This window comes from Phyllostomus hastatus, unplaced genomic scaffold (genome assembly GCF_019186645.2).
Source record: "Phyllostomus hastatus isolate PE091 unplaced genomic scaffold, TTU_PhHast_1.1 phas_scaffold_501, whole genome shotgun sequence".
Lineage (NCBI taxonomy): Eukaryota > Metazoa > Chordata > Mammalia > Chiroptera > Phyllostomidae > Phyllostomus > Phyllostomus hastatus.
Window position 1 is genome coordinate 10,150,175 of NW_025334033.1, and position 288,358 is coordinate 10,438,532.

The following is a 288,358-nucleotide window of genomic DNA, read 5'->3' on the forward strand; positions in this document are numbered from 1 at the left end:
AACCCACGTGGTCCCCCTTCATTCTCGATAGCACTCACGCTGCAGCCAGGAGCTGGGGCCGGGGAGGACAGGGTGTCAGGGATTGGGCCACGTACACGAGTGTGGATTGGGTGGATGCACCCTCGCTTTCAGTCTCACTTTAAGCAGAGTAACCTCCCGCTCAGCTCTCACAGCTCCCATTCCGGGGAGGGTCTGAAGTCCTTCTGCATGTGAGGTGGGCTGTGGGGCTAGACCGTTACCTCGATCCCCTCTACACACTCCACTGTAAGATGAGCATAGTGTGCTTCTGCCCAAGAGCCCCTGGAGACATACTGCCCCATCTCACCCCAGAAACACATATGAGAAGGGCTCTGCCCCAGTTCAAGCTGTAATTCTGCAAGAGATTTCTGGGTTCTGGGGCACCTTAAGGCAGGTCCCAGCAAGATGGGAAGCAGAAGCCCTGCGGAGCCCACCCCTCCCTCTACCAAGCCCTGGGCTGGAGCCCCACAGTCCCTCCCGGGTCCCAGGCTTCCAGCCGCAGCCTGGGTCAGCCTCCAGCGCAGGCCCCTGCCTGCCGCCGGTCCAGAGCCAGCTGGAGGGCCTGCTTGATGGTCTCTATGTTGTTCAGAACGTTGTATCGACTCAGGGCCACCAGCCGATCAAACTCCTCAGCCTCATAGGTAAAGTTCATCATGCCGTAGGGGGTGTCTGGCCCGTTGATGTCAAAGTCCCCAAAGGCCTTCTCCTCAGCTGTTTGTCGCTCCACACCTGTGGGAGGGGAGTGGAGGAGAGACTAGGTGAGGCTACTCTGCAGCTAGGACCTGCCAGCCCCGGAGCCCCTTTCCCCAGACAGCTGGGGCCATCTCTGTTCTCTCGCCCATCAGGAGGAGCGGGCCAGTGCCAGTGCTGCGGTCCAGCACGCAGAGGGCCGCCGTGGCCAGCTCAGGCCCTCCAGGAAGCACACCTGGCTACCTCACCAAGGGGGTCCGCTCTCAGAACAGCACCCTGTCGCCACCCCAGGGCTCTGTAGGCCAGACTTGGGCCCAGGGCTTCCCCTTACCTGGGGCCAGGTGTGTGCGGAAGGTGCGGTTGACCAGGGGGAAGTGCAGCACAATGGGCGAGCGGGGGTCCTCGTCCGTGGCAAACAGGTAGCACTCACGGGGTTCCTCCAGGTCCTCAGGGAGCACCTCGATTTTGGGGAAGGGGATGCCTCGGTCCAGGCAGTACTTCTCTGTCATCTGTAAGACCTGGGTGGGGAGGCAGGCTTCTGACCCTGCCCGCCCCGCACCTGGGCAGACTCACACATGTCCAGGTTTTGAGGCCAGCTGTGCCTCTTTCTGGCTAGTGACTTTAGGCAGGTGACATGACCTTTTGGAGCCCATTTCTTTGTTCATAAACTGAAAATGGGAACCACTCTCCAGCGGGGTGGTTTTGCAGGTGGACGGTAATCACCAGCACGGTCACGGTCATCCCTCCCTGTGACTCCCCACCGATTCCCTTCAATGACCCTCCCCGCTCCCTCTTAGGGGGCTGACTCCACTTTCACAGTTGAGACTGGATGGTTACAGAGGTCTCAGTGGACCCAAGAAGAGGAGGAGGAGAAGATCAAAGAGGGAAAGCCGGCCCCACAGCATGGTGAGAACCCACACCCAGGTGGTGAAACCTGTCCACCACCACACAGGGTTTGAGAAACACCTCGAGGGGACCCTGATGGCTCTGCTCTTGGCATAGTAACAAAGGGACAGCAAGCCCTGATGGGAGCAGGAAATGCTATAAGGAACAGGCAGGGCTCAGAACAGGGGTCCTCTCTTCACCAGGAGAGAAGATACCTGAGGACCCTCTTTGGCCTCCTCTCCCAGCTCCCATGGCCTCCCAGGACCTCAGCAATGCCATCCTCTGACTGGGGACACCAGTGCCATGCACAACATGCATAGGGCGTCCCCTGCAGATGGGGGGGACCCAGGCCCTCCTCAAGGGGCCATCCCCAAACACCCAGTCTGGCCACCTGAATAGAAGACACCGACCCGCACCTTAAAAGGCTCATCCAGGGAGTAGTCGAAGGACACAATGAGGTCCACCGCTCTCTGCGGCAGCAGGCTCAGCGGAAAGGGAGAGTTGATGGCGAAGCCCCCGTCCACCAGCGACAGGCAGTCCCGCATGGGAGTGAGCCAGTTGGGGAAGGCGTCCGGGTGAGTGTCTGCACAGGGACAAACGCGCCTTTTCTTAGAAGCCCTCTTCTCTTACCATTAGGAACACCACTCTCTATAGAGATCTTGGCCCCTGCCCTCCCCCTGACCGCCGCTCTGAGGTGTCCCAGCCTGTCCCAGCCCAGCACAGTCGTCCCCCATCAGCCTCTGGACAGCAGGAGCCCACACCCCAACTCCAGGTCAAACAAACCAGAGCCACAGACGGCAAGAGGCCCCTCCCCCAGGGAAGCGCCCACCTTTCCAGGCCACAAACTCCCTGCTGGCCACATAGTCCTTGTGCAGGCAGAGGCCCCGGGTGAAGTTGAAGTTCTCCGCCGAGGTGAAGCGCGAGGTGAAGATGCCTAGCACCGCCTGGGAGAAGGGCCCCTGGGGGGTGAAGAGCCTCGTTCGCAGCCTCGTGGGGTCATGCTGCTGAAGCTTCTGGTAGCTGTCTAGTGAGGGTGGTGCCATCCTTTGTCCAGTGGCCTTTACGGCTCCAGGGGCCCCCCTCCACCTCCTCCTGATATCCCTCCTCCTCCCCTGCCCGGCCCCCCAGGCCTCTGACCACCGCTGCCCAGAATCCGTTTTAAGTGACTTTTTTTCTTTTATGTGTCCCATGTTTTTCAAAGTTGTCTGTGATATTGCATTTATTAAATAATAACTTATTTCCCACCCTTTTGAAAATACAGTTGTATATACAACTTCTAACCAGAATTTCATCCATCAAACATCTACTGAGCAGTTGCTACCTGCCGGGCACTGTGCTGGGCAGGAGGGATGCAAAGGTGGCCAGGGCCTGGCCACCGGGGCTCATACCCACTTAGGGGAGAGTCCTATGGAGAAAACGAGCCCTAACAAGGTCCTGGGGGGCGGGCAGTGAGGGCTGTGCTTGCAGCGTTGCAGGGACCTTGGTGGCCACACCCTCATCAGACGGGAGGGATGGAGTGGAGCAGAGAAACTCCCTGACAAAGTGATGTCTCAGCTGACTCTCTTAAGAGTTGGGCAAGAGGTATCCAGGGGAGAAAGGTGGGAAAGGCATTCCTCAAAGCGGGGAGCTCATAGGCCACACAAGTAGCCGGCCGAAGAGGAGCCCTGACGTGTGGGGACAGAGCATGACCAGGTGCCCAGAGATCCTGGACCAAGTTGACCTCATTGGAGCTGAAGCAGAGAATTCAAAGGTGTTGCCAGAATATAATGCACTCACAGCCCCCACTGGGATTTCTGACTTGCGCCCTCCCCCAGCCCCTCCCACACTGCGACCGACCACAGTGACCTCATTTCCTCAGGACTCCTCTGAACCCAGTGGGACAGCCAGTCCTTCACTATCCTCTCCCTCACCCTCTATGCCTCTGCCAGGGCCCTGGTGCTGGAAAGAATGAAGGGGATTGGGGGTCAGGTGTGAACCCTCACCTGTGATGTTCACACAGCCTCGGTACCAGTCCAGGAAGCCGAGGCTGGAGCCAGCGGTCTTCTGGAAGATCTCATCCAGGCTGGCTGCAAAGGCGCTGCCCCACATACCTAAGGAGACAGACAGGGCCCGGCCCTCAGGACTCCTCCGCCCATATCCAGGCCTGGCCTGGCGCCTGCCCTGTGCCCAACTCTCCAGCTTGGACTCACCCTGCAGGTAGCAGATCCGGGGCTCCGGCCAGAGCTTCAGCAGTCGCCCCATGAAGAACTCGGAGCCAAAGAGCTTGGTGGGAACGTAAGCCCCATACTTGGGGAAGCCAACCTCGTAGGGGGTGAATTCACACCACTCTGGGGACCCAGAGTACAGGGAATGTTACCAGGGGCTTCCCACCAGGACACCAGCGTTCCCCCACGCCCTCACGCCCCAGCGAGAAGCTTTGCCTTGCCGGCAGCAGGAGGCAGCACCCAGACTGTGCTCCAGGGCTCCCATCTGTACCCCCAGAGCCTGGCCTCTCACGCCCTCCGACCAACCGGACGTCTCCTCCTCCCTCCCGCTTCCTGCGTCTGCACACCCAGGCACCTGCGAAGTTTTCCCCGCTGATGTTGCTGCGAACGTTGACACCCGAGTAGATGGGATAAGGGTTCTGGCCCTGGCTCACGGCCTCCTGCTGGTCGGAGAGCTTGGCAGGGTTTTCCTGGGCAGAAAAGAAGGGAAACTGATGGGCTTTGCGGGAGTTCCCTTTTCCTATCCCCACGGCCTGAGGCCAGCACCCTGCAGGGTGTGGCTGCCCGTGCTCCAGAGACAGCTCTCTAAGGGGCAGGCTTTAGGCTGCAGCAGAGGTAAGGCCACTGCGGGTTTTGTGCCGTTCCAGAGGTACTGGGAACACCTTTCCACTTTCTTTCTCATTCAAGAAGGCATATCAAAACCACAGAGAATCAAGGTGACATTTTTAAAGGAATAACTGAAAATCCAGCTTCCTTTCTTTAAGAAGAAAATCACTAGAAAACATCAATTCTTTTCTTAGAAGTTAGAAATAATCTGTGATACATATCCACAAAGGATAGGCACAAGGCTGTGGGCCAGGCCCCCAAGGCTCAGCCCTCACGGCTCAGCCCTCACAGGCTCTGAATGGCTCATCCCCCAGGGCTTCAGGACTTGCAGTTCTAGGAGAAGCCACCAGGTGGTGGAAGTCAAGGTCTCTTGGCCAGTGGGTGAGAGAGGTGGTCTGCCTAAGCCCGCATTTTGGAATCCCTTGCAACACTTTCAAAACACACTTGTGCCAGTGCTCCACCCCAGGCCCAGTGAAAATCAGTGACTCTGGAAGCGGGGCTCAGGCATGGGGCATTATTGAAAAGCTGCACATGTGTTTCTAATATGCAGACCTGAGAACTGTGGACCAGCCTCTCCCTCCCCAGGGTTTAGGAGCACGGAAAATGAAGGAGTGTCGACCCTTGCTCCCCACTCCACCCCCCACCCAGGGATTTCACCCTTTGCCCCCAAGGAGCTCAGACCTAAGGGACAGCTTTGCAATCTCAGATCTTAGCCTAGTGGCTAAGGCAGCGTTAGGTGCTGGAGGGGCAGAGGTGGAGGGGAGCCATGTTTATTACCTGGGTGTTACCTGGGTTATCTTCTCTTACCTCCTCGTACAGGAAATACTCAATGAGGAGGCCCCAGACGTCAACAAAGGAAACACTGCGACCGTTGCTTTCCAGGTTCCGCAGTTCCTGAGCGTAGTATTGTAGGCGCTCCGTGGACACTGCACCCGCCTTACTGCTGCAGACCCGGGCCCGGGCATGCTCAGTGGGGCCCTGCAAGGCCACCTGGGACCAGGTTGGGTCCTTGTACAGTGTGGAGATGCACCTGGACGTGAAGGGAATTTGGGGCAGTTAGGGGCAGGGGAGCACAGCAAAGGGAGAGAGGGAGGCAGGTGCCTGTGAGTGACCCCTCCTCCCCATCACTTATACCCACTGTCCTGCATCACCCACTCAGGGGGTCCCTGGGACTCCGTCTCTTCCTGCCTCCTCTGGCCCCCTTCGGGCAGCCCCCACCTGGGACTCCACCAGATCACCTGGTCACACCCCTGCCCCTTCAGAGCTTTTTTACTCTGTGCCGTGCCCCCACCTCACTTACCAGGTGGACCCAGAGACCCCACTCAGGTAGGTCACAGTGTCCAGGAGGCTGAGCTCCTGCAGCGCTGCCAGGCTGCCGTACAGGGAAGACATGGCACGGGTCCCGCCTCCAGAGCCCAGTACGGCCACCACAGGCACCTGGGCAGGTAGTAACAGAGATAACCATGTCTTCCACCACTGCCGCACATCACACAGCACTGCCCGGAATGTCAGGCTTCGATCCAAGTGCCTCACATGTATTACCTCATCGAATCCTCCCAGCAGCCCAGTGAGACCCCGGTTTTACAGAGGAGAGAACGGAGAGGCACAGGAAGGTGAGAGAATGTGCCCCCCAGTCATGCAGTTGGTAAGTGACGGGCTAGCCATCCAGGGCAGTGCGGCTCCAGAGATGGCCCTGAACCATCACACCGGGAAAGGATGTACCTGCAAGGTATAGCAGACTCACCCCAAACAGCTACAGCAGGGTTCCTCAATCTTGGAACCACTGATAATTGTGGTCCAGATAACTCTTTGTTGTTGGGGTCTGTTCTCTGTGTTATAGCTATTTAGCAGCACCCCTGGCCTTTACCCAGGAGATGCCAGTATCATCCCTCCCCCCACACCCAGCTGTCACAATAAAACATGTCTCTAGATACTGACAAATGTCCCCCAGGTGGGGTGGGAGTGGGGGCTGAATTGCCCCCAGTTGAGAACCACTAAGCTAAAGTCACAGAAACCACCAAGCGGCCTGGGCCTCCACCTACAGGAGAGGTGCCTGTGGGGTCGGACCAGGAGTGTTTTAGTTGCTCAGCTTTTCCACGAAGGTGTCACTCATTTCACCCAGATTTTTGGTTCCTTTCTCTGCCCTTTATTCTCCTTTCCTAAAAGGAAAATGTTCCCTGGCCACTGTACAGCAAGGCACTGACGCTTCAGAGAACTGGAGGAGACAGAGCTCCCTGCAGGCAGGGTCTGTGCCCTCCTGAGCCCCCCACCCCCACCCAGGCCTGCAGAGCGGAGCGGAGCTCGGAGTGGGCGCCGCCCTCACAGCCGCTCCAGGCTGGCTCAGCTTGTCAGCAGGTGCGGGCTCCACCCCGACAACATGAGCTGCCTGGAAAAGGCCACCAGCTTGTTCCTGATTCACTGTGGGCCTCGGCCTCAGCACTGCCTTCCTTCTGTCTGCTGTTTCCCCACCTCCCCACCCCAATCCAGATGTAGAAGCCCAATGTGATTATTGAAGAAAATTTAAAGGAAAACTTAATGGGGCCTCTTCTCAGCCTTACAGCTAAATTATTCACAGAACCTGAAGCTTGAGGAAAAACAATAAATCCATCCTTGACGATTAAACTCTTCAACTTGACTAAAACTCTCAGTCCTGCGTTAGACATTATACAGATTATCATCAGCACAGCATGCTGGGTGCAGCCTCCAGTCCGACACACGACCTCCTCAGAGAAAACTCCCGTGCGGCCAGACCGCCGGACGCCCCACCTGCCCACCTGGAATCCGTGATCAGAATTACTGACACAGGCAGTTCCTACATCATGACGGACTAATCAGGTAGCTAAGAATGCAGGGCGACTTTCTCTTTTGTGATCCAGTCACATCACAAAAACAAATGATTTTCCTTTGTTCCTCAGAGCATTTCTAGGGTTAGTTCTACTCATGTTTCCAGTTTGCAGACTCTGAGACCCTTGAATAATCTCTGTCACTTACATGTATTTCTAGCCTGGGCCTTCTCTTTTTGGTTACACCGACAGTGTATTTGGAGAAAGGGCCTGTAAAGACGTACTGTGAGCTCCTCCGGGGGTGGGGGGGGCCCTGATCTAACAGCACTGGTGTCCCAGTGGGAGGGAGAGGTAGAGATCTCCACCCCCTGCACATGCACAGAGGAAAGGCCTCGTAAGGACACAGCAAGAGAGTGCTCATCTACAAGTCAGGAGGAAAGGCATCACCAGAAACCAGCCCTGATGGCACCTTGATCCTGAACTTTGGGCCTCCAGGTGAGAATATGCATCATTGTTTAAGCTGCCCAGTCTGCAGTGCACTGCTCAGACAGCGGAGCTGACTAGCTCGCCTCCCTTGGCCAGACTATTCAGCCCTCACAACATATGGGGGCCTGACTCTTCCAGTCGGCTCTGGTGAACAGGCCTGCCCTCTCCCTCCTCTGCTCCCCACACTTCTTCCTCTAGGCTTCCTGTCACGTCTTAGCCACACAGTCCTCTCAAGGGAAGAGACTGGTTCTTAGGACACTGGGGTCTCCTCTATTTCTTACCTGGCTGCTGTCAGGAGCCTGGCTCAATCCCAGCACCTTCTGCAGGGCCTTGGACACGATCTGCTTCCTCTTGTCCAGAAACTCTCGCTCCCCATCACAGAGGTCAAAGCCAAGGCGCAAGTCAAGGTCCCCAGAGCTGCCTCAGGTGGGGTGGGGATGGGGTCCTGAATGACTGTTCAGTGGAGGAGAGCCTCGGGCCCAGCCATTTTTTCATAGGAGCAGACCTGCACTCCATGGAACCAACCCCTCAGGAAGATCCCACCAGCATCAGACATGCCCAACCCTCCCCTGACCCCCAGCTGAGCAGAGTAGGTGGGAGAGCCCCTGTCCAAGCCCAGTCCAAGAGCCTTCCTCCTGAAGCAAACCCTTCTCACCTCATTTCTGCCTCCACACTCAGAGCCACCTCCCGGCCCTAAAAGAGACGGCAGCCGTCCGCAAGCACACTGGGTGGGATTCTCCCACATGCAGCTGCTCTTGCTCCAGTGACTCTGGCCCAGATGGGAACCATGGCTGGTCTGACCTTAACCCCCCTCACAGGACCCTCCCCCAGGCCTCTTTTGGGGGGTCATAAAGCAGGCCAGGGTCCCTCAGATACTCAGTCCGAGCCTTACCTCCCCCAGAGCCACCAAGCGCTGTTCCTCCTGACCTAGGGTCAGAGAGGAGAGCAGGATGCTTCCCTCCCCCAGGTTGCTGTTCTGCGCCTCCAGCTCAGCACTCGGGCCACTCTGCAGAGAAGCGAACACCATAGAGCCCCCAGGGTGGAGGAAACATGTCTGTGCCCACGTGGCAGCCCTGGCCCACTGATCAAGCGGACTAATTCCATCATCCGCCTCCTCCAGGCTCTGGGCTCACTCACCTGCAGGATCGTGAGCTTCTCTGCCAGCTCCACATCCAGCCTGGAGCGAAGCACCGGATTCACATGGAAGGTAAAGGTGGCTGGAGGGCTTGCCTCCACGGGAGGCTGCAGGGGCAGGAGCTGTGGTTTCTCGTAGGCCCCGGGCACTGCCAGCTGCACCCACCTAGAGCCTGGGAGCAGAGGGCCCGGGTGAGTGGGTGAGAGCAGCAGTGCGGTGTGTGTCTCGTTGATGGTGGGGCCCCCAGCAGCAACTCCCGTTTTCTTCCTCTTGGAAGTACCAGCTCATCACCCTGCTCACCCTCCGGCTCTGTGGCCCATAGCAAAGGCACTGTGAAGGGCACGCGGGGCCCTATAACGTGCCCTGGTCAGAGCTGGGAACCCGGGGCAGAGGGGGAAACACACACTGTCTAGGAGAGGGGGAAAGGCAGGGAGGGAGAGCTAATGGGGCTAATGATTTTTAGATTATTATATTAAGTATATAAAATGTAATTTTACAAAAAAAGTTATAACATTAAAATGTAGTTACTTTTCTCTGGATTCCAGGTAGAATTATAGGTGATCTGTATTTTTGCTTATACTTTTCTGTGTTTTCTGCATTGGGCAAATATTTTTTCCAAAATTATGTATGTGACAAAGAAGTTTTAAAAACTTACTATTGTCTATCATCTAAAATTTATTCTTTTTAGCCCTGGCTGGTGTGGCTCAGTGGATTGAGCACTGGCCTGTGAACCAAAGAGTCACTCGTTGGTTTGATTCCCAGTCAGGGCACATGCCTGGGTTGCGGGCCAGGTCCCCAGTAGGGGGCGCCCAAGAGGCAACTATACGTTGATGTTTCTCTCCCTCTCTCTCTAAAAATAAATAAATAAAATCTTTAAAAATACCTATACAATTTTATAAAAATTGTATTGTAATTGTCATGTTAATTATTACATTGATTACCAGTTTTCAACTAGTAGTTCCCCTATCTCTTGTGCCCATTCAACCTCATTGCTCATCACCTTGGAGGAGATTTGTGGCCAGACTGCAAGTATCTCAGCCCTTTGCTCCCAACATGTAAGATCTTGGGAGAATACAGGTAGCTGGCAGAGGAGGTGAAAGGAAGATGTGAGCTCCTGAGCACAGAGAGAACAGGTGGCTGGGAGAAGCAGGGACAGCCACCCCAGGCTGGAAGATGAGTCCAGGCAGGGAGGAGGCGATGAGAGGCCGGCAGCCCCAGAGCAGCAGGGCCCGTGCTATTCCTAGCAGTGTTCTGGGGAGGCGGGGAGACCCCAAAGAAAAATGGCTGAGCGTGGCGCCAAGGCAGAGGGGGCCGAAAATGCCTCAGGAGGAGAGGTCCAAGTGGAATTCCTTTCCTCATACATAATCCTTGGCATTAAATGAGACCCGGAGACTTGACATGAACCCGGACGGGGTGGGGGGCAATTAGAGAAAATACGAAAAGTATAGTTTTCTCACACCATGGTTTTGAGGCTGATATGCACATGCTGATCACAGTGAGAAAGAACCAGTGCTGGTGGGGAGGGCAGCCCCTGCAGGGCCCCCGACCTGGGTTGCGCCCTGGCTCCGCCACTCACTGGCTGTGTGACCTTAAGCAAGTTTCCTCATGTAGCCTCAGGCTCATCAGTTAATGAGTGTACCTACTTTGCAGGGTTGTTATGAGGATTAAACGATAAAGCACATATCAAATGCTTAGCTCAGTGTCTGACTCACAGTATGGGCTGGTGTTACCTGGGTGGGACCGGTCCTACAGGCTCAGCCTCTGAGCCGCTCAGTGTTGGAGGGGACCTTGGCTGTCTCACAGCCTCCGCTCCACTCGCCACTTGGAGCCTCTGCCCTCCGCGGCAGCTGTGTGTGGGCCCAGCTCTTCACGTCTCCCACAGTGCTCACTCTTCACCATGTGACTTGACTTCCTCCCGGGGAAAGACTGACTAAATTCCCTGCCCTCCACCTTTAGGGTCAGCCTTGGGACTTGTTTTGATAGCATAATGTTGGTGGCCATCACCCAAAGGCTTGAAAAGCACTTGCTCACTTGGGCTTGCTCTCTGATGCCTCTGCCCTAAGCTGGTGCACTGGTCACAAAGGTGGACGAAGGACACGCGGTACAGAGCCAGGTCACTCCCACCCACCCAACCTCGACTGGCCCAGCCCCAGCCGACCACCCGGTGTGTGAGCCAAGTCAGTGCTTCCTGCTGTCTGTCACTGAGGTTTGGGGCATTTCTGCAGAGCAGTGGCTGGACCGATACGACCTCTGTGCTCGCATATTTCCAGGGACAATCCTTTTTATCCTTGGTCAGCTTTAAGCAGTGAAAAGTTAAAAACTTTCTACCCAGACCCATCTTCTTGAAATCAGCAGCTGGCTGAACACCCTAGGAGAGCAGGAAAGACCCAAGGCCACTGGCCAGACTCACCATACTCTCCATGTGGAGTGATCTCCTCTCCCCCGAGGGCACCCTGGACCCTCAGACAGGGCTGAGCCTGAGGAAAGCAGAGGACTATGGGAGCCAGGCAGTCACAAGGCCCGAGCCAGGGTGGGGCAGGTAAAAGGGAGAGGTATCGGGGGCAGTGTCCACACAGCAATCTTCCCAGGGCCTGTGCCTTGCAGGCAGGGGTCTTCTGTAGCAGCCTGCCCTCCTAGGACTCAGAAGTGGCCCGTGGCAGGAAAGAGGAGTAGGTGAGGGCCCCTGACCGTGGCCTCTTCGGCCCGGGCCCCACGGGAGCAGTGTGCTGCACACAGGGCAGAAGGCTGTGCACTCAGCCGGGAGGCAGTTTCTTTTTCCCTTGTCGCTGGAGAAGCCCACCCAGCACACCTCCCCTCCGAGGAGGGGTTGAGGGTCCTTCAGAGAGGCAAGTGGGTGGGATAGGCTCAGTCGTGGACTCCTCGATGCCCCCTAGCCCTGGGCAGCCCCAGCGGGGAGCCTTCCCTACTTACCACCAGGACACCATTGGTGATGACTTCAGATGCAGGCACCTGGCTGCAAAGGAGGAGGGGCTCATTGGATACCTGGGCCCCTCAAGGTGGCTATTACTATAATAATGTGACCAAAGCAGTTGGAAGAGCCTGGGGAACATGGCAGGGGTAGGGGGTAGGGGTGGGGGTTGGCCAACACTCAAATGGGTGTCAAGGCCAGGACATCCCCTCTCAGGCCAGGCCAGCCCAGGACCTGGTGATTGATGGCTGGGAGCCGTCTGTGATTTCAGAGTAAATGGGACTCACCTCTTCTCCAGAACAAACTCCACCTGCAGCTCTTGTGAATCCTAATGGAAGGAGCAAGGAAGCACCAATTTTCAAAGAGCTCAGGAAGCCTCAGGGGTCACCCCTGCCCCCCAGCCTTGCTCAGCTCCAGGGACTAGAAGAGGAGACTGTTGTTGTGGCTTCTTTGGGCACAGGAAGGGAAGCGGCATCTCCACGAGAAGTTTCATCCATTTAGAACGGTGCAAATGCTGTTCTGGGCACTGAGGATTTAGCAACGATCAGTACAGACAAACTGTTCTGCCCTCAAGGAGCTCACATGTCGGTTCTACTCAGGGAAGAAGTGTGTGAGGAACCCCTCAGTAGGGTCAGTGGTGCGGGATGGAGGCTCTGTCCTGGAGGCCTGGTCTGCCAACTGGGAGTCCTCCTCAGTGCCCCGTGCTGGGCACCCTCTACTTGAGCTTGGCTCATTGCTGGCGCCGCAGATGGGGCAGCTCACCTGCTGGTTGAGTGGGAAAGTATGCCTGTGGGGTTGGCCAGGCTTGAGGCTCTTCAGGTCAAACAGCAGCACGGAGAGTTCATCACTGCCCACAATGTCCTTGTCATAGAGGGTGAGCTCCAGGACATTCTGGAGACGGCAGGAAGGAAGTGGGAGCCTGAGGCAGGGCAGGCACCCTGAAGGAGCCCTCTTCCTCCGCCACCCCGGCCCCTTGCCGGCCCTCACCTTCACAGCGCCATGTATCCGGTAATGGAAGGTCTCGTTCCACTCGGGGTCACTGCAGTTGGCTATCACCCTGGTCTGGGCGCGGCTGGGAGAGGCTGTGGGCAGCCACAGCTGCACGTAGCAGTCGGCTTTGGACACTGTGAGTAGGACAAGGAGGGATCCTGGCTTCAAGCTCTTATTGCTGAGAAGGGTGCCTGCAGGAGGCTGGGGTGGGAGGGGAAGGTGCAGAACGAGCGGAGGAGGCTGCCCACATTGCAGGGATGGGGGACGATGAAAGGAGAGCCCTTGTCCTGGCCTCCATCTCCACCAGTCACACCTCCCATTCAACTGAATGGAAAGCCTGCAGTGGCCAGTTGAAAAGGCCACGTGGCAGCACAGACCCTCGCATAACTAATTCCCAGAGAGGACTTGATTTGGGTGACAGACTCCCCCAGGGTGAGCACTGGCATGGAGAGTTCATGGAAGGTGGGCGCCAACTTCTGGCAGCAGCCAGGGGGCTCTCCCAGGCTGTCACCACTCTGCTTGCATGCCTCAGGGAGGAGTTGGGCCTGCACAGTGCCCCCTCCAGCTCCTGCCTGCCGGCCCTGGGGCTGCAGCCTGGGCTCCCTCGCCTCCCTCCATGGGCAGCACCAGCCCCTCGGCCCCACTCCAAACACACACACTTCAGGCCCGCTCTGGCCGAGCTCTGCCGAGCGTTCCGGGAAAGGGGAGAAAGTGTGGAATTGGGGGTCACTCACACAGGTCTGAGCCCTGGATATTTCTGGCCCTCAGCACCTTCACCTGGAGGTCATAGTATGGGTGGGTTTCCCGCTGAAACAATATAAGTTGGGGACTCAGTTCCAGGAAGCCAGGTGTGGGTCCTGGTCTCCTCGCAGTGATGTCCAGTTCGGGTTTCCCTGATCCCATCAGGAAGCAGCAGCCTGGCCCAGGATCACCAATGTTGCAATGTCTGGCACCCGGAAGGCCTTGGCAGGGCAGGTGTTGGAAGTTCAGCATGTTGGTGCCAAGCCTGGACCTCAGAATCACTCAGGCTGGCTTCAAATCTAAGCTCCACCATGGACTAGCGGAGTGGCCTTGGCAGGTTGCTTGGATTCTGTATGCTCCCGTTTTCTCATCCACAAAACAGGGCTTATGATGATGCTCTCACAGGGTGGCGGCAAGTTTTCAATAAGAAGCTGTATAAAGTAATTGGCCTAAGTACTTAATACACGTATCCATTTTCGCTAGTTACGGTTATCATGCACCACATACTCGGCACTCCCTGCAGACCACAGGGCACTGCTGTAGCGAGAGAGGTGAAGTGATGTGCTTAAGGAGATTAAATATTAGAAAAGTGTGATCAACCCTACCTACTCACTCCCTGACAGAGGCTAGATGGTCTGGGAGGCCGAGGGCAGCTGAAGGGAAGCCAAGAACCACCCAGCTTGCACTGGTCAGACGAGTTGCTACGGAGACTGCAGCTTGAGCTCAGGAGAGATAACCCCAGACTGTGGGCCCCTGGGGGTGAAACCATCTCCTCAAAACCCAACAGCCAGGCTGGGGCATTCCAGGCAAACCCAGCTGGCTGAGGACCATGAGATCTAGCCCTCCATTCCTAACTGGGAGGATTATCTACAAGAGCCAAGGTCTTAGCCAACCTCTCTAATTTAAACTCCCTCAGGTTGTCTGGAGCAAATTGGTTCCACCCCAGATCAAAACCCAATTCCCAGGCTGGCCTCAGGCTTCCCAGGGGGCTGTGCTCCCAGGACCCCTCCAGTCCCCATTTCCGGGAAGATCAGGTACTTTACCTGCCAGTGACTCCACTGAGGTGCCTTGTTCTCTCTCTTTCGCAGCCACACCACGCCCAGGAGGGGCAGCCCCTTGCTTGCTGGCCACCTGGGCCAGAGTGCCCAGAGCATGGCTGGCAGCCCACTTCCCAGCAAAAAGCCGCCTGCTTTCCAGAACCACCTTGCTCTCTTCTGCACACACTCACTGCTCGTTCAGGTCTGACGGGTGGTGCTCGGGTGGAGAGGGTGGAGTTGGCTGCGCTGCTGAGGACTCAGGGCCCTGTGGCTGGAGGTGGGGTTTGACAGGCTCCGGGAAGTCACTGGAGCCCAATTGCCTCTGGCAGGGGACACTCTGGTTCCCAACCCCAGCCCCTGGTTATCATTGGGCTGTTTATGGAAAACATACCTGAGCCCACCGAAGTGTTCAGCCTTCTAGGGGATGTTGACCACCCCAGGGAGCAGCGGCCAGGAGGTATTGCATCAGATGCACAGTCCCCTCCAGCCATCAAAACAAGCCTAAAACCAATACCTTTCAAGTCCCACCTCCCCCACAAGACTGAAGAAAAAGCACAGAAGTCTCTGGTTCGGTGACTGATTTGGACTCAGTGGTGTTCCTGATCTCTCCTCGCCTCCCTCATTCGTTCCCTGAGGAGAGGCTGCTGTGTGCAGGACTTGTACCGCCGGGCCTGGAACCAAAGGTAAGGAGAGCCCATCTACATCCTCAAAATTCCCAACCTCATGACTCCCTGTGTGTTGGGAACCCCTCCTCGTGGCTAAGGCTGAGTGAGCAACCTTCAGACCAGAAGCCACTAAAAAAACAGTTTATCTCCCTGGCAGAAGCAGCACCGCCTCTGCCCTTTTACTTCATCTATAACTGGTCCCCAGTGCATGATCAGTTAGCCAAAGAAGGGTATGATTCCTCAAGGGAGAGATGACCTAAGAAAGGCACAATCACAGGGAGCCCCAGGGAAGGACTTGGGGGCTATAGCAAAAGGACCCTGGCCCCTCAGCTTTGACATAGCCTGAGTCCTCATTCTGTCTGCGAGACGTCTCCTAATCTCTTGGCTGTCTTACTTCCCCTGCTTGACTTTAGCCTGAAACAATGACAGAGGGCAATGCAGCCCGTGCTGGAAAGGGCAGGTTCCCCAGGCAATCAGGCCTGAGAAAGAATACATAAAATCCTGTGAATCCTGCTTTGTTTAGAATGCTCTCAATTAAACAAGGGTCCAAGCAGGAAGTAAGTTTGTTCCTCCAAGTTTTACAGCTCTTTAGCTATCTGACCTTGACTCAGAATAGGCCCTCAGGGTTCTTTGTTATCTATTGTTTGATCCTTACTGCCTGACAATGATTAATGAGCTTTAGCTGTATTCCTGTGCAAAATGAATCCAATAAAAGCCCACTGAGGGAAAGGCTCCTGGCCCTTCTCTGAGAAATCAGCCACCTTTCCTCCCCAAGCAGATCATGTCTTGGTAGACTTCTTATCCGTGGCAGGTAGGAGGGTGGGGGGCCCCTGTGGGCAGAGGCCCCCCACACCTGTGGCTTCAGCCCAAGCCCCCTTCCTGGGTCAGTGTAAGTGCGTGGGCAGTGCGGCCGTACAGGAAGAGACACGATCAAACGATATCGACGAGGGCAGGCGGGAAGCAGGCCTGCCAGTCCTCAACCTACTAGAGATGAAGGCTTTCCAGTCCTGCCGACCCACGTAAGCCTTAGGCTGCAGGTGGCATGCAGTGCACTGTTGGAAGACACGTTTCTGTTCCTGAGCCAAGACCAGGCCCTGTCCACACTCCTCCCCAAGGCCCAAGGTGGAAACTGGAAAAAAGTCTAAAAACCAGGTGATTCAACTTCAAAACAAACCCTATAGGCAAGTTCAGACCAGAAACTCCCAGAACAAGAGGATATGATGTCGCTGGCTAACCCCCAAGGGAAGGGCCTGTTTTTACCTACTTGGGAGCATGAAACCAAGACCTGTGCTGGGGTCTCAGAAATGCTCAAGTCCAAGCCCCTTGGTGACCTGTACACGCAGCATGTGAAAACCCACAAACGCACAGAGGAGCCTGAGGGAGGGCGCGGAGTGAGCTGGCCTGGCAAACGGACACCCTGACTGACCAGGGTGCCCTCTGGGCTGCGCCACTCGCCCCCGGAAGTTGTCTGCCATGCTTCGGGGAGGCCATGCCTCTGTTCCAGGTGTTTTTCATTCCCAGAGAAAACTCAGGATGGCCACACAAGGCCCAACATTCCTCTACTTCTCAAACATCAGTGGGTCCGTCAGTCCTACCAGTCCATAGCTCTCGCGCCACCGCCCCCCATCACGAGCTGCAGGGAGAGGCACGAGGCCCTGGGATGAGCCCGAGTTCCACCTGCGGTGCTGGGAACGTTCTTCCTCTGTCTGCCGCTACACAAGCCACGCTGCTGTGCTGGACGGCAGGTCCACACATGTTGAGACACACATGACGGTCACTACCTGGCTTACTCTTCTCAATTCTTGGCATTAAGATCCTTTCTTTACATCAAACTCCACAGGAAGGGGGGAAAGAGAGACCCAAATAGGCTTGGTTTCTTATTTTATGTTTATTATGAGAGACCTTCATCGGTCCTCACTACAGGACTTTCACCTCCAGCCTCCTCCATACCACCGCTGAGGGCCGAGTCTAAGGAAGGAAGCTGCATTGGGAAGCTGGGTCGTTTATGTGTTCCACAAGGGCAGGAAACACATCCTTTGTTCTACTGCTTCAAACACACGCACCACACAGGTAGAGGGGGGACTGAAAGACACAAACACGACAGGCCAAAGTTTCCACGGCACGACGATTTCACTGATGCTCCGGGAGGAAGCTTGGTTTCGTGGTGCTCATGGGGCCAAGGGCAGCAGTGCTTCCTGTGGGTGGGTGTGGCCAGCTGGGACGGTGGCTCTCGTGGAATGCTGCCGTACCCCCAGGTCGTGAGCAGAATCCCGTCTCCAAGAATGAGTGTTGGCAGCACTGGCTGTCCCTCCAGACCCTCCAGGGAGCACGTGCCTGGGGGAAGCCTCCTCCACAATACCAGCAAGTCCGTCCACAGCACACGCCCAGAACGGCACCGCATGTCAAGGCCAGGCCACTAACGGGGGTCAGTGTTGGGCGCCCTCACGCACCCTCACTACTGTTAAAAAGACATTGAGGCACCAAGACTGCAAGCCTGCAAAACACCGGGAGGACAGGATGCAGGGCCTCTCTCTCCCACAGTCCTCGGCCGGCAGTGCTCGACTCTCGTGCGCCTTGAGGCCGCCCCCACACACCAGTCAGTGCTTAGCGGGTTTGGCGGTGAGGAATTGTACAAACCCACGCACTGCTGCTCCTGCGGCCGCAGCACTCACAGGTATGCCTGCATCACGTCACCGTCACTGCCGGATCTCGTTATTCCTGTGTGCGCAGAGATCCACCTACCTAATGTCATCCTAGTGCGGCCCCCCAGCCCCTGCCAAACGGAGCTGTCCGTGGACGGCACTGGCTGGAAAGAGAAAGGCATCCCAAGCATAAAGCACTCACCCAGCAGGACCAACCCAAACTGCCCCAGGCCTCTGCAGACCACAGCCTGAAGATGGGACGGCCACACCCCGAGTGTGGTGCTGTCCGTCCTCAGAGCTGCTGTCACACTCGGCCCTGAGGGAGGTGTGCAAGGTCTGTCCTCCATCCAGACCGATGCTCTCCTAAGCTTCCAGGGAGAGCGTACGGTCCCAGGGGGACCTATTTACAAGACACCTGACAGTCAGTTATCAATGTACCCCTAGAAGATGGGCTTCCTCTTGCTTCTCTTTGCCTTAATTAAATATTAGTTACTCCCAATGTCAGAAAAATGGGGAAGAAAGCCTGAGTAGAACAGTGAGAGGAGAGATAAAGGGAGAAAACACAGAAAGAAAAGGAGACCGAAAAGTAAAGAGATGAGTGGGGAGGCTCCTGGGGGCACACGGGGTGCGGTGCCCATGGGGCAAGGACTGTCATTTCCTATAGGACGACACTCGGCCTTTGCAGCTAGAGGAGCTCTGGAATTGCTCCCTTCTCGCGGGCTCCGGCAGCCAGGCCCAGGGCTCCCCGGGAAGTCCTGCACACGTCTTATAGAAAACTGAGTAACAAGCCTGGGGCTACAGAAGCTCCACATGGTCCTTACTCAGGTGACGGGTATGCAAAGGCAAGGCGCGCCCACTGCCACCTCCTCCAGTCCAAGCAGGCATTACATTCTCTGGAACTGCTTGCAACATAATGGCATATAAAGTATTAACTAATCTCTTTTTCTATTAAAAAGCCGGCGACACCAGACCACGAGTCAGATTAATTCAGAGATGTTCCAGGGCACAAGGTAGCCAGTAGTGTCCAAATGTGGAGACCTTGCTGGTGGCAGCAGCCCCCGAGTCCTAAGGCCGGTGCTCCTTTCCCATGCTGGGATGGCCAAGCTGTCCATCTGCTGAGTCCTGGGCACGCTGGGCTCAGGTGTCTGCCGGGTTCACCTCTTTGGAACAGAAGTAGTGCACCACCACTCCATTGGGGTATCTCGCAAATGCACTGCAGGGAAGACAAATGACTTGGGAATGAGGACTGCCTCTCGAGCCTGCTTCTTACCTGGAAAAGGCATCGTAGCCGGGAGCCGTCCAGCAGCAGCAGCCCCCTCACCACACAGAGCAGCCTGCCCCGAGCAGGGCTGTCCCACCTGCAGCCCAACGGGCCGCACGCAGCCCAGGACAGCTGTGAACTCGTCCCAACACAAAATCGTAAATTTACTTAAAACATTATGAAGTTTTTTTTGTAATTACATGTTGCGATGTATTTAATGTGTGGCCCAAGACAACTCTTTTTCTTCCAGCGTGGCCCAGAGATGCCAAAAGGTTGGACACCCTGCCTAGGGTCCCTGGATTTACGTAGCCATTATCTCTGCCCAGTGACCGCTCACAACAGGAGGTCCACGTGCTCAGGGATATTTCCTGCTAAGTCATCAACATGAAACACACAGGCAGACAGGGCTGCACGCTGGCCCGGCTCAGCACCGGCTTACTGAGCGCCAATAGTGCTCCTCAAAACAAGTTTCAGGCTCATTCTAACGAAGGACCAAGGTTTGGGTATTTCTAAAGAAAAAAATTCTTCTGAGTATTTGCCCTAAGACAGTATGATCCTGGCTCAGGATTGCACTCGAATCGTGAGGCAGCAGGTTGACAGATCTTTTTCTTCCTTCAAAGGTACAACCTTAGGGGTTAAGGACTTTCTCCCCACGTACGAACCCTCCCGTACCCACTGGCTGTACACACATTCTAGGTGCCGGAGGGAAAGACTTTATGGGCGAGATGTCAATAGTCCCATGCCACACACTTCAGGTTTTTAAATCCCCAAAGCCCACCCCAACAGCACGCACTGCCCTGTCAGGCCTTAGGAACTGAACGTGCCCAGGACAGTCAGCAGTGGTGCTGGCTTCCCCCTTGGGTTGGAGGGCAGAGTCCATCCTGAGCGTGACCCGCTCGGGACAGACCCTTCAGAGGTGTGGAGCAAGCTCACCTGTTCCCAATCTTCTTCTTACACACCATGCACACCTTCTCCTCCGTGATGATGCATTTCACCTGCTGGTGTAAAATCCGCTCTTCCTGGACCTAGAAGGGCAGAGAGATTGGGAGAGAGAGAGGCCCCATGGTCCAGCTGGCAGAGCTCCCTCCACCTGAAACACTTGCAACTAAATGTCCAGCTGGTTACAGCTGCGTTAAAAGAACACCGAGGTCTGCTTTTGTCGAAATGAGTATGTGTAACCGTCTCATGCTGAAAAGTACTAGCCCACCCTAGGGTTTGCAAGGCTCATACCCGCAGGAACTCAGCATGGAGAAGGTTCTTGAGCACCTGGTTGAACCGTTTCTTCTGCGCATTTTCCTCTAAGACTTTTTCCAGGAAGATGCGTATGTCATTAATCTGAGTGTTTGCTGGCAGAAGGTTGAGGGCCTAGGGATGGGGACCGAGATGGGAGCAGAGTGAGTTGGGGTAGGAGAGACTGAGGAGATGGCAGGAGCCCCCGAGCTCCGGACCGCGGCCCTCCCTCCACCCCCTCCCCACTCAGCACCCCTGCAAGCGCCCCTGCAAGCACCCTGTCTCCCCAGGAAGCACCGACCTTCGTGGTGTCCAGTTTGCTGTGGTGCAGCTCAAGGACCTGCAGGGCTGCCTGGAGGTTGGCTTGAGGCTCCAGCAGTTCCAGCTTGATTGGCCCCAGGCAGTGAACGCTGGGGGGCGACAGGTACATCCGGAGCAGGGACAAATACACCTGCCTCACAGGTACAAGCCACGTACATCAGGCGGGTAGCAACCCCTCCCCACCCCCAGAATGCCCAGCATGACCGCCCCTGAAGTTAACGAGGTTGGTCTAGCAGGGGTGTTCAACCTTTGGCACCTCTGGGCCACACTGGAAGAAGAGTTGTCTTGGGCCACACATTAAATACACAAACACTAACAAAAACAAAAAAAATCTCATAACATTGACGGTTTTGTGTTGGGCCACATTCATAGCCACCCTGGCTGAACACGGCGCATGGGCCGCGGGCTGGACACCCATGGTCTACAGTAACAGCTGCCATGGAGCACTTAACACTCATCATTTTCACCTTTTAAAAGATTTTGGTAAAGAGTCAACTGAAGGTATAAAAAATTAAGGGTTGTGCTTTCCTCGAGAGAAAAAAAACAAATGCCATGTATTTGCTAACCACCGGCAAAATGCCAGCCCTGCAGAGTGAACAACTCCACTCCCTCATTTCCTGTGGCTCTGGAGCCTGAGACCCTGTCTTGCCTGGACAGGTATGGATTAAGCCGAGAGGAAAGGCTGCATTTCCGACCAGTGTCAGAACCACAGGGATATCGACCTGAGCACACCCAACATTTTGGGCCAGATGGTTCTTCGCTGGGACTGCCCTGTGTATTGTTTAGGAGCAACTCTGGCCTCTACCTCCTAGGTTCCAGGAGCACCTCACTCCCCGATCACGGCAATGAAAGACGTCTCCAGATACTGATAAATCTGTGCTCGATCTGGACAGAGCTCAAATGTGCATGTTACCAGAACCACCAGATGCTCCTCCTCTCGACAGGCTGACTACAAAATTACAATACGAGTCAGGACTGTTTGAGAGGAAGGGAGCATGGCCCCTTCCTCATAATCACATGGATGGTAACGGACGCAGACCAGAACTCTGCCAAGCAAACCGGGACACAGGGCCGCCCCTCCCCTCCCCCACTGCACACAGGCATAGTCAATCACTGCGCTGACCCGTGCCCTGTCTGGTCTTCAAGTCACACAGGTGCCACCTGTGGCCAAACCAGAGGTGGGCAGGCATGCCAAGGCTAAGAGAGACAGTGGAATGCACGCATGCCCCCTGGAGCCAGGGTCACTACTCACATCTTTGTTGCCGTCTTTGTTCTGGTCATAATGCTTGTGGCAGTACCTGCAAGGGAGAAAGTCTTAGACAAGGCCAGGGGGACCACCTCCAGAGACACAGCATCTACGCCACCTGCACGAGCGGCCCAACGCGAGCCCACACCAGAGGCTGGCGCAGAGGAGACTCCCCCACCCCGGCTGCAGAGGGGATGCGCAGTGGCTTTCTTAGTCTCTCACGCCTCTCATCTCTCTGGGGGCCTGCTTTCAGACCCCGAGGGAGGTGGGGGGGCAGGGTCGACGTACTCCTCGGCCATCTTCGTGTCCTTCAGGATGTGGACATAGATGAAGAGAGCCTGCTCGTGTTTCCCCATGCGTCCCAGCAGGAGAGCGCGCTCTTCTAAGAGGCCTGTGGGGGGAAAGGCATGTAAGTAACCACCCCCACCACCAGGCCAGGCGCTGAGCTACTAGAGAAATGGGTGCTGGAGCAAAATAAACTGGGAAATAATATTTTTATGACTTGGGACTTAGTCAAGGAGAAAATTACTAAAATTTATAAAAGAGGGGAGAGCGCTACTTTTGGAGGTGTTTTATCCCATCTCTTCATGACCATTTACAAATGGGGTGAGAACACTCACTCGGCAGCCAGGTACACAGTAAGCGCCTGCACTGGGCCAGCCACTTCAAACAAGGTAAACACTTGGCCTGTGTCCTCCCTGAGCTTACACATCAAACAGTTATGTGTCTTTTCAAGGCAAATTATGCCAGACAGAAGTCACTGGATGATGCACGTGGCCGGGAACATGCACTGCAACAAACAGGTTCCAACCTGGCTATCAATTAGCATGCGGCTCATACCCGAGATGCCTCCCAGTCACAGCACAGAAGTGAGTCCTCAGAGGGGACCGGAGAGGAACACCCCCCTCAAACACATGTTTTTTCCTGGCCCAGCTTTTCAGAAGGCTGGGGAGCTGGATCAATTTCTGCATTAGCAGCAGCTGAAGGGGCTTTTGCCCCAACCCCAATACTCACCATCAAAAGGAAAATCGCAGATGAGTCGGCCTGGGTCATAGTAGCTGGAAATTTCCAAGAACATAAGGAGCTTCCGTCGATACTCTCCCAGTTCACCCTCCTCCTCTCCGGCAGGAACTGGAGCTTTGCCTTTGAGGGAGACAAGGCTCAGTGTGGAAGGACTCTGTCGGGCAGCCCATGGGCTCGTCAAGGAAAACGAGGGGGCCGGGGGCCGGCGATGTCACCGCAACCATCTGAAAGGGCCTCCAGAGTGGTTTCCGGTGGCCTTCTCTTAGTTTACGGCCTCTACCTACACGGCCCCCAGACGTCAGCTCAAGGTAAACAAGAAAAATAAAAGTCTGCACAGAGAAACGCTCTGGCTGGCAAACCTGTTTCTTATCCTGAAGACAGATCTGTTCCTTCCCTACCCCAGGGCTGACACCCAGAGATGCTTAGAGACGCCCGGATCCAGACGAGCTGCTGAGTCTCGAGTCCTGGGTCACTGAGCTGCCCTGGCTCCTCGGGGGAACTTCCTGCCCCCCTGGGGCCCACCACAGAGCGGCCTGCTTCCCTCCACCACACGCAGCACCCTCGGGTCCCCACTTGTCTCTAAGGCCAGGGGCCACGTGACTCTCTACGAGAACTGGTACCTGTGGGAAAGGACAGGAGGTATGCCTTCATCAGCCCTTGCACCTTCTCGCAGTACAGCTGGATCAGGCAGTTGTGGAACCGGGAGCCCGTCTCCTCCCAAACGTGGATGACATGTTCCTGAGGCGAGACACAGGTCTGCCTGTGACACAGGCCACAGGCCACAGGTCTGCCTGAGACACAGGCCACTCAACGCTGTGGCCTGGCCCAGGCACCTTGTGTCCCTCATGCTTGCAAGGCCTGACAAGCCACATCCAGACTGTCCCCCAATTAAGCCACAAAGATTACCAAGGGACAGCTCTTCTGAAACCGTGGGAAATTTTGCAACACAACCCAGCAACATCAGGAATTTTTTCCTTGATTTCCATCTAAGCTCCTTGATTAATTTTGTCTCATTATCTGCCAAATCAGCCCATGTAATTAAGGGTAAACATTTACATTCTGGTACTTAAAACCGATCTGGTTGGTCCTGTGGTCACGGTTGAGTTAGGGTGTACAATTGTGGCTCTGAAATGTTTTTCTTGAACATCCTTCTCTTCTACCCCTCTGCACTTTACCTAGGTTTAGAAGGTTATCAACAAAAAGTGACATTCCCAGCTTGGCCCACTGGAATCACTTCGAGCATGCTGAAATGGAAATAACTCTCTTTCTTACATTTCTACAATCCCAAGTGACACAAACCCCAATCTGACCACCTAATAACTAACCCGTGAGGCCCTGGATCCTGGATTCGAAATTCTTTAGTTTAGAACTAACAGTATCTTACCAGATAAGGAATAGCCAGACCCTTAAAATTCTCCACTAAGAAGCCAAGCACTCGGTCTCGGGGCAGAGACTCCACCTCTGGGAGGTCTTCGGTAAATATCTGTCAAAACAAACCAAGCTCCAGCCGCAGAACCACCCACTGCGGAGCTGCCACGTGCACAGGCACGCGGGCGGAAGGCTTCTGTAGCCAGTTAGTGTGCGACGGACGGGGCTGCAGGCGTCCAGACGCTTGTGTAAAGCTCTCCCCTGCACTGCACTGTCGTCTCGCGTTTGAACACCAGCGACACTGCATGTACCCTTCCTCCCACACCATCCACCCGTCTCCTGAGTAGAATCAGGACCCACTGTGGTGCCGGGTGAATCCAAGGACCTCTCATGACCTACCTTCAGGCCATCCTCTGGGAAGTCTCTCAGCACCCACACCGAGTAGGAGAAGATCAAATGCAGGTTTTCTGTGCCTAGAGGAAAAGTAAGGCTTGTCTGCAGGTGAAGCCTACATTGCCCACAGGTCTGGGAAGGCAGGCGCCTAGGCTGCCCCAGGATTCATTTTCTGGAGAAGATAGCTCTGTCCAAGCAAGAGTCACTCAGGGCCGCTTGGCCTGGGCTGGCTACATACCAAAGGGCTGTCATGGTTCCCCCACTGGGGGACTTTGACCTCAGCTGGTGGAACAAGGAGGGAGGGCACTGACCGGCCAGGATCAGAGACGGGGACAGCAGGTCTGTTTGAACGCAACCCCTTTCTGCCTCCCCCTTCAGAAGCTGGACTTACCCAGATGCTGCAGATACTGCACCGTCCTCTCATGGCCTTTCAGAGGGGAGTTGGCTTTCTTGGACTGGTCCACCAGCACCTGCAGAGCTGGCCATGAAGCCCAAGAACGAGGTCATGAGCCTCTTCCAGAAGGTTCATCCCCACAGATTCATCACACCTCAGTGTCCCCTCCCCGCTTCTGGTCACCTTTCTCATGGAGCCCCTTCTTCTCGTACAGGATTATCAGCTCACTGTACTTGTGAGCCTTCTTCAGCACGTGCTCACTCTCTTCGATGTGGCAGTGATTGTTCTCCAGGCGCAGCAGCGGGGCGACCAGGGCCACATTTGTCTGTAGAGGAAGCAGGACTTCAGCAGAGAATGCTTCCTGGGGGGCCCACCCCTACCCAGCCACCCCTGCTCTGGGCTAAAACAAACAATGCTTTTTTAGGACCACAGGTAGTGGTTTTTATAGCATACAGTCTTTTACACATGTTTTAATGGGGTTTTTGCAGGGAGAGGCAGTGGAAAAAGGGAGTAGTTCCCTTGAGGAAATAACTGTTCATATTGCATCACTGACCCCAATCTTACCAAAGACAAACCCACTGTAAGACTCTGGGCCAACGTCTTGACTTAAATTCTTTTAACTCCAAGAAGCTCACAGGTATCAGGCAAAGACTAGGCATTCCCATCATCAAAGATTTCACTGTTACTAACAGCAGGTACCCCAAAGTGGCACTCTCCCAGTTTCAGCAGCCCGGGGGACTGTGGGTGCCTGAGTGCTCAGAGAACTCACGTGGAGGTAGCACTTGAGCAGGGTGGTGTCGATGATTTGCAACAGTTTCTTCTTGGACTTGATGGTGGGAGTGCCCTCCATGAGCGGGGACGTGCTGGACTGGTGGTCAGAGTCATTCAGCTTCTTCACCAACTGGCTTCGTTTCTGCAGAGGCCAAGAATGTAGGATCAAGGCCGTGACTAAACCTTCCTTTATCGCTTATCTGCTGGGTGATCCCAAACACCTCCACATCAGCCCACACCTGCCCACGCCCTGATCTCACATCTGCATATAATTTTGTTCAGAAGTTTAAATAATTAATGGTTCTTTAGAACTTAAGTAAGTTTATGATGTACTGCTCAATTGTACGTTAATAGTAATTGTTGCAATTCAACTCAGATGACATTTTAAAACACAGAAACATTTGGCTGCAGGAAATTTAAAAAAATTAAAATGGCACTTTTGTACAGAGACATGACAGATCAAGCATTCGCTTGATGAAAGATCTCCAAGCACAAAACGTACTAAACGTATTGGGATAAAAGTCAGTGGAGAAAGTGGAATAAAAATTAAAATTTGAGGAGTAAAAGAAACAATGTTAAATTCTTTTTTTTGTTTTGAGAAAATGCTTTTTAAAAATAATTGAAACCTCCAGAGCATTTTTAATGGACCATATATGGGGCTAAGATTTTTCTCGACACAGATTGTCCTCCTTTAACCCCCAACAGACTCGCTGGGGCAGCACAGCATTTCTATCAGGGATCAAAACAGACGCCTGCCAAGGTGCCACATACAGTAACAATTCTTTGAATTCTTTGTTGAGTATTTACTACACACCATCACTGTGTCAAGCACTTTACATATGACCCCATTTTAAACCTAGAACGAATGCAGGTGTTACTGTGCCCATCTTACAAATGAAGAGCCCACAGCGCAGATGTGAGGTACTTCATAAGTGGCACAGGCGGGTTTCAAATTAGGGTCTAATCACATTCTTTTATTTACTTTTTTATATTAATGTTGTAAGTTACATACAGTAAAATGTATCTCTTTTAAGATGCATTCTGACAGATACATACATGATTGTAACCACCACCTTAATCAAGGAACAGACCTCCATTGCCCCAGAAAGGTCCCTTCCCAAACAATCCCACCCCCCCCCCCACCCCTCTGATCCGATTTCTCTCGCTCAAGTTAAGGTTTACCTACTCTAGAACTTTATACAATGGAATCACCCAGTTGGCACTATTTTGTGCCTGGCAGTGCCCGTTGTCTTACATGCTCTGCCATCGCTCCGGCACAACGCTAGCGTCAGCCAACGTCATGCATCCCAAACACCAGTGCAGAAGGCCAGAGACTGACGTGTGCCTGGGGCCCTGAAGCTGAGACACTAAACCGAAGGCCTTCTCTAAAGCCACAGGCTTGGGGGGCATTCTGCCCCAGGGGCCCTTCTGACTGGGCATGTGGGCCGTGCGGCGTGCAGACAGAGCATGCCAGTCTGTGCTCCCTGCCAGCTGCCAGTCACAGCCGGGCATGCCTGGGGCCCACTGCCAAGGAAGTGCCAAGGCCATGCAGGCCCAATCAGACCTGAGGGAGGCTTACAGTTTTTCTAGCAATACTTCCCACTGCCGACCCAGGGACCCTTTACACAGGCCTGCAGAACACGTAGGGGGAAAATATACTAAGTTCTCTGACTTTGAGTGGGTGCACAAAAAATAAATGATAGCTTTGTGGGAATGAACTTTGGGTTAAGAAGCTTCAGTGAAGATGTGAGTTTTAGTGTTGACTTTAAAGTTTCACTTATCTGTCCATAACACATCGAAAAAAAATTAAATGGAAATATTTCCCCTAAAAAAAACCATGTTATAGAAGATTATATATTTATTTATTGACAAGGACAGACTTTCTCATTATATGGCTAAATTTTCTTAATTGATTTGAAAGAGAAGAGAAACATCACTTTGTTATTACACCTACTGGTTGATTCTTGTACATACCCTGACCTGGGGATTGAACCTGCAACCTTGGTGTATCAGGACGATGTTCAACGAACTGAGCTACCTGGCCAGGCCCTAAATTTTTTAAAGTAAGCTATATACTGAGGCAGTTTTATGTCCCTTTGTAATAAATAAAGCAATACATACATAAAACCTAATTCATAAATACATATATAAGTCTAAAGGACAACACTAAAATGTAGTGACTTTTCTCTGGGTTCTAGGTAGAATTAGAGATGATCTGTATTTTTGCTTTATACTCTTCGGTGTTTTGTAAGTTTTCTGCATCGAGCAGGTATTTTTTCCAAAATTACGTATGTGACAAAGAAGTTTGTTTAAAAAAATGTATTATTTTCTATCATCTAAAATTTACTCTTTTTAGCCCTGCCTGGTGTGGCTCAGTGGACTGAGTGACGACAGCCTGCGAACCAAGGGTCACTGGTTTGATTCCCAGCCACGGCACATGCCTGGGTTGTGGACCAGGTCCCCAGCAGGGGGTGCACAAGAGGCAATCATACATTGATGCTTCTCTCCCTCCCTTCCCCTCTAAAAATAAAAAAGAATAAAATCTTAAAAAATAAAAATAAATAAAATTTATTCTTTTTAGTTCCTGAACAACTTAGTTTGAATTTAGCAGGAAATAAGGTGTGTTTCCTTATACCAGAATTTGGCAAAAAGCACCTCAACAGTACTAGCAAGCAGGGAGGAGCGGCAGGAAGGTAATCTGCCCACCCAGACTTCTGCAGAGCTCATTTGTGAAACGCCTGTGGCATTATAGAGGGCCCTCGACTCCCTACCATAAAGAAGCAGGTACTGGACCCCCAAGTCAACTCTTTCATACACTTCTCTCTTACACCTACCTGTGTCAGGTAGTCAATCAGAGCTAAGTGAGCCTTCTCCAATTCAGCCGCGGAGAGCGAGGGCAGGGGGTTTGGATACTGCAGCTGCTTCCTATAGTCTGTGGGCAGCAGGTCTGGGTACAGGCCCATCACGTGGGTAGGATCTACACAGAAGGTAAACACATGATTCCCCAGAAAGCAGTACAGCAACTGAAGGATTAAGTACCGAGTTGGCTGAAAAGTTTTTTTTTTCCCCCATTAGATGGGTCTAGTAGCACTCAGTTGTCTTTAACTTCATTTGAAAAAATTTTGTTAGATTGTATTGTGACAGCTGCACATCAGTGTGCATTTAAAAAAAGCATAAAAACTGGTGAACTTTTGTGTAGCCACTTTAATATTGAAGATGGAAGAAAATATACAACATTTTAAGCATATTATGCTTTATTATTTCAAGAAAGGTAAAAACACAACTGAAACGCAAAAAAAGATTTGTGCAGTGTATGGAGAAGGTGCTGGGACTGATCGAATGTGTCAAAAGTGGTTTGCAAAGTTTTGCTGGGGGTTTTTCACTGGATGATGCTCCATGGTTGGTAGACCAGCTGAAGATGAGAGCAATCAAATGAGATATTAATTGAGAACAATCAACATTATGCAATGCAGGAAATAGCCAACATACTCAAAACATCCAAATCAATAAAGTTACTGGTGAAAAGGAAAAATGTGTCGTTCATTTTACAGAAAAAACTAGACAGACCTTTTGGCCAAGTTACAGATTGCATTTTGTTTTTGAGGAATGACTAAGTTCATAAAGACTTGGTGAGCTATACGCTTATAATCTGACCACTATTTATATATATATTTCACTAAAACATTACAAAAATGGTATGACTCTATATTCCAAGATATAGATACATACATGCATGCAGAATTAGAATTGAAAATTTATTAAGTCTCTAAAAGCACAGGAGAAAAAAATTTTCAAGGGAAAACTGATATAAGGCACTGAAATTGAGAAGATCAATAAAGTGAAAAATAAAAAACTATGTCAAAAAAGGAATATAACTAAAACAGAGACCAGACAACAGCCTGCGGTTAAAATTTTGCATCATATATGTCAATTACATAAAACAAATTCCCACAAATTGGTTGAAGAAATAAGATTTCCTTTGATAAAAGGGCATAAAACATAACTGATAAAAGAAAAATATAAGTGGGAAAATTTACTACATTATTAAAACAGTACCCATTAACAATGTGAGATGATTCAATATTATTTTATATTAGTTTCAGGTGTACAGCATAGTGTTAGGCATGTATATGATTTAGGAAGTGATCTCCCTGAAAGATCTAGCGCCCCCTGCCTCTGGCGCCACACATAGTTGTGACAGTGGTGCTGACTGTGTGCCTGTGCTCACTTTACAGCCCCGTGGCTGTCCTGTAACCACCAGTTTGTGCTTCTAATCCCTTCACCTTTTCCACCCCAACGCCCCGCCCCTCCGGCAGCCTGATCCTGATCATCTGTCCTCTGTATCTATGAGTCTGTTTCCGTAGGTTCCACTCGTAAGTGAAATCACAGGGTATTGTCTTTCCTCAGAGACTAAAATTTAAGCAGTCTCAAAATTTTTTTAAAAAAACTAATTTTGTGAGGTGATATATTAACTTGATTGTGGAAATCTTTTAAAAATGTCTAAGTATACCAAAACATCCTGGTGTAATTTTTAAATATATTATGATTTTTATTTGTCAATTGTATTTCCATAAAGCTGAAACCAATAAAAATATTGTAAAACAATAAAAAAAAGTCAGGTGACATTTTCATATTCATTTAATCAGTATAAAGAGTATTTTATATGATACTACCCAATGCTTGTCACGTTGTGAAACCGAATCACCCTTCCAGTAGTAGGGCACAGAAAATCAGCACCTCTAAAGGAAAAAAGCACTCATAGCCGCAAACCCTACTTCTAGGAGTTAATTCTAAAAAACAGTACAAAGGTGGGGGAAGCAACATCTGTATGGACAGGTAATGCCTCAAGCATTATTTGTGACTAAGCAATTTTGGAAACAATGCAGAATTACTTCAACAGCAAAATAATGCATTTTTTATTCAACTGATAGAATATTATGCAATCATTGCAAATTGTAATTATGAAAAGCACCAACATGGGAAAACACTATACTAAGTTTTAAGTAACAAAAGCTATGGAAATGTATTATAACTATGTTAAAATATATACATGACAAGAATCTTGGAGGAAGAAGAGATAAATGAGTCAAGATCAGAGGTAAAGTTTTTCCTTCACATTTTAATAAACTTTTTGTACTAGCATTACTTTATTTTCATTTAAAAAATAATGTTGCAGGAGCATCCTACACAAGGGACCAGGGTCCTTCGTAAGCTGACCGACCAGAAGAGAGAAGCTCCACAGCCTTCCCTTGAAACCCCCAGAATTCACGTCATCCCCAAGTCACCTGTGACTGGCCACAGTATTTCCGCCAAGCCAGGAAATCTCTGTGCGTCAAGGTAAGAGAAATGTGATGACGTGAAAAAGACACCGGAAGGGGCAACGGAACAGAACTCCTGGCAGCTCTGCGTGCGAGCCCCACGGAAGAACAGCCTGAGGACGGACGACGGCTGCCGGGGGCCTGGCTGACTGCGTGGCCCTCGCTGGGGCCGCGTCCACATCCTGCTGCCAAGGTTTGCGTCTACAATGTGATTATTCTAACTTAAAACCTTGTGATATCATCCAGAGACTACTAAACCAGGTCCAAATTCCCCTGCAGTATTCAAGGTGCTCTAAAACCTGGCCCCGATGTCTCCCTCTCGTGTGATGTAGCAAGCACCACGACGTCATTTTGGGCTCTGGTTCACAGGCCCTCAGACACTGCACTGGGTCCTCCACTTCTCCTCCTCACCCTCCAGGGCCTGGCTCTGCCCCTTCCTCCTGGGAAGACCTCCTCACTTCTCTCTGCTCTAAGTGTGGGAAACGTCACGCTTACCCCAATGTTTTACTTAGCAGCTTCACGTACAAGCTCTTTGTGGACATGTAACATGTCTTCCTCATCCCTGAAGCCCAGGAACGAAGGCAGAGCTGGCACACTGACAAGGCCTATCTGGTCTGGCTTTGGGGCAGCATGTCCTCTGAGTCCAGCTGAACCCCTAGTTCAACACACAGGTAGTTAACAATGGAGTGATGCCCCATATGCAGGACAGAAGACGCAGATCGACTCTGCTCTGGCCACATGGATCTGGCTGTTGCTTGCACATTTGCAGCATTCTTCCAACCTCACTGCACGTGCATCAGTTGTTCCCTCTGCCTGGAATGCTCTCCCCTGGACTTCTGTAAGGCTCCTTACATCATCTTCTTAGGGTCATAAATGAAACGTCTCCTTCCCAGAGATGCCTTTCCTAGTTATTTTATCTTGAATTGAAATCCTAACTCCTATCCTCAGTACTCATCTCCTTCCCCCTGCTTTACTTTTCTTAGTACTGATCACTTCCCAACATATTATAATTTCGCTTATTTAGTTACCTGTCCCCTCCCCATCAGAATATAAGCCCATGTACTTGACACCTAGAATAGTTTTTAGCATGTGGTAGTGATAGGGGACTCAAGACCTGGGAAATTTTAGCTTAAGGTAAAAAGTTGTAAGTCTAGCAAGTAATTTGTATGTTAAAGCCTTTGTTTCAGAAACTACAGATAAGGCCCATCCTGGCTCCTGGGAAAACAGCCCAGCTGGCCTCCTGGGGCACTGACAGAAGATTACTACCTGGGGACATCCGGACCTTTTGTGCTCCAGGAAGATACAGATGACCGCCATTCCTGGGAACACTAACTGCCCAGAACAGGAATGATGCAGCCTCGCTCATCTAATTCCCCTTGAATTTCAAAGCCCTCACCACACCTTGTTTATCTACCCACCCCCACCTTATAAAAAGGTCTGGCCTGGAAAGAAAAGACAAGATGGTCTGTTAGGGTATGAACCTGCCATCTTCTTGGATTGCCAGCCATCTGAATAAAGCACCCAAAGATTCAATTGCTGTCACTGCTTATTGGATTTGGTAGTGATAGACAGCTGGAACACCGGTGTCTTTTCTGGTTACAGTAGAAGCTTGATCAAACTTTAGTTGAGTGAAAGAATGAGTAAATAAAGAACACAGTATTTGAAAAAATTCAAGATCTAAATATAGGTTTCAAGAAACAGAAGAACTGTCTCACTCCCACTCTAGCCGCTGCACACCAGCACACTCGACCACCCACACCCAAGGATGCCAGGGCCTCGACACAGCGAGACTTCTCTTCCAGCCCTCCTGCAAACGCCTGTGGCACTTCCCTTTCTACCTTGCATTAGGGCTTTTTATGTACAAGTTGTAGGTTGCCACAGGAAATAGCTCTAGCGATTCTTAAACATTTTTAGGATCTTAGACATCTTAGAGAATTTGATGAAAGGTATTGATCCTCTCTCTAGAAAAATCTACATATGAACAAAATGTCACATGGAGTCTAGGGTGGTTCACAGACTTGCTAAAGTCCCCAGCAGAGGAGACAGAGCATCATCCTGATTCACAAGGGGTAGAAACATGACACCCTTATGAGGGCTCTGGGGGGGCGTGGGGGGGGGGGACGGACGACACAGCCAAGGGAGGGGCAGGAAGCAAACCTGGGCCCCGCCCACCCTGCACTGGGGGAGGAGGGAACGCTGCTCCTGGCAGAACAATGTTCCAGCCATCCAAGACTGTTCTCTGGCTCAGAAGAAATATGCCTCCATAGAACTTCTGTGCCCCCAAAGCAGTCTTCTGACTTGGCACCCCAGGTCCTCTCTGTTCCACTACAAGCTGCGTTTCTTTAGCGTGAATGAGCTTGTGTGCAGCTGGGAAGGGGGAGAATGACGTCAGTGTGAGGCAAAAGTTGTGTTGGTTTGTGTGCAATTTCCCCCAGCTTGTTGACATTTTGAAGTGACTGGAGCAAGCATTCTCACAATTAAAGAGAAAGCCTTAATGTCACAAAGAGACTTAAAGAAAGGAGCTTAAAATCCCACAGAAATACCTTCTTTTAGTGCAGGTAGTGGCTGGTAAGTGACTTCAAAAACCACTTCTTTATTAAGCCATCTGGGGAAGCTGGGGGGAAAAATGAAGCAAAGATGTTTCCCCCATATCAATTTTTGGAAGTCTCATAAAGAAGCCTATACCCAGAATTAACTTTTTACTTTGATGAAAGCAGTTTCCATTAGAATCAAATGTTCTTAAAGATCTGTGTATCAGAGAGAAAGCACGCCCCAGGGTTTAAGGCTGCAGAGGACTATCGTGCGGTACCAACACCAGTGAAAACGTCATTTTAGTAGGACTGTTGTTTTTATTAGTGTTCCACTTATAAAGCTGCCTAGATTTAGAATGGTCCATTACAACCTTACTTTCCCCATAAACCCTGTTATTTTCCATCAATATTTGTTATACAATATAAGGTTTTGCAGACCTATATGTAAGGCATTATAGCAAAAATGCCTATAGCTCAGCACACATAAAAAAAGTGCTCTGCATGAACATCTGGCCATTGGAAAGGTATTTGGCCTTCCTACTTAAGTAAAGGAATACTCTGTTAATGCTGCATTGGCAAAAAAGTCTATTTAGTTTTTTCTGTAAAATAAAAGACACATTTTTCATTTTAACCAATAACTTCATTGATTTGGGTATTTTGAGTATGTCAGCTATCTCTCGTGTGGTAGAACTTTGACTGGTCTCAATTAATGTCTTGATTTGATTGCTGTCAACTTCAACCGTCTACCTGACCATGGAGCATCGTCCAGTGAGAAATCTCCAGCACAGAACTTCGCAAGCCACTTTTAACATGTTCCATCAGTCACAGCACATTCTCCGTATACTGCACAAATCTTTTTTTTGCATTTCAGTTGCATTTTTACCTCTTGAAATAATAAAGCCTAATATGCTGAAAATGTGTATTTTCTTCCATCTTTGATATTAAAATGGCTACACAAAAGTTCACCAATTTTGATAAGTTTTTAAAAAATGCACAGTGATATGACATGCAATCTAACAGACTGCAATGCAATCTAACAAAATTGTTTTGAATGAAGTTAGAAACAATGAAATGTTATGATGGCCATCTTATGGAAAAAACAAAGTTTTTGACCAACCCAATATATTGGTCTCATGTGGTTTGGTCAGGGTCAGCCTGTCACTGTTAGTATGATGATCTCAGCCAGTATTAGTAACACCCACCACTGGATCAGAGGGCCAGACCTTAGACCAAGGTCAGTCAATGGAGGTGCTGCCCGACAGGTCCAGTCAATAGCCAGCTGACCCAGAGACGAACAACACTGCCATCAACACACACCTTCCTGCCACTGGAAAGGATTTACTTGAGCTTTACTTTTCCTGCTAGACTGTTCTTTGAAAGCAGATTTCCTGTCTGATCATTTCTGCTTGGGCCCAACAGAGTGCACTGAACTCTAGGAGTTCAGTCTCTATTTGTGGGATGAATAAATGAAAAGGTACTAAGCTTCATTAGGATTGAATTTAAGCCTTTGGGATTAGGGTTTAAGTATCACTGTTATATGAAAAAAGAATCAGATTACAACTATCTTGTTCCAGTGTCCTTCCACAGGGCTGACGGCACCCTGAAAACAAATGTCTCAGCTGAGTTCAATCAGAGGAAGGGCAGTAGATATTCATGGATTTTAGTTGCCCAGCTTCCATACCCCTCTTAGCAGCAACTGGTTTCCTTGTGGCAAGCCCCCTCTTTCACACCAGGTGCAGCCTTGGTGAGAGAGCAGTTCTAGGAACCTGCCTTTGCCTCCAGGAGCAGAGGAGCACCACACACTCTCTTCCCACCCCCGGTAGTTACAGGGAGTGAGACTATGCCCTAATCCTGGGTAATCAGGCCCCCTGGATCTTGAGAAAGCAGTTCAAGGAGGACCAGCAATGTAGCACACACCAACATACTCCCCATCCTACATGCTCCTCTTGTGACATGCACACTCATCCATCGAGAGGCGGGTGTGTTCCCTTGCCTTCAGTCTGAAAGGACCTTTGCAGATCCATACAATATGGCAGAAGTGACAGTTGTAGAGGGCAATAAGGCTTCCACCTAGACCTGCTGAATTGCTCACTCTGGGAAGAGCCAGTCACCCTGCGTGAGGACACTCAAGCAGTCTTGTGGAAAGGCCCACTTGGATCAGAACTGGGGCCTCTGGCCCCAGCCAGCACCAACTTGGCAGCTACAACAGTGAACCACCTTGGGCAGATCCTCTAGCCAGCCAACATACAAATGCAAACACGTGAGAGAACCCCGAGCAAGATCTGCTGGGCTGAGCCTTTCCCAAATTCCTAACCAACAGATACCAAGAAAGATAACAGACAACTTGTTATTTTAAGCCACTAAGTTTTGGGGTGATTTGTTACATGGCATTAGGCAGTAATATAAACTGGTAGGGGCCAGTTTTTATTGAGGATGCAACAACAGGCGAGGTGGCGGTGGTGACAGCTAAGGAAGTGGCTGGGCTGGGCAAGGACTGCCCAGTCTGTCCTCGCCACCACGGGACTGCTGTTCAGCCTCCTGAGTCCTGCTGGGGGGTCCTCCAGAGTTCCCTTGGCTCCTGTCACTCCTGAGCCTGGTTCCCCCTTAATTTTGTGGGCCCCTCTACTTGCCATTCCAATTGTAATCCAATAAACCATGTTCGATTTATCCAGACACCGCTTAAATTATCCAGAACTGGTCTCCATTGCTCACAACCAAGAACCTTAACTGACACAGGGAGTTAGCACGGACCATTATGGGCCAGGGCTGAGGGCGGGTGGAAAAAGGCAACACAAAGGGGAGGAAAAAGGGATAATATCATAGTCTCACCAAGTACATAAAGACTGATCCTAACTAAGCAAAAAATGAAGTAATACAAAAATGAACAGTTTAAGAATAACAGCAGACACTTAATTGGCACTTATTAAGTACCACACACTGTTCTGAGCACTTTATATAACTTTCACTGCAACACTCTAAGTATTATTATTTGCCCCATTTTGCAGAGAAGAAAACTGAAGGCCAGAGAGGTCCAGAGAAGAAAACCCTGGCCTTGGCCAGGCAGTCTGACCCCAGCACGCCGGCTTGTCACCACCCGTTCAGTGTCTGCGCGACAGACACTGGGGAAAGGAGGGCTTCGCAGCGCTGCCCTGTGCTGGCTCTCAACGGTGACCTGCCGCTCAGTCTACTGAGCTCAAGCCAGGGGTTTTTGCCCAGCACAGCATTCAATACCAAATAGGTGACCAAACAGACACCTGTGAAATGGAATGACTTTTCTGTTACATTTCTCTACTGGCAGGGGCAAATCACCCCAGAAAACTGGGGGTCTATCTGCATTTATGGGTGAGGCCAGATTCACAAGATCAGGACTGTAAACATGTGACCGCCATGGTCCCCCCCACACCTGTTAGGTATGAGGGTTCCCTTAGCTGAGCATAAACTTTCCCCTTTCTCAGAAGTCTGGTGTCATTTCCCCCGCCCTTCCCAGTTCCCTCTTCCTCCCTTAGTTCCTCGTCCCAGGCTGCACCCGCCTGTTACCTGTGCCAAGCTTAGCGAAGACCTGCATGGACTCATCAAAACGCTTCTGGCAGAAGAGATTGAAGGCATACAAGTTCTTGATATGATGGATCTGTTGTTGCTTTTCGCTGTCGGAATCATCTTTCATTTCCTAATAAGAGTAGAACAGGTGAGAGCTCACTCACTTGACAAATATTTACTCAGTACGTACTACTTATTAAGCAACGTCCCAGGAGGTACAGACGCCAGCATGTACAGACAGCCACCTGGTATCTGTCCTCACACTGCCTTTCCGGCCTGACCGTAAGACTGATGAGCAACTATGCAATTAAAATGCACCAAGGTCTCCACAGAATGTACCCGACCGGTGTCCCTGAAAACTACTGAAGTCACAAAATGCAGAGAAAGACTAAAGAACTGTCACAGATCAGAGGACACGAAGGACACGTGACAACTAAATGCAATGTGATTTCTGGATTTAAACCTAGAGCAGATTTTAAAAAGGAACAGTAATCAAAAAACTTGCAAAATATGAGTAAAGTCTAAGTTTAGTTTTAAAACAAAAAACCCATCCTGGCTGGCATAGCTCAGCGGATTGAGCTCGGGCTGCGAACCAAAGTGTCGCAGGTTCGATTCCCAGTCAGGGCACATGCCTGGGTTGCAGCCCATGACCCCCAGCAACCGCACATTGATGTTTCTCTCTCTCTCTCTCTTTTTCCCTCCCTTCCCACTCTAAAAATAAATAAATAAAATCTTAAAACCAAAACCAAAACCAAAACAAACAAACAAAAAAAGTCCATCAATACAAAAACAAAACAGGGTAAGAGGAATGGCGAGCCCCTGGGCAGGGCATGCAACTCAGTCTGAGCAGTGGGTCTGAGAGGCATTCTCGAGAGAATGAACCGGAGGCGTAGAGAATGAGCTGGGCTTCGCCAGGCGAGGCCAGGCGGGTGACAGACGGCATGGCAGGCACCGAGTGTCCGCCAAGCAGAGGACGGTATGCGGGCAAGGCCCTAAGGTGCCAGAGAGAGAACCCGGCGTCGTGCTCAAGGAATAAAAGACACCTAACACAGCTGGCATAGTGGGCCGAGGTCTTGTTCTCAATTATTTTACTATCGCTGTGTCTTCCTCACAACCTTTCCCCCACCACTAATCTCCCTTTTAACCAATCTTTAGTAAATTTAAATTCTTCCTTCAAAATGCGTTTCCATTCCTTCGCTCTCCTTTTCTCTCTCTCGCCTTCCTCCTGGTCCAGACAGACCGTCATCGTGTGGCGGCCCCTGGTCTCAGCTCTCCTGCCTGGCGCTGAAGGGCTCTCAGAACCTGGTGCGGCTTCCTCATCTGGCTTATTCCCAGACATTCCGGCTGTGCCCTCCACTCCAGTCGGGACAGGCTCCCAACAGCACGGGGGAAAGACTTGTTCCCACCTCTTTAACTTCCTGGGCTCTTCAGTGTTCCCTGTTTCCTACTCCTGATCCTTCAAGGGTCCGGCAGTAAGATGCCTTTCCAGCCCTCAGAAAACTGTCCCTTCTCTCACATTTTGCTCCACATTTTGTCAACACTGAAGTGTGTATATTATTGCCCTCTGAAAGTCGCATATATATTCTTTGACTTACTTAAATAAAAGAGCTTCCTCAAGAGCTAAGATGTTGTCAACCAACCTTGTAAGTACAAGCCTAGGGAAGAGAAGAAAAAGTGGGAGCCCATTTCTACCTTCCCTACCGAAGATTACATAGAAAACCTGCATCAGGAAGGTCGCTGAAAAGATCGGAGACCTTCCTTCTTGCGAAGAAAAATATAGATACTAAAGAAGCTCTGTACTGCGTGATATACCCTTTTTCATTAAATTCAAAACTAAATACATATTCTAGCATACATGTAAATCTTTTGTTTAATCTTTTACATACACATGTGTAAAGTTCTTTGTAAGTTCTTGGGTAGGATGGTGGGTTCATAGGTATTCATTAATTTAAAACTAAAAATAAAATTAAAAATATAGGGCAATGCAGGAGTGGAAAGTAAAATAATAAGATGCTGAAATTAAATGTCCCAAGAAAGAAATAATGGGATATTAAACATGTCCAATTATTAAGACTGGATTTTTTGTTTCAAATACAGAACTCATACATCCAAAATAATGTTGCTATTCAAAAGTATTCACCATGTGACTATAAGCACATGTACATCACAATTTATGACTTTTGCTTTCCTCTCAGAAATAACTTACAAGACAGTCTAGAAATTAAGTTTTCCTACTACTGTCTTCATAAATATTTCTCCTCTTTTGCCAAATTACCACCACCTGGTTTAATGGCTAGGCAAGGTTCAGAATGACCTATGGTTGTTTCCCAAAATCAAGCCCACCCTCTACAAGTGACAATAATCACCTCTGGTGATGTTTAAAAGAACCGGACAAGCCTCGAAAGTCAGTGTCCAAGAAGCCGGCTGGCAATGGGAGCCCGGCTGGAACCACAGCATGGTCATCACCTTGCTGGGAACATCGTCCCATGCGAACATTCAAGGACAGTGACAGTTGTAAACATAGAGGCGCTGCCTTGTGGAATGCAGCAACCTGAGGTGGCAGCAGGGCACCGAAGGCAGGCCTGCTTTTCCAAACAGCAGTCCGCTGCTGAAAGGGACGCCAGGAGGCTCTCCAGTGGCTGCATGCACCCAGATTTACAACTAACGTTTACAACTATTATTTTACTCCAATGTTTGCATTGTGATTGTTCAAGGCCAGACCATATCAAATTATTTTATTCTATTCATTCTATGAGGTACTATAATTATAATCGACATTCCTTCTTAGATGTGCAAACTGAAAGAGTGAAATCACTTAAAGTTACATGGATACATAGTGGTGGGAGTCAGGCCCTGAATTCCAAGCAACCCTCAGACTTTTGGCTCTGTGCTTTTCTACCACTTGAAACCAAATATGACAAACTAAACCCGAACTGCCTATTTGGAGAACAATGAGAAAGGCAGGCTCACACCTAAATCTGAGAAACAAGACTTACGGCAAGCTGCAGAGCCAATTCAAACTGTTTGTCCTGGAGCAGCTGTTGGATTTGGGTTGCCATGGGGACAGGAATAAGTCTCCAAACAAAGTGATTGCTGGCCACATAGATAATGTTTGATCTGGAGGCAGGAGTAAGAATATCAGCAAAACAGCACAGGTTTTATGAGGATGTAGGTGTCTTTCAAACGTTGCAATAATATGGTAGCGGCAGTAAAGAATGAAATTCCTTACCCTCCTGAGGTGATGAAACGGGGCCTTTGCAATTCAATGCTCTGGACCAGAAGCCTCGGCTCGAGTGTTCGGATTTCCACGTATCGCGGCAACACTGCAATGATGTAGGGAGGCTGGTGCTCTGTGCAAAGGAGAACACCCTGAGCTGTGGTTCTGATCTAAGGGTTTAGGTTCTGGACTGTTGGCTGCCCATTTCTAAGCTGCATTTGAGTGGGATCTCCCAAAAGCCCACTGGTCAAATACCAAGCCAGGGCCCTACAATGTGATACACAAAGATAAAAAGATTTTTCACCTGAGTGACACTAAGAGAAATCCCTTGCACAAAAAGGATGCTCCCAGCTTTGCTGAGAGTGGCCCGGTCCCACTCCTACCATTTCCCCCAAAGAACTGGGCAGAAACTTCACTTGTTCCTTTCTCATCAGTCACAAAGCGAGGCAAGAGGAGGGCAACTTCTTTTTTTCCTAAAATTATGCTAAAGAAAGAGTTCCACATTTCTGGCCAGTGTTGTCTCTGATTGAGATTTTCACAGGGAAGAAATGCAAAACTCCACTTGATGTTCAACAGCTTAGAGAAGGCAGCTGGACTGTGCTCTCAGCGCAGCTGTTTTTCACTACTTCCGTGAGGCATCTAGAGTGTCCAGTTCATAGACAGGAAGTAGAACGACTGTTGCCAAGGGCTAGGCGACGGGGCCAACGTGTTGCTGCTTGACGGGTGCAGAGCTTCTTTCAGTTTTGCAGGATGAAAAAGTTCTGAAAACTGTTGCATGGCAATGTGAATATATGTTAACACTACTTAACTATACACTTAAAAATGGTTAAGAAGGGAGACTTTACGTTGTTTTTTTACTACAATTAAAAATAGAATTTTAAAAAGTAGCAAAAAATGAACCACAAGATGACATACTTGACATACAGAAATTTAACCTTAAAGAATATACCACAGGCATGGAAGCACTGAACAGACCAGAGGGGTCGGGGGAGGGAGTAATGGTGGAAAGTAGGGGAAGGGACTAGACAAAGAACCTGTACATATGGCCCACGGACATGGACGACAGTGTGGGAATTGACTGGGAGCTGGAGGGTGGGCTGGGCAGAGGATAAGGCAAATGGGGAAAAAAATGGGACAACTCTAATAAAGTAACAATAAAAAATGATTTATAAAAAAAGAAAACTTAAAAAAGAATATATTCACAAGAATAGTTTCTTAGTGGGCTAACTTGCTATGAATTAATTTACCTCATTTTCTATTTTCTGATAAAAAGCTTTTCATTTTGTTTTTGAAAGTTATACTCTAAATGAATAGTACAAAAAAAATGTAAGGCCAGGAGGGAACTCAGAAATGAGCAAACTGAAGCCGAAGCAATATTCCTAACAATTAGAATGCTGTTGTTTCATCTTACCCAAACAAAAAAATTAAAATAAAATAAAAAAACTGTTGTTTTGGCCCTGGCTGGTGTGGGTCAGTGGATTGAGCACCAGCTTGCAAACCAAAGGGTTGCTGGTTCGATTACTAATCAGGGCACATGCCCGGGTTTCGGGCCAGATTCCTGGACGGGGACATGCAAGAGGCAACCACACAGTGATGTTTCTCTCCCTCTCTTTCTCCCTCCCTTCCCCTCTCTCTAAAAATAATAAAAAAAATCTTTAACAAATTTTTAAATGTTGTTTGGTATTGGATTTTAACATTTTCTTTTAATGCTGGCGTCATTTTAAAAAGCTTGTATGATTTTCCTTAGTGTTAATTTGCATAGATATGTAAAATTTCTGGTTCCTTTTTAATCTTAAAAAAGGCCTGATTTTATTTAAAAAGGTATCTTTAATAGAAACCCTGTTGGCTGTCATATCTGATTTGTTCAGTGTCCCCAAATCTTCAGCGGTGTTTCTCAAAAACAAAGATGCTCTGGGTCTCGTTGCACCTTCAAAACTTGGCTGAGTGGCTAGTGCAGCAGACATCTGACACCTGGCTGACGGTGACAGGGATTTGTCACGTCCACAAGCATTTACTAAGAGGCCATGCTTCAGCACTACCCCAAGTGGATCAGGACACGAGCCCGGAGCTCACAGAGCTCCTACACTTGCAGAGACGAGGCTCAGTGAGTGCAGTGGGACAGTGTGGGAGCCGGGAAGAAACCTGAAAGGGCTCTCGAAGCAACAAGAGAGAAGTGACTACTCCTGCCTGCAGCTCGGAGAAGACTCCACAGAGGAAGCATCCCTGACCCGGGCCTTGTCACAGAGCAGCACGCTGCTGGGTGAGAAGAGAGGAGAAGGCAACAGTGCAGACACTGGCAGTGAGTGGGGGTCCACAATGCTGGGGCCTGGCGGAAGCAGTCAAGATGAGAGCAGAAACACAAATAAAGTTTAAAATGGACACCATTCTAAGAAGTTGTCTTCCTCCTGTCAGATGGTGATTCTCCCACCCTACCTGGGAGGAGTGTCCTCTCCTTCAATAGGTTAAGGACACAAACAGTTTTGAGAAACACCACTAAAGACACTGGGCACTGACAAAGGCTTTAACACAGGAACTCTCACCCTGGGGAACAAGAAACATACTTCAAGCATACTACCCACATCTTCATCTAATCTACCGACGTTCTTCTGGAAGGAAAACAAGGGCCCTTAGAACACCATGAAGCTTCTTGTGAAGCTCTCAGCCCCTCAAACTCATTAACACATACAATCTTGGGTCTTGTAAAATACTGTCCTTTTGATTGATCCTCCTTCTGGTCTACCAATGTCTAACCACCATCAGAATAACCACTGTAGAACTTGATGCTTTTATGAAAACATTCTACCATCAGGGAATCTGCTGGACTCTCCATCCTTCATGTGGGCCTCTGGCCCCAGCCTTATTGCTCCATAATTCAGACCGCCTGGTTTAGCCAGCGCAGTCTCCGTCATGCCCTCTCACAAATCAGCATGTCTTCTACGTTTCTCCTCATTTTTCAAAGTATTCTGTCTACCTAGAGTGAAAGGTAATTATTCTGTAAGCCAGATCCTAAATTCCCGGCCTGGTCTAGTCCAGTCTTATTGATGTTATGAAGCTACTTCCTGACTAATGAGCAATGAACATCCCCCCTTTCAGAACTACTGAATCTCAATTTATCCAATTTAACATCTTAAGCAGTGCCTTAAGCACTTTTTCTCTTTATCCAAAAGTTAATTTTTATCTCCAGGTTTAGAGTCCTTAAAGTCAACATGCCCCACTCTGCAGCAGTGACTATCACCTACACACTCATTCTACCAACAGCAATGCCTTCACAGGGAGCTGGGAGCCTGAGGCAAGTGTAAGGCTGACATGCCTAGTGCATAGGGCGGAGACGGACACCTGAATAAACGCAGTCTGCACCTCTAAGCTACAAAAACAATGGCAATAATCACCACATATAAAATGCCTCTAATACTGAGCTATATGCATTACAGGAATAAATAAGGAAGTCCTTATTTCCACTATATGGCAGAGGACACATTAAAAAGGAACTAAGAAGTAAAAAAAGCGGTCAACAATTACAGTACTTCTAAAATGCATAATTCTGTTTAGATTTTTCCCTCTTTGGAGAGAAAAAATCAGCTTCCTACAAAAAAACAGAATCCTATTTTTCATAACCCTACAACAGTCATCTACTTATAAGAAGGGGAACCAAGAGTCACTGCAACCATAAACCACAGTCTGCTACAGCTATGAACGGGATTCCCTTCTTCGAAGGTGGCTCCCACCCCAGCCCGGAGGGGGGGCAACAGCAGCTGCTGCTGGTCTCACCCATGGCCACTGGTATATCCGTCCAGTTCAGGGCACACTTCTGCGTGCAGATCCCCTCCTCGTTGAGCACCACGGTGAGATCGTCCTGGCCCACGGCCACTTTTCCGTCTGCCAGGGGTGCAACCAAGGGCTCCAACTGTTTTCCTGTTGGAAAGAGCTCTTTGATAGCCCCCTTTCCATCCACCTACAGGAAGACACAAAGTGAGTTGCCCAGCATTCTCTGGCCAGAGGCATGAACATAGTCTGGAAAAATCAAGATAAAACTCAAAACCTACAGAAGCCAATAACAGTCCTTGCGTGGCATAAGAAAATAGATAACAAATAGAATTTATTGTGAAACATTTTGTCATCACTACGCAGAACCAGCTCTCTTTTTCTCTAACACAGAGACAATGCCTAGTGCTGGCCAGGATGCAGAGCAACTGGGACTCACACGCTGCTGGTGAGAGTGCAAAATGGTACAGTTGTTCTGTTAGTTTCTTTTAAAGGTACACATACACTTGAGATGCAACCTAGCAATCTTATCACTAGGCATTTGCCCAAGAGAAATGGAAAGTTAATTTCATTACACAGAAAACCTACAGGCAAACGTTTATAGCAGCTTTATCAGATGGCTAAAAACTGGAAACAACTGCCTGTCACCTGATGCATGAATAAACAGAGTGTAGTCCTTTCATACCATAGACTACTGCTCAGCCATAAAAAAGAATTAACTGACATACAACACATATGAATGTCACATGCATTACGCTAAGTGAAAGAAGCCAGACTCAAAAGGCTCCCTACTATATGATTCTACTTATATGACACTGTAGCAAAAGCAAAACTATAGGAGACGAAGAACATTATTAGGGTTGGAGTGGGTGAGGAGGGATTGACCTCAAAGGGGCAGCATGAGGGAATTCTGGGGGTGACGAATCTGTGCTGTTGATTGTGGTGGTGGTTACAGAGCTCTAGGCAATTTGTCAGAATTCACAACTGTATTATGAAAAAAGTGAATTCTATGGTATGCAAATAAATGAATGACTTTTGAATATCCTGGACCCATCACAAGACTTCCCACCCCCAAATGACTGGACCCTCAGGAAGGCGAGGAAACACCCACGGCTGTCAGGCCATGGGACTGCTCCGACATCTGGCGGTCGCCTGCCCTCGCAGGCTCTCTGAGTGCCGCTATGCCTGATGTTACTCAGTCAACTGCCAAGTGACTCCTTTATGAGTTTGCAGCTGTGATGCTGGTGAAATCAGGATATTCCAACAACACAGATAGGGAAAAAATGTATGAACTAGATAAACAACGAAGGGCTAACAGTGTGGGGCAGAGAAGTAGGGAAGAAAAGCTTCTGGAATGCCAAGTCTGGATTATGAGAGGGGTATGAAGCAAAGAAACTTGGAATATTCTATGAAATGAATGGTATATCAAACTTTTTCTATAGTTGTGTGCATATAGTGTGCATTTTGGAGAAAAAAGACCAATTTTGTGGATATTTACTGCTTAGGTTAAAAGAAAAAGCAGGTTATAATATATAATATAATACATATATATGTATAACATGGGATTTTTATAAATAGGGTGGAAGCCCATTTACCAAAGGGGTGACAGTGATTATTTTTTGAGGGGGTGGGATTTGTACCACTTTCATTTTCCTTATCTATATTTTCTTATTTTCTATAATAAACATATGTGGCTTTTAGACTTTAGAAAAAAAACAGTGAAAATAATTTTTAAATCAAATACACTAAAAGATTTTTTAGGGGGTGCAGAAATCTCAAAGTCTTTAACATACGTAAGTGAATACTAAAATTAGTTTACAACCCCCAAAAACTGAGGCCTGAAGACAGCAGTCCACGAGAATGCTCTTGGACAGAGGCAGGCGGCCCTAACCATCTGTTCCAATAATGAGATACAGCGTGTGGATGATTCATTGTGCAGAGAAGTGAGAGTTGACTGCCTGGCTTAAGATTCACGGATCTCTTACTTGTGGAAGACACTGAGAGCATGAAAAATGAGCAAACATGTGAACACAAACCTGTTATGTGAAAACCCTACTCAAGGCCGTCTCCCGACTCACACTCCAGGAGCACACAGTCATCTCCCCCAAGACAACTGATGATATTGGCAAAATAACCATTTTTACCCTTATCAGGTAGTAGTCTCTCTTGAAACCCACACAGATAGAATTTTCACACCATGCCATGGACTTGGGCACATCTGGTACACTAAAGTCCCCCTGAAGAAAGAGAGCAAGAGTTTAATTGGAAAATGTTAAAAGAAAAAAGCCACGACCTTCCTTCTGTTCTGCCCCTATTCTGCAGAATCACCCTCGTCCTCATCTGAATTCAATTCTAGAAGAACAAGACCAGGAAACCACCCATAATAAAAATATAGTCAGATCTTGAATAACACCATTTCCTTCAACATCGTTTTGTTATAATGTGACGAGATGGTGTAGGAACTTAACTCTTGTTTATATCAATTAGCCTATTTGGTTCTATGTTGTTTTGCTTGAAGTTGCAGAATCTATTGATGTTAAGTGAGGACTTACTGTAAGTCACCCAAGTACTGGACAACGTGTATTTGGAAAAGGTGAAAACACACTTTGAAATAAATCAATCTATACAGACACTGAACAATTGTATTGCTGCCACTTCTGAAGACCACGTGGCTTTGACCAGTGGGTATGAACACACTCCCGTGTACACACAAGGCAGTCACAGCTGAGTGCCCATCTGGCGAGAACTGCAAGCCTGAGCTCCTGGCCTTCACTACAACTAAACCATCACCCTTTCAAGCTATGAGTCAACCACAGCAGCACCTCCCACCGAACCCATGGACCAGGGAACAGTGGACTTTACCTGCAATTCATGAAACTCCCTGTCCTTCCAGAAATAGAGCTGCAGCTTCTTTTTCACAGCTACACACATCCGTAACACCTCCTCGCCAGTCTCTGAGTGCTGGGAAGACACACACGGAGCAAATGAGGATGCACACACAATGACTCTATGACTGAATGACAGCTAGATCAGAGATTTTCCACCTTGAAATGGTACTAATCTGAAATCCCCTGAAATACTAAGTCCCGCTGCCAGACAAGCTGAGCTGAAGAACACCATCCTCTAAGATACACTCAGAAACAACAGGCTGTGGGGCACTTCTTCCCCACGGGCTGCAGGTCAAAGGCCCCCACACCTTGTGGAGGTTCATCACCTACAATACATAACAGCTTCCTCCTTTTCTTTCTTAAATGTTTCTCACTCATGGCTGGCAATACACGCTGGGTCAGAGATCAGCATGCGTCAACGACCACTTTTGATCCTTTAAAGGAGACTTGGGGAAAAAAACGTCTACACATAAAACAATGCAGTTTCGATGCAGACCATAAATGCTAAAAAGTGTTCAAAGCTGGAGGTAAGGCAGATTTTGAAGAATGTAGGGGTGATGAACTGGCAAAAATATGGAGAAATGTCTTTCCTGAAAAACAAAAACTCTCTAAAGACAAAGACCACGATGATACACTTAGAACAAGAGTCAATCTAATGTCTCATAGTTATGTTCATGGTAGGGGTCACAGGTTAGACTTCCCAGTCATGGATTGTCCCCAACAGTTGTTGTGTCCTGAGCGAGTTGCCTCCTACCACGCAGACACTGGGCGTGCACAGACCAGGAATGCAGTATTTCAACTTCAGACTACATGCTCAGGGGGAAACTGCTCTAATACAACCCAAAATCAAATATTCTCTTTGAAGTCCCTGCTGGGTTTGGATATCAATGATATTCTTCCCATTTAATGGCAGAAAGGATACAGGTCAGACTGTCCTTATTAAAGCACAGAGTCGAACTTCATCTTGCCCGCACTTACCTGGAGGTCACACGTGAACAGAGACGCTCCCTTCGCCTTTGAAACCGTAGTGATTTGTTGAAATGTCAGTAGGTCATGGACATAAATATTATTTTCTGTTTAGAAGGAGGTAAAACATCACAATAAATTATGACAACTCTCTAGTATAGCCACCTTCAAGACAAAAAATAATTATAACTATAACAACCACAAGAACCAAATGGCAAAGTTGAAGATGTACCTTTAGTTTCACTAACATGGTTTATTCTGGTCTATCACCAGATTACACTACAAAACATTTCAGAGGCCAGTCTTCTGAACTTGGGTATTCTGTCCCTTTAAATTTGGGCTGGCTTGAATAAAAGAGCTCTTTCACTTCAAAAGCACTCTTATACTCTTTCTTAAGTCTGGAAATTTGTGATGTAATATTTGTACAAGAAATGGCTTTCAAAGCTACTTACATTAGGAGGCTCTAATAAGAGAAAGGAAATCCCCTGTGGATTTTGTACAAATCTACCACAAGGATTTCTTTTCTGGTAAAGCAAGAAAAATAATTTCACTCGGGCCTCGTAGCTAACTTTTGTCCTAAGATTTAGTTACTTTAAGTGTTCCTCTATCAACCTAGAACCTAAGTTTAAAATGATTCTACCATTTGGGCCCTGGGCGGGACAGTACTGAGCATGTAGTACTCAAGTTTCCAGTCATCTGCTTGTCAAGAAAAGTCCTCACTGGCTGTCTTCCATGAAACTGGCTTTCACACAGGCCCTGAATGGCCTGGCCCTGATCTGTGTTTCACCTGTCTCTCGTCGCTCTCCACCACACAACCCAAGTCTAGCCAGGGCCTTTGCTGAAGCTGTTCCCTCTGCCTATGATGTTCTGCCTACCTCTTTCTTTCTGTCAAAATCCTCATCATCCACTAGATAACGCTGTCCCTCCCATTACTATATCCCATAGCACTTTTTATCACTTCCCACTGTAACTTTCTGCACTGTTCCATGATTACCGTATTTTTCCATGTATAATGCCCACTCACATTTTCAGTGGGCATTATACATGAACTCCTATACACAGGATTACATATTCATTATACCTATGTATGATGTGCATCCTTAATTTTCCCTCAAAAATGTGAGCAGAAAAAGTGTGCATTACACATGGCAAAATACGGTACTTTCTGTCATTTCAGTCTTCACAATCAGAATACAGGATAAAAACCGTCTCATTCAACTTGGTATTGCCAGTGCCTAGAGCGGGGCTCAACGAATATTTGCTTGATTACTGCATGAATGAATGAGTGAGTGAATGAAGTGACACTCCCTGGAGAACAGAGCTAAATTTCATCGGGGATGTTGCCGCCTGAGTGACCTGTGTGCCCTGTTATAACTGGTTTGGAACATGTCAGTTTCCTGGTTAAGTAATGCCTACCAAATTAACCATGAGAGAATTAATTAGGTTGTACCTTGTATTTTTTCACACATGAAATACAATCATAACCCCTTTTCTTACCTAACAAGCTGACTAGAATCTTAAACTGGGAAACCACATGGATCTGAAAAACAGCAAATCATTAGACTCAGTTAAACATTCTTGGCAAGGTTTAGCTCAGACGTTCACTTTACCACGGCACTAAAAAGAGATTGAAGGGCCTATACCAATGACAGGGATCAGACTTATACTCATGAGCAATCATAACTTCTGCCTGTGAAAGGATCTCAGGCACATGATGGGTGGACAGAGATCCCTGCATAAACTGGGAGGACAGAGCAGAGGACTCAGAGTTAAATGATGTTACCCAAGTTCTAGGTTTGACAGGGTCTTTTAGAAGTCAAATATAAATGTAGCAACCACCACCTCTGCCTACCTGCTGAATCTTTTTGGAGAAGTTCTTATTGGATTTCTCTAGTGTCACTTCAAACCTGTTGCAGCCTACGGAAGAGAAACATTCACAGTTCCAAACACAGGGATACAATACAAATAACCACAACAAAAAAAGGCTGCTCCATACTGCTCTCCTACATGAATCTTTAAAAATTCCTAAAGGACTAGAAGTGGGAGATGTAGGAGAGCCAGCTGTCTCCATTGCATATAGTAAATTGCTTTCAACTCCAGTTTTAGAACAGAGGATTTCATGCACTTGGCATTAGCAGAGAGTATCACACAACAGAAGTTTACTGAAGCTGCAAGGTACTTGTGAGTCTGAAGATCTTTTCCTACCAAACAGTACCTTGGCAAAGTATTTCACAAAAAAAGAGTGTAAAAAGTAACAGTCAAACGTAAGAGCCCAAGCAATGAAATCCAGCCCAAAGCATCCTTAGATCCAGACCCAACTGAATCCCAGCCACTGCCTGAGGTCCTGGGACAGAGCAAACACACTCGACACCTTCCCCAGAGCTAAAGCGGTTTAATGCATCTACACTTACTGCCACTTTCAGGTGCTGCCACGTCTGCTGGCACTGTTGCAAAAAAAAAGGGGGGGGAGTTATATACCATAGAAATGCATGAAGCCAGCCTTGCTGGGATGACAAAAATACTCAGCCTCAAAAGTCACCAGAACGTAAAAACAGAAAATAGTTAATAACAGAAGCTATCATTAATTGGGTTTAAAAATATGTTTTCTGTAACCTCACAGCTACCCCCCAAGAAATAGGTAATATTACTATTCTGATTTCACATCTGAGGCATCTGATGGGTCAAGCAATTAGGCAGCAACCAGGTGAAAAGACAGCCCAGAAGCATGCTTAGGGCTGCCTGGAAACCCGGGGCAGGAGGCCACACCTCCCAGCAGGAGAAGAAACTGTTCACAGTGCTGACCCCGGCTGCTCCCCATACCCAGGTGGTTTCCTGCCCACTCAAAGTCAGTGGAGATTCTTTGAGGCAGCCCCCAGGGCCCATGCCACCAAAGCTGTTCATACTTCCTCCACATGGGACTCAGCAGAGAAGACAAAGAAAGGGGCCCTGAAGTTTTGGGAGATTCAGAAACATGCTGTGTATTTCTCCACTGTATTTCACAAGAAAAAAAATAATCCAGCCACTTCCTGCTTGATAAAGAGTTCTCTATTTGAAAAAGGCTTTATTCTTACTTCTTTAAAAAAATACTTCTAATGATTCTCTTTATAAGCTTCATGTTCTAGGGCAAAGATTCTCAATGTTCTTAGGACCCTTCACAATCTTAAAAATTACTGAGGACCCCAAGGCTTTTATGTGGGTTATAGCCACCAATACTTATCATACTAGAAATTAAAACTAAAAATTGTTTAACATATATTATCAACTCAAAAATAACAGTAATAAACCCATCACATTTAGCATAAATAGCATGTTTCAATGGAAAAAACTGTTTATCCAAGTTAAAAAAAAATCCACTGTTTTACATTTTTGCATGTCTGGATTAAAAGAAGACAGCTAGACTCTCACATCTGCTTCTGCACTAAGTCTGTTTCAACACATTGTTTTGGCTGAAGCACAGAACACACGCCTGGCCTCACACGGGCATGGAGTCAGACAGGGAAGAATAGTTTAACAGCTTTTCCAGATAAAGTGCAGATCATCTTTTTGAGACTATACCAAAACTTGACAAATGAAGTTTCTTACAATGTGAAATCTGAAACCTATTAATGAACTTTTCTGCTAAAGTCCACTGGTCTATCTTACACTTTGAATGGATCTTTCCCTCATGATTCAGAAACTTCGTGCCCTGGAAAACACTAGCTCCCTGAGCGATGCAGACCCCCAGTGCCGGCACACTTCTTTCCAAGACGCATATGCAACAAACTCACACTCATCACCCCTCCACAGTCCCATCAGAAAAACCCTCAGTATCGAGAAGCTGTCAAGCTCATGGGAGTGGATATGAGTTTTCCACAATTCTAATTTTCTCTCGAAAGCCCTAACTTTTTCATTAGCAATAAAAACTGCCAGTTTTCTTTGTAAGTGACAGGCTCCCTTTGCTCATGTTTGAGAAAATATCTACCAAATACCCAAGTGGTCTGAGAAACCACAGTCTACCCGTCTGTCATTCTTGTAAGCAGGAACAATGCTCCATGAAAAAAAAGTGGCCAGTTCGGCTCAGAACTCAGACACACAAGCACTTTTCCAACCTGAGCAGGTACTGTGCCCCATGGCTTGGCACCTGGCAGAGGAGCTTTATGTGAACTTCCCATTACATCAGAGATTATTAAAAAGATGTGTTCTCATAAGTCAAGGTATAATAAAATTAATAATTTTTACTGCCTCACAAAGAACATTCTTAAGTGAATTGACTTTAACAAAACCAAAACCACCTGTGGTGCATGCTAGAGAACACAACTGCCAGCGCAGTCTGGTGCTAACGCATTTGCTGACCATCATCTTGACCTTGTGCTGAGGGGCCAGCAGTTTCAGCGGCCATTACTTTTATACCTTTGGTGCAAATGTCAATAATTGTCAGTGAGAAAAAAGTAATGTTTTAGTGTTGCTATAAACTTATGTTTTTCCTTGCGGATCCTCTGAAAGGCCAACCTAAAGTCATAAAGACCGTCTGTGAACTAATCTAACCCCTTTGTTTTCAGACAGGAGCAGAGTGACGCTGAGAGACTTTTCTGAGCTCACAGGAGATGGCTCAGGTCAGATGAGGACCGGGTGTCCTTAACCCTGGTCTTTCCATGAGATCTTATGACCCACTCCCCTTCCTCAGAAAGACAGGCTAGTGGCAGACCTGCCTAGTTTGGAATATCTCAAACTTAGAAGCCAAGTTAGTTCTATGGCTGATTCACGGAGGCCCAGGTCTATTTCAGGCCCATAAACAGACCAGAGCTGGGCCAGAATTGAACTGCTCTCTAAGGATATGGGAAGAAGTAAAGTTTCTAATCAGGGTTTGACTTCCTAATAGTCCAAGGCAAGTTACTATCGGTATTTGAGCTGCCTATGGGGAAACTGAGGCCCAGGAAGATTAACTGACTTGTTAAAGGTGACATGGTAGACTGATCACAGGCCAAGGAACAGGCACCACCAGGGTTCCCAGTCAGGTTAACACTAACACTATCAGTTTGAGTCTACACTAGGTTGAACAATTTGTTTTTACAGTCTAATTTTCAATTTCTCACCACTTATAAAGAAATGGTACACAAACAAGTTGCTTTATCACAGTATTTATTTAGTATTTGATGGCACAAAGAACTGATTATCAATCAGGGAATATCAAAAGAATATCAGGACCTTATATCTGTGTCCTGCACAGTATCTGAGCCGTAAGTATATAGTCAAACACAGTGCTGAATGCTGAATAAAATCCAGGGCAAGCTAATTTTCAGACTGCAGCCTGGGTGGATGTCATAGGATGCAAATATCCTGGCTCTTAGAACAGAAATTTAAAGCAAGGGACAGCGAAGTGCTGCCGTGGGTCCAGTCCAGGCCTCGACATGTTTCTGTAACTGAGGTTTCATTGGCACACAGCCACACCCCTTCATTCACATTGTCTGGCTGCCCTTCAGCTGCAACAGCGGAGCTGAGTGATCCCAACAGAGATCGTACAGCCCGCAAAGCCTAAAATATTTATTAGCTGGTCCTTTTTGGAACAAGTTTGCTGATTCCCGATTTAAAGGAAAGACTTAGAAACACTTAGAAATGAAATAAATGCTCTGTTTTGAACTTCTGGTTTCTCTTGTTACCTTACCACAGACCTTGGCCAGATGTCTTCCTTTTCCTGTTGCACTTTGGCTTAAGAATTTTTTGAGCTGAAGGCAATTGAGAAGAAGCAGATATAAGAAAAGTTCTCTCTGCTCTCCTCCTATTTGCCTAAAGCAGGATATAAATGTACGAAACTGTCTGTCCTCTCCTCTCTAACAGGAAGGACAGAGTTTTTCTCCTTCCCTGCAGTTACTAGATGACCCCTATCAGCCCAGAGATGGCAGCAGAGGAATCTGCATAACAAACTTGTCTCCAATTAGCTCCCCCATATGTTTGCCTTCCCATGATTTGCCACTCTAAAAACGCAAGGCCTTTTCCTTTGGTCACTTCTCCAAACATCTATAGTTTGCTCATTAGGATGATGCAGAGGCCCAAGTTCTAATCATTCCTGAGTGCTCAAGTTATAAACCCCTACTCATTTTTCTCTTGTTAATCTGTCTTTCGTCGGTCTAACTTACACATCCCTAGCCAATGAACCTAAAATGAGTAGAGGGAAAAGTAATTTTTCTCCTTCCCTACACAGGTAAGGTATTCTTTCCTCCCAACGTTACCATTCTTTGCTCCAGGTTCTAAGGAGAAGGCTCTACTTCCATTTTTCCTTAAGCTATTCACTATAGAAAGTTATTTATTAGGGTGAAAGCTATGAACATTTTTTTCTAATATGGTCAAATAATGACAATTTCACATGGTTCAACCTACTATGGCATTAACAGCAGATTTCCACAGACTTGAAGCTCTAGGGCATCATATCCAAACATATCAATTTTCCACAAAGAAAGCACAGAAATAAAATTAGGAAAAGGAAATGAGGTGCTTTTTTGTGTTAGAGGGTACTTACACAGAGTTTCACATACTTTTTAGTTGCTATTCTATGTTTTTACTGACAAAGCCACAATTGATTAGAACTTTAGTTTTTAAAGTCCTTTCAAACATTTTATTGCATCTGACCCCAACAAATTTGTAAGGAAAACAGATAGCTCACGAGAGAGAACAATGAGATTAGAAAGGACCAGCTCCGTCAAGTGGTCAGAGAGAAGTGAAGCCGGACTCAAACCCCAGTCTTTTCCTCCTGGTCCACCCCCCTTAAGTTTGTAAGGTCGTTTAAATCAATGATTCCTAATTTTTTCTACTACCACGTTATTTACAGAAAAATATTATTCCCATAAGTAACATTTCTTATTTCTGGCAGCGAGTTTCCAAAAAATGAGGAGGGGAGGAACATCCAGTACCCCACAACCGCCACCCCCCACCCCATCCTCATGGGCATATGAGTGTATCGTCTGGAAGAAAAACAAAACCCTGGAGATTCTCACATGCTTCTCCCCACTTCCCCACCGGGCTGCTCCCGCCCCCCAGTCACTCCTTCCGTGGCCCAGAAGTCACTGATCTCATACCTGCATAATAGCCGACTACCAAAACTTTTTTTGGGCATGGATAGTAAGCCATTTCTTTCTCAGTTTTGGAAAGTCACCACTTACCAACGTCCTTCCGAATCCTATAGAGAAGAAGGTGTCCTTGTTTGGTTCCAACAAGAAGCCATTCCTCTGGAAAAGAAGAGAGCTGTGAGGAACACCGGCTTTCTTTATCTCGGGGTTTCAATCAGAACCTCGAGGTCAAGAAAGTGAGTTCTTTTTTATAGCAGGTGTTCTGCAAAGCTAATGAATGTTTATAGTCAAGAAATATTTGGGAATCAACTAATCAAAAATGCATTTATTCAACAATTACTAGACTAAACATATTAGAGAATTAAAAAGTCCCTGGCTTCATTGTTTCAAAATTAAACTGACCAAAAAAATATCACGGACGTATGTAAAATTGTAAAACGGATAGTGCAAACATGAGACTAGGTATCTAATCTCAGGAATAACAACTAAAAGGCAACCTCAGAAAGTCAATGATTTAACTTTTGGGAAAATAGTGTATTAAGTTTATGGAATTCATTATCTCAAAAGATGGTCTAACAGATAATAACAAGTGTTGATGAAGATGGGAATAAACTGGAACCCTCATACATGGTCGGCAGGAATATAAAGTGGTACAGTCACTTTGGAAAACAGCCCGGCAGTTCCTCAAGATTAAACGCAGGGTTACTACCTGGCCTAACAATTCCACTCCTGTGTATATACTTATGTCTGCACAAAAGCTTGTACGCAAACATTCACAGAAGCATCATCTGTAACAGCCAAAAAGTGGAAACAACCCAAATGTCCATCAACTGATGGATAAACAAAATGTGGCATATCCGTACGATGGGATATTAGCCAGCTATTAAAAAACTGAAGTTTTGAAGGGACGAATCCTGACATTATGCTAAATTTAAGAAGCCAAACACAAAAAGCTGCATAATGTGATTCCAGTTATACAAAATGTCCCAAATGGGCAAATCTATAGAGACAGAAAGATTAGTGGTTGGCTAGGGCTGGTAGGCTGGGGGGAAAAGGGGGATGAATACTAATGAGCTCCGGGGTTTTATTTAGGGTGATAAAAATGTTTTAGAATCAACTGTGGCTATACTTACACAACTCTGGGAACGTACTAAAACCATGGAATTTCACATTTTATTTTTTTAAAAGATTATTTATTTATTTAAATCCTTTATTTATTTATTTTTTAGAGAGGGAAGGGAGGGAGATAGAGATAGAGAGAGAAACATCAATGGGGGCTGTGGCCTGCAACCCAGGCCTGTGCCCTGGCTGGGAATCAAACCTGTGTCGTTTTGGTTTGCAGCCCGTGCTCAATCCACTGAGCTATGCCAGCCAGGGCTGTTTTTTAAAATTTTAATTGAAATTTTATTTGACCCTTTTCAAGCTTTGGAGGTGCTGAGAAAAAAAATGCCTTTATCATATATGCAAAGTAACAACTTCCCTTTAAATAGTAAAAGCACCACACACATACTCATTCCTAACCTTCAAAGTCATAACGAAAATGTAGTAACAGCACAGAACCTGGAAGAGGCTTGATTTGGTGACAGAATCAGTGGGGGCTCAGGTGGCCAGAGGGCCTGAGCCACAGGCGGCCTTCACATTCTACAACATGTCATATAACACAGCTGTACGTGCACAACACAGAGAATGAGACGCCTGCAGAGCAGGTGCAGCACAGGGTAAACAGTCCCTTCTGAGGCTCAACACCACACCTGAGGAAGTGGACCGCGCTGCACAAATAAGCAGCACACACATAAACAAATGAGAGCCAGCCCTAGACAGCTAGCTCCTGACAGCCTAACTCGGAGACACGAGGTTGGACTTGATCCCTCCTAGGAAGTGAGTGAGGCTGGCCCTTCTTGCTTATAATTACCCTACTGAAGCTCTGCCCAACAGTACAACCCAGTCCAACCTTACGTGATAAAAAATGCCATCCCTGGCCCAATGCTGGCCACTGCAGGGAATAAGCTAGTAGTCACTTCCCTTCACTGGGTCATGGAGCAAAGAACAGTGTTTCTCAAAGCATAAGTCCCCAATTAGCCACATCAGAATCACTTGGACTAATTAAAAATGCACATTTCTGAGCCCTGCTCCCAGAGATCCTGAGTCAGTGATTCTACAGTGGTGTCCTGAAATGTGTTTTAAAATCATTAGACATTCATGTAGTTCCAAACTAAAACTGAGAAATCTAGCTTCCATCCTTGTCCACATACCCTGTTCTCTCCCTTCTGTTACAGGTAAGCATTTTAGCAGTCTGTGATTTATCTGTCCATTGTTTCTTTGAATAATATAAGCAAATATGATTGTGTATATGCACATATAGATAACACACACAAATCTGCACTTTTTTTTTCATGATCTGAATATACATTAAAGTTTGGGAATCAGGCTCTAGAATCAGACATAATTTACATGACCTTGAAAAATTAAATTCTCATGTTCTTCCTCTGCAAAATGTGATTATTATTTTATAAAAGCTCAATATGATTAGCACTCAATAAATGGAAGCTATTACCATTAATGTTATTATTCATTAATTAAACTAATATTCAGTGGATACCCATTAGGACTCTGGAACTGTTCTAGGAACTGCAAATAGAGCAATATACAAAACAAAGTTCCTACTCTGAAGAAATTTGTATTCTAACAGGGAGTGAGAATAGTTAGGGAAGATATTGCTGATTTACGTGACATTTCAGCAGAGATCTGAATGAGAGAGGAACAAGCCATGAAATATCTAAGGCAAGAGCGTGCCAGGCAGAGGAAACAGCGAGTGCAAAGGCCCTGAGGTGGCTATGTGCACTGTGTTTTCATGGAAGACTGTGTGACTAGTACCAGATAGATGCAAGGGGTAAGAGCATAGGCGATAAAGTCAGGGAAGTAACCAGAGGCCTGATCATGTGAGATGAAGCCAGCCATGGAAAGGACTTCGGAACTTCTCGTTGTGATGGAAAGCTACTGGATGGCTCTGAGCAGAAAAGAGATGTGATCAGATTAATTTTTTGAAGGCTCACTCCACCTCTGTGTAAGTAAAAAATCTGAAAACAGCAGTGGCAAACACAGGGTGATCAGTAAGAATACCACTGTGGTGATTCAGATGAGAGAGGATGGTAAGCTCATCAAGAGTAGAAAAAGTGGCCCTGGCTGGCGTAGCTCAGTGGATTGAGCACGGGCCGAGAACCAAAGTGTCGCAGGTTTGATTTCCAGTCAGGGTACATGCCTGGGTTGCAGCCCATGACCCCCAGCAACCGCACATTGATGTTTCTCTCTCTCTCTCTCTCTCTCTCTCTCTCTCTCCCTCTTCCCTCTCTAAAAATAAATAAATAAAATCTTAAAAAAAAAAAGAGTAGAAAAAGTAGAGATGGAAAGCAATGACTGGACTGTAGACTTATTCTGGAGGTAGAACACACAAGATTTGCTGACGGACTAGATGAGGTATATAAGAGAAAAAGAGAAGTCAAGAATGATTCCAAGGCTTCTGACCTTAGCCAAACGGGTGAACAGAAATGCCATTTGCTGAGATATGGGATGCAGGGGGATAGGCATGTTTTAGGAGAATATAATCATCAAAAACTGTTCTGGCCGTGTTACTAGACACCCAAAACGAAGATGCATAAAAGGCAGCTGGATTCTCTGGAGTTCAGGGAGAAATCATCAGGAGTACCCTCCTCACTTCCATTCCCAGGAAACAGATTATGATGTGTCAAAGACATCCTCCAGCTCCAATACTGTCTGGCCCTGCATGAGCTGGATCCTGGAGGTTCCTGAATGAATGTCAGGTAAAAGGGGTAAGCACTAGAAAGAGTAATATTCATTGCTGCTTAAGTCTGAAAATAAAGTAGTTTTGAGGCAGGAGACGGTAAATGGCCTCTTGTAGCCCAATACCTATCACGGCATCCTAGTAGGCAACAGGTATTTCTCCTGTTTGGTGAGAGTTCAAGGCAGGTCAAAAGCTACCTAGCATTACAAAGCTGTCTTCCTGAAAAGCACAAGTATAGGGAGTCTTTACTGAGACAAAGTGGAGTTGTTGCGAGAGGCTGAGACATATGTACTACTAGGTCTACAGGGTATCAGAGTGAAGTGACGTGACAGGGTAAGTAGAGTGTGGTGAGCAGCTGCACTCATCCTTTTCTCAAGCGTATGTCCTAGGCAGATGGGTACCCTTCCTCATGTTTCCCTAATTGGCAGCATATGTCTCTGGTATCATTTATCTTGTATTGTAATCTGTTTATATGCCTTTGTCTCCCACTGTGTGTCCTAGAAGCACAGGCACTGGCACTGTGTCTTACTCATCCTTGCATTCCTGTCCCTAGCAGAGAGACTGATCTGTGTAGGCACTTAATACATATTTGATGAAGAAATACAAGAATGATTCCCTTTGTATAGTGTCAGGTCTTTTTAAAAGTTTTTTTTCTCCTCTATTTTTAATTCTGAGAGCATTTAATGATAGGAAATGGAGACCTTCTTCAGATATCTGAAGGAAGCAAGATTCTCTCTTTAACCAAAAGGACTAGGACAGCTTACTAGTGACGTAAGATATGATTTACATGGAGATATGATTTTAAAGAGGCTCAGGGCTGCTAAAGGCAGGAGGGGCAGACATTAACATGAAGATCTGTAGTGAAAGCACCCTACTGAAGAGGCTGTAAAGAACTCTGCAAGGCTGACTGGATGGCACTGTCCACAGATGATGCATATGATGTCAGCCACCACCAAGATTCCACCAGACCCATCACAAGGACTTAGCTCAGTATAAGATCTGGGTTAAGTGTTCTGGGCCACTTTTTTTATGGACCTTGATTTCTAGTACCTGGACATTAATAGGAAAGATTGAAATTATTTGTTTGGTCTTTGGTGGCTATTAGACACAACCAGTCATAGATAAGATCATAATGTTCATAGGTAAGAGTTAAAGTTTAGACCCGTAGAACCTTTTGTACCCTGACTGGTGTGACTCAGTGGACTGAGTGCCAGTCTGTGAACCAAAGGGTTGCAGGTTCAATTCCCAGTCAGGGAGCAGGTCTGGGTTTCGGGCCAGGTCCCTAGTAGGGGGTGTGTGAGGGGCAACCACACATTGATGTTTCTCTCCCTTCTCCTCTGTCTAAAAATAAATAAATAAAATCTTAAAATAAAAACAAACCCTTTTGTATTCCACAGTATACAAGAGGTAAGAGATGTCTGACCCTAGCCACTTTCAAGAAGATTATGTAAGTTTTTACCAGTTATATTTCATGACAGCCTGGAATGATGTTCTTCTACCTACCGAGCTAGGTAACTTTGGCACTTGAATATAAGACAATCAACTATTTGACTAGTCAGTGATTTTCAACCTTTTTCATCTCATGATACATAAAAACCAATTACTAAAATTCTGTGGCACAGCAAAAAAATGTATTTTTTGCTAATCTGACAAAAAATAGGCATAATTTTGATTCATTCACACAGGATGGCTATTGTGTTGGCTGTTGTTATTCTTTTTTTATTTAACAATCTAAGGGATAAGAGATCAGTGCCCCTAAGTAGGTACTGCATATTAGAAATTCTTGCAGCACACCAGCTGAAAATCGCTGGGCTAGATTAAGAATTTAGAGTAACAACGTGAGTTACCTACAATGGTGACAAGTGAACAATGGAGCGATCACTAAGGAAAAAAGGTGTATGTTGTTAACTTGTTAAATCCCAACCCTACCCACCACCAAACCAGTACAACACTTATTCTGGGTAATTTCAAGTCCCTGGCAGGCTGAAAACTTCCCACTCCTTGTGCCTCCAAACTAAAGACTTCCTGGCAATCAAAATAAGTCAAAGCTGGGCACAATTAATGAGGAAAGCTCAACCTCCAACTCTGCACAAAGAACAAGGGCAGGTAAAACGTCCCTAAAATGTTTGGGTCCCTGGGATTGCCCAAAGAGCCCCACCGCCAACGCTATTTACAACACTCTGCACTCCTTTATTCCAGTTCCCCGTCGGCCAGACGCTAGTCCACTTCCCCAGCCCTGTAATAGGTCCGGGCAGCTCCTGCGCTCCGCGGCCCTACCGCCGCCCCTCGGTTTTTCGGCTCACCCCAGGCAGCCAAACAGTCGATCTGCAGAGGCAGCTTTTCTAGGATCGGCACCGGTTCGAAGGCGTCGTGCATGGCGGCGAGCAGGGAGTCGCTGTGACAGTCTCACCCTGAGTGTGCCGTGACGGGCTCGAGAAGAGAACCACATTAAGGGCCGACCAGCATCTGGCCAGGGACCCCAATTACAGGCCCTTCAGCAACACAGCCATCATCAACACCGGACTTCCTTCTGGCCTAAGCCCACCCCTTCCGCAGGCAAAGTCCCGCCCCTTCCGCCAGGCTCTTAGAGCATCTCCAAGGAATTTGATGATGCTTGGGTTCCCATTTCGCCCTAGATCCAGAGCTTTTCCGTCGTGGCGTGGCCATGGGTTTAACAAGGAAGGAAAAAGATCTTAATCTTAGAGCCGTCTGAGGGACTGTGGTGTGGTGGTGAATGAATTCGGGCCTTGGCGTCGGACCTGGGATGGAGAGCTGCCATTCAGGAATTTACCTGTAGCATTTAAGAAATTTAATCTCCCTAGGACTTACTCTTATCCGAAAAATGATGGCAGTATCAGGTACCGACCTGACCTAGCATTGTGAGCGCTTAGCAACGCCGGACACACTCAGCACTCAATCAATGGTAGTTTTAGTATTACTATTATAACCACAGCCTTCCTCTTAGATTTTAAAGGTTGTTCCAAGCCAGTGGTTCTCAAAGAGTGGACTCTAGACCATCAGCATCAGCATCACCTGGGCACTTGTTAGAAAAGCAAAGTCTCAGGCCTCATTCCAGCTCTACTCAATCAGAAAATTCTTTCCAGCAGCCTGTTTTACTAAATTCCCAAGGTGAGTCCATGCACTTGAGTGAGAACCACTGCAAGAATGATCAGTATTATCTGGCAATTTACCTACATAAAAATTGCAGGTATGCCATAAAATTAAGCATATTGGTCTAAATCAAAAATGTAAAAGAAAAATGGGGTGAGTCTATGATAGTAAAAAAATGGCCCTGATCACAATTTTTTTTTTACACCATGTCAGTTTTTTCATCTATAAATTAGGAATATTGTCCTATCTACCAAATGCTGTTTCTGATAATAAAATGAAGTATTTTCAAGTAGTAAGAAACACAAAAATTGCAGAATGAATCTTACATTATGTCTAGTTTTTACCAGAGAGAGAAAACATCTTGAAGATTTAGAATTGCCAGCTGCTGTGCTGGAAGAAGGCCTAAGAACACGTTGCAGCTCCAGGATGAAGGGCCAAGACTAAAATAAGTAACGAAAACTATAAAGTAACAGGTCAATGTAATGGTATAAATTCCTTCTGAACCTGTTTTTAAAAAATGACACACTATATACAATCACAGTAATGTAACAAGCCTTAAGAAAAAGCAGAAAGAATTAACAAGTCCCAAGCTACAGAGTTTATACTATAAACTCCCGCTTAACACAATAGCTTCCTCCCCTCCCCCACCCCTTGGTCTCAAGTTGACATCTAACCAACTTCAAAAAACATGTGATCAACCATCCTGCAGCATTATGACTATTACTCACTTGCTGAGTTTTACTATGGAAGAACAGAGGCATACGATAGTTACAACAGCCCTTTGCTGATGGGTTAACCTGAGAATATTGTTAGTTCCTCATACTGGTATTATCCTTAGAGATACTGCCAAATTGACTTACAAAAAAAATCACCACAGCAAACAGCTATAGAGAAAAGTTACAAAAATGTAAACACTTTCACTATAATAGGAGTGCGTGAAGGCTATGGTTGTATGGTTATTTGTTCCAACAGATAAGATGAAGAATAACAACCATGGAAGGAAAATCCCCATTGAGAGAGTTTGGGAGAAAGAAGGGTCTTTAAGAGAAAATCTGAGAAAAGACAAAAAACATAGTAATTTTGTTAAAATTTTTTATATTAAAAAATGGCATGAACTTCTATGTAGAACAAAACTCTTGGGAAGGCAAAAGTAGACAAACCATTTAAACAGAAATATAGTGTATCAAATGAATCCCATCACCTTGTGATGTCTCTTTAAACAGTCTCTAAACCAACACCAGATACAAGAACCGTTGATTCCTAAAGAATGAGCAGCAGTCCAGGGCCTCCAAACTATCTCATGCAAGAAAACTTTAAGCTGGAAGGACCCGTTTCCTTTGTATTAGCTCCTGCTTCTGAAGAATCACAGTACTCGGGGTGCTCACTCACAAGCACTTGGATGGAGTGCCTCTCTGCCTCTAGTGCAACACCCAGTGAATGGCAGGAAGGCCAACAAAGCATTGTCTCCGACTCTGCAATGCTGCCTTGGAGGCTTACAAAACAGTAGTTGAAAGTTTTGGAGCGTGCACCACATTGCCAGCAATGGGATGTGTCACAATAGAAGATGTCAAGAGTTAACCTAATATTTCTCTCTAAAGTACATCTCAAATAGAAAAATCTTTAATATACACCTTTGTAAACAAAATTGCACTTGATTTTGCTTTTTAAATGATCTAAATTACATTGTAACAGTTTCTTTCTCTCCCTGTTTTTTCGTCCTTTTAATCATTGACAGAACCATGGCTCCTTCAGTCAGGGCATATTTTTCTCAAAACTACCTCTGCAAGCTGTAACCCTGGCTTCCCAGGAAATGGCAAGATAATTAACAATTTCCCCCATCACCTATGTAACTCCTTAAATAAATAAAAATTATAGGCAGTTGCTCCTGGAGATTACATATTATGGTGTTGACGTCAAGAAGATGTTAAACTTTTTAGTTTGACAGATTAAACAATTTAAACATCATAGAAGGCTCAGGAACAACAACACACATAAGTTGCATATAAACATCCATGTCAGGGTGTAGGAGGGAATGGGGCATCAATGCTGAAAATAAGAAACTTGTAGATTTTTCTCTTCCTATGAACTTGTTTTCAGTAAGATGTTCTCCTAGTCCTGACACCTCTGGCCAGCTCCAACACACAAAGATCAAGGAACAGATCAGGATGTCATTCCCTTCTTTAACCCCACGGGGCAGTATAGAGGACTGACAGGAGCTGATCTCTTCCCAGATACTGGCCATCTTCAACTGCACATCTTCCCACTTTACTCCATTTTGGACCTTTCAAAGTGTGTGATCATTCGTTCCTTGGGAAGAAAAAAAAAAAAGGTTTATTCAAAATACATTAATTGTAAATGGTCTGCATCCCAAATATCTTTTACACAGATGATGCACATGCACATTTTCTGCAAGTACATGTTTACATTCGTTAAACACCTAGAGAGATGTTCCTAAATGTCTATGAAGGTTTTGAAAGACAGACATGTCCAGGCCCCACCCAAGATTGACTGAATCAAAATCTCTAGTATTTCCCTGGCTGGTGTGGCTCAGTTAATTAAGCATCAGCCTATGAACTGAAATGTCACTGGTTCAATTCCTGGTCAGGGCACATGCCTGCACTACAAGAATGCAGTTGGGGGTGTGCGAAAGTCAACTAGTCAATGTTTCTCTCGCATATCGATGTTTTTCTCCCTCTTTCTCCCTCCCTCCCATCTCTCTAAAAGTAAAGAAAAATCTCTAGTCTTGTACATCAAACAACAAATCAAAAGGTTTTAGAATTAATCAAGATGATTAAACAAATATTTACTTAAGACTAAGCTCTAATAAAAATGTGTGCCTCCTCTGATTCAGGAATTTAACTTGAAGAAATAGTCAAGGATGTGGGTTAAGATTTAGAAACAAGTATTTCTACTGCAACACTCAAAATTATAATAAAATACTAGAAAGAATTGTGTCCAAAAACAGAACTGTGTAAACAAATATGCTATATCCTTATAATGAGATATTATACACTCACTAAAATTACATTGATGAGCCCTGGCTGGTGTAGCTCAGTGGATTGAGTGCAGGCTGGGAACCAAAGTGTCCCAGGTTCGATTCCCAGCCAGGGTACATGTCTGGGTTGCAGGCCATAACCCCCAGCAACTGCACATTGATGTCTCTCTCTCTCTCTCTCTCCCCCCCTCCCTTCCCTCTCTAAAAATAAATAAATAAAATCTTTAAAAAAATTATTTAAAAAAAAATTACATTGATGAAGTTCTAGAGACCTGTTGCACAACAGTGCACACAGTTAACACTTAGCTCTTGAGAATCGTTAGGATGGTCATTTTATGTGTTTCTGACCACAATTTTTTGGTGTGCTCAAAAGGCTTTCTGAAATCTAATATTCAGAACATGTCCAAACTATTTCCCAGTACTCAGCCTGCAGTTCCTACATAAGACTTCATTGTGAAGCCTTCCAGATGAACTGTATGCAAGCATATAAAAAGATCAAAAATCAGCATGTCTAGTTCCTTTGCCAGACTGGGGAAGTTTTCCTTCATTATTTGTTCAAGTAAGTTTTCAATTTCTTACTCTTCCTTTTCTCCTTCTGTCACCTCTAAGGTTTGGATGCTGGAACATTTAAAATTGTCCCAGAAATTCCTAAGCCTCTCCTCATTTGTTTGAATTCTTGTTTCTTCATCCTGTTCCGCTTGGATATTTATTTCTTCCTTTTGTTCCAAATTGTCGATTTGAGTTCCAGTTTCCTCCTGTCACTGTCGGTTCCCTGTATATTTTTCTTTTTCACTTTGTATAGTCTTTATTCCTTTATTTTGTGACCACACTCAAATCATTTCTGTGAGCAGCCTGATTACCAGTGTTCTGAACTCTACATCTGATAGGTTGGCTGTCTGCTTGTTGCTTAGTTCTTTTTCTGGAGTTTTGATCTATTCTTTCATTTGGGTCATTTTTCTTTGTCTCAGCACACCAGTTCTGTTGTAAGGGGTGGAGCTTTAGATATTCGCAAGGGCAAAGCAACCCACTTCAATGGGCTGTGGTGCTGTATGTTGCAGAGGGGTCCAAGAGGGAATGATGCCACCTGCTCAGCTCTCTCCCTGCTTTCAGTCACTTCCCTCATTTCCCACAAATGGATTGTGCCCTTTCAGATGCTGATTCCCAAGTAGGTGGGCTTGTGTATCTTCTAGGACCCCGTGGGTTCCTCCAACGGACTCCGCTGTGAGATTGTGGGTTTCTCCACTGCCACAACTCCTACAGGTTTTTACAGCCAGAGGTCTTGAGGATTTACCTCCCTGCACTGGAACCCTGGGTTGCAAGGTTTGTCTCACTCCCAAGTAGTTCCTTCTGGCTTATCCGCAAGCGAATGTGGGACTGCCTGGTCCACCAGCAGCCTCCACGCCTCAAGTTCTCTCTGCCCTGGCCTATTTCTGCCCCTCCTACTAGTCTGGATGAATGTTTCTTCTTTAACTCCTTGGTTTTTGGACTTCTATACATTTCAGTTTGGGGGCAGTTCTGGTTGGTTTTTAAGTTGGTTGTCAAACTTCTTTTGGTTGTGTGAGGAAGCAAAGCATATGTATCTAACTACACATCCATCTTGGCCAAAACCCTTTGAATATCTGAGTTCTAATGAAACTATTTCTATTCTCATCCTTTTCAATAATATTGTTACTGCATCAAATAAATAAAATATCCCTGAACTAACTTATGACTCCCCATTAAGTCACCAGACCCACATTTTATGCATGATTTGATTACTAACCTCATCTGAATCCAGAAGGGCTGGAAGTGCTCTGCAAAAAGAAAAACACCCAACTGAATAATGTAAAATAAAGCCATAAGTGGTTCATTAAGGACACTGGAATAATGAATGCAATTAAAAGTTTTGGGGTAACTAAGATTTGTATCTTATTAATGCCTGTTCATAGCAGGGGTCAGGGAGGGATAGCAAATTAAAAATAATAATCAGAATTATTGAAATTATATGGAAAAAAACATGTTCTGTATCGTAATAGGACCCATGTTTAATAAAATTATGGCCATGGAAAGGAACTCAAAAATCGCAAAAATAAACAAAGAAAACAGAAACAAACTCCGGTACAGAGAACAGACTGATGGTTGCCAGAGGGAGAGAGGTTGAGGGTCTGAGTGAAAAAGGTGAAGGGACTGAAGTACATATTGGTAGTTACAAAGTGGTCACAGGGGTGTAAAGTGCTGCACTACTGTCACATTAAAGAATATAGTCAATAATAGTGTAATGATGATGTATGGTGCCATGTGGTTACCAGAAATATCAGGGGGAGCACTGTGTGAAGTATAACTCTCGTCTGACCACTGTGCCATACATATGAAACGAATACAGAATAATACGAGAAAGCTGCAATAAAAAAATTTTTTTTTTAATACTAAAAGAATTATCCCAGTGGTTTTGGCAAGATCTATACCAAAATCTTTCTAAGCAAAAATGTCACTTGAACAAATAATTTCAATTACTTTTGTTCGTATATCATTAAATAATCTTTATTATTAAACATTTTTTAATGTTTTAAATTAATTTTTTGAGTATTTTTGTCTTTGACGTCCAATGTTATCTACAAATATTCTCATTATTTTACTCTGCCCCTCCCTCATTAAAATCATAAAAGTAATATTAACTTTGAAATAGTATGCTTATAGCAATGGTTCAAAAACTTACACATCTGTCACAGAAGAAGGAACATTTTCTTCTACCCACTTCAAATCATCTTCCTGCTGGGAACATACAAGTACCAGTTGTTACTAAAATGCATAAAATAATAGATCTCAAGTAAGAATCTAAAGAGGTCTCAAAATCTTTAATCTGTTGTCACTATGAAATAGTACATTCTCATAACAAATGGGGTTGCTAACAGCAAAGTCAAATAACTTAAAAAACTATATAACCGAAATATGAAATGATGCCCTACACCCTTAAATGTTTTCTGATCAAGGGTCTAATACCCTTAGTGTACACTGCACGTAAGCTTTGCTCCTTAGAACTGAAATAAAGTGCTTCATGTATTGGATTGGCCAAAAAGTTTGTTTTTTTCCTGTAAGATGGCTCTACTAAGCCCTTAGTTGTCTTTAACTTCATTTGAAACAATTTTGTTAGATTGTATTGTGACAGCTGTCATATCAGTGAGCATTTAAAAAAGAACATCAAAATTGGTAAATTTTTGTGTAGCCATTTTAATATTGAAGATGGAAGAAAGTGACATTTCCAGCATATTATACTTTATTTTTTAAAGAAAGGTAAAAACACAGTTGAAACACAAAAAATGATTTGTGCAGTGTATGGAGAAGGTGCTGTGATTGATTGAACATGTCAACAGTGGTTTGCAAAGTTTTGTGCTGGAGATTTCTTGCTAGATGATGCTCTACAGTCAGGTAGATGAGCTGAAGTTGATAGTGATCAAACTGAGACATTAATTGAGAACAATCAACATTCTACCACATGGGAGATAACCCCCTTACTCAAAATATCCAAATCAGTGAAGTTATGGGTGAAAATGAAAAATGTCTTTCATTTTACGCAAAAACTAAATCAACTGTTGGGCCAATCCAATAGAATAAATGCACAATTCTACAAAAAAAAGAAAACCAAAAGGTGCTGACTAAAACATCTGATCTTTAATACAAAAACACTTTGTTATTAATTAATGAGGCTATGACCTCATTGATGAAAACCATTACACAAAACCATAAGACTGGTCTGGTCTCTTTTTAGGACATAGAAACAAACCATCTAGTTAAAGATTACTAAGCCCTAGATGGAATCACTTGTTGTTTGTTTTTAAAAATGTAAATATAATATATTAAAAGATTTATAAAGCAAGCTGAATTACAGCAAAGGTAAAGAAAGTCATTAAGGTCTGTACATAACTCCTGAGTTCCACCAAGGGCTAGAGGATGGGACACACAAGAAAGAAAAGTCATACTTACTGCTTTGTTTACTTTAGTATTTCCATTTGGTTCTTGTTTGGTACTCCTCATTTTCATTCCCTCTGTAGGAGGGAAAAAAAAGAGACTGGTTAACAATGTCAATATACTAACAGTGATTGCAAAAATGGATTCAGAGCTTTATTTTAAGCTTACGGACATGGAATTGCACAACAGATGTTTCTCCACCTTTCGATTTATGCTGGAAGTTCAAAGCCACATTTTTAGCTCATCTCTAATAAGCAACCTGGACACTTAATGTTCAATTATTTGCAGGATTTACCATAGCTTTGTCTTAAGATTCATGCCCTTATTTTTGCTTCTCCCTAACTTCACCCCATACACAGTTGTAAATAAACAATGCAAGTATATCAAAGTATCTTGATTTTCATACTCAAAATGTTGTAGTTAACCCCTGAACAACATGTGTTTGAACTATGTGGGTCCACTTACACAACGATTTTTTTCCTTACACAAGGATAAAAACAGTAACTATATTTTTATCTTATGATTTTAATAATACTGTCTTTTCCATAGCTTACTTTATTGTAAGAATACAGCATATAACAGAAAATATGTGTTAAGTGACGGTTTATGTTATCAGTAAGGCTTCCTACCAGTCCAGAGTTGGCTATTAGTAGCAAAGTTTTGGGGAGAGTCAAAAGTTGTACATGAATGTTCAATTGCATGGGGAGTCAGTCAACAACCCAACCCCTACATTGTTCAGGGCCAACTGTATTTACTTTATTCTATTTCTAAAAACCAAAAAAGAATATTTAAAGCACAAATAAATGGTATATTTTATCACTACCAAAGCTTTCTTTCAGCATAGGCTCCTTCTGTTCATCCTCTTCCTCTTCCTCAGACAATGGTGAGAAGGCAAACCTGAGAGAACAAAGGGAAAATGTTAAGGAAAAAAATTAGAAAACTACAAACACTGCCCCACTCTCTGGATTTTACAGGACTAATTACTGAAGCTCCCAGTTATAGTCATTCATAAAATTAGTTTACTGAATAATAACGTAATTCTTCCCTTTCAGAAACCTCTCGATTGCCTATATTAGCAAGAAAGAAGCAGGACAGTGCCATATTTGTAAGAGTAGGCTCAGCCATATAACACCTGTGACTTTAGACAAGTTACTTATTCTCTGTACCCCAGTTTTCCCATCTGTAAATGGGGATTACAGAACATTACTCACAGAGGTGCTCTGCAAAAAGTAAGCGAGTCATTTCAAAAAGTGCTTAGAGTGCCCTGACTGGTGTGGTTCAGTTGGTGGACAACCCTCCACAAGGCAAAGGGTTGCCGGTTTGATTCCTGGCCAAGGCACATGCCCGGGTTGCAGGTTTGGTTCCTGGTAGGGGTGTGTACGAGGGAACCAGTCGATGTTTCTCTCTCACACCAGTGTTTCTTTCTCTCCCTCCCTTCCTCTCTCCCTAAATATAAATAAAATTATTTTTTAATATTTTATTTATTTTTTAAAGTTTTTTTAAATTTATTTTTAGAGAGGGGAGGGAGGGAGGGAAGGAGAGAGAGAGAGAGAGAAACATCAATGTGCGGTTGCTGGGGGCTGTGGCCTGCAACCCAGGCATGTGCCCTGACTGGGAATCGAACGTGTGATGCTTTGGTTCACAGTCTGCGCTCAATCCACTGAGCTACGCCAGCCAGGGCTAAATAAAATCTTTTAAAAAATCAGTCCTTAGAGTAACACCTGACACACAATAAGCATTCAATAAATGTTCATTTACAAGCATACGTATCACACAGATGAAGTAAATTCTCACACAATTTAAAATCTCAGCCTTCAATTTGGTAGTTGAGATGAAGTCCTGATTGTGTGTATTTTAGGTAATTTAAAATCTCTTTCCAAGCGGGGAACTGGAAAGATGAAGGCCTAATCTGGTACATCTCAGATACCTTTCCTTCACTAAATCCAAGAGACTCTGCAGACAGGTCATTCCTAGAATGCTTCAGCTTTGAACTTGCTCTGTACTTACTGTTGCCTATTATTTTCATTCTACCTAGTTTTTAAATCTCCCTTCTGTGATTAAAAAAGAATACTCTGTAAGCTACGAATATAGGAAATACCTATAACTTGTTAACATAACTAACAAAATTTCAGAGTAGATATCCAAGTTAATGATGATAATTGAGAAGCATTTATTTTAAAGCGAGAATTAAGATGAGGAGGTCCACTCTCACTGCCTTGATTCAACAGCCTAGCCAATACAATATTCAGAAGTGAGGCAACAAGATTATTTGGAAAGGAGTAACATTGTCATTATGTGACCTTATCTGGGAAGCACTTTATCTGCCCTTCCATTCTAAATGATAGCTTGCTGGATACAGTAATCTTGGATGTAGGTCCTTGCCTTTCATCACCTGAATACTTCTTGCCAGTCCTTTCTAGCCTGCAAAGTTTCTTTTGAGAAGTCAGATGACAGTCCTATGGAAACTCCTTTGTAGGACACTATCTGCTTTTCTCTTGCTGCTTTTAAGGTTCTCTCTATATCTTTAACCTTGGGCATTTTAATTATGATGTGTCTTGGAATGTTTCTCTTTGGGTCCCACTTGTTTGGGACACTCTGTGTGTCCTGCAGTTGTATGTCCACGTCCTTTGCCAAATTAGGGATGTTTTCATTATTTTTTCAAGTAAGTTTTCAATTTCTTGCTCTTCCTCTTCTCTTTCTGGCATCCCTATGACTCAGATGTTGGCATGTTTAGAGATGTCCTAGTCTTCTTATATTCTCATTTTTTAAAAATTCTTAATTTCTCCATTCTGTTCTGGTTGTTTATTCCTTATGTTCCCAATCATTGATTTGAAGCCCAGCTTCCTTCCCTTCACTCTTGGTTCCCTGTGGATTTTTCTTTATTTTACTCTGCGTAGCTTTCACTTCTTCCCTTATGATTTTACCACAGTCAATGATTTCTCTCAACATCCTCATCGCTAGTGTTTTGAACTCTGCACCTGATATGTTGGCTATCTCCATTTCGCTTAGTCCTGTTTCTGGGTTTTGTCTGTTCTTTCATTTGGGCCATATTTCTCTGTCTCCTCACTTTGGCAGCCTCCTTGTGTTTGTTTCTGTGTATGAGGTAGAGCTGCTTTGACTCTCTGTCTTAGCACACCTGTTAAGTTGTATAGGGACGGAGTCTTAGGTATTTGCCAGGATGGGGCAACCCACTTCTCTGATTTGTGGCTCTGTATGTGGGGGAAGGGTCAGACAGGGGAGAATGCCACTGAGGCTTGTTTGGCATTCACCCCATTTCACCTCTTTCTAATATGTGACTGGCACCCCGCTAGCTGCTGCACCAGTGCTGGTTCCCAAAGTGGGTGGGTTTATGCTCATTCTATGACCTTCTGGGCCCTTTCAATAGCCTCTCCCGAGAGACCAGCAGTTTCTTCTGCCACCCCAATCCCTACAGGTTTTTACAACCAGAATTTATGAGTCTTTATCTTCTCAGCGCTAGAACCCTGGGCTGCACAGTCTGGCCTGGGACTGGGATGGCTCACTCCTAACACATCCTGTCCTATTTTATCCACCACACCTGCCTGTCCCACCAGCCACCTCGCCTCCACCACATTATGTCCTCCTCACCCTGGCTCCCCATCTCCACCCCTTCTACCCATTTGGATGAATACATCTTCAAATCCTTGGTTGTTGGATGTCCATACAGTTTGATTTTCTGGGAGCTCTGGGTATTTTTTGTTTTGAGGTTAGCTATAATCCTTCTTATGGCTGTGCAAGGAGGTGAAGTGAGTCTACCTATGCCTCCATTTTGACCAGTAGTCAATTCTTCATCGAGGGAATCTCAATTTTGAAAATTTTAAAATAACACTATGACTTTGCCTTGAACTGGGGAGGATGTCTTAAATAAGACAGAAAATATACAATTCATGAAGAAAAAATTGACAAAGTTGACTCCATATTTAAGTTTTTCTATGACCAAGAACACCATCAAAAAGTTCAAAGATAATCAACAAATTCTGGTTATAGTTAATAGTTACAGATAATAAGTGTGATGGGGGAAAAATGGAGCAAGGGACTACTCAAGTGCGTAAGAACAGACATGCACAAGGGCACTTAACACATCATTGTAGCCTATTCCTGTTTTTAATGCACCCTGTGCATGAGAGGTAACACAGCAGGCCTTTAGACAGGCACACTGACAAGGATGTCCCACGGCTGGCACTTGACCTATTTCCCACGGGAGCCTGGCACTTGACCTATTTCCTAACTGAGAAGGGTGGGTCACTATGCCTAGATCCTCTGTACAATACAATCTAAAATAAACTTTGCTTACCTTCTGGGAATCTGGAATTTTGGCCCATATTAAGTAGAGGGTGCTTGTACGTCAAGCCCCATTAAAACCTGAGTGCTGAGTTCTTAATGGGCTTCTCTGAGCAGAAACACTGCTAGTGCACTTTTTGTTGTTGAGGAAAAGAGCGTGCTTGATGTACTTCTCAGAGGAGGGGAAAAAATATGGATTTTTCTAGACTCCACCTGGTCTTTACCCTTTGCTGATCATATCATTTTGCTGTAAAAACCTTTGCTCTAAGTACAACTATATTCTGAGTCCCAAAGGCTCTCCTAAACATATGGGTGGTCTTGGGACCCTGAACCACCCCAACTGGAAACAATCCAAATGCCCATCAATACAGAAATAAATTAATTAATTGTACTACACCTGTACCATGTAAAATTATGCCATCTGTGAAAACAGGTTAGGTTTAATTTAAACCAGCTGTCTTGCAAGGCATTTCCATAATGAACTACTGAGTAATAGAAGATTCCACATATGAACAGGTAGTAAACTGTGGAAAGACACATCACATCAGGCTGGGAACATGGAGTTATGGGGAGTGCGCACAATGTTACAAGAAAGAGAAAAGAAGAGGGGAGGTAAAGGAAAACATTTTTTAGAAGACTGAATAAAGGGACACATTTTATACAGGGTGGGCAAAAGTAGGTTTACAGTTTAATACATATATAATAATTAGTAAATAATAATACAAGAACAAACTCCTGTGTTTCACATACTCACATCATAAACCTACTTTGGCCCACTCCATGCACAAATTAGCTAGCAAGTGCACAGATCAATGTAAAGGATGGTCATGGTTCCTTCCTTCTTTTAGACAAAGAATGTCTAGGTTCCTTCTGACTAGCATGAATTCCGATCTTTTATTTCCTTTCATATCACTTTTTTAACTATTTTTTTACAAGGAACACAAATGTTAAATGCATAGTGTGAAAACAGTTATTTTCATGGGACAAAAGAATGTCATTTACTTTCTAAGTCTTTTACTGACACGTCTGGTTACAAAATCAACTGCTCAGTTATACCATCTCATCCTTTTCCTCCTTTGGCGTGGTTGTGTAATGTATGCTCTTAACTGTCTAAACGCACAGAAGGGAGAAAAAAATAGATGGGAAACAAAGGCATAGATAGATAGGCAAAAATAAAGGCAGCCAATTCCTAAATAATTGAGATTTGCCTATAGTTGGACAAAACAAATTCACACATGGATTTTTAATTCCAAAGTCATTCACATAAGCTTTCATTTACCCTCTATTGTTACAAAGTGGGCTGGGCTACTGACTATAGAAATTGTTCTTTCCTTCTGGATACTAGGCAGGCGCAACTCTCATTAAAAGTGTTAAATCTATCTACTTCCCTTATTTTCTCAAATACTTGCATTATCAGATGTCACAACTGAAAGGGACTTATCAATTGATTCAATTTCTTCTCCTACAGAAAAGAAACTAAGGCCCAGATTGGTGAAAAGAAGCCCATGACAAAAATCACAATGCAAATTAATAGGAGAGCTGAGATAGGAACCTAACTGTACTGACTCCAGACCCAGTGAGTGTTCCTTTCATCTTACGCCATGGCCCTAACACTGACCCTCACTGAACCACCCTTATTTGATAACATGCTCATTCAATGGTTAACAGCATCAATAAAGAGTGTCTAAGAACCTCTGGTTGTTTGCAGATGGTCGCCAGAGAACCATGATGACAAAGAGGATCATGGAGAACAGCAACCGCCAGATGGCATCATCCACCCATAGTTCCCGCCAATCCTACCAAAGGGGAAAAAGTACATTTATTAATTTATATCTTATCCCTTTGTTCACAAGCCCTATGCCACTGAATGAGAATCACTTAGTTCAACTTATATTTACTAAGAGCCTGCTATGAGCTAGATTCTGTGCTAAGTGCCAGGGATACAAAGTGAAGAAACAGTCTCTTTCCTCTGCGGTGTTTGCTGTTGTTAAAGAAAAGGAACTGACTGAACAGAACACCTGAGGGTCCTTGATTACAGCTCCGAGAACCTCTGGGGAAGGATTTCTACACAAGGTAAGAGGAAGTAACATGAGAACGTTATGTTTTATAATTTTCATTTTAATTAATTAATCTTTTAACCAAAATGGAGCTGTAGGTACCTCTAGAAATGCTACTGGCCATAATCTCTGTGCTCAGATCTTAGGGCCATGACTGCTACTCAAATGAGGATTATTCGTACATATTTAATGTTTGAGACTCAAGATTTTTAAAGAATTTTTAGTTAAGATTGGGTTATGACAGACTGTGGTTCTCACTTATAAAATTCTTTTCCACTATTGGGATATATAATCAGATCTCCCACCACCCAAAACAAAATAAAACAAAAACCCTACCACATTTAGAACCACAGTAACAGAATACTCAGGAGGAGGGATACATTCTAGCCCTCAGAGTAGAGTTCTAGCCCTAATTGCCAGTAAGGTGCAAACCTTACCATTGGCATCAACACCACTATCTGTGTACAAAACAGTACACTATTCACAAATGCATGTGTTAATAACTCACCGACTGACAAGTCACCATCCTGAACTTCATGGTTGTCCAGATGATAAATACAATAGATGCTAACAGGAAGTGAAAAATTGGTCAGAATATAAATATTGGTTTATATCCCCAATTACATTCTGTTTCTGGGTAAGTGGAATTCCACAATTACTGACACCCAATAAATCACAATTATTCTTTTATCAAGTTATTTTAAGAAATCTATTCAATACAAATTTACTTCACAACTACTATGAGCAAGGCCCATACTCTTGTCAACCCTTTCTGCACTTAAACATTTTGTTCACCATCTGACTACTTCAGTAATCCTCCTAATTGGAAAATAAGGTATTGAAAATATGGCTTTTCCCTGCATTATCAACAATATAACTTCTCCCCTTCCTTTATCCTTGGTATAGCAATGCTAACTTTTCTTTGGCTGGTCAGATGGGGAAAAAAAGTTGATAAAATGCACGATAAACCAGAGTTGTTGGTTCCAATCAGAGGCCAGACCTCTCATGCCTGTATAAGGGGCAAGAGACGGGCAAATCAGCCTATTCTGGCTATGGTCTACCTAATGTCTGTGTTTTATCCACGCTTATGACATATGTAAAAGCAATGTAATAACAATGAACCCTATAGATATTTAATAAAGCCAAATAAGCCAGTACTAATATACAAAGGAATCTAGATGCTATTTGGCACTCAAGCTAACTTGCATGAAGAAAAAAAATGCCTCAGAAAATGAAGATAGGAGCAAGATACACTAAGAATTGAAATTATAAATAATTGATTTTTAGCTACTTAAAATAGTAATTGGTTCTCAATCTTTTCTGGACCACAAATCCCTTTGAGAATTTGACAAAAGCTAAAGACTCTTTCCCTCAAGTGAAATGCACAAAACTTTCTAGGTAACTGTAAAGAGCCCGTCCACAGCTTCTCAGGTTCATCTGTTTTAAAAGGAGGGAATTTAACAGCAAGAAAAAAGTCCCCGACTTACCTGCCACTGCCAAGATAAGCGTGTTGGTGAAATGTCGGTACAGAGAGAGTTTTACAATGTTCCTCCGAAGTTTTAATAGCTTCATTGTTTGAGTTAGGCTAATAAATATGTGTTTGCAGGTCAAGGAAATCAACATTCAGATAAAGCAATAAGATAGTAAATTAATCCTCAAGTTTCTTTGAGGATCTGAGGATAGAGCTATGGATCCCAGAGCCTTACAGCTCTCTTATTCTCAATCTCACAAACATCCGAAGTCTCGAGATGACTACTAATAAAGTCTTCATTTTTATTGACACTACAGAGGAGACAGAACCAGAATAAAAATGCAAAAAAGAGACTAGAAACAATATAAAAAAGAAAGACAGGAAGGAGCTTTCTAGAGACACAAAGATGAAAAAGACAAATGGAAAAAAATGAAATGAAAATGAGTAACAGACACAAAACAGCAACTGGCATCATCTTCTCTCTCCCTTTAAAGCAGGTAGCTATCTGTGTCTCAGCTAATCTAGCCGAGGGTCACAAATACACTCATGCCTACAACCTCTCAGAGTTCTATAGTTGGTCCCCTCATGCCATGTTAAAAAACCTGCCATCAGCTGACTGGCTGATTCTGAATTAAAAAGACCATACAATTATTTGGCTGAAAACCCCAGGCAACTAGTTAGGCTCCAAAGGCAAAACTCCATTTTCAGAACATTATTCCCAAGTAGAAGTTGTTATAGAAAGACAGGAGGGGAAGGGATTACTACTAAAGACAGTATGTGCGTTCAGGTCCAACTTTCAGAATCAGGCAATATTACAGTAAGTGAGTTGGAACTTGGTCTGCCCTGTGACAGAGACTCGGCTGCTCCCTAACCATTGGGTTATCTTACTGTATGGTCCAGTCCTTCTCTCCACTCTTGCCAATACTCACAGAGGTTTACAAAGCACACTTGAAAGATACTGACCTAGAAAAGCTTTGACTATTCGGAACCAAGACACTTCAATTTAAAACATTTTTGATATGTGACAATCCACTAAAATTCACAAAATTATCATTTAGTTTACATTCAGTTTTTTAAATAACAGTCACAGTCTACCAAGGCAATAATATTGCTCAATTACACATGAGATTAAAAACACAAAAACCGAAACAAATTTTTAAACCCCCCCCAAATATAAAAGTCCAAGAACTTTAATCTTTTATTTAACAGGGTTAAGTCCCTAAATAAACAAATGTTTAATTTTAAGAAGGAGAAAAAGAATCCTCAACTAGAACCTTGTTTACCTGCTGGCTAACTTTGCCTGTAAATGAATCAACATTTCTTTCAGAATGGAAGTCTTTAGACAATTCCCCGTCAGCTTTTGAATGAAGGTACAAAACACCGTATAAGGGTTAAAATCTGCTAACTCTATGTAGAATTTTAAGAATCAAACAATCTTATGTAGTTCCTGAGACCACATTTTAAGATTCAAAATCTTTTCATCATTTTCAAAGCACTGAGTAATTCGTAGCAGCTGAAAAAAAGAGCTGGAGCAGAGATATCAGTGATTTTACCACCAAGTGGAGTATGTAAGTCAGTCCAAAGTTGAGGCAAAAATGCTCATTAAAAAAAAAAGCAGAACTTTTATCTTTTTGTTTAATTCACAGTCACAAGCTTCTGGTATAATTTTTAAAATTAAAAAAAGAAAAAAGAAACTGGTTACCTGAGCCCTAAGATTGTTAGATTGAAAACACCCTAATCCCCAGACTAAGAAGTAATCAACAAAACTGGTAAAAACCCTCTGCAGAAAGATGGATGGAAACCCATATCCAAGGGGAGAAGGTGGACCACCATCAAACAAGCCAATGAGAAGGATATCCACCAGCACAGGGCAGTGTCTAGGAAAGCCAAGGGGATAAAGGCCAAGGAAGCAAGATCAGGGTGGGCCTGCAGACAAAGAAAAAGAGGTGGTGAAAAAGAGATGTCTAGAGATGCACAGAGAAGAAACCAGCACACAATTCTGCATTGATATAATCATCTGGAATGGTTTTTCATTTGAACTGAAACAAAATAAAAAGGAGTAACACCTCCTGACAAACCATCACGTAGAATATAAGCCTGTAAGCATTTCACACAAACTGTAAATTACAATCTCAATACAATATAACACGCTGCTGACCACCACAGAGTTCCTAGCAAGCTAAAATCCATTTTAAGAAGTGACCACATCAAAAAAGTTTTGGTGGTGTAAGAGTCCATCCCATCCTACCGTCTCCTATCATTTTGATTTTGGCTAGAAGTCTAAGAAAGACGCTTGTCATATTTAAAATTATTGCATCATTAACATACTAAAAATTATTGATCTCCTAAATTGTAATATAATGTAATTTTATAAAAGTTTAACTCAAAATAAGATGTTAAGACAAGTATCTGTCCCCCAAACTATGCTGCCTGTTTTCATAAGTTCATATATATATATATATAAGATGGTAATTATCCAATCATCAGGGTATTATTGAAAGGATATCCATAAAATAATACAGGCATCAATTGCTGACAGTGCCAGGTTTACTATCAAAGCCAAGGGATAAGCTAAGAACTACGGCAGAAGAAAGAAAATGCAATTGACAGAGGTTCAAGTTGCTAAAAGTCTACGGAAATTACAGAGTACACTGATTTGAACACCTAATTTGTACCCAAGAGTGTTTCATTTAAGATATAATTTATTGCAAAACTTATTGAGCTCAGTTTAATTAAAGGAAAAGGAGTTTATAACATTTACCACCTTGAATCTAATAGGTTATTGCAGTGTTTTTTAAATAAGTAAGAAAATAACTACAATGACCTGGGGAGGCCCACTTTCTCACATTAATGGAGCTCTAACATAAGCTGCTTTAGTTCCCTTCCCTAAAAGGGCATAATTATATAATTCTCATGAATTATGTAAAACTTAATTAGTTACATTTTAAGAAAGACTTCAAAACTCAAGTGCTGGTTAAGCAAACAGCACTGTCACTTTAAAATAGAAATTAGATTAACCAGCAAGTGCACGATTACGTTTGCCACTTACACAAGAATGGAATCCACTGTCCTGGAGGAAGAACTGAGTAAGTAGTAATTTGGGGACTGGTGAGAAAGCATTCATTTTGGCCTAACATTAAATTTTAAAGCTCTAATACAGATTAAAAAGAAAAAATTAATTACACGTACATTTTAAAAATCAGAGCCCAAAGGTAACTTAGAGAAAATCATAAAGCCCATAAACATTCCTAGTTTACCTTCTCAAGATAAAAACAGTGTGTCTGAACTAACCACAAAATCACAGATTAAGCTGTACTGACCCCAGTAACTCTGAGGACCCCTTCCATGCCGGAGAACAAAAGGTAAAGGGCTCCTGCTACCACAACTTTATGAAGAGTGACTCCCAGGCGGGGCCTAAAGAGGAAGCAAAAAGATAGTTAAGTATAAATGCGACAAACCCAAAGACAAGCTCATGTCAATTAATACAGGCCAACAACTTAATAGAGATAAGGCAGACATACTTGGTGGATTCACCTGAGAGAGAGATATTCAGAAGAACATATGCTCTTAAAACAAGATACTGAATACTAGAATTTTAGATCAGGCCCCAGGTTAAAGCAATAAAAAACATTATAATTATTACAGAGAATTTTAAAACATATTCAACAATATAATGAACCCCTATATACCCATCATCCAGTCCTAATATCCATTAACATATGGCTCACCCGCTCCATGCACACCCCATCTACTCCCATCCTCCATGTTATTTTGAAACAAATCCTAGACATCGTATCATTTATTTGTGCATGTTTCAGTATGTCTTTAAACAGATAAGAATTTAAAAATATTAACAATAAAATAATTTTCAAATCTAAAAATTTAAACAATTTCTTAATATAATCAAATATGTTACTGAAACTCATTCGATAAATAGTACATCATAGAACTCAAGATCCAACAAAAGACAAAAAAATATTTTAAGCAGCTGCCGCTTGAAGGAGAAAAGGTTTTAGATCCTTGATATCTGAATTGCTGCTGAATCAGAATCTGTGTTTCAATAAGATCCCCAGGTTATTTATTACTGCATTACACAGTAGAAAAACTCCACAGGGACTAGGATTTTTCTCCACACTTAGAAATCTCTTGGCACACAAGAGGCATTGAAATATTTGCTAAATAAATAAACTTTAAAAATGTAACTCTCCCATCCCCCTAGTCCCACTTAGAGCAAAACTCATTTACATGAATAAATGTTAAAACTGAAAATCTCCCATTTCTTTAGCCCACTTAAAACAAAACTCTGAAACTGTCTATACCCAGCTAGCTCCAATTCCTGTACTATTCTCCCTTGAACTCACTCCAACCAAGCTCCCTCTAACTCCTACCACTTCATCAAAACTACTCTTGCTTAGGTCACTAATACCATGCATGTGGTTAAAGACAATGGTCAATTCTCAATCCTCTTTGATAAAATTAACCACGCTTTCCTTAAAAGAGTCTTCACGTGTGCCTCCCGTAGCACTAGTCATCCTCCCCAATGTCCCCTATTCTAATTCTACTTCATCTTGCTGACTTCTAAATAGGAAATGTTTGACTCAGTCCAGTCCCTCAACCTCTTCTTTATATACATTCACATCCTTGGTGATCATAACCAGTCCCACGGCATCAAATAACATATTTACATCCTGATAACTGACAAATGTTCATCTCTGTCCTCATCTGCCTCCCTTGTTACCCTCATTTGGATAGCTAACTGAATCCTAGGATAATTAGGATTATAACTAGAATTAGGATAACTGCCTAATCTTGTTCCCACTCCAATGTATTCTACCTAAGATCTTCCTGAATTCAGTAAATGTCAACTGTATCCTTCCATTTGCTCTCGCCAAAATAGTTGGCATCATCCTTGATTCCTCTTCTCTTTCACATCACACATTTGATCCATCAGCAAAGTTCATCAAAATATATGCAAAATTTGACCACATCTTAGCATCTCTTCCCCTGGATGTACATATAGTTCTCTTAACAATTTGAGGTCTTTGCTTAAATGTCACTAAGTGAAACCTTCCTTGACCATCCTATTACAATTACAGGCTCCACCTCCTGCCTAGCAGTCTCTCTATACCTTCTGCCTGCTTCATCTGCTCAAACTTATTTGAAAAAATAATCGAGAACTTTCCCAATCTGATGAAGGAGATAGACTTCCAGGAAGTCCAGTAAGCTCAGAAAGTCCCAAAGAAGTTGGACCCAAGGAAGCACACACCAAGGCACACCATAATTACGTTGCCCGAGATTAAAGATAAGGACAGAATCTTAAAAGCAGCAAGAGAAAAGGCGACAGTTCCCTACAAAGGAGTTCCCATAAGACTATCAGCTGATTTCTCAAAAGAAATCTTGCAGCCAAGAAGGGGCTGGAAAGAAGTATTTCAAGTCACGAAAGGCAAGGACCTACATCCAAGATTGCTCTATCCAGCAAAGCTATCATTTAGAATGGAAGGGCAGATAAAGTGCTTCCCAGATAAGGTAAAATTCAAGAAGTTCACCATCACCAAGCCCTTATTATGTGAAACATTAAAGGGACTTATCTAAGAAAAAGATAATCAAAACTATGAACAGTAGAATGACAACAAACTTACAACTATCAACAAATGAACCTAAAACAAAAACAAAAACAAAAGCAAAGAAAAACTGAGCAAACAACTAGGACAGGAACAGAATCACAGTAATGTGGAGATCACCTGGAGGGTTATCAGTGGGGAGGGGATGGGGGGAGGATGGAAGTGAAGGTAGATGGGATAAGAAGCATAAATGGTAGGTACAAAATAGACAGGCCAAGTTTAAGAATTGTATAGGAAATGGAGAAGCCAAAGAACTTATACGTACAACCCATGGACATGAATTAAGGCGGGGGGGGGGAGGTATATGGGTGGGGTGCAGGGGGGAGGGAAATAAAGGGGGAAAATGGGACTATAATAGCATATCAATAAAATATATTTTAAAAAGAAAATAAAACAAAAAAGTTTTTTAAAAGGTTGAGTAGAAAAAATCCTACACCATGCATATATTATAGGTCTAAGTCCATATACACCACATAAATTTTCAAGACTTCCTTTAAAAAATATATATTAGAAAATGGAATATAGCAATGCATCAAAAAGATGATACACCATGATCAAGTGGGATTTATTTCAGGAATGCAAGGTTGGTACATTTGCAAATCAATAAATGTGATTCACTACATAAACAAAATGAAGGCTAAAAACCACATGATCATATCAATAAATGCAGAAAAAGCTTTTAAGAAAGAAAATCCAGCACCCATTTATGATCAAAAGTTTCAGCAAGGTGGGAATACAGCAAGCATGCCTACACATATTAAAGGCCATATATGACAAACCCACTGCCAGCATCACTCTCAATGGGCAAAAACTACAAGCATTCCCTTTAAGATCAGGAACAAGACAAGGATGTCCCCTTTTGCCTCTTTTATTCAACATAGTACTGGAAGTCCTAGTCACAGTAATCAGACAAGAAGAAATAAAAGGCACCTAAATTGGAAAGGAAGAAGTAAAACTGACTTTACTTGCAAATGACATGACATTGTGCATAGAGAACCTAAATATTCCACCAGGAAACTCCTAGAACTGGTAAGTGAATTCAGCAAAGTAGCAAGATACAAAATTAACATCCAGAAATCAGCTGCATTTTTATATGCCAACAACAAACTAAAAGAAAGGGTAATTAAGAAAACAATCCCATTCACAATTGCTTCAAAAAGAATAAACACCTAGGAATAAACCTAATCAAGGATGTAAAAAACCTGTACACGGAAAATTATAAGACACTGAAGAAAGAAATTGAAGAGGCTGCCGAGGGAGGTCTGGACACTGGCGACCACGGGACTTGCCGGTACTAGATGACACGTACCTTAACTGAGTTGCTCCAAGCACTAATACCTAAATGGTCTGGGCATGGCCACGGTCCCTCAGCTGCACTCTAACATATTAGGCCTGGAAATCTTTTCACATGTTGAACTCAGACCTATAATATATGCATAGCGTAGGACTTTTTCTACTCAAATATGGGCAGCGTGGAATGCCTATTTACCAGCTTTCTCGGTGCCTGACTGAAAGAGGACACAAGGTCATAATCGTCACCCATGCTAATGGAAATCAAAAAGGCATCCTTTACACCTCACTAAAGGCCTCAAAGTCTATACCTGCCTAAAAGTTATGTACAACCAATCTACAGCCACAACCCTCTTTCACAGTCTGCCACTGTTCAGGTACTGATTTGCTTAGTGCTATTAATACCTGAACTCTGTCAGAAATATTGAGATTTAAATTTCATAACTGGGTGAAAGGGACCAAAGAGAAAAATTCTGGAAGAAGTACGAAAAAGATACCAGCTACATGACAGAGTGTGTCCCTTGGGAGCCTTAGAACACAAGGATGTTAGAAATGTCTTAGCTTAAGGACATATTTTTCTTACTATTTCCCTTACTGAAGCATTCTGCATGGCAATGGTGGAAGCAGCCCGTTGTGCTTTACAGGTTGTAAGTACCAGGGTTGGTGGAATTCCTGAAGTACTTCCAGAAAATCTTATTATTTTATGTGAGCCTTCTATAAAACCTTTGTGTGAGGGATTGGAAAACACTATTTCCTAACTGAAGTCTGGAGCATTGCTGACCACCCCCAAAATCCATTACATAGTCAAGACTTCTACAGCTGGAGGAATGTTGCAGAGAGAACTGACCAAGCATACAACTGCGTGGCAGGAGAAACGACTGTGCTACCAATGGACAAACGGCTGGACAGACTCGTCTCTCACTGTGGCCCAGTAACAGGCTGCATTTTTGCTTTGTTGGCTGACTTTCTCTTTCCCACTTTCCTGAGGTGGATGACACCAAATTCTGTCACTGATGTTGTAATAGATGCCACAGGGCCAAAGGGTGCCTGGACTCATCAATATCCTTATAGTAGAAAATGAAGTAAGAATAATGAGATGTCTAAAACTAGGAAGAGGAAAGCCTGGATCGGAAGATTTTAAATACTTACAATAGTTCTGTTAACACTATTGAAAATAACCTTGCTTTATTCTTTTTTTGAAGTTAATTTAATAAGCTATGCTACCTCTATATCATTCAATGTTTTACTTTGAGGAAAGATAATTTATGCAATTCCTGAGTGTAGAAAATCCTTGCATTTATTTAAAATTTAGGAGAGAACCTATTTAAGCCACTCAGGTATGAAATTTTTCAGACTACTGAAATCCCACTAGCAAAGATGTTTTCACATATTTTGGGGGCTTTGGATGCTGAAGGGCCATACCATATGTTTCCTGGGCAATTTTTTTTGGCCAATTTCATATGTTCTATCATTAATTAGATATTCACCAGATGTTTACAAGTTTTCTTAACTCTGAACTATTTTAATTCATGTCCATGTACCTTTATTAGGTGTTTAAGTTATGTTCCTAAACATTTATTGAGTGCACTTAGTAAATAAGTGTTATGTATAATTAGTAGGTTTCTTAAGTAAAAAGATCTGTCAGTTACCAGCACACTTTAGGTGTCTACACTGCATACAACATTCAATTAGATACTTCCTGCCATGAAGGACCAGACTGCATTTGCTGTTCGTCACTGAAATGTCTCACTTCATTGTAGTCACAGTCGATGTGAAATTGTAAAACACCCATCATGCCAAATATGTGCATGCTTTTAATGCCACGAAACGGTAGCTGACACGCTTCCAGTACTTCTCTGATCCCGTTGTGTGTGTTCTGCTAGGTTGTGCCTTCACTTTTGGTTATGTTTATGAAAATGCTTTTTGCTTTTTAATTACTAGGGATTACTATCACTGTTGATGAGTGTAGAGAGAAACCCTTCCATCCTTCAGTACATAATTTAGTTCTCTGTAAATGCCTTTGTTTTCCCCACAGAATGTATGAGGGTGTGTCATCTCAAACTCAGCCACTACCCTATACCTTTGAGAGATGTCACTTCCCTTCACTTGTGGCAGAGCTCTGTAAGTACTGTCAGTGTGCAAAAAAGCCTTTGCCCCAGAATGTTTTATTCAATGCATTGAGTCTGGAAATTTTAGGAATCTTTGTGGATGGATGTGTTGTTAACTATAATTGTTGCTGCCCAGAGCCATGGGTTTTAAAACCCCAAATTACCTAGATGGTATGTCTTAGTGAACTCCTTCGAGAAAGTTTTTGTGATAAAAGACTGATATCAAAAGACTGAGAAACATGTAGGTGCACTTAGATTCTATACAGGATTTTTTTAATGATAATATTTACAAAACTTTTTGGAAACTATCATAACATGCCTATTAACCAGTTGCCACTGATGTAAAGAAATATACTTGTATTTCATTCTAAACACAAATCCAAGAGTGCAGTTTTTAAAATCTAGAAGTTAGGAGTTTTTTAGTTAAAGAAAAATGAACTGACCCAAATCACTAAAATCTTACTGGAATTTTCCTCAAATGTGTTTTTATTTTTTAATATTTTAATTGTTGTTGCAGTATAATTTTCTTTTACTCACATTTTTAATTTTAATTGTTGTCTTATTGGAATTTTTATGTACAGAAACTGACATAGAGATATGGAACAAACAGTACTAATATTCATGATGAAGCAAGAAACTGACATTTGGTTTTATTTGGCAATTTTCTAATATTTTTGGGTTTTGGCATATTTATTCAAAATTATTATTGTCATTTATTTTCAATGGACATAGGATTTAAAGTTCTTCTTGCATATAAAATATGTAATTTGCAAATAAAAAAAAATTTTAACAAATGGAAGTAAATTTGCTTGTTCTAGTAAATCTTAATTTTCAAGCTTCCCAGATACTTTACTTATAACTATCAGTGTTGTATTGGTCAGCATGTGGAAATACATTGTTCTACCCTGTTACTGTTTATTTCAAAGTGAACTTTCAGTGATGAGGAATTTATGAAAAATGTATTTCTTCTGATGTTACAAAGTAGCACATATAAAGCTGATTTATGAAAACATGCTACATGTCCTATAAAAATAAAGACTAAAATGACATTTTGACAAAAGAAAAAAAAAAGGAACTGAAGATACAAATAAGTGGAAGTACACACCATGTTCATGGACAGGGAGAATTAACATCATTAAAATCTTCATATTACCCAAAGCAATCTATAGGTTCAATGGAATTCTTATCAAGATTCTAATGATGTTATTTCACCCTGGTTGGTGTGGCTCAGTGGACTGAGTGCCCGTCTATGAACCAAAGGGTTGCAAGTTTGATTCCGGATCAGGGCACATGCCTGGGTTGTAGACCACGTCCTCAGTAGGTGGTATACGAGAGGCAACCACACATTTCCCTCTATCTAAAAATAAATAAAACAAAATAAAAAGATTCCAATGACATATTTCATAGAACTAGAACAAATATGTCAAAAGCTTATATGGAACCACAAAAGGCCCTGCATAGCAACAACAATCCTGACGAAGAATAAAGTTGGAGGAATCATACTTCCTAATATCACACTATACTATAAGGCCACAGTTATCAAACAGCATGGTACTGGCATAAAAACAGACACACAGATCAATGGAAGAGAATAGGGAGTCCATGAATAAACTCACACCGTTTTACACTCAATATGTGACAGAGGAAGCAAGCACATACAATGGGCTGAAGATAGTTTACTCAATAAATGGTGTTGGGAAAATTGGACAGATACATTTAGAAAAATGAAACTAGACCACCTTCTTATACCATATACAAGAGTAAATTTAAAATGGATCAGACTTAAATGTTAGACCCAAAACCATAAAAATGGAAGAAAATATAGGCAGCAAAATCTCAGACATTGCTTAGAGCAATATTTTATCAAATATAACTCCCCAGGCAAGGGAAACAAAAGAAAAAATAAGCAAATGGGACTATTTCAAACTAAAAAGTTTTCACACAGCAACGGAAATCACCAATAAAACAAAAAGACAACCCACAGAATGAGAGAACATATTTTCCAATACATCTGATTAGGAGTTAATATTCAAAATTTATAAAGAAGTTACAGAACGCAACACCAAAAAAACAAACAACCCAATTAAAAAATGAGCAAAGGACCTTAACAAACACTTCCCCAAAGAGGACATACAAATGGCCAATAGACATATGAAAAGATGCTCAATGTCACTAATTATCAGAGAAATGCAAATTAAAACCACAATAAGGTATCACCTCACACCTGACAGAGTGGCTATCATCAACACATTAACAAAGAACAGTGCTGGTGAGGATGTGGAGAAAGAGAGACCCTTTTGCACTGTTGGTGGAAATGCAGCCTGGTATAGCCACTGTGGAAGGCAGTATGGAGGTATCTCAAAAAATTAAAAATGGATCTGCCTTTTGACCCATTAATCCCACTTCTGGGAATATATCTGAAGGAACCCAAACCACTAATTCGAAAGAACATAGAACCCTATGTTCACTGCATTATTATTTACAGTTGCCAAGATATGGAAGCAGCCCAAGTGTCCATCAATAGATGCGTAGATAAAACAACTGTGAGAACATGTGCACAGTGGAATATTACTCAGCCATAACAAAGGAGAAAATTTTACCCTTTGCAACAGTATGGATGGACCTGAAGAACATTATGCTAAATAAACGAGTCAGAGAAAGAGAAATACCATATGATTTTACTCATATGTGGACTCTAAGGAACAAACTGAAAGAACAAACAGAATAGAGACAGACTCATAGATGGAGAGCAGATGAGAGCTGGTGGTGGGGAAGGTCAGAGGGTGGAGGGATTGAGCAACAGGGAGGGGGGACTCCCACACATGGACTACAGTGTGTTTTTTGGCGGGGAGTGATGTTTAAGGGGACTAAAATACAATAAATATTAAAAATACAATAAAGATTAAATAAAAATACATATTTAACAAATATGATTTGCAGTATATCTTTAAAGAGTAAAGTCCCTATAATTTTACTCTATCAAGTTTGGTGTTTCAATGTCATTTGCTACAACTGCAGTTTTTCCTAGATGTTCCTTGAATTCCCAGTTGTGAAATGAAACCCTAACATTTTTCTAACTTCACCACATCTACAAAATGACAGATATCTTTTCTTATTTCAGAACTATTTTTTACATCAACTGTTACAGAACTACTATACTAGGAAGCTGCAATACTGTTTCGACTTCGTCTGTTTTAACTTGCTCTTCCATATAGGCAGTGAATACTTACTTGACTATGCCATATCCCAGACTGACTATGATGACCAGGGTTCGAGCCAGTGAACGTTTAACTGCTGAAAGTAGCTCTGCAAGGATCAGGGCACCTTGGACTATAAGAAAAGAAAGGGGGACGGGATGCTGTAAATCTAGGACTGACAAAGGGTACAATTCTAGAACCAGAATGTAGATCTCTAACACTCTTCAGAATAAGCACTAGTATTAGTCCTACCAAAGAAATACTTCAATTCCTCAGTTTTTACAAGTATATAAGCTGATATAATCTTACTAACGTGAACAGCAATACAGCAGTGTTCAGTTTACCTTCCCTCACCACCCCCCACTCCACTAAAACCTCGGCAGAATATCTCACCCTACCTGGACAGTTTATAGCATCTAGGAAATAATGTCCCTATTGTTAAAAACTGAAATACAGCTATCCATAGAAAAGCACAAAACACACACACAGTTACCAATTCATTTTCACATTACTATTTTCAAGCCCTTTCAAAAACCAGGAAAAGATTTAATTAGAATACCTTGCAACAATAATTATCAATAATTAAATGATCTGATGAGAGAACTGAAGCTATCATTAAAAACTTCAGTATAAAACAATTTCTGTTATTATCTGTTCACCTTCCTAAACCACAAGCATCCTCTTACCCTCTTATTTTCTGGGTATTACTGTATTTCACCAATTCTTAGAGATGTCCCCATGCCCATTTTAACATCTTTAAAATCAAAGTGTCTTATTATCAACGGTATCTTAAAAGTAAATTGACAGTATTTACTTTCTTTCTTAGATGTATGTAGTAATGGTGCCTTAAAAATCAATGGCAGTGAGATTCAATAATGGTAACAGTCTTTCCCAAAATGGCCACTACTTTTATGAATACATTTCAGTAAAATTAGTCTTAAATCACTGAACCCACAAGTTATAAGATTAAAAAGTTACAATCAAAGCTATTCTAATAATTAAGTAATTAAAAACTTAAACCTATTTAATGATTGCTGATCTTAGGAAAATTGTCATGTCTCACCTGCCGATCACTCACAAACTGGCATTTTTCAGTTACATACCAGACTCTCCTTTGTATCGGATGTTCTGAAATTCTGCATAGAAGACAGCTTTCTCAAGCATTCCCAGGAAGATGACAGCACCAATCCAAAACTGAATTCTTAGGAGATCCCTCCAGTAGCAGGCAGACCACGCCAGCCACAGAACACCAAACAGGACATACACAATACACATCACCATGAAAAACTGTCATGGCAGTGGGTCAGAGATAAAAAGGAGGATTAAGGCTAAGAGCCATTTAGAATTGATACAAAGTCTTAACAAGCTATAAAAAAATACCACATATACTTTCTACTTACAAAATAATTACTTTATTTCTTTGGATTTTGATACTAATACACACAAAATGTTGTCTCCTCTTGAGCAGAGGGAGACTACCTAACGGTCTGTCGTCAAGTGCTCACTCATCTGTACTAAATGAACTTTTGCAGCTCACAGTGTAAAATTATATAACTGAAGAAAACACTAAAGGAAAAAAAAGGCATGGCCAGGTTTGAATATATCTGATGGCAATGAAACATGACAAAGTGGGAAAACTATAAAATGGAAAGGAAGAACAAAAACATGAACAAAGAAAATCTGAAAATACATTGAGGATATGCTCATAAACACACTCACACACTAAAAAGGATGAAGCCTCATCACTTAGTTACTTTGAGGACCAGAAACTACAGGGTCGTCAGAAGTGCCCTGCTTTGGAGCCTCAAGAGAATGTGAGCTGTGAAGCAATCCCTGAGGTGCTTTCCACCTCTATAACTCCACAAGTCATCAAACTCTTCATGTTACAGACGAGAAAATGAGGCTCAAAGGGGCTCACTGACACTCCCAAGGTCACAGTCTAGTAAAAAGTAAGTGCAAAAGTACAAGCAATATTTTGTGAACTGTTCAGGAATAGTTCTTTAAAAAAAGAATATTGCCACAAAACACAGATACTCTTTCAAGCTAAACTCATTTAATACTGAGGTTAAAAAAAATGTAAGTTCACTTACAATCATCAATGGATATTCTTCAAGTGTGAGGTATTCATAGGGACCTTTCACTTCCACAGTCACTGCCAAAACACAGTCCTCAGAATTAATGTAAAGGATGCAGGAATTAAACAAAAACATTACCTGATATCGGTTTGACAAAATAAATTAAAATTCCAATGGGTCATTTACTTTTAACCACTGCAATCCCAGTGAGTACTGCATGTGTAGAGCACACTGAAATTTGCTGAGTGTCCTCATGGTCCACAGTGTGCCCCACACAGGTCTCCACGCCTCTGCTCCAGTCAGTGTCTTAAGTGGAGAAGCCCTTTGTTTCCGTCCTCACACTCTTTAAAGACTAGACTGAATGTACTTTCTCCATGAAGCCTTCTTCGAGCTGTCCAACTGCACCCCCCGCCCCATGCTCTAAACTCCAAACACACTTCATACACAGTTTTCCTTACAACACATTCTGCACTTCCCTGGACTTTGAAAAGTACAGGACTTCATTCCTTCCCTTTGACTCCCTGTCTTCTCTCTCCCCTTACCTATTATTTTCCTACCTTTTTTTTACCTACTTTGATTTTATGTGACTTTGCTGCATGAATGTATCATTTTTAGAAGGTCCTTAATAACAATAAAGTGTTTAAAGAAGCAGAACAAATCACAGTGACAAGAAGCCGAAAGACAGACTTGACTTTGTGAACAAACCTATGACTTTTTAAATTATTATGAATAAAACTTTTGGATAAATTTTGTCTGATTAATAAATAAAAGCTGATTTATATGAGAAGTGATTTCTATATCCAGAGAGAGACTAATAAAAGCCTATTCTATAAGAAATTTCCCACTAATTTTTAGCAGGCAGAAAATATGCCATTATTAAAAATAAATCAGTTCTAATACTTTCATGAACAAAACAAGTATCTCATAATAGCAATCACCAACATCGATTGGTTGCCTTTCGTGTGCATCCTGTCCAGGACCAAACCTGCAACCCAGGCATGTGCCCTGAGTGGGAATCAAACCAGCAACCTTTCAGTTTGTGGGATGACACCCAACCATCCGGTCACACCCAACCATTTAGCCATATCAGTCAGGGCTAAATCTGTACCTTCTTAATTTAATAAAATAACAAATAATTAGTGAATATCTGTCACATTCTTTGCTTACTCTATGCCAGAAGTCAACAAAATATAGCACTTGGAACAAATGTGGCCATCCACTTTTTGTACATATAAAGTTTTAATTAAAAAGTCACACCTACTCACATACTGTCTATGGCTGCATTCAGACAATGGTAGAGTTGGGTAGTTGTAGGAGAGAAAACATCTACTATCTGGCCCTTTAAGAAAAAGCTGGCTAACCCCTACTCTATGCCAAAATACAACTTGAGTACTCACTATATACACACACTATGGGAAATAGGGAATGGTCAGATGTATAAGATGTTTTCTGCCATTCTACTGGATAACCATCTAGAGCAGGGGTGTCAAACTCATTTTCACTGGGGTACACATCAGCCTTGCAGTGGCCTTCAGAGGACCAAATGTAATTTTAGAACTGTTTAACTGTAACTACTCCTTAACAGTTTAGCGACAACTTGGCACTGCCGCCAGGTAGAAACAAGGGGCCAGGCCGGATTAAACAAGGTAGAGGGCTGGGTTGTGTTTGCCACCTGTGATCTAGAGGGAAGAGGAAGTTACTTACTCCTCTCATGAAAAGCATGTACCCAGAGAACTGTCCCTCTCAGCCAGACCCAAAAGGATGAATCTGTATTTTCCAGGATAAAGTAAAAAGCCATCCAGGCTAAAGAAATAACAAAGACAGGTGCAGAATTGCATGATATATTTAAAGAACATGTAGTCTGAGACTACACATAGTACCTATTGTAGCGTTTTTAACACAAAGCAGGCAAAACGTAAACTGGGACAAGTTGTAGTTTTTATAAGCCTTTATACACACTGCAGACACTTTATACGCAGTAGGGAGGCTTCAAAAGTTTTAATCAAGGGAAGAAAACTGGTAATACTGTTTTAAAGAGAAAATTTTCACATGATGTAGTCTGCGCTTTAAAGTTTCTTCTTAGCTCCTAACAGACGGATAAAACAAAAAAGAAAAAGAACATAAGCTGGAAGCCGTGTGTGTGTGCGTGTGTGTGTGCGTGTGTGTGCGCGTGTGTATCAAGACCAAATACTGGCACCTCAGAAATTCAAGAAACATTTAACATTAGAAAACCAGTCATATAATTACATCACATGAACAGATTAAATGAGGAAATCTTTATGATCATTTTAATCAACACAATCAAAGCAACTGATAAAACTGAGTATTCATTCTTAACACTAAAAAAAATACACTTAGTAAAACTGGTATAGAAAGGGATAGCCTTAACCAAATAAAAATATTTTGGAAAAAATCTACAGTAAACATGTGCCAATATTGTAAAATAAGGATGACTAAGGCAACTATTTCTATTCAAAATTCTCCTTGAGAAAGCAGAGGAGGAAAGGAGAATGCAGAGGAGAAGGAAGAAACAAAACAAAATTATAAGAAATTAAGGCCAGTTAGTAAGCTATCCAAAATTCCAGGTAAGAGATGACTCCATGAACTGGGAAACAAGAATAAAAACAAGAATACCAAGAAAAATTGAGACAACTAACATACAAAATATGTTAGTTTCAGGTGCACAACATAGTAAGAATATGATTTTGTATCTCAAAACTATAATTTAAAAATAAATTTAAAAAAGAAAAAATATTGAGATATTAAAAAAATCACCAAAGTCTATTAATAGTAAAATTATTTTTAAATTGCCAGGTTTTGACTTTGTAACTAAGTTTTGACAAGTCTATTTCAGAATGCCAAGAACATGATACTAATTAAAAATTTTAAAAGCTGTAGGATCAGATGAAGGAAAATGAAATCCAGTATCTATCATATATAGTAAGAAAGCATATGTGAACTACCTAAGACTATCTGGTACATCTTAGGTACAGAAAAAAATGTTAATCTCTCCCTCAATTTTTCTACTTCAGAACAAATATTCTTAATTATTCCCTCCATTAAAGCAATTACACATGACCCACTATGCATGCCACAACTACATAATACAAATATAAAAAGAAACGAAATGTACTTACTAGTAAAAAGATTTTCTTTTGATGACTCCTTTGAGGATGAAATGCCAATATGTACAATAAAAATGTATGGTGCATCTTGCCAAGTTTTCAATGGATCATGCAATGCCTAGAGAAAAAAAAGGCATTAAAACTTCAAGTCTTAAGAATTAAGAACACATGTTAATAATATAGTATGGAAATTTTGTTTCAGAATTACAAAGGATTTTTACTTTTAAGTTATAAAAGCAAAATATTCACCAACATGGAACTGTTTTGAGACCAGAAAATAAAGATCTAAAAACAAATATATTTACTGCAATGCTGTTTAAAATGACAAGATAAAGAAACATAAATGTTCAGTGATGCAGAATCTGTTAACAAACTGTAATGTATTCATATAATAAAATACTATGCAGGCATTTAAATAATGATGCCATAAATATTTACTGAACTGCATATGACCATGTTATACTGCTAAACTCTAAAAAATGTTATAATACATATTATAAAACTCTCATTTGTTTATTTTTAATCCTCACTCAAGGATATGTTTTACTGACTTTAGAGGGAAAGGAAGGGAGAAAGACAAAGAGACAGACATTGATCAGTTTCCTCCCATATATGCTCCGACCGGAGATAGAGCACAAAACCTGTGTATGTGCCTTGACCAGGGATCGAACCTTCAACTTTTTGGTACGTGATGATGCTCCAAACAACTGAGCCATCCAGCCAGGACTAAGATTCACAGTTTTAAATAAATTAAATATAAATATGCACAAAGACAAAAGACTAGAAGACAAATATATTTATAGTCTCTGTGTGGTAGTATTACAGATGATTATCTTCTTTTCATTTATGTATATTTGCTGTATTTTTTCTAGTAAACATATACACATTAGCAATAAGGAAAGACCCAATGGATGTTCTCTGTTAAAAAAATAATAATAAAGCCTGCCATACCTAAATCATTTTTAGGTTAAAATTCTTTATAACTATAACTGGAGCAGGGAGGGTAGAAACACTTCCAGAATGGCAAAATAAGAACCTCTGAAAATGCACTCACCCATTAAAAGCAGCAAGGATACAGGCAAAAATATCAAAATCAACTTTTTGGAAATCTGGAAATTAATTATGGTAAGACATGCAACAATCCTAGAACGACTGCCTCAAGAAAAATAGCTGAAGAGGGATCTCAGTAAGAAAACCAGCTGAATTTTGATAGTAAAAGCAAGCTTTGTGGTGTTTTTGTTCACCCTAATCCCATGCCCCTGTTCCAAGCTCCTTGAAACCAAATTACTCGCAACTATAACATCTGTGAAAAATGGAAGTGTGGCAACCACTGGAAAAAACAAGTTTGGAGAACCCCTAAAGCTCAACTGCCAGAACTTTCTGGAAGGTGCTAAAAAGCTCCATTCCCAGGGCTTAACTTTTTTATGACCTGACTCAGAGCTCACTCAGTGTGAAGGACCCTGTACTCACAGCACTCTCAAAAACACTCAGCAACTGTGGAAGATCGCAGCTGCCCCGGTCAATATTACTAGGTAGGGCCATCAAGAGGCTGACTAAAAACTTTAAAAAGGAAAAATTGGACATAAGATGTCCATAGGACATTCTGAAGAGCTCCCAGATATTCCTGAAAATCTAGAAGGCTGTGAGTACATGCAGGGCTGTGCATGTATGTGAGACTGTGCACACGTGACTGGGAGAGGCCTGAGAATGCTCTCATCACTCACCTCTGGCTGATGTTAAGGCTCTGCACAAGAAGGAAGTAAGAGTTAAGACAGTTTTAAATTGTGACAGAAGCCAGACATTAGGCCACAAATTGTATGATTCCATTTATATGAAATGAACAAAATAGGCAAGTCCTTAGAGACAGAACAGTGGTTGCCTAGGGCTGGGGGAAGGATGGAATGAGGAGTGACTGCTAATGGTTTATGCTGTGACTTTTTGGGGTGATGAAAAATGTTCTGGAATTAGGTAACAACTGGTGGTTGCATAATTTGTAAATATACTAAAAAACACTGAATTTTATGTTTTGAAAGGGTAAATTCTAAGATATGTATATTATGTCTTAATGAAGTTGTTAATAAAATTAAAGCTTTAATCTGTTTTGTAAAAAGCATGACCCAACATAGATAACTATCTTATTTCCTCTGTATTTTAAACTGGCAAAGTTTTAAGGAATTACTGTGAATTAGAAAGTGAATTATGCAAATTTAAAGCACATTTATAGTATTCAACCTATCTCAATTTTCTAAACTCTGTTCCTATTATATTCTATCACAAAATAATTTTACATGGGGTTTAAGGTTCTTTCTTAAGTGTTTCTTCCTACCTAAAAGTAATATTTGTAAAACGTAACATAACTGGAGCTGCCACTCCAGAGAAACTGCCTTGCATGTATTACTCCTCCAATCTTCGGAATGAGCCGGAGCAACACTGTATTCTGCATAACTGTTTGCAAAGCTAACGGTAAGGCAGACAGCCTGACTACCAGACTGAAAATTAAAGACATTCTTTAGAATTAGTACCACCATGTAGAGCTTAAAAAAAAAAATCTTAGCTTGCACTTAGAGAAATTCCTTCCTTGACTCATTAACTTCAATAGAAATTCCTTCCTTCAATTCACATTTTTCCCCTTCCCCTTTTCATAAATACCCCTTGCCTTTGCCTCCTAATCAGAACATTATTTGGGTTTCTGCCAGAATCAGTGATTTCCAGAACTGTCATTCTTTCTGGATCTCAAATAAATGCTTTTGCCTCTCACCTTGGCTTTTTATTTTTAGGTGGACATATTTAAGGGGTAATAAGTACAAAAATGATACAGAATGATTGTAGCAAATATGGAAAACACAGAAAACATAAAGAAGAAAATAAAAATCACTCATATCATCACCCAAAAACAACCATTATTAACACTTCGGTGCATAGCTTCCAGTCTTAAGTTTCTTTTTAAATGTCAGCATACCAAGATAATTCAAAATACACAAACATAAGAATACCAAAATAAGTGTTTAATACCCCAAATTCATTACACCACTTACAATTTTTTCTCCAGTAGTGGTAAGATTTGTTCCATTCTCCTTAGCCTTAAATATTTAAAAAAAGAAGAAAAAATTAATTCAAATTTTTAACTTCACTCTCAGAAATATTTAATAAGGAAAACAATTACCTCCTGTTTTTCTCCTAAAAGAGGCAATCGATGCATGAAATCCCCAGAAAAGCTCTATGAAAGAAATATAACACTAAAATTACAGATGTATAATAGTAAAGTATAAATCAAAATCCACAAGAATGGTTAAAGCAAAACATGTTATAATAGTAAATATAATAATATGGCATTGACAGACAAAAGATTTTTAATTAACCACAAACAAGTAAATAAAACTCTGCTGGGAACTAAAACTACCACCGAAGCAAACTGGCCATTTAATTCTTCTATAAGAATTATAGATATTTAAGAATGACAAAACCTTAGATAAAAGATATATGCCCAGGATGGAGGGATCTTTTCTAGTTCCCTACCCTTCTACAGATAAGGAATATGTGGCTTAAAGCTCAAAGCTTTATGTAGAAATGGGATTTGAATCTAAGATTACTAACTTGGGTCCACTGCTCCTTCCACCACAACACACTGCATGGCTATAAAAAACCTACTCTAATTTTAATATTTACTTTTCTTACCAGTTACAAGTAGATGAGGCATTCTCCTTCCTGAGTAATTAGAGCACGTATTTCAATTCTGTTACATTAGACTGGAGGAGGGAAAACCTTACCAATAGGGGTATATGACAGGACCCTAGAAAGATTATAGCAGATCTAAAGGTACTTGGGCAACAGTATACAATAAGTAGCTTTCTCAATCAAATCTGGAAAAAGTCAACCAATTCTGGGCTTGAGGATAAATTTGGAGAACCCACAGAAACCTTCCTAGTTAACATCACATTGTTCCTAGCTTTCTTTTTTGACCATTCTTCCACCATTTAAAAGATATTTTCTTCTTCCTCCAAGTCCATAAATCTAAGCTATGACAAGAACTCAATCTTCATAGTTTAATTACTTCATTTGCTTAGTACTAATTACTCACTTAAAGCCTTCTTATAAACTACTAGTAACTAGACAGAAAATCTAGCTTTCCGTGAACTCCTTGCTTCTTCAAGGCAATTCGTTAAATATTGTGAAGCAGTATTTAAATGCAGTAAACATGAAGCAAAGGCTGTAAATACAGTAACTATTTATAACACCTATAAATTTTTCTTTAAAAATCTGTGTCAAATCCTCTAAGAAAAGAGAATTGTATAATATAAACTCCACTTATATGTGAGAAATTCAATGCTTTGATTTCAGGTCTGTAGCAGTAAAATCTAAAAACGCTAATTTGGGGGGAACAACACATATAAATTCGATGAAGTGACAAGAGATTTAAAAATTGGTGGTTTCAGATGCCCACCAGGGGATGAACAGATAAACACAACATGGTATATATGTACAAGGAAGTGTTATTCAGCCTTATATAAAGGAATGAAGTTCTGATATGTTATATGGATGACCCTCAAAAACACTCTGTTAAGTGAAAGAAGCCAAACAAGTATCGTACAATTCTACTCCTATAAGATATCTAGAACAGTGAAATTCATGGAGATGGAAAGTAGAAGAGCTATTTCGAAGAACGTGTGTGGGGGTGTTTTGTTTTGTTTAGAGAGAAAGGAAAGGGGGGAGACAGAGAGAGAAACATCCAGGTGAGGAAACATCGACTGCCTGCCTCCCATGTGTGCCCCCACCAGGAATTGAACCCCCAACTTTTTGGTGTACAGGACAATGCTCCTCTCCAACCAACTGAGCCACACCAGCCAGGGAGGGGTGTTATTGTTTAATGGTTAAGAAGTGTCAGTTCATGATGAAAAAGTTCTAGAGGTGGCTAACGGTGATAGTTTGAGCACAACGTAAATGTACTTAATGGCAGTATTTGACACTAAAAAAATGATTATAATAGTAAGTTTTTTTGTTATATATATTTATAATAAGAAAAAAACAGGGGTTTGATTCTTATACACACAAAAAGTACATCCTCTTCTATGATGAGAAAATATGTAGGTGGCTGGCCATGTACCTATCAGAACATGTTTCTAACTTATTTCTGTCAAAAGAAAGAACTGGGGAGTAGGAAATAATTATCATCAAAGTACAGGCATCACATTTTTCAACTCTGCTATTTCCTTCTAACCACTACCAAACATTACTTGTGTCTTAAAGAGTTCACTGCAGTTCTGGAACAATTTGGATGCTGCTTGGTATTTCCCAGACAATTCCTTTTTTTCCAAATATGTCTCCATATCATCTGCCTGGAAAAACAGAAAAAATACAATAACTTACTTTTCACAAGTAAGATATTTAGAAGATATACACCACCTGTAACATAAATATAGTTTAGGGCTTAGTATTTTAAAAATTAACAGCACAAGATGAAGACTCTATGTTAGTGCCCATGACTCCAACAGTGTCAGACTCTAAAGTACAGAAATCTTAGTCTATGGCTCACAAGTGGTAGTTCCTCTAAAAATTCTAGCAAGACTGGGAAAATGTCAGACTCTAGAGGGCTTCTTTTTTCTCACAGAAATATATTTATAAGAATTATTTGACTAAATTAACAATACCAATGAAAAGATATACTTGTGCTCATAAGCTAAGATAGAGTATAGAATTGTTGTAGCCCTTCACAGCCTACTGCTGATACTCTGGACAAATTTATCATTTCTGCTTCTTCACTGATCAGTTCTGTGTATTCTTCTCTGATACCTACATGCCTAATCTTGCCGTTTTGTTTCTAATGTCCAATATCACATCTCTAACTATCTATTTGTCAATTCCAGAATTTTGTCCTATGGCAATCCAAAATAATTTTTAAATTCTTAACTTGTACTACCTATGAAGACTGGATTTTAACCAGTTCATTACAAGTTTCAAATACATAAAGTTTTTAACTGTAAATTCAATTAGTAATCAATTAGCAGAAAATATCACCAAACATTATTTCAAACCATATTCTGACATTATCATTTCTAAATTTTTCAGTCCTTTTAGTCCTCCTCCTATTAATCCTAGCCAATGTTGGATAACAAATGCTAAAACAATTACCAACACCACAAAAAAGATAATTTAAACCCTAATACTAGGCAGAAATTCAAAATGCTTAAGGTTTAAAAAACTGACTGGTAGAAATTTTTAATAGACCAGTCAGATTATCTTTGAAAAGAAACCTCAAGAATAGTAGGGGAACTGTAATACATTAAAAAAAAAATTAGCCCTGGGTGGTGTGACTCAGTGGATTGAACTCTGGCCTGTGAACCAAAGGGTCACCAGTTCGATTCTCAGTCAGGGCAATGCCTGGGTTGTGGGTCAGGTCTCCAGTAGAGGGCGTGAAAGAGGCAACCACACACTGATGTTTTTCTCCCTTTCTTTCTCCCTCCCTTCTCCTCTCTAAAAATAAATAAATAAAATCTTTTAAAAAATTAAAACAAGCAAGCAAACAGGTAAAATGTACCATGGAAATTCTGAAAGTGTGGTCCACAGACCCTTTCATGAGGTCTAAGAAAACTATTTTCTTCTTCATCATCATCATGTTATTTGCATCATCATCATCATCATGTTATTTGCCTTGTACTGATAGATGTAAAAGTAATGATGGGTAAAACTGCTGCCCCTCATCAGGAGCCAAGGCAATGAAACCTAACTGTACCAGTCATCGTGGTATTCTTCACAGTCACAAACTTGTAGTTACAAGGAAAAAACCACAAGTTTTATGTAAGAATATCCTTGTTGAAGCAGTAAACGTTATTAAACCTGAACTTTTAAGTACATGCCTTTTTATTTTTTCTGATTTTTTTTTTTAATCCTCACCCAAGGATATATTGATTTTAGAGAGGAAAGTCAGGGAGATATAGAAACATCGATCAGTTGCCTCCCATACACACCCAACCAGGGACTGAACTGCAACCTTTTGGTATACAGGACAATGCTCCAACCAAATGAGCCAGCTGGTCAGGGCAAGTACATGCCTTTGTAATATTCTATGACACAAAATGGGAAGTATGCAAAAATACTATAAATGTGCCAAGATAAACACTTTGCAACTGATCTGACTTATAAACTAAATAGTCTTTTTTCATTTACTGACAAACTAGTTATTCATACTTGGTTATTTGGGTGATATTTTCTTGAAAATGGGCAAAAGAAAGCTGTCACTTCAAGGAAAACAACTGACGGTATTCATTGCCAGTGATAAAATTTGAATTCCTTTTTTTTTTTTTTTAAGATTTTATTTATTTATTTTTAGAGAGGAAAGGGAGGGAGATAGAGAGAGAGAGAGAGAGAGAGAGAGAGAGAGAGAAACATCAATGTGCGGTTGCTGGGGGTTATGGCCTGCAACCCAGGCATGTACCCTGGCTGGGAATCGAACTTGGGACACTTTGGTTCCCAGCCCGCGCTCAATCCACTGAGCTACGCCAGCCAGGGCAAAATTTGAATTAAGCAAAAATTAGAATTTTGGAAAATTTGTTATCTGCCTCACTATGAGCTTTAACAGCTTCTAGTACTCTGAGGTTCTGATGAGACTGAAGAGTGATACTGACAAATATAATTTTGAGTTAATTGTAAAATGAGTTATATTTGTGTAAATGAGTGTAATATTTGGAAAGTTTGTATAATTCAACCAACTAGTATTTTCTAAATGACCAAGAATGATGCTACAAAATCAAACATGGGTAAGAGACCAAAGTACAAGACACAGCTATTTATTTATTTATCTATCTTTTTTTATTCCTCACCCGAGGATATGTTTTTGATTTACAGAGACAGAGAAATTGAAAGGGACAAAGAAACACCGATATGAGAAATATCCATCAACTGTCTCCATTATGCGCCCCCACTAGGAATTCAATCTCACAACCTAGGTATGTGCCCTGACTGGGGATTGACCCCACAACCTTTTTGATGTATGGGACAATGCTCCAACCAACTGAGCCAACCAGCCAGGGTTACAAACCAATTTATTTTACTATAACAGATTTTTTTGAAAGTTCACTGATATGCTTTCAGATTCCACATTACAACTAACCTTTAAGAAACTCCACTTGTTAAGTTTTGGTATGGAATCAAAGAACAATATCCACAAGTATCTGAAAACATTTTAAAATACCATTCTCTTTTCCAACTACCTATCTGTGTAAGGCCATATTTTGTGCATATACTTCAACCAAAATAACTTATTGCAACAGACTGAGTAAGGGATACAAGAATCTAGCTATCTTCTACTATACCAGTCACTAAATTTGCACAAATACAAAATAATACCACTTTCTCGTCTTTTTTTTTAAAGAAACGGTCATTTTTCATTAAAATTTTTATAATAACATACACTAAGTTTATTATTGCAACCGTTTGGCTGAACTGAATACTTCTAATAATTTTATTATTATTTATTTTTATTATTGCTTATTGTTAATTTTGAATTAATAAATATTTCTCTATTTTCTCAGTTTTAATTTCTAATATAGCAACCTCCATGAACAAAGGCTTTTGGAGTCTGCATAATATTTAAAAATGTAAGAGTTCTAAGACTAGAAAGTTTGAGATTTGCTGGCAGCTAGGCCTGTAACTTGGGAAGCATGGATCCTACTTTCAGTTTTTCTCCTTCACAGGACACTCCTCCCTCTCTCAGGTTGGGACCTCATGATCTCTAAAGTCCAAGAAAAGTCTGTAATTTTATGTTCCTTACCTTGAAGGTATAGATGTCATTGTAACAATCAGCACTTTTCAGATACCAGGTTATATTCAAAGGTACATCACAAGGTTCTCCATCAACTATAAAATAAGAATCTTTGTGAATCAAAGATGATTCCCAAACCCCACATTCCATTTATTTCCTGCCAAAATGAGATACTCAAAGACCATCCCTCCTCCAAACAGAAGGTAATGAAGTAATATGCAGAAGGAACTGGATGGTCTTTGAATAAATTAAATATGTTACCCACAGAAAGAAAAAGCAGTTAAGCAGTTTTTAACCTTTGAAACTATATCTATTTTTTGCTTTAAAACCTTGATTTGTGGTTCTCTGTTGGGAAAAACGTGGAAATAAAGCAGTCCTAAGTTAAAACCAGTCTTCTATTATCACTCAAATATTTGTTAAACAGAGCACTTAAATACTATGTTACACCAAGACCCTTAAAAAGGATACATTCTAGTTGGAGAGATAAGGAGTAACAACATTAGAGATGCCACAAGGCAACATTTAAAACAGTGGGGAAAAAATTCATGGCCTAAATCTTTGCAGATATTAAGATTGGATAGAAAAAACTATGAATATAAAGCAAACCTGGCCAAGGAAGGTAGGAACTGCAAAAGCAAAAATAAAAGAGTATTAGATTGTGTTCAAAACCCACCTATGAGAGGCCTCAAGGAACTTGATGAAATCATAAAAGCCTCATATAACTTTCTAAACATAGTCTGGAACACAATATTCTAGTAGATCAAGGTATTAGTCTGAAGACTTGGAAATGTAAATCTGACTATATGACTGATTAGCTGTTTCACCAGGGAAAGTCATTCTTTGATTCTTGCGTAGAAGGGAAAATATACCCGGGATACCTACTTTGTGCAAAAAACAAAGATAAACATGACTGCATCTAGGAAGCTACTTTTGGTTCTTAACAAAAGAAGCACACCTCAAGTTATAACCTTTCCCTTTTCTGTTTTAAATTGTTTTCTCAAACTAGTTTTTAAATGACACACTTTTACAAGGCTCAATTAAAATAACACAAAAATCTGATGTTAAACAGAATTTATGGGAATGATAAAAAGAATTTTACAATCTTGCTATGAACTATTCAGAAGAACCATACAGAGCAGGGATAAGTAAAATCCAGTAAAAGGTTCCCCCAAACAAGAGGTCTGCAGGGAAACTTGGCTGCAAAAATACTACTATTAATGTTAAAAGACACCAGTAAGAACTTTGAATAAATGGCTTTAAGAGATAATGAAAAAGTTCCTGCTGATTTCATGGAAAGCTATATATAACAAACCCACAAAAGTTTAAGATCAGAGACAAGGTAAATATCAGAAAGCACACAAGCAAAGTGAAAGATAATGTAGCTTTTAGGGAGCCGCAAATCCTCCAAAAACAATGAAATGCAGACAGTTCAAAATATGTAGCTTGTGTAACTTAGCAAAATATCATTAGATCAAAATATAGGTAAAAAAGACTACACATAATAAAAGGAAAGGATAGCATACAGAATGTCAGACAAAAGACAAAATACTTCTACTCCTAAAAGCTACTGTTACCTAGTAAAGCAACTCATAAGAAAAACCAGTGTATCAAAGTACATTTAAGTCAAATTTAAGTCATCAATCAGGAGATTATATTGTCATGGACACAGTATATTCTTCATAGAATTCTACCTGCCTCCTGCACCCCCAGAAGACTAAAACTCAACAAGAGCCTTTTCTATCTCTTCTCTGCTGACTCAAACAGTGCCTAGCACATAGTTTTTAGTAACTATTTACTAAATGATTAAAAGAGTGAAATCATAAAACTATGACTTCCAACTCTGCATTTTACAGAGACAGATATGCATAGAAGCACATATGGATGATTTAAGATTTTAATCCCTGATCTTAAAATGGAGCTGCCCATGATCATTTGTTCTCTACAATAAAGCCAGTTTCAGAAATAAAAGGAAGCTTTTCTTTAATATACAATGGGATATTCTGGATTCAGAGACAGTAGTTTTTCAACCGGACAGACTGGTTTTGTTCTACATAATCCCTATTTCCTGATAATGTCTTTGAGTTTCCTCTTGCAAAGATCTGAGTGGTAAAAATACTCCTTTTGTAAACAAAAGATTTACTCAACATATTCATTTGGAGCCAATGACCTGACAAACCTACGTCATGGGTTCAGTAAATACCTAACAGGCACACCAAGGCAAAATCAGTGGTATCTCTGTAACTTAGAACAGATCAAGACACCATGCCGGCAATCAACCAACACAACTTGTCTAACCCAACAGCTGACCCTTGAGCAAGATGGTTTGAACTACATGGGTCCATTTATACATAGATGTTTTCAATAAATACCTGTACTGTACTGTTTTCTTCAGCAGTCAGAAGCTCACAGATGCAGAGGGCTGACTGTAAGCATTGTTCTACACCATTTTATATAGGGGACACAAGCATCTGGGGCAAGGGGTCTTAGAACCAATCTAACTCCCACAGATACTGAACAACTTAAGTTTTCAGAGAGTCAAAAGTTGTATGTGGATGTTTTGACTGCACGGGGCATGGGAGGACCTGATCTCCTCATTTTTCAAGGGTCTACTGTATAAACACCAGAAAAACGAGAAGAAAGTAGAATTCATACAAATAAGTATTCTGAAGATTATTCAGTGAAAGGACCTCAGTTATACACATATCCTTATGCCTAGATAGTGCTGGACTTTTAATTTCAGAACTTATGTTGAAAATAAGTCATTAGAAGTAGAAAATAGGTAATTTAAAAGTTTAAAATCACTCAAGAACTCAAAAACTTCACAAAATACAAAAACTCACATTTCAGGAAGATAGTGGTATTTTTGAAGAGGATCTTTCCAAAGCTAAAGTAATTTTTCCCCTGCAAAGATAAAGGAGAGAAAGGTAATTAGCATGAGATCACTTTAATTCCCAAGGCAGAATATAAGTGGCATAAAAACCTACATTTATAAAATGTTCAAGTTAGGTTTTTTTTTTTAACAAAAAGGGAATCACTAGCCTTCCTTTTAGTAAAATTCCACCATATCCAAACCACAGGATGCTGAAGCTTGGTGCAGTCATTCCCACCCACCCCCCACCCCCCCCACCCCGCACCCCACCAGGCCATGAGAGAGGCAAGATCTCTGGAAGGCAGGCAGCTAGAAGTCCCAACTTAAATCTTCATAGAAGGTACACCTTAATCAATTCATCATCCTCTTTACTCATTCATCACTGGTCAGAATAACCAGTAATTTCTTCAAATAAACTATTCTATGAGCAAATAGCCAGATTTAACTCATTTTAGTAACAAATACCTAAAATTGGGTATTTTAGGTATTTGTTACTCTCCTACGAAACGGTTCCACCACTCCACTCCTGATGTGGCGCTGACATTCCTGCTACTCTACGCATAGAGGTTCCCGGCTTTGCGCTCCAGGGAGGTGGTGGTGGGGGAGGGTCCCCGTTAACCAGAGACAAGGACGCTCTGGGCAATCCCACCCCTTGGGAAGCCAACTTCTGCAGAACTTTCATGGACCGAAGATCTTCACCAAATGAACAAAAGCTATAGTGCTTGCCATATAAAAGCTCAGATAAGATTTGGACATTACAACCAGTGAGGAGAACAGAATGAAACAAAAAGGCACCATGGTTTTAACTTGACTAATAATGATTTTTTGGCATTTCCTGTCTGCATCTAATTTTTGTTTGCTCACTGGACTACAGCTCTTATTCAAATGAAGTACAAAAGGGGTTAGGAGGCAGAAAAGGTAAACCTATCTAGTTAAGTGTCCAAACGAAAGATTAACCTTACCATATCAAATTTTAGAATACTATTTCTTCCATTTTAGCCTTCACGTACTAGAATACATATTTTTTTTATCCCTGGGCTTCTTAATTGCACGGCAAAGCTTAGAATAACCATTTCAAAGTTCAAACTAAATCGTACAACTTCGTAAGTAGAACTATTCAGCAACAACAAAAGTGCAGAAGGGAAGAAAGACGCCTATGTACATATTCCTCTCATCCAATGCGGGGTCACTGAATTCTGTAAAACTTCAGCTTATCTGTCTCAAGTCAGGCACTGAAAGGTCTCTGCTACGAAACCGTTCCACCACTCCACTCCTGATGTGGCGCTGACATTCCTGCTACTCTACGCATAGAGGTTCCCGGCTTTGCGCTCCAGGGAGGTGGTGGGGGGGGGGGGGGGTCCCGTTAACCAGAGACAAGGACGCTCTGGGCAATCCCACCCCTTGGGAAGCCAACTTCTGCAGAACTTTCATGGACCCCTTGGGCCGCCGTAGCCCCACCTCTCACTCCCCTAGGCTGTTGCCTCGGAACACTCACCGATGGTATTGGAATATGCCACTTGGATCGGTCAGTAGCGGCAACGAGTACCGGTCCGACACCAAAAAGCGACAGTGGAGATGGCTGAGCCCCCAGAAGAAGAAGAATGACAGGCAGCAACTGAAGCCACGCAGCGGCCGCCATCTTCCCAGTCATGAAGCGTCTACCGAAAGCATTTCACCTTCTTCCGGTTCATCTCGCCCTCTTCCGGCTCTGCTCTGGGGAAGGTGGGGGGCGGAGCAGCCGGATCCTCGAAACCTCGCGAGCATTGTTTGGCGATTCAGCGGCCCCTCCTTCCTGAAGTCGTCACTATTTGATGGGAGCATGTGGAAAAACTGCGCAGGCGTCGTTCTGTCAAAACCTGGTCACCTTAGCGAGCTAGAATCTCCAAAAACCTCTCCGCCTCAACCAGCTCTTCTCTCTCCTAGTCCTTAACGGGTTTGGGAACCAGGTAAGCATCCCGTGTAGTGTGTGGCTCTTTCCTCCTACTGCCCCTTATGCCGCTTAAGTCAAAGTCAGACTTCGGGCCAGAAGTCTGGGAAAGCCAAAGTAATCTGTTTGCCTGTTTGGGGTCTAGTCATGAGTTCCCAGTTTCTGGCAGTAATAAAGACTGAAGTTTGGCGGTGGTGCAGTATAAGCGATTAGTAAACTGGATTATGTAATAGATAACCTCTTTAAAAAGTCCTTTCTAGCCCTGAAAAGTATGATGCTGCTGTAGAGTTTGAGCGGAGAACATAAAGCTCCAGCAAAGACCTGGCTGGCATTCCCACTCAAAATTAAAAACAGTGAGAAAGTCGGTCAGTTTTCAATAAATGGCGTGACTGCCCTGAGATAGACCTGCAGAAGCTTCGCCCCAATCAGGCAGACCATCTCTGTACTTCATGATTCACAGGCTGGAATTTTCAACCTCTAGAACTCTTTGAGTACACCCCCTCTGCTGCAAAGACCTTTCCGGTTCCTAACGAAAGCAGTTTCTCATCAGTCACCCATTACCAAGAAATATTTGCTAAATAAAGTAATTCCCTGTAGAAATACTCGTTTGTCCTGGAAGTTCCAGGAGGAAGAGTCGAGTTGTCTCTGCTTAAGGACCTGGAGGGGACTCCCATTTCCCAGAGACTTGATGGTGGAGAAGTGCTGGTGGTAATTTCGAAAGAGACATCTCCGCGCTTGAAAAGACCACCAGACTAAGTGCTGGGAGCCTGTGAAGTGACTTGGAAGCCATGGAACCATCCGTAGAAGAGGAAATCAGGTGAGGACCCAGTGATCCTGAAGGGACAGACTCCAGGGCCCACGGAAGCAGGGGATAGTACCTGGAAGTTCCTAAAAGCAAAATTCTGGCTTTGAAGGTTTTGTTGTTTGATTCCACTTCTTATATGTGCATGCTCTATATTTGGGTACTTTATCTTTTTCTCTCAGTTCCCCAGGGATTAGTGGATATTAATATCTAGACCCTCCTAAAATACTTTCAGGATAGTTAACAAAACTGGAAGAGCTGTGATCAGAACATGAAATTTCAAGCATGTTGCTTATCAACTATGGCTATACCCACCTCTTCCCGTATTACTCCAGAGCTCATTCTTCAAAGCTGGAAAGAGGAGACTGCAAATTTCTTAAATCTTTGCACACTTGATTAAAAGAAATAGAAACACTGATAAACTATTTTTTTCGCATGGCCAAATGTATCTGCCCAGGCTTGTTTTCATAATATTTTGAAAATGGTATTCAGTCATAGCTTTAATCATGGACATGCTGACTGAAACTGCATTCTGCCACACCTCTGCATGAAAGCCAATGGTTCCTACCCCCCTTATATCCTGTAGTTGTCTTAGTGAGTATATGTTAAATACATAATTTCCATAAGCACTATCCATACTTCTTGTTCATGTTCTATGCCAGAAACAGCTCTCTGGACACTTGGTCTGAAAAAAGCACTGACACCTAGGTGGTCAGCATCATCATTAAAACTGAATAATTTTTCTCCTACACCTGTTCCTGTTCTTGTCCTTTGCACATGCTCTGCTGTAGCATGCCAGGTAGATCTGTGATTGTGGGCTGGGCTCTCACAGAAATCTTGGACACAGCCCTTCATATCTTCCTCAGAGTTCAGTATTCAGTAAGAATGTCCTGAAAATATTTTGTTGAATAAACAAATGGACAGATTGTTTTTGTTTGTTTGATTTAGGTGTTTTTTTGTTTGTTTGTTTTTGTTCCTTCAGATTTTATTACTGTAATGATAGCCTTCGCTTATTATGTTAGTGAAGAATTTGAGTTCTTATCTCCTGGTAGAAAAGAATTTAGACCAGGGACACTGATAAAAGCACAGGCAGGCCCTGACTGGTGTGGCTCAGTGGGCTGGGTGTCCTCCCGTGAAGCAAAGTTCTCTGGTTCAATTCCCAGTCAGAGCACAAGCCTGCGTTGTGGGCAAGGTCCCCAGTAGGGGGCCCACGAGAGGCAACCGATACATGTATCTTTCCCTTTCTTTCTCCCTCCCTTCCACTCTCTCTAAAAGTAACTAAATAAAATCTTTTTTAAAAGAATAAAAAATAACACACAGGCAGATTTATTGAGGCTCTGCAGAGGGCAAGAACACTGAGATAGGTTCCAGGTTCTAAGCACCAACTGTGGGGCTCAGTGTTTATACACAGAAGTTGATAGGGTTAACCAGAGAGTTGGTTAGCAGGCTTCTCCTTTTTTGGAACACTGATGTCTGAGTATATGTCAGCAAAGCGAAGCATCACCTGGTATTGTGCAACACTCATGAGATGCGGGACGGGACTTTCCCAATCAGGTATTGAGTTGGTCTCTGTGGTTGGTGACTTGGCTTTAGATCTGAAAAACAAACTTAAAAGAAGTGAGGGTAGTTCCTGGACCACTGTTTTATAACTACCTGTTGATAACTGCTATAGTACTGGCAGGGCTCAACTTGATGGAGCAATTTTGGGAAACATATTATTCCACCTGTTTCGATTATTTTACTTTTTTAATTGAATTTATTGGGGTGACATTGGTTTATACGAGTATTGTATTTTGTATTCACCACCCCAAATCTCCTTCCATCACCATTTTTACTCATTATTTTGAAAGAATCCTTCCTCATAAGTAACAGTACTCTTTTTTATTGCTTTCAGAGTAATCCCAGAATGTCATGTTTTATTGTTTACCTTGGATGACTTTAAAAAGGATCTTGTTCTATAGCACATGTTAGTGTGTTATGTTGTGGCCACAGCACAATTTTGCATTGCAGAGGTTTACTTCCCATGGTTGGTTTTTGTTTTTTTTTAAGATTTTTATTTATTATACTTACCTGGCAGGGGAGATACCATGATCATGAAGGTGGTTTTCCCTGGACAAGGCTCACCCATTGCACTCAGGTGTACCAGCTCCTGTGATTTCCCCAATGTGGGAAATTTGCATAATTTGTGATAGTGGGGGACTGCATTCGTGCGCTTCCCTGAAAAAAGAAAGATTTTTATTTGTTTGGTTTTAGAGAGAGGGAAAGGTGGGGAGAAAGAGAGAGAGAGAAACATGTGCAAGAGAACATAGGTTGCCTCTTGCAAGCCCCCAGCTGGGGGCCTGGCCCCAACTCAAACATGTGCCCTGACTGGGATTCGAACTGGTAACTTTTCCGTTCACAGGCCCTCACTGAATCCACTGAGCCATCCCAACCAGGGCTATTTCCCTTGCTTATACTATAGTTAGAGAAGGTACAAAAATTGGGTTCACAAACCTTATGTAAAATAACTTTCATTTTTTTTAAAAATTTTATTTATTTACTTTTAGAGAGTGGGGAAGGGAGGGAGAAAAAGGGGGAGAGAAACATCAATGTGCAAGAGATACATGGATTGGTTGCCTCTCACACACCCTGAGGTGGGGACCTGACCTGCAACCCAGGCATGTGCTCTGACTGGGAATTGAACCAGAAGACCTTTCTGTTCTCAGTATGGCATTCAATCCACAGAGCCACACCAACTAGTGCTAAAATAACTTTTTTAAAATGTCTGTTTATTTAGTGTTGAAGATGAAGCTGTGGATGAAAGCATTTTCAAAGACTGCAGCAAGATTGCTTTCTACAGGTAAGGAGAGGAAATATATTACTTAGATGAAAACATTTCTGACAATATTTCAAAAAAAGACTGATGTGTAGTAAATTTTTGAGAACTGATAGGCTTTCTAAGGAAAGGACCAATTAAGAAATTCAATAATTAAGGAATTTATCAGACATTTGCCTTTAACTTTATATACTTACTACTGTGGTATCTAAACTTTTTAGTAAACAGGCAGTTTTCTTAAAAGTCAGTGTTTTTATAAACTGATGTTAAAATTTTATGTCTTTGAGTAGATAATACATTTACATGGTTCACAAATCAAATAAATGAAAAGATGTACATTGAAAAGTATTTTCATTCCTGTCCCCTTCTACCCAATTCCACATCTTGTCCTTTTAACCAGATTTATTAACCTCTTATTTATCCTTCCAGCATTTCTTTTCGTTGACTGGATATATTCTCACATCACCACCCTTCCTATACCAAGTAGTTTTTTATATCTACTACTACCTCTTTTTTTTCTCCTTCATAATTTATTCTAAAGAGTTCTGCATGAGTATATGGAGATTGTCTTCTCTTTTTAGAGCTATATAATATTCCATTTGGGTAGATGGTACTATAATTCATTCAGTTGTTCTCATATTGCTAGGTTTGGGGGTTGTTTTACTATAATAGCACTGCCACATTGAAAAGCTATACATATGTCATTTCCTTCACATGCAAGTGTATTTATAGGACAAATTTCTCAGGATGGATTTACTGTGTCAAAGAGTAAATATATTTGAAATTGTAGCTGTTACCAGATATCCCTCCACAAGGACTGTATCGTTTTGTACTTCTATCACCACTCTGTAAGATTGCCTTTTTCTCCAGAGCCTTATGTGATCCCAAAATTGAAATCACCAAAAGTTGTATCATACATTATAACTTTCTAATTTATTCACCTGCTCTAGAAGAAGAATATCATATCATTTTAATTTGAACAAGTGCTATAGAAGGAACTCTATAGTGAACTCCTGGTCACCTTGTTAAATCACTAAATTATACTAAATTTCCTTTAGAATTATTGAGTTTCTATTAAAGTATACCTTGCATGGAAAGAGTGAAATTAATAAGCTAGTAAATGTCATCCATGAAAACTGCCCTACCTTCTCAATAAAAGGGACAAAATACCATCCTTGAATAGTGTTATATTGAACAATTTTATTAGCACTTTTCTTATTACTACTAATTTTATTAGCACTATAATAACAAAGTACTCCTCTTAATACTTTATTGGAGTACTAATACTGTCTGTCCCCAATTCACTTACTATCACAGTAAATATTAATGACTTCATCATGGTAATATAGTCTGTTGGGTGCAGACAATCACAGTAATTCTCAGGCATCTGTGTACTCTATACCCTAGGCGTCAGAAACAGCAGCTCTTCAAGAAGTCCACTTATCAGGCATTACTTGATTCAGTCACGATAGGCAAAGACAGCACCAGGTTCCGAATCATCAATGAAGCAACTAAGGTGAGATACAAATATTTTCTACTGAGGATTATTTATTTCTATATTTGTGTCGAATGGAGGAAATTTCCACAAAGGCTAATTAAAACTATGTTTTAAAAACAAACTTTGTTAGACAAGTACTATAATCTCTTTCATATCTATGCTAATATTCCTCTAAAAGTAATATGAATATCAATATATAGATTGTCTGTATATCAGATGCTTTCCTAGTTGTTTTACACATGTTTTTTTCTTTCATAATACATCTGAAAGACACATCATATTATCCCCAATTTTCAGATAAGGAAATTGAAGTCTAAACAATCACTTGCTCAAAGTCATAGCTAGTGACCAGAATCTTTATTAGTGACGACTAGTAACCAGAGTTGTCACCTGCACCTGTGGACTCTGTCGAGCAGCCATGCTCTTTCTGTCACTATGACACAACATACAGTTGAGCGTGCAGCCTGAGCATGGTACAGAGTCAGTGAATGTCCAAACCTCAAAGTGTGGGTAGGCAGGGGGGACGAGGACTATGCAGTTGAAAAGCCTAAGTCACAGTGTTCCACCTCCTGAGCTACTTTACTAGCAGATCACCAAAGTTATTATATACTGAAAAGACTAGAGTAGTACTATATCCTAAGTTCTTGTCCTCACTTGTCAAGTCACCAGACTGTTTCAGATGCACCAGTCATAGAGGAAGTGCTATGGTCTGGGCGAGGAAGTGTGGCTATGCACAAAAACCCGGCGCTCCCAACCTGACCCTCATTTACAGATCCTCCCCATCTTTGAAAGGCATCCTAAGCTTCTAAAGTCCTCTCAGACCAATCTGGATTAATTGGTAACTTGTGAAACTGAAAGACAGTTAAAACCATGTGGTCTAGGCCCTTAATAGCTTGGATAGTAACTCTACCAATTCTCTAACAAAGCCCAGTTCTGGAAAGCAGACTGAGACGAAATCCCCACTTTCACTGCAAAGCTGTGAACTCCTTGCGACTGCAATAGTTCTGGTCCTACAGTACCAAGCCGAGGAATCTCCTCAGAGAAAATGGAACAAAAACTACCCTGACCATCAGGGGGTTCTCTATAACACTTGTAAGGTCATTAATTTAGCAAAGGGTCCCAACTTATTCTCAGACAGGAGGAGCAATTACTCAGTGAGGAAGGCTACCTTCCTTATGAAGGTTTAAAGATTTTAGATTATTTCATAGATATGGAATTTTCTAACATAACCTTCTTGCCCAAATTCAAAATAGAGGCCAGAATCATATCCACAGTTCTGTGTTCTCTATCCTTGTTCCCTGTTCTCAGCTTGTGGTTACTTAAGGATGCAGTTGTGGAGGCAGTGCACTTAGTTCATCTTGCTTAACTACACAGATGGGATGGTTAGCCTTTCTCTAAAATTCAGTGCTGCTTCCTTTACCACCCATTTTTTCCTGGAGAAATTCACCCCCTTTGTGTTCTCAGTTTATGGTACTCCTGAAGTCATAGGTCTTCTACTGCTGATCAAAGTCTCCCAAACTACACATCCTTTTCTAGCCTAGTTTGATAGCTGTTCATAGGAAAACATGGGGCAGCACTAAATTCTTTCCTGGAGAGTCACTTGCCATTGCACATGGTCTAATAGCCTGACATCTGGCCAAACCCCTGTAGTCAGGGTCAGCAGAGGCAGTTGGCCCCATAAAATGTAAGGAGTCCACCAGAGACCTTCTAGGAGTTATTAGGCCTGCTACCAGATGTTAGGTACCTTTCCTGTCTTATTTTTCTTGTTATGTGTTCATTTTCCTTCTTGTCTCCAATGTGTCTAGCCCTAGAGAGCTGTAGCTGTCTCATGGTCAAGGCAAGAACCCCTTTCCATTCTTGGGAGGCTTAAGACATTGAGCACCACCTGAACAATCCAATGTCATGATAACACATGCTGAGGCAAAGTAAATGAGGCAAAAGCAGCCTGAATACCAATGTGTACCAAATGCAGATTCTCAACACAGCTTGATACCAGTACAGTTAGTGGTAGATTCCCATATACAACCTTTGAAAGCTATAGATCAGTTTATCTGCACACACCTCTGTTTGGATCCTGAAAATGTGAGGGGTAATGCTGTTCAGATCAGATGCCAGAACCAGAGTCCACCAGATCTGGATGCCTTCAGCAGAAAAGAAACCACAGTCCAGGACGACCTGTAGGACCTCAGCACAAGAAAGCACGTGACTCAGAAGGGTCAAACTGAGGAGTCCAACAAGCAAGGTCAAGTTATCTAGGATGTCAGCAACATGGCTCCCAAGACTGAGAACCTGGAGGACCCCTTGAAACAGACCTCATCATCAGGTATTGGAAATATTAGGGCTACATGCTGGGAATCTACATGCTTTCATCTCAGGCAAATGCATGCAAATGTTTACATTTTGGGAGGTCACCCTGAAACTCTACCAAACTCCATTTTAATGACCTCGTAGTTTCTAGAACTTGAGATGACTAATAGGGATTTAAGATTTTATGCCCTCGATCAGTTTGACAGGGACCAAAAAATCCAGACAGTAATCTCTAAAGTTGTCTGAACCTTGCATCACACTCACTGCATAGTCAAGGAGTCCCCACTAGAGGTTGTTTCTGGGATGAGGTTGCTAGTCCACGGGTGATTTCATATTAGAATATGGTATGAGTATGTCTGGAGATTTAAAGCTGCATACATTCACTTATTCAGAATAACAGCTTTTTATTTCAGGTTCAGAGAGACAGAGCCCAACATCTAAGAGGATCCTATTCAGCTCATAGCTATAGTTCTCAGATTTCACTGATGAGGCAGATTCTGACAAATCCAGCACTCTTAGTGCTTGCCTAACCCTACATCATTAAAACTCTAGCTTAAAGCAATAACTTTGTTAGTGAGGTCTGTTGTTAATTTTTGAAATCCTTCTTCCCAATCCCCTACCCCCAACCTTCCTTTTAATAAGACACCAGAAAACAGAATGAGGTTTCATTCAATATTGTCTTAGCTCAGGCTGCCCTAACAAAATGCCATACTTAAAGAACAGACATCTATTTCTCACACATCTGGAGTCTGGAAAGTCCAAAATCTAAGTGTCTGTCAAGGAACCTATTCCTGGCTTACAGATTGCTACCTTCATGACCCCACCCCCATGACCTCATCTAAACCTAATCACTTCCCAAAGGCCCCATCTCCAAGTGCCATCACACTGAGGGCTCAAGCTTTAACATGTGAATTTGGGGGAGACACAGTTCAGTCCATAGTAATGTTACAACACAAGCTGAAGTGTTGCCCTGTGTGTTGCCTCCAGCACACCTAGGCTTTGAAGAAAAACTAGTTGCAGGTTCAAATGCTTAAGTTTTCTCACATAGGGTCCCAGTATAGTATCTTGCCTATTTCTGATGACAGGATAATAAGGTAGATATTTGATAAAGAAGCTTCCAGAAGAAAATCTAAAAAGAAAGGACTTACCAGGAGAGTGTTGACTACTTTTTTAGAACTGCTTTTGTTGTTGTTGTTATCAATTTTTTACCTTCAGTAGAAATTTGACCTGAATTGAAAAACAGAGAAAGATCTAGTCTTATGATATCAAAGCAGGGAAATGTATGCTGTCTTCTGACTTTAGCTAAAAAACCACAAACCTGTCTTTGACCTACTTCATATTGGTAGTTTTGATGCTTTCTGTTGACATGCTTACTTTCTTTTGCAGCCTGTTTGCACATTTTCAACAGAGACTACACTTCTAGAAGCTTCTCCAAGGATGCAGGGATATCTCTGAGCACCTCAATGAAGTTACTCCTTATCTCTTCATCTAAGCCTGATGAAAATGGGACTTTGCCCAACCAGCCACCTTCTCAGAAATGAGGCACAAATACCACTTGTTATCCGATACTATTTCTGCAGAAATGGCCAGGAACTGGCATCTGATTTGGAAACTGGCCAATTAGAAGCACACCTGGACAAGCTAACTGTACTTGGGGAATGGGCATTAACCTGGTGGGAACTAGCTAACATTCTTCATGGAGAATCAGTGCTTGCAATAAACCAACTAGTTGCAACTGTGGAAGGGGCAGCTGGTGCCCTACAGCAATTTAATGAAATCTTAAATCATCTATGAATCCTGGGAGGTCTTGATCAACAGCTGAGATAGGTTATTGCTCACTCTTCTAGGCCTTTAGGGTAACTTACTTACAGTATAGTAGAGAGACCTGGTGCCAGAGGAAAAACAAGAACTCTATCCATCAAGGAAAATTTGATGTGGTCATAATTTCCCTTCTTAATACCTACTGCCATTTAAATATGTGTTTTAGGGATACTTGGTATCTCAGTCATAGGCTGCTAGTTGTGATTCCCAGTTCTGGGTGAACAAAAAGTTTTGTTGCAGAATTGTGATCAAACTACCACTTGAATACATAAACAAGGCTGTTTCTATTTTTACCACCATAATTTTTATAACCTGTCTGATATTTTCGTCCATGTGGCAAAAAAATTATACTTATGGGTGACAAACTACCTGGTTTTGTATTGAGTATGGGAGAAGTAAGATAGGAAAAGGGAATTAATACTCTTTCCCAAACTATGAGAGATAAGCCTCTGAATAAAGGTTTATGAAAAACCAAGTAGAGACTTGTGGTAGTAAAAAGAACCTACAAAATATATTCCTTTCTCTGAAGATTTGCCTCATCTTCTCAGTATAGATAGACATTTACACATCTTAAATATTTTTAAGGGAATGAAACCCGTGGTGTCTCATTTAAAATGTTTAGTTATATGTTTCCTCACATATTTTACATAAATCCATCTTGCTGCAATTTGAGTGTAACTGCTACTATTACCTAAGTATTAGCACTAAATAATTGTTAGTTTAAGTGATCTAACTTCTGTAACTTATCTTCTTAACATAATCTTTCATTGTCATTTCCAGTCATCACTAATAGGAGAATGAATAACTTATTTGTATATTATTTAATAAATGTCCAAACAGGTCCCTAGAGGAGAAAAGGAATACCTAGAAGTTCTGAATGTTTTAGATAGAAGAATATTACTTTTATGTCCAGACTTTTTGACAGAGCAAGGTTCTGGTGAATGAATTGGGCAATGGCTGGCAGTTAAGGACTCCAGGGAAGTGTTTTATAAATTCATCCACAGAGCCCTGAAAATTCCAGGCAGGTGTCGGGTTCAGTGCAGGGAGCCGAGGGGGCTTAATGGCAGGGGCTGTGAGCCACTCCTCACTACCTTCAACCCAAGTAGCTTTACTTATTGGACTTCTGAGAGGCCACTGCTATTTAAAAAAAAAAAAGTTTTAAGCCACTAAAAACAGCATGAGCCAGGTCATAGGAGCAAATGTATACTAAAGTCTAAGAAAATTATGTGCTTGGAACATGAAGCTATGTTGGTGACATGAAATTATAATGAATCTAGATATTGACCTTGAAAAGGATTACCTAACTGAAAAAATTAGCTTGCTTAATTAAGTTAAAATGACAACAGAATGGGGATTTTGACTCTGCTCCGTATGTTCGGTTGCATAAGGTCTTACGTTAAAAGCAGACTTATTGCTGCCTCCTCTCATACAATTAGGATTCTTTCCTGGGGTGCAGCCTCAAGAACATACAGACCAGTGTGTAAATATTGGTTTTTAAAAACAATATTTTTAAAGGAAGTGATTTTACTAAAAATGGGAGGATCTCTGAGTACATAAACTAGATGCAATTTGTTAATCATATATAGACAGACAACCTACATACTCCTTGCTTAGCATGATTTTGCCTATTTTTTGTCTACCCAAAGTCCCTGAAGGCCCTGCTCAAATCCCTCTTCCTCCAGAGAGAGGTCCCAAAACCCTCTCCTTCTAGTCATCATTGATATTCCCCCACCTTGTTCTCCTACAGCACTGTCCTTGTCCTTCTATCAGCACAAAATGCTTTATGTTTACTATGTATGTTTTGCCTCCCTTAAATTGCAATCCCCCTAAGAGTATAGCCTTCCTTTATGACAACAAATAGCACATCACAGTATTAGATGCCAAATAAATGTTAGTCGAATTGAATTTGAGAGAACAGTGGAAATACACATCTAATTTGGAAGGTGATATGTAATCTAACATGATTTTAGCTTTATATTTGGACATTTTCAAATTTAGAATTCTGATAACACACTTAAGTATTGATAATTCAAATATACAAAAGGACATTAAATGTAAACAGTAATTACAATATGATTGGGGTAGGGGGGAAAGGAGAGGTAATTTATCAAAGACAGCAGACTTCCACGTGTAAGATGAGTAACTTCCGGAGATCTAATGTACAGTAATATAGTGATGATAGTGAATAATACTCTATACTTAAAAGTTGCTAAGAGACTAGATCTTGAATGTTCTTACCACAAAAAGGAAATGATATATGAGACATGACACAGATGTTAGCTAAGGCTATGGTGGCAATCATTTTGTGATATGTAAGTGTATTGAATCAACACGTACACAAACCTACACAGTATTATATACCAATGGCATTTCAGTAAATCTGGGAAAAATAATTACAGTATGATCACTATTATATCATAACCCTATCTTAAAAATGTCCGTAAAAGCAGCCACTGCACTAATTTACCTGGTCACGCTCCAGTGTCATGTCACCATTTAAGTGCCCTGACTATTATGTTCCCAAAAGCAAGTTCCAGTAACATCATGATTTTGGTACTGCTTTGATATTCTCCTACTTCCTGTCCCTTACTTACACCACATGTGCCTGCTCTGTGCTACATCACCGCCTACCCAGCTTAGCCTTTCATTTCACAGACATTACAGTAACAGTAGATGTCCCCAGTTGTAACCAGATTTTGGCATTACACTTGAAGGATTTGAGACCCACCAGGGTGTCATGGCACACCAGTTGAAAACCACAATCTTAAAATATTTCTCCAATCTAGATGTCTCATTTTATAACCTTAATCCAGCCCCTTGTACTCTCAGATTTTGTTGTTTTGTGTTTTTTCAAATTCTGTATTCTCTTTATAATTTTATGTTGCTTCCATCTTCCACTGTAAGCAAAATTTTACCCAAGTTCCCCAGCCTCTTGAGAAAGTTCCCATATGCCCAGGTGCACAGGAAGTACCTTGGTTTTAGTGCAACAAGCCTCGTTTGTCTGCACTAGAGAGCCCAAATAACCACGGGTTCACTAATCTTTTCTACTCTGCGGATGTTACCCTTAATCTTCCATTCAGCTGTAATCAAGTTACTCTAGTTTTGACACCAAACTCTTATTCTCAAGATATCTGTCATAGGTACAGTGATCATATGTCCCAGTTTTGCAGGAGCAATTTCAGTTGATAGCTGTCATCTGGTATAATTATTACCAGAGACCTCTTTCACTTTTAAAAGTCCTGGTCCTAACAATTTTATTTTTGCCTAGCCACAGAACATAGAAGGTGTTTCTTGTCTCTACCATAAGTCTATTCAAGTGGCAAGCAAGTACACACATAGATATGGGAGCTTTTTTCTTCAACTTGCCATTTTTCTCCAGTTTGGACTGAATAATTTAAACATGGTTTTCTAGCTGTTGTTATTTGATTATAGGACTGACCATCACTGGGGTACCATGTGGAAACAATCTCATATGTTTGTATCCAGGTTCCTCTTTTGGCTGAAGTTTTTGGTATAGAGGGAAATATTTTCAGGCTTAAAATCAATGAAGAAACTCCCCTGAAGCCCAGGTATGAAGTTCCCGATGTCCTCACAAGCAAGCCAAATACTGTAAGGTAAGCCAAGGATCAAGATATCTTGACTACACCCTCAATTTATTATTGTATCATACCTTTAGTAGTAGATTTTGTGTGCACCTCGAGTTTTGTCTATTCAAATCTATAGTCATTTGCAGAGTTAGTTTCCATTTTGTGATCCATTCTGTTTTCTCTTTACCCACCATTTGGCTCATCAGCACTTATTAATGGGTAGAGCCAGAGCTTTTGATGCCTGCTCTCCTTCTCACAAAGCAAACAGTTGGTCAACTGGACTTCTGGGAGCAAGTGGAAGAAGAGCTATTTAATTTACTCACTCAGATTAGCAGCAGGGCTCCAGAGATCTAATACACTAGCCAAACTCCCATGCTTGCAGTACTCTATACAGTTAGATTGACTCACTTTTAATTAAGGGAAGTCTCAGAAGTCTAACATGTAATTTGACTTAGAGGCAGAGATTAATTAATTAATAATCAGTGTCTAAGTGAAAAAAATCTTTTGGGATTAAAGCATTTTCATGTACTTGCAGAATCTTTATCACTTCTCAGCACACTTTCCAGTGATATTTCAGCTTGGTTCTGCCTGTTGATTTCTGTTATTTTTCCATATTATTACACCAAAGGAGTATAAGATTATGCCAAATGCTTTAATTTTTCACTACATCATTATTATAGTTTTGTGTACATTTTTCCCATGAAAAATAATTTCTATTATTGCAATGAAGATAAAAGATCAATAAATTAGAAGGAGAAATTATTCAGTTATGATAGAATCATCATAAATTTAAAATATTTCTATTCATTGGGCCACTAGTATATGCCAATATTTAGGAAACAAGAATTAAAAAGAAACTGTTCTCACCCTGGCTAGTGTGGATCAGTGGATTGAACGTTGGCCTGAGCATTGAAAGGTTGCTGGTTCAATTCCCATTCAGGGAACATGCCTGGCTTGTGGGCCAGGTCCCCAGTTGGGGGCGTGTGAGAGGCAACTGATAGATGTTTTTCTTACATGTTTCTCTCCCTCTCTCATTCCCTGCCCCTCTCTCCAAAAGTAAATGTATAAAATCTCTAAAAATAAATAATATGCTAAAAAAAAACTGTTGTCAAGGCTTTTCGGTTTGGCAAATAAGTGTATATGTAATACACACACGCATCTTCACTTGGCCACAATATATTACTTTTTACTATCTTGGAGGATTCACTTTACTAGTAGATCATTTAATATTTTTACATCTGTGTTCATAAGTAAGATTAGACTGTAGTTTTCTTTGTGTGTGTGTGTGTGTATTTTCTTTTTAAAATTTTTTATTTATTGATCTTTTTTAGAGAGAGAGGAAGAACGAGAGAGAGAAACAGAGACAGAGAGAGAGGGAGAGAGAAACATTGCTTTGTTGTTCCACTTATTTATGCATTCATTGATTGCTTCTTGTATGTGCCCTGACTAGGGATCAAACCTGCAACCTTGGCATATTGGGACAGTGCTCCAACCAACTGAGCTATCTGGCCAGGGACATTTCTCTTTTTTTATTAAATTTATTGGGGTAATAAGGGTTAATAAAATTATATAGATTTCAAGTATACAATTTTTATGATACATCATCTGTATATTTCATTGTGTGCCCACCACCGAAGTCAGATCTTCCATCACCATGTATTTGACCCCCTATACCCTTACTACCCCTTTCACCCCTGCCTCGGTAACCACCATACTGTAGTCTGTGTTTATGAGTTTTTGTTTGTCTTGTTTATTACTTTCACTTCTATATCCCACATGAGTGAAATCATATGGTTCTTTTTCTGTCTGACTTACTTCACTTACCTTGACATTCTCAAGACCCACTCCACCCATGTCACAAATGACAGTATTTCATCTTTTCCTATGGTTGAGTAGTATTCCATTGTATATGTACCACATCTTCTTTATCCAGTCCTCTATCAAAGGGCACTTCAGTTATTTCCATGTCTGGCCAGTGTGAATAATGCTTCAATGAACATAGGGGTGCATATATCTTTGTAAATACATGCATTCAAATTTTTCAGGTAGACCCAGAAGTGGGTTTGCTGGGTCAATGGTAACTCTATTGTTAATTATTTTTGAAGAACCTCCATGCTGTTTTCCATAATGGCTGCACCAGTTGACATTCCCACCAGCAGTGAATTAGGGTTCCTCTTTCTCCACAATCTCTCCAACACTTGTTATTACTGGTCTTATTGAGATAATAGTCATCCTAACAGGTATGAGGTGGTGTTCATTGTAGTTTTGATTTGCATTTCCCTAATAGCTAGCATTTTTTCATGTATCTGTTGACCATTTTTATGTCTTTTTGGGAGAAGTGTCTGTTTAGGTCCTCTGCCCATTTTTTAATTGGTTTAGGTGTTGAGTTGTATGCATTTTTTATATATTTTGGGTAGTAACCCCTTGTTAGAGCTGTAGTTTTCTTTTTTTCTTAGCTATCTTTGCCATTTTTGGGAGTCAGGGTCATACTAGCTTTGTGTAGTAAATATGGTATATTAGCTCTACTTCTGTTCCAATCCCTTTGTAGACCCAAAGGCCCAAGGCCTTTGACTATTGCAATAACTAGAGAGCTAAAAACTACATCTCTCTATTTCCCAGATTCCCATGTGGCTTGTTTCTGATGTCACTCAGGTTCAACCAATTAGTTTCATTTACAGGTATCTTGAAATCAGACCCAAGTTTTCCATTTTGCTGGTATGGATTTGGCAGGTATAGAATGGCTCTAAAGCTACACTAGTTAGTGCAGTGGTTCCTGATCTCTGGATTGCAGCTAGGGTGGCATGATTCTGGAGCCCCAGCAGATGCCAACAGTGACTTCTGATTGCCCAACTTCCTGATTCTAGCTGAGGTGGAAGTTCCATAGGCCATGTAGTCATGCAGTACTGTTCTAGGGGGTCATTACTGAATGTCCACTCAGGGACCTGCTTCCTCAGCCCTTTCCATGATGTTGTAAGCTCCTAATTCCCCCATATTGTCATTTACTTTCTGCTTAAAGTAGCCAGAATTGATTCTGTTATCTACAGTTGAGTCTTGGTTGATGTAAGCATTGGTATCAGCAGTGAGTAGAAGCAAAAGATATCAGGGATGGGGGTGGGGGGGATGGAATAGGAAGTTGGTTAGCTGATCTAGTTGGATTTGAAGACTGTGAGGACCTGATTACCATTAGAGAGTGAGATATTAGTGCTAGGGGCTGAATACTGTGTTCCTACTGACTTATGTGTTAAAACCCCAAACCCTTGCATCTCAGAATGTGACTTATTTAGATACAGGGCCTTTGAAGAGGCAATTAAGTTAAAATTAGGTCATGAGGGTGGCTGCAATCTAAATGACTAGTGTCCTTTGAGGAGATTAGGACAGAGCTTAACACAGAGGGATAACCATGTGAGGACAAAGCAAGTAGATGGCCATCTGCACCTCTTCTGAGAGGTCTCAGAAGAAACTAAAATGGCTGACCCTTTGATCTTAAACTTCTAGCCTCCAGAATTGTGAGAAAATGAATTTCCGTTGTTTAAGCCACCCAGTCTGGTATTTTGTTATGGCAGCTCTAGCAAGCTAATAAACTGTTATAGTAATAAACCATATAATTCCATGGCTAAGTTACTTAAATTACTACCAGTAGTAAACTGAAATAAATTGCCTATTAAAAGTACAGCCCTGGCAGACCAAGTGGTGGGACCATAACATAGCATGATTGTCACACAGAATTAAAAATCTCAGGTGGCCTGGCTACTATGAAGAATTTAAGAAAGAAAACAGCAGTCTCAGGACTTAAAATTCTTAGCTCAAAGCATTGTCAGAAACCTAATAGGTTCCTGTGACAATCTAAAGTCTCTCATATCTGTTGTAGCTACACAGTGCTTGTAGTTGAAAATAAGATACGTTTTTGATTCCATGATTTGCTGTAAAAGACCATAAAGTTGAATTCACAGTCTCATCAGGTCTGTGAATTTAGGGTATTAACTGGGAAAAAGTAAATCCCCTCAAAATTGAATAGCAACATTTGGATAACTCTGAATACAAACCTCAAAATGCCACTGAGCCTCCCATTTTGGCAGAAGTAGCTCTCTCTTCTCTGTCTGATAAAGCTGATCCTCCCTTGCTTGGGCATTCTGTGTTGACCTCACCTAAGATATACCATACTAGGGGGTTCCAATGCTCTTTGCGTCTCACCCCCGCCACCCTTCACTGCTTCCAGACCCCCTGTCAGAGTCCAGTATGCCTAGGGAGCCAATTACAGTCAACTCCAGGAGGAGAAGGCTCATACACCTCACCTAAAGAATTTTAGGATTTTATTTTATTTTTTATTGTTTTTATTGTTGTTCAAGTACAGTTGTCTGCATTTTCTCCCGCCACTTCCCCCACCCCAGTCATTCCCACCTCCCTCCCCTGATCCCACTCTGCCCCTTTGGTTTTGTCCATGTGTCCTTTACAGTTGTTCCTGAAAACGCTTCCCCCTTTTCCCCCTATTATCCCCTCCTGTCTGGTCACTATCAGTTTGTTCCTAATTTCAATGGTTCTTTGGGCATATTTTGCTCGCTTGTTTGTTTTGTTGATTAGGTTCCACTTAAAGGTGAGATCATATGGTGTTTCTCTTTCACCACCTGGATTATTTTACTTAGTATAATGCTCTCCAGTTCCATTCATGCTGTTGCAGAGGGTAGGAGCTCCTCCTTTCTTTCTGCTGCACAGTATTCCACTGTGTAAATGTACCACAGTTTTTTGATCCATTCACTTACTGATAGACACTTAGGTTGCTTCCAGCACTTGGCTATTATAAATTGTGCTGCTATGACCATTGGGGTGCATAGATTCTTTTGGATTGATATTTCAGGGTTCTTAGGATATAATCCCAGCAGTGCAATTGCCAGGGCAAAAGGCAGTTCCATTTTCAGTTTTTAGAGCAAATGCCATACTGTTTTCCACAGTGGCTTCACCAGTCTTCAGTCCCACCAACAGTGCACTAGGGTTCCTTTTTCTCCCCATCCTCTCCAACACTTGTTTGTTGATTGGTTTATGATGGCCATTTTCACCGGTGTGAAGTTGCATCTCATTGTGGTTTTAATTTGCATCTCTCTGATGGCAAGTAATGCTGAGAATCTTTTCATATGTCTATGGGCCATCCCTGTATGTCCTCCTTAGAGAAGTGTCTGTTCAGGTCTTTTGCCCATTTTTTAATTGGGTTGTTTGTCTTCCTGGAGTGGACTCATGTACATTCTTTTTATACTTTGGAGATCAAACCCTTGTCCGAGATATCATTGGCAAATATGTTTTCCCATACAGTTGGTTTTCTTTTCATTTTAATGCTGTTTTCTTTAGCCATGCAGAAGCTTTTTATTTTGATGATATCCCATTTGTTTAATCTTTCCTTTATGTCCCTTGCTCTAGGGGACATATCCAAAGGATCTCCTATCTCTTCTTTATGTGTTGGTACTTAAAAAAATGTTTTTTAATTAAAAAAATCTTTTATTTGTTTATTTTTAGAGAGAGGGGAAAGGAGGAAGAAAGAGGGGGAGAGAAACATCAAAGTGCAGTTGCCTCTTGTGTATCCGTAACTGGGGACCTGGCCTGCAACCCAGTCCTGTGCCCTGACTGGGAATCAAACCAGCAGCCCCTTGGTTTGCAGGCCAGCACTCAATCCACTGAACCACACCAGCCAGGACAAATTTTAAGACTTTAAATTGGCAAAATATAAAATATTGGAAATGATTTCTCAGGGATTCTTAGACCAAAGGAAGGAACATAATTTTAACATCACACTAAATTTATTTACATGGCCACATCTAGATTTGGTATATTAGCTGGGAGTGGTTCTAATTATTTGCTTGTTTGGTTACCCATATTCTGTATCCAGCTATGTTGAACTCTACAGAATGAAGCTGAGATACCAGAAACTGACACATTGTATAAGAAATGATCCAAAAACTTAGTGATATAAAGATGTTGAAGTGGACATATTATATGCAAACAGCTCATCTAGCCCCTAATTCTGTTCTCCAAGAGGATCCAGAAGATACCCCCTTCATAGAGAAATACATTGGTGAGAGGACACTTGGAAAACACTGTAGTGTGTGAACATATTTTCAAGCTAGAGATAATGGTGGGAAATAATGCCATAAAAATGGGCTCTGCAATTTCAGTGGAGATGATGAAACTCCAGATAGCAGAGAGCAGCATTTAGTTGTAAGAGACAAGGTGGACATGTTTTCATAATGTGTGGTAGGGCTTTAATGGTTAAAACCTCAGGGCAGTGAACTATAATATCAAGGGTATGTTTAACTGAAATAAATGGACTGATGTCCTACTTGATGGAATAATTAAAAGCATTCTATTTATGTTTGATGAACAGTGTGTCTCAAACAATTCCAAATAAAGTTAGTTTCTAGAACCCAAGCATCTTGCTTGAAGGGGAGGCCTAGAATTAATGGACAAGGATATTGTAAGGATATAATAAGAACAAACTTACCCTCCTAACCTTCCCTAAAGAGGTTATGACTATTTACTGGGGTTGACTATGCACCAGAGAAAGAAATACCTGCCTTGGTTTGTGTGGCTCAGTGGACTGAGTGCTGGCCTGCAAACTGCAAGGTCATTGGTTTGATTCCCAGTCAGGGCACATGCCTGGGTTTTGGGCCAGGTTCTCAGTTGGGGGTGCACATGAGGCAATTGATCAGTGTTTCTCTTTTTCTCCCTCCCTTCCCCTCTCTCTAAAAACAAACAAATAAAATCTTTTTAAAAAGGAAGGAAAGAAATGTTAACCTTCTAGGGACTTTAAATGCAGCCTCTGGGTTTATATAGATTCTGGTGATCCAAAACATCTTAACAGTCTACACTTCAAATTAGGGTCTGAGGGAAGTTGGGTAATAAATAGATAAACAAAAGTTTGACCTGGCTCCGTCTCACAGTGGACTCAGGGGATCAATAACCCAATCTGTGTTATTTCCTCAGTTTCTGAGTACATGTTGGAATGAGAAAGAAAAGCAAAGTGTTTAGATTCTATGCACCAGTGTTACTCAACTATCTAGACCAAGGTAACCATAGCTAACATTATTTAGTGCTTACTATGTGCCAGGCACTGTGCCAAGTGCTTTTCCTGCATGATCTCATTTCATTCTCTCAAAAAATTCTATTTATTCTTGCTTTTCTTATTTCCACTTTACAGATGAGGAAATTGAGAAGTAGAAAGATTGATTCACTTGTCCAAAGTTATACACCTAGTGCATGGTGGAGCTAGGTTCAATCCAGGCTCTCTGACACCAAAGCCCATGCCTCTGTTTTGGCTCTCCATTGCCTTATCCATGCTGTGTCACATGAATATTGATTTACTAATTAATGAATTTGAATTGAGACTTGAATTGAGTCATGTAAATCTATAGCAATTTGTTTTTCTCTTCCTGCCTTTTTTCTAGGCTGATTTCATGCTCAGGGGATGCAGGCAGTCTGGTACTGGCAGATGGAAAAGGAGATCTAAAGTGTCATATCATGGCAAACCCATTCAAGGTAGACTTGGTGTCTGAACAAGAGGTTGTGATCAGCATAAACTCCCTGGGCCAATTGTACTTTGAGCACCTGCAGATTCCCCTCAAGCAAAGGTATTTTGTACATTACTTGACACATAAAGAATTTAAGAAAACTGATTGTGAATACAAGTTGCCTAAATCTATAATGTATCAACATAGAAAATTATTTTGCCTTATTTTGCCGACAATATTGTTCTGAGAAGTTTCATCTATTACCTATACAGGTGAATACAGGCTTGATGACAAGAATGATTCCCATGCTTTCACAAATGTGACACTCTGAACATATCTTGTGTGTTTACTGATGTCATTCTCAACCTTTTGCACCCTTCTTTTTTTAAATATATTTTTATTGATTATGCTATAACAGTTGTCCCAATTTTTACCCCTTTGCCCCCTCCATCCAGTGCCCCCCCCTTCCCTCCAGCTATCCCTCCACCTTAGTTCATATCCATGGGTCATACATATAAATCCTCTGGCTTCTCCACTTCCTATCTATTCTTAATATCCTCCTGTCTATTTTGTACCTACCAATATGTCCTTCTTAATCCCTGTACTTTCCCCCCAATCTTCCCCTTTCCCTTCCCAGCTGATAACCCTCCAAGTGATCTCCATATCTATGATCCTGTTCCTGTTCTGCTTGTTTGCTTTATTTGTCTTTTTTTAGATTCAGTTGTTGATAGTTGTGAATTTGTTGCCATTTTAATGTTCATAGTTTTGATCTTCTCCTTTTTCTTAAATAAGTCCCTTTAACATTTCATGTAATAATGGTTTGGTAATGATGAATTCCTTTAGCTTTACCTCGTCTGGGAAGCATTTTATCTGCTCTTCCATTCTAAATTATAGCTTTGCTAGATAGAGTAATCTAAGTTTTAGATTAGGTCCTTACTTTCCTTCACTTTGAGTACTACTTGCCAGTCCCATCTAGCCTGTAAGGTTTCTTTTGAGACATCAGCTGACAGTCTTATGGAAACCCTTTTGTAGGTAACTTGCTGATTTCCTCCTGCTGCTTTTAAGATTTTCTCTTTGTCTTTAAACTTTGGCATTTTAATTATGATGTGTCTTGTTGTGGTCCTCTTTGGGTCCAACTTGTTTGGGATTCTCTGTGCTTCCTATATTTGTATGTCCATTTCCTTAACCAAATTAGGGAAGTTTTCTTTCATTATTTTTTCAAATAAGTTTCAAATTTCTTGCTCTTCCTCTTCTTCTGGCGTCCCTATGATTTGGATGTTGGTATGTTTGGAGATGTCTCAGAGGCACCTTATACTCTCCTTGTTTTTTGTTTTTTGTTTTTAGTTCTTTTTTCTTCTTGCTGTTCTAGTTAAATAATTATTTCTTCCTTATGTTTCAAACTGTTGATTTGAACCCAGCTTCATCCCTTCCACTGTTTGTTTCCTGTAGATTTTTCTTTATTTCACTTAGTGTAACCTTCATTTCTTCCTGGGTCTTTTTTATTTTTTTGCTATACTGAATGAGTTCTTTGATTATACTGATCACCAGTGTTTTGAACTCCACATCTGATAGGCTGGTTATCTTCATTTCATGTAGTTCCTCTTGTGGGGTTTTGTTCTGTTGTTTCCTTTGGGCCATATTTCTTTGTTTCCTTAATTTGGCAGCCTCCCTATATTTGTTTCTGTGTATTAGGTAGAGCTGCTTTGACTCACTGTCTTAGTAGCCTGGCCTATTGTAGAAAAGACACCTGTAAATTATGTGGGGCAGAGCCTTAGATAATTGCCAGGGTGGGGCAACCCACTTCACTGCTTCGCAGCTCTGTGTGTGTATGTTTGGGGGGGGGGGGGTGGAGACAGACTCGGAGAGGAAACAATGCCACTGCCTGCCTTCTGGAGGTTTGCCTGGCACTCACCCTGTGAGACTGTGGCCCTTCCAGCTGTTGCCCTGGTGCTGAATTCCAGAGGGGGTGGACCTATGTACATTTTAAGTCTGTGTCAGCCCTTTAATCCGAGTCTCTTGAAAATCTAGAAGTTTCTTCTGACACCCCAACCCCCACTGGTTTTTGCAGCCAGAAGTTATGGGGATTTATCTTCCTGGCACTGGAACCCCCATCTGGCCTGGGGCTGGGATCACTCACTCCCAAGGTATCCCTCCTGAATTTCTTAAAGATTTTATTTATTTATTTTTAGAGAGAGGGGAAAGGGGGGAGAAGAAAAGGGAGAGAAACATCGACTTGTGGGAGATAAATCAATCAGTTACCTCTCACATACCCTCAACTGGGGACCTGGCCCGCAACTCAGGCATGTGCCCTGACTGGGTATCAAAACAGCAGTTTGCAGGCCAGTTCTCAATCCACTGAGCCATGCCAGTCAGGGCCCCTTCCCACATTTATCCACCCACACTTCTCTGCCCATCTTTGCCTGTCTCCACATCTCCGCCCTTCCTATCTGTCTGGATGACTGTGGCTTCTTTAAATCCTTATTTGTCAAACTTCCATACAGTTTGATTTTCTGATGGTTCTGGATGTTATTTGTTTTGAGGTCTAGTTGTAATTCTTTCTGTTGTTGTTTGAGGAGGTGAAATATGTTTACCTACACCTCCATCTTAACCAGAAATCCATCTTCTTCCTTTCCCTCCTCCCAACAACTCCCCTCCACACCCTTCTAAAAAATACTGTTAACTTGATAAGTGTTAATGTGAACTAACATGTCTTGAGAATGTCACTTTACCCCATATAATAACATGAGTTACCCTAGACTTGTCTGAGAAAAGTTAAATATAAAGACACATGATTAAAAGTAAAGAAATGGAGGAAGATATACCATGCTAACACTAGTCAAGACAAGGTAAGAGTAGTTATATTAATCTCAGAATGACCAAACTTCAGAACAAGGGAAATTATCAGGGATAAAGAAGAGTATTACATAATGATAAAGGGGTCAATTCTTTTAGAAGACACACTAGTCCTTAATGTTGTTGTGCCTAACAATAGAACCTCAAAATACATGAGGCAAAACTGATAGAACTACAAGAAGAAATGGATGAATCCATTATTATAATCAGACACCTTAACACCCTTTCATCAGAAATGTATAGGTCCAACAGAGAGAAAATTAGTGTGAACATAATTGAATTCAACAGCAAACTCAATCAACTGAATATAATTGACATCTATAGATTTCTTCATTCAATGACAGCAGATTATACATTCTTCTCAAGCTCACATGGAACATTCACCAAGATAGACCATATTTTGGGTCATAAAATATACCCTGACATATAGAAATCATACAGTGCTGACTCTCAGACCACAATGGAATTAAATTAGAAATAAATAGCAGGAAGCTGGAAAGTTCCAAAATACTTGAAGATTAAACAACACACTTCTAAATAACAGAGGTCAAAGAAGAAATCTCCTAAAATTTTAAAAAATATTATGAACTAAATGAAGATAAAACTTATCAAAATGTGTGGGATGTAGCAAAAGCAATGCCTAGAGCGCATTTTTAGCTTTGAATGCATATATTAGAAGAAAAAAATCTAAAATCAATAATCTAAGCTCCCATTTTAGGAAATTAGAAAAAGAAGAACATGTTAAGTAATAACTAGAAGCAAAATAATATTAAAAATTAAAGCAGAAATCAAATTGAAAACAGGAAATCAGAAGAAAACATAAACACAACCAAAAGTGTTTCTTTAAAAAGATCAATAAAATCAATAAGCCTTTACTCAGGCAACAAAACAGAGAGAAGACAAAAATTACTAACGTCAGAATGAAAGAAAGGATATCACTATATTTCCTTTGGAATTAAGATAATAAAAGAATTTTATGGACTACTCTGTGCCCATAAATGTGATGACTTGGATGAAACAGACCAATTCCTTAAAAGATACAATCTGCTAAAACTCTCATAAGAAATAGACAATGTGAATAGGCCTATAATTGAATCAATAATTAACAACCCTCCAAAAAAGAAAGTACTAGGCCCAGATGGGTTCACTGGTGAATTTTACCAAACACGGAAAATATTAGGCCACTTCTCCAAATCTCTTCTAGAAAATAGATGAAAAGGGAATTCTTCCTTATTCATTTATGAGGCCATTATCTAATATCAAAAAACTACCAAAAAGCATTACAAGAAAATTCATGAGCATAAATGCAAAAATATTCAACAAAATATTAGCAAATTCAATCCAACGATTTATAAAAAGAATCATATACCACAACAAACTTGGATTTACTCCAGGCATGAAAAGCTTAACATTCAAAAATCAACTAATGTAATTGGTCACATCAAGAACCTAAAGAGGAAAAATCACATGATCATATCAATAGATGCAGGAAGAGCATTTGACAAAATACGACATTCACGCATGATATAAACTCAACAAACTAGGAATAGAAGGTAACTTCTTCATTTTGGTAAAGAACATCTACCCAAATCCTGTAGCTACTATATACTTAACGGTAAGACAAATCTTTTTCACTAAGTTTAGAAACAAAGCAAAGATGTCCCTTTCATCACCACTTTCCAGTATTGTACTGGAAGTCCTAGGTAATGCAATAAGACAAGAAAAGGAAATTAAAGTTATATACAATGGGGAGGAAGAGATAAAACCTTTTGTTCACAGATGGCACGACTGTCTATGTGGAAAATCCAAAACTGGCATGCACACACACAAAAAACTTGTTATAATAAACAGTTATAACAAGACTGCAGGGTATGAAGTTAACAGATAAAAGTCAGTTGCTTTCCTATATACCAGTAATGATCAAGTGGAATTTGAAATTAAAATTCCACATTTACATTAGCACCCCCAAAATGAAATATTTAGGTATACATCTAACAAAATATGTACAAGATCTATATGAGAAAAACTACAAAATTCTAATGAAAGCAATCAAAGAAGAACTAAATAAGTGAGGAGATATTCCATGTCCATGGACAGGGAGACTCAATATTATCAAATGTCAGTTCTTCCCAATTTGGTCTAGAGATTCAATTCAATCCCAGTCAAAATCACAGAAAATTATTTTGTGGGTGTTGACAAACCAATTCTGTGGTTTATATGAAGAGGCAGAAGACCCAGAATACCAAGTCACTGTTGAAAGAGAACTAAGTTGGAGGATTGACACTATGCTACTTCAAGACTTAATATAAAACTGTAATCAAGACAGTGTGGTATTAGTGAGTGAACAGACAAATAGATCAATGGAACAAAATAGAGAGCCCAAAAATAGACCCACATAAATATAGTGAACTGATTTTTTACTGAGGAGCAAAGGCAATACAATGGAGCAAAGATATCCTTTCCAACAAAAAGTCTGGAATGACTAGACATTCATATGCAAAAAAAATGAATCTAAACACAGACCTTATATTTTTCACAAAAGTAAACTCAAAATGGATATTAGATCTAAACATAAAATGCAAAACTATAAACCCCCTAGAAGATAACATAGGGGAAAACCTAGATGACCATGGGTATGGCAACATTTTATATATATATATCACCAAGGGCATGATCTCTGAAAGAAATAAATGATAAGTTGGGCTTTATCAAAATTAAAAACTATTGCTAAGTGGAAAACAATGTCAAGAAAATGAGAGGACAAGCCACAGCCTGGGAGGGAATATTTGCAAAAGACACAGCTGATAAAGGACCGCTATCCAAAATATACAAAGAACTTTTAAAATTCAGTGATAAGAAACTGGATACTTAATTTAAAAATTAGTAAAAGACCTGAACAGATACCTCACCAAAGAAGGTATATGCATGGCAAGTAAGCATATGAAGAGATGTTCAATATCTTATGTCATTGGGGAATTACAAATTAAAAAAGATACCACTACAGTTTACTAGAATGGCCAAAATTCAAAACACTTGACAACAAAATGCTGGTGAGGATGTGGAACAATAAGAAGTCATATTCATGCTGGTGGGAATGCAAAATGACAGTCACTTTGGAAGACAGTTTGCTTCTTATAAAACTAACCATGCTTTCATGATACAATCCAGCAATGTTTTCCTTGGTATTTACCCAAAGGGGAGCTGAAAACTTATGTCCACACAAAACCCACATATGATGCTTGTGGCAGCCTTATTCATAACTGCCAAAACTTGGAAGTGACCAAGATATCCTTCAGTAGGCCAATAAATAAATAAATGGTTACATCCAGACAATGGGATATTATTTAGCACCTAAAAGAAATCAACTACTAAGCCATGAAAAGACAGAAAGGAAACTTAAGTAAAAGAAGCCAATATGAAAAAGACTACACGTATACAGCCATTTTAGTTTCAACTATATAAAATTCTGAAAAAGGCAAAACTATGGAAATAGTAAAAAGATTGATTAGTGCTTGCCAGGGGTTAAGGAGGAAGGAGGGATGGTTAGAATACAGGAGATTTTTAGGGCAGTGAAACTACACAGTATGATACTACAATGGTAAGTACATGTCATCATACATTTCCCGAAATGCACAGAATGTACAGTACCAAGAGTGAACCCTAATTAAACTATGGACCTTGGGTGATAATGCTATGTCAGTGTAGGTTCAGTGAATGTAACATATGGACCACTCAGGTGCAAGATATTGATAGGGGCAAGACTGTGGGAATGTGGGAATGGTAGGTATGTGGGAACTCTGTGCACTTTCTGATCAATTCGCTGTGAACCTAAAAGTGCTCTAAAAATAAAGTTTACTAATTTTAAAAAATTAAAAGGCAACATATCAGTTATTTTAAATTTTGCCACAGAATTTTAACCTATATAAGAAGTCAAAAGCTAACATGCATAATACAAAAAGAATATATACAAATCAATAAGAAAAACAACAACCAAATAAAAAATGGTGATACAAACTGTAGTACTGCATATTATATAATATGATGAATATCAAAATTTTGATAATGAGTTTAAAAAATTTTGTGATGTCACAAGAGAATATATACAGTGTATCTCTATTATATAAGCATTTTTTAAAGGCAAAACCAAGTGACATATGTTTTAGGATTCATACACTCATGGCAATACTGTAAAAAACAGCAAGAAAATGATGCACACAAAATCTAGTAAAGTGGTTACCTCTGAGGGGAGGTATGGAGGTAGATACATTTGAAAAGAGGTACACAGGAACTCCAAAGGAACAAGTCATTTCTGTTGCTTATGCTTACTGGTGGGTTCATAGTTGTTCCCTTCAGTAATATTCTCTAAAGTCTGTTTATGCATTATATACTCTTCTATATGAATGCTGTATGTTGTACTAAAGAAAAAATTAATGTATAATGAATAGGTAATTCACAGAAGAAATAGAAATACCATTTAACATATAAAAAGGTAGTCTACATTATTAATGATAGAAATTCAAATTGAAATACATTATCTTTTCTAAAAGTTTAGATTGGCAAAGGTTTAAGAAATCCATGAAGTTCAGTACTGTGAAGAATAAGGGAGAAATGAGCACTCAACTATATAGGTGATAGAGTAAGTTGTCACTGTCATTTTGGAAGGCAGTGCATCTTGCTGCTCTGTACTACAGTAGCTAACACTGGGTGAGGGGAGCTGCGTTCTAGCTTATGTTTGCTTAAATACTGTGAGCATGTATTACATTTATAATAAAAAGCTGATGGAGGTATTTTTTAAAAGTTAAGAAAATTCAAATATATCTATGTTTGTATAAGAAATCAAGCTATTGGATTAATGTTCATCATAAATGTTCCATTTCAAAAGCTTATTTTTTATTTTTATACTAAAGTTATTTTTAATAAATTAAAGGATATAGTTTATAGAGTCTCAAAAGTTGTGTATGAAAATCTTTATCATCAAACAAAATTCTGTCAGTCTTGCCATGTGTGAAATAATTTTATTTATATTAAAACAGAGCTACCAGAGAAAAGGAGGATGCATCAGTCAACACCTCTCAGGTAACCTAGATTGAGCAATTTGTATTTTTTAAATCATTTTTACCTTCACCATCATTGTGTGGTGTATAATGTGTCCGGTTCTTCTCTTCTTCTACAGAGGGGTACTTGATAAATGCTCTACTATGTATAAATGGGACCACCTGTCTCTCTTGCTCATCTTATCTTCTTGTTGATTCTTTTATTCATTTGTTCACTCATGTATTTATTTGTTTTTTTATAAAACAGGTAATTCTTGAGTGACTGCTTTGTGCCAGCCACAGACACAAAAAGTACTAGGCAAGGGGAGTCAGCAGTTAATAAACAAATCCTGTGTCTTCATGAAACTTAGAATCTATTGGGAAAGACAGACACTAAACAATTGCAAGCCTGAGGAATGTTACAAAAGGGTGTTGTTATAGGAGACTGCAGCAATGAACTTGACCAAGATGAGGGTCAGGAAGGACCTCCTGAGGGAAATAATGTTAAAGCTGAAATTGATGTATGAGGATACAGTAGCTAGTCAAAAAGTTGGGAAAAGCACATTCCAACTAAAGGGAATTGCATATTTAAAGACCTTTAGGTACAAAGAAGCATATTTGAAGAAATTAAATGCATGCATGCAAACATACATAAATATATACTTACATACATATATACATATAACTTTTAGTAGGAGAAAGGACAGCAAAGGAAAGGTTGCTGTGTAAAAAGGCTGGAGAGATAGGCAGAGGCATTTCTGAGGAGAGTCTTGTAATAATTCTTTGATTGAGTAAATATTTGTTGAATGCCTGCTCTATGCCAGGTACTGTGCAAATGATTGGTAATATATCATTGAACAAGTCAAATTCCCCTATAATCATGCAGTTACTTACATTCTTCTAAGTCATGTTTACCTTTTAGACTTTAACCTAAGAGCAAAGGAAAACTATGGAAAGGTTTAAGGATGCAGAGATATATGTTCTGATTTCTGTTTTTATAAGATTACTTTGGCCAGATTATGGAGAAAGGACATTTTAGAAATCGCCTCATCCAAAGCCACATGTACCTTTAAAGAGGCCCTAAATGATGACATTTTTTCCAGTGCAATAAGGACTAATTCTTCCTTTTAAGAACTGATCCATACTGCTGAGTATGACAGAGAATGCTTTTTCACTTCAAACAGAGAAGATAAAAACAACTAAGACATAGTTTTGCCCAGTTTTGTGACAATATGTCAAATCATCTTTTGGGAGACCTCTAACTAAATAGGTTAGATAGTGGTTTTGAGTCATAGAACCCCTTGCAAGAATCTGATGAAAGCTGTGAGTCATCTCTATAGAAATTTTTTCCTATACTCTTAGAGGGAGTTCACAAACTCTAAAGCTCATCCATAGACCCTAGTATAATAATTCCTATATTAAGAATTTGGGTGTGGCTAAATAATGTTAGTAAACAGTGAATGGGTCAACAATGAGATCAAAGAAGAAATCAAAAGATACCTTGAGACAAATGAAAATGAACACACAATAAACCAAAACATATGGGACACAGCAAATGTAATGCTAACAGAGAAAGTCATAGCAATACAGGCCTGCCTCAAGAAACAAGAAAAAGGTCAAATAAACAATCTAACTTTACATCTAAAGGAACTAGAAAAAGAACCACAAAGCCCAAAGTGAATAGAAGGAAGGAAATAATAAAGGTTAGAGTGAAAAAAAAAAGACATAGAGACTAAAAAACAATAAAAAAGATCAGTGAAACAAAGAGCTGGTTCTTTGAAAAGATAAACAAGATTGATAAACCTTTAACCAGACTCATAAAGAGAAAAAGAGAGAGGACCCAAATAAATAAAATCAGAAATGAAAGAGGAGAAATAACTGACATCACAGAAATACAGAGATTGTAAGAAAATATTACAAACAACTATATGCCAACAAATTGGACAATGTGGTCAAAATGAGTAAATTCCTAGAAAGATATACTCTTCCAAAACTGGGTCAGGAAGAATCAGAAAATCTGAACAGACCAATTACAATGAAATCGAAGCAGTAATCAAAAAAATCCCAGCAAACAAAAGTTCTAGACCAGGTTGCCTCCAAAGATTTTACCAAACATTCCAAGAAGAATTAACACCTCTCCTTCTCAAACTATTCGCAAAAAAATTCAAGAGGAGGGAAGACTCCCAAGCTCTTTTTGTGAAGCTAGCATTATCCTAATTCCAAAACCAAATAAAGACACTACAAAGAAAGAAAATTATAGACCACTAGCCCTGATGAACATAAATGCAAAAATCTTCAACAAAATATTAGCAAACTGTATCTAGCAATGCATTAAAAAGATCATACACCATGATCAAGTGGGACTGATGCCTGGGATGCAAGGTTGTACAATATCTGCAAATCAATTAACATGATACACCACATAAACCAAATGAAGGATAAAAGTCACATGATCAGGCCAATAGACGCAGAAAAAGCATATGATAAAATTCAGCACCTGTTTATGATTTTTTTTAAAGTCAGCAAAGTGGGAATACAGGGAGCATACTTCACCATAATAAAGGCATTTCTCTTAAGATCTGGAAAAAAACAAGGGATGTCCACTATCACCACTCTTATTCAACATAGTAATGCAAGTCCTAGGCACAGCAGACAAGAGGAAGAGATAAAGGCATCAGAATTGAAAAGAAAAACATAAAACTGTTACTACTTGCTGATGACATGATATTGAATTATAGAGAACCCTAAAGACTGCACACCAAAAAACTACTAGAATTAATAAAATTATTCAGTAAAGTAGCTGGATACAAAATTAATATTCAGAAATAGGTGCATTTTTATATACAGCAGGGGGCAAAGGTAGGTTTACAGTTGTTCATATGAAAAATAATACAATTAATAAATAATAGTACAAGAAAAAACTCTGTGTTTCAGGTAGTCATAAATGTAAACCTTCTTTAGCACTACCCTGTACCAATAATGAACTAGCAGAAAGGGAAACTAAGAAAACAAACCCATTTAAATTGTACCCCCAAAATTAAGTAAAATACCTAGGACTAAACTTAATCAAGAAGTAAAAGACCTGTACTCAGAAAATTATAAGACACTGAAGAAAAAAATCAAAGATACAAATAAATGGAACCATATACCATGTTCATGGATAGGAAGAATTAACCTCATTAAAATGTCCATACTGCTCTTTCATCAAGGACCTGCCAAGATGGGCAGCTTTTGCACCAAGACCATGAAGAGAGCAGCCCAAAGCATCATCAAGAACTACTACACGCACCTGAGCAATGACTCCCACAACAGCAAGTGAATGTTTGTGCAAGGAGATTGCCATTATCCCCAGCAAGAAGCTCTGAAAAAATATAGCAGGCCATGTTACATATCTGATGAAGTGGATTCAGAGGGGCCATGGAAGAATTATCTCCATCAAACTGCAGGAATAGGAGAGAGAAAGGAGAGAGATTTATGTCCCTAGGTCTCAGCCCTGGATCAGGAGATCATTGAAGTTGATCCTGATGCCAAGGAAATGCTGAAGCTCTTGGACTTTTGGCAGTCTGTTCAACCTGCAAGTCACTCAGCCTACAGTTGGATGAATTTCAAATACCATGTGGAACCATTTGAATCTTTCTGCTATGCTGTAATATTATCAATAAACCACCGATAACCAAAAAAAGGTCCATGTTACCCAAAGTAATCTATAGAGTCAACACAATCCCTGTCAGAATACCACTGGCATATTTTGCAGAACTAGATCAAATAATACAGATATTAATATGAAACCACAAAAAAACACCCCAGATAGCCCCAGCAATATTGAGAAAGAAGAACAAAGGCAGGGGTATCCCAGTATCTGATATCAAACTATACTACAAGGCCATACTAACCAAAACAGCATAATACTGGCATAAAAACCCACACATAAATCAATGGAACAGAAGAGAGAGAGCCCAGAAATAAACCCACCTGATAGTGTCAATTAATATTTGACAAAGAAGCAAGAATATAAAGTGGGGTAAAGACATACTAGTCAATAAATGGTGCTGGGGAAATAGGAGAGATACTTGCAAAAAATAAAAATAAAACTAGACCACCATATACAGGAATAAATTCAAAATGGATTAAAGACCTAAATGAAGACTCAAAACCATAAATATTCTAGAAGAAAACATAGGCAGTAAAATGTTTGCCATTTCTCTTAGCTATATACTTTTTGTGATGTATCTCCTCGGGCAAGGGAAACAAAAAATAAACAAATGGGACTACACTAAACTAAAAAGTTTTTGCACAACAAAGAAAACCATAAAAAAATGAAGAGACGGCCTACAAAATGGGAGAACATATCTGCCAATGATGCATCCAATAAGGGGTTAATATCAAAATTTATAAAGAATTCATACTACTCAACACCCTTAAAAACAAACAATTCAATTAAAAATGGGCAGAGGATCTGAATAGACACTTCTCCAGAAAGGACATACAGATGGCCAATAGATGTGCAAAGGTGCTCTACATCACTAATTGTCAGAGACATGCAAATTAAAACCACAATGAGGTATTACCTCACACCTGTCAAAATGGCTATCACCAGTAAATCCACAAACAAGTGCTGGTAAGGATGCTGAGAAAAGGGAACCCTTGTGCACCGTTGGCGGAAATGCAGATTGGTGTAGCCACTGTGGAAAACAGTATGGAGTGTCCTCAAAAAATTAAAAGTGGATTGCCTTATGACCCAGCAATTCCACTTCTGGGGCTTTATACAAAAAAAAACCCCAAAACACCAAAACACTAATTCAAAAGAATATACACACCCCTGTGTTTATTGCAGTGTTATTTACAATAGTTCAGTTATAGAAGCAATCCAAGTGCCTATCAAAGGACAGTGGATAAAAAAGCTGTGGTACATAGTTGTATACTATGGACTATTACTCAGCCATTAAAAAGAATGAAATCATATTCTTTGGGACAGCATGGATGAAACTAAAGGGTATTATGTTCAGTGAAATTAGAGAAAGACAAACACCATATGATGTCACTGATATGTGGAATCTAAAGAACAAAATAAAACAAGCAAAATTGAAACAGTCTTATAGACACAGATAGAGAGCTGGTGGTTGCCACAGGGGTGGGGATTTCAGGGACTGAGTTTTCAAAAGATGGGAAGAGGGTTGAGGGGATCAGTGAAAAAGGTGAAGCAATTAAGAAGTACAAATCAGTAGTTGCAGAATAGTCACGGGGATGTAAAGTGCAGCAAAGGGAATATAGTCAATAATATTATAATAATTATGTATGGGTATTTGATTATTGGAGTGATCGTTTAATAAGTTATATAATGTCCAACCACTGGGTTATATACCTAAAACTAACATAATACTGTATGCAACTGTAATTGAAAAACAAAACATTATTTAAAACTAAATAAATGAAAAATATTATGCTGAGTAAAAAGAGAATTCACAAGAAAAACAGAATTCAGGTGTCATTTTTTTTAAAAAAGAGGCAAAGAGCTCAGTTTTTAAAAAGAAATATGCATTTCACACACACAATTTTTAATTACTTAATTGTTGTTCAATTACAGTTGTCTGCATTTTCTCCCCACCCCTCCCCCTAACCCCAGAGAAGTTCACCTCCCTCCCTTGGTTCCACCTTCCCCCTTGGTTTTGTCCAGGTGTTCTTTATAGTAGCTCCTGAAAACCCTTTTCCTCAGTGTCCCCTCCCCCCTCCTCTATGGCTATTGTTAGATTGTTCTTCATTTCAATGTCTCTGGTTATATTTTGTTTGCTTCTTTCTTTTGTTGATTATGTTCCAGTTAAAGGTGAGATCATATGGTATTTGTCCCTCATCACCTGGCTTATTTCACTTAGCATAATGCTCTCCAGTTCCATCCATGCTGTCGCAAAGGGTAGAAGCTCCTTTTTTCTCTCTGCTGCATAGAATTCCATTGTGTAAATGTACCATAGTTGTTTGATCCACTTATTTGCTGATGGGCACTTAGGTTCTTCCAGCACTTGGCTATTATAAATCGTGCTGCTGTGAACATTGGGGTGCATAGGTTCTTTTGGATTAGTGTTTCAGGGCTCTTAGGATATAATCTCAGCAGTGGAATTGCTTGGGTCAAAAGGCAGTTCCATTTTTAGTTTTCTGAGGAAATTCCATACTGTTTTCCACAGCGGTTTCAGTGGTTTTACCAGTCTGCAATCCCACCAGCAATGCACTAGGGTTCCCTTTTCTCCACAACCTCTCCAACACTTGTTTGTTGATTTATGATGGGCATTCTGGCCAGTGTGAGGTGGTATCTCATTGTGTTTTTAATTTTCATCTCTCTGATGGTTAGTGATGCTGAGCATCTTTTCAAATGTCTCCAGGCCCTCTGCATGTCCTCCTTGGAGAAGTGTCTGTTCATGCCTTTTGCCCATTTTTAACTGGGTTTTTTGTTTTCCTGGAGTGGAGTTGCACACACACAATTTTTTTTAAACTTTTTCACTCTACTAGAGGATAGGAAACTTTTGTAAAGCTGAAAAAGTTCATAACTCTAGATCAAGAGATTATGAACCTGAGTGGTTGCCATCCCAGTGGACTTCTCCAGCCAGCAACAGGGACATAGCTAACAGCTGGGCTAATTGAGGCAGGGGGAACGTGCCTCTGTCAACCAAAATCTTTACTTGGGCTCCAGAACAGTCCTCAGTTATTGATTCTAAATGTTTTGCCTCACATATTTACAAGAAAAATATCTTACATATGTAAAGACTGCATTTTTCAAAGTGCTTTCACATCATTTTGGCTTCTGTGAAGATATGTCAAATGGTGTGGCAGTTCCTCAAAAAATTAATCATAGAATTACAATATGATTCAGCAATTCCATTTATAAGTATATATTCAGAAGTAGAAGTCAGCATTCAAACAGATATCTGTATGCATATGTTCTTCATAGCAGCATTATCTACAGTAGCCAAAATGTGGAAGCAGTCTGGCAATCTGAGTGTCATTGACAGGTGAATGCATCCACAATATGTGGTACATACATACAGTGGAATATTATTCACCCTTAAAAGGAATAAATTCTGACACATGCTATAAATGAGTGAATCTTGAAAGCATTATACTACATGAAATAAGCCGGACACAAAAGGACAAATACTGTATTGTTCCACTTACATGAAATATCTAGAGTAGTAAGACTCATAGAGACAGGAAATAGAATAGGAGTTGCCAGGATTTGGCGGGGGTGGAGTGGTGGCAGGAAGAATGGGGAGGTACTGTTTAATGAGTACAGAGGTTCAGTTTGGAAAGACATAAAAGTACTAGAGATGGATGGTGATGATGATTGCACAACAATGTGAATATTTAATGCTACTTAAAGTGGTTAAAATGATAAGTTTTATTATGTGCATTTTACCACAATAAAAAATATATTCATGTCAGCTAAAGTTCTTAAGGATAATTATTGACATTTATATAGGATACAGATCTAATTTGTTAAATATACTGACATTACAAACTGGTCTTAAAAGATGAACTCATTTTTTCAGCCTAATTTTTTACTAATCCAAATAAAATGTACTATCATGGTAATCAAATTTGTTGCAATGTATAAGCTTAATTTGCTCCCCCTTTTTCTGTGTGTGCCAACAGGAAAATCTGGGCCTGTGGGAGGAGAAATTCAGAAAATTTGTGGATGTCAAAGTTAATGGTAAAGTTGAAACTGGTATAGTGCTAAAACAGATCTTTCCAAAATACTAAATATCTCTATCCAAAGTCCCTGGATCTTTGGTATCTAAACAAGTAACTTCTGTAAGATGAACAGAAATCTCAGATTTAAGTCCCCTGTTTTTCAATAATGCCTTGCAACCAAGAAATAATTATTATATTTCTTTTGTGGGATGTGTAAAAGAAGTATCAGCCTCACAGAGGGGCCTAGATCAACACACTGTTTGCACTATCCAGTATTTCAGATAGCTGCAAATTCCACATTCTGTTTTTATGAGAATCAAGTGATGAGAAAACAAGTTCTAGAGCTCATTAGCCCCAGCATTCCAAGCCAGTGGTTCTCAACTTTTTCTGGGCCTCCCCATCATTCACATGAGTATCACATGCCCATCTGTGACATTTCTCCTTGGGCTTAGTGAGGGGTGTACGTATGTGTAGCTAGTATCTTTATGAGGTACCTTTCAGATACTTGGGGCTTATGTAGTTGGAAGAAATACATTCTTCCTTCATCCTCCCTACTCTATAGAATGACAGACCCTCCCTAATTCCTTGAGAATCCTTCTTCTAGCATATAAAACTATAGCTTAGTATTGGATCAGAACTGACAACATGCCCAACATTTATAAGCAAGGGGACCCTCAGACTTCTTTCTGTAACGTAATCCTTATCTTTTCTATGGCACCTTCATTCCAAAAACTCCTTCAAATAAGAATCATTGGAGGTCAAATACTTTAACCTAAGTATGAGTTTAAGGCTATGTGATCTCTCCAGTTGCTTTCATTTTTCCATATCTCTAAAATAATTGTTAAATAAAGGACTTCGTCTGATTAAAGGAAATTTATATGTTTACGATCACAGGGTATTTTGAGGAGCCAGAATATAGTATAGTCCCTGGACACAGTAAAAATAAACAATCAGGCAGAAGACACCCACTCTTTCATCTGACAAAGATTAAAATTGCTCATGCCCTTTGCTTCCTAAAAGAAAGAGTGTATATTTTAGAAAAGTTTAAATTAAAAAAATCTAAAACTTTGTAGCCATATTTTACCGATAGAAAAGCTATTTACTATAAATGAGGACACAACCCTGGCTGGTGTGGCTCAGCAGATTGAGCGCCAGACTGCAAATCAAAGGGTCACTGGTTTGATTCCCAATCAGGATACATGCCGGGGTTGTGGGCCAGGTCCTCAGTAGAGGGCACATGAGAGACAACCACATAGTGATGTTTTTCTCCCTCTCTTTTCTCCCTCACTTCCCCACTCTAAAAATAAATAAATGAAATAATAAATAAATTAATAAATAAATAAATAAATACAAAGAGAGATTCCACACATAGTTAGGTGAACATAATAAGTGACCAGAACTTTGCCTTTTGCATTTTTGTAGCCCCACAGTACCTGAATATAGCATCTTACAGAGATGCTGATGCACATGGGATTTACTGATTGATCAGGGAAAGCTCAGATCTCTAGATCTCTAGTCATCTTGCTACACTCATAATTAACTGAATTTCTTTCATTGATTGTCCCACTGCAAAACTCAGTCAGTATCCTGGTACCTGCAGGTCCTGCCTCCATCGGTTTGGATTTCTCCTTGCATGGATTTGAGCATCTCTATGGAATCCCACAACATGCAGAATCACACCAACTTAAAAATACTGGGTAAAGTGAAAACAAAAATTTTTATTGGAAAGGCAAATATGTGAGATGTCTGAACCAGTGCTAGCTAATATGTACCTGGCCTCTTCCTCCTTGATATTGCCTATAGATCTTTAAGAATCTTCTTTGAATGATCACTCAAAGCAGTGGTTTTCAATTTTTATTTTATTTTTGGCAAAAGTTAGGGAATTATAAAAAGTTAGAGAATTATAAAAAACTGTGGTGCTGAACCTAAAAATATAAAGGAAGTAAAAATATAGAACTGCTGTGGCTGAAATGGTGGGGAGGTTCTCTTTACACTACTTCCTGGGTTTTGCTTTCACCTCTCAAGGTCTTTCTGTGAAACCCTGGGTGAATGCACTGTGAAAAACATTGACCTAGTAAAAGGCTTTTACCAAAAATGACAGTGAGCCAGATAGTGGAAAAGTGTGGCATTTCATATCACCCTCGAGTCCCTCAGAGAGATCATTCAGACTAACACTACTGACAAATAAATGCTTGAGGCATAGGACTACCCTGAAGCAAAACCAACGAGAAACAGAGTCTGATCGAATTTTCCAGGTGCAGATGCTGTTTACAAGACGGAAGCATAGTGACAAATGCCTCAGAGACTGTGCTGTTCTCACACCAGCCTGAGCTCTGTGCTCCCTTCCCCAATTCAGGTCCTGATTTTTTCCCTACTCAGCACTGTGTCAGCATGTTAAGACAGTATCATTTTGTTTAAGCAACAGAGAAATACTCACAAAATTTGTCAAAGACACATATTGTGTTGTGTGTGTTATTGTAGAGGATCCACAGGAAACAGTCTTAACCTCACAAGCAATATTCAGAAAAGATGAGAGCATGTATGTCAATTGTCAATTGAGAGATGAGCAAAAGAATCAAAGGAGAAGGATCCTAACCACCCAGGTTGGATCAGAAACTTTTAGGAAAGTGGTAAAGTTGAGCCTTGAAAGATGCATAGGATCCAAGTGCAGAGGCGAATGGAGCAATACTGTTCATTAAAAATATATTTGTGATAGGAATTGATAGTCCTTCTTGTGTGTTTCAGCGATGGGGATGCTTATCGTCTTTATAACCTGGATGTCTATGGATATAAAATACATAACAAAATGGGCATTTATGGTTCAGTACCTTATCTCTTGGCCCACAAACTGGGCAGGACTTTTGGCATTTTTTGGCTGAATTCCTCAGAAACACTGGTGGAGATCAACACAGAGCCTGCAGGAAAGGTAAGCTACAGACCATGGTTATGTATCACACTTAACAAAAGACTCAGAAATAGTAAGGTGTAGTCATAACTCTGGGCTTTGTAGTGGCAGTTCTCTGCCACCAGTCTTTGCAGTATAATCAGTGTAAGTTAATAACATAGCACACAAGGAACAGACTGTTACTCCCATACGGATGGCTGTTGTAGAGTAGAGGGCAATTTTTCAAACATTCATTCTATTTGTTTTCCAGGACACAGTGACCCAGATGGGCCCAGTTGCTGCCAAACAAAAGGACAGCTCTCGAACCGATGTACGTTGGATGTCAGAGAGTGGGATTATTGATGTTTTTCTGCTGACAGGGCCTACACCTTCGGATGTCTTCAAACAGTACTCGTCCCTTACAGGTACTTGCATGTGGAAGTGCCCACTATCCCATGTATCATAACTGTAAATTGATATTTATTGCACACCATATAGAATTCATAAACAACTTGCCCAAACTTTTTAAGAACCAAGCATTTCTTTTCTTACCCTCACTCCATCCAACTTGGTGAGAACTTGCCATTCTCTCATCCATAATACTTGCTCTCTGCCTTCTTTGGAGCCTTTAGCCCCTAGGCTTTCTCTACCTTTATCTCAGAGGACCAGTATCCCAGCCTTTTCTGTGTTCTCTTCGCTATTAAAATATACCACTGGCTTTAGCTCTAAAGCATTTTATCTTTAAAATGTATGACATTTCTGCACCTCAGTTGGTGCAGAAAAAGCATTTGACAAAATATAATACTATTTCATAATAAAAATACTCAGACTAAAAATAGAAGGAAACTTTCTCAACATGACAAAAAGCATTTATGAAAAATCCACAGCTAACATTTTATTTAATGGTGAAAGGCTGCAGGCATGCCCTAATTTCAGGAATAAGACAAGACTGCCCATTTTCGCCGCTGCTATTTAACATTATACTAGAAGTTCCAGCCAGAGCAATTACACTAGAAAAGAAATAAAAGGCATCCAAATTGGAAAGAAAGAAATACAATTATCTCTATTTGCAGATAGTATGATCCTGTATGTTTGAAAATCCAAAAGAATCCACACAAAAACTAATAGAGCTAATAAATAAATTTACCATAGTTGCAGGGTACAAGATCAACACACAAAATCTGTTGCATTTTTATACACCAGCAATGAACAATCTAAAAGAGAAATGAAAGAAATAATTTCATTTACAATACCACCCAAAAGAATAAAATACCTAGGAATAAATTTAACCAAGGAGGTGGAAGACTTGTATATTGAAAAATACAAAATATTCCTGAAAGGAATTAAAGAAGTCCCAAATAAATGGAAATATACCTCATGTTCATGCATTGGAAGACTTAATAGTGTTAATATGGCAATACTACTGAAAACAATCTATAGAGTCATTGTAATCCCTAGCAAAATTTCAGCAGCTATTTTTAAAGAAATGGAAAAGCTGATCTACAAAGTCACATGGAATTGCAAAGGACCCTGAATAGCCAAACAATCCCCGCAAAAAGAAAAAAAAGTTTGAGGACTCATACTTCCCACTTTTGAAAATTACTACAATGTTAAAGTCATCCAAATAGTATGGTACTGGCATATGAATAGACATATAGTCCAGTGGAAAAGGATTAAAGGCTAGGAGTAAACCCATACATCTCTGATCCAACTGATTTTCAACAAAGATTCTTGACCATTCAATAGGAAAAAAAATAGTCTCTTAAACATATACTACTGGAACAACTGGATATCCACTTGGAAAAGAATGAAGTTGGAACCTTACCTCACACCATACACAAAAGAGTAACTCAAAATGGATCTACATAAGTACAAGAGCTAATGACATAAAACTCTTAGGAGAAAATAGGCTTGACCTTGGATTTGGCAACAGCTTCTTAGATATGACAATAAAATCATGAGCAAAACAAGAAAAAAATGGATAAGTTGGACTTTGTTGAAATTTAAAAATTTTGAAGTGAAAAGGCAACCTACAGAATTGGAGAAATATTTGCAAATCATATATTTGATAAGGGCCTAGTATCCAGAGTATATAAGGAACTCTTACAGCTCAATAACAAAAGGACAACCCAATTCTAAAATGGACAAAGACTTAAATAGACACATTCATCCAAAGAAGATAAAGAAATGAATTACCAAGCATGTGAAAGATGCTCAACACCATTAGTCATTAGGAAAATGAAAAGTAATGTTATACCATTTCCTATGCTCTAAGATGGCTCTATCAAAACTGGAAAATAGTAAGTGTTGATAGGATATGGAGAAGTTAAAACCTCATACATTGCTGGAGGAATGTAAAATTGTTCAGCTGCTGTAGAAATAATTTGGCAGTTCCTCAAAAAGCTAAATATAGAATTACCATATTACCTAGTGTGATGGTTAATTTTATGTGTCAACTTGCCTAGGCCATGGTACCCAGATTAAACAACAGTCTAGATGTCACTATGAAAGTATATTTAGATGAGATTAACAGTTAAATCAGTTCGAGTAAAACAGGTTACTTGCCATAATGTAGATGTGTTTCATCTAATAATTTTAAAAAGTCTTAAGAGGAAAGGACTGAGGTACCCTAAAGGAATATCCAGATTGCCTTCATACCCAAGCTGCAACTTTAGTTCCTCCTTGGGTCTCCAGCCTATCAGCCAACCCGCCAAAATTCAGAGTTGCCAGCTGCCACAATTACATGAATCAGTTCCTTAAAATCAACCAATCATTCTCAGGTCTGTCTGGAAAAATTCCAGCCATTGTTGATATAACAAGAATAGTTTGCACAACATCGATGTAACCTGGCAGCCAAGGAGAGTGGCCTGGAATGCTCATGTGTTAACAGTGACAACCTCACTGGACTAGTCAGTGGGGTGGTAGATGCCCTTGAGTGAGCATGTGTACTGTGTAGCTGTCACATTGAAAATGACTGAGTGAGTAGAGCAATGAATCTGCATCAGATTTTGCATTAAGCCTGAACATTCCTCTGCAGAAACTATTCAGATGATTCAGAAGGCCATAGCTATGGGCAACTGGTGATTGGCAGCTTCATCACGACAAGTGTCTCAGCCCCACTACATTCTTCTCTTCCATTTTCCCTTTCTACTCTACAGATTTAATAATCTTTCTTCCCATTTTTGTCTATTTTCTGAGCAATTTTCTCAATTTTATCTTCTAGGCCTTCCACTTATGCTATCGTACTTCTAATTTCTAACAAACTGATTTCATTCCTTGTTTCTAATATCTTATATTTGTTCTATGCTATCTTAGTTTTATTTCATGGATATCATGTCTTTTATCATCTCCCTGGAGATACTAGTGTTAATGCTTTGATGTTTCCTTTCATTCCTTATATTGTCCTTTCTCAGAATTGTTTTATTCTATTTCTTTATATGAGTCCCCTCTAATTTTGGATGCTTTACTCAGATGGGTGACCCTTGGATATCCATAAGAATAAGGCTCTACCCTGGAAGTTCTGCATGCCTGATGAGTCTTACACTAGTGTTGGGAATGGGGGGAAGAATTCTCCTGTCTGTACCTATTCTGGCAGCAGGGATGAGGCCTTCTCATCAGTGGTCCCCTCACGAGCACTCCAGGGAGAACATCCCTGGCTTTGCTCAACACTTCTCCTGCTGGCTGCCTTCCAGAATTTTGTTCTCTTTGTTCTTGTGGCTTTGTTTTTTCTTTATTTTTTCCCTCCGATTTTAGTGGGACCTTAGAAGGGGGAAAAGATCATGTAAGTGGTTGACTAGAAGTTCTCCAAGTTATCAGTAAATGTTTTGATAATTTCCTGACAGTTCTTCCTGTCTTCATTCTCTCCCTTCAAGTCAGTCTCAACTCTGCTCCCTACTAATTTTTCTAAAACATGTATCTGCTAAGGCTACAACTTGCCAAACTTTAGCTAACTTCCCATAAGGGAAGATTTAGAATTCCTAGCCTGAACTATAGGGCCCTTTACAAACCAGTCCTCTCCAATTTCATCTTCTCACCACCTTGGAACATTTATTTTTTTCCTAAGCTTATCATGTTTCTCTGCTCTGTGTGTTTCCTATTTCCTGTGCCTAAAGCTCTATCCATTCTTCCTGTCTGGTGTACTCCTACTTATTCTTCAAAGTCCAAACCAAGTGTTATCACATCTTTGAGGCCTTTCAAGACTCCACACTTCACGGCAGGTTGAATTTATTAGCCTTTCTTATTTCCACAGCACTAGGCTGATACTTTTAACATAGCACTTATACCTCAGAGCAGAGCTGTTCATTCACATGCCCACCTCTTCAGCCAACTTGTCACTTTCTTGAGGGTAGGCATTATGCTCTCTTCTCCTGGATAGTCTAAGTACTAAGCTGGGAGCTTGGACCCTGTAGGCATTTAGGAAGTGTTTATCAAATGTAGAATTATCATTGTGGTGGTAGTTGGCCCCATTGCTGTCCTCCTTTTTTAGGCACACAAGCCATGCCCCCACTCTTTTCCTTGGGGTACCATCAGTGTCGCTGGAACTATGAAGATGAGCAGGATGTAAAGGCAGTGGATGCAGGATTTGATAAACATGACATTCCCTATGATGTCATGTGGCTGGACATAGAGCACACTGAGGGCAAAAGGTATTTCACCTGGGACAAGAAAAGATTTCCAAACCCCAAAAAGATGCAAGCGCTGCTCCAAAACAAAAAACGTAAGGTAAAATAAACCAACATTTCTGATCCTTTTAATTACAATCACTGTTTAAAACTTGCTTTGGCACATTTTTGGAGATTTATCTGATTTTTAAAATTTCCGTGAAAATAGTACCTTCAAATGTAACCGAAACTGTGATAACAGAAAAACAGGGGGGTAAGGTGGTGCCACCACCTGTCCCTTCCTTAGCTGTCTAGGTCTCCATAGAGATGAAGGGGCCTGGTATTCAGGCTCATTTGTTGTGGCACCTTGTAGTATTGTGATGGATCCCCCCAACCCATGCAAAATTTGGTTTTGGTGTCGATATTGATGAAATCACACTGGTATCAAGATTAATTAGTCACATAATATGAGCTGGGAAAGGACACTGGCTCAGCTTTTACCATGATTAGAGTTAGACTGGGGTGGATTCCTGTGCATGTGCCAGGGCTTGTGTGGGTTGAACTTTCTGCTGGCATCAAAGGAGGGAGCCTCAGGGCTTTCTTTGTCAACATGCACAGATGTAGGAAGGAAAGGTAAGGGGGAGTGGTCAGGCTTGAATGCTCTTAACAGTCCAGCAAAAAGAGAGTGGATTATTTTTATCCTTGCCCAAGGGCATTTTCAAATTGCTTTTTAGAGAGAGAGGAAGGGAGAGAGAGAAACATTAATGAGAGAGAAGCATCAATTGGTTGCCTCCTGTACATGCATGGACTAGGATTGATATGTGCTTGGACCAGGACTGAACCTGCAACCTAGATATGAGCCCTGACCAGGAATTGAACCCATGACCTTTAGGTTATGGATGCATTCCAACCAACTGAGCCATACTGGCTAGGGCCAGAGTTGACTTTCCAGTACCCCATTTTCCCCCGTATGCTTCCCTGATGGAGTCCACCTGTCGATCTGGCCATGGAAAGAACTAAAGTAGTAAATAGGGAGGAGAAAATATACTGGAAAGTGTGTAATGCAAGGGTGTTGGTGGTGGTAACAGCAGTGATGAAAAGAGGGAGAGAGAGAAGAAAATGAAGAAAGGAGAGGAAGAGGGGACCCTGTACATATCATGTAAGTGGATCTCTGCACTCCCTCTTCCTGGGATTAAAGTTGCCTTTTCAATCCATTCCTTTAATCCCCAGACCTTTCACAAGTGGCCAGAACCAATCTTGTTAAATCCTAACCTCCCAATGAATAAATAGCTACCATTTATCCAGCACTGATTATGACCCAAAGAGTATGATAAAACACACTATTCCATCCAGTCATCACAAAGTTTAAGATAAGTTTTGTTACCCCATCTTTCAGAAGAAGAAACTGGTGCTTAGGATGGTTTTGTATTTTGCACAAAAGCACACATGGAATTAAGTAGCAAGGCAAGAATCTGCACCCTGATTGGCCTGATTCCAGAAACTATGTCCTTATAAGCAGTTATTTATCAAAGTCCTTGAATGTTCAAGATACTGTGCTGAAGATGAAGGGAATGTGGACATGAGCTCCTTGGGGGGTCTTATAGTGAGTGGGGGAAATGCAAGTATATAACAACTGCAATACAGGACAGTAACATAACGGCCAAAGAAAGGCCAGGATGGTAGGTGGGCCAAGAGAAAGAAGGTTGCATCTTGCTGGCCTCAAGCAATGATGTGCACATTTTAGATAAGCCCTGAAGGAAGAGTCTCCAGTGGAGAAGTGAGGGAAGAGGAAAGAGGGTGGTGCAGCCAGAGGCTGGAAACCCAGGGGCATTTGGAAAGCAGTTCACAGGCTGGTTTGACAGGAAAACAAGGCATGGGCAAGGTTTGAGTAGTGGGGAATCTGACCTTGTTATAGGCTGTTTGTATATATTTGAAGACATTAAAAGTTTCTGAATGAGAGATTAATATACAGAATGTATGAACTCCTACAACTCCACAACCAAAAAACAAACAACCCAATTATATATTAGGAAAAGGACTTGATATTTCTTCAAAGAAGATGTACAAATCCAACAAGCATATGAAAAGGTGTTCAGCCCTGGCCAGGTGGCTTGGCAGGTTGGAGCATCATCCTGTACACCAAAGGGTTGTAAATTTGATTCCTGGTCATGGTACATACCTTGCTGGTTCAATCCTCGGGTGCATATGGGAGGCAATAAATCGATGTTTTTCTTTCTCTTCCTCTCTCTCTAAAAACCAATAAACATATCCTCTGGTGAGGATTAAAAAATGTTCATTACCACTAATCATTAGGGAAATGCCAATCAAAACCACAATGAGATACTACTTCATACCATTAAGATGGCTACTACAAAAAAAACAACAATAGAATATAACAAGTGTTGGTGAGTATGTACAGAAATTGGAATACTTGTGCACCAATGGTGGGAATGTAAAAGGTGTATCCTCTATGGAAAACAGTATGGCAGTTCATCAAAAAGTTAAAAATAAAATTACTGTATGATTCTTCAGTCCTACTCATGAGTATAAACCCAAAGAATCAAAAGCAGGGTCCTGAGCAGAAATTTTTACACCTGTGTTCATATCAGCATTATACACAGACAATAGCCAAAAGGTAGAAGCAACCCAAATGTCCATCAACACATGAATGGATAAATAAAATGTGGCATATACATACAAAGGAATATCATTTAGTTCTAAAAAGGAAGAAATTCCTTACACATGTTACACCATGAATGACTGTGAGGACATTATGCTAAGTAAAATATGCCAATCAACAAAAGAGAAATACTATGTGATTTTGCTAATCTGTAAAACCTGGAGGAGTCAAAATCAGAGACAGAAGAATGGTGGTTGCTAGGGAGTGAGGGGAGAAGGGAATGTTCTTTAAGGAGTCTGGAGCTTCAGTTTTGCAAGATTTTTTTCTGGATATTAACTGTACAAGAATGTGAATGTACATAACTGTACACTTAAAAAGGGTGAAGGTGGTAAATTTTATGTAATGTACACTTTACAACAATTAAACATTTAAAAATAAAAGTTTTTCAGCAAAGGAAAATTAAACTTTAGTATGCAGAATAATGTGGGGGGGCTTTGTCCAGCAGAGTTCCCCTGGCTGCCACAGATGAGATTAAGTCTACCAAGACATGATCTGCTTGGGGAGGAAAGGCTGACCAGTCTCTCAGAGGAGAAAGGTCTTTTGCCTCTCTTTCAATGGGCTTTTATTGAGTTAGCTTGCATAGGGATGCATATCAAAGAAAGGAGATATGGTTTACAGATAATATTTCTGGGATCATGGGGCCCTTTTGAGTCAGGGTCTGGTAGACAGGGTAATGCCAGTCAGCTGTAAAACCTTAGGAAACAAACTTATTTTGTGCTTGGACCCTTAACACTTAAATTGAGGGCCTTCTTAGCAAAGCAGGTTTCACAAGACTTTATGCATTCTTTCATAGGCCTGATTGCTCCCACCAGGATGCCCACTCCAGCACAGGGCCATGCCCACCTCCGGCATTGTTTTGGGCTTAAGTAAGGTGGGGAAGTAAGGCAGCCTAGAGATTAGGAGACTTCTTACAGATAGAATGAGGACTCAGGCTATGATAAAGCTGAGGGGTGATGTCTTTTGTCCCTCCTCCACAAACCCCTAAATCCTTCCCTGATGGCGCCTTTGTGACTGTGTCTGTCTTTAGTTGTTCCTCCCTTGAGAAATCTTACCTGTCATTGACTATCCAGCCATCCTCCAGGGGCCAAGCAGGGTGAAGTAAAGGGGGCAGAGGTTGTGCCCCTGCCAGGAAGATACGTTTTGTTTCTTTAGTGGCTTTTGGTCCCTAGGTCCCCCAGCTGTGGGGCCTTTTCACCTGTTGGTGAGGTTACAGATTCTGAAACCAGGCAGGACGGTTTCCACAGAATAGATTTGAATAGATATGAGGAAGGATAATTAGAAGATTGTTCTAATCAAATGAAATGGTTCTGGGGCCCTAAACTAGGCAAAGAGAATGGTGTTAGAAAGGCCAGGAGCAATGCTAGAGAGAACTGTGATCACAGCTTTTCTCAGACCTTCTTCCTCATTTGAGTTTGGGGTTTGGGGTTTTTGTTTGTTTTTAACATGCTATTTGGTTTTCTTTAATGTTTGCTTTGTCAGTGTTATCTTAGCCTCAAGATGTCTAGGAAGCAGAGACCTTGCCTACTTAATCCTTTATGTATACCACCCAGCACTGCAGACAGATAGAAGGTTAATAAATATTGGTTGGCCAAAGAGTTGGTTCATTTTTTTTCCCATAAGATGGTTCTAGTAGCAATTAGTTGTCTTTTAACTTCATTCAAAACAATTTTGTTATTGTATTGTGACAGCTGTCATATCAGTATGCATTTTTTAAAAACTTATCAAAATTGGTGAATTTTTGTGTAGCCATTTTAATATTGAATATGGAAGAAAATATGCAACATTTTTGGCATATTATGTTTTCTTATTTCAAGAAATGTAAAAACATAATGGAAATGCAAAAAAATGGTCTATGTAATATATGGAGGTGCTATAACTGATCAAACATGTCAAGTGGTTTGAGAAGTTTTATGCTGGAGATTTCTTGCTGGATGATGCTCCAAGGTGTGGTAGGCCAGTTGAAGTTGATAGCGATCAAATTGACACATTACTGAGAACAATCAACATTCTGTCATGTGGGAGATAGCCAACATACTCAAAATAATCCAGATCAATAAAGTTACTGGTGAAAATGAAAAATGTATCTTATTTTACAGAAAAAAAACTAAATGGGCTTTTTGGTTAACCCAATACTATTTTTAAAACATGTATTGCATTAGGCAGCAGTAACTATAAAGGAGCATTGGCCTGTTTTTGACATCAATTTATATTTCTATAAGCACATGAAATATTTCAATACTACTAGTAGAGGTTTGTGAATAAAATTTGAACCCAAGAACTGTGATAAAAACATACAATGAACATAATGGCTCATATGAAACTGATGGGATCTTCAAAGCTTTCTGTCCTCCTGACAGCTTGTGGTCATCAGTGACCCCCACATCAAGATTGATCCTGACTACTCAGTGTACGCTAAGGCCAAAGAACAGGGCTTCTTTGTGAAGAATCATGAAGGAGGAGACTTTGAAGGGATATGCTGGCCAGGTAAGATGTTATTATATATACTTATGTCTCTTGTTCAGTTCCAATTATTGAAGGTTTTAAAGCCATTGTTCTTATTCCTTGTAGATGTCTCTTGCTACATTTTAAGTACCTTTAAGAAAGAGATGTATTGCCTTTTTATATCTTTAAGAACACCTGATACAGTGTACTTTGTATAATTTATCAGTCGATGAGTGAATGAAACATAGGGAAGCAAACCTCAGTGATACGCTATTTCTCTAAGCAAATAAAAATGAAAAGCCAGGGAGTGAGTAAAGGAGAGGGGGACAAAGAAAAAGAGCCCACAATCTCTCTCCTTGCCATTCCCCTTTGCCCTGTCAGCCCATTCTTTGACTTCCCAGACGTTCATGAGTAACCTCAGCTGCCTCTGGCAACTCTGGATTCTTTATTTCAGAAATTATTAGTTTAAAGCCTGGTAGAGACTCCTCAAGGACAAAAAGGAACCTCTGTCATATCTTAGCACTCTATCACAAATCCATGCATGGTAGAGAAACACCATACATTTCTTTCCCCCATTTTATCAGTTATAAATACTTCTCTGTTCTCTTTAGGAATAGAGAGGTCACTACTGGACACTGCCATCCTTATTTGGGCTCTCTCAATGAGGGACAGGCCCCATCCTGTAACTTGTTCATTGGTGTGCCCCTAGGCCTCTGGGATTGAGAGGTGTAGCAGATTGTCACTGGAGTCCAGCATTGCCTTCATTCGCTTCTCATCAGACCATGCCTCTGTATCAGCTGTCTTTTACATTTGATGCCCATTGATTACCTAGTTTTTACATCTGATATTCCTTCTTAGAACACATCTTACCATGGGGACCACGGTTTCTAATGTGCTGTCTATTCTTCTGCCTCTACAGGTCTCTCCTCTTACCTGGATTTCACCAATCCCAAGGTTAGAGAGTGGTACTCAGGTCTTTTTACTTTCTCTGTTTATCAGGTTTGTATTTATTTCTGTGTTCTTTCCTAGTTACTTGAAATGATGAATGAAGTGGAAAAAAGTGATTGAATAAGATTATTCTACTTTACTGAGTAGCTCCTGATAAATAATGCATGTATGAAAAGGCAAGGGTAGCAATCTCTTTACAGACTTTGGTAGTGCCAGGAGAGGTGACATATATATTATCAAATACACAAAAACTGTGATTTTGACTTCTATTATAATAGACTCCATGATATATCAAAGTATTAATAATAGAGATGTATCATATTTTCAAATTACTATATCATTTTTGTAATACAATAGTGTTGTCTAACTGTTGTTTAAAGGTTATAATGATATGTGTGAAAATATCTTGCAAAGTATAACCTGTCATTAAAAGTAAGTTATACCGGTCAAGATGGAGGAGTAGGTAAACACAGCTCACCTCTTCACTCAATGATAGCAAAAGTACAACTAGACTACAGAAGAAATATCACCCAGATTGTCAGAATATTGAGCTGTATGGAAGTCTGACACCCAAGGAATTAAAGAAATCACATTTATCCAGATGGGTAGGAAGGGGGGAGACACAGAGACACGTGGAGAGGCATGAAGACAAAGAATGGCTGTTGCACACCCATGTGTGGTGGATAAAAATTGGGAGGGATACCTCTGAGTGAGTGAGGGGAGGGATACCTCAGGAGCGAGGGATCCCTGCCCTGCCTCACACCAGACCACCCAGCCCAGAGTTCCAGTGCCAGGAAGATAAGTCCCCATAACTTCTGACTGTAAAAACCAATGGGGTTTAGGGGGGAAAGAAACTGCAGAATTCTCAGGAGCCTCCTCTTAAAAGGCCCACAACAAACTTAGGACTTATGCAGACTCACTTCCTCTGGGCTTCAGCACTGGGACAGTAGCTGGAAGGGTACCAGTGGCAAACAATGAGAAATTGAAGTGTCTGGCATTAGGGCAAGTGCCAGGGGGCAGCTTGCTCCCATACAAAACTCCAGAGGCCAGGCAGTGGCACTTTCCCCTTTCTGAGCACTACCCCACACAGAGCCACAGAGTGACGACACCACACAGGAAACTTCATCAACCTGGTTCACATGGGTTGCACCATCCTTATGATTACCTAAGGCTCTGGTCTATTCAACTTAGTGGTGCACTTTTCTATAATAGGTCACACTACTAAGAAAGAGAGTCAAAGCAGCTCTACCTAATATATAGAAACAAACACAGGGAAGCTGCTAAAATGAAGAGACAAAGAAATATGGCCTAATTGAAAGAAAAGAACAAAACTCCAGAAAAAGAACTAAACAAAATGGAGACAAGCAATCTATCCTATGCAGAGATCAAAACACTGATTATTAGGATGCTCAAGGAACTCACTGAGTACTTCAACAACATAAAAAAGACCCAGGCAGAAAAGAAGATTACACTAAGTGAAATAAAGAAAAATTTACAGGGAACCTGCAGTAGAGTGGATGAAGCTAAGAATCAAATCAATGATTTGGAACATAAGGAAGAAAAAAGTCATTCAGTTGAAAGCAAGAAGAAAAAAGAATTAAGAAGAAGCTAGATTGAGGAGCCTCAAAGACAACTTCAAACATAACAACATTCAAATCATAGGGGTGCTAGAAGGTGAAGAGAAAGAACAAAAAATTGAAAACTTATTTGAAAAAAAATAATAAAAGAAAACTTCCCTAATTGGGTGAAGGAAATAGACATACAGGTCCAGGAATCACAGAGAATCCCAAACAAGATGGATGTAAAGAGGACCATACCAAGACACATCATAATTAAAATGCCAAAGTTTAAAGGTAAAGAGAGAATCTTAAAAGAAAAGCAGCAAGACAAAAGCAAATACTTACTTACAAAGGAGTTCCCATAAGACTGGCAGCTGATTTTTCAAGATAAACTTTGCAGGCTAGAAGGGACTTGCAAGAAGTATTCAAGTGATGAAAGGCAAGGACCTACAACCTAGATTACTCCATCGAGCAAGCTATTATTTACAATGGAAGTGCAGATAAAATGCTTCCCAAACAAGGTAAAGCTAAAGGAGTTCACATCCCCAGGCCATTATTATATGAAAGGTTAAAGAGACTTATTTAAGAAAAAGTAGAAGATCAAAACTATGAACATTAAAATGACAATACATTCACAACTATCAAAAATTGAAACTAAAAAACAAACTAAGCAAACAAGCAGAACAGGAACAGAATCATAGATATGGAGATCATTTGCAGGGTTTGGGAAGGGGAAGGGAGAGAATGGGGCAAAAGGTGCAGGGATTACGAAGTACAAATTGGTAGGTATAGAACAGACAGGGCAATGTTAAGAACAGTATAGGAAATGGAGTAGCCAAAGAACTTATATGCATGACCCATGGACATGAACTAAGAGGGGGAATGCCAAAGGGAATTGGGGATACCAGGTGGAAGGGGGCAAAGGGTTAAAAATTGGGACAACTGTAATAGCATAATCAATACAATATATTAAAAATAAAATTTCTAACCCTGGCTGGCGTAGCTCAGCGGATTGAGCTCGGGCTGCGAACCAAAGTGTCACAGGTTCAATTCCCAGTCAGGGTACATGCCTGGGTTGCAGGCCATGACCCCCAGCAACTGTACATTGATGTTTCTCTCTTTCTCTCTCTCTTTCTCCCTCCCTTCCCTCTCTAAAAATAAATAAAATAAAATCTTCTAAAAAAAATAAAATAAATAAAATTTCTAAAAATTAATCAATTCTATAAATCTTATAAAAACTACAGAGAAAACTAGAGAGGCCACATCTAGAGATGTTTTCAACCAATTGTGATGATGGCAATAATGATGCCTCATATAAATTGAGGATTTGCTATATGTCAAGCACTGTGCTAAACACTTTCTGTTCATGTACCATTTTATCTTCACAATAACCCTCTGAAGTTGAAACTATAATTAACTCTACTCCCACAGATGAGGAAATTGAGGAATGAACAAATTTAAAAACCTGCTAAGTTTACCCATCTAGCAAGATTTGAAGTCAGTTCTGTTTTTCTCCCAAGCCCAGCTCTTACCTGCTCAACACTAGTTTCTGAGCATCGGATATTGGGACACAGAAAAGAACTTATAGCAGGATGAACAGCACTTGTACCAAAAGTTCATTCATCTTTCTATTGTCTGTGGCTTTCACACTACTATAGCAGAGTTGAGTTAGTAAAAAAGAGGACTTGTGGCCTGCAAAGTTGAAAATCTGGCTCTTCCCAGAAGAAGACTGCCAACCTTGTCCTAGAGGGTGCTAAAGAAGAACAGTCAATGTAGTTAAATGTTTGAAAATCATACAGCCTTGTTACACATGTTTAGAAATAGTTTAAGGCAAAGAGTCTAAAGAAAATACATAAGCCTCCTCCAGGCATTTGAAAGACTAGCATGTGGGTGGTGCTCAGAAGGCAAGCTAGGCCCTGTGAGAAGATGCTATCATTATTCTTCAGAAAATAATGGAATGAGCTGCCTGAGGGACTCCCTGTCATTGTAGCTATTGAATAAAATGCTGAAAGACCAGGATTTCTATAAAGGGGTTGTAAGACCATGTTAACTAGATGATTCAACTGCCCTTTCCCACTCTAAATTGAATGATTCTGTATAGAACAGAAACTATAAATCATGCTAACAAACAGCCATCTTACCTGTCAAATTTTTCAAAATATTAGAGGGAAGGCAAAATTTTACCACATACAACTCCAACTACCTTTCCCTTAGTTAAGAGTTGTAGCAGATGATGGATGATATAGAGCCTAATTGTGAACATTCACGACCTTTGCTGTAGGGGTTCTCAGGTAGATCTCAGAGCAGACTTGCTGGGCAATATGTATTTCAAAGCATTCTTTCATTCATCAACAAATACTTACTGAGAACCTTCTGTGGTTCAGATACTATTCTAGCTCTTTGGGATCTAGGTCAGTGAACTCCCTGCCAAGTGGAGCTTTTTATTCTGGCAGTGGACCAGAGCACAGATCATAAACATAATAAATAATATACCAATTAGAGTGGGAAAGAAAATTAGGGGAAGCTATCATATTAGTGTCATCACTGTAAAGTATTGTCTTGAACAAGATTTACTTCCTAGGGATCTACTGACATCCTCTACATATGGAATGACATGAATGAGCCCTCTGTCTTTAGAGGACCAGAGCAAACCATGCCGAAGAATGCCATTCATCATGGCAACTGGGAGCACAGGGAACTTCATAACATCTATGGTTTTTATCAGGTAAAACACCCAAGAAAAAGCCAATTGTGCCCTGCCTTTTGGGCTGAAAGTTATTTCCTTTGTAGTAGCTATATCATATACTGCTCCTTTCTCTTTGTGTGTTTTTCTGACAACCACAATGACTTTTCTCAGGTTGTAGGCAGTATAAGGCTTACTGTTTCCCATTGCACCTTTTCCTTCTGTAATGAACTTGATGAATTTACAGATATTGTGAGAGTAATGATAGCATAGAAACATCTGCCTTGACAGGAGCCATTAGTAAATGGCATTGAACACTACCTCAAAATTTTTATTGAAGGAAGTAGTGTGTAAATACATAAAGGCAATGAAAATGAATGTTTTAAAATTTCATAAATATCTAAATATATCAAGTCTTACATTTATACCAGATGAGTAAGATTTAGAACACACACAATTTCAATAAGTATACTTTTTAAATATAGAAAGACTTCCTTAAATACTTAGCCTTCTCAATAGAAAGTGGTAAAAATGTCTTCCATTGGCCAATCACATCTAGAAGACTTGAAAGTCACCTTCCATAATTTATACCTGTGGCTCTGTCATTTTCAGAATGTAACTGTGTTTTTATGGCCCTCCCATCAATTGTTTTTTTCTAGTGGGAGCCTCTGGCAAAGTACAGCATGGTTTCCAGGTAGAATGTGTTTACACTTGAACAGCCTCTCGAAATAATAGCAAACTACTTTAGAATTTCCTTCTGTAGGCCAGTCACATAACCTGTCTGGATTTCAGGGTTTTTTTCATTAATGAAGACTATCTCAGAGGTTGTTGTGTAGATTATAAGAAAAAATTTATAAAATGCCTAAAAATACTAAGCACCAAATAAATGCCAGCTTATTTTTACTATTATTTCATTGCTATTTCAATAAAATAAATGTTCCATTCTTTTAATAAGGGAATGTAGTTTTATTACATCATAAAAATTGTTTGATGGCTTTATTTTGATATTTTTTATTTCATATTTCCACCTTCTATTTACTTTTTGCATGTTAAGCAGTTTATTGGGGATGTCTACCCAATGCCCTAATCTAATCATCTGTTTGAAATTTTCCTCCTTTGACTTTATAGCAAAAGGCTACTGCAGAAGGACTGATACAGCGATCTCAGGGGAAGGAGAGACCCTTTGTGCTCACACGTTCTTTCTTTGCTGGATCACAAAATTATGGTAAGGAGTGGTTCATATAGCAGACTTCAAAACACTAGTCTTTCTTGACGATTTATGGTACAGAGAGCTATTAATGCCTTCCTTTTCATTAGCCATTGGGCAGGCCGTAGATGTGCCCTGAAGTATGTATTTTGTCCTATGAGCAGAATAAACCTGTTTTAATAAAGCTTAGTTACTCATTTCCCTCTGAAGAAATGGCTGCTTTATTGTTGGATGAGGGACTTCAGAGTATCTCAGTGTGCTGGGATGGGCATCTCTGATCCTGTCTCTTTGATTTATCAAAACCGGAGAAAATAGCCCTGGCTGGTGTGACTCAGTTCGTTGGAGCATTATCCTGTCAACCAGAAGGTTGTGGATTCGATTCCTGATCAGGGCACATGCCTGAGTTACGGGGTCAGTCAGTCCCCAGTCTGGGAGTGAACAAGAAGCATCCAGTTGATGTTTCTCTCTCACATCAATGCTTCCCTCTCTCCCCATCCCTTCTCCTCTCTCTCTAAAATCAATAAGCATGTCCTTGGATGAGGACCAAAAAAACAGGGAAAATATACTTCTAACACATTCCTTCAACCATCTGTTCTACCTAGCAATATGTCTTAAAATAGACCTGGCTGTTGCTAATGGTGAGGACCATCTATAACTGGATCCAGTTTACTAGCTAATGCAGATCTAGTTCAACTTAACCACCCTGTGGTACAAAGGCTATTTTAAGTCCCCTGGCCTTGTATAAATAACTGGGAGTGTAGGTCCTAGTTTGAAGAATCCAGCCTTTATTAGGCTTCCTACCCTACCCCCACAAACCAGCCCCTGTGGTACTCAAGGAAAGGCCAAAATACTGTCATCTCAAGCAAACATTCACATACAGAGATGATAACTACAGCATTAGTTCTTGAAACAAAAAAAAAAAAGAAAGAAAATCCAAATATGTAAGGGAATAACTGTAAAACTACAGTATATTTATATTTTGACTGTCATAAAGCTATTTAAAATAGCCTAATTACATGAGAAAATGTTTGACATCAAGATAATGAAAAAAGAAAAATGCCTAAATGCTTATATGTATGTGTATTATATATAATATAGATTACAATATATATTAATCTAAGTAAGTACAGTACCTTGGTGATTGTAAATTATTTTAATTCTCTTCTTTTTCCAAATTCTTTATAAGAATCATTTTTAATCACTAAAAATATATTTTTTAAAGAGAGCATTTATAAGCAGTAATTAAGATTTAAAAAATGTGCATACTGAGTAATCTCTGTTGGCCCCTTGCCTAGTCTTCAGTACTTTGTGTGAAGCTGTCAGCTTTGCCTGGAAGAGTAGCACATAAGGCGCTACAGAGGGCACTGCTGTGTTGTCAGGAGCTGTGACCAACAGCCAGAGAGGGCTTCTTACTAAATAACAATATGAGATAGGAAAACATGTGTGTTCACATGAGCTTTCTTTCTTGATGAGAATGCCATCATGTGGATTTCAAGATCTTTATGTAGGTATATACATATTTTATTTGAAGTTGAAAGAGAAGTTACTGGCATACTGTTTAAAAAGAACAGTCCCTCAATTTTTTTTTCTTGCTAGCCATAGGACAACCTGGAATTTCTATGGAAGATTAAAACAAAAATAGCTACCAAAACTATTTTGGTAGAACATAGACAAAAATGCTTCAGGAGTAATCTAGATATAGTAAAGTAAGACTTGTTTTCTTTTATAGATATCTTTAGTAATATATAATCTGTCTTCATAAACTCTTATCAAGTATACAGTGAATAGATGCACTGACTTTAGAGTCAGACTGCCTGGGCTCAAATCCTGCCTCTACCACCTGGTAACTCTGTAACCCTGGGCAGATAATAACACCCACTGTTTGCCATATTTCCCTCACCCATAAAATGCAGTTAATAATAGTGTTTACCTGGTAGGGTGGTGGTGGTGATTAAGGGAGATAACATAAGCCAAGTTCCTCAGTCAGGGCTGGATAAATGTTCATTGTTGTTACTGCTGTTGTTACTGTCTCCCTGTGTGGTCTGCACCACTCTTCTCAAACTACAGAGGGTATTTTGTGGGGGTGGGGGAAGGTGAGGGAGCACAGGTATGTAGTTCAATGGAACAAACAGAAATCCAGATGAGTTCAACATATATATGATCAATTAATTTGTAATATAGTCACCAAGGCAATTCAATGGAGAAAACATTTTTTCCCCCATATATGGTGCTGGAACAACTGGATAACCCTTACCTCACACCACACCCAAAAAGTAACTCAAAGTGGAATATAGACCTAAATTATAAAGCTAAAGGAAACAAACATAAAACTTCTAAAAGGAAACATAGGAGCAAATCTTTGTGACTGAGATAGGCAAAGATTACTTGGATAAAATATAAAAAAGCATGAACCATACAAGAAAAACATGACAGATTGAAACCCATCAAAATTAGAAACCACTATCCTTACACATATACTGTTAAGAAACTTGAAAGTTAAGCCACAGACTGAAAGAAAATATTTGTAATATACTTCTCTATCTGTCAACAGACTTGTATCCAGAATACATAAAGAACTTTTACAATGAAATAATTTAAAAAGTTTACTTTTTAAAATGATCAGAAGATTTGGATACTTTACAAAAGAAGCCATATAAGTGATCAATACACACCTGAAAAGATGCTCAATATCAGTAGTCATTAGGAAAATATAAACATCACAGAGAGACACCACTACACACCCATTAGAACAATTAGAATTAATAAGACTAACACTACCAAGTGTCGATGAAGAGTGTAGAGCAACTGAAACTCTCATTTATTGCAAATGTAAAATGATACTACCACTTTGCTAAACAACTTGAAATATTCTTAAATTGGTCATCACATACTGAGCATAAAGTAGACCCAGCAATTGCCCTCTGAGCTATTTACCCAAGAGAAATGAAAACATATGCCACACAGATATTTGTATATAAATGTGTATAGTGGCTTCACTCATAACAGCTCAAATTTGGAATGAATTCAAATGTTCATCAGTAGGTAAACAGCTTGCAATACATCCTCACCATGGAATACTACTCACCAAACAAAAAGGAGTAAACCAATACTATGCTGAGTGAAAAAGCTGGAGCCCAAAAGTCCATTTAGTTTTTTCTGTAAAATAAAAGACACATTTTTCATTTTCACCAATAACTTTTTTGGTTTGGATATTTTGAATATGTTGGCTATCTCCCATGTGGTTGATTGATAACATTGATTGTTCTCAATTAATGTGCCAATCTGATCACTATCAACTTCAACTGGCCTATCCGACCCTGGAGCATCATCCAGTGAGAAATCTCCAGCACAATACTTCTCAAACTACTTTTGACACATGCGATCGATCAGTCACAGCACATTCTCCATACACTGCACAGATCTTTTTTTGTGGTTTTACCTTTCTTGAAATAATAAAGCATAATATGTCAAAAATGTTGCTTATTTTCTTCCACCTTCAATATTAAAATCCACCAATTTTTAAATATTTCATTGTATTTTTAATGAAACATTTTTAAAAATATTTTATTTATTTATTTTTAGAGAGGGAAGGGAGGGAGAAAGAGAGAGAGAGAGAAACATCAATGTGTGGTTGCTGGGGGTCATGGCCTGCAACCGAGGCATGTACCCTGACTGGGAATCGAACCTGCGACACTTTGATTTACAGTCCGTGCTCAATCCACTAAATATCATTGTATTTTGTTACATTACCTTTTAGTCCCCTTATACCCACCTCCCCCCACAATTACCACACTATTGTTTATGTCCATGAGTCCTTTTTTCTTTTTGCTCAATCCCTCCAATTCACCAATTTTGATAAGTTTTTTTAAATGCACACTGATATAACAGCTGTCACAGATACAGTCTAACAAAATTGTTTTGAATGAAGTTAAAGACAACTAAGCACTTCTCAAGCCATCTTATGGGGAAAAAAATGAAATTTTTGGCCAACCTAATATTAAATTTCCATTTATATGAAATTCTAGAAAAGAGTAATTTATAGTCATAGAAATCAAATCAATAGTTGGGTAAGGTAGAGGGTTACTGACTGCAAAGAAGTGAACTTTTGCAGTTATGGTAATGTTTCATACCCTGCTTGTGCTGGGGCTTACATGGCATATGCATTTTTAAAACTCATCAAACTCTTCACTTAAAATAGGTATATTTTTGTATGTAAAATTATACCTTAGTAAAGCTGATTTTTAAAAATGTTCCTCATATAATCAAACTTCAGTTAAACTTCAAAAATAAGTGATTCCAGAATATTTTCACAAATTGTTTTGTTGATTTTAATAACTTTTCCACATTAGAAAATTAATATATTTTCATTGTGGAAAACCAGAACCTGTATATTTTAAGATAAGGAAGAAATGTTTTCCTTTACATTAATTTATCTATTACAAATAAAGAATCTAAATATGAAATCAAGGTCACAGGCTAATTTGTGATTTTTTTAAATACCTTGTTACTGGTGTCCAAAGGTGCAGTTTGGACAGGTGACAACAAAGCAGACTGGAGCTACCTGAAAATTTCCATCCCCATGTTACTCACTCTCAGCATCACTGGGATCTCTTTTTGTGGAGGTAAGATGGTATCCTTGGGCTTGAAGTGACAGGAAATTACAGCAGGGGTGTTCGTAAAAGCTGGTCACAAATCCCTTTTCATAGGCTGTTTTGGGCAGGGATAAACGTGGAAAAGAGAAAATGAAGACAGTGGAGAGGAGCGGATTAGAGGCAAGAAGGGTGTGTCTTCTCTGCATGGAGGGCACAGAGTCAGGAAGGGAGCCACAGTGCTGCTTTCCCTCATTCTCTCACTGCTTCCTCCTGAGCCACTCTTGACCCTTGATAACTGAGTTTATCTTCCTGAAACATGCCTCTTCTTCTTGAAAGAAAAATGGAAAGAACTACAAAGAATTTTGCAAATCAGAAATCTGCCTTACAGAAAATCCTTTTTACTCGACAAGTTTAAAATTCTGTGACATATTGTTACTGTTAAAAAAAAGATATGCTCTTGGGGAAGATAAATTTAGATAAAACGAGGTTCTCTACTGGGTTGCCTTCCCCAATCCTAATGATTCTCTGTGGATGGGAGATCTGAACATGAAGGTGCTCGGCCTGGCTGCAGTTGCAGCTGCTCCTTGTTTTCTGTAGGAACAGGAGTGACTAGCATCACTCGTTGACGGGTGTGTTTTTATGGCATTGGTCCGCATGCAAGGAATATGTGTCCTGCTTAAGGACTAAACATGAAGTTCTACTTAAACCTCTAATTCTCATTATCTGGTTCTGTTTAGTTATTTCTATCACTTTTATCTTTCTTTAACTGTTGCTTCGAAAAGAAATCAATTGCCAACCCTCTATCCCCACCCCACCCCTAAATACAGACTTATTGAATCAGGTAGACATTTTGCGATTTCCGGGTTCCGTGGGTTCAGGAACGTACCTGAGTATTAATCTTGCAGCAAAGCCTCTGACCTTTTGACAAGAATAGAACATAAAGAGAGCGCATTGTCAGACCCCCAAACAGGCTGAGTTTTTTACTTTCTGCTAATCTGAGGCTCCAGTTTTCCTGTCATTTTGAGTGCACATACACACACACAGCACCTTTCTCCTGTCGGTCTCCAAGGCCTTATTTTAGATACTTGCGTGCCTCGTTTGTTAAAAGCTCGGTTGTCTCACAAGCCTTTCTTTGAATAACAAATCAGCTGACGTAGGCGGCTTCGTCGGGAATCCCACGGCGGAGCTGCTAGTGCGCTGGTACCAGGCTGGAGCCTACCAGCCCTTCTTCCGCGGCCACGCCAGCATCAAGACCAAGCGGCGCGAACCCTGGCTCTTCGGGGAGCAGCACACCCGGCTCATCCGAGAGGCCATCAGACAGCGCTACGCCCTCCTGCCCTATTGGTATTCCCTGTTCTACCGTGCGCACGTGGCTTCCGAGCCCGTCATGAGGTAAATGGGCTGCACCAGCCAGAGGTCCCAGCACCCGCTCTAACCAACCGCTGGGGAATGGGTGATTACAGTTGTTGCGAGAGAAAAGGTGAGGAAAAGCCATGTTTAATCAAGTGTCGCTCAGCTATGGAGCACCAGCTGTGAGCAGGGGCTGGCAGGTGAGGTAGCAGAAGATAACTAGATCTTCTACCCCTTTGTGATTCAAGTGTCAGTCTTTGATATGAGACAGAAATAGAGATTTTTCAAAGAAAAATGAAATGACTTTATAACTGAATTCATTGACTATTTAACCTACAAGCATTCTCTCATGAAGAACACTTTATTCTGCCAGTCGTAAGCTCTATCTTACCGCTGGGGCTAAGTTGTTCCAAGTCTGAGGTAAACATTTTTCCCAGTGTGTAAATTCTACTCTGATTCTATTTTGAAGGCGGATGTGAGAAAAAAACAACTTTCTAAGTTACAGGAGGAATCACATAGACACACATACTGCACCAAGACTTCTGGATCAGCAGTTCCTAAGCCTGGCTCAGTTCAGAGTCACCTGGGGGCCTTTTAAAAACACAGATTCCAAGGCCACACCTCTAGTAGGAATCTCCTTCAGTAGGTCCAGGGGTCTGTATCTGTGTGAGAAGCTTCCCTGGTGATTCTAGACATCAGCCAGCTTTAGAGATCACTGCTTTGTTGCCATTTTCAGTAGGAAAGGGAATTCATTAATACAAAGGCTGGTGAATAAACTGAAAGTAAGTCTCTGATTAAAAAATATCTTTTCCTCATGAATTGAAAAATATTATTAGAACCATTTAGCTAATATTCAGAAAGATAGATATTGAAAGTTGTCTTTGTAAGCCCAAATGCCTTCTAGATCATTGCATACATCAGTAATAATAAAATAACAATCACACAACAGTTTCTCAAACCTCCAAAAATGTTGCCAGCTTGAAAACAAGAAAAAACAGTTCATTTAAATAAGTAGCCCTGGCTGGTGTGACTCAGTGGATTGAGTGCTGCCCTGCAAACCACAGGATTGCAGGTTCAATTCTTAGTCAGGGCAACTGCCTGGGTTGCAGGCCAGGTCCCCAGTAGGGGGCATGTGAGAGGCAACCACACATTGATGTTTCTCTCCCTCTCTCCCCCTCTCTCTAAAAATAAATAAATAAAACCTTTAAAAACAATAAGTAATGACTAAAGATGCATGAAAAGCATGAAAAAATGGCACACATTTTATATCATTATAAAATGGTTTTGCAGACATTTAATTTGTTTTTGCACCAAAATGAGTTAGGCATTTGGACTTGCACAAAACTGATTTTGCCTGTCAGAATAATCTTTATTAATTGTTCAACAATCAGAAGGAAAAATTGTATGTACCAGAATTCTCCATTTTTCACTGAAACATTTAAGCTAATTGAAAGCTCTTTCACATCAGGAAAAAAAGTAATCATAGCAATTGCTCATAAAAATCTTGAATCATATGAAAAGAATCTTGGTTCTTTGGCTTTTTCCAATTCCTTTTGAATAGTTACAAAACTGAGAGTATAAGTGATTGAATTGTAATAAAACGTCTAATGATGTGGAAATAAGATTTTTTTCCCCTTCCCCCAGGCCGCTGTGGGTAGAGTTCCCTGATGAATTAGAGACTTTTGGTGTGGAAGATGAATACATGCTGGGTGAGCATTTCTTGATTAATTATAATCATGATCAATACTATAATTATATTCTTGTTTTTGTAGTTTCTATTGTTAGAGCACTAAAAGTTTGTAGCACCTCTCACAATATCACCTGTAAATAAATCCATTCTATTTGCAGATACAATTGGGATTCTCGTTCTGGGTCCAATCCTGAGTGTTGTGATACCATTAGAGGGAAGGGAAGTAGAAAAAAGTAGACTTGATGGTTGTAGTATAGGCCCAAAAGAGCTTATTTCATATGCAAAATAGGATTGGGGGTGGCCTCTTTTTAAACTAGGATTAATCACCAAATCCAGCACTTGGAAGTCTATCATTTTGGCAATATGGCTCAAACAGCCAGGCTCTGGGAAAGCTGTTGCTGCTATGATATATAGCATACAGCTATTGGTCTTTTTATATATAAGTAAATAAATAAATAAATAAATAAATTTTGGAATTTTTGGAAACGTTAGCTGTGCTGTCTACTTTGGAAAAACCATCCCAGTTGTACTGTATTGGGTTGGCATTGTACAGAAATTAACAGCTGTATTGGTCTAGAAACATTCAACATAATTTTTTCCATTTGTACAGGGGTAACACACTGTATTAAATACAGAAGGTCTTAATCTACATGGGTTTGATTACAGAAAGTAATAAAGTATTCTCTAAATAATGAAAACAAAGCCAGGCTCAACAGAGAGTACCCAAAAGGTGGAATTCTAGAGGGTGGAAACCCCAAAATGTAAAATACCTAGCTGTTTAGGTCTCCACTCATCCTTGCGTCTCAGTTGAAATAGCTATTTCCTTGGAGAAAATTTCCTGACCAAAATTGCTTTCTAACACCTAATTCCAGCTACTTAAGTCCAAGTCAGTCCCTTCTATTATATAACTTTCATTTTATTTTGTACTTTGCCTTTTTGATATGTGTCTGAATTCTAATTAAGTTGTAATTACTTACTCGATCCTGTCTTCACTGACTATAAACTCCTTGAGGGCAGGGACCATGCGTGCCTTATTTGCCACTACAGCCCCAGAGCTTAGCACAGTGTGTAACACTCAGTAGGCACTCTATAATATTTGTTGAATTAAAAGGTGAATTCCTAAATGGATGAATTTTACATACATCTGATGTCAAAGTCAAAACAAAATTAATAATTCAGGTTGTGAGTGGGAGAATTTTAGCCTTCCCAGTGATAATTGCCCAGGAAAGATCTGAGTATCCATGCTTGTACCACATTTCTGGATACCAGTTGTGGGTTCACCATCACCAATGTCACTAACAGCAAACAATGAAGCACTCAGAGAAGTGCGACAGCACTTTCAGACTACCAACACACTAGCAGTTGTGCACAAAAAGAGGCTGTGGGTCCCTCCCTATAATCTCAGCATGCTATCAGAGGGTTAATAATAGGCAATAATCCAGTCACCTCTGTGAGCACCTGTCCTCTTTCTAGCAATGCATCTCTCTGATGAATCATTCATTCAACTCACCAAAATCTCTACCTTTAAGTAAGAAGTTCACAGTGTAGTGAACTTCTAGACTGTGGTCCCTAAAGCCACAAAAGCACTCAATTCAAAAGGAAGGATGTTTTCAGACCCCTCATAACAATATTTAATTTTATTTCTTCTCCATATTTCAGGAAGTGCTTTATTGGTTCATCCCATCACAGAGCCAAAAGTTACCCTGGTTGATGTGTTTCTGCCAGGATCAAGTGAGGTAAGAGTAAATGACAGGCACATATCCTATGTCTCATATCTCGTCCCACATTCTGATGAATTAGTCCCTGTTAGGAAGGAGATTTCTTCATCACACAGTTGCAAAGACAGCCCAAATGACTGTAGCAACTCAAGATTCTTGTAAGTCATGAGCACTGTCCTCAGAGGTCAAGAAACTTAATGGGAGAGCAGAGAGAAAGATGAATAGGTGACGACAGCAAGGAGGGTCGGAATGGTTCTTTATCTTCACATTTCAACTTGTGTGAGTGGCTCCTTATAAACATGTTGAGGTTTTAGGCAGGAGGAATCTGCAGTCCACTGTGAGGAATCAAACTCTGGGCAAACGAGTATAAAAGACTTTGCTCTTTGGTTCTAGCTGTGTCTGAATCCTGAGTTTTGGCACCAAAAGCTGGTCTCCAGATTTTCACTAGGGTGGATAAAAAGTAACAACAGTGACTTCCCTGTCTGCCCCTCCAGCCTTCTCCTGCTCTTGTATTGGTTATTGTTATTGATTATTGTCACTGTATACAATATTATCCTGGACCTGTTGGCGCTCAGGGCACTGAACCCAGGCAGAGCCTGGGGGGAAGGTGGGCGTAAGTTGAAGAGCTGCAGTGCAGCCAGCCAGCCAGGGCGACAACAGAAACAGCCTCCGGAGATGGACCAAAAGACATGGGGCTGAAACTCAGGCACCAGACCAGGGAAACAGTGTATGGAGTGGAGAGCAGGAAGGAGACAGATCCTGGAGAGAGTCCTTGAGCACCAGAACATTGTCATAGGCCTCAGCAGACAGGGGAGGAGCCAGAAAGGGTACTAAACTGATATGGGAAACAAAATTATCACAAACTTGGTGGCTTAAAACGACAAAACTTTATTCTCTCACAGTACTGGAGGCTTAAGTCCAAAATGAAGGTGTCGGCCAGGTTGGTTCCTCCTGGAGGCTCTGAGGAAGACCTATTCCATGGCTCCCTCCAGCGTCTGGTGGCTTCCCTGGCTCGGTGCTCTTTGGCTTGTAGCTGCCTTACCTCAGTCTCTGCCTCTGTCTTCACAGTGCCTTCTCTGCTGTGTGGCTGTGTCTCCTTTCTCTCTCATGAGATGCCTGCGATGACATTTAGGGCCCACCGGGCAATCCCAGATAACCTCTCTATCTCAAGATCCTTACCTGAGTCAAATCTGTTACCACAGAGGGTAATATTCACTCCTTCCAGCGATTAGAAAGGAATCAGGCTTTTCTACAAAATGTTTGTGAATTATGGTCTTTGTCTTTGGTGTCTCCAGTAATACGCCATTCTGAAGCTGAGGGCTCTTTACAGAGGTTCCCTTGCCAAGTAGAAACTTCAGGAAAAGGTTAAATACACCAGCTAAATAAATTGTCCTGCCAAGCACTTCTGCTGAGAGTTGCTCAAGTTGCTTCTAACGAAACATAAGCTCCCATGAAGAGGAACTAGCACCCTTTGACTTAGCCACAGATTCCTATTAATGGCCTGTCATCACTGCAAGTGTTGCTGTGTCTGTGTAGCCTATTCCCTCAACACCACTTCCCAGAGCACTCTGTAATTGTTTCTCTTGCTTACAGCTTCCCAAAGCCTGGGCAGAAGAGCCAAGCCACTCCTGGCCAGACCCCTCGAGTCACCAGTTAGCTAGCACCACATCGCATTGTGCAAGGGGGAGGGATACCTACAGTCCTTTGCCGTCATTTCCCCCCATATTTCTGTACAGTCCACTCCCTCCCTTCAAGTCTTTTCTTGAATATCTCTTTCTCAGAGAGGCCTTCTCTGACCACCTCTTTAAGATTATAAACCAGCCTCACTTCTCCTGTTCAGCCCTCCTACATCCTTTACTTTTCTCCACAGAACAGTGCCACCTAACGTTCTGTATATTTTTACTTAGGTGCGTTTTTTGTTATTTGTCTCTCCCATTAAAATGGTAGCTTTTTGGAGGCTGATTTTTATCTGTTATGTTTACTTCTGTATCCTCAGCATCTACATGGGTACTTGGCACATAGTGGGTTTCAGTAAATACTTGCTGGGTGAGGAGCTTGGTGACGGAGCTCGAGGTCTGGTCTACATGGTGTTTTTGTACCAGTTACACCTTTTCTCAGTTGGAAGTCTATGTATATGGCACCAGAACACATACCCTCCACCTCTCATTCTGATGAGTTCCAGAAATGGTAGGCGGGTAAGCCTAAAGTCTTGTTTGAATCAGGCTTTTTTTCACCTTTTAATTCCACCAGCTTTTTATCCAGAGCTACTGAAATTCCCCAAATAAATACATTACAAGAAAAGAAACCTAGGACAGTATCTCTCATAAATACAGACACAGAAATACTTGATAAAACATTAGCAAATTGAGTCCAGCCACAGCTAATAATACATCACGATGAGATGGGGCTGATCCTGTGGAATTAATAAGCATAGCCAAGTGACAGCTCCCTCACATTCACAGCAGGACAGTGACGGACACAACTGCCCAGCTATATAAAGGACGTGGTGGTCCCAGGAGGTGAACTTGGGAAATAGACTGGTGGCTGCCAGAAATTATACTGGACTAGAAAAGAGAAAAGTGGATTTTGTTTTTGCACTACTTTTGATGGTATCTTAAGGGTTTATCTCGTCAATTACTTTGTAGGGCCTTTTTGGTACTTCAGCAATATGCCAGGAGCCCAGATAAGAGTTTGACTTGTCCCTGAACTGTGCTCTGTAAAAATGATCCTATACTAGTAACTCAAGTTTCCATTGTGTCTCCAAGATCTGTTTCCTTCCCTGACACTTTCCTCTTCTTCTGCTTCAGCTGTGATTTATTTGCTTGCAATGTGCTTTCCTTCTTTGATGTTTCCTTCTTTCTCTTTCATCATCTTTTTTACTAATAGACTCATTAAGTTCTTATAAGCCAACTGGACTATAAAATCAGTGAGATCAAGAACTGCATCTTTCTGCCCACTCATGTGTACCTAGCAGTGCTAGGCACACGGTAGGGTGTTTAATAGATAACTTTTGGGTGGATGGACAGATGGATGGATGGATGGGTGGATGGACAAATGAGTGACCTTTTAGTCAGATTAATCTGTCACAGAGTAAGCTAGTTTGGGGAGATCTTCTTAAAAGTGTGTGTCCTTCCTAATTTCTACTCAAAATTTTTTTTAAATTATACTTATTTTAGCTTTCTGGTTATTTGAAATCCAGACAAATGAGTGTTTTACTGGGTAATAAAATTGTGAGCAGAGTTACTCATATGCTCTTTTTCATTGGGGTCTGTTCCTTTTCAGGTCTGGTATGACTCTAAGACATTTGCTCCTTGGGAAGGAGCGTGTACTGTGAAGATCCCAGTAGGCTTGGACACCGTAAGTGATTTCCAGACTGTTATTTTACGTATTGGGCTGTATTAGTCTGCTCAGACTGCCTTAACAAGACACCATAGACTGGTTGGCTTAAACAACAGAAATTTATTTTCTTAGTTCTAGAGGCTAGAAGTACTAGATTAAGATGCCAACCACTCTGGTTCCTAATGAGAACTCTTCTCCTGGTATGTAGACAGCCACCGTCTTGCTGTGTCCCCATATGGCAGAAGCTCAAAATCCCACTCTTATGACCTTAGTTAAACTTAATTACTTCTGCAAAAGTCCTATCTCTGAATATAATCACATTGGAGGTTGGGGCTTCAACAAACAAATTTGGAGAGACACATTCAGTCCATAACAGGTGCCTATGTGGAAAGAACCAAGGAGTTCTGCAGAACAACACATACATATGGAGACAAAGTAGATTAGTGGTTGTTTAGGACTGAGTGAGAGACAGGGTTTGGGGATTCTTTTTGGGGTGATAAACTGCTTTAAAATTGTGGTGATGGTTGCATGATTCTGAATGTACCAAAGATCACTGAACTGTACACTTTAAATGGGTGACTTGTATGGCATGTGAATTACATCAATAAAGCTGTTAAAATGCAAGAGAAAAGAATATGAAAATAACATATACTCTGATGAAACATGGAGGACAAACAACACTTCCCCATACAGTTACATTGCATGTCTGATAAAAATAACACTACTGAAAACAGAAAGCAAACGTGGTGGTTATCACGTGTGCCATGCTGAATGCCCTTCTGTAGGATGAAGGCAGAAAGCATGTTTTTTGTTGTAACCCTGGACCTCTAGGCCCAAGGGAATGCTGTTGGTTATGATGTTAGAATCCAAGTGGCCTGTCCAGATTGAATCTCTGAAGGGAAGTTGGCACCTGCAGCTGAATCACCACCACTACCACAAACGCTAAATAGTGCAAAGACTAATAAATAAGTATTCATGTTATTTTTTAAGTTATCAATAGCAATATAAACTCCATTATAAAGAAAATGATTTCAGATGTCAACCTTCAGGTCTAGAAGAAACCTTAACTTTCATCTCCACCCTGTCATGCTTACAGGTAGAGACACTGAGGTTCAGAGGTGAAATTATTTGTCCTGGGTTGTGGCTAGATTATAGCAGAGCTGAGACCAGACCCCATTTCATACTGACTGCCTCCTTCTTTGAGGGGAAGAAAAAGAGATTGGCTGATGAGGGTGGGAAGACAGAGGTACTTTGCTTGTTGCTGCTGTGAGTCAAGGAGAGGGTGGACATCTTACCTACTCCACCCTCTCTCCCAGCTTCGTTTATATCCTTGTACTCTTCTCCCTGCTTGTCCTTGACTCAGAGCAAAGTGCAGCCCCTCCTGTGATGGCGGGAGCTTTCTCACAGAGGACCAACTGTTCGGGAAGCCGGGAAACCTGTTGGGATTTCCCTGTTGGGCTTTCCCTGTTGGGACTGCCACTCAGTACTCGCATGTGGGGCGTGCCTATAACCCTGTTGTGACAACCACTGAAAATGCCCTTGGTGGCTTCTATAATGTAAGTTTCACAAATTTGCCCTCAGGACTGAGTCATTCATCCTGATGATCCAGGGAGCCAGGGAGCCAGGTGAGTATAGGTGGCAGTGGATAAGAACAGAAGTCATCTCTGCCAAACGAAGAAGCTACCATCTTGTACATACGCATGTACACATACATATCTGGGCCTGTGTACACCAGCAGAAAAATTCACTCTTTAGCTGGGCCCTATAAATAAACATGCATAGTATAGTGACAGAAAAATTAAAAATACAACACAGGAAATGCTGCTTATAGGACAGACAGAATAGATAATAAATTGGTGAAGGGTGGGTTTTTTTTTTTTTTTAGTGTTTGAACTCTTTTCCTTTTAATGCCAGGGCCCCCATATTTGCTATCCTGTGCTCACAAATTTATATTACCTTTGAGTCTATACTTGTGAAGAATGTGAGTCTTGTCCAAGTAAATGCTTCAAAATTCTACTATGCAGTTGCCTGATATGAACACCCCTTCCCTGAGACTGCCACTCTGTTACAGATACCAGTGTTTCAGCGAGGCGGGAGCATCGTGCCAGTCAAGACGACTGTAGGAAAGTCCACGGGCTGGATGGCTGACGCCCCGTATGGACTCCGGGTGGCTCTGAGCACTAAGGTATTTGGAAAACGTTACCTTCATGCATGTCATTTGTTGCTGCTCTCTTTACAGTGGTAGCTTTTTGATTGTGTGACACTATGTGAAAGTGGTGAACCCCTCCTGTGGGCTAGGTGCTTCAGATGTTTCTCTAGAAATCAGTTTTGAATCATTTCTGAATCATTGTCTAGCTTGTCGGACTTGCCTAGAAGTGTTCCTAAAGGAGGTCTGGGAACTGGAAATGACAGAAACATCCTCTGGGGCACTGTGACCCTTGGTGCTTTGCAGTCTGGCACTGATCACCACTGGACTGGGGGGGTCATTGAGACCCAGGCCACCTGCCACCTGGATTAACCCTGAAACTCAGTCTCCTGGGAGAGGGGGTCTGTATCTGTCACAGAATAGACGGTGGGGGGGTGGGCAATCACTGGCCCACCCAGGGACGCCAAAAACTGCTTACAGAACACACACACACAGGGCCACGGGGGGGGTTACTAAAAGGACCCCCCACTAGGTTCAATTGTTCACCGCCTTAGGAAAGTCATCTCTCAATGCCAGAGATTTGTGAAAAGGAAAGGAAATGTTTATTTAAAGCTATACAGACTTAAAGTAGTGACCTAACGTCGTCATTAAAATATCAAAGTCCTTTTTGGATACCCACAGACGCCCACAGTGCTTCCTTCTCCCCCTGCCCTAATTCGGGGTACCGTATCTCAGGAAAAGAAGTAGACATCCGTGATTCTGGTTGCTGGCACCATCAGCTGTGTCGCCGTCCAGGCAGGATCTCTAATTAATCCAAAGCCATGTGGCACCTTCTCATGGCCTACTGGCAAGAGTTCTTTGTACCCATTTTCCAGGCAAAGTCTCTCCTGCTTCCCAGGCCACGTGGCCAAAGGGAGCACCCCAAGGCCGCGTGGTCGTCTTCTACCAGAGCTGCAGCGGTCCCCACCCTGGCCAAAACCGCATGGTTCTTCTCTCCACTAAAGCTGCAAGGGTCTTCACTCTGGCAAAACCGTGTGGATCTCTCTCACATGGCTGCAGGGTCCGCACTCTGCCAGAAGCACATGGCTCTCTCTTTTTATTGCCACAGCCATCTGATTCTCTCTCTGTACCCCCACAGCTGCGTGGTCTTCTCCTACCAAAGCTGCAGGGGTCCCCACTTTGGCCAAAACTACATGGTTCTTCTCAGCAAAGCTGCAGGGTGGGTGGGCGGGGGGAGGGTGGGGTTACCACTATGGCGAAAAATGCATGCCTCTTTCCTCAATGGCTGTGATGTCTGGGTTTAAATCCCCACACCAATCTTCCTCTGCAGCTTCCTCTGACTCCTCCCACAGTCGGCTACATTTGCTAGCATTCCCATATTTTTCCAGCTTTACTGGGCTGCCATTGTGAGTCTGGGCAGGCATGGCCCCATGGTAAGGAGCCAATCTTCTCCAAGCTCTCATGCAGGTGCTGTAACTTGGGGGACCTGCCTCCCGGTTATATCTTGGGTGGAAGTCACTTCCATCCCCCTGGCTCCAAGCATGGCCTCAGCTATTTAATGTAGCTATGCAACCAGTTAGAGGTTGTAGATATGTTAAATGACCATGCCAGAGGTTAGCTGCAAAGCTGTGGCTGTACAAAACAGCTCAGTGGCTCCACTCCATGTGTCCCTTCCCCCAACTCACACCTGTGGGGGGAAGGGGCGACGACACCTAATGTTTCCTGGACACCTTGAGTTCTGGACCCCATTTCCAAATCCCTGTTTGGGGCCCCCCTCTTGGCTGCACCCTGTAACATATCAACGCAATGTTTCGGGACACCACCCCCACAACGACTTCCCTTCTCATTGGATGGCTCAGACAACTAAAATCTCCTTGGGTAAAACCCAGAAAGATCCAGAATTGATTTGTTCTTTTGAGCCAAATGAGGCCTATGGCAGATTCTTCTCCTTATCCCTTTGCCCAAATACAGTACCAAACACAAATTCTTACTCATGCAAATATTATAAAATAATTAAGCTTTCATTTTCTTACATCCTTCTTTTCTGTTTCACTCAGGCATGTTTTATTGGGCCAAACTATGGGCCCCAGGCCCAAAAGTGGCCACAGAATATCATACAAGTGACTCAAGGTCCATAGCACACCAAGCATTGTCCATGACAGTACGCTGCCACATGGAGTTCTGTGACGCTGTTTGACACTTGAAAGCAGTCCTCCTCCTCAAAAAAGTAGGAACTAGATACCATTCTCCACACAGAGGGTCTTCTAAACATAATTGCGCTCATCCACTATGTACTAATTTTTCTTAACTTCAGTTTCATTCTATGGACTTCTGTGACCTGTTGTCACATTCTAGGATGGTATTTTCAGGGAAGCCACCTATACTGCTGACCATACTTCATAGTTTAAGTTTCATTCAACAAGGCCTAATTCTTTGTGCCTCTCTTAGATGGTTTCTTTATTTATATTATTTCATTAATGGGTATTGGGTGTATATATTTGTATGTCTACTTTGTACAGCTTGAATGTTGTGCTTTTGTTCAACACAATTTTTCACAAATTTTAAATCTGTTATTTCCCTTTAGTGGGTGGCATTCTTTTCCTAGAAAGCTATTATATAACCACGTTCTCTTTCTTGATTCACTCTCCAGGGTTCTGCTGTAGGTGAACTGTATCTCGACGATGGCCATTCATTCCAATACCTCCACCAGAAGCAATTCTTACACAGGAAGTTTTGTTTCTGTTCAGGTGTTTTGAGCAACAGGTAATGACACCTAAAACTCTGTGTATTCTCTGAGGTACATTATGCTACCCTTTTGCTATCCTCAAGTACATAACTAATATTTTAAGATACAATTTAAAGAAGTTACTGATGAAGGCCATTTGTGCAGTACTTTTCTTTTTTCAGCTTAATTCAGGTATAATTAACAAATGAAACTGTAATATATTTAAAATGTACACTGTGATGCATGATATACATATGCATTGTGAAAGGATCCTACCACAGAATTAATACATCTGTCACTTCACATATTTACTTTTTTTATGAGAACACTAAAGTTCTCCTCCCTTAGCAAATCTTAATTGTGCAATACAGTATTATCAGCTATAGTCATCATGTTGTACATTAGATCTTATTCATCTTACAACTGAAAGTTTGTACCCTTTTACTAGCCCCTCCCTATTTCCCCACCTCCCATCCCCCAGCAACCACCATTCTACTCTGTTTCTATGAGCTTGACTGTTTTTTTTTAACATTCCACATATAAATGATACCATGCAGTATTTGTCTTTCTCCATCTGACATATTTCACTTAGCATAATTCTTTCCAGGTTTATCCATGTTGTCACAAATGGCAGGATAGCCATCTTTTTTAAGGCTGAATAATGCATTATGTGTAATGTACACATCTTCTTTATACTTTCATCCATTGACAAACAATTAAATTGTTTTCATGTCCTGGCTACTGTGAACAAAGCTGAGGTGAACACGGGGGTACAAATATCCCTTCAAGATAGTTATTTCATTACCTTCAGAGATCTACCCAGAAGCAGGGTTGCTGGATCATAAGGTGAACACCCATACTGTTTTCCATAGTGGTCATACCAGTTTCCATTCCCAGCAACAATGTACAGGGTTCTGTTTTCTCCACATTTCCACCAGCATTTGCCTGCTTGATAATTAGACATCTTAACAAGTATGAGGTGACATCTCATTGTGGTTTTGATTTGCTTCCCTGATGATTGATGATGTTGAGCACCTTTTCATGTACCTATTGACTTTTCATATGTCTTCATTGGAAAAACACCTATTCAAGTCTTTTGCCAATTTTTTTCATCTTATAATTATTTTATTTTACAGTTTACCAATTGCTATTGAAGTTAAGCATATTTTTTTATTTTTTAAAAGATTTTGTTTATTTATTTTTAGAGAGGGGTAGGGAGGGAAAGAAGCATCAGTGTGTGGTTGCCTCTTGAGCACCACCTGCTGGGGACCTGGCCTGCAACCCAGGCCTGTGTCCTGACTGGGAATCAAACCGGTGACCCTTTGGTTTGCAGGCTGGTGCTCAATCCACTGAGCAACACCAGCCAGGGCTCTTTGCCAATTTCTAATTGGGTTATTTTATTTTATTTTATTTTATTTTTTGCTATTGAGTTATAAGACTTCCTACAATATTTTGGATGTTAATTATGTATTTGGACATACCCTTATTGCATATGTGATTTACAAATATTTTCTCCCATTCCATAGGTTGCCTTTTCATTTTGTTGGTGGTTTCCTTTGCTGTGTGGAAGCTTTTTAGTTTAATATAGTGCCACTTGTTTATTTTTGCTTTTGGTGTCAAGTCCCAAAATTCACCACCAAAACCAATGTCAAGTAGCTTACTCCCTATGTTTCTTCTAGAAGTTTCATGGTTTCAGGTCTGACATTCAAATCTTTACCCTTTTTGAGTTGATTTTTGTTATGGTATAAGGTAGGGATCCAATTTATTTATTTATTTATTTGCATGTAGATATCCATTTTTCCCAAAACCATTTATTGAAGAGACTTTCTTTCCCCATTTTATATTTCTTCGGTCTCTATTCTGTTCCAATGATTGATGTGTGTTTTTATGCTAATACCATACTGTTTTGATTACTATAGCTTTGTAATATAGTTTGAAATCGAGCATTGTAATGTCTCCAGCTTTGTTCTTCTTTCTCAATATTGCTTTAGCTATTTGTGGTCTTTTGTAATTCTGTGGGAACTTTAGGATTATTTTTTCAATTTCTGTGAAAAATGCCATTGGAATTTTGATAGGGATTACAATGAGTCTGTAGATTGTCTTGGATAGTACAGCTGTTTTACAATATTAATTTCTACAACCACAAATATAGGCTATCTTTCTCTTTGTCTTCTTCAATTTCTTTCATCAATGTCTTATGGTTCTCAGTATACAGATTTTTCACCTCCCAGAGTGAATTTTTTCCTGAGTATTCTTTTTGATGCTATTATAAATATGATGGTTTTCTTAATTTATCTTTCCAATGGGCTATTGTTAATGTACAAAAACACAACTGATTTTTGTATATTGATTTTATGTTCTTCAACTTTACTGAATTTGTTTATTCTAACAGTTTTTTAGTAGAGTCTTTAGGGTTTTCTATATATAATATCATATCACCCACAAACAGACAGTTTTTTTTACGTTAGCCATTTTATTAGGCAAGTAGCAGGGTGCCATTATACTATTTTTATTGAATTTATTGGGGTGACACTGGTTAACAAAATTATACAGATTTCAGGGGCATAATTCTACAACACATCATCTGTACACTGTATTGTGTGTCACCACTAGGAAATTTTACTTTTTCCAATTTGGATATCTTTTATTTTGTTTCTTTCTTTTTCCACCTAATTGCTCTGGCTAGGATGCCCAGCACTATTTGAATAAAAGTGGTGAGATTGGGCATCCTTGTCACCTTTGAGTATGTTGTCAGTTGTGGGCTTGTCATATAGGGCCTTTATTATGTTAAGATAGGTTCCTTCTATACCCAGTTTGTTGAGGGTTTTTATTATAAAAGGATATTGAATTTTGTCAAAAGCTTTTTCTGCATCACATGATTTTTAAAATTAAATGTACTGAGGTAACATTGGTTAATAATATATAAACTCAGGTGTATGAGATTATATGATTTTTATCCTTCCTTTTGTTAATGTGGTGTATCACATTTACAAGTGTTGATTGGTTACATTGAACCATCCCTGCATCCCAGAGATAAACCCCACTTGATGTGGTGTACAATCCCTGGAGTGAACTGTTGAATTCAGTTTGCTAATTTTTTTTTTTTTTGAGGATTTTTACATCTGTGTTCATCAAGGATATTGGCCTGTCATTTTCTTTTCTTGTAATGTCCTTGCTGGCTTTGGAATCAAGGTAATGCTGGCCTTATACAATGAGTTTGGAAGTGTTCCCTCCTGTTGTATTTTTTTGGTAAGAGTCTGCAAAGGATTTATGTTATTTCTTTAGCATTTTGTAGAATTTGCCAATGAAGCCATCTGGCCCTAGACTTTTCTTTGTTGGGAGGTTTTTAATTACTGATTTAATTCTCTTTCTAGTAATTGCTCTGTTCAGGTTTTCTGTCTCTTCATGATTCAGTATTGGTAGGTTGTATGTTTCTAGTAATTCATCCGCTTCTCTTAGTGTATCCAATTTGGTGGCATATAATTGTTCATAGTAGTTTCTTATAATCCTTTGTATCTCTGTGGTATAAAATGTAATGTCTTCTCTCTCATTTCTGATTTTATTTGAATCTTCTCTCTTTTTTCTTGGTGAGTCTAGCCAAAGGTTTGTGTATCTTGTTGATCTTTTCAAAAATCAGCTTTCACTTACATTTCTCTTTTCTATTGTCTTTTAAGTCTTTATTTCATTTACATCTACTCTGATTTTTATTATTTCCTTCCTTATACTAAGTGTGACCTTGTTTGTTCTTTTTTTTCTGGTTCCTTGAGGTATAAAGTTAAGTTGTTTATTTGAGATACTTCTTTTTTCTTAGTATAGACATTTATTGCTATAAACTTTCCTTCTTAGAACTATTTTGTTAGAAACCAAAGTATTGGTATGTTATATTTTTATTTTCATTTTTCTCAAGATATTTTATTTCCCTTTTGAGTTTTTCTTTAACCCATTGGTTATTCAGGACCATGTTATTTAATCTCCACATATTTGTAAATTTTCAGGGATTTTTTTTTTCATAACTGTCATACAATTATGGTCAGAAAAGATGCTTCATATACCTTTAGTCTTCTTAAATTTGTTAAGACTTGTTTTGTGGCCTAACATATGATCTGACCAGGAGATGTTCCATGTGTGCTGAAGAAGAGTACCTATTTCTGGCTGTCGAATAGAAAGTTTTTTATCTGTCAGGTCCCTCTGGTCTAACATGTTCAACAGAGAGTTCAAAATAATGGTGATAACAATACCAAGGTCAGAAAGTACCTTGTCTAAGTCCAATGTTTCCTTACTGGTTTTCTGTCCAAGTGGTCTCTTCATTGTTGAAAGTGGGGTATTGAAGTCCTCTACTATTATTGTATTTCTAACTACTTCTCCTTTCACATTAATATTTGCTGTTATGTTTTAGGTACTCTCATGTTGGGTGCATAAATACTTACAAATGTTATATCCCATTAATGAATTGACCCCTTTATCATTATATAATGACCCTTCTGTCTTGTTACAGTCTTGGTGTAAAATCTGTTTTACCTGATATATATATATATATCAGGAAAAAGAAAGCTACCCCTGCTTTCTTTTGGTTTTTATTTGCATAAATCTGTTTTTCCATTCCTTCACTTGCATTCTGTGTGTGTCTTTAAAGCTAAAATGAATCACTTAAAGGCAGCATATAGTTGAATCTTCTTTTTTAAAGCTATCCAGCAACTCTATGTCTTTTGGTTGGAGATTTTAGTCCAAATACATTTAAAATAATTACTGATAGCTATAAACTTACTATTACTGTTTTGTTAATTATTTTCTAGATTTTGTAGTTCACTTGTTCCTTCTTCCTCTCTGTTTCTCTTCCTTTATAATTTGATGAGTCTCTGTAGTGGTATACTTTGCTTCCTTTTTGTTTATCTTTTGTGTATTTACTATAGGTTTAGGTTTTTTGGTTTCCATGAGGCTTACATAAAACATCTTTTAATTATAACAGTCTATTTTTAAGCTGATAAATTAATTTTGAACACATACAAAAGCTCTACATTTTTACACTCTCCTCCCACATTTTACATTTTAGATGTCATAATTTATGTCTTGTTATAATGTATTTTCATTAAGAAATTATTGTAGTCATAATTATTTTTAATACTTGTATTAAACTTCATACAAGCATTATAAGTGATGTACCCACAACAATTACAACATTAGAGTATTCTGGATTTAACTACATATTTATATTTACTAGTGAGTTTAGTACTTTCATATATGTTCATGTTACTAGTTAGCATCTTTTCTTTTCAGCTTGATGAACTCCCTTTAACATTTCTTGCAAGGCTGGCCTAGTGGTAATGAATTCCTTTAGTTTTTGTTTGTCTAGAAAACACTCTCCCTCCTTGGATTCTAAACAACAACTTTGCTAGTGTATTCTTAGTTGGCAGGGGTTTTTTTTCCTTGAATACATCATCTCACTCCTTTCTGACCTACAGGTTTATAGCAAAAGATTGCTGATTGTCTTATGAGGTGTCCTTGTACCTAGCAAGTTAACTTTTTTCTTGCTGCTTTTAAGATTCTCTCTGTTTTAAACATTTGACAATTTAATTATAATGTATCTGGCTGTGGGTTCTTTAGATTCATCTGTTTTGGAACTCACTGGGGTCCCTGGATCTGGATGTCTGTTTCTTTCCCCAGGTTAGGGAAGTTTTCAACCATGTTTCTTTCAGTGGTATTTCTGCGCTTTTCTCTTCTCCTCTCCTTCTGGGACAGCTATAATATGTATGTTGGTCCACTTCGTGGTGTCCCATAAGTCTCTTAAGCTATCTTCACTCTTTTTACTCTTTTTCCTTTTTGCTCCTCTGATTGGATGAATTCTACTGCCCTGCATTTCAGTTCAGAGATCCTTTCTTTTACTGGATCTAATCTAATGTTGAAGCCCTTCATTGAAATTTTCAGTTTGGTTACTGCATTCCTCAGCTTTTGGTTTCTGTTTGGCATTTTTTAAATATTTTCTAGCACTTTGTTGAAATTCTCACTCTGTTCATGCATTACTTTTTCTGACCTTGGTATTTTTATCACCATTATTTTGAACTCTATTGTGTAAATAACTTATCTCTGTTTCATTAAGGTTAGTTTCTGTAGACTAATCATGTTCTTTTATGTGGAAGATACTCTCTTGTTTCTTCATTTTCCTGACTCTCTGTGTTAGTTTCTATACATTAGATAAAACATCTACCTCTTCCAGTCCTAATGGACTGATTTTGTGTAGGAGATGAACTTCATCAATCAGCCCTGCCTGAGCTCCTGGTTGCTTTTCAAGCTTTTGTGATTATCCAAGCTGCCTTCTTTGTTAGTGGCTGCCAGTGGTTGAGGATGTACAAAGACCCATCAGTGTTCCAGCGGGGGGAGTGCAGCCAGCACCTAGGTGAAATCTAATTAGAAGCTGGACACCCAGGCAGCAGCTGTAAAAGTCTGCAGTCAAACCCCTTCCAGGGAGAAACTGGGAAATGGGTGTTTTTGCCTGCTCCTTCTGTGCTGAGCCCTGGGGAGATAGCTACAGCACACCTATCAACAACTGTGTCTGTATATAATCCTGCGGGACTGGTGAACATAAACCCTGTTAGCTATCAGTGTTAGGTGATTTGGAGGCCTATTCCTCAGGTAGGAGTCTCAAAAGCTGGGGTGCTAGAAGTGTGGTCCAAAGCCTTTACTCTTCAGGGAGAAGCTGGGAGTTGGGGTTCCCTCCCAATTGTATGGCACTGTGCTGGGGGTGGGGGTTGTGGAGAGAGTGTGTCTCGGCCTTTCCTACCTGTCTTGATGTGGGTTTCTTCAGCCACCACACGTGTAGGGGTCGGCTAGTCTCTGGGTTTCTCTCAAAGGGAGTTGCTCCGTGTGTAACTTTACATTTGGTTCTGTGGGAAGAGGGACATTCACCAGCTTGGTCTAGAGTTCCCTGGAGTGCTTTTTTCAATCACTCCATGAACCTCTGTTCCTTATTATCTCCATCTCTCCTTCCTTCTTTCTCTAGAAAATTTTTTTAAAAGAATTCAATTTAAGTCCCCATTAATCCCATTTATGCATCCATTCAACAATTCATTAAGGATCTGATTTCTTAAAATTTGATTGCCGTGTCCAAGTCACACTTGTGACATCAATGTCTTTAGGTGATTTCTCTACTAATGACTTGTTTAAAAAGAGAGATTGTTTGGGCTGCTGGTTACTTAGCCCTCAGCACACAGAGTCATCTGTTTCCATCTCCTCATCCTGGTGATCATGATCACAATATGGTCCTGGCTTCCACAGGAAAAGAAGGGAGGGGAACTAACAGGGTTGGGGTGTTGGACCTGGTAACCAGTCCAGACTCCTTTCTCTTCTTTTCCTAATGCCTTTTACATTTATTTCAGTTGTGCAGACGAGAGGGGTCATTATCCCAGCGAGTGTGTGGTGGAGCAGATCTCTGTCCTAGGCCTCAAGCAACAGCCATCTTCGGTGACCACCCACTCACCTGGTGAGGAAACACCCCGTTTGTTTTTGTAAACATGGAAACCTCTGAGGTGAAGGGGTGATTAGCCCTGAAACTGATACAATGTGCTTAGCCAGTGGGGTTCTGGTAGAGGCCAAGTGCACGAGTGTCTAGGGAGCAAGGCCGTCCTGCTTCTCTTCATCGGCTGGTCTTTCTGCTCACTGTGAGCTGCTGATGTTTTTCTGAGGGAAATTAGTTTGGGCTTGAAATAATATTGTGGCTTCTCTGAATATTTTTTTAAATTGTAGATACCTGAAGCCCTACTCAAGTTTATGGAGCTTCTTAAATGGCATAGGATGAGATACATCATTTCTAACCTACTGAATTTCTTGGACAAATAACTTTGTTCCTTACAGTTTATTTTCAACCAACCTTGCATTCAAAACAATGGAGTGTATCATGTTTAAAAAATTCAAGGAATCCCATGGGTAACAGTGATAGGTCAAATTCTCCTAAGTTAATATAAGGTTTTATGACAGAAACATTTCAGATACAAAGAAAAAAGTTTTTTTTCCTTAGATATTCATCAAATTTTCCCTTTTGTTGTCTTGATATTTAGATGGTAAAGATCAGCCTGTGGCTTTTACATATTGTGCCAAAACGGCCACCCTGAGCCTGGAGAAGCTCTCACTGAACATTGGAACTGACTGGGAGGTCCACATGAAGTGACAAAGAAGTGCATCTGGTGACGAGTGTGGGGAGCAGCCTGCACCCTTCAAACTTCCCTTTGGCTTTTTCTCAAGATTTGTGTCGCACACTTACTGACTTCTCTGTCTCAAAATAATCTTTCATTAGTAATCAATTTACTAATGAACAACAGATTTCAGATTTTACATTTTTAGATGTATTAGTAATACTCCTTGTGTCAAACTCCACCTCTTCTCCTCATCCCATGGAGCCCTGAGACATTTCCAGAGTCTGTGCATCTTCCATGGCTTCTCAGGCCCTGTGGGAAGCTCTGTGTCCTGCTGAGTGGCTTCCCTTGGAGCACAGCAGGCTGGGTTTATTTCACGTGAGATGTGGGCCGGGCGCATCGAGTGCGGCCCATCTGTGGAAGCTTGCCTCTGGCCATGCAGCAGAGTCGTTCTGCCTGTAGCAGCTGAGGTGCTCAAGGCCCATCTCCCAGTGGACAGCAGCCTCGTACCCCTCACCGTTACCTTCCCCCTTAGATGTGGGCAGAACAGCCCTTTCCTGCGTGCACTACACACACTGCAGCCAAGCGGAGTCGTTCCCCCAGAGGCTGGTGCAGGAGTACAAAGGGTTGCTTTCTCAGTCACACCTTTTGGGCTCCAAAGTTCCAAATTAATCTTCTTAAAGTTCTAATTTCTTAATTGTTTTTATTAAATACTTCTACCAAACAAAGAATATTTGTAACGTGAATGAGCTATAATTAATAATAATAAAATACACAGCATGTCCTCACCACTGAACCTCATAAATAGAATGCGTGACTTCAACAAACTTGCCATGGGCACAAAACAAGTATGACAAAAAACATGGCAACCAAAATGAATTATATTTAAATGCAACATCTTTAAAAATAAAAATTAATGTAAAAAATCCATGATGAACAAGATATCAAAATTTTAAATACAGACAGGGTCAGGATTACTGAGTTCTCCTTTTGCCTCTGGCTCCAGGATGCCTTACTGTGGGACAGAACAACACCACATACCCATTCCTCAGGATGCTCCCTGCTCTGGAGCCCCAGTTACTTCCTTCCGCCTGCTACAGCATCTGCGGGGAGCCTCATGTCCTCAGCGCTCTTCAACACACACATTTCTCATCAGGCTTTTCCCACTTAGCAACTTGCCAACTGCTACCTCTATGACTTCTGTTTCCTGGTCCCCAACCCCCACTCTTTTCCCTCCGCCTAGACACATCTGACCATCTGTCAAGACCGAACTCAAATACGACTTTCCCATTAAGCCTTTCCAACTACCTTAACACCCCCACCATTCCCCTGTACCCATGAGCAGTGATTAGCCCCCGCTCTGAAATCCTGCCCCAGTTTTAAACTGTGTTCTTACTTAGCATTCTCAGGGATCATGCCTTAAGGTTTCAGGTGTGTCTGCCTTGTTCCCCTACTAGACTGTATGTTCCTCAAGAGCATGTTATAAGTGTCTCATAGCTGCCAGAGCACCATTATACTTGGCTTTGAGTAACTATTGACTATAATTGGTTAACTAATGGATTTGATTGATTAAAAAGTGAGAGTTGAATATATTTGTTTCTGATTTACTTTTTTGACATAGGACTCTTTCCTCCAGAAGTAGTAAACATAGTGCATTTCCTCGTGGATGCATTTCATTGTATCAGTTGAGATTGGAGTTTAGCACCATATATAAGCTCACATAGACATACGCAGATTTTTTGCTCCTATTTCTGTAAGTTTTGCAATTAAGGAGAAAGAAGCCTATATTAGTTGAAGTTGTATTTCCCAGCTTCAAATTTCCCTTGCCAGCCTACAGTAGGCTTAACCTGAAAACTGTGTGCTCTTACCTACTAAAAATGATTGTTCTTTAATAGCATTTAAAGTGAGTAATTAAGACCTATATTCACGTCAACATTTATTGCATGTCTATTCTTCTGTTTAAAATATTGTTGGAGGAAGGAATGAAGAACTAGTAGAGTAAATTAGTGAAGAACAGCTCTGTCTTGACCCAGAACTATAGTGAAACATTTCACTGGAGACACTGAGTGGAGAGGAAGATAGTCTGGGTGTTTTTAATTGTTTTCTGCTCTTTACTGCTTCTCACATTGTACCCACCTCCTATTTCTGAAGCTATAAGCCAGAGAGTTGTGTGGTGCTGAGCTGGCCTGCAGGTGTTGTTACCTTGTATTTCTTGATGTGTTTTCTCAGGGAATTGGATTATATGTCAAAAACTAGGACCATTTCAACAGAGCTTCAAACAAAGCTCTAAAATAAATACATGATATATCTTTCCCTCAAGATTTAAATGCCTGGCTTCTGGCCAAGATGGAGGCATAGGCAGACACACTGTGCCTCCTCGCACAACCAAGATAGGGACAACAACAATCTAGAAACAGAATAACAACCAGAACTGACAGAAAATTGAACTGTATGGAAGTCGGACAACCAAGAAGTTAAAATAGACACATTCATCCAGACTGGTAGGAGGGGCAGAGTCAGGCAGCCAGGCACGGGTCATGGTGCAGAGAGCAGAGAGCTTTGGGGCCAGGCGCATAGGGCTTCCAGGGCAAGTAAGACCTCAGTGGGTGGACCCTGAGCGTACAAGTGGCAGCTGGCAGACCCCAGCTGAGGGGTGGCAACCAGCAGACCCAGTGAGGCAGGAATTGTGAAGCAAGGCACTGCTCACAACCGAGGATCACAGCGCTGGGAAATAGAGTCTCAGGACACTGATTGAAAACACCTGTGGGGGCTGAGGCACAAGGAAATACTTCCAGCCTCACAAGAGAGGTCCTTGGAAAGTCCTACGGAGTGTACAAGCCCACCCACACAGGAGTTGGCACCAGAAGGGCCCAGTTTGCTAGGAGGAAGCGGCAGAAGGGACTAAGGTCTGATGGAGAGCAGAGCAAGTGCCATTGTTCCCTCTTGGGCCCCGCCCCCACATACAGAGTCACAACTCAGCGACTGGGGTGCCCTGCCCTGGTGAACACCTAAGGCTCTGCCCCTCATACCTAACATGCACTACCAGACCAAAAGGAAGGGGAAAAAAAGATGGCTCAAACAGAATTGAAAGCCCCAGAGTCAGTTTTTTAAAGCAACCGAGAGATAGCCAACCTATCAGATTCACAGTTCAAAACACTGGTGAGCAGGATGCTAACAGAATTGGTTGATTTTGCTAGCAAATTAGATGAACAAATGCAGGCTATGATAAGAGAAATGAAGGAAAATGCACAGTGAACCAATAGTGATGGGAAGAAAACTGGGACTCAAAACAATAGAGTGGACCAGAAGGAAGAAAGAAACAATCAAACAGAAAAGAATAAAGAAACAAGAATTCAAAAAAATGAGGAGAAGCTTAAGAACCTCCAGGACATCTTTAAACGTTCCAACATCCGAATTATACAGGTACCAGGAGAAGAGGAAGAGCAACAAGTGGAAAAGTTATTTGAACAAATAATAAAGGAGAACTTCCCCACTCTGGCAAAGGAAATAGACTTCTAGGAAGTCCAGGAAGCTCAGAATCCCAAAGAAGTTGGACCCAAGAAGGAACACACCAAGGCACATCATAATTACATTAGCCAAGGTAAAAATGAAGGAGAGAATCCTAGAAGCAGCAAGAGATAAGGAGACAGTAACCTACAAAGGAGTGACCATCAGACTGTCAGCTGATTTCTCAAAAGAGACCTTACAGGCAAGAAGGGGCTGGAAAGAAGTATTCCAAGTCATGAAAGGCAAGGACCTACATCCCAGATTGCTCTATCTAGCCAAGCTATCATTTAGAATGGAAGAGCAGATAAAGTGCTTCTCAGATAAGGTCAAGTTAAAGGAGTTCAGCATCAGCAAACCCTTATTATACGAAATGTTGAAGGGACTTATCTAAGAAAAAGAAGATAAAAAACATGTATAGTAAAAGGACAGCAAACTCACAACTATTAACAACCACACCTAAAACAAAACAAAAAGAAACTAAGCAAACATCTAGAACAGGAACAGACCCACAGAAATGGAGAACACATGGAGGGTTAGCAACAGGGAAGTGGGAGGAGGAGAGAGGGGGAAAAGGTACAGAGAATAAGTAGCATCGATGGTAGGTAGAAAATAGGGAGAGGGCAAGAATATGAGAAATGCAGAAGCTAAAGAACTTATGACACATGGATATGAACTAAAGGAGGGGAATGTGGGTGGGAGAAGGTGTGCAGGGTGGAGGGGAATGAAGGGGTTAATGGGGCAACTATAATAACATAATCAATAAAATACATATTTTTTAAAAAGACTTAAAAGCCAAGGAATGACTTGACAAATCAGTTTAAAAACAGAAACTGCTCTATAAAAATATGGGCAAAAGCAATTCACACACACAAAAAATGAAATAGATGACATAAGCATGAAAGATGCCCAGTCTCATTAATAATTAAATACATGATTTTTTTGCCTGATTGGCCAACATTAAAAGGAGTAAAAATGTTCAGCGCTGGCACTGGTGTGGGGCAGAGGCATTCCTGTGAATTGCTAGTAGAATCTGAAGTAAGTGTGATCTTTCAGTATGGCAATCTGGCAGTTGTATCAAAAATTTTAATTTGCATGCTCTAATTCAGTAATTCCACTTGAGATAAATCACTCAGAGCTACTAATTGCATTGTGGTTTATACTGTGGAAAACTAGAAATAAGCTAAATGTCCTTTACCAAAGGATTGGTTAAATATAGTCCTTTCGCACAGTGGAATATTATGCGACCATTATAATAACAATCTATATATATCAATACAGAGCAATGTTTTTGATTAAATATTTACTGAGTGATCCTTAAGAAAATTTTTTAAAAGATTTTATTTATTTTTAAAGAGGGGGCAGGAGGGTGAAGGAGAGGGAGAGAAACATCAATGTGTGGTTGTCTCTCATGTGCCCCCTACTGGGGACCTAGCCTGCACCCCAGTCATGTGCCCTGACTGAGACTCGAACCTGCAACCCTTTGGTTTGCAGGCCAGCACACAATCCACTGAGCCACACCAGCCAAGGCTCCTTTAAGTAAAACTTACAATGAACAAACCAAATTTGAGGGATGTGAAGTTTACAAAAACTGGTCTGAGAAACCATTCCAGATTGAACAGGGGCACTAAAGAGACATGCCAGCAGACGTGTGATCCTGGGCTGGCTTCTGGACCTGTAAGGAAAGGACACTATTGGGACAGCTCTCAAAATTTGAATGGGATCTTTTGATGACCTGCTAATTTTCTTAATTTGAAGGGTAGTACTGTGATTATATAGAAGAATTCCCCTGTTTTTAGGAAATACATACTGAAGTATTAAATGGTAATGGGCCATCATATTTCTAATTAACTCCTACGTGGCTCAGAAGAAAATTTATAAGGTAGAAATAGAGACAAAGAGAGAAAGTAGGCAAAATGTGTTAAAATGTTACAATTGAAGAATCTGGGCAAAGCATATACAGGAACTGTCTATACTATATTTTCAACTTTCTTATAAGTTTTAAATTATTTCAAAGTCAAAAGTTTTCAAAAAATGGTGCTGGGCCATGCTCTATAATATCTAGTACTTTTGAAAAGTTTGGTTTGAGTTTCAAATTTGGGCTTCCAGCCAAGATGGAGGTGTAGGTAGATACATGTTGCTTCCTCACACAACCAAAAGGACAATAACCAATTTAAAAACAAAAAACAATGAGAACAATCAGAAAATCAAACTGTATGGAAGTCTGACAGTCAAGGAGATAAAGAAGAAATATTCATCCAGACCAGTAGGAGGGGCGGAGACAGGCAGCCGGGGCAGAGAGGACACAGCAAGGCAGCAGCAGAGGGCTGGGTGGTAACACATTCACATGTGGATAAATCAGGAAGAACAACTGGGGAGCAAGACAGACTACACAACCCAGGGTTCTGGTGTGGGGAAATAAAGCCTTAAAACCTCTGGCTATAAAAACCTGTGGAGGTTGTGGCAGCGGGAGAAACTGCCAGTCTCACAGGAGAGTCCGCTAGAGGGACCCACGGATCCTACAATGTACACAAACCCACTCACCCACGAATCAGCACCAGAAGAGCCTGGTCTGCTTGTGAGTAGTAGGGGAAGTAACTAAAAGCAAGGTGAGATCCAAGCAAGTGGCACTGTTCCCTCTCTGACCCCTCCCCCACATACAGCACCACGACACAGTGAAGTGTGTTGCTCTGTCCTGGCCAATACCTAAGGCTCTGCCCCTTACAACATAACAGGTGCACTGCTACAAAGAAATATGGCCCAAATGAAAGTAAGGATCAAAACTCCAGAAAAGCAATAAAGTGACAAGGAGCTAGCCAACCTATCAGATGTAGAGTTCAAAACACTGGAAATCAGGATGCTCACAGAATTGAGTATGGTTGCAAAATAAAGGAAGAAGAGAAGGCTATGCAAAGTGAAACAAAGTATACAGGGAACCAACAGTGAAGGGAAGGAAACCGGGACTCAAATCAAAGATTTGGAACAGGAAGAAATAAACATTCAACCAGAACAGAATGAAAAAACAAGAATTCAAAAAATGAGAGGCTTAAGAGCTTCTGGGACAACTTTAAAAGTTCCAACCTCTGAATATAGGAGTGCCAGAAGGAGAAGAGGAAGAGCAAGAAATTGAAAACTTATTTGAACAAATAATGAAGGAAAACCTCCCCAATCTGGTGCAGGAACTAGACATGCAAGTCCAGGAAGCTCACAGAGTGACAAAGAAACTGGACCCTAGGAGGAACACACTAAGACACATCTTAATTAACTTACCCAAGATTAAAGATAAGGAGAGAATTTCAAAAGCAGCAAGAGAAAAGGAGACAGTTCCCTACAAAGGAGTTCCCATAATACTCTCAGCTGGTTTCTCAAAAGAAACCTTCCAGGCAAGAAGCATCTGGAAAGAAGTATTTTAAGTCATGAAGGCAAGGACCTACATTCAAGATTACTCCATCCAGCAAAGCTTTCATTTAGAATGGAAGGGCAGATAAAGTGCTTCCCAGGTAACATAAAGTTAAAGGAGTTCATCATCACTAAGCCCTTATTATATGAAATGTTAAAGGGATTTATCTAAGAAAAAGAAGATGATCAAAACTATGAACAGTAAAATGACAATAAACTCACAACTATCAACAACTGAACCTAAAAAACAAAGACAAAAACAAAAACAAACTAAGCAGACTACTAGAACAGGAACAGAATCACAGAAATGGAGATCACATGGAGGGTTATCAGTGGGGAGGGGGACAGAAGGAGGGGAAAAGTAAGGGAATGGGAAGCGTAATTGCTAGGTACAAAATAGACAAGGGGAGGTTAAGAATAGTATGGGAAATGGAGAATTGAAAGAACTTATATGTATGACCCATGGACATGAACTAAGGGGGAGATGAGGAATGGTGGAGGGAGGGGCATATAGGGCAGAGGGGGATAAAGAGGAAAAATAAAATGGGACAACTGTAATAGCATAATCAATACAATAGACTTTTTAAAAAGTTTGGTTTAAGGTTTACAAGCTGTGTATGTAAACAGGATGAAAAAATGGAGTCAATTATGAACTCCAGTACAAGAAAATTTCTGATAATGCAGACTGCTTTGTAATCTTCATCTGATCAGCTGCTCTTCACCTGAAAAATGCTGGGCCAAGCCAAATCCTCTACTTCAGGGAATACACATACCATCCTCTGAGCACCAGGCCAGCAGCTCCTGACCCTGCACCACAGAGGTCTTGTCTGACCACAGGAGCTGACCAGGGGGCCTTCAGGATGGTATTTACACTGGGAGATAGAATAGAATACATGTTTATGGTGGGCATTTATTTAGGGCAAATACCTGGAGAGTGGCCAGGGAAAGTCCTTTACACATTTGGAAGGCCAGTGTGATCACCTTCCTTTTTGCCCCAGATCTAAATCATTCCACAGATCATATTCTGACTCTGGTGTACCTGGGTGGTCAGTTCCTGACAGAAGTGAAACCAGAATGTGGGTTCCAGTTAGACTAGGTACCAAGACATTGCCTGCCCAAGGAGACTGGTTTCATTTAAGAATGACCCATAGGATTAATTATATTCTGGGGTACAGCTCACTGCAGAACTAAGTAAGCTCCATGGCCATAGCCTCACGTATCAACACGATCAGAGCAAAGCCCGGATTGGGCCATGCACCTTAATGCTCCCTAGAGCAGAAAGCACAGCTTGTCACCATAGCTTTGCCGTAAAGTTGTGCTGTGCCTTGTGTCCTGGTTAACTAAAACTCACCAATCAGACCACTAAAGCCGCAGGAGAGACTGCAGTTCTAAAGTCTGGTCTGTGTGCAGAATTCCTTTACTTTTTCACATTCCTTTCAGTACCAGGGTATTATAATAATAGGCAGCAGAAACATAATCAAAACACATAAATATCTGAAGCTTAATGGTTTTTAGCTCATAATTGGCCATCCTATCTAAAACCCTTCTTAGTAATGGAATTCCGGTGACAGTGTCATGCATTCCACTCAGGTTTTAGTTTCCATCTACCAAATCCTTGGAATGTCCTGCACGATACCAGCAGGGGCACTCTAGACTAAAATAATTTCTCAGCCCAGGGACTAGAAACACAACAGCAGCTCCACTGGAAACAGAAACACACATTAACCACAGACTATGAGGCCATACACCTGGCATTCTAGGAGAAATAGAGGAGACACTGGCATCTGATATCAGATCTGCCCGTCCTGTGACCATGCTTGCTAAAGACAAGAACCACAGCAAGGCCAGCCAGAACCAGGCAGCTACTTCTTGACAGTTGTTTTCAGCAGGGCTGATGGTGTGAGGTTCCTCTCCAGTCAGAGCTAGGGAAAGGGAAGCCCCAGCAATCTATATGCAAGTATCCAGGGATCATCTGCCTAATTCATGTTACTGGAGTCTTGGTCATGCATTTACTCCTTCATGAGAAAGCAGGAGGCCTGGGGCCTAGTTTGGTTCTGCAGTGAACAAGCTGAGTGGTCTTTGCTTTGTCATTTTAATCTCTCTAGGCCTTGGTTTCCTCATTTGCTAAACAGAAGAGATAATCTCCACAACTCTGAGTTTTCCATGACTTAACTGTAAAATACAGCCGATATCTCAAGCCTCCTTGGTTCTAAAATGGAATTAATCAAACCTGCAGGGTTGCTGTACAAATTAAATATTTTCTATGTGTGTAGAGAGGAAAAAATAGTAACTTGACTTTGGAGAAACCTGATAGGCACCATCTTAGCCAAGGAACCGAAGCTGACATCACCTGTTATAAAAGACATCAATATCATGGACCTCTGGATATGCTTTAATGAGGAGGGCACATGACCCCTGCAATATTCTTCCCCCAAATCCATAGCCTTAGCCTGATCATGTGAAAGCAGAAGACAAGTTTAACTCAGGGGGCATTCTACAGTATGACTTCAGAAGTGCCACGGTCATGAGGGGGAAAGACTATGGAACTGTCAGAGATCGAAGAACACTGAGGAGTTCTGACACATGCAATTCAGGGTCCTAATTTGGATCCTGCAACAGAAGGAAAAAAAATAACATTAGTGGAAGCACTGAAGAAATCCAAATGTGTCTCATAGTTTAGTTAATAGAATTACGCGAACATGAATTTCTCAGTTCTGATCATTGCACCATGGTTATGTAAGGTGTAAACACTAGGGGAAGCTGGGTAAAGTGTATGCAGAAACTCTGTACTACCTCTTCAATACTTTCATAAGTCTAAAATTACTTTCAAATTAGAATTTTTAAAAGATTTTGTTTATTTATTTTTAGAGAGGGAAGGGAAGGAGAAAGAGAGAGAAAGAGAAACATCAATGTGCAGTTGCTGGGGGTCGTGGCCTGCAACCCAGGCATGTGCCCTGACTGGGAATCAAACCTGCAATGCTTTGGTTTGCAGCCCGCGCTCAATCCACTGAGCTACACCAGCTAGGTAAATTAGAAATTTTTTAAACCATGTGATGTAGCTGGCTTATTACTAGGTTCTTATTGAATGCTAGGTATTATTATACTCATAAGCAAATACATGGCTTCCAACAGTGTTGAATCAAAGCAGTATTTACTGGTGGAAAAGACAGTGTTACAGAGCCATTGATTGGCCTTTTTGTTGCAATAGATATCATTCCACAGATATCAGCCACAGATATTGCATAACCTTGACTAAAATATTTTATAAAAACTAGTTCCCTGGCTGGGTAGCTCAGTTGTTTAGAGTGTGGTCCCAAAATGCCAAGGTATGGGTTCAATCCCTGGTCAGGGTACATACAAGAATCAGCCAACAAATGCATAAATAAGTGGAACAACAGCCCTGGCTGGTGTGGCTCAGGGGATAGAGTGCTGGCCTGAGAACCGAGGAGCTGCCAGTTCGACTCCCAGTCAGAACACATGCCTGGGTTGCAGACCAGGTCCCTAGTTGGGGGGGTACATGAAAGGCAATCACACTTTGATGTTTCTCTCCCTCTTTCTCCCTCCTTTCCCCTCTCTCTAAAAATAAATAAATAAAATCTAAAAAAGAAAAGTAAGTGGAACAACAAATCAACATGTCTTGCTCCCCGCACCTTCTTCTCTCTAAAATCAATCAATAGATTTTAAAAAAAAATTTTTTTAAAAACTAGTTCTTTATCCTGGAAGAAGCTTCTGGAATTGAAACATGCAGGTGTTATATGGTCATTATCTGCCCTTTGTTCATGAGCTCAGATTGGATTTTTCCCTGATAGCATGCATTTCTACAGCTGGGTAGCTGAATAAACTCTGAGTTTAGACCTGCTAATCTGAGAGGGGGTTAATTTATCCACAGCAACTGGTAGAGCAAAATAAATAGCACTCACCCTGTGTGTTTGATATTCCCATCCTTCTATGATTAGAGATCCATTTCTGTCACATACTTGTCTTAGTTACTAACAGATGGAGCTGGCTTAGGCAGCTGAGAAAGGAAAGATCAACATGTGTGTGGCTCAGAGGCAGCTCCTCCCCCAGGGGCAAATCAGCCAAGAAACTTTTATTGCATTGGCCAAGCAATAAGAAGTGTAAGAATTTCTCCCCACGTAGGAAAATGTTATTCAGCAGAAATACAACACATTTTTATTAGGAGCCTTCTATAGATGCTTAACTCTGGAGGTGGAATGGGGACCCAGTTCCACCTTCACAGAACTTACTCTTGCAGGCAAACAGGAAGCTCAGTAAATAGAAACAATAAAACGTGGGTCAGTGCTGGGAATTTTAAGGTGGAACGGACAGAGCACTGAGCTGGGACTCAATCATATGAAGATAGGAAAGAAAATTCCTCCCCCCATTTGCTTTCCATGCCATTGGTGAGCTTGAGGGTGGGAGACATTCTTTTTAAAGGCTTTTTTAGTGCAGGCAGGCAGACAGGCCTCTGATTGGAGGCACTGTGACCACATGATCCCGGGCAGATCACAGTTGTCCAGGGGCTGTGCACGCGGAAGACGTTCATGCCACAGAGTGAGTGCTGATTTTCTCCAATGAGTGACTGTCATTCAACCTGATCTAACCTCCAAGTAATAGGAAATTCAGGTCATCTCTAACAGCTGCATTTATTGAGTGTTTAAGGCAATCCTGGCATTATTTTAAATGTTTTACAAAGCTTAATTTTTATAACTGCATAGCAGAATGACTATCATTGTACCCACTTTATAGGTGAGAAAACTGAGCCACAGGAAAAAAGAAAGAAGTAACTCACCAAAAGTTACATGGGCACCGCCAGTGAGCAGCAGGCCCAGACTCTGAAGCGAGGCAGTCAGCCTTCGGGGGCTGCCCTTCTCTCTGCCTTTCCAAGAGCAGCAGTAAAAACCTTTGGGCCTTTCCTCAGAGGGCCAGGAGGACAGGCTGATGGCTTCTACAAGGAGCAGCTCCAGACACAGGGCTCCTCAAAACTGCAACCACAGGGGTTGCGAGCCTGGTAGTACTCCCTATCTCACATCCCTCTTCTCTCACAGCCTCTAAACTTGGGAGCAGGCCAGGCTGCAGTCTGGGACAAGCATTGACTCAGCCACACTTGGAATGTGGCCATTTCCCTTCAGTCTGAGTCGCAGCTACTGTGGGTAGAAGAAAAGGTGGAGGGCAGGTGGGAACTTCCGCTCCCCAGCGTCACTGGGCTCCCACCCAAAGCCCGGAAGCTAGCTCCTTTGGAATGACATCCTGGGACTTGACCACCAACCTGGTTCAGTAACCAATTCCAGCTCTGACTCAGATGACTAACGTGGTATGCCTGGGGAATCGGTATTCAGGGGCACTTTTGGTGACAGTTTCGGTCCCAGTGTTTATCCTGGGGGCAGGGAGACACGAGAGGTGGCTAGGTCAAGTGGGCCAGAAGAGACAACCAAGGACTCTGCTGAGCAGCATATTCCACTCAGACAGTTCCACTCAACGCTGACACCAGAACATTCTAGAAGAGATACCAAATCCACATTGAAATGATGTGATATCCCAAAGTTTTAGAAAGTAAAAATCGTACTCTCAAAATGCCTAGAATCCTCCTAGAATTCAGTATCTCACCCTTTTTAGCTTTTTTTTCAATAATGTCTTGCCGTAATTTGGTGGCCACCGATCTGATACGCTGTGTAACGGCCAGTTCAATAACGCGTCAGCAGTTCTTTGGTAGTTTTCGCTGCTCAGCTTACTCAGATATTTTCCCTTCATTCCCTGACACCAGCACTTAGCGGCGACACGACACGTAAATGCCCCTAGCCAGGTCCTTCTTCCCTGAGCACGCAGTCAAGCTGCATGCTCGCCTCGCTTTTGCTCTCCTACTCATGATCTTGCATGTCTATTTTTAGTTTTCCTGGCTCAAGCTTCCTCAGGCCACTGAAACACAACTCTCACTCTCTTTCTCTCCCTCTGGCATGCACGCTGCTGGTGGGAGCCCCCCCAGGTAAAAACTGGGGCCTAAACCCTTTGGTGCTCCTTCCTCAGGGAAACTCGTGGCTTCAGGATCACCGACCAGTTTTTAAGATGAACACAAGCTGGACGACTTTCTGATGGGCTTTAAACTTTGAATTGGATGTGGACATTTTTCTCTCAGGAGACAGAATCACTCCAACTTCCCTTTTGTGCTAGCTTCCTTTCCTTGAAGGTAGCTGTATCTTGTTTTCTTTAAAAACCTGTTGCTTCCACATTTGCCTGCCATGCCGACCGTCATTAGCCCATCTGTGGCCCCACAGACAGGGGCTGACCCCAGGTCCCCAGGGCCGATTCCCCCACCAGCCCAGGGCAAGACCACCATGGCGGGGGGCGGCAATCCAAGTGGCATCTATTCAGCCATCATCAGCCGCAATTTTCCTATTATCGGAGTGAAAGAGAAGACATTTGAGCAGCTTCACAAGAAATGTCTAGAAAAGAAGGTTCTTTACGTGGATCCCGAGTTCCCACCGGATGAGACCTCTCTCTTTTATAGCCAGAAGTTCCCCATCCAGTTCATCTGGAAGAGACCTCCGGTGAGTAGCTTACTGGTTGCTGGTTGGGTTTTTTGCCTCAGAGAAGTAAGTCCTCCCACTCAGCACCTGCCCACAGCTTCTCCGTGCGCATGGCACAGGGGGAAGGGTCCTGGCAGCAGCTCCTCCAGGCTCTGTCTGCGGGGCAAGGCAGGGCTGCCTCTCTCTCTCTCTCTCTCTCTCTCTCTCTCTCTCTCTCTCTCTCTTCTCAAACAACATTTTGCTTTTTGTAAAAGTAATTGGAACTCAGTTTAATGCATCCTATAAAAGTAAATATTCCTTTCCTAGAACATATTCCAAACAGTCCAGATCTTGCCTCCCTGGTTAAATCTCTTGCACCTTTATAAGAACTCTTCAATTTCTTGGGCTACAGTCACGATATTTTCTTCAGTTTGCCTGTAGCCATGTTTTTCTGATCACAGAAGTCCTGGAGAGAGGGCAGTGGCAGGCAAAGACTACTTTTTCATGCATAAAAGGTTAGGATTAGAAGGAGAAGCCCTCTCAATTGTTGTGTCCATTTACCTCGCCTCACCAGTGAGGAAATAAAGGCCAGAGCGAAGCACACAGCCAGTGAGTGCATGACAGCCCTTCCTCTCTCAGCTGACTCTCCCAGCCTCTGCGTTTCATCCACCATGATCCACCAGAAGGAAAACCATATTCCCCTGGCTTCCTTCTCTGATCATACCTTCTGTGTGACTCTTGTTCTTAATTCAAGAGATATTTACTGGGCATTTACTAGAGCCAGTCACCAGGTCAGCAACCAGGTAGATGGCACTGAAGAAGAAAGACAAAAACTCCTGCTCTCCTGGAGCAGAGCGTCCTGAGGGGATGACGGGCACTGAACACAACTGACTGACTGACTGACTGTCGGGAGACAGCGTTCAGGGTGCTGTGGACGATAAGGCAGGGAGAGCTCCCCTGGTCCAGGGAGACAAAGCCTCCCTGAGGAGATCACTTACTCTGAGGCCAAAGCTATTGATTAGTCTGATGAAGGTAAGCTGAGGCCCAGTGTGATTCATTAGCCATGTTTTTCTGTTTAAGCTGAGATGAAACACCCAACACCCTGGCTCTCACCCTCTGTGCTGCACAGGGCTCCTGTCCTTTCCTGACGGTTGTGTGGTAAGGTCCATGACTGTCCCGAGGGCCCTCAGTTCAGAAGTGAGGACTTGAAAGAACTTTATTCTTTAACCCAGTTGCTGCCCTGCTGCTAAGGTAATGGGAGATGTCCCTCCCCCGCTGAAATATCTTCAGTGACACTGGTCCACCCTCCCCCTATGCCTTCAGGATAAGTCCAAACCCCTTAGCTGAGATACAGGCCCTTCTCAAGCTTCCCTGCCTACCTGTGCATCCACTCTCACCCTCTCCACCTGGACCCTGACGTATTCAGCTGCTCTTCCCACACCTGGAGGCCTTTGCTCTTCCTGCCTCTCTGGAAAGCACTTACCTTCATCTCACTTGCTCCTCCTCACCCTCTGTCCAAAACCCTGTTCAGGTGTCACTTCCTTCGAGCTTTCTTACATCTGTTGCCCATCTTCTAAGACAGGGGACCATTCCTGTTCATCTTTGGGTCCTCTTACCCAGCAAAGGGCCAGGCCCTCCATAGTTGCTCAGCTGCTGCTGGTGAAGGAAGCCCCACCCACATCTGAAGGTGCCTACAGCCAAGAGATAAGGACAGCCCTGCCTTCCAGGGCAGGGAGTTCCTGAAAGCTTTTTCTAATAGTACTGCTGAGAAAAAGCCAAGAGACATACAAATACTGTTTTTAGTGAAATCATTGCTGGATTTTAGTTTGAAAAGCTAGGCTTACATATTAATTAAAATGTTTTAAGTTTCACTTATGCTCTAAGCCCTCGATCAGTCCTAAAACGTACATTGTCAGTATCGGTGTGACATGAGGGACAACAAAAGACCTGTCTGTCCCAACCCACAACACCATCAAAATCCTGATTTTTCCACTGTTGCTAAAGGTCTAGATAGCAAAGCCCTCTCTTGGTTAAAATGCCCCTTTCCCCTGAGGTTAAGATTGGGGGGACTGCTCTGGCCTGTGTGGCTCAGTTGATTGGAGCATTTTCTGGTAACCGAGAGGTCACAGGTTCGATTCCCTGTGGGTCGGGGCGTATGCCTGGGTTGTGGGTCTGGTCCCTGGTGGTCTGGGCACAGAGATTCCCAGTCCAGGCACACAAGGGACAACTAGTTGATGCTTCTCTCTTACATCAGTGCCCATCCTGTTTCTCTAAAAGCAATGGGGGAAAGAAGTATCCTTGGGTGAGGATTAAAAAAAAGATTGGGGGAACACTGCCTATTGGGTTTATTAGCATAAATTAGGATATGGAATTAGAGATGGTCAGAGTCAGAATGAATCTTGGAGATGTGGTCCAGCCCCCTCACGTACAGGTGAAGTGGTTAAGGTCCAGAAAGGGTAAATGATTTATCAATAGTCACACAAGCTGGTTGAAATTAAGAAACTGAAATAACTTCAGAACGTTCTGAAATGGAAAGCACTTTTGGAGACATAACTTTCCCATGTACTCCATAGATGCAATGACCTTTGCCAGGCTTGAGCATCTGAGAAGCAGACTATGCCCTATGAGAGGCTCCTCCTGCTTTTACTATCTCTGCACAGCTGTGCCTGGCCCAGCTGGTCTAACCCGGCCCTTGGCCCTGCTCTTCTGCAAATGTGGGCCAAGGTTTCCCTCTGCCAACACCTGGACCTCAGGAAACCTCCCTGACAGACAGACGCCCCTTTATACTCCAGACAGGTGGCTTTATTCTCTGTGGTTCCCATACCTGGAAATCTCTTGCATTAGATTCTTTTTAAGGATAGAGTTTAGGTAAATCTCCCAAGTTGCAATTCATCATGAACTGTATTTTACCAAATCTAGAAGATTTTGGTGCTGTTACTTTCTGGATCTTTTCAGAAGGTGTCCAAAGAAGGTCACAACCACGACCCAGCTGCCTGCAATTGAAGGAAGCTTTCTAACATAAGACTCATCAAATTTCAGAGATACTTAAATGTGGTGGGGGTGATTGGGGGGATGCCTTAGAAAGGAAAAGTAAGACGAATAAGGCCCCCTCCCCACTTAACTCAGTTATGCTGTCCCCTTCCCACTCCTCTTCCCAAGCCATTTCTTTTTCCCATACTGCCTATCAGCATGATCCCACCATCCCTGCTGGGTTTTGCTACTGTCTGTCTGTCTGTCTGACCCAGTGTCCTGCCCTTCCCGAGTCCTCAGCCTCCGTTCTGGCAGACCCAGCTTCTCCCTTCTCCTAAGACTGTTACACTAGCAGGGAAATCATTTTATTCTTCAGGTGAGGTCTTGTTGCTACTACAAAATTGCCTTTAACTTTATGTGCCCATTTCACCAAACGTGCTTACCAAATTCGAACCCTTAGCATGGCAGACTCTTCCTCTCCTCTCTGCAAGAGGAAAACTCATAAGCAAAAATAGGAAAGATACTTGAGGTTACAGAAAGGGTAATTTCTCTCTTGGACATGGTTGTTTTCTACGGAAAAAAGGAAAAAGAAAAAAATGCCATTCACTTACAAGAGGAGGAGACCTAGAGACCAAAGAGGGATGGGGACAACCACAGGGCTGGAGGCCACACACACCTGCATCTTCCCTCCCAGTGACCCGACCCTCAAAGACATCTTTACAGATGGTGAACTTGTGAAACGCCTGAGGCAAGTAACTTTCAGGTAAAGGACGGAAGTTAGTTCCTGATTTTTACAGGCAGACCTGAGCCAACACACCCAGAAGTCTGGAGGGAGTGAGGAGGCTCTACCTTCTCAAGGGCTATGAAGTCGGAGTGCGAGATCTCCAAGGAGCTGGGAGCCCCCAGCTAACACCTGGGAAACGTTCTGCCAAAGAGAAGCTGACTCTTGCTTTATCATTTTCATCCAACCTGCAAGTTTAAATAGTCACCATCAGAACTTTTAGACATTTATTACATACCTCCAGAACACCAGGAATATAGGATGAAAACTGCTATTAAAAACTCCTTATAAGCCATAAGATTGTAAATGTTTGGGAACTGCTTCTTTCAGTTATTCCAGGTAGATGGATCTCTTTTCTGATGTTAAGGTTTTGAAGGGAAAACAGATGCCCCATCTCCTTCAGTAACCTATAGTTAGTACCTTTCACAGTCTGAAATTCATCCTTATTTCTAGCCAGAACTCTTCCAGCCACAACTGTAGCACATTATCTCTAGCTCAGAACCAGAACACGGGGTCAGAAATGCATGAGAAATAGAGGCTGGAGACATGGAATGATCTGACACAAGTGCCTCTATTTGATGCTGCACTTGCAGGCCGGCTGAGGGGGGATTGACTGCAGCAGCGGGGAAGGCGAGAGTGAGGTTTTTAAAAGAAAAAGTGAAGGGTTTGTGAGGGAATAGGGGAGGGGATCGTCTCTTATTCTTCTGGGTGCATGCCTCAGGGTTTCAGGATGTGAACTGGGCCAATAGGTTAGGTAAAGGGTCAGGCTGTTCCCAGGTCAGTCTGACTCCCAGCCATTGAGGCCGGCACCAGATGTCTACTGTGGAAGTGGGAGAGAGTTTAAGCATGCAGGCTGCCAGTTGAGTCGGGATAACTGAGTCATGGGCAGTCCTGCAGGTTGGACAACTGGCCTGACTGGGTCATGAGCAGTCTGGTGGTCTGGGGACTGGCCTGACCCTTTCAGACAGTGAAACAGAGTCAGCTAATTTCCTCTCCACAGTAATTCTCCCTATTCATGAATGTCATTCTTCTGTACTTGCTTCAGCTCAAATAGTCATAAAACTCCTCTAACTTTACCCCATAGGTATGATTTTTCCAAAGCTGGGGAGGTTGGTGCTATGATCCACACACAGTCCATCGATCCTCATTATTCACAGACATTGTGAATTCACCTCCTCACCACGGTTTACTTGTAACCCTGCAGTCACCGTCCATGGCGCTTCTGTGGTCATTAGTGGGCATGTGGAGGGCAGAGAAAAATCTGAGTCTCCCTACACGCACTTCCCAACTGAGGTCAAACATAGCGACTCTGCCTTCTTGCTTCAGTCCTTTTCAGTCTATTTAGTGTCACGTTTTCGTGCTTATTGTTGGTGATTTCTGTGTTTATAATGTCCCCCAAGCCTACAGCTGAGGTGCTGTTTAGTGCCCCTAAGTTCAGGAAGGCTGCGCTGTGCCTGAGGGAGAACATACGGGTGTCAGGTGAGCTTCATGTGGGTGTGAGTTACCATGCTGCTGGCCATGAGTCCAGTGTTAAAAAAAATCAATAATGTATATTAAATAAGGTGTCTCTATGGAAAGACACATAGAATAAGTTTGCATTTATCAGTTGATGAGAATGCTGTGATCAGAGAGACCCACAGGAATCTAACCCTGTGCTTCGTGTAGGAGCGATGGCTCCACACTCACCACGTCAGCGTTCCCCGCGACTTCACGGAGCATGGCTACCACATGATGAGGGCCAGCTGCGCTTCCTGTATCCTCTGCATTCTTAAACACCGCAACTCAGAATGATATTCCATTAAGAGAGTGATCCGTATGAAACAAGGCAGCATATTTTAATCCTTTGCAGTCAAGACTCTTTTTGATGTTCAAATTGTCCCCTCTGTGAAGAGTGGCAGCCCCTCCCCTCCATGCCTGTACACTGCCTGTATCATTTGCCATGACCCCATTGACCTTGAATAGATAGCTTCCTTGTTTTCTGGCCATGACAAAATGTTCCAGGCTCGTTTTGTACAGTTCTTGCCCCAGATCTGGAATGAATCACTTCTTCAGGAACCTGGTTCCTTTTAATCTGAAGCGGCATTAAAGAAAAGGGGTGAAATGAAGAGGATAAGTGATCGCCAACCTCCTAGGACCCAGCGCTTGGCCATTGCATCAGCACTCTTAAATTGGAAACTTCCTGATGACCGGTGGTGACACCACAGGTCTCTTGCTCTAATGACACCTCCCACATGCCCCGTGGTCTCTATAATTAACATTCCACCCTGTGCACCTTCCCAGTCGAGGGTTCACTTGACCTGCGTTACTCAGTTCCCACAAGAAGAAATTCTAGGTCAACGCAAAATGAAAGTTACTGCAGTGTGAGATGAGAGGAAGGGAACAGAAGTACAGAAACACGTAGGCTGTGAGCAGTGAGCCTCTTGGTAGGACACAGGGCGCAGTCACTGTAGAACTGCTTATCTCAGGGATAGTATTCATCTCAGGGATAGTATCTCAGTGAATCTAGCTCGGCAGGAGGTCTGCTTGTAATCAGTTTTAGAGTGTCATCCTCTGTCAGACCGTTTAGAGGAAGTGGGATCACTGGGCGAGCCCAGGAAGAACAGGAGGCATTGCGCAGAGAGGTTAAGACAGCTGGATTGAGAAATGAACAGATCTTGTCTGAACTCTGGCTCTGCCACCAGCAAGTCACATAAATTTCTAAGTTTCACTTTTCTCTTCTACGATAGGATAATGATATTCTAATCTTATATGCCGGCATCCATAAAGTCCTAGCAGGTGCCCAAGGTAAAGTAGCAATTACCATTAGGACAGGCAGCAAAGGACAGGAGCGAAACACAATGATGAAGTGCACAGGCTTTAAAGCCAGACAAGCTTGATTCAAACCCCAGCTCCACCTCTTAACAATGTAACCTCAGGCAAGTTACCAACCATTCCTGGGTCTTGGTTTCCTCATCTGTGAAAACAAAATGAAAGTTCCCACTCTCATGGAGTTGTAAGGGTTGAAAGAGATACTATACATGACATGTTCCACACGGCGAGTCAAAACATAGCAATGATGGTAATTGAAAAGCCAAATGAGGTGCCCAGTCAAGAGCTGGCCCTCCCTCTTTCCACTCAGCAGAGAATCATGACAGTGTCATCCTGAGTTGGATGGGGGGTGGGGGGCACAAGTATCGGTGAAAGTGGCAATTCTACAAATAACTTTTAGGACTGCCTCTCACTGCATTCCAAAGACAACAGCTCCTCCTGAGGCTTGTGATGGAGACAGAGCTCGGGCGTCACAATGAACGTGCGGATGTAGCTCAGCAGTGCAGGGCTTCAGACAGGCCGGGCAGGAAGTAGCCAAGAAATGTAGGAGAAGATGCATTTCCCTGATTATAAATAAGTCAGAGCTTCTTTTATGTGTTTATATATTTCTTGACCATTTGTTATCTTGCTGTCCATGTTAATGTCTTCAGCTCACTCTTCTGTTGAGCTGTGTGTCTTTTTCCACTTAAACTGTAGGCATTCTTTACATACCCTGATACTAATCACTTCTTGGTTAGATGTACTGTAAATATTTTCTCCCACTTGGTGGCTTGCCTTTCACTCTTTTACGGGTATTTTTAATTTGAAAATTTCTTAATTAAAAGCTCTAAATCAATTCTTAATTTATTATTTTTTCTGTTATAGTTAATGCTTTATGTGTTCTATCAAAGTTTTTCTTAAACCAAAGTCATTCCTCTCTATTATTATTTAGAAACTTTATTTTTCTGCCTTTATATTTGTGTCTATTATCCACCTAGAAATAATTTTTGTATGTAATATAAAATAGGGACCACATTTCATTGGTTTTCATATGGATATTCAAACATCCTAGCACAATATATTAAAAAACACAACCCTTCCTCCCTGTGTTGCAGTGCCACCTTTAAATGAAGCAGGTGCTTATCGGTGCATGGTTCTGTCCTCGCGTCCTACTATGTTCCGTTTGCATTTGTCTATTTCTGTACCAGCGCAACACCTTGCGCCAGTAAGTCTTGATGTCCAGTAGAACAAGTCCTCCCACCTTATTTTTCTTCTTCAATATTGTTTTAGCTGTATATGACTCTTTGTCTTTCCATTTAAGTTTTAGAATCATAGTGCTGAGTTCCACAAACAATCCTGTGGGGATTTTCATTGAGATTGCATTGAATTGATATGGAAGAATGCACATCTCAACAATATTGTGTCTTCCTAGTGAAGGACTGTCTCTCCCTTTAGCCAGGTCTCTTTCATATTTCTTTCAATCAAGTTTTAAAAAAATTTTCACTGTCAAGGTCTTGAATATCCTTTTAGGATTTATTCCTAGACATCTGTTGTTGTTGTTTTATAAATGGCATCTCTCTTTAAAATTGCACTTGATTTATCAAGCATAAACATTCATTTGACTCATGTATTATAAATTCTTAGTAATTCTAATAATTTGATTGCAGATCCCAAGTTATTGGTCTGTAAACTCTATGTTTCTATAATTAGGTGATCTGCCCAGTACATTATGCACAATGGTATTCATCAGCCTAATTCTTATCTTATTGTACTAGTTAAACCCTCTTATCTTACTGTACTAGTTAAATGCTAGTACATAATAGAATGTACTAGCATTCTGTTAATAACAAAGGAGTTAACAGGAATCTTTGGTTTTCAAATTTAAAGGGACTATTCTTAATGTTTAACTGTTGAATACATTTACTGTAGATACACCTTTTAAGAAGTTCTCCCTTGCCCTGGTTGGTGTGGCTCAATGGATTGAGTGCCAGCCTGTGAACCAGAGCATCGCCAGTTCAATTCCCAGTCAGGGTACATGCCTGGGTTGCAGGCCAGATCCCCAGTAGGAGGTGTGTGAGAGGCAACCACACATTGATGTTTCTCTTCTTCTCTTTCTCTCCCTCCCTTCCCCTCTCTCTAAAAATAAATAAATATAATCTTTTTTTAAGTTCTCCCTCTATTATAGCTTTGCTAAGATTTTTTTTTAATCATAAATGGTTGTTGAACTTTATCAAATACTTTTTCTGCATTACTTGAAAAAAAATCATGTAATTTTCTCCTTTAGACAGTTAACATTAATAGAGTTTTCCAATGTTGACCCCCTTGCATTCTTGGAATAAACCACACTTAGAATGTAGTATCTTTTTTACACATTGCTACATTTTGTTTTGCAAACCTTTTATGTAAGTTTTTGCATATATGATTAGTGAGATTGGCTTATTATTTTACTTTCTTGTGCTGTTCCGTTCTGTTATGCAGGTTACACTAGCCTCATAAAATGAGTGGGGAATGTTCCTTCTTCTGTTCTATGGAACAGGTTGTATAAGATGAAAACTGCCTGTTCCTTAAATATGTGGTAGAATTTCACCAGTGTTTTCTCAAAAGAAGATTTTTATTCACTGATGCAACCTCTTCAAAAACCAAGGGATCATTTGAAATGCTTTTTGATACAGTAGTAATAATTATTTTTCTCAGAATTTGTAGTGACCCTCCTTTTATCTCTACAAAAGCCTTTTTTCTTTTTTTTAAAGTCAATCTTGTTGGATATTAATGTAGGTACACAGGCTTTGGGGGTAAGTTTTTGCTTGATATTTTAAAATTCTTTTACTTCCAACATTTTTACATCCTGATGTCTTTGGCATGTTTATTAGAAACTATTTATAAATCTTTTTTTTAAAGGCAATCTGAAAACTTTTGCCTTTTAACTGAACACTTTAGTCTAATTACATTGATTATGAGTATTGACATATTTTGAATTTATTTCTATCATCTAACATAACCTTTCTGTTTGTATTGCTTTTTAAATGTTCCTTTTTTCTCTTTGTTTCCATTTTTAAAAATTGATTAAAAGTGTTTTCTCTAATTGTTTTCCTTCCTATTAGTTTGGAAGTTATTGAATATTCATTTTTTCAGTAGTTGCCCTAAATTGTTAGCATACTATTATCTTCATACAGCCTGAAGTAGTCAACAGTTTTCTTTATAAACAGCATGAAAACCACGCAGCACTTTAACACTAAGCACTCCTCTCCTAACGTGCCATTGTTTTTCCAGAACTTTAGCTCTATCTTCACTTTTCAACCTCAAAAATTAGAAAATAATATAATGTTTAACTTAGTCAATATTTGCTTAGATTTACATATGTTTACCAATTTTTTTGGTTACTGTTTCTTCCAGAGTTTTCAGCTTTTCCTTCTAAAATAATTTTACTTTTTCCTAAAGTACATTATTTAGAGGTTCCTTTAGTGAGGGTCTATTTGTAGTACACATTCCCAATGTTTATTTGTATGAAATTTTCTCCCACTCTTGAAATAGTTTTCCTGAGTAATCAGTCCTAGGCTGATTCCAGTGCTGTCTCCTACTTTACACTGGGGTTGAAGTCAGCAGTCATTCTTCACAGCTGCTGTCCCTTAACAGGCTGTATGCCTTTTCCCTCTGCTTTTACGATCTTCTGCCTGTTTTATTCTGTGATATCACTCTGCTGTCTCTAAACACATAGTACTTTACACTCTTACTACTTGTGATTCATTAGGATTCCTGATTCTGAGAGTTGAACTCATTGAACAATTTCAGCAAATCTCTTCAATATTAATTCTCCCTGTATTTTATATTATCTTCTCCTAGAACTCCAATTAGATATGTGCTGGAATTGCCTTGCTTTTGTCCCACACATAGCTTAATCTCTTCTCTTCCTTTTTTATTTCCTTTTTTAAAATTTCTCATCTCCTTGATTCTCTGTGTGGTGTTCTAAGTGACTTCTTCTGATCTAGCTTCCAGTTCACTAATTCTCACTTCAATGTCGCCTAATCCAATTATTGAATTATTAAATTTTAATATGTAAACTTTCATCGATTTCTGGTTCAAAAATAAAAGCAGCTATAAAAGACATTTGGGGAACAAATTAAGAAATTAGCATATGGATTGGATCTTGGATAACATTAGAGGACAATAGTTAACTTTCTTAGTGATAATGGCATTATAGTCAGTTGCAGAGCGGTCATGTCCTTAGGAGGTTCCTGCTGTATCCTAAGTCAACTCCAAGTATTGGGGTGTGAGGTATGATAATACCTACAACATTCTTTCAAATGGTTCAGCAAAAAAAAAGTCTGTATAGACATATATAGATAGGTAAAAGAAAGATGGCAAAACATTAACAGTTGTTGAATCTAGATGTAGGCTATATAGGGGCCTGTTCTTTAAGCTGTTTTGTAAGTTTGAAAATTTTTATAACAAAAAGCTAGAAGACTAATAGCTGAAATTTAAAGTTTCAATAGCAGGGTTAAAATATAAAATCAAAGAAATCTAGAATATAGAACAGAAAATATAGGAAAATACAATAAAATTAGAGGAAGTTTAACATCTAATATTTAGAAGTTCCAAAAAAATTGAGAGGGAGAGAAATATCAAAGACAATATAAGAATATCCCAGAAAGAAGGACAAAGGTTTCTATATCAAAAGGAGTCACTGAGTGCTCAACACAAAGAATTTTAAAATAAACTAACTCCAAGGCACATAAATGTGGCTTTGGAATTGGAAGGGAGGGTGGAAACCCTAAAAGCTTTCAGAGGGACAAGACAGGGCACACACAAAGGAATGTCCATCAAAATTGTACCCTATTTCTCAACAACACCAGAATCTGGAAGCAATGAAGCAATGCCTTACAAATTCTGAAGGGAACTGGTTTTAAACCTAAAATACCTAGCCAAATTCTCAATCAAGTGCAAAGGCAGACTAGACAGGGACTTAAAGAGACAAGGACTTAGGTGGTTTACCTCCCATGCACCCATTCTTAGGAAGCTGCCAGTTGTGTGCCAATAAAATCAAGGAGTAAACCAAACAAGGCTTAGAATTCTAGAAATGAGATTCCACCCAGGTGCAGGGCATGGTCAGGACCAGGCCCCTGCTCCAGGACTGGAGGGGAACCAGGAGGGGCTACAGGGAAGGCCTTGGTGGGGGAACAAGTTATCTGATAAGTTTGTTTTTGGAAAAGCTATTGCTGGGGAAAAGCATTGATAGATACATAGAAAAATAAGAGAATTATAAAGAATATGAGAAAGGAAACATTTATACAGAAAGAAAATGTAGCACAGGATACCACCTAGCTAAGAACTGAATGATATTTTCCTAATCATACTAAAGTAAATACTGAATTTTAATTTTACCAAAAGTTATGACATACCTGTGTGGAGAAGATGGTAGACATGGTATAATGTGAGAGGCCTAAATCTTATTCAGCAAAATAGGAACTCTATTGATACTTTCTAAAAATAATAAATTAAAAAGTAATAATGTAAGCATATTATTATATTTAAAAATATAGCAGTAATACCAGAAGTATGAGCTAAAAGAATTGAAAGTGGCCATCTCTGAGGAGAGGGATTGACAGGGCAAGAAACTGCTATTCTTCTATGTATTTTTGCATTTTTGATTTTTAAAAGCTTTGTTCATGTATAAACTGAACAAAAATAGTGCTGTTTCTTAAAAGGACTGACCTCAAAAATTATTTTGAGCTATCATGGTAACCCGTGATGCTAAAGACAGGGTTTCCGGCTCCAGAAGAGGTAAGAGTGGGCTTATTTAAATTGTGAAGTCCCGGACTCCTACCAAGAATATTTGAATCCTTGGGTCTGGGAGCAGCCCTGGGAGTCTGCACTTTACACTGACGTCCCAGGTGATTCTGATGTTGGTCGTCCAACGACCACACTTGAAGAAGCACAGAGTACACAAAGGCCAACAGGAGCCCACGGGTGGAGAGGGAGACTGCTTCCTCCCGGTGGGTGGGCTGCCAGCAGCGAGGTTCCACCTGCACCAGCTTCCTGCTCTCACACCAGAGTTGCCCATTTATGCTCAGTGAAACTTCGAAAAAGCTGAGCTTTCTTGTGAATATAATTTGGACACACATTTACTCTTCTTCCCCACCCATCACATTCTCTGCCTCATAAGCCCTGAATTTGCAACTGTGGTTGTCTGTTCACTGTCACTGGGTCCCACTCTGATGGGGACTTTCATTTGAGGTTGACTCACCTACCCTTTGGACCCCTCTAACAGCTTAGAGTCCCTAAACGGCTAGTCAAGGCCACTGGGGCGAGGGGTCAGGGACGTCAAGAGAATGAAGGCTTCATTAACCGCAGACAAAGGCTTGGAGCAGATTCCTCCTATGCATTCAGCAGCCTGTATAGGATTAGTGTATACAGCATGTTTTGAAGGCCCCATGCTATATCCCATTGGCCACCAGTGTCAAAGGCATGCATGTCTTTTGCTGAGGCAGGGCAAGCGTCTCTGTAATTATATTTTCGCTTTTTAAAGAAAGAATCCCAGCAAGGCTGACGGAGGTATCCTAAAGGTCTAAGGCCATTGTGGCCTGTCCTGGGGCTGTCTCTGGCCCTTCACTACCCTCACTGACTCCCTACTGACTGGCATGGTGTTGCCCCTTGACCGTGGGCTCAGGGGCCTCCAGCCAAAGCTGCTGACTCTGACCACGGCCTCTCTCTGGGCTGCGTTCATTTGCATCACGTTGCTGAGGGTGGAGGAGCTATATAGGCTCCGACCCATTCACCAGGGGATTAGGCCTGGACTGGGGTGCAGTGGGACAGATGTCACAGTAAAGGCCCAGCTCCACTTCCTGAGCAGTCACCATGCCCTACATGCTGCCAGGATTCTTCTGTGACCGTGTGATTCGAGAGAGGGACAGGAGAAACGGAGAGGGCACTATCACACAGCCCCTTAAGTTTGAGGGGCAGGATTTTGTCATTCTCAAGCAACAGTGTCTGGCTCAGAAGTGCCTCTTTGAAGACCGTGTGTTCCCAGCCGGTGTGCAGGCCCTGGGCTCCCATGAGCTGAGCCAGAAAACCAAGATGAAGGCTATCATGTGGAAAAGGCCAAAGGTAGGGATGGGAGATGAGAGGCTTCTCGAGACAGCTCCTGGGGTTGGGAGGTCAAGTGCTCCAGAGCCTGGGGCCATGGGTCCCCACTCCTGTGGGTCCCCACTCTGAGCAGGTGGCGTATCAAGGTTCTCTTACCCATGTGCCCTCAGAATGCCTTCCTGCTTGCTCCTGAAACTGATGTTATTTTCTATTCTTGAACTAGAAATGATCATAATATTTTTAGGTCCCTGAGACGAAATATTTTCAAGAGAGTTAATGCACTGGCTTAAATTTATAGTAAAGTAGTAAGCATAATTGATTATCATGTCTCTTCTTGGAAGCAAGTATCTTCTCAGAAAGTGGGGTTGAGTATATACCAAGGCTCACAGTTTCAAGGAGAATTCTGTGGAAGATAGTGAACAGTTAAGAAATAGGAGGCTACAGAAGGCTGGAGACTTGCCTTGTTAACCTTTCACAAAAGGCTGGATCCTTAGCGATGTGTCACTGCTGTTTAAACAGAGAGGTCCTTGCTGACCAGCCAGACTCCTTACAGGGAGAAGCAGTTTGCCCAAGGACACTTTACTGTGTAACTGAGGAGCCCATGGCTTCCAGCTGAATGGATACAAGTACCTGGGGATGTACAGGACAAGGGCCTCCCCCTGCACGGAGGCACTTACAACCCCCAAAAGGTTCACTGTGTTTAGAACAGGCACAGAGCTGTCTAAACCAGTGGGCTCCAAGGTGGGTGGGGTGTGTGCATCCTGGTGGGTCTGCAAGCTGATGAACTGGAGCAGATGGAAAAATATTTGAACCAGTTGTGTTTTAAATAACTTTCAATTTTAGAATGGTTTTAGATTTAGAGAAAACTGGTGAAGTTAGTACAGAGAGTTCCTGTGTACCTTGCATCCATTTTTTCCTATTATTATTTTAAATTACTCTTGTACATTTGTTACAATGAACTAATCAAAACTGATACATTATTCTTACCTGATGTCCATACTTTATTTAGACTTCTTTTGTTTTTACCTAATACTCCTTTTCTGTTCCATGATTCCATCTAAGATATGACATTTCATTTAGTAGTAACATCTCCTTAGCCTACTCTTGGTTGTGACAGTTTCCCAGACTTTCCTTGGTTTTGATGATCTTGACAGTTTTGAGTACTGGTCAGGTATTTTGTATACTGTTCCTCAGTTGGTGTGTTTCTGCTGGTTTTCTCCTGGTCAGGCTGAGCTGACAGGTGCAGGGGAAGAAGACCACAGAGGTAAAGTGCCACTTGCATCCCATTGTGTAGACTGTCAACCTGTCTATCCCTATTCACCTTGATAACTGGCTGAAACAGTGTTTATCATTTTTCTCTGCTATGAAGTTACATTTTTTCCTTTTCCATGCTGTACTCTTGGGAAGAATGTCACATAAGCCCACACATAAGAAGTGGGAGTTATGAGACTTCTGGCCAAGATGGAGGCATAGGTGGACGCACAGTTCCATGCACAACCAAGATTGGAACAACAACAATTTAGAGGCAGAATAACACCCAGAACTGATAGAGAATTTATCTGAATGGAAGTCAGACAGCCAAGAAGTTGAAATAGACCCGTTCATCCAGACCAGTAGGAGGGGCAGAGAGGAGCAAGCTGGGCGCAGGTCGAGGCATGGAGAACAGGGAGGATTGGGCACATAAGACAACCGGGAGTGCTCAAGGCATCTGGGGTGCACAAGATCGCAGCAGGTGGACCCTGAGTACACAAGCAGCAGCCGGCAGACCCAGTGAGGCGGTGATTGTGGAGCAGGGCAGAGCACACAACCCAGGATCCCAGGAAAGGGACTGAGGTCCCATGGAGAATGAAGCTACTGCCAGTGTTCCCTCTCAACCCCGCCCTCACATACAACATCACAATCTAGCAACTGGGGTGCCCAGCCCCGGTGAACACCTAAGGCTCCGCCCCTCACCATAACAGGAGTGACCAGACCAAAAAAAAAACAGAGAGAAAGAGAGACAGAGAGAAAGAGAGAGAGAGATGGCTCAAACAGAAGAACAAATCAGTGCCCCAGAACTCATCCTTTTGAGCAACCAAGAGATAGCTAACCTATCAGATGCACAGTTCAAAACACTGGTGGTCAGGAAGCTCACAGAATTGGTTGATTTGGGTCGCAAATTAGATGAACAAATGCAGGCTACCATAAAAGAAATGAAGAAAAATGCACAGGGAACCAATAGTGTTGGGAAGAAAACTGGGACTCAAAACAATAGAGTGGACCAGAAGGAAGAAAGAAACAACCAACCAGGAAAGAATGGAGAAATAAGAATTCAAAAAATGAGGAGAAGCTTAGGAACCTCCAGGACATCTTTAAATGTTCCAACGTCCAAATTATAGGGGTACCAGAAGGGGAAGAGGTAGAGCAACAGATTGAAAACGTATTTGAACAAATAATAAAGGAGAACTTCCCCATTCTGGCAAAGGAAATAGACTTCCAGGAAGTCCAGGAAGCTCAGAGAGTCCCAAAGAAGTTGGACCCAAGAAGGAACACACCAAGGCACATCATAATTACATTAGCCAAGGTAAAAATGAAGGAGAGAATCCTAGAAGCAGCAAGAGATAAGGGGACAGTAACCTACAAAGGAGTTCCCATCAGACTGTCAGCTGATTTCTCAAGAGACCTTATAGGCAAGAAGGAGCTGGAAAGAAGTAGTCCAAGACATGAAAGACAAGGACCTATATCCCAGATTACTCTACCCAGCAAAGCTTTCATTTAGAATGGAAGGGCAGATAAAGTGCTTCTCAGATAAGGTCAAATTAAAGGAGTTCAGCATCACCAAGCCCTTATTATATGAAATGTTAAAGGGACTTATCTAAGAAAAGAAGATTTAAAAAAAAACATGTATAGTAAAAGGACAACAAACTCACAACTATTAACAACCACACCTAAAGCAAAACCAAAAGAAACTAAGCAAACAACTAGAACAGGAACAGAACCACAGAAATGGAGATCACATGGAGGGTTAGCAACAAGGGAGTGGGAGGAGGAGAAAGGGGGAAAAGGTACAGAGAATAAGTAGCATAGATTGTAGGTAGAAAATAGACGGGGGGAGGGTAATAATAGTATGAGACATGTAGAAGCTAAAGAACTTATAAGTATGACACATGGACATGAACTAAAGGTGGGAAAGTGGGTGGGAGAGGGTGTACAGGGTGGAGGGGAGTGAAGGGGGGAAATGGGACAACTGTAGTGGTATAATCAATAAAATATAATTAAAAAAAAGAAGTGGGAGTTATGTTCTACCTCCCTTCATCTACATAAAGTATTGAGAATTCTGCATGGGAACTTTGTGTATTCTCTGAATTTATTTATTTATTCATTCATTCATTCAATCACTCATTTATTTCAATGTGGATTCATGGATATTTATTTTGTATTTTGTGTTATAATCAAACATTACTTTATTTCTTGCTCTGATTGTTTCAACTTTAGCCATTGGAAGTTCTTTTGGTTGACTTCTGTCCTTTCGACATATCCTTATTGTAGTGAGGTTTCTCTGCTTTGAGTACTCTCTTACTTTCTGATGCTATAAGATGCTCCAGGCTCATTTTATGTATTTCCTGTCACAGTCCTAGAATCAACCATTTTCCCAAGGAGCCCTGATACCTGTTATCGGAAAATAGTTATTAGAAACCAAGATCAGAGTGGTAGGTGTGCTCATCACTTCTGGGTGTCATTGCCATTGCCCATCTCAGCTGACAAAGGAATTTCTTGACCCTTCTTCTTTGATCCATGTGTCATTTAGAAGTATGCTGTTTAATTTCTAAATAGTTTGAGATTTTCCAATTATCTTATTGATTTCTAGTTTTATTTCACTGTGGTCTGAAAATATACTTATTATGATTCCTGTTCTTCAGATTCATTGAGGTTTGTTTCATGGCCCAGAATGTGGTCTATTGTTGTACATGATCTTGAGAAGAATGTGTATTCTGCTACCATTGAATGGAGCTTTCAGTAACTGTCAATCAGATCACATTGACTGATGGAGCCACTCAGGTCTACTATATTCTTCCTGACTTTCTGCCTGTTTAATCTATAATTACTGAGGGAAGGGTGTTAAAGTCTCCAACTACAACACTAGATTCATCCATTTCTCCTTTCAGAAATGTCACTTTCTGCCTCATGTCCTTCAACACTCTGCTGTTAGGTGCACCCACATTTGGGGTTGTATGTTTTCTTAGAGAAATGACTCCTTTATCATTATGCAGTGCATCTCTTTATCTCTGATCATTTTCCTTGTTATGAAATCTGCTTTGTCTGAAATTAATATTCCAGCTTTCTTTTGATTAGTGATAGCATAGTATGTCTTTCTCTAGCTATCTGCATCTTTGCATTTAAAGTGATTTTTTATAGAAAACATATAGCTGGGCTTTTAAAAATTCATCCTCACAATAGTTATCTTTTAACTGATGTATTTAGACCATTAACATTTAAGTGATTATCCTGCAATTGGATGAATATCTACCATGTTGGTCATTGCTTTCTATTTGTTGCAGTTGTTCTGTTTCCTTCCTTTCCTTCCTTCTCTGGTTTTAATTGAGTATTGTATATAATTCCACTTTATCTCCTCTCTTAAGTATATCATAATACTTCTTTTAAAATGTTAATGGTCAGAGTTTCCAATGCACACTTAAAACTAATCTAATTCCACCTTCAAATAACACTACATCATTATATATATATATATATGTAGTCTAATACCTTCTAATAGAAAATTCCCATTCTACTCTTCCTTCCTTTATACTATTACTGTCATTAATTTTACTAATCTCTATGCTATAATTACTCAATTCACTGTTGTTACTATTATTACTTTAAACAAAGTTATCTTTAGATTAAGAATAAGAAAAATAAAAGTTTTATTTTACCTGAAATTTTTCCTTCTCTGATGCTCTTCTTTTATGTAGGTCTCGGTTTCTGACCTACGTCATTTTCTTTCTCCTGGAAGAACTTAAACATTTCTTGCAAGGCAAGTCCACTGGCAATGAATTGCCACTGATTTTATTTGTCTGGGAGTTTATTCTCCTTGGTTTTGAATGATAATCACTCTGCATATAGAGTTCTAAGTTGGTGAGATTTTCTTTCTTTTTTTTCTAAAAGGTTATATTTATATATTTTTAGAAAGAAGGGAGGGAGTAAGAGAGGGAAGAAACATAAATGTGTAGTTGCCTCTCATGTGGCCCCCACTGGGAACTTGGCCCACAACCCAGGCATGTGCCCTGACTGGGAACTGAACCAGTGACCCTTTGGTTTGCAGCCCATGCTCAACCTACTGAGCTACACCAGCCAGGGCTGTTTTTCACCAATTTAAATATAGCAATCCAATCTTCCTTGCTTGTAGAGTTTCTGAAGACAAGTCTGCTGTAATTTTTATCTTTGTTTCTCAAAAGGAAAGGTTTTTATTTTCCCCTCTTGTCTCTTTTTTTTATTTTTTTCTTCGTATTTGATTATTTGAAGTTTGAAAATGATATGCCTAAATGTAGTTTTGTTTTATTTTGTTTTGTTTTGTTTTACTGGTATTTACTCTGCTTGATGCTTTGTCGTGGATCTGTGGTTTGCTAACTGTCATTAATTTTAGAAAGTTCTTGACCAGAAGTCTGCTACATATATCTGTTGTAGGCTATCCATTTAAATGTATGTTTTTGTTTATTTTATAATGTACGTTATATGTTAGGACAATATACATTAGTATAACTTATAACTTACAAGAATACTTGCATGTTCAAAATATTTTAATGATGCCCTGGCTGGTATGGCTCAGTTGGTTGAAGTGTTGCCCCTTGGACAGAAAGGTTCTGTGTTCAATTTCTGGTCAGTGCACATGCCCGGGTTATGGGTTCAATCCCTAATTGGGGCATGTATGAGAGGCAACCAACTGATGTTTCTTTCTTACATTGATGGTTCTCTCCCTCTCTCTCTTCCTCCCTTCCCCTCTATATCTAAAATTAAAATATTTTAACGATGGAGGTATTAAAAAAAAAGCTTGCCCCGGTCAGGTGGCTCAGTTAATAGGAATATCATCTCCTCTTCTCCCCCCACTTCATTTCTTATTCTCTGTCTTCTCCTTCTGCCACTGCCATAATACAAATATTGATACACCTGAAGTTGTCCCAGAGGCTCCTTATACCATCTTCATTTTTTAGATTCTTTTTTCTTCTTGCTGATCTGATTAGTTGTTTTTTGCTTCCTTATATTCCAAATTGGTGATTTGATTCTCAGCTTCATCCACTCTACTATTGATTCTCTGTAAATTGTTCTTTATTTCAATTAGTGTATCTTTCATTTCTGATTGGATTTTTTTTTGTGTGCTGCTGAGTTCCTCACTAAGTTCATTGAGCATCTTTATAACCAGTGTTTTGAACTCTGCATCTGGTAGTTTGCTCGTTTCCATTTTGTTTAGTTCTTTTTCTGGAGTTTTGTTCTTTTCTTTCATTTGGACCATGTTTCATTGTCTCCTCATTTTGGCAGCCTCCCTGTGTTTGTTTCTGTGTATTGGGTAGAACTGCTACATCTTCCTGGCTTGGTAGAGTGGACTAATGTAGTAAATGTCCTATAGTGTCCAGTGGCACAGCCTTCCCCTATTACCCAGCTGGGTACTGAAGGTTTGCCCACCATGTGGCCTGTGTACATCCTCCTATTGTAGTTGAGCCTTGATTGCTGTTGACATGTACAAGGCCAGCCGCCACCTGTGTCTGTCTGGTGTCACACAGCATAAGCTACAAAGCAATCAGCAGATGGCTGCTACTTGTGCTGGTCTTGGAGGTGTGCAGGCAAGGCCAAGCAGTGAAATAAGACCAGCTGTTGCCAGTGCCATGGCTGGGGAAACTTAGCATGAGGTATGGGGATTGCTGAAGCCAGATGCTGCTTGTTTGAGAAAATTTAGGAAAATCTGAAGCAGTGGCCAAGATAAGCCCTTCATTTAGAAAAAACACTGGAAACAGATTGAGTGGGCCTGAAATTTGGGTGGGTTGGGCCTCAGGGAATCATCAGGGTGGGACAAACAGTGTGAGCCAGGTTGACGGAGCCTCAGATATGGTGCCCACCTGCTGGTTCTGTGGGGGGAGGACTCAGAAAAGGAACAATGGCCACCACCAGCACCCCTGTCTGGGAGAAAGCTGCTACCCAGATCTCATCCTGAGGCTAAACAACTCATCTCCTCCTTGTATGTCTCTGATGCCCTCCAATCTGCTGCCCCCATTCTGGAGTTCACAGGGAGTAAGTCCAAGTAAGTCTGTGCATGGGCCCTTTAAGAGGAACTTCCTAGGACTCCAGGAGTTTCTGTTTTCCATATCCTCAATCCCCACTGGTTTTTACAGCCAGAACTTATAGAGACTTATCTTCCTTGGTACTGGAACCTTGGGCTGTGAGGCCTGGCATGGGGCTGGGACACCTCGCTCCTGAGATGTCCCTACCAATTTTTATCCACCACTCATGGGTGTGGGACAAACCCATTCAGCATCTTTGCCCCTCCTACCATCTCGATGTGGTTTCTTCTTTAATTCCATAGTTGTAGGACTTCCATTCAGCTCGATTTCTGACAGTTCTAAATGATGGTTGTACTATAGTTTAGTTGTAATTTTGATGTAGTTGTACAAAGAGGTGAGCCATGTTCACCCATGCTTCCTTCTTGATGGGAAGTTCACAAGATTGTTATTGCTTCTTGTTTTTGATTTTGTATTTGTTTTTTTTTTTTTAGTGAAGAGAGATAGGAAATGTTTTTTTAAAGAGACAAATATAAATCATAAGTTTTATATTCATTTCAACTTAACACTTCAGGGTTGTTACTTAAATTATTCAATTTTATAATCTTACATACTTTTTTACAATAAAAACAAGGTTGGTTCCTAATGACATTAACATAAGTTCCTATTTACTTTATCTTATAATATACATATCAAAGTTTTGAAATAAGAACAATATTATTATTATTTCATTTTTCTTTTTTCTTTTTTTAGTTCTAAATGAAAAAAATTTTAATTATTTTATTGTTGTCCAATTATAGTTGTCTGCATTTTTCCCCACCTCCCTCCCTTGCTTCCACCCTCCCCCTTGGTTTCCTAAAAACCCTTCCCCCCATTATCCCCTCCCACTTCCCCTCTGGTTACTGTCAGATTATTCTTAATTTCAATATGTCTGGTTGTATTTTGCTTGCTTGTTTGTTTTGTTGATTATGTTTTAGTTGAAGATGAGATCATATGGTATTTGTCCTTCACTGCCTGGCTTGTTTCACTTAGCATAATGCTCTCCAGTTCCATCCATGCTGTTGCAAAGGGTTTTATTACTATTTCTTATGGTTTATATTATTATGGTTTTGGATTTTTACCTTAGGATATAACCCAAAAATGGTAAACAGTCAAAATGTTACATTTGAAGTCCCTTGGGCTCACTCCTGTCATGGGTGTGGTCATGTCATCAACTTGATGTGCAGTTGGGTTCTTTTGCTTCAAACTGCTTTCAGCTGCTTTTTAAAATGATCTTTTCTTGACTTTTGGCTTTTAATTCTGTAAAAATGTACATGATTCAGAAGTCAAACTATTTTCAAACAGTTACATTCAGTTTTATTTCCCATCATTTTCTTCCCTTCCTCCCCTCTGTACGTAACCCTTTAAAAAATTATTGCTTTTGGTTTATCCTTCCATTGCATTAAGAATTTGTGATGACAGGAGTGTGTGGCGTGGTCTAGGCAAGATTTTCCATCTAGTAGGAGGAACAGCTCCGTGAGAGGAGGGAGCCTCAGCTCTCTGGGTGCATTGGGTTGTTTTGATGGGCCTGGGGACAGGGAAGGTGGGGGACGGCAACAGTGGGGAGAGAGGGCTGTGTGGCAGGGAGCACAAGCTTCGCAGAGCTGCAAAGAATGGTGTTAAAGTCAAAAACAGAATCTACACATGGTTTCAAATTTAAAAAGCTAAAATACGAAACATAAGACACATCCAAACACAAACAAAAGCCTCTGTGGGGCCTCACACAACTGCTGGGGCCAGAGGTACCACACTGAGCTAGTTTAAGTGAAGAAGTGCTCCCTCCAAGAGAAAGGGAGGCCTGCAGGGCACACGCCGAATCCACTCTCTGCTCTCCCTGCTCTCCAGTTCCGTGGGCCTGGGACGCACGCTGACTCTAAATATCTGCTGCCGCATCTTGGAAGACAGATGCTTATTTTCCCTCCTAGATCTCTTTTCCTGTCACAAGAAAAGACAAAAACAAAAGCCATGCCTTCTGTTGTCCCTTTGCCAAAGCTGTGACAGTAAAGATGCTGTGCTCTGGGGTTGCATCCTTAGTAAGAGAGCATGTCAGTGTGAGGGAGCAGAGTGGAACAATGGGGAAAGGAGCCATACTTTTGGCTTGTACCCCTCACTGGCTGTGTGTCCTTGGGTAAGTTTCTTAACATCTCTGAGCCTTGGTTTCCTTACCCGAAAAATGAGAATGATAGTATCCAATTCATATGATGTTTTTGGAGCCTTAAACAAGCGGTGTGTGTAATACTCCTGATACATGATGCCAGCACCACACATTGGACCTCAGTGAGTAATAGCTACAACTGCTGTTATTCTTTCCTTTTTGTTCTGCAGGAAATTTGCGAGAATCCACGATTTATCATTGGTGGGGCCAACAGAACTGACATCTGTCAAGGAGAATTAGGTAGGAATGTTCCTAGGGTCACATCGAGCTGAACAATCACGGGGTGGTTAACAGGTGTGATCCCTTTACAGGAAGTAAAGGGACAATAATCTGTTTTTGTTTTTAATGAATTTTCGGGAGGAGGTTTTTATGATGCTGCCTTACGTGCTGGTGATTGCTTCATTTACTTTCTGTTCCTCCCACATTTGTCATTAGTTCATTTGCCATGTGTCACAGGAAGTAGACCTCGTTCCGCAGCTGTCCCTCCGGAGTCTCAAGAGCAGTCCACACCCCACTCAGCAAGACAACCACCCTGCTTCTGACCATCCCCATCTTCCTTACAGACCACTCTGAACCTGTGGACAAAGCACATCCCTTCAGCACATAGAATCTATGTATATACACAATCTTCCACAAAACGCATTACCAAAATGAGTGTCTGTAACTCAAACTCCCATTTAAATTGCCCCAGAATAATAGCTCCATATTAGAAGAGTCTTTCAATAGAGATGACACTTGCTTGTGGATAAGCATCTGGCTAGCCAGCCTGGCTGCCCCTTCGGACCGTCCTCTCTCTCTGCCTCTTGTTCAGAACATGCCTGCCGCCTTTGGTGTGGACTGCAGGGAAGCTCTGTGGAGTCAAGTTGGAGAGAATATCCACAGACATGATGTAAAACTTGAGAGTAAAGGGCACCTACCAAAAGAAAGGAATATGACTAATTTGGTCCCTAAAGGAGAGGCTGAGGAGGTTTTGGATATCTAGGTTTCGCACCTGAGGGGTGGCAGCTTGCAGAGCCTGGAGCAAGCTAGTAATCTGGACTTTCTAACCAATACACTATTTCAAAGGACAGGCTGGCTGCCCAGGGACACCAGCAGACAGGGTGCTGTCTCAAAGTTGCTCTCACGGCCCACACAGCAAAATGAAGGCCTTACATGCTGTAACCTAGCCGCCCCCCTCAACTTAGAAGGCAGTTCTGTGACAGTCAGGGTACCAGGCATGCCCCTTGAGCATGTGTTTCTCTCTCTCTCTCTCTCTCTCTCTCTCTCTCTCTCTCTCTCTCTCACACACACACACACACACACACAGAGCAAAGTGTCACCTCCCACTACATACAGGACTCTGCCAGGAAGTTGAGTAAGAAAATGTTCCCGTCTCATTCCATTACCAGCAATGTCTTAGCGCCCCCTGCAGACTGGTTCCAGGGCAGCAGCCAGACTCCTTACATTATGAACCTGCTAGGCTGATGACACATGCTGTCTCCGCTGGGGTCAGAAGGGGAGATGGACTCACCTTGCAAATAGAGGGCAGGGTGGATTTCCCATAGGTGTTGGAAATAATCGTGACTCTGTCTCCACTGAGGCCCAAGAAGGAAGTGAGTTTATGTTGCAGTTCCTGGAGGAATTGCCAACAGCCTCCAGGAAAACCACTCCGGGAGGCGTGAGTGACCCTGCTAAGCGGACCACATTGCCAGGGGACTGCTGTCAGACCCCTCCCCTGGTTGCCACCTCCGAGAGGTCAGATCTAGAAGTAGGACAGTGAGCACCACTTGAACCCTGCTCTTCAGAGCAGTGGAGCAGCCCTGGGATTGGGTCCCTTTCTGGCCTGGAGTACAGGCCCTTCCTCTGACCTGTGCCCTGTGTTTGCCTGCAGGGGACTGCTGGTTTCTCGCAGCCATCGCTTGTCTGACCCTGAACAAGCACCTGCTTTTCCGAGTCATACCCCACGATCAAACTTTCACTGAAAACTATGCGGGGATCTTCCACTTCCAGGTGAGGTCACAGGAGTGGCCAGCTGCCACCCACTCACCACTGGTCTCCTGGGCTTGACTCCCCGTGGCTCCAGAAAGGTTCCACACACCCTCCCTGCAGTAGCTGTGGGCGGTGACCCCCTTCAGGGCCCGAGCCTGTGAGGAAGCAATTGTTTATTTCTGCCCCCACACTCCCCCGACACACCTTTGGCTATGCCCCAGAAAAGGAGGAAGACATCCTGTTTGCTGGCCTGTGGGGTTATTTTTGCCACTCCAGCTGGCTGGCTGCTTTGTTATTACTCAAGGCTCTGCTCTAGTCAGTCCCTGAGATATCAGCCCTGGGAATCCACAGGGTCCTTTCAGTTGTGAAGAAAACCTCGTCCACAACTGTGACTCCTGTTTACTTGTTTCCATGTAAGGCAGGTCTTTCACTCACCTCTTCTGTGTTCTGGAAGAAACACAGGAAGAAAAATCTGGAAGAATAATCTGGTTATTCTGGGAACTAGGTTTCTGGGTTGGCACAGAAATGAGTCTTAGTTCCAGAATCAGTCAGCCATTGCACATTTCCTGGAGCCAGCTTGTCCTGGCATAGAGCCAAATCCCCGTGCTGGCCCCGAACTAAGTGAGTTCTGTGTGTGGGGATCCAGCGGATTCCAGGCTTCTGTGGCGTCCATCTGTCTCTAGCCCAGGAGGCTCTGAATATCTTGGGACTGACCCAACTGTCGGTTAAGGCACCTGCTGATCCTGTACCTCGGGACTGAAGGCCCCAAAAAGGTCTCCTCTTCAGGGTCAGGGTTAGCTGGCCCCAGCTGCTGTCCGTCCGAGCACGGGCAAGGCGGCCAGGCCCTGAACTTTTTTCTCCCCGTGCCATCAAGCTGCTAATTCCCCTCTGGCGTTTAAAGGGTCTGATATCTAAAGGGATGTAAATACAAACACCAGAGAGATTTTTGCCCTTGTGTCAATAAGGAGGAAAAAATTCATTAGAAGAAAATTATACCATGTTTGACTTTCTTCAGTTAAAACTGAGCTGTTCAGAAAAGAACATCAGATTTGCAATTATTGAACAATTTTCCTGCTTTGGTCAGAGTATGTTCTGGGGTCTTTATCTTCCATGCCAATCCTTGTTCAGCAGCAATTTCTCCCTTGTTTTGTCATGAGAAATACATAGAACAGTATATCACCTCCACCTAGACCAGTAGTTCCCAACCCTGGCTGCATATTGGAATCAGCTGAGATACCTAAAGGTACTGGTACCTAGGCCCCACCCCAGACTCACTGAGCTGGAGAATGAAAATTCCAAGTCCTCAGATATTCAGAGCATCTACTGTCCTAGTCCGGGGCTGGGCCCTGTGGAAGGGACAAAGTGGTTTGTAACTCACTTCCTGCCTTCAAGGAGCTCACAGTCCTGTCAGAGAAACATTCACACATCTCCAACCCAGAAGAGTGTGAACAAGCACCAAGACGCAGAGCTGAGGAAATGGGACTGCCCTGGGGTCAAAGAGACTCTAAAGGAACGCTGGGTGGGAACACGGGCCAGTGGTAACCTTGGATGACACTTCTGTGCAGTTCTGGCGCTATGGAGACTGGGTGGACGTGGTCATTGATGACTGCCTGCCAACTTACAACGACCAGCTGGTTTTCACCAAATCCAACCACCGCAATGAGTTCTGGAGCGCTCTGCTGGAGAAGGCGTATGCTAAGTAAGGCAACACTTTCAAATGTGAGGCGAGTCTAGAAACCACTCGTGGGAAGAGGCGTGTGTGTGTGTGTGTGTGTGTGTGTGTGTTCCTTTGTGACCCAAAGTCAGAGATCAGGTTCAGGCAGAAACTGCTCTCACTGAAAGCACTATGTTTAAGAACAGAAATGAAGACATGTGTGGCAACTCTAGCTTTAGCTTCCCAGGGTGGGCTCTTTAATTCTGTCTTTGTGGTAGTGTTACAAGTCCTGGATCCAGGCATCATATCTGTGGAGCTCAGCTTCCAGGGTCTTGCTCGGCCTAACCTTGTGAGCTTGCAGTATATTAATAAAGGCATAGTGTGTCTCAACCCGAGCTGCTGATGGCTTTCATGAGGCCCTACCTCAGGGTTCAGGGTATGACAGAAAAAGAACTATCAGGGAGCAGGGATAGCTAGTTTCTGGTCCCAGTGCTCAGGTGATCTGTGGCCTGGGGTGAGTCCCTTTGCCTCTGGAGCTCAGTTTCCCCTCTGTGAAGAAAGGGAATCCTGGCACCTGCCCGTTGGCTTACAGAGGATTTGGAGAACTGGTGGGAAAACATCACAGAACTGAAGAGTAAAGCTCTGGTGGCAGTGACGCCTGGGTCATGTTTCCCGGAAACCTGTGACCCAGATTGGTCTCCATCCTCTCTTCAAGGCTCCACGGTTCCTACGAAGCTCTGAAAGGTGGGAACACGACAGAGGCCATGGAGGACTTCACAGGAGGGGTGACAGAGTTTTTTGAGATCAAGGATGCTCCCAGGGACATGTACAAGATCATGAAGAAAGCCATCGAGAGAGGTTCCCTCATGGGCTGCTCCATTGACGTGAGTCTGGGGGATGGGGTGCAGGGCAGGGAGCCCCAAATGTCAGAAAGCCTTACCCAGTGATGAGCTGCGCAGGGTTCTCCTCTGGGACAGGGTGAACGTTTTGTTTTAGGAAGCAGGAACTACTCTCAACTTTGAACACTGAGCCTGTCTCAAGTAGAAGAGTTCCCGGGGGTTTTCAATAAAGAGAGAGGACGAGGACACACAAGCCCTGGAATGCCGGGAGTGGGTCCAGGGGCCCGTGGTGGTGTGGGCCTCCGTGGCTGGGACTGCTCAGGCCCAGCATGCCCCCATGAGGCTGGCCACACACCTGGCTGTGGACACAAGTCCATGGTGCTCTAAGAAAGCCTCTCCGTCACCGGGCTTTGACCGCATCTCGCACGCAGGCCTGGGCCTTGTGTGTAGTCTCAGGGAGACTTCTCTGGGAGAAGCTCGGCCTGCAGTCCCCTCTCAGCACAACTGCGTGGTTTGCACTGAGACCTGAGCTGAGGGTGAGGAGACTGCAGACTGTCCAGGCCTCCTGAGTTTCCGGAGACACGCCTGCCCTGGGGGCAGCTCAATGAGACTTGGTACTTTCTCAAGCCAAGTGACTGCTCCTTCCTCTCCCAGCGCTCCCGTGGACAGGACAGCTTGGCAAGACCAGCTGACGTTAACCATCCATAGATGAACCGTTTCTCACTTTTCTCCATTCATGCTGTTTCTCTCTCCTCTTTTCTGTTGTCTACCCCTCCCTTCCTTCGGTCTTCTTCCCTTTTTATCACCTTCTTTGTTTGTTCTCTCTCCTTCTCCCGACTGCCCCCCACCCGCCCTTCCCATTGGGCCCCAGGATGGCACAAACATGACCTATGGAACCTCTCCTTCCGGGCTGAAAATGGGGGAGTTGATTGCGCGGATGGTGAGAAATATGGATAACTCGCTGCTCAGAGACTCAGACCTCCTCCCCACAGGCTCAGATGACAGACCGACCCGGGTGTGTAGCCTCTGCATGTCAGGAACCACCGCCCCTCCACCACGCACGCCCCAGCCCTGTGGGCGCCGTGCTCCCCTCAGCAGCCAGTGCCTCACACAGACCTGCGCCCGAGGCCTTCCCCGGGTCTGAGTTGGGATAATTTGTCCGCTCCGAGGCTCCCGAGGGTGGGAGAGACAGGACTTGGAGGGCATCTCTATGGGAGCCCCTGCTCCCTGGTCCGGGCCGCTTCTCTGATAACGGATTAACAGGAAGAGAGGCAAGGGGGACTTCATTTATTTAAAAATGTTTCTCCTCTTCTAATTCATTTATTTACTCATTCAACACATATGCATGAAGCTCCCACTAGGTGCCAGCTATTCTAGCAAACCAAAAAAAGATCCTCTCCTCTTTGTTCACTAAGCTAGTGAACAAAGCAAAGTGAGCTCATATTCTGGCACTCTCAGAAGTAGTACGAGCTCACTGAGGGTGCTGAGCCACATGGCAAAACAGAAGAAAACTCACCCATCTTTCCCCATCTAAAGGTAGTAGCTGTTCATTAACTTTTAGTATATGTCCTCCCAAGATTTTTTCTATGCATATACTTCATCTTAATCTTTATTTTTAATGTTGTCATGCTGTATGTACCTCTTTGCAACACAGCTTTTTTTTTTTCAGTTAGCTTTATATTCTTAATGTGCCAATAAGAATTCTATTCCTAGTATGTCTCCTATAGCATGTAAGAACCTTCTGCTGGCCAGGGCACGCTTTCAGGGCAGGGAGGGGTCCTCATTCATGCAGAACCCAGAAAATGAACTAGTGCGAATCTTGTCTCAGGTGGCAGAGCTCTTGCTTCACAAGCCCTGACAGGCTGTCTGGTTTTCACTCCACAGACCATTGTTCCAGTTCAGTATGAGACCAGAATGGCCTGTGGGCTAGTCAAAGGACACGCCTACTCTGTCACTGGGCTGGAGGAGGTGAGCCTGGCGGGGCTTGGCAGGGTGGGACTTGAGGAGCTCCTTGGGTCAAGCAGCTGAGGTCAGGACTTAGCTCTCTGTGTCCCTTTGTGGCTATAGAGCTTGCCTCCGATCAGGTGATCCCTGAAGGCTCAGGCCAGATGCCTGGCCTGGGGCCAGTGGGACTCTCAGGAGAGGATCTTGCCACCAGATGGTGCCCAGTTCATCTTTGTTCTCAGTGCTAAAGGCAACCATTTCCCCCCAACATTTCCAAGGAACACATGGAAGCCACTTTGGATTTATGGAGTTGATTTCATGGGTTCTTGTGCCAAACAGTTCCGCTCTTTTGCCTTATTGTGTCATGTCAGAGACGGGAACCTTGTCAGCCCCGTAGCAGTAGCACGTACTCAGTGCGGTTGTGCCCTGCACTCGGGGGTGGACAGAGGGGGCAGTCATCCAGAGCAGCAGCACACAGCAGGCTGCAGGGAGGCGCACCTGGCTCCTGACTGGCCCATCTAGAGGGCACATCTGTCTGCAGTTCCCCAGCCAGCAGGGGCGTTCTTCCTAATTCACACACAGACAGCTCAAGCGCTAGCAGGGCCCTGCAGTACACGCCCTGCCTCCTCCCCCGAAGCTCGTGGGAGCAGGATGTTCACTGGGAAAGTCGCTCCTGAGAAGACAGTGAAGCAATGGCTAAGCCCTGACTCTCGAGGACTCAGTTCGTAGGTTCTGACCCCTCACTCTGCCATTCCACAGGACGCTTCTGATTAGTTTCCTTGAGCAGGACCAGGCAGGGTGGCCCCCTGTACGGAGTTTTCTCCCCATCCCCATCCCAGCTCTCAGGGCAAGACAGAAGACCCCCTTTCCAGAAAGGCCCCAGACCGTGAGCGCATTTTCTCTTTTGCCCAAGACCACGTTCAAGGATGAGAAGGTGAAGCTGGTGCGGCTGCGGAACCCCTGGGGCCAGGTGGAGTGGAACGGCTCCTGGAGTGACGGGTAGGTGAGGGGACTCCAGGAGTGGGGACGACAGGGCCTGGGCGAGCCTGGGCTGGGCACGAGGCCGCAAGAGCACTACAACGGCTGGGGCTAAAATTACCTCCAAAACCAATGACCCCTGGAAGAGAAGAGGGGGCGTGGGCTCCAGGGAAGAGCCTCGAGGAGCCAGGGGAGCCTGGGAGCCAGAGAGCTGGCTGATGGCCATTGGCTGGAAAGGAAGATTCTAGAAAGCATGAGTTAGGTCCAGGTAGGAGGGGAGTCTTAATGCAGGGGGTCTGGACAAGTGACTTCCCTTCTCGGGGTCCCTGTTACCTCGCCTGTAAAATGGGAACAATATCAGCTCTTCCCTGGCGGGCTGTTAGGAGGAGGAAACGTGGTCGCATTGGGAGAGTGCTCAGCCGGTGCTCGGATTTCCTCTCCGGGGCCGTCCCCACAGAAGGCGCACAGGCCCTTGCAGAGAACTTCGCCACTTATCGCTGAGAGCACTAGACTGGGGGCAGCAAAAATTCCAAGCCTAGGAAACTTATGATAAAGGCTCCAGAACAGGTACGAAGCCCTACGGTCCTACCCTGACTGCCTTACGGGATGGAGGGCAGCTCCTTAGGCGCCTCTGTTACTCCCAAAAGGGCAGAACAGGGCTCAGCAGCTGAGCAGGACACACCCAGGCTGTGTGTGCCCTCCCCCCGCCCCCCGGGGTTACCTCGACATGCCTCTCTTCCCAGGGCACCATAATTACTGGTTCACTCAGCCACCCATGTACTGAGCACCTACCGAATAGCAGGCACGGGTCTGAGCACCTGGGATATCCCTCCCTCAAGAGACTGTGATAAGGTGCCGGTCCTCGTCTCCTGCTGTTTCTTTCTCTTGTCCACTCGGCAGAGCCTTGCTTCCCCAGTGATGAGCAGGCGCCAGGCCCCAGACTACTGTCTAGGGACTTGGAAATGAGCACAGAGACACAGGCCCTACCCCTGTAGACTTTAAGGACCAGTGGGAAGGACAGGCAAACACTAATAACAATTGAGATAAGTGCCAATGGTAAGGGTCACAAGGAGGTACCCCCTCCCCTAGTTTGGGCAGGGCAGGAAGGCAGGAAAGGTTGCTTGAAGGGAGTGGTGTTAGAATGAGGCTGTATGCTCTGGGACCTCGGTGCCCCATCAGTTGTCTGCTCCACTGGCCTGAGTGACCCCTGAGGACCTCACTGTGTTCTCCAGCCTCAGAGCTTGGTGTCCAGCCTTAACCCACCTCCTGCCAAGGCCTCTGCTGCAGGGACTGCTGACAAGAGAGCCTCAGCCCCGGGTCACTCAAGGGGAGACCCCATCCTTGCTGTGTCCCTCCTTTGGGTCTCAGGACTCTCCATTTCCCTTCCAGCCTCTGAGACTCTAAGCACTTCCTCAATCCCTTACCTTTCCATGGTCCACCCAGTCCGGTTTCATTCTCCTCGGTGTGCCTGAGACACAAGTGTGCTTCCTTTCCTCACTCTTCAGGAGGGGGAGTGTGTAAAACTGCCCAGCCCTGAAAAACACAGGCTAGGCTGTTTCCCAGGCTGGCAGGGGCAAGGAGATGTTTGCTCGCCCGGTCTTTCTCTTAGAACCCCAGACAATCATTCATTAGATGATGGGCACTATCCTACAGGTCTTGCATGCACTATTTCATGTACTGCCCCTCACAGCCCTGTGAGCAGGTAACATACAGTCACTCCCCTTTTGCAGCTGAGAAAACAGAAGCTAAGAGAGGTTAAGTGACTTATCCATGGTTCCATAGTTGGTACTGGTTATTATTAAATTGGAATCTCAGTTTATTTATGTCCAGAGCCCAACTCCTAAACTAAAGTGTGAGAGGGGTAAAAGAGTCATCCAGAGAAGGGTCAAGCTGTTATAAACCCATCTAAGGAGTTTGGTTCTAACCCTGAGACTGGTGGAAAGCAATGACTGGGTTTTACAGTGAGGGGATCAGATCAGATTTTGTGTTGCAATGGTTCACACTGGCCGCAGTTTGAAGATGGATGGGTCACTCTCGGAACTTCTTTGTATTTCTCCGATACCTCCTACCCCAACCCACATCAGGCCTTCCTTCCCTCCTTCCATAATTCCTGAATTTCCCCTCCAGGTGGAAGGACTGGGGCTTTGTGGACAAAGATGAGAAGGCCCGTCTGCAGCACCAGGTCACGGAGGATGGAGAGTTCTGGTGAGTCCAAGACCGAGGAGGAGCCCAAAGCGTGAGGGATGGGGCAGGGGCTGAAATCTCAAACCTCAATTCCCAGACGGAGGCCGTCAGATTCCAGCCCTTGGGAGACCTGGGCCCTGCTCCCCTTCTCCAGCTGGAGGCCCTGTGAGGATGAGGTGCTCAGAGGTGCCCCACGGTGATGACTGAGCCAGGAACCTGCCAGCATCACGGCCCCCGCCTCCCCTGTGCCCTCCGCCACATGTGCTGCTCCAGACACTTGCCCCCCAGCCTTCGCGGAGCCGTCTTCTGAGCCAAGGAAGCTCCACTTACTCTGCTCGCCCAATGCCCCCGTCATCCTCACACATATCATTTCTACTCAGCCTCCAAGTCTCAGCTTTAAAAGGGACTTTCTTCAGATCCCCCTTGTCTTCCCTAGGACTGGAATTGTTTATTTGTCATACTGGTCACCCTTGAAGTTGTTTGCTTAGTTGTCCTTCCCCAGCTCTCTCTTATAACTAGCATGGTGCCTGGGCCCCAGGGCAGGGTCACACAGTGACTTTGGGGGAACAGCATTGCTGCTGAGCTCTCCCATCAAGGACACATGAATTTGAGTCATTATTGGAGGAGGTGACTCAGACCAGAATTGACCGTTTCTGTGGAGGATACTGGCCAGCAGTATCCATCGCTGCAGATGCTCGTCGAAACACAAGAAAAACATACACAGGGACAACCCAGTCCTGTGGGGAAATAGGGACGAAACAGCCATTCTCTCTAGTGGAGAGCACCCTGAGTCGCCGCCTGAGCAGGCTTGTATTAAGAATACAGACTCAGTTTGTGGATTACAGTCTGGCAGGGAAGATCAAAAGGAATAGGTAGCTTTCAAAGGTGCTGGTAAATCTCCCGCTGGGATTCTGGGCAGAGTTTGGGGTTTTATCACTTAAAAAGACTACAGGACCTAAAAGGCTAGTTTCTTTTCCTGCCCGTGCCTTCATATTCTAATTCAAGAGCATCCTCCAGCAAGCAGATTTCACAGGATCTTGCATATTCTATGTCCCAGGCCTGATTACCCCAGGAGTCTGCCAACTCTGGTCTGGACTGCACCACCCTAGTTATTTCCGCAGGCCTGCGTTGGGCAGAGGAGACAAAGGCAGCCAGGAGACTTGGATTTCTCACATCTCAGAACAAGGACTCAGGCTTTGACAAAGCAAAGGGGCAGGAGTCGATGTCAATCACCCCTTCATTTTCACAGCCCCCCAAGTCCTTCCCTGAGGCCTCCACGTGATCATGCCTGTCTTAGGCGATTCCCCCCGTGGGAAATCTTACCTGTCATTGGCTAACTGATCAAGCACTAGGGGCTGGCACAGAACAGGCAGCGTTCATGCCAGGGAAATAAGTTTTGTCTCCTTAGTGGCTCCTGGTCCGGAGGTCTCTCACTCAGCCTTAGCCACGGGGGGTTACAGCTTCCTGAGGCCAGGCAGGGCAGACCCCAACACATTTCTACCCTAAAAAAGAAAGGACAGGTTCCTTTCTGGGACTGTGACCAAGTTTCACTGGACTATCTTACTGGGCTGTGTTAGCCCCAGAGTCTTACCTTTCCCAGTCTCCCCTATGGGTCTCTCTCTTCTTCCAACTTCTCAGGATGTCCTACGACGATTTCATCTACCACTTCACAAAGCTGGAGATCTGCAACCTCACAGCCGATGCCCTGGAGTCTGACAAGCTTCAGACCTGGACGGTGTCCGTGAACGAGGGCCGCTGGGTGAGGGGCTGCTCTGCCGGAGGCTGCCGCAACTTCCCAGGTGGGAAAAGTTCGGTGTGGGGGAAGGGTCCAAGCAGAACAAGTTTCAGGTAGAATAATATTAACTAGCACTTGCTGGGTTTCTACTAAGACTCATACATAAATTATCTTAAAGCCTCCCTGTTTTACTGAGAAGGGAGCCGCCATGCTGAGGAGTTTGCAATAGGGAGCTGGTAACAACTTTTAAACAGGACATTGTGTCAGGATAATACTGTGTTCATAATGCTAAGAATGGGACTGGAGGGCTGAGTTAGCAGCTACCACCAGAGTTCCAGCCAGAAATGATGAACTCCCAGGCCAAGTCAGGAGCAGCAGAGGTGGAGGGAGGAGGGCGTAGGGGAGAAGATATCTGGGTAATGTGGGGAGGGAAGAATGAAGAATGACTTCAAGATTCCCAGTCTGAGAGTGTGAATGGATGGTGTCAATGTTACAATGTAAGAAACACAAGAGAAAAACACCATGTGTCATTTTGGTTTTGGTGGAGTGGATTGTGGGCTTGTAGAGAAGAAAGTTTAGTTTGAAACATGGAAAGTTTGAGGCACCTGTGGAAAATCTGGGTGAAGATGTGTAAAACAGAGAGCTGAAGGCATAGATTGGAACAGTATTTGGGACTCAGTATGTATTTGAGGAAGGAAGGAAGGAAGGAAGGAAGGAAGGAAGGAAGGAAGGAAGGAAGGAAGGAAGGAAGGAAGGAAGGAAGGAAGGAAGGAAGGAAGGAAGGAAGGAAGGAAGGAAGGAAGGAAGGAAGGAAGGAAGGAAGGAAGGACAAGAAGGAAGGAGGGAGGGAGAGGAAAAAAGAAGAGAAAAAAGGAGATAGGAAGGAAAGGAGAGAGAAAGTCGAAAGAGAGATGGAAGCCGGGACCTGTAGCTCAGGCATCATCCAAATGTGGGCGGTGGGGTGAGGGAACAGGTCTAGGACCAAATCCCAGGAGTCAACGACATTAAAGGGACAGGTGAGGAAGCAAAGCTGTCAGCAAAGACTGGGAACGGCAGTTCGGAGAAGAAGGAGGAAGCACAAAGCCGATCGGGACAGCTCCATTGGGTATAAAGTATAGGCTGCCTGCCCCCTACCCCCTGGATAATTAGACCAATGCCTGAATCTTCCTCCCATATTTACTGAGCACCTAGATGTGGGAGACAAAAGTGAATAGGTTCGCTCTGTCTCGTTTCCCTCCCTGCCCTCTCTCCGAGAGGCAGACCTGACGCACCTTTTCTTTTGGGGGGGCACAGACACGTTCTGGACCAACCCACAGTACCGGCTGAAGCTCCTGGAGGAGGACGATGACCCCGAGGACTCAGAGGTGGTCTGCAGCTTCCTGGTGGCCCTGATGCAGAAGAACCGGCGGAAGGACCGGAAGCTGGGAGCCAACCTCTTTACCATTGGCTTTGCCATTTACGAGGTATGACCAGCTTCAGCCCAAGAAACACACATCTCCTCAGGGAGGAGGCTTTTGGGGCTTACAGAGAGGACCTCCAGCTTCCCTCACACCCAGTGACCCCCAGAACCCCTGGAATCAGGCCCACAGTGTCAGCTCATCTCAGATGTCTGTAAGGAGTGGATACAGACCATGGTGGGGGAAGTACAGTGGGGCAGGGGCTGCCGGCTCCGTACATGGGGAGTCCCACTTCTAAGCGTTCACCTTGCGATTGTTGGCACTCCCTTCCCACAAGCTTTTTGTCTCCATTCAGATCTGAGATCCACAGAATCTGAGTGTCTTCTCTTTCTGTTTCTCTCCAAGGTCCCCAAAGAGGTATAGAAGTGGCAGCAGCCAGCAGTTGCCTGCAGCATTACCTGGGGCTCCTGTGTCTGTCTGGCACAGCGGGAAGCTTCCCGGCGGGGACCGTGGGCAGGACTATGGCAGGAGAAGGCCGCGCCTGTGCCCCTTAACCCCAGAGCAGGCGCCTGACTCCCTGACTCCCATCCTCCCTTCCCGCCACAGGCTCCCACACATGCTTTCATACATTCCTATTCACTTGTTCACAATCACCCCCACACTTGCTCACACTTATACACATTCACACTCACACAATTACACACTCACACATATTCATGGACCCACATTCTGAGGGGGACTGGGACACTGGCCTTTGGGGTGGAGGAATTGCCTCCCTCAGACCCTAGCTAAGGGCCCTCCTGCCTCCCTGGGGTCCTTCCCCAGCCTGGAGGTGATCAGAGTGGGCCGGCAGCAGTTCGGGTAAGTGATCCCGAGTGCCGGAATGATAGACTTGACCTTCACTTCTGAATCACAACAAAAAAGGAAGAGGAAGTAGGGTAGGGAGCTCCAGGGACATTGAACTATTTGAGGCCTTGGGAATCAGAGGTAGGCAGGTCATCGCTGTGAACTGGGTGGCCAGGAGCTGGGAAGGGAGCCCTGGGTGAGGGGCACTGTGGGCAGACAGGGTGTCCCTCCCGAGGGGCTCAGGCCCCTGGGGCTCTTCTCTGCTTCAGATGCACGGGAACAAGCAGCACCTGCAGAAGGACTTCTTCCTGTACAACGCCTCCAAGGCCAGGAGCAAGACCTACATCAACATGCGGGAGGTGTCCGAGCGCTTCCGCCTGCCTCCCAGCGAGTACGTCATCGTGCCCTCCACCTACGAGCCCCACCAGGAGGGAGAGTTCATCCTCCGGGTCTTCTCTGAAAAGAGGAACCTCTCTGAGTGAGTCCCAGCCCTGCTTCCCTGCCCCCCGCCCCCTGGCCCTAAGAGCCTGCCTGGTCCTTTCCAGAGATTGGAAGTACGAGGTAGCTGGATGGTTGCTGCCAGAAGTCCTGGGATATGTTGACCAGGTGGCACCTCTTCCTCCACTTCTATTCATTCATTCATTCAGTCAGTCAGTTAGTCAGATCAGTCCATCAGTCGGTCAGTCAGTAAGTCAGTTGGTCAGTCATCCCACAGATACTTATGGAGGCTAGAGCAGTGAATTAAGCAGAAAGAATCCTGCCCTCACAGACATTAACATCCTAGCATGAGACAACATTGTATAGGAAAAGACAATATATAATGTTACAGTTAGATGAGTGATAAGGAGAAAAAATAAGTAGGGATGAGGGGTAGGAGGTGCTAGGGGTGATTGAACTTTCAGGTAGGGTGGCTAAGGAAGCCAGCAGGACCACGTCCTGCCTGCTTGGCCACCACAGATGAGTTCCTAGGCCCTGCCACTCCGATCTTTGTCTCTGAAAGAAGTATAAGGTCTGTGAGTAGTGGCTTCGTCACACCTCTGGGGAGCTCTGGGCAAAGCGAACGAGAGCCCATGTGTCTGCACTTGGATGCTAGCAGCGGTGCCTACGTGGGCTGGTCCCTGGGGTGCGGGATGTTGGTTCCCGGGCTGCTCCTGAGGTCATCCCGACTTGACTATGAGAAGTCATGTGACCTGAGCAGGTCCTCTCTGCGCTTCCTGTTTGCTCCCTGTGACACTGAGTCCCCTCATGTGTGTGTTCCTCACAGGGAAGCTGAAAATACAATCTCCGTGGATCGGCCAGTGGTGAGTGGTTTAGCTCTTGCATGTGAGAAGGGCTGGGGTGAGCGAGGCGGTGGAGGGGAGATTGGGTGTCGGCGGAGGGAGGAAGGAGCCTGGGGTGTGCAGAGCGATCACACCACCTTACGGCAACTTCTGTTTGGCATGACCAGCAGTAATGACAGGCCTTATGGTCTGGGGGCTTTTAGTCAGTCCAGGGGCTGGGAAGAGAGTCCTAGAAGGGATAAGCAGCTTGAACCATTAGACAGAGGGATCGAGGCTACAGGAAGGGGTGATAAGAGCAGCGGCCAACACTGGATTATGAGGCACAAGCTCACGCAGAGGAAAACGTGCACACTCTCTGCAGTCCACATCAAACCAAGGTCCCACACCTGTGAGCTGGGTGGCCTGGACAAGTTACATCAACCCTCTGATTCAGATTCCTCCTCTTTAAAGTTGGGGACAGCACGTGCCTTGCGAGGCATTTGTGAGGTCTGAACACCGAGGTCATGTAGTGAACTGTCTGCCACACACGGGCCCTCGAGCACAGGTTGCTGCTCGTGTGTTCCAGACCCCACCAGGTGTGTCTCCGATGTGCTGTCCCACTTGATCCTGGCAAGGTTTCTGAGCTGATATGAGGTCATTACCCGCCGGTTTTAAAGTAAGGAAGCGGAGGTTCACAGAGCCCTTCAGTGCGCGAAGCCAAGCTCAGGGCCAGATTCTTTGAACACAGACTCGGCTCTCTCCACCACCGCCAGGCTGAGAGCTGTCCCCAGGGCTGTAAGGCCACTGTCAGCACAGAGCTGGTGTATGTCGATCGGGGTCTCTCTGTGTTGAGGAGTCTTGGGGCCTCGGGTCCTGGTTAGTAAACAGTCCCCTGTGCTCTGTGGGTGCATCCTGGGCGAATAAGAGGATGGCAAATGCCCCACTGAACTGTCTCCTAGGTAGTGACACTCACGGTTCTAATCCTGGCCCTGTACCAGTGCCAGAGCTCCAAGTGCCTTCTGCATTACTGCAGACAGCATTTTTAGTACGAGGTGCGCCTGGGGCTGTTCTCATCTTCTGGACGTCGGTCGTCGGTACAGTGTTCATCAGGAGCCGCAAACCCGAAAGCTTATGGGAGCTGGCATGTCACCGAACTGAGTAGAGCGGGCAGGTGCAGGGATTTGGGTGTCCCTACAGTGGCTTGCAGTCCTCAACTGACACTTGGCTTCTGTGTCGGAGGGCCGACTGCAGGGTGGTGACGGCCAGCTGGAGGGTGCAGGCTGCAGGCTGCAGAGAGCAGCCGCTCTGCCAGGCTGTGGCCACAGGGGGGCGCTGTCTGTGCAGGCTGCCTGACCTCATTGTACAAAAGCAGCCCCCAAACCTAGATTTCCATTAAGTTTCTCTATGTTAAGTATTTGCTCAAAAACAAACAAACAAACAAAATATACCCAAACTCTGTATATGAGACAAAATTCATTCTGGGGCCAGTTTGGGCTGGCTACTTTTTCAGTGTTTTAGTCACCAACTTCATTAAAAAATACAAAACAGGTAGAATCTCCCTTTCCTTAGCCGTGTCCAATAACAGAGTGAACTCCAAAATCGAAGCCATAGCAGCTGCCAGTCTCGGGACTGGAGAATCCTCTTCTCCCTGCACCCTCCGGGCCCCTTCTGGCTCCAGGTGACCTGGATTTCTAGCCCCCAGAACCCACCCAAAGCTGAGAACCAGGTCACAGGGAAGTCAAAGGCAGTGGATTCTCTGGAAACTTGCTTTTTACTTAATCTGTATTCACTGTTCCCTTTCCTTGTGCAGAAAAAGAAAAAACCCAAGGTGGGTGTGACAGGGTGAGTGGGTAGACAGCACACGGAGGTTTGTACACGGTGTGAGCGCATGCGCACCAGATCTGCCTCATCCCCTGCCGCCCTGCCCCCTGCCCTGCTGACGCTGGGTGCGGAACTACGAGAGCGCCCCGCTTACTGAGTGAAGGCCACAGTCAGGTGCTCTCTAGGTGCTTTCTGTGGATTAACTCAGTCCTCTCAGCAGCCTGTGGGACTGGTACTGTCCTTGTCCCCATTTTCAGAGGAAGAAAATGTACAGACAGATGGACTGACCTAAGGCCACAGAGCCGATAAGTGACCCAGCCAACCCATGGAGCCGGGTGCAGTCTGCACCCCAAACCACCACTGCTACACGGCCTGCCTCTCACACGGGGGAGGGAGACGATGGCCAACCAAGGGGAATGGGCCTGGTGTGGGGGGGTCCTGCGAAAACCAAAGGGAGCAACCCATCTTTCTCAGGAGTGGGTTTGGCTACGCTGAGCAAGGCTGGATTCCTGTGGAGAATGGCAACCGGTTCTTTGTATCAGGGTACGGAGCGAGATAGTTGAGTGAGGGTCTTGGGTGCCAGCTGCCTGCTCTGTAAACAGGACAGCTCGTCCTCCCCACCTCCTTTCCCTCTCTGCTCCCAACTCCTTTTTTCCCTGAGCTATCTGGGGAAGGGGCAGCAGAGGGTATCTAGAGGGGCCAAGTTACTGAAGAAGACTGCTAAGCCACAGTCTCATTTAAGGCGAACCCTGTTGCAAACCCCCTTCTGGACAATGACCCCTCCCTCTGACCCTAGGCCCCTCTAAGTTATGGTGCTGATGGCAATGGGCAAAGGGCACAGAGAAAGAGAAACTCCATCCTCACAGCCCCAGAGGGGCTGCTCAGCTTGACTGGCTTAAGGTGGGAAAAGGGAAGAGAGACACCTGGGCAGCTCTCTTGGGGTCTTAGGGAGTCACCCTGATTCACCAGGGCCTCAGATAGCCCCTCCTGGCTGTTCGGGTTACATTCAGCTGCTGCGAGGCCACCATTGCTGACGGTGATCACGTGTGCTAAAGCTTTCTCTGTGACCCGAGACCCTGTTTCCTTTGCGTGCTTTGGGAACTTAAGATCACAGTTGTTTAGCAACTCAAACTCCCCCTGCTCCATCCTTGCTCCATTTGCCTATGACTCCTCCGGTCTCCAGGGCAGTAATGTCTCCAATAGTGGTTACCCCTTACAGAATTTTGGGTTGACCGCCCCAAGCACCATCCAGAAATGACTGATCTTTGGACATCCTTGAGCCCATGGGGCAGCAGCCGCAGGCCTTCAGTGTTGGGTGTTAGTATTGATGACGGCATTTGGAAGGATTCAGCGAGGGTCCTCCAAGTACTGGTGCTGGTGCAGACCACAGCTGACGATCATCAAGCACCTACCACGCATTAGGCACTGCTGGGGGTAAAGCAGTTTGCAATCACAACAGTATCTGAAGGCAGGTGCTGTCATTATTCCGCTTTTATAGTTGAGGATAAAGGTCCAGAGAAGTGAAGCGACTTGCCCAAGGACCCACAAATAATGAGTGGGGGAAACCGGAGCTGGACACACCTGTCTGCTCCTAGACCCGTGTTTCTTGCCCTCCCGTCTCCGGTGCAGGCCCCTTGCACTCTGAGGCCTGTGCTGTCCAGACTCACTCTGGGGCCCGGAGATACGTGTTGGGCATGGACATGCGTCCCCCTCGGACTGTGACCCCATTGCTCTGGGATCCCACAAGCTTCAGTTGCTTGAGCAAGACCCTTTGCTTGGAAGGCAGAGCAAGCCAGGACTTGGGGGCCAGGTAGGGGCCCAAGCGGGGGACCTGTTTCCATAGGTTTGTCCATTCTTGCTGTCCTAGACGAGCACCATGGAAAGGCAGCTGGGGACTCACAGACCACTCAGGTTCCTCTTCTGCTCTGAGGGACTGCGGCTGCCCCACTGCTCTCTGCACTGACACCACCGGCCCCTACAGCCTAGCCTCCCTCTGCCTTCCGCCCAGGGCGCGTGGCTCTGACCAGGACCAAGGCAGCACGGCCACTGTTTTCCACCTTTTCCTATCTGTGTTTGCCTGTGCATGTCTTGAAACATCTCCTGTGTTTGTCTGTGTGGCCTCTGAAGTGTGTTTGCAGTCCACTTTTACATTCAGTATCTCAGGTGACCCCCACAAGAACCCTATGAGGAGCGTAAAGTAGGACTTAACTGTCCACATTAATGGAGAGTAAACTGAAGCCAGAGAGGATGTTTCTCATATGTGATGGCCCGGCTGGGGTTCCAGCCCCGCGTTGGGACTTCTCACCCATGGGCCATGCCGCTACCCAGAGTCCTGTTTTCAATTTGTCCTCTGCAGGGTGCTAGAGGCCCCTGGAGGTGCCTCAGTAGCTGCCATGGCGACGTAGGGGCACGGAAGGAATAGAGCTCTGCCCTGTTCATCAAGCGGGGAAGTTCTGATTTTAATGACTTTACATACACTGGGCTTCTGGGGAAATTTAATTTGAACTGGGTTTCCATTAGAAAAAAAAAGTCTACAAAGTATTTGAAAACCACTGCACTAGATCATGTTGCTTTTAGCATTCTTAGCATTTTCGCACGTGCTTACTAGCTGGTTTAACCCGCATAACTCTATCATGAGGAGGTAAGGAACTGAGGTCCAGAGAGACTTTCCCCACAGTTTGTTGGTGGCAGAAACGGAACTTGAACTGAGGTTCAAGAGCTCCTACCTGCCCCTTCCCTCTTCACTGGACCCGCGTCTCTAGGGCGAGGCTGCCTCCAGAGTTCCCACTCAGCCTGTAATTCTCGCTTCCTTCCTGCCCCCTCCCCACTCCCCTCCTCTCCCCAGCCCATCATCTTCGTCTCAGACAGAGCAAACAGCAACAAGGAACTGAGTGTGGACCAGGAGTCGGAAGAGGGCAAAGACAAAACGAGCCCTGATAAGCAAGAGAAACCCCCGCAGGTTTCTGAGCATGTGGCATGAATTGGGGTGGCCAGCACACTGGGGCCAGCTATGCTCCTAGGGTGCTCAGGCTGGAGGGGCTGCATGGGTGGGGTGTCCCTTGACCATCTAGAGGTTTCAATTTACCTCACTGACCTTTCTTTCATCAAGTTCTCCTGAAATTTCGGATGCTGCTTGAGTCAACTCCTTGGGGATTGGCAGTCCCACCAGGGCAGTCCCCCACCTGGGAAGTGCAGGCTGAGCCTCCCTGCTGGACTAGGGGAGGGAGGGGCCTGAACAGGAGCAACTCCTGTTTCTGGTGGCCTCCAGCTCTTAACAATGAGGGAGAAAGAGCAGGAGCAGGAAAGGGGGCTAACATTAGAAATGGAGTCCTCCAGAGCTCCAGGAGGGTGTTAGATTGGAGTGGGGAGAGGTGGTCACATAACAATTACTGGAGGTAGGGCAAGGGGACTAAAGTCCACAGACAAGCCCAGGGCCACCCCCTCTCCCCTGGAATGCCCATGCAATGGACGGGGGAGAGGGGTCCTCTGAGGACTTGGCCTTGACGGCAGAGGCAGCTGGGGGTGTCAGAATGTCCTGGCCTCCTTTGTCCTGCTGGGGCGCAAGCATTTGGTTGGGATGGATGGTCAGGCTCACAGCAGGGGAGGGGGCTCCAGCTGGTGAGGATGGGGGAAGGGACCACAGGGGCTGCCTACGTGCCTGCATGGCTGATGCATCTCTGTCTAGAGCGTAGGGCTGGGGAGGTACGGCGTGAGAGGCTGTGGGCACCTGGGTCATTCCCACTCCAGAGCACCAGATCTGACCAGGAAGGAAGGGCACTTGCCCGTCCCCAGCACCTGCTGCCACCAAGGGCTGCTGTGAGGCGCTCTGGCCCCTTCAGCCTAGAAGGAGCATTCCTCACGGGCCCGCCCGTCTCTCTGATCCCTGTGAACCAGTTTTCCTTGTGCTTCCACAGCCGAGGCCAGGCAACACCGACCAGGAGAGTGAAGAACAGCAACACTTCCAGAACATTTTCAGGCAAATAGCGGGTGATGTGAGTACTTCCAGCCCTGACTCCAAGATGTCCTCCCCTTGTGAATTGCTTGAGCGGCCAGTTATTTCACCCTTGTTCAGTAGAGGCCATTGTGGCTTCTGGCGGAAAAGGAGGACATACGTGTGTGGCACAGACACCCACAAGGCCAGCCCTTGAATTAGACGGACGCCCCTCTGGGTGGTGCGGGGGCCTCCTTGCTCCGAGACGCCCACTGCAGTCTGGGCAGCCGAAGGCACAATGTCTGTCTTCCGCAGAAAAGCCCCAGCGTCCCTCTGCCAGGAAAGCACTGGCGGGGACTTGACAAACACGGACAGCTGGGATTCACTTTGCTAAGCCTCTGCTCTGCCAGCTGCCATACCCTTGAACTGTGACTCTACTCCCTTCCTCCTCAGGACATGGAGATCTGTGCTGATGAGCTCAAGAACATCCTTAACACAGTTGTGAACAAACGTGAGTGGCTCCCACTGTGTGTGGGTGTGGCTCCCACTGTGTGTGGGTGTGGGTGTCAGTCACCTCAGTGCAGTTCCTCACTCCTCTCTGCCTCCCAGACAAGGACCTGAAGACACAAGGCTTCACACTGGAGTCCTGCCGCAGCATGATCGCCCTCATGGATGTATCCTTTCCGCCGCCCTTCCCAACCCTCTGTTGGGGGCCGGGGCCAGAGCCACAGTGAGGGGTGCCCAGCCAGGCGCAGGGGCCCAAATTCACACCCAAGGAAAGACCTAAGGAGGTCCTAAGTCAGAACCTCCTGGCTGCTGGTCTGAAAGTGGCGACAGGAGGAGGTACAAGTTGGGAAGGCCGTTGGGTTGTACCAGGCCCTGACCCCTGCTCTTTCCTGCCCAAGCAGAAGTGGTCCTTGGGACACCATCTCTGAGTCATAGACTGTAACTCTGCTTGGGAAGGCATGGAGGGGAAGGTTAAATACTAGGACAGGGTGTTAAGTACAGGACATTGCATAGGGTATCCTGGGCAGAGCCTTCCTGTGGGGCTGCCTTCCCTGCAGAGGCCCCTAGAAACGCCCTCCCGACCCAGGGGGATTTTGCTGTGCGCACCCTGTAGCCCTGACCTCCCTCCAGACAGACGGCTCTGGGAGACTGAACCTGCAAGAGTTCCATCACCTCTGGAAGAAGATTAAAGCCTGGCAGGTGGGGAGAGACATGTGTGGGTATGAAGGAGGTTGATTCAAGGGTTCAGTGTATAACTGCTGTCCTCAAATTTTCTGTTGCCAGAAAATTTTCAAGCACTACGACACAGACCAATCTGGCACCATCAATAGCTACGAAATGCGAAATGCAGTCAATGATGCAGGTGAGGCAGAAGGGGCGTGGCCGGGATGTGGCCCGGAGCTGGCGGGAGCTGGAAGGGGAGAGGACAAGGCCAGGGGCCCCACACCCAGAGAAAGGGCTTCTCTTTGCCTTTCCCGAGGCCAGGGAAATAGCAGGCAGGCCTCAGGACTGCGGCTCCCCTTCCTCCTCTCAAGTGCTCCCTCCACAGGGTTCCACCTCAACAGCCAGCTCTACGACATCATTACCATGCGGTACGCAGACAAGTACATGAACATTGACTTCGACAGTTTCATCTGCTGCTTCGTCAGGATGGAGGGCATGTTCAGTAAGTGGGGCTCCCCTGCCCCTCTCCCGCAGTGAGAGCTGTGGCAGTGGGAATCTCAGCCGCATCATCCCTCAACCTACTTGCTCTGGGGTGAACAAAGGCAAAAGCCCTCTTCAGGCTCAGCACGGGTGGGTAGAGGGAGGGCTACTAGTGATGCTCTGCCTGGCAGAACATGGTCCTCCTAAGAAATTTACAGCAGTGGAGGCGGGGTGAGACTGTGGCCTCATCTGTATTCATTCCCCCACACAGGAGCTTTTAATGCGTTTGACAAGGATGGAGACGGTATCATCAAACTCAACGTTCTAGAGGTAAGGCCTGCAAGCAGCAGCACACTCCCCCTGGACCTATCACTGAAGGAGTCAATGAGGCAGACTGGACCCTCTGTGCGCTCTTCACCTCCAAATGGCGACCGACGGAGGGGTGGGATTGGACAGGATCACGAAGGGAAGCACAGTGAGGGATGTACCTCCCAAAGGTCCTCAGTCTCTAAAGGGACTTTATGCGGGAAAACACGTGCCTTCCCAGGCATATGGGTGGGGCCTGTGCCTCCCCTACCCTGTCCGATCCCGAGGGCTGGGGTCTCCTTTCTTGCCTGCAGCCTGATCTTCGGCTTTCCTTTCAGTGGCTGCAGCTCACCATGTACGCCTGAAGCAGGCGGGCCTCGGCCAGGGCCGGGCAGGACCACTCAGGATTTCAACTTCACCCATCGTAGCTAGAGCCACTCGCCTCGAAGGTCACAGTAGCTGCACCCCCAACAGGTCTCCAGACGCCTCATTGGTCTTATTCCTCCCCTACTTCACTCCTGACTCGGCCTGAGGGCATCTGTCCATCTGTCATGCCCACACTGCCCCTTTTGTGAAGGACCTTTGTCCCTTTGCGCATACAGGCAAGTGTCTGTCTGCCTCAGCTAGCTGTAGCCCAACTGGGAGATTTGCTTGGAATGTGAGAAGCCTCAGCTCTGAAGCCAGTGCCCCCCTTGGTGTGCCCGAGGCTATTCACAGGAGCGTCTGCCAGTGGCACTCAGTACTTCCTCTGTTAGAGCCCTCTCCCCACTCTCCATGTCCCACCCGTGGGACAGCAACTGGGACAGCAACCGAAGCAGCACTTGGGTCTGACTTTCAGGATGGGCCCGCGCTGGGCTACACAAGCTCAGAAAAGGGAGCTGGGCACTTTCAGCTGTCTGGCCCGTAAGTTTGGCTGCGTTCTGGAAAACGCTGACCTAAATAAAGGCATGTGTATGGCTGGCTCCACCATGTTTTCTTCTCTCACATTTGCATATTGGCCACAGCGGGGCTCAGGGGCTTCCAATCGCACACTCCCTGGTCATGTAGTGGGAGCCCGAGTTTCAGAACACGACAAGGGACAACACACACACACACACAAACTCCGAGTCCCACTCTCCTCATGCCAACTGCTGTTTCTCGAGCACAGAACTCACTCAGACACTGTCCATGATACCTGAGGAAAGGGGGGGAACAGCTGTTGGTATACACAACAGGAGTAAGTGGGCCGCCGGTAACTGGAGGGTCACATATCTAAGTGTAATGGGGCAAAAACGTAGTTTTTAATCCTAGCTCCTCCGTTAACTAACTGACCTCTGCATGTGACCTTGAACAAATCCTCAAATGCAGCGGTTTGCCAGACTTGTCTGGTCCATGGTGTGTGGCTTACCTATAAACCACTTGTGTTTTTCACCCATTTTCTTTAGTCTTCATACCAACATGGGAAAGAAAAGGTGGGCTAGGGATGTGCAGATAAGGTGACGAAAGTAAACAATTAATAAAAGTACTTTATTTTCCTCTTGTATTTGCTTTATACCTTGCTTTACAAAGTTATGAAGTTCACAGGTTTATACCAAAATGTAAGAAGGATAAGCTATTTGCTTATAAACATTTTTGCAGTCAAATGTCATCTGAGTTCATTCTTCTAACCCACATTCCATAGAAACAGCTCGAATACCAGGGGTGCTGGGGCAGCTCCCTGGCACGCATCCCTCTTAAGCAGCAGAAAGACCTTCAGTACAGCCTTTCCTCCCTGACTCTCCTCCCCCCTAATCCAACTGGGCTACCACCGTGAATTTATAGCAAATCTGGGAAATTTCAGGGGCCACGTGACCCAGCAGGGCCACGCACTGGGAGTTGGAGGTGAGGTGAGAGGTTACTGTCTGGTAAGGAGTAGTTCAGGTTCACACCTGAATCTCACACCCCCTTGCACGGGGAGCCCAGTACAGCCCCCAGCGCCCCACCACAGCTTCTGTTCCTGGCCACCAGGTGGCCCTTCTGCGATTCTGAGGGCCCTGAGGATCTGGGGCAGGAGCAAAACCACTGTTTCATCCATGTGGCAGGCATGGCCTTCCTAGCAGTTCTAAAAGCTCTCCTTTAGGTGACAGAAACAAAATCTGTAAGCCAGCACATGTTAACTGTAGCTATTTGAACAAACCAGAGGGAACGTGCAATTCAAATCTCACTTCACAATGTACTCTGATCTCCCCTCCAATGAATTCTCTTCCATGAAACACACCACACCCCCGCACTGAGTGTTGTACACCTGCTTCCAGCAAACCACCCACATACTTGCCACTGAAGTTGTCCACTGCATGATCTACCCCCCAAAACAAGCAAACAAACAAACAGAAACCTTTGTGAGGCAAATAATTACTTAAATAGCAATGATATTGCCTGTAACTTATAAGCAGGTCAAACACTCAACTGCTGGCTCTTCTGAGACAGAAAAAAATCCTCCCCACAAAAGCAGGAGAGTGGCAATGACGTTCTCTTCAATTCAAGTAACACGAGGTCAAAATAATTCTTTGTTCTTAGAGTTTTGTTTGCATCATGTTTAATTGCTGTTATAACTTGAGTACAGGATTGTGCTAAAATACATTTTAAACCTAATTAAAACTTTAGGATAAAACTCGAAGTGACTGATATCATATCAGAACACACGGCCATTAAGACACTACCATAAGTACACAACAGGTTTCACACTACTGTCTCCTTGGCTTCAAGCCGTTCAAAGTAGGCACACGCAATTCTCAACAACATTCTAAAAAATGGCCGCCAACTCCTTATAATAAATGAGTCAGGTTTTGTCAGGTCATGGAAGTTTCCCGTCTTCTTAAAGTACTAGATGTGCAGATAAGCAAATCCCTGAGCCACAGCTCTTCTCTGAGGCGGAACAGAGGACTAGAACCAGTCAAGACATTGTAGAAGATCAAAACAGCCAAAATTCTGCATAACTTTCAAGACACTTAAAAGTAGTAATACACAACCATATGTAAGCAGCTGAGGTGCTCGTGGTGCATTTATTGCTAAACAGAGGACTGGAGCGTTGCATTTAGGGTAACACACTAACCTGATGCTAAATACACTGTACGCATCCTTGAAACAAATACATTATTGCCACTGCTTCAAAGACAAGTTTTGTGAAATGAGGAAAAGCGTTACAGCACAGGTGCCCCTGCATGCGCACACACAAGGAACATTCACACACAAAGGCAGGCAGACTGTGCACAATTCCACCAAAGTGAAATCCGAACCAGTTCTTACTGATTTTACCTGCAGAGGTTCCACTGCAGGGTGACTGCCCAACACCTGCCCCAAAGGCTCCGCCAGTCTCTGCGTTTCAGGCACGCCCTCAGGCAGGACAGAAGGACACTATGCAACAGAGCACGTGAGGCTTTCCTAGCACACTGCCCGGCCAACCTGTAAATGCTGCTTCACTGCAGCCCAGAGAAAAATGCCAGGTTTGGCAATGAATCCAAATATACTTTCCTGGGGAATCGCTATTCCCAAACCCACAGAACAGCCCAGCTCCTCTGGCCGCCTGTCCGGGAAATGGGGGTGAGAGGAGGGAGAGGCTTCCTGATCTCACAGAGAACCAGCACAGAGTCTTTATGCAACAGCATCCTCTCTGATCTCTCTGGTGTCCTGTAAATCTCAGCAGATAGTGTAGTCAACAGAAGTCTACCCACTCACAAAGACAAAAGCAAACAGCTGGGGGGCCTTCATTAGCTAGTAGTAGCTCCTATATTAGTTCTCAATGTTTTGGATCCAGTAAGAACCACTACAGCCTTCCCTCGAGAAAAGACCACATACTTTGTCTTGTATACAACTTCAGGGGGCTCCCATACCCTCTTGAAACCTACCCGTGAATTCCCAGAGAAGCTCCCCTGCCCTAGAGCCAGAGTGAAGAGGACAAGTGAGCAGACGTGTGTTCACTAACAGGAGTGGAGAGAAACCTGGATGCTCTGCCATCCTAGGAAACAGTAGGTGCCACGTCCCAAAGTTTGGCCGTGTGGCCCTGGGCTCTCCTCCCTCCTTCTTATCTCTGGGGAATCTTTCAGAGTTCTGTGAATCTGGAAACAAAAGAATGGAAAGCAACACTTCCATTGCTTTCCTTAAGAGTCCAGAGAAAATCTAAAAACAAAGCAGTCTCACTAAGGCTTTGTTAATGCGGCTGCTCTCAGTGGACAGGTAGAGTCTCTACCGTCACCAGGTTCCACTCTCCTTCCCCAGCTGGTGGAGGGGCGAAGGCAGGACAAAGGTTTTAGAATCAGTCTCTGAGAAGCCTGCTGAGGCCCTAGAAACTGAATTCAGATGCTTTACCCTAACTCTCCCATCTCAGGTGCTGCAGGTGAGTGGAAAACATCCTGTAAGCCCAGGAAAGTACCTGCTGGCTGCCATCTAGAGAATGGGAGAGATGGGGTGGGCAATGGAGCAAACTAAAAGGTTTCAAACCCTCAGCAGCCTGGGAGAGCCTGAAACCAGAAAGAGAGATAAAGGCTACACTTCTAGTTCAGTCCCCGCAGCAAGGAGCACCCAGGTCGGGCCTGACCACCGCACTGCAAGGCGGACACTGGGTCTGTGTGCCGCCCTGAGCCAAGCACTCCTGTGAAACTTGCACAGGAGGCTCATCAGGTAGAGCCGTCCCGTCTGTAAGGAGCTGCCTGAGTCCCTACAACACAGTCGGCAGAGCGGTCACGCCAGCTGCTAGAAAGCTCCTGGGTCTCCCTTTAGCATTTAAAGCCAGCTCTGTCCATCTACAAGGCAGGAGAATATCGAAACACACTAAACATAATTGTTAAGAAGGAAACCATTTGCTTCCAATTTAGATACCTAATTATTACAACTAGAAAAATTAAAACTGATCCTAAAAATCTAGCATCTGAACAAACTGGTACTTATGTAAAAGCCTGACTATAGGTTTAAACCATCATAAGAACATAAACTAACAATCATAAACTGAAATCAATAAAAATATGATTAGGGTCAAATTAGGTAACCAATTAAGGTGTGCATCTTTAATAAACTTCTGGAGAACAATAGTAGCATAAATTACTAAATGCCATGCTGTTCCAGAGGACTATGGTTCCTTAAAACCTCTTTACATTTGACAAACCTCCAGCAAGAACTTGAAGTGTAACCTATCTTCCCACAGAGCTGCCCAGACTTGTGCTCCAGGTAAGCCTGGCTGGGAATCACTTCCCGTACCCCGCTTCCCCGGGGGAGGGAAGACAGGGGCCCGTGTGAGGGGCCAATGTGAAATTGGTTCAACGAATGACTTCCCAACATGGGAGGCAAAAAACTTCACGAATCGACTTTGCTGTCATCCTCGGCATGTCGTTCAATGTGCCCTGCAGCATCCTAGGAACCAAAGGAAAAGGGCCCATGAGAGAGAAGTTGGTAGAAGGGCAAGAGAAAATCCAAGACATGGAGAGCTTCATGGGTACATTCTACAATCCACACATGAAAGGCAGTTAGGACCCGGCATTCTTCATTTGAAACATCATTAAGCTACCCCCCAAATCTCTGAATAATAACAAAAAGAAAAATCCCTAGACTCTCCCTATCTACTGCAACTCTGAACATTCTAACTAGGCAAAAAAGGGTTTCCGCACCCTGCTCCCACAGGTGAAATGACTTCAGGGCGACCTCGAGCCCCACTGATGTACCTGTTTGGATCCTTTCCTAGCAGTGAAGAAAGCATCACAGTTCTTCCAGCGACATTTCAGAGTCTGAAAGTTTGGGTTTGTGTGGTCAGTCAGCAGGTGTTGCTTTAAATGATCCACCACGCCGAATATCAGAGAGCAGCCGTGCCACTGGGAGAAACAGAACAAAGACGTTAACAAGGGCACCAGAAACCTGCAGTCAGAACATGCCTGCTTGTACGCCATAAATCTGGTGGAAACAAAAAGTCCTCTACTATTTAATTTGTTCTTGCTAGCAAAACAAAGCCAGAGACAACCAAATTAATTACCAATATGATGAGGAACCTTGAAAAGACTGTGAAGTCTTTTGACACTTTGGTATTATAAGAAGGCAAAGCACTAAGGTAACCAACCATTACATCTTTAGACATAAGAAAAAATATTCATAGACAAGTTACCATAAAATTCAGTTTAAATTGTACTTATTCCTTATCTTGCCATCATAAAATGAGTTTCCCCTGGCTGCTGTGGCTCAGTGGACTGAGTGCCGGCCTGTGAACCAAAGGGTCGCTGGTTTGATTCCCAGTCAAGGCACATGTCTGGGTTGCAGACCAGGTCCCCCCAGTACGGGACACTCAAGAAGCAACCACACATTGATGTTTCTCTTTCTCCAGTTTTATAACCAGATGGCCCCATTTCTCTAGATAAAGTCACACTTCATTTGTATGCTCTGCATCCTGTTACACTAGAATTTGCTTTTCTTCAACGACAAAACTAAAAAGCAAAGAGTAACGTATAAAAAGCTGAAAGGTAATTCAACTGTGGACAGGCCTAACGTCAAATGTTAAAATGGAAAACTCATTCCATCAATCTGGAAAGAGGTTTGGGGAAAACAATCAGTGTCATAAATGTTTCTTTGGTCACTAATATTAGAACTGATAAAACAAATTAAAGCTTATAAGGAATAAGTGAAAAGTTTAAGGGTTAATCACTAGCATGCAACTGAAAACAAAAACTGAAATTTAGCCTTGAAATCTGAGGTTTTAAACTTCAAGAATACAAATTTGTTTTTGTCCATCTCTCCCAAACCAATGGGAACACAAACCAAACTATTAATGTGTATGACCCTTAAGGAGTGGGTATAGGATGGGCAGGTCACAAAAATAAACACTTCTACTCTTAATTTCATGTATTTATGCACTGTTGATATTTTTGTAAGCATGTACTGATTTAATAAGAAAATAAAAACCACCAGAGGGATAACCTGAGTGTAGAATATTTAAATATACCTCATATCCAATCCTAAAATAAATAGACTTTCATTAAAGAAATATAGAGAAGCCCTGGCTGATGTGGCTTAGTGGATTGAGCTCGGGACTGAGAAGCAAAGGGTCGCTAGTTCAATTCCCAGTCAGGGCACATGCCTGGGTTGCAGGCCAGGTCCCCAGCAGGGGGCACACGAGAGGCAACCACACATTGATATTTCTCTCTTTCTCCCTCCCTTCCCCTTTCTCTAAAAATAAATAAACAAGATATTTTAAAAAAAGAAATACAGAGAAGTATTTTATATGTAGTTTTTAAAAATAAGCTTCCTTGTTCTACAGTGGAAGGCATAAAGTGGATGCTCAAACAGAAAAGTGTTCCACTGATGACAAGGAAGGTCTATAAATCAGCCTAGAATTAAGCAACTCCGAAGTTCCACTCCTTACCCAGCAGCGGTAATTCTGCATCAGATTTAGCCTCACAGCCTGAATACTGCCATCATAACAGCCCGTATAGATCTGGAAGAAGAGGTTTATCACATCAGACCAAAACACACCAAAAAACTACAAAACATCCTCAAAATGAGAGTCAAAAGCTATCTGTAGCAACTTAAGAAAACACAAAACTAAACCCACCCCAGCCCCATGGTACAACAATGGGCAAGTGTCCAGGGGTGTCCACCCTGCGGCCCGTGAACCGCATGCAGCCCAGGGTGGCTATGAATGCGGCCCAACACAAAATCATAACTTTGCTTAAAATATGATGAGATTTTTCTGTTTTCGTTGGTGTTTGTGTATTTAATGTGTGGCCCAAGACAACTCTTCTTCCGGTGTGGCCCAGAGACACTGAAGGTTGGACACCCCCGTGAGATCTGCTCTAGACACTGTGAAGCTGGGCTCCTCGGAGAGCCACCCATGGGCGCCCGGCTGACGGCAGGATGGCAGGGCTCTGAGGCGCCCACCTGCACTCTAACTGCGGTGGCTCTGGCTTCCCCTCGGCATTACATATTAGGCATCTGGATTTCATTGGAACACGGGGTTCTACTGCTCAGAGTCTGAAAAACATCCCTTCTGGTTCAACCTCATAATTTAAAAATAAAACAAATCAAGGATTAGTGGGTTCAAGTGAGTTAGCTTCTACTTTTAGGTCTGCTACAACTGTGCCACACTGGCCAAACCTCCTGACTCTATTTCAATGCTCTGTGTAGATCATAATGTCTCTGGAAAGAGCACCACTCATTTTTTTAAACATTTTAAATTTATCTTCTACTTAATGGCAGTATTAGATTTTTATTATAATTATTTTAGTTATTAATAGAAAAATATTCAGTAACATCAGTGGGTTATATCCTGATAATATGCCGAGAGACAGAGCGGCAATCGTAACAAGGCACATCAGAAGCAGATGTCAATTTTGGAAGTGACAAGCAATAACATTATTACCATCAGTTTGCAGAATCTGTAGTAAATACATTCAGAGGCAAACAGGTGACCTGGGAAACCACACTCACCATGCTTTTATGGATGGTCATACACACAATCATGTCTTTGTGTCCGCCATAAACTTGCAGTCGATCGTGAGACTTTGGTGGAAGGAAAAAAACAAAAAAAGACTATTAAGGTTACTGACACCTTGTGTTTGATAAACACAGGCCCTTGGCAGGTTTAAAACTATTCCCGAGGCACTAAGCTGAAGCACCAGAAGCATTTTAACAGAAATATACTCTAATGGCAATCTTCCTAGTAAGTCCTCCTCCTCCTCAAGAAAGGAGCTGCTAATTGGAAATAATACAACCAATTTCTGTGTAGCTTCGAAGTCTCCAACTGAAATTGCACATAAGGAGAACTAGATGCATTTTACAGGCTGCAGTTACTGTCCAGAAGCCATTTAAATTTTGACACCATGAGCCTGACCATCACCCCATTGCGCTGCTTCTGAAAGTACTGTCCGTGAACCAGCCACTGCACAATTATCTAGCGTGCTTGTGAAGAATGCAGATTCCTGGGCCCTAACCCCACCACACTATCTAAAAGTCAACATCAAACCCAAATAGACAATCTCCCCAAATCATTCAAGCAAAATACTGAATCTAAATCCTACCTGTAACTCATACACACGGACAAATTTGTCCAGGCAAGCGGTCACCATCACCTTCCCCAGGATAGTCACCACAGTCACTGCGTGGCTGTGGCCTTTGTAGATCCGCACAAGTTCGCCCGTCTGTGTCAGGAGAGAAAGAGTCACCACACTTGCAAGATATTTTCCTACTTTCCTATTTTCCTCGGCTGTTTTGAGATTTATGACTCTGTAATTCTAAAGCTATCTGTACACACACGTAGCTGTACTGATTTCAACAGCTGAAGCACTTCCACCAGCACTTGTTTCCTACACAAAATATACGCCATGTGTCCTGATGGAGAGAACTGGGTGCCACAGGACGAGAAGGGTCGCAGTTCTGCCTGTGTGTATGTCACAACTCTTGAAGTACAGCTGACCTTGGAACAATGCAGGGGGTAGGAGTGGTGAACACATGCAGTTGAAAAGCAGCCTGTGACTCCTGGCTCCCCCAAAACTTAAGCTGTCCCTCAGTACCCATGGAAGAATGGTTCTAGGACCACACCTCCATCCCCTGCATATAACAAAATCCTAGGATGCTGAAGGTGCCCACATAAAATGGCAAAGAATAACGCATGCAGTCAGCCTTCTGCATCCACGGACTCACCATCACAGAGCAAAAACAGCACAGGTATTTATTGAAAAACAAAACAAAACAAAACAAAAAAACCCACATATATATGGAGCCAAGCAGTACAAACCTGTGTGGTTCAGGGTCAACTGTACTTTCACTGTTATCATTCCTTGGGTCTGGATAAGTCCCCGAGGGCTCAGACTCCCCCCGGGTTCACAGACCAGGGCCCGCACACCAGAGTGGCCTCTATGACGTGAGCAGAGTCTCTCGGCTGTTTTTGTTTGTTCTATTTTAAACTACGTATCATATCCACTTTCTTAGCACCTCAGATGCTCAATTTATCTCAAGTTTAAATGCGGCACTCAAACTAAACCTTACATAAACTTTGAGCCTGTCCTCTATGAAACACTTTGACGAAGTCAGAATTTCTAGGGTGCTCACTATCGTTTAAAAGCTTATACATGCAAAGTATTACTAAGTCTCTCACTAGGAAAGGGGCTTAATTTAAATTGTAAGAGATCTGATGGATCCTTCCAGCTTGAACCACCATTCTGTTAATGATTTCTTTACGCCGGCAGGGCTTACGTGAATGTTGTGGGCGTGGACCGACTGGTCACTGGAGCCACTGAACACAAGGTCATTCACCACCTTAAGGGAAAAATTCATTGAGTTAGACTTGGCACAAGGTTCTGGGTTTCTTTTGTAACTTGTAATGCACATTGGAGAATTCTAATTCTGCATAAGTGTAAAGTAGGTATGGAATAAATTTTTTAGACAAATTTTCTGAACTGAAACATACGTCCTACCACCAGGCACTCTCATGAAATGACAGTATATTGCTGCATTTGCTACCTCTTCAGAAGGATTAGAAAGTAGCCTAGAAGGATATTACAGTGTGTCTACATTCTATAGTAAAATACACTTCCACTGTTTCTAAGTTAACACATTAAAAAGTAGTGCATCCCTTGGTGACCTTGGCCTGAAGAAAAGGACTGTGACCTTCCTCTTTTCAAGATGACTGTGTTCTAAGTAAGGCATCAGACAACATGAAAGATGTCATTCATACCATTCTAGTTGTGCCAGAACTAGCTCCTGGTCTCCTGCACTGTACTTGCCTTCATGCACAGAATGGTTTTGCTGTGGCCCTCCAGGCTTCTGAGGAGGAGCCCATTCCGTGCATCACGTACACTAATGGTACAGTCGTAAGATCCCACAACCAGCAGCTTCCGGGCACCTTCCTGAGCTGTGGCCAAGCAGCTAACTGCCCGAGGGCAGTGGCATTCAAAGATTTCCAGTCGCCTGTTGTTCTGAAGAAAACAGTCACCATTATATGAAGTAAAAGCAACTTAGCTGGTAAACCTCAAAATCAACTACCTTGTTATAAACGCTACACTCTATTACCTGTATTTAAGTTCTCACACCTACTCAGCCATCCTTAACTTCCCAAACGCTGCCATTCCCAAGCCAGTTCTCTCTGTGTTTGTGACTCCCTCCTCCCCCACTGCAGCGGGGGCGAACTCTTACCTTAGGAACTCATTTCTAACTGCAACCCGCACTATCCTGACCACAGCTGGGCCCCAGTTCTCTCTTTCTGCCCCCTCTCTAAGTTAATGATAATGAATGACCAACCTTATTTTCATTTTCTAATACATCTGTCATGCCACAGCCCCAGGAACCCTTTCACTATTTTTTTGACATCCAAAATGTGTGCAATCTATTTGTCAGGGTATTTCCAAATTTCTCCACTGAGAACTACTTTCTTAGACAATTTCAATGACAGTCTCTCACCCTCCACCTTCCTGTTACACTAATGCTCTCCCGACTTCTGGCTCCACGTCATCTTTCACAACATTTTCCAGCAGCATACAGAACCTCCTCGTCAGTCGGAGCGGCACGGCCACACCCTCAATTCCCAAACGCTCCCTTATCTCAGGTTTCAGGCTTGCTTCCCTCATCCCCACACCAGTCTTGTTCACAAAGTCTCCCACTTCCCCAAGCCTCTAGGTGTGTGCATGGGGTGAAACTCCCAGAAACTGAATCAGCACAGCAGCAGCTGGGAGCCTACAGAGCCAGGCATCACCTTCAGCCATCATGAGGTGCTAGGAAGACAGACTGACAGGGTTTGGCCCACGGGTGGACAGGCCCTGATAAACTGCCCTGGCTTTCTGTTGAGACCCCAGAAGCACAGCATTCTGGGGGGTAGGGGCAAATCAGAAAAGGCCCGGCCCTAACAAGGCTTCAAAATTCCTATCTCTGAAGAGTCTCAAAGCTCTGTCTCGAGGTCCATCTTCTCAGGTTTTTCAACCATTCAAAGACTGTTATTTTTTGCCCTGGCTGGTGTGGCTCAGTGGATTGAGTGCCAGCCTGTAAACCAAAGGGTTGCCAGTTTGATTCCCAGTCAGGGTACATGTCTGGGTTGCAGGCCAGGTCCCCAGTAGGAGTATTCAAGAGGCAAACACACACTGATGTTTCTCTCCCTTTCTCCCTCCCTTCCCCTTTCTAAAAAATAAATAAAATCTTTAAAAGATAAACAAATTTCAAAATGCTAAAGCAAAAACACTATTAAAAATAAAAGACTTATTTCTTGCCATTATTTTGTCCCTAAACATTTGCTCCTAACTTCTATCTACCTTTGATAACATTAAACTCATAAAAGAAAAGAAAATTAGGTACCTATCAAATTTTATTCAATAAAATATGAACATTTTAAATTTATTTTCTTCTTTATTTCTACTGCCCTAACCAAATCTAATCTAGGCTGTTAACACTTCATACCTGGAATGCAAAAACCTTCACTAATTCCCCCTCTGTAATCTGTTCCTGTCAAGTGAACCAAATACGTTGGCACCTGAGTATATGTACTACTTTTTTTTTTAAAGATTTTATTTATTTATTTTTAGAGAGGGAAGGGAGGGAGAAAGAGAGAGAGAGAAACATCAATGTGCGGTTGCTGGGGGTCATGGCCTGCAACCCAGGAATGTACCCTGACTGGGAATCGAACATGCGACACTTTGGTTTGCAGCCCGCGCTCAATCCACTGAGCTATGCCAGCTAGGGCTTTGTACTACTTCTTAATGACAGAAACCATGATGTATTTTATTGCCTCTCTTGAAAACACAATAGTTAACGGCAAGTAGTTACACACTAAACATATGAATGATACTATTACCGGGTACAACATAGTAAACATTCTAACATGTCTCTAACATGCTGTTAAAAGGTGACCAGATGACCTTGAGCTATAGTGCCACAACGGATTAGTAATCAATTCCACCTCTGAGACTATCTATATCTCTTATCCATTCTCTTCTCTTCATCCATAGTCTAATCATTCATGTTAGCTTCCATCAGAAAGCCTGCTAAATCATCTCCCTGCCTCTACTGTTACCAGCATTTCCCAACCTCATCAACTCCAGAGTGACTTTTTCTCAAATACAAATTGGATCATGTCTCTCAGAGCACACAGGGCCGTCGAGAACTGCTCCCTACTCATTTCCTAAGCCTCATCCAGGGGCCTAGCACATAACAGATGCTCAATAAAGGTTTGCTCAACAAATGACTTTACCTTTGGGTTAGGATAGAATGAGGCCACGTGGGCATGAAGGCAAACTTTTGACTTAGTTCACTTTACAGAACAGGTTACCTTCATGAAACCCTGAATCAGTTCCAAACCACATCCATGTCATATTCAAAGAAATTTAAGCTCACTTTTCATGGTGTCATTCCTAAAAACAAGACAGACTAGTTTAACCTGTGACTCATTATTTGGCACCAAATTGCCAGCTTGGTTTAATTTAGTGGAGTTACATTTAGTCCCGGCACACTGCATCTATACGGATATTACGCAGGATCCTGTGTCACTTACACCCGAACATCACAGTTTTGGGGCAGTGGTTAACGCTGTTGCTTTCTCACATAAGAAAACAGATGAAAATGTCTGTCTTCCACTTCCACTTCTCCCTGACAGTCTTCCTCTTCTCTCCCCTCACACTCACACTATTTTCAAGTGGCATGGGAATTCAGCCTTCTCCCCACAGCCACTAACCTTTATGTTGAAGGTGACCACAGTGCCATTCGCTAGTCCCGCGTAGAGGACTCGCCATCTACTGTGAAGGCAAAGAACCCGGTCTTCCAGCTGTAACTGCTCCACACACTCCCGCGTCTGAAAAAGCACACAACACCTGATCAGCAGAGGTTAGCTCCAAGTAAAATGGGAAACCAATCCTTCTGAAGGCAGAGTATGAAATGATTTTATGAGGACGAAAAAGCATCATCTATTTTATAGAAGACCATCTTAGATTTTTTTTCTCCTTTGAAATATGTGGCCAAATACTCTCAAGCTGTAGGTAATATCAAAAACATGTATCAATTCTAATAATGTTACCTATATTGCTAATTTGGAATATAGAAATTCTTTAAAAGGCACTGTGAATTGGGTATTAGCCTCTTAAATCAAGTAACCAAAGTTAAAGCTGCATTTGACATCTAAAAGGAAAATAAAAATTCTATTTGTATACACAATTGTGCTAACCAAATATGTGCTTTCCTACCACTGATTCTCTATTCTAATGGCTCCCAAATGTCTCCTTCCAACCTGTGTCAGGATAGCCCATCTGTAACTACCCAAGCTTTTAAAATATACAAAAGCCCAAGCTTCACCTCCAATGCCTAGATTATAACTCAGTAGGTTCTGAAATATGTATTTTTAAAATTTTCCTTAGTAATTCCAATGCAGATCCAGATTAAACAGGCACTGGGTTATATCAGCAAATTTAATTACCTGGAACCTAGAACAGGACCAGTAACACAGTAAGTAAGTGCTCAAGATTTGTTAAGTGACACCATACAACTAACTGCCCTAGCAAAGCTTTTAAAACAGGTTTGGCTGGCGATGCTACAATGAAGATGGTTACGAGTGATCGGATATGACGTGCTGTGGGCAGAACGACCAAAGCTGTAGGAAGTCAAAGCCCTTGTTCTCCTCTCCTCATCTTCTTTCATACCCAAAGGAGTCAGTCTTTTAAATTTTTGTTTCCCCCATAAAATTACAAATATATGCCACATACAAAATTGTAAAATAAAAAGATAGCAAATATGCCCAAATGTTAAGATTCCTGATGCTTCTAATTAACCCAAATTAGATCATTTTGTATTTTTACAAAGGACACTGAATACCATACAATGATTAAAAAAGAACTACTGGCACATGAAACAATACACATGAACTTCAGATATTATCATGAGCTACAGCTGGGCACAAAAGAATACATGCAGTACTGTTTACTTAGATGAAATTCAAGCACTAACTCTAATGATAGAAGCAAAAGAGAAACTGGGAAGAACAAAGCACCTGTCGCTGTGCCCCCACTCTACACAGTAAATACCGCCAAAGCAGTTCAACATCATCACTTTTGATTTGTCTGGACCCATTTACCTTAACATTGTAGCAGCGAATGGTGTGATCGCTGGAACCAGTGTACAGGGCAGCATTCTTCCCGGAGATCTGAGTGACCAGGAGGCAATTCACTTTGGAAGTATGGCCCTCAAAGACACCAATGCACTTCCGACTCTAAAGTCAGCACAAACCAGATTAGCACTTGCAGAAATAGAAGGATCACCTAACACATTTCCTCAACAAAAAGATGCTAAAACAGAACAGTTCATCGCTGTATCCTCAATGCCTAGAAAAGTGCCTGGTGATATGTAGTAAGGTAATTCCAACTATGTTGGCTGAGTTATACCAAAAAATACGTAGAGCAATGCACTACATGGTAGACTAAAATTTTAACTAATGCCAAAAGAAGAATTTTAACTAATGCCTAGGGCAAAGCTCTCCAACACACAGACCAAAAATCTAGTAAATCCAAACTGTAACTAAATACTAAGAGAAGTGCCTGCATTTGATCAGTAGCTTGTGAGAAGGCTCCATAATATTCCAAGACATATCAGGTGTCATCACAGGTCCTAGTGGCCCAGGTGTGGTTTCATAAGGGGACATCGTAATAGCTATCTGTGTTAGCTCTGAGATCTAGTTAGAACATGCAGATCCACATACACTTATTTTGCAATTTAGAGTTCAAACCGACCCCCCAAATCTCATACTCACATTTCTGGTACCTTTGCTTCCTTCCTTCAGTCACCCCTTTTGCCCTCCACATTATTAGGCTAAAGGGACTTATACACCTAACTGGTTATAGCAAACACATTTTCTCGGTCCATCAACTACTCTTTTGATTTTCAAGGACTTTAGCAATTTGCTTGGACAAGATAATGATGTTTCTAAAGTTTATTGACTGTCATTGTTGATAAATGGAAATAGTTTGACATGTGTGTATACACACACACACACACACACACACACACACACATACCAAATTCAAGTTCATTTTACGAAAATCCAGAGTAATGAGCATCAGATTATACTAAGTGTATATAGTGGAAGACTGTTGCTCTCCTTAATAACTTGCATAATTAACTTTCCAGGAGAATGGCTTCTCTAATACTTCCCCAATTATTTATTTTGCCCCTTCTCTATTATACAACAGCTAGGTGACTGACCTCATCACCAGCTGAGGGTTGAGATCTGACTAGCCCAAGTCCATTGTTGTAATCCCACCTTCCTTTGCCAAGTGATTAATTGTTCAGGGGATAAAGCCCGAGATCCTTATTTGGTGGTGGGAGAGAAAAGAAACCCCAGTGGCTCCTGGCATCTATTTGTGAGCGGAGGAGAATACCTTTAGGAAGAGGTGATACAGAGGGGGCAGAGTGGAGAAACAAATAAAACTAAGTTCCCAGTGACTCAGCTGAGCAGCTGGGTCACCTGTACCTAAAGTTAGTCTAAAGCCCACCCCATCTCTAGACAACAAAGAAAACTCCCCTTTATTCTGAGCTGGACTTTCTAAAACCTGCAATTATCAAAAACATTCAAATTGCTATAACAACTTACCACCAGATTATAAACTCGCACAGTTTTATCTGCGGAACAGGTATACAGTAAATTCCCAAATATTTGAATTGCATTCACTGCAGCTTGGTGCCCCTCAAAACTCCCTTCAGTGGGCTCATTATCATCTCCTGGCTCTGAAGATATTTCTAGAAAACAAGACTATGTTTCAGAGACATATCTGCTGTGTCTGAAAAGATACTCAAAAATTAAAACTATTAAATAATATATTGGTCCCTGGATTCTCCGTAAAGCCTAGTTCCCTTGCAAAATACCACATTTTCAATTAGTATCTTTATTATGAAGATTTCCCAGTAAGAGAAGGCAGGGAATGTCTTTCGCTTAAGAAAATGACATTGAAATAATGAGTTTCTGAGTGGTAACTGGAAGGTATCTAATATCTGGCACATGTTATTTTGTTGAATAAAGCCTTCTTCTTTTAAAAAATATTTTATTTATTTTTAGAGAGATGTGAAGGGAGGGAGAAAGAGCGGGAAAGAAGCTATGCTAGAGAAACATTGTGTGGTGGCCACTCGCATGCCCCTAACTGGGGACCTGACCCACAGGCCGGGCATGTGGTCTGACTGGGAATTGAACTAGTGACCTTTGGGTTCACTAGCCGGTGCTCAATCCACTCAGCCACACCAGCCAGGGCAATAAAGCATTATTCTTAAAGCAGGTCCTTCTCAAAGCAAAAACTCCTGGAGTCAGTGAAACCTTAATACAAATTCATCAAACAGATACGAGAGCCAGTAAGAGAGAGATGGGAGTAAGAAACTGCAAAGCCAGGATCTGAGGATCTAGGAACATTGTAACTGCTGGTCAAAGCAATTCTCTTGGCGATAACTCCTGCCCCCTCTTCTATAAGCATATTTAAGTAGATCGAAACCCCAGCCCTCGCATTCACAAGCCTTTTTCTCTGTGGTTAACTTAAATAAAATGGAATCACCAAATACCTGAAGAGCTCTTTGATCCTTTTATGGAGGAGATCACAGTCTGAGTTTCTGCCACACTACAAAACAATAGCAAAAGTCTTCTTAGCATCTGTGTGAACAGGACAGGTAGTAAAACTTAAATTTTTCTGACTCAAAGGATTGCTCTAATCAATGGGCAAAAGAACAATGATCTGAGGTCATTTTTCCATCTGAAATTTCTATAGGAAAGGAAATAAAAGTACAGTAAATATTCACAACACAAAAGAGAAAGCAGAAAATCTCCATTGTCAAGGTTTAAGCCTGCCACATCTGTAATGCCTGATTTTCTACAAATTCGATTCTTTTAAAAATTCTGAGTCATAACAAAAAGCTCTCTTTTTTAAAGAAAAGAAGAACAGTGAAAGCTGTTCTGAGTGGACCAGTGCACCATCCCTACCTTACGGGGATCCCATCTTTGTAACGAGTGCCAATCTCACTGGTAGAGCTCACTTCGTCACAGCCAGAACGAGAAGTTTCTAGTGAGTTTTGCTCTGAGCTGTTCCAAACGTCCTTCTTAGATGGGCTGTCTGGTTTCTCTTCCCCGGATTCGGAAGAATCAATGGCTACCACTTCCAGCTGAGGGTTAGGAACTTCCAGGACTTCCAGAGAGGAGTCGCTGTCGGGCTCGTCTCTGACACTCTCCTGCTCTGGGCCAGTTCTGCTGTCCTCCCAGGTGGAGGTGGCCACCTTCCCTCCTTTAGTTGACTTTCCAGTTTTCACTTTCCTCACAGGTTTAGCAGTAAATACATCCTGTTCGGTGTCGCTGTTCTCAGGAACATGGGTGGCCCGCAGAGTTTTCTTCTTCCTAAGTTTCTTCTTTTTCTTGTTACCCCTGGTTTCAGCTGATGTCAGAGTAGACTCTGCCTGTTGTTCAGGCTGGTCAGCTGGAGAGTGGGGCTCCTTCTCCAAAGGGGTTTCTGAAGCGAAAGACAATCTTGGAAAAGAATTGGTGCCGGCTTCAGACCCGCTGTTGCCTTTGGCTGGCTCTTCGCCTTCTTTATTTACGCTAGGAAGGCCAGTTGATTGGGAATAGAGAGCATTTTCTCTGTTTCTGGTATTTCCTTGCTCCACAGAAAACTTCAGCTCTTGGCTAGGCTCACGGAAACCTTCTGTCAGCTCTGACGAGGACAATGTTGCGGTGATGCCTGGGGAGACTGGGCGATGGTCACCATTCTCTCCTAAGTAGAGAAGAAGCAAGTTATTGCACCTTTTTTGTCTGCTACTTAGTCATAAACTGCAATTATTTGTCGCTGATTGAATCTCTAACAAATAATGACATTTTAATGTTGATACTTCCCCAATTATTTCAATGATAAGTTAAATAAACCATGGCTTTTAAAGCTGTTACTTTACTTCTCAACTTCTCATAACCTACATAAATTTCTATTACAGCACTTAGTGTACTTTGCCTTGCACTAATCTCACAAATAACATACATGTCTTATACCCTACCAGAGCTCCTTATGGGTGGGAATTGCTTTTATCAACTTTTTGTCTTTCTTCCTTATTTGAAACGTCCACATACTGAACACTGTGTTTTGTCCTTAGCAGACACTCGGGCATCTACTTGGCTGCAGTGCATTCACCTTTATCTCTTCTAAATTTTCACTATGTATTTCACCTGTTCACACCATCCAGTTTAGCTACACACTAGTAGTTAAAAAGCCAGTGACTTAAAAATGTCTATTTTCTTTGACCGAATTATTTCATGCCTACAAATTTAAATTGATGAAGTTATCAGACATACTTAAAGACACATATAACATGTTATATAGAATACTAAAAAAAGAGAAAAAACCTAAACATTCCAAGAAAATTATATAAATTATTGCACATCCAGACTATCGTGCAACTTCTCAAATATTATGCAACTGGTAAAATAAAATATTTTAGATGATTATTTTTATGACATAGAGAAATAATAAATGACATATTAAGGGAGAAAAGCCAAGTTATAACAGTCTATGATTTGTCCTTTGTATAAAGTCTACATGTAGGATTTAAGAAAATAAAGTCTACATGTAGGATTTAAGAAAAGACTGAAATAATATATATCTAGATTTCTAGTTTCTCAATTCTTTACAATGAACATTGAACATGAATTAGTTTTGTAATCAGAAAAAGCTATTTTTGAAAAAAATTATTAAAAAGTCTCCATGGCTTCATTACTAGTTTTTAAAAAATAATAATTATTATCCATGTAAAAGTAACAAATTCAATATAAAAGATAGCATACCTTTGATAAAAGATATCTAGATTAGTGCTGTAACAGGTAGCCAAATCTTCAGACTTTATTTTGGCTCAAGAAATCACACAACGCCAGTCTGCTTACTTTTTACTTAATTATTATTACAGCACCATTGGGATTATGCAAACTTCAGATCAGATTTTAAATTGTTCAGAAGTTATTCTCAAATGGTAACCAGATGTTACATCATGAAAAGACTAAACACCTGACCTGCCTCTCGAAACCACCCAAGTTCCTATTAGATGATTCCAAGCCCCAGAGACCTCTCTGCCTTCATCACGGGCACCTGCCTCTCAGGCTTCTAGTAACCCTGGCTGTTCTTCAGACCAAGGGCCCCCAGCCTCTGGACTGCAGACCAGTACCCATCCCGGCCTGTTTGAAACCGGGCTGCACAGCAGGACGTGAGCTTGAATGTGACGCACGTGAATCATCCTGAAACCCACCCGCCCCAGGTCTGTGGAAAAAGTGTCTCCCACGAAACCAGTCCCCAGTGCCAAAAAGGTTGGGGACCGCTGCCTTAGATGATAAAGATAGTTAAGTGCTGAGAAATTCAGAGGATATATCTTATTTAGAAAATTTACTGAACAACATCAACCTCATGAATCTCCCAAAACTAAATAATTCTGCACCAATCCTCATAAATAGAACTTTTAGGTACTAACTCAAAGTCAAATCAATAATTCTATATTAGAAAAAATTAAGGAAAAGCTACTGATATTTAAATAATCCTAAGTGGAGAAAACCTCAAGAAAAATTCATTGTAGTAACGTCAGTTTAATGGGCAAGTATAACTCTACATCACTGATATAAAATTGCCCTAGACCCACTACAGGGTTGCCCTTAAACAAGAGGAAAGTTTGCATACTGTTACCTTGCAGTAATTCCTTGGACATACTGCAAGGAGAGATCTGCGACACAGCATTCAAATACTCGTCTTGTTCAGAAGACATGGGTTCTTGTTTTATCTGAACTGACGAGTCTGGAGCAGGAACGCTGCCATGAGCTTGGAAAGTAGGAGATGTGGTCACTTGGAAAGGGACTCCTGTGGATGACGGAGACACATGGGAAGACGGAGACTCCAGAAGAAGTGGGAAAAAGGGGGCAGGCAGCAGCATGGCATCAGCAGATGTTTGAGATCTACTGCTCCTTTGTTCTCGTGGAAGGCTGCAGGGTCCCTGGTACGTGCGGTCAGAAGGTTCGTATGTTTCTAGGATGGAAAATACACACGTACATAAATTCAAACATGTTCTCTGAAAAGCAATTGTTTCTTAGATAATGTGTATTTTTAAAAATAAGATAATTCAAAGTCCCTCATAATTCTTCAAAATCGATCATCGTGTATCTATACAACTACCAAGGATATAGACAAAACAGGCATTATTTTTCAGATTTTAAGTGACTTATCCAATGTCATATAGATACTAATGGAAGAGACAAGATTTGAACCCAGGACTTTTGATTCCTAACCCAAGGCTCCTTCTGTAACATACTGTCTCCACTGCTAAGCATTCTGGGGATATAGAGTCTAACAGGCCTTTCTACAGAAGAAGGAAACCAGAGACATGAGATAAATATATGGCTTTTTAATAATGACTTTAATTCCCATCTACAGAGGTAAAGGAAGCAACAAGCTATGGAAGGCCCAACCCCTCACATTCTCTCCAAATACCTTGTAATCCCTGTAGAATTTGTATTCTATGGGTCCTCAGTGCACTCATCTCCACAGTTATCTAAAAATAAAGTAATGTGTTAAGAATTTTCAAATCCAACTTCAGAGATGATCTGTTTCCATTAAGTGTTCCGTCAGCTGTTACCTGCTGTTTGAGCATCAGCAGCCTCTGAACTTCAACATAAGCCGTCTGGAGGGCTGCACGGGCTTGCAGAAGGTTATTGTCCATGCACTGCAGCGATTTGCTTAGTTCTTCCTCCCTTAAGGAGATATTCAGCAGCTGGTCAACCTGAGAACGCTCTGCCAAAAGAAACCATAAACCTCGGTTTAATACTGGAGACTTCTCTTTAATAATCCAGCTCCTCAGGAGATAGAACTACATCAGTTACCAAGGACAAGCCTTTATTTTCTCCCCAATAGGTATAAGAGACTCATTAGATCTCACAAACCATACGTTAAGCCTGAGGCTGTCAAGAGCCAGGTACCCAAAGTTGAGAACTGGTAAGACTGGAGGTGCTGCAAAGGCTCAAGAGTTCCGCCACGTGGCGCCGTCTCACCCAGCAGCCATTTCCCACCAATACCCTTCCAAGTGAAATCTTCGTCCAGAGCAAGCCAACTGCTGCAGTTCTCACTGCCCTGTCTTCCTTCACCTACCACCCTCTGCATGTTTGCTCAGAGGGAGCCCCAGACCTGTTCTGCTCACATTCTCCTCCTAATTCCTATTTTTCTAGTCTGTTAGTTAACATAGTTATCTTTATTAGAGAAGTCTTCCCGAAGGAGATACAGCTTTGAAATAGTTCTCTTAAGTTATTTAAATAAATTCTACTATGTGTATGGATTTGTCATCTTTATGTCTGTCTGTTTCCCATCCAACACTCTAGGTCCTGAACTCCAGACCCCACATATCCTGCTACCAACTTGAGCATCTCAACCTAGGTGTCTCTAAGGCCCTTTAACTCAAGGGATCCAAAAGGTAGCGTGTCATCTTTCTCTACTCTCAACCCGCTCCCCTTGTGGAGTTTTCTAGCTCTATAAATGATACCATCATCCACCCAGGGGTGTCCAACCTTTTGGTGTCTCTGAGCCACACTGGAAGAAGAGTTGCCTTGGACCACACATTAAATACACAAACACTAACAAAAGCTGATGAGCAAAAAAAAACCAAAAACAAAACAAAAACAAAACGGTTTTAAGTAAATTTACAATTTTGTGTTGGGTCACATTCATAGCCATCCTGGGTCACATGCGGCCCGCGGGCTGTGGGCTGGACACCTCTGGTTCACACAGCTGCCTCAGCCAGAAGCTGGGGTCACACTTGACCCCTACCTTATGCATCACTTCCAATCTCCCAATGCTCATCCAATCACTTTCCACAGGGTTAGAGTCAGGGGCAAGCAAGCCGTAGAAGCACATTAGTCAGGGAACCACATTAGCAACTTCTCTCCTTAATTCATATGAGAAAAGCAACAAAGACGCCTCAAAAAATGGAGACTAAAAGACATGGCTATGAATGACAAAGACAGACAAAAATTTACCACAGGCCTGTTCCCCTTCCTCCCAGATAAGGCCCAATGAGACTTATATTGAACTCATTTTGTCCAAGATACATATTAACTTTAGCTTACAGGTCAATGTGACATCATGGTATTTCTTCTATAGCTGCAACTACGTATATAGTGGAAAATTAAACTTTTCTAAGCCATTAAGCAAGACAACAAAAGGTAAAAAAATATAATAAATGGGCAATCAGTGTTTGATAACCACAAGCTATATTCTGTATCAGGTTGTAAAAAGGCTGAGTTGCTAAAAGAATAATTTCTTTCTGCCCGAATATTCTGCACTATACCTTTCTTTCCTTTAATTTTCCTTCTTTTATTTTTTCTCTCAAGACTTGGGACTTCAGGAGAAGATCCATCCTGAGGAAATACAGAAAAATAAATAATATTAAATGTGTAATGGCTATTATCCAGGAAGGAAAAAAAACAATCAGTTCTGAGATAGGCATATAACATTCTTCATTATTTCTACCATGTCTAACAGGACAGCAGTAGGACTCTCACACACATGGTATGAACTGAGTATCAGTTGAATAAATGTGCATGGTTTTTAAAGAAGAATCTAAGGTCAAGCACCTTCCCAGCATTCTAGAGGTGGTAAGGCCCACAGGGCACAGGCAAAGCATTCCAAACCTTGGTAAAGCAAAACATATAAAAGTCTGGACAAAGCCAGTGACACACATATCTGATTTCACTGTGGAGCAATTTCTACTCTAAATTTCAGCAATAAAACTTTAAAAACAAAAAGCTAAAGAGTCTATTGAGACAAGCCCCAAGATACTAGCTTTGTCACAGGACAATCTCTTATCCAACGACACCCCCCCACTACAGTGCCCAGCTCGAGGTTGGGGGCAGAGTTGGAACTGGAATCTGGGTCTATGCCCCAGACCTTTATCCACTCGGCTACATCGCCTCGGCGTTAAGGACACACTCCGTTTTCTGCCAGTGCCAGACTCCAGACTGCATCACCATCACAAGTCTTTCTTTCCATAAAGGGTTCCTGAAAGGGTTAAGCAACACTGGCAACAGATACGCCAGAATAGAAGTGATGGCAGTGAAGGAATGGATTCTGAAAGGTCAGGCTGCATAAACGAAGTACAAAACACAGAGTAACAGAGACTACAAATATTTCTGAGACTATGCTCATATGGATGTACTCTATTACTATGGAAACTATCTTGGTGTTAAGCCTAAAACTCCTGGGTCCAACACGCCTACATATCCTCCAGAGGCAACCCTGGAATGCCTTTCTTCAGCAGCCGTAGAGAATGCATCATGGAAACGGATTAAGTTACAGCTGAAGATGTGGCTTACTCCTTGTCAGGTGATACAAATCTTCATTGCCTTGATGACTAATTTTAGAGATGACTTCATATTTTCCTAGTACTGTACATTCATATTCAATTACATCTAAAACTTTGTAGAATTACTCAGTGAAAGAAACAAGTAGAATAATCTGAAAGGAAGAGTAAGAACCTCACAAGTCTTCTATTCCAGAGTAGGGAGAACCATAACCCTAGATACGCAAGAAAACATAAACAGCTAAATCCTTCTTATAACATTCAAGTCACCACATAAAATATTCTACAAAAGACACAGGAGTCATACTCACTCCGGTGGCTCTTCGTTTTTTTCTGATGCTCTGGCCGTCATTTTGTTCAGCACCTGAGGTACAGCTACTATCTGTGCCTACATCTGCCAAACTGGAGACTGCAAGAGCTGAGGATGCATTTGATGATACAGAGTTTCCTTCTCCATTACTCTCCTGGGCATTGTGACTCTCTGAAGGTGGTGCAGAACTCTCCTGGCCGTTCAGGTCTTTTGCCAAATGCATCAAAGACATTGCACAGTCAGAGGGTAACTGTGCACTATGTCGTCTTCGAGTAGCAACATTTGCAGCCCTTTCACCTGTTCTCAGGGAGGCGGCCAGAGGTATCACTTCCTGCTTAAGGCCCATGGTTGTTTTCTGTCTCTGCGTGGCCCTCAGTGAGCTGCCAGGTGAAAAAATCTGCTGGGGCTCATCTTCCTTGCCCGTCCCTTCCTCACTGAAGAAGCTGTACACAGAAGGAGCCCTGTCCATGATCACGCTGCTCTCAGAGAGGCTTCGCTTCCTGGCCAACCCAGGGGATGCAGAAATGGAAACATCTTCCCACTGGAATCCTAGATTGGCCAGATCAGGCTCCCCATCCAAATCCAAGACCTCTTGTTCATTTTGTACTAGAGGCACCATTTCTATACCAAACCTTAAGAAAGAAAGAAGAAAATCATAAATCAAACAAGGAGAGAGAAAGAAGCACCACTTAATGTGCCAGAGTCTGTTAAACACCGAGGCTACAAATCTAGACCTATGTCTCAATTAGAGATTAATACCCAGTAGAGATTAGTGGTACAGCTATGAAAATACATTTGAGAGTAAAAATTGAGGGTTTTATTTGATATGGAGCTTGAAGCCAACAATAAGTACATAATTTTAATAGCAAACAAAATAAAATGTCTATTAAGCATTCACAAATACTAGACACTATACTAAGAACTTTATAACACCAATAATACAAGTTATGGAAAAGGATAAGGGGGCACGACAAATGTTATTTCAATAAAGATAGAAATTTAAGCCTGGAGGGACATATATGATACCACTGAATGATTTTCAAGTCGCAAACCTATGTTGAATGCTGCTTTACCATTCAGAAAAGTTTTGTACCTCAGTATCACATGATCAGGCAAAATATCGTGCAAGTATTAAGAAAAAATATTTTGTGATCACAAATATAATGCTGAGAATAAACACAGAAGGGTAGCTATGCATAGGTCATAAGTAGAAGGTAACGGGAACAGTTACGCTTCAAAGCTGCACCGCTCAAGTCCTGCACAGAAGGCACAGGTTCACACGCTGCCACTCTCTGGCCCCAAAGCTGCAGTGCCGTGTTTCTGATTTTTTCCCTTGTCCCCATCTCACTGCTCAGAAGTAGTGCGCTTCTTTTTCAACTGAATTCCTTGCTAGGAAACACTTTATTCCGTTTGTTATGGAGGAGCAGTATCTCTTTAATATTTAAACCAGACATCTACAACACATATTTTTTGCAAGCATTTAATTAAATGTAACAAGAATTCTCTCAACCAGGTCAAAGTAAGCTGAAAAGAAAGAAAGATAAATGGATACTGAAAAGAGGTACATACCTGGGTAAGCCTTTGCCTAACTCTTGCTTTTTCTTGGTTACTTGATGAATGACCTGTTCCCAATTGACATTTCTCCGAGATGCATTTAGAATCTGCCGAAGGGTCGGCTTGAGCCCAGATTCCTTTTCTGTTTCACTCTTTCGGTGACCATTAATATTGCGGATGCGGCGAGCACTGTTGAGGTTTGGTTCAGGAAGGTGTGTTCCAGTTTTGCTCTTCAAACTAATGTGTCGAGTGAGATCCCTTTGGAGTGATGCAGGAAAGCCGAGCTTACTTAGTTCCGGCAGGAGAAGGCCTGAGGGCTGAGTGATGTCACTCTTTTGAAGCTCTGCATCCAAGCCGGTACTCTCAAAGCCTTCTGTTTCATAAGATACCTGAGATTTCACAGAGTCATCAACCTGTACATCTTCTAGAGAGGTTTTCAAGTCCAGCAGTAAGTCGGAGTGTGGACTGGCTGCAGATGTCATTTCCAACTCAGGTTCTTTCTGGTGAACTACTGAATCACAAGGGGAAGTGGGTAGTTTTCTGGATGGTTTCAGGTTTTGGTCTTCCCCCTCCTTCTCATCAGCATTGGGAGTGCCGCAGGATAAATCTTCTGTAGTTGCAGAACTCAGGGCTCCGATTTCTGTTCCATGCCTTTCCGTGTCAGATACCTCTCCATCACTTTCACCTTCTAATGAGCGTACTTGAAACTCAATCTTCAAAGATCCTTTTTCAGACTCTTCCACATTCCTGCTTGCTTTTGCACCATTCCTGGTCCTTTTAGAAGTGCTAAGAAGTGGATTTTGCAATGACTCATGAAACTGTAACACCTCTTGGGCTTTTTGTAATGTATCACTTAAATTTTCACCAGGTTCCCTTTGAGTGCCAAATTTACTTTTATTCCCCTTTAAAACACGTGAACTCTGCAATTTGGACATGCCAGAAGAATTGTGAGTGTCTTCTTCCTTGGGTTTGTTTGAGGAATTTGAGTGTTCTCTAGAAAAAAAAGAATTTGCTTTGGTGTTTTTTGATGGATTCTTTGGACCTTGCTTTTGAGGGACTGGTTTAGTGGCTGGAGTTGGAAGAAGTGGGGATTTCAGTGGCAGCATCTTGTTGAAGCTATGTACTTGCTCGGGTTTTTCTGTGGTAGGACATTCTCTCACCACCTCACAGGAGGCCGTGCAGTCAGACGGGGCTCTGTGGTGAAGAGATCCAGTGTGTGTTTCTTTTTGTGTTTTCACTGTCGGGGAATTATTTGGTTCATTGACTTGGGGCTCTCGTGTTCCTGTGTTTAAGGTAAAATCAAAGAAAGGCTTATCTGTCATTTCTGCCTTGTTACCAGTGACTTCCTTCATTCCTGACTGTAAATCTACAGTCTTCTGGGAAGGGTAAGGAGTCCAGCGCCGGAACTTCTCCCTTGCTGCACTGCCATTCTTCCCTCCAATTTTGGAAGCTATGGTGTCTGCCTGTTTAGTGGTTTGGCTTTCCACCTGCTCAAAATTGAAGTCAAATAAGTTTTGTGATGAAAATTTATCACTTGTAAATCCTTCAGAGGGACCTCTATACATGGCAACTGTACCAATTTTGTCATTTTCTTGCCGCTGCCATTTATATCTCTCTTGACTGTATTTTTTTGACTTAGATTTCTTGTTCCACGGCATAGGCATGTCTTCCATTTGACAGTTAGAATTTCTGTTTCTGCCTGGTTGAAATTTGTCTCCTGGGTTACTATAATTCCAACTATTTGTACCACGTACACTGGATTTCCAGTTTCCGTTACTACTGTTCATATGCCAACTGGAAAAGCCACCTGTTCCTTCAGAATGCCAGCTGGAATTCCTTCCTGAACCATTGTGATTCCAAGCTACTGTTCCATTATTTGAATGCCAACCACCTCCAGAATTACTGTGGTTATGAAACCAAGTTGAGGAGCCTCCTCCAATGCCCTTCTGCCACCCAGAACAGCCTCTTGGTCCACCACTGTTCCTCAAAGAATGTGCAAAGATGCTCTTCCTGGTGTTACCAAAGCCTTCCTTCTCCCACTTCCAGTCGCGTGGAGGAGGTCCGCGATGATGCCACGCAGGCTGACTGTAGCCCTCTCTGTCTTGGTAAGGGGTTCTGTCTTCTCGTCTCCACTGGAGACGCTTGTCATCAGAGTTTATTTCTTGGCTGCTATTGGAAGGTTCATCATGTCTGGAAGAAAAAGTTTTTCATTACTGATTTAAAGGAATTCTTATACTTCCTTTGAAGGCAAAATCCACCAAACTCCCCCTCGACCTCACTCCCCTGATACTCAGAATATGTAATAGAGTCCATTTTTATTTCTAATAGTGGTTACTGTCGTATATTTAAATGATATTATTAAACATATAGTCACAATTTATCAATTTTATCAATTAAACATTTTCTTGTTTCTCCTATTACCCCAGAAATATAACAAATTTGACACATTTATACAATGCTCCTTTTCTTGTTGCTGTTTTTCTAGCCATGTTCTGGGATTTCTGTCTCTGTCTATCATCCAATTATTATTTTTACATTGTACAGCTTTTTGAAAACAAAAACCATTATATTTTATAGCTATGGCTATCACGTTAATACAACTTAAATTCAGCTGCTCTTAATCCTGTGATTTCTCCAGTCATTGGTTGTTTCTGAAAAACCCAGTTTCTTAACCCATTTCAAATGGTAAGATTTTATTATGCATAATCACTTTCATTAATAAACACTTTATCAAGCACACATTCAATGAATTAGTGGTGAATGAAAAGTTTTATGCATCATTCCTGTTCCTAAAGGACATCCAAGCTAGCTGAGAAAATAAGATCATGAACAAGAGTAAAATGTCCCAATGCAAGTAAGCAGCCACCACAGTAAGTGCTATAAGGAGCTCCATGTGCTGGAGGTTTTTATAAAGAAGCTACAGCTGTTTGAGCTATTCATTTTAGACAAGGAGCCCACAGAAATGTGAATAAATTTAAGAAAACATCACAAGAATATGTGCAAAACTATTTTCCTCTACAAACTTCCTATGGTGTTTGAGTACCACGCATAGCATACAGTCGGTGCTCAAAAAAATTGAGGGATACTAGATAAAATTTACTGAGTACCTACTAATTCTTAGGCATTTAATGCTAAGCAATTTATATACATGATCTCATTTACTTTTCACAATTCTGAAATAAGTATGCTCGTTACTCCTACTTCTTAGCTGAGGAAACTGAGGATTAGAGAGGCTAAGAAACTTGCCCAGAATTCCACAGGAAGTGCTAGGGCAGAGGTTTGGGCCTTGGCAGTCCCACTCGAAAGTCCCACTCAAAAGTCTTGACCACTAGGTCCTGACAGAATGAAAATCCCAAACCAAAGTTTCTGTAGTTGGGTTCCCACCTCTGAACTTGACTGGAATCTTAAACTTAACTGACTTATTTGGCTTTAAAAGTTTCTAGTGTCTATAAGATTTTGGACACAAATTAGAATTTCTTCCTTTTTCAGAAGATGAATCGTTAATTTACTAAAAGTTCAAACATTCACTTATATTAAGAATTATAATAATTTTTAAACAGGAGCTAATTGTTATCACACATTAGTGGAATACTTGTACCACCATTAGCCAAACTGCTTTTATCTCATTTCTAAGCAGTCTGCAACACCCAAGGAAATCACTGACTCAGCTATACTAATGTGATTCAGAAATGAGAGAATTAGGTTAATACGTCAGTTACAAAGTAGAACTCCTAGATCATCGTGAAATGGATAGATTGAGGGGACAATAGCACGCAGCTAAACCTACAGTTAAAAACCTCATGAAGGGTGGGGGGGAACCATGAAGAAATAAGTAGATGAATTTATAAACAGGTCACCAAAAAGCATACTAGAATTCTCAAAGAGTAGTTAGCTGCAATATAAATTTACTAAGAAGCTTCTTTACCCTGTGACTTAATGTTTAATTATTTACACAGATAAGTTAGCCATGCACAAGAGTGTAATAAAATAGAGTTATATCTTCTAGAAGCTCCAACACCTTAAAAGAAGAGTAAACTACAGCTATACTAAAAGTAGTGAGAATATCAGTTGAAGGACTGAACAACTTAAGAACAAAGTTGCCACTGACATTTTAAAACTAAGAAAGTCTCCTTCAAGGACCTGTTCAAAAGCTTTTACCATACAGAGTGAAAATTACTTTCTACTTCTAGTCAAATCTCTAATTAAAAATGAATTGCAGACCCAATATAACTAGTATGCAACAAGAATCTTTAAAATTTTACTTTTGAACTTGAAATGTTTCTCACATCCTAGGACTTGCAAAATTACTCCTCCTCACAATTGGTTATATGTCTTTTAGTGATCTTAAAATTTCTGCTTCATTAAAGTCTGCACACCACAAATCAATAAGGTTAAAATACAACAAACAGCCTAATACATGAATTACAGATGTAGGTGTGAAATTATGCAGTATAAGTAGAAAAACTTATACTGCTGAAATGATCTTGACATTGTCAAATTTAAAATATAATTTTATTCAATAAATACTTACTAAAGCAGCTAATATAAGGCTAAATCAAATTTGGTAGACACGCCATGTTGATTCACATTAGGCAAAACATTTTTTTCCTAGGGGTGCAATAAGAATATAGAATACTGGCCCTGGCTGGCATAGCTCAGTGGATTGAGCACGGGCTGCGAACCAAAGTATCACAGGTTCGATTCCCAGTTAGGGCACATGCCTGGGTTGCAGGCCACGGCCCCCAGCAACCACACATTGATGTCTCTCTCTCTCTCTTTCTCCATTCCCTTCCCTCTCTAAAAATAAATAAATAAAATCTTAAAAAAAAAAAAAGAATATAGAATACTCATATAAAATTTATATACTAATAGCTTTCCACTAGAAAATTTGGATATCCTATAAAAACAATTCACTGGTATCCAAAAACTTTGGTACTGAAAAAGACAGTTCTAAACATAGTTATTGACATGGTGAAAATGTCAGGTATGGGGCAGCGACAGCTAGCCTTTACATAGGAGCAACACGGAGTGAGTTTTGAAGCAGATAGTGTGGTAGTTTAAGAAAGCACTCCATTGTTCTTTTATGCATAAGACGGCAACTTCAAGCTACACTTTATAACTAAGATAAGGCTGAATTCTACAGGCTGATAAGTATGGAAATGGAAAATGTTATTATCTACTATATTTTTTCAGATATGCTTTTTAAAAAATCAAAATCATTACTCACCGACTTTGTTCTTTCCTTTGTTTTATTAACTGAATGAGTTCCTTGTCAAAATACTCTTCTTCTTCTTCCTCTCCCTTTTCATCATCTTCTCTTTCTTGGGCATCAACGTTATCTTTGTGCAACTGGCCAGAAATGTGTTTTGCATATGCGGAAAGACCCACTTCTGTGACCCCGCACACCCGGCACTCATGACTACTGTCCCTAGGGAAAGAGGGAGATGAGGGACATTCAATTCTCCCCACCGGCATGGCCCACTCACCAGATCTGCTATGGTTTCCTCTGAAAGACACTGCACACTCTGGCACAGTGGAAAATTAGTGCTAATCAATTCCAACAGTCCTTTCACCCCTTGTAATAAGTTTTGTCATAAGTTACTTTTGAAATGAATTTAAGATTTTTTTCCAGCAATCAAGAGGCAATACACTTCAGAATGATGACTTTTGGGAGGAGAAATCTTCTTGAATTGCTGTACTTAAAATCTTGCCAGAGGAAACATGGTGAAAGGGGAGGCAGGGAGGGGGCTCAGAGCATACACAGGTTGCTCTGGAGCACACCCATGGTGCCCGCTGCACTCAGAAAGGCTGATGACAGCGCTCACATTTAATCTCTGGCTCAAGAACTTTTTCCCAGTGAAAGTTAAGGGGCGGAGAAAAGAGTGGGCAGCATAGCCAATCGGAGCCCGGTAACTAAATTGAACAGCTGGAGCTCTGCCTGGAATGTGAAGACTCCGGAGGACCCAGGGGCAAGTGACCGGAGTAGTCTCAGCAAACTTTTTTGGTCTGAATGATACATGTGATCTACATTCTGCATCAGAAGGACTTATTTTAAAGGGAATGGAAAGCATTTCAGTTGTAGGAAGTCAACAGCTGTGCTAAGCAAGTGGTTTTTCTTAAGTTTCAGAAAATGCTACAGTCTGGAGAGAAGCAAAATCAGGTTCTTAGTGAAGAACATGACTGAACACTTTCTTTTATTTGACACACTTAATGGTAAATCTCTTACCCTTGGCCAGTTTAAGAAGCTGCTGTAGATGAGTAATTTAACTGCTTTTTTTAGTGCCCTGAAATCCCTTGGTTGGCTCAGCTGACTGTGTCATTGATGAGAAACGTCTGAACACCATGACCACTGGCAAAATGAACAGATGGGAATATCCATTCCATGCTCCAGACTGGTTTAACTCTTATCATTTGCCTTGTGGTCACACTGGTGATACTTTTGTACTCCCTATGCCAATCTGTTAAAAAAAACACTCAACAGACAAGGCATGCTGTCTTTGACAAAACAGACACAGACACACTTAACACTACCCCACCTTCCCGGGACCCACGGGGTCCAGCACAAACAACGCCCCCTTTTTATTACAAAATCATAAGCATGTAATTCTGTAACATAACACTATCACACTCTAGCATACCATATGACATTTTAGGTGAAATGTTCAAATTAAAACTATAAATTATTACACCCTTATTATGACCCTACCAACCACACTCAAGCAGGCCTCACTTCTGCCAGACCCTGTATATCTACAAGACATGGCAGAATCCACATCATTTAACCAGAAGAGACCTTCAAAACTGAGTACTTCATTTTCTAGTTACAGATCACCTGAACAGTCGTTTAAAAAATAAATAAATAAACTTACTGAGCAACTACTAAATTCCAGGCACAGTACTAAGTAGATGGTTACAGATGTTTAAGGTAACAAAGTATATACAAAAAATGCCCAGTATGCCCAGTAAATTAAAAAACACACACACACTATTTTTCATTTTGTAAGAATGATGAAAAACACCCCATAAAAATGGGAAAAATTCATCAAGTTTTTTGGACTTTGTAACCTTAAATACTCTGTATACAATATAGTCTTTAACATTGAGATTCAATTTAATGAGTTCTAACCAGGTTCCCTGGAAATATTACCTGATTACCCTGAATGCCAATATTCTAATTCTTTCTAATCCTCCAGGAACTTTAATACATTATTTTCACTGAGAGTTTTCTACTACATTTATGTACTTAAAAAAATAATCCTCGCCCTGGCTGGCATAGCTCAGTGGATTGAGCGTGGGCTGTGAACCAAAGTGTCACAGGTTCGATTCCCAGTCAGGGCACATGCCTGGGTTGCAGGCCATGACCCCCAACAACCGCACATTGATGTCTCTCTCTCCCCCCCCCACCTTCCCTCTCTAAAAATAAATAAATAAAATCTTTAAAAAAAAATAATAACCCTCAACTTTCTCCAGTTTATCAGGGATAGCCATACTCACTCTTCTCTCATGCAATTAAAACTACGGTAGCTCATTCAAAGTGAATGTTAACTTGTAACATAAAACAAGCCTTTCTCTCAGTTAACACTGAAGGAAGTTTAAAATATATAAATCTAAATCCATTCCCAATGGGCAGCATCAGAAGACTGTAAGGACTGTAACTAACCTAGAATACAAACAATTTATACTATAATAAAAATTTTAACCAGCTGAATTTTCTGGTTAGAAAATCTTTTTGACTCTAAACTCTCTAAAACTATGAAAATATTTTAGTCTGCTTTTCTACCTAACAACTTATAGAATGCCAACTTGTACACGGCAGTACCAGGAACACCATTCTACAAGGTGTTCTTCAGTGAAATCCCTGATTTTATCCCTACTTCTAAAGTGCAGCAAATTCTTCCATGTTCAAATCATCAAGGTCTCTCTTTAAAGACATAACTGGAAGGCCACACTGACTTTTAAGGAATGCCTTGTGAACTCTGTTAAAAATAAACATTCATATTCACAAACCCACATACTTGGCAAATCCCTAAAGCACAAGAATATGCTGGATATTTAACGAACACTTAAACGCAGATTTTTAAAACACATCAGCTTTTCTTGCAAAAATGAATATTAACCATATGAGGTCTGTCCAGAAGGTATCCAGCCATGTAATATAAAATTAGAGACATTTATTGAAGATATACAATATGAGAAACAGTGTACATAGGACAATGATGTCTCAGCCCTCTTCAAAGTAGGCACCTTGGGACCTCACAGTTCTCCCAATTGCCATCAGCTGCCCCATCATATTTTTCTGAATTTCATCAGCAGTCTGAAATCTCTTCCCTTTCGAAGGTGTTTTGGTTTTGGCAAAAGCCAGAAATCACAGGGCACAAAATCTGGGCTGTAGGGGGGCTAAGTCACCTGGGTGCTTTGATGTTTCACCAAAAAACTCTGCATGAGATGTGATGCATGAGCGGGTACCTTGTCATGATGAAGCTGCCAATCACCAGTTGCCCATAATTACAGCCTTCTGAATCATCCAAATAGTTTCCATGGAGGTATGTTCAAGCTTAATACAAAATTTGATGTAGATTCGCTGCTCTACTCTCTCAGTCATAATGTGACCACACAGTACACATGCTCACTCAGGGGCATCTACCTCCCCCACTGACTAGTACAGTGAAGTCGTCATTGTTCACACATGTGCATTCCAGTCCACTCTCTTGGCTGCCAGGTGACACTGGTGTCGCGCAAACTGTTTCCGTTATGTTAACAATGGCTAGAGTTTTTCTGGACAGACCTTGTAGTTCCAAAGGAATTGGACTGAAAAACACCTCAAGAGATCCTGCCCAGAAGGGTTTAGGCAACATAAAAGTTAGTACTGAAAAAGATTTATCAAAGACCAGAAATCCCTAACATTTTTTTTATAAATGAAACCTAGTTTTAAAAAGAGAGAGAGAGAGAAGGTTTACAAGGCACTTCAATAAAAGAAAAGAGACTCCACCCTGGCTGGTGTGGCTCAGTGGATTGAGTACCAGCCTGCAAACCAAAGGGTCGCTGGTTCAATTCCCAGTCAGAGCACATGCCTGGTTTGCAGGCTGGGTGCCCAATTGGGGGCGTGCAAAAGGCAATGTGTGGTTACACACTGGTGCTTCTTTCCCTCTCTCCCTGCCTTCCCCTCTACCTAAAAATAAGTAGATAAATAAATAAATAAATAAATAAATAAAATCTTTTGCAGGGAAACAGAGACTCCATATTTATCTACGAAAAGAACAGGACAGGTCAACCGCACCTCTTGAAAATTCAAACGTTTCTGTCCGGAGACAAGCATGTTCTACATACAACATGCATTCACGCTTCCACAGATGGTGTTTGGGAAAGCACATACTTAAAAAGTTAACAGCAAATTAAATAATGTCTCAATGATGATACTTTTCAGTTCTTTATCAATAACCAATTAAAACACTATTTTGTATAAATGTGTAAAGTAATTGTTGGGGAAAAAAAGTACTGCTTTACTTCCTGACCAACAAAGGCGAACGGGGTGGCGGGCCCAGACTGGCTCCACGGGCACCACGCAGTTTCCTCTCCTGCAGGACAGGCAGAGCCGTCGGATACTCTACCCATAAGCTTTTCTCTGTCAAGCTTGCTCTAACTATACAACAGCAGCTGGCTGATAAATAAAGGTTTGTGCCTTTTTTAACAGCATCTATCTGTAGAAACTACTTATAAGCCACACATCTGAACAAGTATATTAGGGAAAAATTAAGGAAATGCCCCAGATGTCCATAATTGTGAACCAAATAAGACAAGTTAGTTACTTCTCAAACAAGCTGGCATTCAAAACCTAAAAAAATATTCTCTTTACATTTTTAACCAGGTCACAACCAAAAATTATACTGCTACAAATATAAGAGAAACAGAAAGCCTTAACATCAGAAAGCCAGTATTTAAACATGAAATCCAGAGGACAAAAATCACAAATTAATGATGGGGAGAAATAATAACTGATAACTATTTGTCCCTATGGTCCAGACTAACAATGAGTTTTCCCTACAATAAATGCTCCATGTGAGTAAATGATTTGAGATTTTGTTTGTTTGTTTTTTATAGTTTCGTCAGCTGTTTTCCTTGCTACTGCTTGCCTTCTCCCTTATAATTTGTTACAGGCCAAAACCATATTAAAACTTATTAGCACTGTATCTAAAAAAATGAGTAACTAAGAACTAAAATGCTCTCCTCTAAATAAAAGGAATTTGGGTGTTAACACTGACATTTATATTGTCAGCCCAGAGGCTTCTAATGCCTTCTCTTTAACTATTTGACTATGCTCCAAATAATTGAAAATGGTAGAAAATCTGCATGGCACAATTAAGGTGATGGGTGGAAGGAGAGGGAAAACAAGTTACACAGAGTCATACACACGTAGCATGTGGTTCAGTTACGTTAATAAGACAAAATGTGCTCTGGCTGGTATGGCTCAGCGGATTGAGTGCTGGCCTGCGAACCAAAGGGTCGTTGGTTCGATTCCCAATCAGGGCATATGCCTGGGTTATGGGCCAGGTCCCCAGTGGGAGGTGTATGAGAGGAAACCACACAATGATGTTTCTCTACCTCTCCCTCCCCGCCTCTAAAAATAAATAAATAAAATCTTAAAAAAAGACAAAATATGTGTGTGTGTGTGTGTAGCTGAATATAAATCTATACAAGCACAGAGAAGGAGGTTAAGATAGGATAAACACCAAACTGTGGACTTTCCTCCAAAAGGGGAGCAGGAGTTGGGAGTGGGGTCTGGGAGGGCAGCAGTTGGGTGACTTTCTTTACTTTTTATGATTCTGTATTGACTCTGACAAAAATCCTAGGTAAACAAAATTTGTTTTTTAAATGTTTTAAATAGCTGATTAGTGATCTTTGAATACAATAGGCTTTAGTCTTCAAATAAAACAGGCTTCTCTCCTAATGACTAGATTTACTGACCTCATTTGTTTTACTTTACAATATAGTCAGGTAGCAAGCAAACAGCCCAGAAGATTCCAGAAGGAAGTTTGTTGGAAATGGGATTAAGCAATTAAGATATTCCACATATAGTCAGAGTCTGACTGTATTTCACAGGTTTCCAATGATAATGAGTTTAAGGTGATATATGAGTATATGGAAGGTATCACAAAGGCCCTTCACGCTAAATCTGAGTGAAAGATTCTTTCACGTTGCCGCAAAGGCCTAATGTTCACACAGTAAGGGACTGAGACCATGGGAAAATTCCACTAATATGCTAAACACCTACTGAAAGTTTAATAACATTAATAAGCCCACACAATCCAAAACTGTATTACTTAAAATATATAACTCCAAATGACTCAGGCTGACACCCTGATCAAAGTTTGTAACTATTATGCATAGAACAAGATATTAATTAGTATTTCTCTGTTTCCTAGTGTTTCTGTTTCATGTTGTCTCCAAATTTCAAATTCATAGAAATCAAAACATCAAAAAAGGAACCATAAATCGTGGGGAAAATGACACCGAATATACACATATGCTATATTCAGTTTTTTAAAGGTGCTTATTATATTTTCTTTCCTTAAACATCTCAAGCCTTATACTACATAACAGCATTCTTAAATACTCATGGTTTGTACTTTAGAATTTATGCTGGAGAGTCAGTGCTATTCAGTGGATTTAGGATTTCTCAGATTACTCTAACAACACTAAAGGTTTATTGCATGCAACCATTTGTAACACAGCTGAGGCAATAATATAATGTCTTAGTTGCAGGGCTGGCAGGAGGAATGACAAAGCTTGTTAATGAGAGAACTAGCTCATCCCAATAGACCTTTGTTGTAATCTACTGATTAGAGGCTTTGTGAATTCTGCACATTTGAGATGCACAAGGATTTATTCTTTATGAATGACAGAATCTGTTGTACTTGTTATTAATTGTCAAAGACAGTTCTATGCCACAAGACAATATTCATTTGTGAAAGGTTACTGTAAAATGAGCTGACAGGTCTCATCAGCACTCAGATCCCCACATACACAGGTTCACGGAAGACAGCCGTTCCCATACCTGCCCTTCAGGTTCTCAAGTTCCCTGTGATGCAACATGCTCCGCATGTGTTCGTCCATCTCCTTCAAAATTAAAGAAAGCAGATTAAGCTAAGGGGATTGCTCTGGGGGAAAACACTCCTCTGTTCCCGTGCAACCAACAACTGGGGCACAAGCTTTCGGTGTCAAAGGTGTTTGTTGTGGTTTCTCTTCTCAATTCAACACTGTAATCAGTTCTGTAGTAAGTAACTCTTTAGCTATGTTACTGATGTATTTCATTTTTAAATAAAGGAATTTTTAAGAAAGACCTATTTAAGTGGCTTTCTAAAAAGGTTAGAAGGTATATTGTTTTTAGAAGGCAAAAGCTTTAAGAATAAATTATGCGGGCTAAAGTCTACTCCAATATAAGGAATTTACTCGTTTATTTAAAAATAAAAACAAAAATCTCTGAAACCACTTAACTTCTCAACTATTTAACTGCTTTTCTACATACTCTCTCTTTTCCCACTGAACTGAGAGTTTCTCAAAAGTAAGGTACAATTCATACTGGTATCTTGGCCAGGGCCTGGCATATAGTGTTAATACCCACTGAATGAACAGATACACACACCAATTCTAGACTGAACTTGTGGATATAACAGAACTTTTCTCTATGGCTGGTCATGAAGTTTTTAAAAACTACTTTGAATACAGCAGCTCAATCATGCCTTCATCTTCACTGCCTGCTGCCCCCAATTGATTTATTTGGTTCTGATGAAAAGTTTAAAAATTTGCTAGGTTTCTCCCCTACCTCCATTTTCCCTGCCCCCTTCATGGGAAGAAAATCAAATCTTTGGGGAGAACTTCCACTTTAAAACATGCACACATATATGCATGTACCTCAAAAAACTCAAAAAGCTGTAAATGTCCATCCCTTTGTCATGCCCAAGTACATATAGCCAGCATGCCACAATTAGAGAATGGCTTTTAAAAATTGTTGTTCAAGTGCAATTGTCTCCATTTTCACCCCACCACGCCCCCCAGCCCCACCCAGCCTGCCTCCCACCCTCGAACCCACCCGCTTTGGCTTTGTCCATGGGTCCTTCATACATGTTCCTTGTTGGCCCCCCTCTATTACCCCCTCCCCCGTCCCTGTCTGGTAACTGCCTGTTTGTTCTTTATTTCAGTGTCTGTGGTTGTATTTTGCTTGCTTGTTTGTTTTGTTGATTAGGTTCCATTTACTAACATACATAATAAAAGGGCTTCTATAATTGTTAAGAATTACTATTAACTGTGTCCTGTGCTTTAAGTGCATCAAATATTTTCTCACTTGAACTGCAAAACACTGCTGAGGGAGGATCGTTAACTTCGTAAGGACACAAGCATGCCGAGAAACTAACTTATTTGTTCACTAAACATTTACCAAGGGCTGATTATCAAGTACAGAGCTTATTATTATTACTGAAGCAGTGTGAAAATCCCAGTTTTGCCCTCTCAGAGTCACAGGTAATCAAGTGGCCAAACTAGGTCACATTCTGGAAGGTTTGACACCAAAGCCAATGTTTCAAACACCACGCTACATTGTGCCTTGAGATTTTTCGCTATATATAGCTTGTTTGTCAAAAAGCATACAACCTAACAGCCTAGCCTTAATTCAATTATCTACTATGATGTGACAAATGGGGCTGATTTTCAAAACTCTCCCTTAAATGGCAATTTTCTGAAGATGACCATCACTTCCTTCTTATCCCCACAAATGCTACATTTGGAGGGGACAGCTTTCCATGTGACCCCTTCTAACCACAACTGATGAGCCACTAACTGGAATGAACAGTTGGAATGGAACACTGAGTCAAGTTAGTGACATAATATAAAATGAAAAAAAAAAAAAAAATCCATGCACAGTGCACACCTGCCCAAATCCTTATCGAGTGTTCCGTTCTTCCTTGGATTAGACTGGCTTATGCCAAATCCTTTTTCTTAAACTGAAATTAAGTGGGTTCTGTTTCTTGCCATGAAACCATTCCTGACCCAAACAGTGTTCAGCGAAATGAGTTATTCTCTGATATAAAACCAATTCTACATTCTATTTTGATTATAAAAATGTTATCATTCAAAACTAGTTTTGCGGTGACTTTTGTTTGTCTAAAACATTTCCCAAATCTTTCCCTAAATTTGCAGATGAAATTCTCTCCCATCTTGCTCCAAGGAATGAATGCAGATGGACACACAACTGAGCTCGCGCAGTCCCTGGCGAAGACCCACAGGCACAGGACTAAAGTAGCAGATGCACACCTGCTGGGTCACCAAGCTTCTACTTAGTGCCTTTTCTGTTAATCAGTATTGTGCAGTTTTTTAAAAAAGGGGGAGGAAGGGGGAATAAAGAATTTGATGGTTGAACAAACCTGAAAAAACAATGAATAATATTAAAATATTTTAACTCCAGCGCCTCCCAGTCTTTCATAAGTTAACAACCATCAGGATACTCAGGGATGTAGTAGACAGCCCATACTTAAGTCACCCTAAGATCCTTTTCTCCTCCAAAGTGCATGTGGAAAAACCACGGTTATGCTAGTTTGGGAAACTAGAGGAGAGAACACTGCTTCAACACATGTTGTTCCTGTTCTCTCTAAAAATAATTATCAGCATTACCTCTTTCAATTAACCCAATCTGCCAGTTTCTCAGACCACATTAATCTTAACACTTAAATCATGTATTCCCTTGCTTAAAGACAACAGTTGGCTTTCCCAAAGGTAGTAGTGGAAAAGTATGAAGAAATGAAAACATATTTCAAACCAGAGTAGAAGAAATGTCGGAAGGACTTAAAATGGCAAAATTAGTATCACAAGATAGGGCTACTATGCCATCAAAGTCTGAGTCCATACCATGGAGTGTCTGTCTGTACATTTCACACCTTCTCAATTGCCCATC

General features: G+C 42.4%; 6 protein-coding genes, 1 long non-coding RNA gene, 1 other non-coding gene and 2 pseudogenes across 21 annotated transcripts in view; 5 read left to right on the plus strand and 5 right to left on the minus strand.

Annotated features, from left to right (window-relative positions):
• Positions 1 to 359: 359 nt before the first annotated feature.
• Positions 360 to 14,728, minus strand: PLA2G4F (phospholipase A2 group IVF). Of its 2 annotated transcripts, XM_045823327.1 has the most exons (20): positions 14,511 to 14,728; positions 13,461 to 13,533; positions 12,724 to 12,860; positions 12,499 to 12,627; positions 12,024 to 12,064; positions 11,739 to 11,781; positions 11,218 to 11,284; positions 8,810 to 8,979; positions 8,565 to 8,678; positions 8,328 to 8,365; positions 7,954 to 8,089; positions 5,704 to 5,840; positions 5,211 to 5,433; positions 4,153 to 4,267; positions 3,783 to 3,920; positions 3,576 to 3,683; positions 2,423 to 2,617; positions 2,010 to 2,176; positions 1,040 to 1,226; positions 360 to 747 (listed from the first exon to the last, which is right to left on the minus strand). In XM_045823327.1, the coding sequence occupies exons 1-20, from the start codon at positions 14,619 to 14,621 to the stop codon at positions 527 to 529; spliced, it is 2,550 nt and encodes an 849-aa protein (XP_045679283.1). In that variant the 5' UTR covers positions 14,622 to 14,728; the 3' UTR covers positions 360 to 526. The 2 variants fall into 2 exon arrangements, with proteins under 2 accessions (XP_045679283.1, XP_045679284.1); XM_045823328.1 differs by lacking the exon at positions 8,565 to 8,678.
• Positions 14,729 to 17,038: 2,310 nt separating this feature from the next.
• On the minus strand, positions 17,039 to 61,404 carry VPS39 (VPS39 subunit of HOPS complex). 3 transcript variants are annotated; one of them, XM_045822866.1, is made up of 26 exons: positions 61,180 to 61,404; positions 55,171 to 55,236; positions 50,449 to 50,481; positions 49,890 to 49,954; positions 49,535 to 49,577; positions 48,050 to 48,144; positions 47,046 to 47,144; positions 46,328 to 46,420; positions 44,190 to 44,373; positions 40,434 to 40,527; positions 40,201 to 40,321; positions 37,205 to 37,334; positions 28,653 to 28,795; positions 25,817 to 25,960; positions 25,231 to 25,372; positions 25,045 to 25,131; positions 24,660 to 24,733; positions 24,277 to 24,375; positions 23,513 to 23,630; positions 22,884 to 23,012; positions 22,158 to 22,260; positions 21,876 to 21,921; positions 20,604 to 20,753; positions 20,303 to 20,437; positions 20,006 to 20,097; positions 17,039 to 19,024 (listed from the first exon to the last, which is right to left on the minus strand). In XM_045822866.1, the coding sequence occupies exons 1-26, from the start codon at positions 61,250 to 61,252 to the stop codon at positions 18,949 to 18,951; spliced, it is 2,634 nt and encodes an 877-aa protein (XP_045678822.1). In that variant the 5' UTR covers positions 61,253 to 61,404; the 3' UTR covers positions 17,039 to 18,948. The 3 variants fall into 3 exon arrangements, with proteins under 3 accessions (XP_045678822.1, XP_045678821.1, XP_045678823.1); XM_045822865.1 differs by having other exon boundaries at positions 40,434 to 40,554; XM_045822867.1 differs by lacking the exon at positions 50,449 to 50,481 and having other exon boundaries at positions 40,434 to 40,554.
• Positions 61,405 to 63,065: 1,661 nt separating this feature from the next.
• Positions 63,066 to 107,486, minus strand: TMEM87A (transmembrane protein 87A). Of its 4 annotated transcripts, none has more exons than XM_045823647.1 (20): positions 107,290 to 107,486; positions 105,766 to 105,826; positions 102,935 to 103,020; positions 99,402 to 99,503; positions 97,334 to 97,387; positions 97,206 to 97,250; positions 94,183 to 94,288; positions 91,061 to 91,122; positions 90,074 to 90,257; positions 89,004 to 89,103; positions 80,075 to 80,168; positions 78,612 to 78,680; positions 76,771 to 76,879; positions 75,792 to 75,850; positions 74,919 to 75,022; positions 69,751 to 69,824; positions 68,943 to 69,004; positions 67,678 to 67,730; positions 66,745 to 66,775; positions 63,066 to 64,294 (listed from the first exon to the last, which is right to left on the minus strand). In XM_045823647.1, exons 1-20 carry the CDS (start codon positions 107,443 to 107,445, stop codon positions 64,253 to 64,255), a joined length of 1,653 nt encoding a protein of 550 aa, XP_045679603.1. In that variant the 5' UTR covers positions 107,446 to 107,486; the 3' UTR covers positions 63,066 to 64,252. The 4 variants fall into 4 exon arrangements, with proteins under 4 accessions (XP_045679603.1, XP_045679601.1, XP_045679602.1 ...); XM_045823645.1 differs by having other exon boundaries at positions 67,678 to 67,733; XM_045823646.1 differs by lacking the exon at positions 78,612 to 78,680 and adding an exon at positions 79,261 to 79,332.
• Positions 82,532 to 84,806, plus strand: LOC123808300 (annotated as a pseudogene).
• A 101-nt stretch (positions 107,487 to 107,587) lies between the features above and the next one.
• On the plus strand, positions 107,588 to 189,879 carry GANC (glucosidase alpha, neutral C). 4 transcript variants are annotated; one of them, XM_045823639.1, is made up of 25 exons: positions 107,588 to 107,740; positions 108,341 to 108,538; positions 111,300 to 111,362; positions 112,746 to 112,854; positions 120,451 to 120,578; positions 127,979 to 128,161; positions 135,928 to 135,970; positions 143,566 to 143,623; positions 145,205 to 145,301; positions 146,350 to 146,530; positions 146,760 to 146,913; positions 150,975 to 151,210; positions 156,127 to 156,253; positions 157,131 to 157,210; positions 161,300 to 161,443; positions 162,530 to 162,626; positions 167,129 to 167,230; positions 168,349 to 168,592; positions 170,195 to 170,259; positions 171,900 to 171,976; positions 175,241 to 175,315; positions 177,369 to 177,482; positions 180,094 to 180,206; positions 187,539 to 187,642; positions 188,217 to 189,879. In XM_045823639.1, the coding sequence occupies exons 2-25, from the start codon at positions 108,510 to 108,512 to the stop codon at positions 188,324 to 188,326; spliced, it is 2,733 nt and encodes a 910-aa protein (XP_045679595.1). In that variant the 5' UTR covers positions 107,588 to 107,740; positions 108,341 to 108,509; the 3' UTR covers positions 188,327 to 189,879. The 4 variants fall into 4 exon arrangements, with proteins under 4 accessions (XP_045679595.1, XP_045679598.1, XP_045679599.1 ...); XM_045823642.1 differs by having other exon boundaries at positions 157,131 to 157,165; XM_045823641.1 differs by having other exon boundaries at positions 107,594 to 107,740; positions 108,319 to 108,538.
• Positions 110,586 to 110,743, plus strand: LOC123809044. Its single transcript, XR_006783920.1, has one exon. It is a non-coding gene; the product is annotated as a U1 spliceosomal RNA (small nuclear RNA).
• On the plus strand, positions 139,148 to 139,529 carry LOC123808795 (annotated as a pseudogene).
• A 7,702-nt stretch (positions 189,880 to 197,581) lies between the features above and the next one.
• LOC123808806 lies at positions 197,582 to 203,296 on the minus strand. The gene is made up of 3 exons (XR_006783833.1): positions 203,181 to 203,296; positions 199,115 to 199,209; positions 197,582 to 197,804 (listed from the first exon to the last, which is right to left on the minus strand). It is a non-coding gene; the product is annotated as an uncharacterized LOC123808806 (long non-coding RNA).
• CAPN3 (calpain 3) lies at positions 201,117 to 248,227 on the plus strand. 4 transcript variants are annotated; one of them, XM_045823659.1, is made up of 24 exons: positions 201,117 to 201,739; positions 224,924 to 224,993; positions 226,624 to 226,742; positions 228,287 to 228,420; positions 229,091 to 229,259; positions 230,086 to 230,229; positions 231,099 to 231,182; positions 232,072 to 232,157; positions 234,264 to 234,341; positions 235,959 to 236,119; positions 237,349 to 237,518; positions 237,858 to 237,869; positions 238,568 to 238,776; positions 239,563 to 239,599; positions 241,368 to 241,385; positions 244,224 to 244,337; positions 245,293 to 245,370; positions 245,763 to 245,820; positions 245,919 to 245,983; positions 246,447 to 246,515; positions 246,600 to 246,678; positions 246,865 to 246,981; positions 247,231 to 247,289; positions 247,604 to 248,227. In XM_045823659.1, the coding sequence occupies exons 1-24, from the start codon at positions 201,431 to 201,433 to the stop codon at positions 247,628 to 247,630; spliced, it is 2,466 nt and encodes an 821-aa protein (XP_045679615.1). In that variant the 5' UTR covers positions 201,117 to 201,430; the 3' UTR covers positions 247,631 to 248,227. The 4 variants fall into 4 exon arrangements, with proteins under 4 accessions (XP_045679615.1, XP_045679617.1, XP_045679616.1 ...); XM_045823661.1 differs by lacking the exon at positions 230,086 to 230,229; XM_045823660.1 differs by lacking the exons at positions 241,368 to 241,385; positions 244,224 to 244,337.
• Positions 248,228 to 248,752: 525 nt separating this feature from the next.
• Positions 248,753 to 288,358, minus strand: part of ZNF106 (zinc finger protein 106) — a 58,801-nt gene continuing 19,195 nt past the window's right edge. For both annotated transcript variants that reach the window (XM_045823369.1, XM_045823368.1), the window contains 20 exons: positions 285,470 to 285,531; positions 278,645 to 278,845; positions 273,433 to 275,607; positions 271,865 to 272,495; positions 270,543 to 270,612; positions 268,842 to 268,996; positions 268,697 to 268,757; positions 267,899 to 268,234; positions 265,177 to 265,957; positions 264,762 to 264,817; positions 263,809 to 263,954; positions 262,297 to 262,431; positions 260,908 to 261,024; positions 257,978 to 258,169; positions 257,448 to 257,510; positions 256,274 to 256,393; positions 255,684 to 255,755; positions 254,620 to 254,691; positions 252,935 to 253,081; positions 248,753 to 252,626 (listed from right to left, as the gene is read on the minus strand). In XM_045823369.1, the coding sequence (XP_045679325.1) occupies positions 252,570 to 252,626; positions 252,935 to 253,081; positions 254,620 to 254,691; positions 255,684 to 255,755; positions 256,274 to 256,393; positions 257,448 to 257,510; positions 257,978 to 258,169; positions 260,908 to 261,024; positions 262,297 to 262,431; positions 263,809 to 263,954; positions 264,762 to 264,817; positions 265,177 to 265,957; positions 267,899 to 268,234; positions 268,697 to 268,757; positions 268,842 to 268,996; positions 270,543 to 270,612; positions 271,865 to 272,495; positions 273,433 to 275,607; positions 278,645 to 278,845; positions 285,470 to 285,528 (5,646 nt within the window). In that variant the 5' untranslated portion in view covers positions 285,529 to 285,531 and the 3' untranslated portion in view covers positions 248,753 to 252,569. The remainder of the gene's footprint in view (positions 252,627 to 252,934; positions 253,082 to 254,619; positions 254,692 to 255,683; positions 255,756 to 256,273; positions 256,394 to 257,447; positions 257,511 to 257,977; positions 258,170 to 260,907; positions 261,025 to 262,296; positions 262,432 to 263,808; positions 263,955 to 264,761; positions 264,818 to 265,176; positions 265,958 to 267,898; positions 268,235 to 268,696; positions 268,758 to 268,841; positions 268,997 to 270,542; positions 270,613 to 271,864; positions 272,496 to 273,432; positions 275,608 to 278,644; positions 278,846 to 285,469; positions 285,532 to 288,358) is intronic.

Bases quoted from the DNA above. Each gene is read 5' to 3' on its own strand.
- GANC (XM_045823639.1), top strand. From the start codon at position 108,510: ATGGAACCATCCGTAGAAGAGGAAATCAG. The intron at 128,162-135,927 runs GTATTTTGTACA...ATATTAAAACAG, and splicing joins CAGATTCCCCTCAAGCAAAG to AGCTACCAGAGAAAAGGAGG. The intron at 162,627-167,128 runs GTAAGGAGTGGT...TGGTGTCCAAAG, and splicing joins TGCTGGATCACAAAATTATG to GTGCAGTTTGGACAGGTGAC.
- TMEM87A (XM_045823644.1), bottom strand. From the start codon at position 107,445: ATGACTGGGAAGATGGCGGCCGCTGCGTGGCTTCAGTTGCTGCCTGTC. The intron at 105,827-107,289 runs GTGAGTGTTCCG...TTATCTTTGCAG, and splicing joins GGCATATTCCAATACCATCG to GGGAAAAATTACTTTAGCTT. The intron at 89,104-90,073 runs GTATGTAACTGA...CTTTTCTTATAG, and splicing joins CCGATACAAAGGAGAGTCTG to TCCAAGGTGCCCTGATCCTT.
- CAPN3 (XM_045823659.1), top strand. From the start codon at position 201,431: ATGCCGACCGTCATTAGCCCATCTGTGGCCCCACAGACAGGGGCTGAC. The intron at 236,120-237,348 runs GTGGGAAAAGTT...GGGGGGGCACAG, and splicing joins AGGCTGCCGCAACTTCCCAG to ACACGTTCTGGACCAACCCA. The intron at 245,371-245,762 runs GTGAGTACTTCC...CTTCCTCCTCAG, and splicing joins TCAGGCAAATAGCGGGTGAT to GACATGGAGATCTGTGCTGA.
- VPS39 (XM_045822865.1), bottom strand. From the start codon at position 61,252: ATGCACGACGCCTTCGAACCGGTGCCGATCCTAGAAAAGCTGCCTCTG. The intron at 25,961-28,652 runs GTAGGTGTAAGA...TGGCCTCTGCAG, and splicing joins TGATTGACTACCTGACACAG to AAACGAAGCCAGTTGGTGAA. The intron at 19,025-20,005 runs GTGAGCTTGCTC...TCTTCCCTGCAG, and splicing joins AAGAAGAAGATTGGGAACAG to TGCATTTGCGAGATACCCCA.
- PLA2G4F (XM_045823327.1), bottom strand. From the start codon at position 14,621: ATGCTCTGGGCACTCTGGCCCAGGTGGCCAGCAAGCAAGGGGCTGCCC. The intron at 13,534-14,510 runs GTAAAGTACCTG...ATATTGTTTCAG, and splicing joins CTCAGTGGAGTCACTGGCAG to CGGGAAACCCACCCATACTA. The intron at 3,921-4,152 runs GTGCCTGGGTGT...CTGGGTCCCCAG, and splicing joins CAGCGGGGAAAACTTCGCAG to AGTGGTGTGAATTCACCCCC.